This window comes from Mytilus trossulus, chromosome 12 (genome assembly GCF_036588685.1).
Source record: "Mytilus trossulus isolate FHL-02 chromosome 12, PNRI_Mtr1.1.1.hap1, whole genome shotgun sequence".
NCBI classification, from domain to species: domain Eukaryota; kingdom Metazoa; phylum Mollusca; class Bivalvia; order Mytilida; family Mytilidae; genus Mytilus; species Mytilus trossulus.
Window position 1 is genome coordinate 54,698,069 of NC_086384.1, and position 276,418 is coordinate 54,974,486.

Here is a 276,418-nt window from a genome sequence, read left to right on the forward strand (position 1 = left end):
ATAAAATCAATTAAGAATGTTATATTTTTAAAGTGGAGTAAAGTAAAGACATAAACAACTGTCAAAACTTTTAAAATCTGACGAAATTGGAGATAAGCATTTTTTGGGGAAAAACACAGCATCTGCAGCTATTATTTTTTAAATCATTTTCCAAATTTTTTTGGACGTCAATTACTATTTGTGAGTACTAAAGAACTTTGGTGAAACTTTGGGGAAAGTTTTTGAAGATCGACAAATAAAATCCCAAATTTTTTTTTTTAAATCCCTTTTTTTCAGTATTTTGCCGATACATATTAAAATGACTTTTTGATTTTGGTAGATAATATTTAGATAGACTCTGGAGTAAATTTTTATCAATCTTTTTTTAGACATTAATAACATTGGGAATCATTTATGGAGTTTCACTTGATTTGATATAAGTTCATCCTCCAACTTAGGGAGCTACCATTTGATTTTTAGGGGGGGGGGGGGGGGGGGGGGGGGGGGCTAGGATGAAATTTGAAAAAATAGGCAGGACAAATGTTTTGAGTTAAAAAAAAAAAAGGCAGGATGAGACACTTGCAAAAAAAAAAGTCAGGATGACAATTTATATAAAAAAAGAAAGGATAAACTAAAAAAAAAAAAAAAATGCAGGACAGAGATTACAACTAAAGAAAAATGCAGGACAAAATTTTTCATCCCCCCCCCCATAAAAATCAAATGGTAGCTCCCTTACTTACAACCACAAGCATTTAATTTTTTTTCTATGTCTGAAGTCAGAAACTTCTTCCAACTTACTTATAAATACATGTATTTCTGTTTAAGTCTTACTCTTAGACTGATGGAAGAAATTCTTCCAACGAACTATAAACTTCAATGTAATTTAAAATTTAAATGTAGTTTTGATGGAAATAATTTCCTCAAACTAACTAACGTCTCTGATTTTTCTTAAACTTTAAAATAAAGCAGAAAAATCCTTTCTGTTACCAACTCTGTCCTGTTACCGTTGTCCTGTTACTCAAGATTCTTTCATGTTACCGACATATCTGACTATATTTAAGTATATTTCTAAACCTTTGTATTGCAAATGCTAAAATTAATAATTGGCATTTGATAAACTATTGCAGGATATACTAGTAAACCACAAATAGTGTCTAAAACATATTCCTTATTCCCATTAGAAACTTTTTAAAATTGATTCACTTTCAGGCTTTGGTAACAGGAAATAACTGGATTTATTTTGTACTATTTTTAAAATTGCCATTTAAACAATTGTTTGAATTACAGACAACAGTTCCTAGATCCCCAATGTGTGTTCTTCGATTTGTGCTATTTAAAAATCGACCGGGTATTTTAATAGCACTAAATCGAAGAACACACATTGGGGATCTAGGAACTGTTGTCTGTAATTGACTAATTCAAACAACTGTTTAAATGGCAATTTTAAAAATAGTAGTCCAAATAATTATGACGTCTGGCAAGGCTATTTTTTTTTTTTCTGGGACGCCTTCCTACGACGTTGTTTTAGGCGTCTCAGAAATATTTTTAAAATAGCCTTGCCAAACGTCATAATTATTTGGATGTATCCTTCCCGCAGTACGAGTTTTTATGACGTCAATTTCATGGTACAAAATAATGATGTCGACACATACTTATTTGGAAGAAAAAAACATGTTTGTAATATCTAGGCCTACCGCTCTGTGCGATAAACGTGAATTTCCTACCTTTTAGAAAACTTTGATGCTGTTTAATCTTCAAGACTATCAGGATATAGATACTAATGTTGATACGGTTGGCACGTTGGCACGTTGGAGTTGAAATCACATAGAGGCTGACGTTAAAAATACACTGAACTAAAGACGATCAATAATTCCGTGTTTAGTAAACAACGTTTGTGTATTTTTGGGGGGATTGTAATTAATCTTTATTTATTTACAAAACAAACAAAACATTTGGATGGAGTGTTGTCTCATTGGCACTCACACCACATCTTCCTATATCTTAAAGCCAATTTTGGTTATGGCAAATAGAAAATCTACTGACAATTATAATTATATACAAAACAAACACAATGAAAACTCGACAAAATTATAAAGATAAAGAGAGATAAATGGGTCTCCTTTCCTCAGTTCTAATGACTCTTTCAGTAATAACAGAAACAACTGCTTTTACAAAATGAACATCGTTTGGCGTTGATGGATTTAGTATAACCACGAGTTTATCAGTAAAAAAAAGTGTATTACAATTAACATATTATAATATTTTAGAATCTAATGGTGTAGTCGTGTGAAGTGTGTCTCTTTGGGGTTTAAGCGTGACGCAGGATTGACGTTTTTATAAGTTTTACAATAAAAACTAGCCATTCCCCTAGTTACTGACAAAAAACTTATGCAAATTATTTTTTTAGTTTGAAGTTGCATATGACTTTTAGGTCATATAATCCTTAAATTCAGACGCTATTTATTCCGCTAATATGTTTAACCCCGCCACATTATGCATATATGTATGCCGCCTGTCCCAAGTCAGTTGCCTGTAATTCAGTGGTTGTCGTTAATTTGTTTATGTGTTACATATTTGTGTTTCGTTCATTTTTTATATAAATAAGACCCGCGTTAGTTTTCTCGTTTGAATTGTTTTACATTGTCATTTCGGGGCCTTTTATAACTGACTATACGGTATGGACTGTGCTCATTGTTGAAGGCCGTACGGTGACCTATAATGTCAATGTCTGTGCATAGGCGGATCCAGGGGTCCCCTGGGGGGGGGGGGGGGGGGCGGGCCCCCCCTTTCGTGGGAAAAATTTGGTTGGTTATATAGGGAATTATTGAAGCATGACTGGAGCGGGCCCCCTCTTAGGTCAGTCAGCGGGCCCCCCTTAGGAAAAGTTCTGGATCCGCCACTGCTGTGTCATTTTGGTCTCTTGTTGACAGTTGTCTCATTGGCAATCATACCACATCTTTTTTTATATATAATTAAAATAAAACATATAGAAAGCTATAATCGTCTTTGTTCAAATTGCTCACTTGGTAAAGTTGAAGATGAGCTTCATTTTTTATTAGAATGTCCTCTATGATATTCAAAGGGAATATTTTTTTTCAATACATTTCTAACAATTGTGATAATCTTATGAATTTAAATAAATCTTCTAAATGTTTACGGCTCTTGACTCAAGAAAATGTAACTCTTATGGAAAAAACTGGGCTGTTATATTTGTGAATGTTTTAATTTAGGAGATCAGGTATGATTAACACTAAGTCAAGTAAATGATTTGAGACTAAATGCATATTATGTATAAAAATGGTATTTCTCATCCTAAATTTTATGGTAATATTGTACTTAAAGCGAGGAAATCACTATGTGATCCTTGTAAACTCATCGAACCTTTAAACCTAAGTGTGGTATTCAATATGTGGGACAGACGGGACGAGAGTATTTCAGAAGAAATCAAGAACATCTGTACCGCTTTCGTAGACCCAAAAAATTCAAAAGTTTAGTATATCAGCATTTAGATAAGCATAATCATAATCTGAAATATATAAAATTCCAACCGCTCGAAACCGTTCAAAAACAACCAGGAGAATTACACAAGCAATTTGAAAAATCACGCGAAGTTCGCGAATTGTTTTGGATAAAAAGACTTCAAACAGCTTATCCTCTCGGTCTAAATGATAAAATATTAGGGCAGGGGAACATATCTAAAACTCATATCGATGTCATTAATATTGTTGATAAACGACTTAGAAATGATAGGTCTCATGGTAAACGCAAGAACCGCAATCAACGTATTAAACATCGTATAAATTATACACTTGCTGATCTGTTATCTATAATAAAGAATAATGGCAGACATCAAGTATTATGCAAACTGGGTCAGATACCTATAAGTAAATTATATGCTATTTTTCTTGAGTGTGATAAAATTTCTTTTTTTAGCCCATTTTATGAATACACCCGTATTATTACAGCCTTTTGTCATCACAGGCTTTTTCCTATTATTGATAAACCTGAAAATCGTAAAAGACATTTTCTCAAATTAAAATATATAAATAGAGGTATTGATTTTATTAATTTGTCTAGCATATTCAATGACTCTTCTGTCTATAGCTTAATACCTCCATATTTTGATAATATAGAACAACCCATTATTTCGTATTCTTATAAAAACCGAGCAGAAATTTGATTTTCAATTATACGTCAATTACAACAGACGTCAATATAGAAAATAATGTTCCTTCCACTTGAGATTGCGAAACATCTAGTTTTAAATATGTTCCCTATGGTCATGTTATCACAGGAGACCTCAACATAGTCGATGACCGTGAAGTCATAACTTTTCTAAAGAAAGGACCGAAATACCGTCCTCCATCTACAATAGATTGGAAACAGTGTCGTCAGGTCATTAAAGACGCTCTGTCTGCCTATTGTAAAAATTGGTGCAAACGTGAAAAATCCGATAAAAAATCTTTAGACAGTTATTTGAATAAAATTATGAATACTGTTGATATTCGAATATCTCATTTAGAAAACAATTCTAAAATTAATAATAAGAACCATGATATACCCATTTCTAGAATAAAAAACAAACTCAAGGTACTCGCAGAGCGGTTTGTGTTCGTACCGGCAGACAAGGCAGCAAATAATGTAGTGGTGGTGTGACGCATATACTACACGAAAGTTCTTCAAAACGAAATTATCAATTCCTCTACATTCAAGTCAGTGCGCACCACAGAGAGTCAAATCGTTAACAAGCATACCACTGCCACTGCCCAGCTTAAAGCATCTTCCGAACATTTGAAAGTCCCTACCATGTACTGGTTACCGAAATTACACAAAAAACCATTTAAATTCCGTTTCATCTCCGCTTCGAGTAAGTGTTCTACTACTAATCTATCAGTGCTTCTAACCACCTCCCTTACTACTATCAAAGAACTGGTTATTAACTTTTGTAATAAAGCTTATGAAAATAATGGTATTAATTATTTTTGGAGTGTTAAAAATTCTTTAGAGGTTTTAGATAAAATACATGCTTTCAATGGTCCTTACAATTCTGTTGACAGTTATGATTTGTCTACTCTGTACACTACATGTACACTTCCACACAATCTTATAAAGAAAAAGTTTTTGTAATTTATAAAATGGTCTTTCGAAAAATCTCATTGTAATTTTATTTGCTGTAACTCGTTTAATGCCTTTTTCTGTAACGAAAAAGGAAAGTATGCTAGATACACTTACTGGAAATGTGAGGATATGATTGAAGCTTTAAACTTTCTGCTTGATAACATTTATGTACGTTTCGGCGATAAAGTGTATCGTCAGGTAGTAGGTATTCCTATGGGCACCAACTGTGCCCCTTTAATAGCAGATTTATTTCTATATTGCTATGAATCTCAGTTTATGACCAAACTCAGTAAAGACCCATCATTGTTACATTTGGTTGATACATTCAAAAATACCTACCGTTATCTGGATGATATTTTTTCGTTGAATAATCCAGAGTTCTCTAAATATACTTCAGAAATTTACCCAAACGAACTTACTTTAACTAAATCTAACATAAACAGCAGCAGTTGTCCTTTTCTAGATTTAGACATTTCAATTTCAAACGGGAAACTTCACACTAAAATTTACGACAAAAGAGACGATTTTTCATTTCCTATTGTTAATTTTCCCTTTTTAGACGGCGATGTGCCTTTGGCTCCATCATACGGTGTTTATATATCGCAACTCGTTCGGTTTGCCCGTGTGTGTTCTGATGTCATAGATTTTAACGAACGTAATCAATGCATCACTGGTAAATTGTTGTGTCAGGGATTTCGATACCATAAATTACTTAAAACTTTTACTAAATTTTTCATAGATACAAAGATTTGATTAGTAAATTTGGCTATACCTGTAGAAAGCTTATTAAAAATGGTATTTCTCATCCTAAATTTTATGGTAATATTGTACTTAAAGCGAGGAAATCACTATGTGATCCTTGTAAACTCATCGAACCTTTAAACAAACTTATAAGTAAGGGTTATCGTACCAATATTGTAATTAGATCTCTGAATATAGTTCACATTGGCACTAATATTGATTTTGTCATTAGCAAATTAAAACATAACTAAATTTCATTATCTTTTGAGTCGAGATGTATAGGGGACACAGCCACGTTAACTTTTATTTCTATAGAAGTCGCTCTTCACTATACTACTACCTGTCGATACATTTATTTTTGGCATTGCACAAGTCGTGTCTTCTTTGACTATTAATGACGTTAAAATACTAAATCCCTGTGATGTGTTTTAGTCGATTTTAGTCTCTGATGCATGATTTTTTACTTTTAATTGGTTTTGGCTTTTAACTAGCTGTCAGTAACTGCGAGTACTCTCAAATCGTATTTTCTTGTTAATTCGACCTGTTGATACTGTTTATAATGCTTTTTTGTCATTTTTTATTTATATGGATCTTGTCTGTATACCAGCTTTGATTATTTGTAATATCTTCAATTTTTCACTTATTCTTACAACATTTGTATAAACTTCAAGATTATAAAAAAACGGTTTTTTTCTAAAGTGAACATTGATTGGTTAAATATTTCTCATTGTGTTTGAATTTGTTTGTTAGCCTTTTGGTCATGAATGTTTGTCTCTAATATTTAATTACTGTGCATTTGTATTCAGATATCGCAGATCAAATTTATTCGTTCATTGTGTAATCATACGTTTTTTGATTGAGTTAAGTCTGCCAATTGATATTTTATCGAATGTTTTTCTATGTTGTGATGTTATGCTATTGTTTCAGAAAAAGGGAGAAGGTTTGGGCCCATTAAAACGTTTAATCCCGCTGCAAATGTTTGCACCTGTCCTAAGTCAGGAATCTGATGTACAGTAGTTGTCGTTTGTTTATGTAATATATACGTGTTTCTCGTTTCTCGTTTTGTTTATATAGATTAGACCGTTGGTTTTCCCGTTTGAATGGTTTTACACTAGTAATTTTGGGGCCCTTTATAGCTTGTTGTTCGGTGTGAGCCAAGGCTCCGTGTTGAAGGCCGTACTTTAACCTATAATGGTTTAATTTTTAAATTGTTATTTGGATGGAGAGTTGTCTCATTGGCACTCACACCACATCTTCCTATATCTATGTAATTCTATTCTTTTATTCACAATATATATGTTGTTTTTGGCTCTGATTATGACCAATGCTTATATACGAAACATATAGTTATATGTCGCTATTGTTGTTACCAATTATGTAAATCAATTGTATCTGATTTTATGCCCTTCATTGCCCCTGGAAACTGGGAAATAAAATATTCTAATTTATTCTATTCCATATTCAGATTGGCTGTTTCGATTGTGTTTTTTTTTAAAACAAAGTATGATGCGCTCTAAGATTTTTAATATCCACAATGATGCTGTGTAAGAATGTGACCTACTGAATTAGTCTTGTCACCGGCTTTGCACTTGTATGATCAACACACACGACGGGCACCTCGTTTAGAGTAGGGTCTGCTTACCCTTCTAAGGAACCTGATATCATCCCAGTTGTTTGGTAGGGTTGGTGTAGCTCAGTCATTTAGTGGTGAGATGTCTCATTGGCAATCATTATCATTATATGGTAAAGGGGGAACACTTACAGGCAAGTAAGAAGGAATAAGTTATTTAACGTTAATGGAAATGATATGTAAAATCATTTAAAACCTGTAAAACGATTATAGGTTATTGAAAATTGACATTAGAAGTACGGAATTTTTCGCAGAGACAACAACTCGACCAAAAAAGGCAAAAACAGTCCAAGGTCATCAATGGATCTTCAACAAAGCCAGACAACCCCACAACCGCTTCATTGAGAGCCGTGGTGTAGTGGTTAGTGCATCGGACTACTAACACAAAGGTTCCTCGTTCAATTCCCGTTTGGGATGACAGTTTCAGGAACTCAATTTTCGGCTCTCCCTTGACACTATTTGCGAGTATGGTCTTGAGGAAACGATGATAGTCCGTCGGACGGTGACGATAAATGGCTGACCCGTGTTAAGAGAGAGCCTTATCTCTTGCACGTTAAAGACACCCTTGTAGATTTCGAAAAAGAGTAGGCTAATGCCGCTACAAGGCAGCACTCTCACCCACAAAGTGGAAAGGGATTAATATAAGTTGCAAAACTTGTTTCCCAATCCACTATAAATAAATATCTTTAAATTAACTCCTAATGTTGGTAAGTCAACTTTTTTTCTATAATTGATAACATAATGAAGTTCAAATTTTTAATGTAAATTAACAAGTTGGTAACATGATGTAGCTAGTCTCAGTAACATGTTCTTACCTTATGTACAGTAAACAGAAATAGTTTCAAGTCTTACATAATATGTGTTGGGGTCTTTTCTGGCGGCCTATATGTATGAAATTTTCTCATTGCTAAAGGCTGTACGGTAGTAACATGCGCTTCATTCAGATTCTATTGCATACATTTGTAGTTGTCTCATTGGCTGCTATATCAATAGTTATTAAAGGAACCAGGGTTATAATTTAATACGCCAGACGCGCTTTGAACATCTACATAAGACTCATCAGCGACGCTCATATCAAAATAGTTAAGCCAAACAAGTACAAAGTTATAGAGCATTGAGGATCCAAATTCGAAAAAGTGGTGCGAAATACGTCTAAGGTAATCTATTCCTGGGATGAGAAAATCATTTCACACCTTCTTATCATATGTTACTATTTTTTTAAATTGTTTTCCTTCACTGAATAGTTCTGGAAGCTGCGCACATAATACATTTTCAAGATCTTGAATGTCGAACAAAGATAGTCAAAGTAAAACAGTCCCCCCCCCCAGTAATCAATACTAGTATGCGGTATGGGCTTTGTTCATTGTAGAAGGCCTTACGGTGACCTATAATTGTTACTGGTTTGTGTCATTTTGGTCTTTTGTGGATAGTTGTCTCATTGGCAATCATACCACATCTTCTTTTTTATAGTAGTTTTCTTTGTTTTAATATTGACTATTTACCGATGAATAAAAAAAATAACACGCTTGATTACTAAACTCTCTCTCTCTCTTTGAGATATGTGAATATTCTTATATCAATTGTTATTTAACCGACTTTGCGAGACACTCATTGGTGGTCAAGGTAGATATACACCTAGACTTGCTACATGTTCCTTCCTAATTATGTTTTTTTTTTCAATTTTTCTGCTATATAACTAGGAGAATACCATTATACTGACATCTGCAGGGGGCTCCAAGGACAATCAATAAACTGGTAGTTATCAGTTAACATATAAATTAGTAAGAAAGAAAGAAAGAAAGGGAATACTCAACGATAGCAGATTTTTATTTTAATTAACTCCCCCCAAATTTCAAATGTCGCATGCACATTATAAAACAGGTCTTGTATAAACTGAGCGTTTTTTTTAATGTTTAGTTTAGCAATGTTCTAGTATATTTTAAATTTCGCATATATAGTTTTGGTGTTGTGTTGAATAAAGATCAGGTTTTTTATGGCCAAAAGACAGCTGAAATAAATTTGCATGCAAATGTAAAAAGTACAGCAAATCGACGACAGAAATTTCGTCTATTGTTAAAGACCGTATATAAAAAGAAGATGTGGCATGATTGCCAATGAGACAACTGTCCACAAGAGACCAAAATGACACCGACATTAATAATTATAGGTCACCACACGGACTTCAACAATGAGCAAAGCTCATACCGCATAGTCAACTATAATAGGTCCCGATATGACAATGTAAAACAATTCAAACGAGAAAACTAAGGGTCTTATTTATATAAAAGAAAGAACAAAAAGATACAGTCTGAATGTGGTTTTGCTTATTCTGTCGTTTGTTTTCGGTCTAGTAAACATAAACCAAATCTATCAGTATTCAAAAGATGAAACAACAGTCTCAAGCACTTCTTTACAAAACTAAATATTGAGTAATACGAAGGTATATGGCACCAGTAAATGATTCTGTGCCCGACACATATCTGTCATATTTGTTTTCTTAGTTGAATTGTTTTACACTTTTATTCTGAAATGGTACATCGAGTCATTTAGCTTTACTTCAATATTTTATTGCAAAAATTATTTATATATAAAAGTAATGAACTATACCTAGTATTAAATAGCACCAATATTTTCTACGTTTGTGCCAAACTCACACGATCGAAGCGTAACACTCAACGTTATGGTATTTCAGGTTAAGACGTTTTATTTAACCAATGTTTCACAGTGACTATAGATTAAACAATGTACTTTAACACTACAAGAACAGAATAAAACAGAACAAGCAGTGTTTGAGCGCGGCTACTATTTCCACCAGCTATCTGAGGTCCATTACAAAAGTCAGTTTCACACACAGTAACACAAGCTAGTCTCTTGGAAAAGGCGTCATAGATACATGATGTGTGGTTACGCGCAGGGTCTAAATCTGAAAACTTCGGGTCATAAAATGAATAGTTGTTAGCACTGTTGTGACAATCCCGTATATATGCATGGACCTGTCCTGAAACAGAAATATGAATAATGTGGAAGCAGGCAACATGATTCTATAAGATAAGATAACTTGAGAACTACCAGCCATTTATTGTTGTAGTTGCTGAAAAAAATGTATAAAAAGCTTATATTGTGCATCAGTGTAAAAAGGCTTAATTGGGGTCTGAAGCTGGTGTGTCAGTTACTCCTAGGAGTCTCAAATTTATTTATGTACATTGTCACTTTCTTAGTGTATTTTGTTACCCTGTTCTGGTATCGGACTCCGACTTCTTTTAAACATAGTTACTTAGTGTTCTAAATGGGGAGGGTTGAAATCTCACAAAACATGTTTTACCCGTCCAAGTCAGAAGCCTTTGGCCTTTGTAAGTTTTGTATCTTATTTTTTTTAGATTTAGTTAATGTTTTAGAGTTAAGTATGATGTCCATTTTCATTAAACTAGTACACATTTGTTCTAAGGGCCAGCCGAGGCTCATCTCCAGGTGTTAGATTTCTTACTGCGTTGGAGACATAATGGTATCCTTCGACTGCTTTGGCCAGGTTGTTGTGACTTTGACATATTCCCAATTTCCCTTTTCAATTTTATTTGTAAACTTATGATTGTAAGACTAACTATTGCTATGTTTTAAAAATACAAAATATATTTTCATATTTTCCTTATTGTACCTTTTTTACCAATCTCTTTTTCAATATGAACTAAGTAAATACACTACCTTGTTCTTCTATCCTCTCAATGACACATCTATCAGGGTAAATACACTATCTTGTTCTTCTATCCTCTCAATGACACATCTATCACAGTAAATACACTACCTTGTTCTTTTATCCTCTCAATACACACCTATTATAGTAAATACACAACCTTGTTCTTCTATCCTCTCAATGACACATCTATCAGAATAAATTCACTACCTTGTTCTTCTATCCACTCAATGACACACCTATCATAGTAAATACACTATCTTGTTCTTCAATCCTCTCAATGACACATCTATCACAGTAAATACACTAACTTGTTATTTTATCCTCTCAATACACACCTATTACAGTAAATACACAACCTTGTTCTTCTATACTCTCAATGACACATCTATCAGAGTGAATACACTACATTGTTCTCTTATTCTCTCAATGACACACCAATCAGAGTAAATACACTACCTTGTTCTTTATGTCCTCTCAATGACACATCTATCAGAGTAAATACACTATCTTGTTTTTTTATCCTCTCAATGACACACCTATCAGAGTAAATACCCTACTTTGTTCTTCTATCCTCTCAATGACACATCTATCAGAATAAATACACGACCTTGTTCTTCTATCCTCTCAATGACACATCTATCACAGTAAAACACTACCTTGTTCTTCTATTCTCTCAATGACACACCTATCAGAGTAAATACACTATCTTGTTCTTCTATCCTCATAATGACACATCTATCACAGTAAATACACTAACTTGTTATTTTATCCTCTCAATACACACCTATTACAGTAAATACACTATCTTGTTCTTCTATCCTCTCAATGACACATCTATCACAGTAATACTCTACCTTGTTCTTATATCCTCTCAATGACACATCTATCACAGTAAATACACTATCTTGTTCTTCTATCCTCACAATGACAAACCTAGTATTATAGTAAATACACAACCTTGTTATTCTATCCTATCAATGACACATCTATCAGAGTAAATGCACTACCTTGTTCTTCTATCCTCTCAATGACACACCAATCAGAGTAAATACACTATCTTGTTCTTCTATCCTCATAATGACATACCTATCAGAGTAAATACATACCTTGTAGTTCTCTCCTCTCAATAACACACCTATCATAGTAAATACACTACATTGTTCTGCTATCCTCTCAATAACACACCTATTATAGTAAATACACTACCATGTTCTTCTATCCTCTCAATGACACACCTATCAAAGTAAATACACTACCTTGTTCTTCTATCCTCTCAATGACACACCAATCAGAGTAAATACACTATCTTGTTCTTCTATCCTCATAATGACATACCTATCAGAGTAAATACATACCTTGTAGTTCTCTCCTCTCAATAACACACCTATCATAGTAAATACACTACATTGTTCTGCTATCCTCTCAATAACACACCTATTATAGTAAATACACTACCATGTTCTTCTATCCTCTCAATGACACACCTATCAAAGTAAATACACTACCTTGTTCTTCTATCCTCTTAATGACACACCTATCATAGTAAATACACTACATTGTTCTTCTATCCTCTCAATAACACACCTATTATAGTAAATACACTACCTTGTTCTTCTATCCTCTCAATGACACACCTATCATAGTTTGAGTTCTGACAATTTTTAAGATATTGGTATTTTTTCGTATTTGTGTCTTTATCAGTTGTTGGCTGATCTTGTTTCTCTGTCGAGTTTGTTTTATTGAACTCTATGTATTCTGCTTCCATGTCAGCTGTGTCTGTTATACACGGACCAGTGGCAGAACTGTCACCACATTGGTAGCACCATAATGAATCTACAATAAAGTTAGTCCATTATAAGAATTTTATATGAATACAAAAAATAAAGAGCTGTGGTATGATTGCCTATGAGACAACTATTATATCAGTGATATTGTTGGCTTTTTTCTTAACTAACTCTACCCTTTTTTATTGGGAAAAAATGGGTAATTTACATCAAATTTGGAATTTTAGAAACAACCCTGAATTTGACTGAAACTTCAATTTACAGACCCCATTTCAAGAGTCAAACCCTGCTTTAAAATAAGACCCCTTTAAGTCAGTGATGATACATAAATATACCCTCAATCTGCACAAATAGTAATTTTAGGCATGACAAAAGTATAAATGAGTGTTTTTCAGTTTGAATTCATGCACAATTACTTCTGAAACTGCTCTCTTTGGGAAAAAAGTTGTTTTTTGGGGAATAATTTTAAGCCATTTTTTTTTCTCCATTAATATAAGGCAAACAATATCACTGTATATATATGCCTTTGGCTGTTGTCTGCTCTATGGTCGGGTTGGTGTCTCTTTGACATGTTCCCCGTTTCTATTTTCAATTTTATATCTACCAATGTTTAAATGAAGCGTATGTAAGCAATTATAGACAATCGTTTGGGCTTCAACAATGACTCAAACCAATACCGTTTAATCGGCTATAAAAGTATCGAAATAAAAACATATGATTACTGCTACAATAATTAAAAAAACTCCAATTGAAAGTCGATAGAAGATTTCCTACGTATCCATATTGTCTTAAAGTCTTGCTTAACGATTTTTGCTATCTATCTTTATAATTTTTAAGATATAAGGCTTTGATTCAAAAAATTTAGAAATCGTCATTAATGGACAGTTATTCTTAAATTAAGGAGTCGACTGAAAGTTTCGGAAATCCATCACATGTAGAAAATGAACTTATTTCAAGTTTCAAAATAATAATAATCTTTATTTGTCATATAAGTAACATTATACTTGTGACATAAACAAAAGTAACAACAACAATAAAATAACTGAGTTGAACACACACATATCTATATATATACAAGTAAAACTAACTAAGAGTCCCCTGTCCTCAGCTCTAAAGACTGTTTTATAAAGGAACCGGTTTTTTTTCACTTGGTTTATATTAGAAGGATTTAGTAGGATTACTAGTTTTTGTGTATCAGATAGATTTGGAAACATAGGATTATCTATTTCCATGTCATTAAAAAGTTTTATAATAGGCACAAATATAGACAAATGAGAAGTCGTCTAACAGTATTGACTCATATTGACAGCTCTGATAATTTATAACATACCTCCATGTATTTGTAAAAGTTTTCGAAATGATAGACCAAACTTGCCTTTTGTCTCTATTTTCTATTGGTAGTCAAAACTCGGCCCATTGGGTCAGGTGAGCTAAAAATTGGCTTATATACAAAGGTAAAAATGAAAAACAAGTTTTGTACATATAAAGAGGAATAGAAACAAAAAATTGGACAGAAAAACCTACCAATATAAAAAAAAAGATGTGGTATGATTGCCAATGAGACAACTGTCCACAAAAGACCTAAATGACACCAAAATTAACAACTATAGGTCGCAAGTTAGTCATTAAAATCCAACTCCTCCGAAAAAATGACAACAAAAGACAAGAAATATCATTCAACACATGAGGGTCTTGAAAAGGATCAAAATGGGGAGGGGAGTCCTATATTTCTTTATATATGCCTTTTTTGTATAAGATTCTCTTTATTTCTTAGTTTTTAAGGCCTATATTTCCCTTTTTATTATATTAAGGGGCCTATTTTCTCTACTCTATACATTTTGGGACCATTTTTCTGTATTTCCCCCTTTATTCTGCCATTTCTACCGTTTTTAAGTTCTCATTCTGTAAACCACATCCAGACCCTAATACATGATTCAGATAGTCCACCCAGGTGCTGGTCTGAAATTGGTTGGGTAATAAACGGTTTGCACTAACCTCGTCCTTAACCTAAATTGTTAACGGGGAAACACCTGATATAAGATATCTGTACAGTACAGGGAAAAAAACTAGAGGACAAACTACTTGAAGAACGGGAAAACACAAACGGTCCATATATATATAAAAAAATGTGAAACTTATACCTCATCAGTCTTATAATATCACTTTCAAGTATCCAAGTTTCGATTAACTCCTGTCGTTTTCAATAAACTTACATTCTGTATGTTTGTGATTCACGATTCAGTAGCCTAGCTTAATTCCTGTCGTGTACTATGAACTTACATTCTGTATGTTTGTGATTCACGAGTCAGTAGCCTAGCTTAATTCCTGTCGTGTACTATGAACTTACATTCTGTATGTTTGTGATTCACGAGTCAGTAGCCTAGCTTAATTCTTGTCGTGTACTATGAACTTACATTCTGTATGTTTGTGATTCACGAGTCAGTAGCCTAGCTTAATTCCTGTCGTGTACTATGAACTTACATTCTGTGTGTACGTGCCTTTCAAGAGTCAGTAGTCTGTAATTCTTGTCGTGTACTATGAACTTACGTTCTGTATGTATGTGCCTTTCAAGAGTCAGTAGTCTGTAATTCTTGTCGTGTACTATGAACTTACATTCTGTATGTTTGTGATTCACGATTCAGTAGCCTAGCTTAATTCCTGTCGTGTACTATGAACTTACATTCTGTGTGTATGTGCCTTTCAAGAGTCAGTAGTCTGTAATTCTTGTCGTGTACTATGAACTTACATTCTGTATGTATGTGCCTTTCAAGAGTCAGTAGTCTGTAATTCTTGTCGTGTACTATGAACTTACATTCTGTATGTATGTGCCTTTCACGAGTCAGTAGTCTGTAATTCTTGTCGTGTACTATGAACTTACATTCTGTATGTATGTGCCTTTCAAGAGTCAGTAGTCTGTAATTCTTGTCGTGTACAATGAACTTACATTCTGTATGTATGTGCCTTTCACGAGTCAGTAGTCTGTTATTCTTGTCGTGTACAATGGACTAACATTCTGTATAAATGTGCGTTTCACGAGTCAGTGACCTGTAATTCCTGTCGTGTACTATGAACTTACATTCTGTGTGTATGTGCCTTTCAAGAGTCAGTAGTCTGTAATTCCTGTCGTGAACAATGAACTTACATTCTGTGTGTATGTGCCTTTCACGAGTCGGTAGCTTGTAATCCCTGTCGTGTACTACGATAAACTTACATTCTGTATGTATGTGCCTTTCACGAGTCAGAAGCCTGTAATTCTTGTCATGTACAATGAACTAACATTATGTATGTATGTGTCTTTTAGGATAAAAGGGATGATTTTTCATTTCCTATCGTTAATTATCCGTTCCCTTGTCACCATCTTACGGTGTTTATATATCTCAACTTGTACGATTCGCTCGTGTATGTAACAATGTTTTAGATTTTAACGAGAGAAATTTATGTATTACTGAAAAATTATTACACCAGGGTTTTCGATATCACAAACTAGTCAAAACATTTATTAAATTTTATCATCGGTATAAAGACATCATTCGTAAATATAGCTCAACATGCAGACTTCTTATACGTTCAGGTATTTCACATTCAATTTTTTATGGAAATATTCTTTATAAAGCACAAAGTTGTCAGTATTCACCTCAGAAACTTACATGAAATACTCTGAAAACATCCGAGAGAAATAAAGTATTCTGGTTGTTTTTTTGATTTCGCAATATTCCCATAACGTTTACGATTTGAACCTGCTTGTCTAAGGTCAGACGTTAGGAATAGAAAATATATCCACATTAAGTGGAACATAGTATAATTCAACTACAGAATACTATAGTATATATATATATATATCAATATCTGTTTAACAAACCTGAATGATATACCAATCCTATGAAAATAAGGGGAAAAATCCACAACCGACAAATCACCACCATTGTTTCCCTTCCTTCTAGATTAAGGTATGGGTGATCGATTTAAACAAAAATATATCAGAGAGATATGATTGTTTAGATAAAGATATCGCCTGTTTACCTTTTACATGTAGATATTGAATTTTCGAGTGGTTAATGTTGTAATAGAAATATAGATTTCTCTTCTCAAAGTATGTTCATTCTTTATAAGACATTGTGTGGAAGTCGTGATTCGAAGTACCAAGATGTACATGTACATGTATATTACAATATATGCAATGCATTCGTATTTTTTCTTTTCTTTGTGTATTATACGTTATTATCTTTAACTGTCCTCAATATGTACGCTTTAAATCGTTTAAGACGGTTTCAATGTCTTTGTATGTTTTCTGCTTATCTATAATTATGCCCCACCTACGATAATAGATGGGCATTATGTTTTCTGGTCTGTGCCTCCGTTCGTTCGCTCGTTCGTCCGTCTGTGCGTCCGTTCGCTTCAGGTTAAAGTTTTTGGTCAAGGTAGTTTGAAGAAGTTGAAGTCCAATCAACTTGAAACTTAGTACACATGTTCCCCATGCTATATCTTTCTAATTTTAATGCCAAATTATAGTTTTGGCCCCAATTTCATGGTCCACTGAACATAGAAAATGATAGTGCGAAGTTCAGGTTAAAGTTTTTGGTCAAGGTAGTTTTTGTTAAAGTTAAAGTTACATCAACTTGAAACTTAGTACACATGTTCACTATGATATGATCTTTCTAATTTTAATTCCAAATTAAAGTTTTTACCCCAATTTCACGGTCCACTGAACACAGAAAATGATAGTGCGAGTGGGGCATCCGTGTACTATGGACACATTCTTGTTTTTTATTTTGTTTTTGTTTTAATTTATACTACTAAGATACACATACGAAAAGTTATGTAAAGGACTTCAAAATTATTTATATCAATGTCAATGTAAAAAATGAGAAGTTCAAATGAAGAGATATTTTTCATGTTCAGGCTTTTCAGGTTGCAGTCTTGTAGTAATTGACTGCTCCATGGGCTTACATGCAAAACAGCTGATCTTTGAAAATAAAAAAATAAAAAATGTCACATAGAAAAAAAAAATCACGTTCATATCATGAATGTACTAATGTAAAATTGTGATTTAATCGAGAGAAAAAAGGGGGTCTTGCCACGAAGAATAAAAAGTTACGCAATCCTGAAGTGAAACTATTTTTTTTCTACTTTCTGTTTGCTATTTTTACTAGGCCGAACCACTTCCAGTAAACATGATATCCTTCCACTTTCCTGGATTGATATCCCCAAAAGATGCAAGATTTTTTTTATAGTATATATATATATGTTTTAATTCAGCATAAACCTATAATCAAACAGAAAAAAATGAGTTCAGAAAAAAAATGCACTATTTTGTTTCCCTCAATGTCATGCACCGGAAACTGGAGTTGTAATACAAGACTGGTACCTTTCAGATTTTTTTTGATTTAAACATTAATTAAAACATAATTGTTGGCCTTGAAATTTTGTCAGTTTCCGAAGAAATTAGATCTGTTATCTTTAAAACTGAGTTATATTTTATCTGGTTTCCTATTTTCTGAGATTTGAAGATAAAAATCGAATTAGTTTTAACATCAAAATCATTACGAATTTATGGTCATGATATTTTTAGTTTCCGTATAAATCATATTTGTGATCCTAGAGGGTCTCGATAGGGTTAACACAAAAGAGAATAAAGGGCAAGCAAAAATGACAAATTATAGGTAAAAAATAAGAATAGAAAAAATGGGTAAAACAAAATAATTGAAGATAAAAATAACGGGGTTCTAAAAAGGAAGATACAAAGAAAATGTCTAAAATAAATAAAAATAGCAAACAATTTCCTGTAAAATTAAAAAATTAATAAATGAGGGACCCCTATACAACAAATCGAACAATTTTCATAAGTTGTTCAATAGTATAAGGAAAAAATAATTTCAACGATGTTTTTAAACTCGGTGTGATTTAACGACATAAGACTATCGTTTCGTCTAAGGATGGTTTTTTTCATAATTATTTTGTACAAATTTTGTAAAATATACTATACATAACGTTTAATATAGTCAAGCTATGCATTTGAATTAATATAATATTTATTATAGATTTTATGGTATGATAAACCTCAGTCGTATTTGAATATAAATGTCCACCCATCTACAGATACGTCATTCTATAAAGCAGTGGTTGATTCGTACAGTCGACGCATTATCTTTGTAAACAGTGCATTGTAAGGTTAAGCCATAAACAGCTATATTCAGAATTTCCCAAAACTTAAAGTATAACGCGGGACAAGGAAATAATATTAAAAAATTAAGGTTTTATTGATTTTTACTTAATGAAAATAGTCTGTTATATATACACAAAATTGCATTATTCGGAAAGTAGAGTTTAAAAGGTTCAAAATGATATATAACACTTTAAAATATAAATTTTTATGTTTATAAATCAATGTCACAAATGCGTCTTGTCCCCGATTTCGCTAAAATCACACCAGTAGCGTGAGACGTTTCTTTGCATACCAGAAAACACTATTTCTGCGGCACGGAAAACATATTTTATCTCATAACACGCCAAGTCTGCGGTATAAAGTGTACATTTAATCTCCATACACGCCAAATGTGCAGTTTAAAGTGAACATAAAATCTCCTGTCATTATCCATACACGCCAAATATGCAGTATAAAGTGCACACGTATATTCTTCATACAAGCAAAATCTGCAGTATGAAATGCACATTAATCTCCATACACGCCAAGTCGGCGGTATAAAGTGCACATTTAATCTCCATACAAGCAAAATCTGCAGTATAAGGGGCACAATGTAATTTCCATACACGCCAGATCTGCAGTGTAAAGTGCACATGTAATCTCCATACACGCCAAATCTGCAACTATAAAGTGTACATGTAATCTCCAAACAAGCCAAATCTGCAGTATAAAGTGCACGCCAACCTGAAGCGGGACGAACGGACGGACGGATGTACGCACGAACGAACGAACAGACGGACGTACAGACCAGAAAACAAAATACCCATCAATGGGGAATAAAAGTAACAAAGATTGTATAAGACTTTTACAGATGGCTTATCATTATACATGTAAAAGATTTATAAAAAGAAAAATGGGTATCAGCGGACAAAATTTTTCAAGGCATTCAAATGAATAAAACCATAGGATTCCGTAAATCTGACAAAAATCTCAAAATAATTATGGCAAGCGAACATCCTTAAATTAGACGAAAAACATTTGTCTTAAAATCACAACAGCAGCACATAACACGTTCAGCCACATTTGTATCTGCAATATCGATCCTCCATCAATCTGAGGTCCATTACAAAAGTCTGTATCGCAGATTGTTACACACACCAATCTCTTACTAGATCCCCTTTCATATATGCACGTTGTGTGATTGAGAATAGGGTCAAGGTCATTAAACCTCGGATCTTGAATCGAGTAGCTCCTTCCGGTAGTGTGACAGTCACGTAGATATATATATATGCATGCGTTTGTCCTGTAATATTATAATAATTGAAAATATACCATACAACAAATGCGTTTTCAGGCATGATGTACTCATTACTTTTGTCTAACGTTTTGATGAATTAAAATACTTAAAAGTCTTATCAAATGCAATTACTAGTACTGGCATATATCGTATGCTGTGACTTCATTAAATAACTTTTGATGAGGGTTTTCCATGAGGTGCAATATGCAAAAAACTTCCGTATTAAACCTAGACAATTTCCCGTAGATCCATGGTTTCCAATTTGGGGCGGTTTATTATTTCATTGTTCGTCATGTTGGTAGCTGAACTGTTTTATATTATGCATTTTTATGTTAAACGACAAACGTTCTAGATAAAGAGAAAGGCTTGTCCGTACATATTTAGTACTAAGAAACCGTCACTTTGGTTTTTGTTGTTTATCCTTGTTTGGTAGGTCTGCTGGTGAAGTTTTTAGTATTTTTGTCTATTTTATTTGCATTTGCTGTGATTTTTTAAATTCATTATCGTGCATACCCATTTTGGACACGTGTCGGTATGAAACTCCACTTATGTTTTTGTTTGCATGTTTGTTTTGAATTTTTTAGTTAGTCATTTTGTTTTTACACAGTTTTACCCGCTGGTTCCTAATCATTGTCATATGAACCGATTGCTGCAAAACAATTGTCAAAATACTGAGAGAAAAAAACAACTGCCACACAAGTGGGAAGTAAAGCTTATAATACCCCCCCCCCCCCCCGAAAAAATAGTTTATCCCACTATTTTGTTCTCCACATGCTTGTACTCAGCTAGGAATAGGACAGTTTTCTTTTTCGATTCCAATCGTTTTAACGAATGACAGTGTCTATCATTATATATCTCACCCTGTTCTTCAATTCTTTCTATAATACAGATTTCACTCGTGTTTGAACAATCCTTTAAATATTTGTATGGTGCTTTATTCTCATCCTTATCCGGGTCTTTGATAGAAGCATTCCGTCTGATGTACTCGGCTTCCATGCCGGCTGTGTCTGTTACGCATGGTCCTTCGATCGAGCTATCACCGCATTGGTAACACCATAACGCATCTGGATATACAAAAATTATATGTATCTAAAATTTCTTTTAACATTTAGCACGAACAATAAGCTTTGTTTTATAATAAAATAATACGTTTGTTTTCTAGTCCTGGTAATTTGGGACGTGAGTCCACCGTTTTTTTTTTACAATTTTCCCTTAGACGGCCACAGTCCATAATTAATTCCTCTATCAGTTCTTTAGAACGTTTTGTATCATTTAAAAAATTGCACCATGTTCTTTTGTCAATTTTTGTGTGTGTGTAATGTATAGTTCTAGTCCAAATATATATTCAAAATTCAGAAAGATTGAAGCAATCACTTTTAAAAAGGAGTAGGTTCAGTAAGACCCCTTTTTGGCCCCAAAATATAGCAGTTTTAGAAAGTTGTGAATATGTAATCGTTAAGAAATCTATCGAAAAGTAGAATGCTTCTGCTACATAAATATGGGCTGTTTTTGACAATACTTTAGACGGTTTCCGTCTCAAATGAAAGTGGCCGCATTCGTGTTCATCCATAATATTGAAATTTAAGTTGTTTAGATGTTAATACATAATATATAGAAAGGTTTAGGATGAACACGGATGCGGCCACTTTCATTTTTGACAAAAACCATCTGAAAAGTGACTATTTTTGGCATATTTCATACATTTTTCATATTTAAGCTTGAATCGGGGCGTTTTTAATGACGTAATCAGTTAAAATCTTCCCTATAAATTAATTGAAATCAATTGAAATAGACACTTGAGTGTTTAAAAAGTGTCTAAAATCTTTCGTTAGATGAACTTGAAAATTGAGGCCAAAACCAGGCATTACCTGACCTACTCCTTTAGCCAATACACATCGATACCCCCTATGGACAAGTCAAGAGATGTTCCGAAAACTGTAAATATTACCTTTTTGCACTTGGCCATATCACTACAACATCCAAAAAATTATTTCACTTCTCTTCTTTCATTTTCATCCAAGAAAATCTAAGAAATGAGTGAGGAAGGGAAAAAAATGAGGAAAAATACACATATTTAAAGGAACTATATTCAAAAAAGCGGGGTCAAGTGGTGTCATTAATTGTGGTCTTGGGCCATATTTCTATACACCCCTTTGTCTTATTTAAGTCATGGCAGCCATGTTAATTGGTTGGATGACAGGGTCATCCAGATACATTTTTCAATCAAGATACCCTACTTAAAATTGTGGCTAACTTTAACTTATTGGACCTAGTAGTAGTATTTTTTTTTTAGTAGAGATTTTTTTTGTAAAAGACCATGTTGGCCATGTGCATTTATTTGTAGATCTTACTCTGCTGAACATGTTTGCTGTTTACGGTTTATATATATCTGTAATAATATCGGAGAATATCCAACAATATTATTGTAAAATAAATCCTTAAAATTACCAATTCAGGGATAGCAACCAATCAACAGGTTGTCTGATTCGTCTGAATTTTCAGTGCTGATAGATCTTAACCTGATGAACATACTTTTCAGAGGATTTTTGGTTAAAGATGACAAAATCTTTCGAAAAATTTATATAATAAGAACTGACTATAAAGGGCAATATCTTCTTAAGGAGTCAATTGACACTTGTAGTAGTGCTGACTTATTTGTAGATCTTACTTTGCTGAACATTATGATTGCTTACAGTTATCTCCATCTTTGATGATATTCAAGATAATTCTAGTAACCAAAAACTACAAAAATATTGTTGATTTTTGTAGGTTTTCAGCAGTTGTATTGTCAAATAAATAAATTTGGTGTTTTTACTGTCTTCTGATTGGTTAAAATTATTAGTTTTATTTTCAATGTTGTCAATTTTGATGGCAACACGCTCACTCTGATATTGTATATTCATACGCCAACATATGTGTACGTTGTTATTGTAAATATAAACAATATAAAAAGTTCTTTGAGCCTTATTTTTGATAGAAATTTATTAAGAATTTATTAAAAAAATAAATGAAACATATATAATGAATGGCAATAATTTATTGAGATTTTATAGAACCAAAAAACTATTTTTTGACTCCTAATATTTTACATAATCCGCTTCGCGGATTATTCAATGTGAAGAGTCAAAAATTAGTTTTATGGTTCAATAAATTCAAAATAGATTATAGCCATTTATTAAATATGTTTCATTTATTTTTTATGTTTGTTAACATGAAACTTCTTTTCTGGTATACAGTGATGTTTGTTTGTTAATTTTAACATAACTTTTGATTTAATAACCCTGCATACTACCAGTCTCCATGTGAAATTATTATTGTCTCGAATAGACATTGAACGAAACATATTTTGTTTTGTGACGTTTGCTTTTCTGACGCCCAACACGCGAAACAAGGAGTGTTGATAGATGCTTTTTGTGTGTTTTATATATGTTTGTTTGTCTTGAGATTGTAACACAGTGGTGACTGCTGTAAGTTGAGCCATATTTTAATTATTTTACCGATTATGTTTGTTTTGTTCACGCGTCGTTGTAAAAATAACGAATTTTGATGCGACTGTCATAAAAGTGAGAGGTTTAGTGCCATAAAATTAGATTCAATCCACCATTTTCTACATTTGAAAATGTCTGTACCAAGTCAAGAATGTGCCAGTAGTCCATTTCTTTGATGTGTTTTATCCTTTGAGTTTGCCATTCGATTAGGGACTTTCCGATTTGAATTTTCCTCGGAGTTCAGTATTTTTGTTATTTTACTTTTTGTTGACCGAGATCATTATTTGACTTATTGAAACAAACTTATAATTGAGCAAAGTTAAACACGAAATGGATTGATTTTTGCTAAGCGCCCAGTAGCAATGTGGAATGAATGTTTGAAACGAGAACACATTAAGGTAATGTGTCCGAGATGAATACAATGGAACATGTTCACTGCCTCTGAGAAATAAAGATGTACAACATAGGAACACATTCTGCCTTATAACAGGCTACCGACGGGTGCATGTTACAAGGATAAGTAACGTACAGGGAGCTCACCATTCTCTACACAGGAGACTCAGGATTTCACATCCAAATTCTGACTAAATGAAGACAAAGGGAATTGTAAGGGAAATAAATTAATTTGGAATTTGGAAGATCATAGTGATGGTTGTAAGCTTAATGTTTGAAACTTAGATAACATCAGTTTTCAGGATAAAAGAGAGCTTACTTTAAAGGTCAAATTGCATAATGATTAGAAGGAAGGACCATAAGGTTGTCGACGAAAGTTAGATACATATCAGGTAATTACTTAATTGATGAAATGATTGGTCAACAGGTATTTGAACTATTTAATGTCTGCCTGACTCATGTGTTATCTGTCAAAAACTCTATCCTCTAATTTTGAAAACCGATTTGCGTTTCTTACGTTCAAGACCAATTTTTAAGAGACAAAAGTAAGAAGAAAACTTTACCTACTCAGCCTTTTTTTAACTTTTAAGTTATGTCTTTATTCTTTCTGGTGATGATTCAGAATTTTATTTTAGAGTTATTGAGTTTTTGTAAAAAAAAAAAAAAAGAAGGGGGGTTCACATGTCGCGCTTTATCTCAGAAACTAGTGATGATTATTGAATAAAACTGAACACAATTGTAAGTTATATTAATATTTATTTCTGTATACTTTTACGTGATGATTCTTTATTTTCTTTTTGAATAATGGAGTTTGATTGATCCTTTTGGTGAAAAAAGATATATATATATGGTCGGGTTGTTGTCTCTTTGATACATTCCCCATTTCTTTTTTCAATTTTATATAAAACAAGTTGTGGGCATTTTTTCTCTCTTTTATATAAACTTCCTATTGAGCAGGACTAAGTAATGAGTCAGGATATTCTTGACATAACTTCCTTCACAACCCCTGTCTTATTCCAAAAAAAAATTTAAATCTCAAGACTACTGTCGTATCATTCGCTCATGGCGTAGCAGTATCTATATATAAGTACATAATTTTAATTATTTATATAAACACCCCAGCCCCTAAATTTTAGAAATAAAATAGCAGGACAAATAACTTGTACACATCTACAAACCTGAATACAATACGAGTCCAAAACAAAACACACAAATAATCCAACTTCTGATTAAGCACATCATACATGTACTAATACTTCCTTTTTAGACAATAATACTATGTGAATGTTATCTAGACACATAATTATACATTCTAGATAATAGTGTTTGAATTACGATATTGATTTGCACCTTTTTTGTACTTATAATTTTTTAACTATGATTTATAACGCTATGAAGTATTCTGTACCTATTCACTGAAACTGAAACTACGAATAGCAATTTAATAATATATCCTTTTCTACGAAATCCTCTATCTTTTTTCTTAAAAAAGATTGTATGTCAATCATTGCATGTCTATTTTTAAAAGTTTTTAAGATAAATCTAATTATACTTTCACATTCCGTAATTATCTATCAACCTACATTGTTCCTGTAAATATGATTTAGGTAGCAATAAACAGTTGGGAAAAAATACTAAAATTTGCCCTTATGAATTTTACCATTCCCTTTTCATTGCCTTTTTGCAATATCAAGCTTACTGTGGGTGTCATATATGGGCATATGTATGTAATCAGAATCTTACATAGATTTTATTTCCAGTATATAAAATGGTAAAATATAAATTCTTTTTGGTGTATCCATGGCAACAATCTGCATTTATTTGTTATAAAATATTGCAAAAAGGGGGGGAAAGATGTCACATATTTCCCCAAAATTTGACTAAAAGTAGAATTTCAATTGCTTGAAGTAATACCTTTTCTGAAACTGTGTACATATATCATTCAGCAAATCCAATGAAAATCATATGTCTTTCATCTCATTTTTTTGTAAAACTGCGTCAAAAACTTCGTGTAGAAAAAGTGTGTTTGTAAACAATACATTAATTTATGAATCGATGGCCGGTCTAGCTATGAAAATACGGACTGTCAAACAGAAAACAGCCCATAAAACATGTCAAAAATAATCTTGATGCTCTTATGAACCACCTTTGAAGGCTAAATTAGCACTCATCTGTCTAAAATGAATTTTATTTCACAATAACTTTCCTATTTGAAAAATCCACAGGGGCCATAATGCGAAACTAAACATCTAACTGTGTATTGCTACCTTAACCAATCATATTGCGTTGTTTGCATCCTTGTTGGGTCAACCTCTGATCAGCGATTTTATTGGACAAATTGATATCAGCGATCATGATGACCATTAAACAACATCTTCAATTTTAATTCTAATCTATATTGTATACCCATCATACTGTTATCGTCTTACTATCGTTACAGGCTAAATTTATGGTCAATCTCATGGACATTAATCTGGAATAACGCCTAATTATTATAATACCACTCAACGAGGACAGCAAAAACTGAAATTGCTATATTGTTCAGGAGGAGGATGAAGAAGCCGGGAATACGTTCAACATAGAGAATGTGTTCCCCGGGACGTTGATTCCGTGTTAGTGGAAGAACATGGAGATACTGTCATGAAATTGGTACTAAAGAAAGACAATTCATTTTGAAAATTTGTATTGTGTATTTTAAATTGAAATTTAAATAGCCTTTCAAAGACCATTTACTGGTATTTTCAATGGTCTAGACGGGGGAATATGAACGTTAAGCTTTGATTTTGGATGAAGTTTAAACATTGTTTTTACCTTATAAATTTGTCATTAAGTTAATGTTTTATTCCAAACTTTAAAAAATGTCCTTGATAATTGTCATGCTCTCTAGTCAGCACTTGTGTGCTGACATGAATTATCATTGATATGGTATATTTAAATATTAACTGTTTACAAAACTTTTGAATTGTTGAAAATATTATGGCTTTTCTACAGCAGGAATAGATTACCTTAGCTGTATTTGACAAAACTTTTAGGAATTTTTGTCCTCAATGCTCTTCAACTTAGTACTTTATTTGGGTTTTTTGTTACTTTTTTGGATTCGAGCGTCACTGATGGGTCAGATATCTATAGACGAATCGCGCGTATGGCGTAACTGCAAAATTTAATCCTGGTATCTGTGATTAGTTTATTTTTATAGAGGGATGAAGAAAGAATCCCCTTAATCGTGTCAGTTCTTAGAGGTTTAGGGATTATAACTTTCTCTCCTTTAAGTAAAAGACCATTCTGAAGTGTCAGTTCATCTCTAATTTCTAAATATATTGATACACACGATGGTACATTCTATTTATTAATCGGCCACCCTTCCTGAATAGTTTCTTTCAGTTCTTGCATGTGTTGACCAATCCTAGTATTTTCTTTAAGTTCAGAAATTCGCTCAACATATATCGGCAATTAACTCTAAATATTTAACATAGCATAGGTTTGTGAACCAAATGAACTAGAAAAATTGAAATAAGACATTTACCTATTATGGTTCAATATTCAAAATCTTAATTATACTGTAAGAAATTGCATATCAGAGAACCCCGAAAACCCAATATGATTTTTTTTATGAAATACACATTTCTGTTTAAAAGGAAATATCTCAAAATTCATATAATGAATGATAATAGTAAACCCACCAGTGATGACTAAATACTAAATACAATCACCAAAATATGGTTAGATTCAGCATATCAAAGAACCCAAGAATTCAACTGTTTAATTGAGGACCCTTTGGACCTCAATGTGTCGAAATATAAACAAGAGGCTATTGACATGAATATCAATTATATGGTCATTTCTACAAATGTTCTGTTTACAAAACTTTTAATTTTTCGAAAAACTTAGGATTTTCTTAGGCCGAGGAGTAGATTACCTTAGCCGTATTTGGCACAACTTTTAGGAATTTTTGGGTCCTCAATGCTCTTCAACTTTGTATTTGTTTGGCATTTTAACTGTTTTGATCTGAGCGTCACTGATGAGTCTTATGTAGACGAAACGCGCGTCTGGCGTATTAAATTATAACCCTGGTACCTTTGATAACTATCAAGAACCTGAATCGGCCACCTGTATTGTTTTGCTTAAATATTTCATCAATGATTGATTTTGCTTTTTAACATATATTATTGAGTGGCTTAGTTATCAAAGGTATCAGGTTTATAATTTAAGGGCATACGATACAGTTACAGGGGAGGTAATGACGTTGCTAACGTAAATGTTATTTTCGCGACGTCAAACTGTGACTTTCTGGGAAAAGATGCATTTTTCAACTGATTTTAATTATTCAAAACTGATTTAATTTGAAAACTAGTGCATGGATCCCTATTTTGTAAAACGACATTTTGGTTTAATTTTGCAGGGAGATTATGGGAACCAAATTTTATAAAACTGTAAATAGTGCAATTTTTTTAATGTTGATAAATATACCGCAAAAAATTACGTTTTTTTTTCTAAATTTATGACTATTTGATAAATATGAGTTATTTTTTAATAAACAAGAATGTGTCCATAGTACACGAATGCACCACTCGCACTATCATTTTCTATGTTCAGTGGACCGTGAAATTGGGGTCAAAACATTAATTTGGAGTTAAAATTAGAAAGATCATATCATAGGGAACATGTGTACTAAGTGTCAAGTTGATGTAACTTAACTTCATCAAAAACTACCTTAACCAAAAACTTTAACCTGAACTTCACACTATCATTTTCTATTTTCAGTGGACCATGAAATTGGGGTCAAAACTATAATTTGGCAGTAAAATAAGAAAGATCATATCGCGGGTACATGTGTACTAAGTTTCAAGTTGATTGGACTTCAACTTCTTCAAAAACTACCTTGACCAAAAACTTTAACCTGAAGTGAACAGACGCACAGACGAACGCACAGACGGACGAACGAACGAACGGAGGCACAGACCAGAAAACATAATGCCCCTCAACTATCGTAGTTGGGGCATAAAAATGCATAAGTTTTATGATACTTATAAAAAACAGAAATTATAAATTTTTTAACAAAAAAATTATGTGTTTATCTTTTAAAACAAAAGAGTTATAGCTTTGTTTCGAAAGGGAAAATATGGCCACAAATTCAAATTTTGAGCAAATATACAAAATTTCGACCTCATTTAAACCAAAAAGTAGCACATGAAGGTATATTTTTTATTACATATTTGATTTAATCAGGCAAAAAATAGCCTATATGGAAATTTTAATCAAATTGTAAATACGGGATCGAAACTGTATCGTATGCCCTTAATACGCCAGACGCGCGTTTCGTCTTCATAAGACTTAAAGTTATGTCAAATAAGGCTAAGTTAATCTACTCCTGGGATAAGAAAATCCGTTTTCGAAAAATTAAAAGTTTAATCAACAGGAAATTTATAAAAATGACCATATAAATTGTATTCATGTCAACACCGTAGTGCTGATTACTGGGCTGGTGATACTATCTGGGACGAAATGTCTACAAGCAGTGGCATCGACCAAGTTGTGTATATAGTTATCAAAGGTACCAGAATTATAATTTGATACGCCAGATGCGCGTTTTGTCTACATAAGACTCATCAGTGATGCTCAGATCAAAATAATTATGTAGCCAAACAAGTACAAAATTTAGGAGCATTGAGGACCCGAAATTCCAAAATGTTGTGCCAAATTCGGCTAAGGTATCTATTCCTGGGATAAGAAAGTCCTTATTTTTCCAAATATTAAAAGTTTGGTCACCAGCAGTGGCATCGACCCACTGGTGTGAATAGTTATCAAAGGGACCAGGATTATAATTTGATACGCCAGACGCGCGTTTCGTCTACATAAGACTCATCAGTGACGCTCAGATCAAAATAGTTATGAAGCCAAACAAATACAAATTTGAGGAGCATTAAATTAAAAAAAATGTTATGCTTAATAAAATTAACGGTACCAATTATCTTGCACCAGATGCGTATTTCGACAATACATGTCTCTCAGTGATGCTCGTGGCGAAAACATTTGAAATCCAAAGCTTATATAAAAGATGAAGAGCTATAATCCAAAATGTCCAAAAAGTATAGCCAAATTCGTGAAAGAAATCAGAGCTTTGCATGAGGGAGATACATTCCTTATTTTAGAATAATTTCTAATATTTTGTTACAGCAAAGTTAAATTACACAAAAAAATCCGTATTTTCCATTTAATTAAATTAACGGTACCAATTTTCTTGCACCAGATGCTCCTTTGTATCTGTCACATTTTCTTTAAAAATGCTTTGTCCAATAAAATACTTGAATTTGAATTTGAATTTAAAAGCATAAAAATGCATGTTATACCCTATGTTCAATTTAAACCGAAGTGGCCAGGCGTGCAGCTACGTTTACGTAAAAACGCCCGGTCGTACACTTGAAATTTGGTAGATAAAAAAAGATACTTATATCTTAATCTAAAGATATTTTTTTTAAACTAGAAAAAGTTATTTTCTTTCTTCAGTGGCTTGTAATTTCAACTAAAAGTAACAGAATTTTCGTTTTTAATCAAATGGTATCAAATTATATATTTGTTCATTTTCTGTCAAAGTCTAAAATATGTATATTCTAATCACTTTGCTTTAAATAATTCATTATCTGCTGAAGGTCGAAATGTGTTTTGCTTTACTTTTAAGCCTGTGACATTCGTGATGCAAAAACGAGACACAGTGATTCTAAACGTAGGTTGCGTCAATAATAAGGCTCAGTATGGGCTTAAAAGATGAACATCAATAACTTTGTCAAGTGGCGTCGAGAATTTTTTTAGAAGTTGGACGTTCAAATGAGTATGCAGAGCATAATGATGAAATAATATGTATTTACCCCGTTTTTCTCGGATAACAGGAAATTATTTTTGCAGTTAATAAGTGGATACAGTCTTGGGTAAGTTTGTCATACATCAATTACCTTGTCAAACCTTCATCACATTTTATGACTTTGAACAAAATCTTTTTAATGATTATTGTCTAAAGCAAATCTTTAGTATTTTTTTCTCTCATTTTTCAGTATAATATTAACAGACAGACCTTTTATTCCGCTATTCACAGACCGGCTGGAATTTATTTTGTTTATACATTATCAATCCATAAAGTTTCATCTAATTTCATGAACTTGGCCAGTTCATGAATTTTTTTTTAAAACCTATAAAGACCCGAGACAAGCCGGATTCAGCTTTGGAGGAAAGCAATCTCATGCGTGAACCAGAGTTCCATGAACCCATTACGAATTCTAATAGATCTCCTTAACATTTCGGAAAATTTAAGTATTTCATGTTTATTGAATAACAAATTTACGCAGTGAAAAGGTTTTTTTGTCGAGTAATTACTTTACGCCACAGTTACTTTAATTTAAAAAAAATTGAGAATGAAAAGTAATTCCAAATTAACACAATGACTAAATTAAACATAAAAAAAACGTTTTAAATTCTTGAGAATGTTGCTATTGCTGAGTTTTCAATGATAGCAATGGTATCACATTTCATTTGTTTATTTTGATTGGGTTTTATAAAGTAATGTAATTTGTAATAATTAGTGACAGTGTTGTGGGTGACTGCCAAACGAGATGTCGGTCAATACGCTGACTAAGCACGCGCGAAAGCGTTTGACACGGACCAATAACGGTATCAAAATAAGGATGTTCCTGGAAAATTGGCGTTTTTTGTTAGTTCTGTGACAAATTTTGGATGGACAAAATAAAGGCAACAATAGTATACTGTCTATGGAAGTCATAAATCGATTGATAATCAGATGAAAACAACGACAGAATAGGAACACTAAAGTGAACAAAAAAAACAAAGACAGTGCAACAAGCACAGGAACGAACTATAAGATATCAACTGCCATTTTTCTGACTTGGTACAGGACTTTTTTTTCTAAATGTGGGTTGAAACTGCTTTTTTGCTAGCCAAACCTTGCGCTTTTATGACGATGTTAAATAAAACACCAAAATGACAACAATACGGTACATATAAATGCAAGAACATCCAGACAAAGAAATACACAAATGAACAATACAATTGAAAATTTCGACATGCTAACCACAGAATAAAACGAACACGCATAACACCATATATACCACACAAACACCGAAAAACGGAACTACAAAACACTACATTTAAACGTCATACAACAATTATCTTACGATTTTGTATGGTCACAAAGGAGTTGCGGCTCAATGAAATCAGTCTCTATAAGACTACATGTTGACTGCTGTAACCCGATTTGTGACTTTTTTCTTTATTCTGTTTATTGTATTGGTTTAACATAATTGTCACTATAATATATATCTATGCGACTGTTATACGTGTAAAAGGATTAAGTAGTCACGCAATTAAGGTTTACTTACGTAATTTTCTAATAAAAATTAAACACATACAGACCTCTGTATCGTTTACGTGTTTAACGATGTTTATATGGTGGATGAGATAATTGATAAATGAAACAAATTATATGCACGTTGTTATTGCGGTCTTTATATGTCTACTATATTGACAATTTATGTATGCATATAATTGTCAATAAAAGATTCTTCAGTTCAATAACAAAGGGGGAAATAGAACAATCATTCGAAAAACATAGCAGACTTTTTAGTTATCGTGCTTTAACATCAAATAAACTGATGGTAGTGTTAACATCTTTTATTAATTAAATTCAGGTTAAATTATGTACACAAATTGGCATATACATATTAATACAAGTAAATAATTAATAGGATCCAGACACAAGCTAAAAGCTTATATTAACCCATTTCCTAATTCAAATAAGAACATTTCATATTGTAATACTCAAGGAGTAGAATGTTAAAAGAATAAAATTGTTAAAATAGATAGAAAACAAACAAAACATATATTAAGGTTGTGAATACAAAAGAGAGAAACGTTGGGTTTTTTTTATTATCGGAAACACAATACTAAAGTGTATATTTCTGAACGGACAAAATTATTTAAGATATAAGTATTACTGGATGTACAATATGTTTGTAATTAAATCTTTTGCTACTGAGTATGAATGTTTGAACTGCCAAGAATATTTCAATGTGTTGTTCGTAGCTGAAATCCGTTGAACCGTGTAGCACAATTTCTTCCAACAAGAAATGCATGATATTGCATTTATAAAAATGCTGCTCACGTATGATGTGAAATCGAGGGCAGGGCAGCAGATAGTACGGTGTGTTTCTATAGCACCACATAAACAAAGTAATGAGGCCACTATATTATTTTTTTACAAAAATATTTCCGTTAAGAGACCTGCATTGCAGTCGAAGTCTTGAGTGATAAATTTGACCTAATGGCTTACCAATGTAAAAAAAATTGGAGGTTTATACACCCGTGACTGGACACAATTCCTGAATGCTCCACCGAAGTTCTAGTCTTGGTGTTGTCAAGGAGGAGGTTCCATGAACGTACAGTAAGTTGGTTAAAAATATTTACTGATAGATCGTAATGCCATTAACAAGATCTCTGAAATATACTGTTTTTTAATGTGATTTTCAAAAGTTTAAATGTTTGCTTATTATTCAGAATCCTCTATTCTTCATGTATTAAATCCTGTACACGTTATCAATATACTCAACTTAATGCACATTCTCTTCATTGATGATTGAAGAGAATTTTTAAAAAAACCAAAAGTATGTAACTTTGTGAAACCATAAAGGACATAAAATAAACCCTAAGCCGTCCGATTTTTTTGCACTTTTTTCAGTATTAATATAACATATAATGTGGGTTTTTTTCCCTACTTTGTCATTAATCGATTTCGACTATTCCTTATTCGTGTCTTACATTTTGGTCTTGTTTAATTTGATTCATTATTTAAGATATCGTCAGTCGTAATAACTTAATACTTACAAAGACAAAACAACGTCTGTAGTTATTTAGAAATAATGACTCAAAAACTGATTGACTATAGTGATTTAAACATTGTCCACGAAGATTCCTGAATAACACTTTTAAAAGTTTTCACAGTGAATTTTTAAAGTGTCGTATACGGTGGAGGGAATGCTTACCCTTCCGGAGCATCTGATTTCATTCCCGGTTTTTAGTGGAGTTCGTGTTGTTTCTTATTTATTATTTATAACTGTTGATGTAAATGTCCTTTGGTTTTTTTAGTCTTTGTTTACTCCTTGGTTTTGATTGATATTGTCTTCGGCCGTGATTAAACATTTAATTATCCCGTTTCTGTCAGATATATAACGAAGGATAGAAAAAAGATATGTCTAGACAGCGAATGACTCATGGCTAATTCTAAAGATTATAACCATTTGTAAATAGTTCTGAACAAACATGCAACTTCTGCTAGATTATGTCTTTTTTATTTAATTCAACATGTTCATTGGTAGAAACATTTCTATCCTTAGGTTTAGCTTCTCGTTTTGCAATATGAAACGTAAGAACCACCATTAAGATTGTACATAAAAACATTATCACTCCAAACGCTAATGTCTGGTGCATGAACATCTCGTATCCGTAGTGTTCATAAAGATATCCCATCAACCAACCGTAAGCCATCGCACCAAATGAACTCCCAATAATCAAAGCTGCAGCTGCTGTTCCAGTTATTGAGATATAGAAGTTTCCCCAACCCATACCAGATGGATACAACGGAGAGACAAATATTCCCATTGGAACTACCAATACCCACAATGCCATTTTATTATCACGTGCAAATAGTTCTAACAATATTGTAGTCAACAGTAAACCGGACGATTCCAACACTAATAGAATACGGATTGGAATAAGGCTACCGAAAAGTAATCCAGCTAACCTGGAGGCTGTGTAACTGATTGCAAATATGGTATTTAGAATGGAACCATCATCTCCGGAATATTTTAGATTATCAATCGAGTAACTTCGGAGAAATGTTTTAAACACGACTTCTCCTCCAACTGCATTGAAGAAATAAAAGATTAGTATTCCCATAATCTCTGCTCCGAACAAACGATTTCCATTTGCGCATGTTCCTGTGTCAATCAGTTTAATCAATTTGCTAAGTTTACTTTCTGTCTTCATTGTGTGAAAAGAAAATTGTGGTATTTTGCGATAACAAAATTGGTAAAACAAAAATATAAAAGAGACAGATGCAACAATTAGTCCAGTTATTAAATAAGCAGTTTTTATTCTTGATTCCTTTATATATTGAGTCGAAGCATTAAAGTCATGTTTCGGGTAAGTCGAACATGTTGTTGTTATATTCCTGGACAAACTAATGGAATCGTTTAAGTCAGATGGTTTTAAAACAGCCAAGAATGGATTGGCTATTAATGGAATGATAAATGCTCCCATACCATATCCACAATGAAGAACATGCATTGGGCCAGTTGATTTCTCCTTCCATAAATTAAAGATGATGATTTGTCCAGCTGTGAAATTAGAAAGAAAATAACTGTACGAAAGTTCCAACCGGTATTGTCTTATACTTACCTAGTTCATTCGTCAATTATATCGAAATTATTGAGTCTTTTACTGTGTCGTATGTTTCTTTTTAGTTTTATTATTCTACAAATATGCTCTTAGTCTTATTTCAAGCAAGTCATTGACTTCGTTACCGACACTTACCTTTTATCAAGTGTTTATTACGGATCTTTGGTTATAATTGTTTGCAACTATAAATTGGTTTAGCACTTATATAGATTCAAGGGATTCAAGAGATTGGTCTGTCTATCGTGTTCGGTGTGGGTTCAGTTGTTGTGCCATTGGCGTATCGATTTGTCTAAAAAGGAAACATTTTGGACTTCTTTGAGTTATACACCATTTTTTTTGTAAAACAGAAGATATGGTATGATTGCCAATGAGACAACTATCCACAAAAGACCAAAATTACACAGACATTAACAACTATAGGTCACCGTACGGCCTTCAACAATGAGCAAAGCCCACACCGCATAGTCAGCTATAAAAGGTCCCGATTAATTGTTTTTAGTCCATTTCAAATTTAAGTAGACCCTTAACATTTAATTCATATATAATATCTGTGTATAAACATAGAGCTCTCTATACGTCATAACTTATGACAGACGTAACACGTGATCTGTAAAGGATAATACCAACATGTCACAATACATCAAATTGATCAGAACTAGCAATCGGCTATCATGATACCATGGAAAGTGTATCCGATGAATGCTCACTGTTCAGGTATTTCACATCCAATTTTTTATGGAAATATTCATTATTAAGCACAAAGGTGTCAGTATTCACCTCAGCACTTACAAAACCTTTGAATAGACTTATTAAGAAGGGATATAGTCACGATACTGTTTTCATGTCATTAAAGATTGCATATGTTGGCGTTAATATTGATTCACTAATAGGGTCTTTGCATCGGAACTAAACACATTTATTAAAAAACCAGTTGTTGGCATGACACGGGTGATGTTCTTCTCATATATGTTATGATGATATGATACTAAACCCATAACGGGAAGGATTGTGCCTGATGTTCATATGATAAAATCATAATCTTTCAGTCAGTTAAATTGAAGTCTGGAGCTGTCATGTCAATTAATTGCTTGTAGTCTATTGTTATTTATGTATTATTGTCATTTTGTTTATTTTCTTTGGTTACATCTTCTGACATCAGACTCGGACTTCTCTTGAACTGAATATTGATGTGCGTATTGTTGAGTTTAGTTTTCTACATTGGCTAGAGGTTAAGGGGAGGGTTGAGATCTTACAAACATGCATGTTTAACCCCGCCGCATTACTGTCCAAAGTCAGGAGCCTCTGGCCTTTGTTAGTCTTGTAATATTTTAATTTTAGTTTCTTGTGTACAATTTGGAAATTAGTATGGCGTTCATTATCCTTGAACGAGTATGTGTTTGTTGAAGGGCCAGCTGAAGGACGAATCTGGGTGCAGGAATTTCTCGCTACATTGAAGACCTGCTGGTGACCTTCTGCTGTTATTTTTTCTATGGTCGGGTTGTTGTCTCTTTGACGCATTCCTCAGTTCCATTCTCAATTTTATCATACATTCACTCCTGCCAAGTCACTTACTGAATATAAAAAGTAATCCTGATTATTAGCTTTTGAAGAAGATATTTGTTGAAGGGAAGGAAACTAGATTGCAATATAGCTCCCCGCCCGTGCCCCACTCATAAAATGAAGGAATAATTTGTTTTAAAGCTTTACCAATTATCACATACTCACCTACATTTTGTAATCCTGCACACATACCTCGAACAAAAAACAAACCCCACAGAATTATGAAGTACGACGAATAAGGTGTAAGGAATGTTGCTATTGCAGACACCAGCAGACAGGAAGCTATCATCAAGTCGTTGAAATGTTTAAACATGTCTACCAATGGCCCACCTATGACAGCTGAGACTATATAACCAACTCCAACACCCAATATTGCTCTGGATATAACTTCATAGTTAGAGTTTGTTAGAATGATAAGGTCATTTAATGTTGTATTTGTGATCTCTTGTTGTAGTCCCTACAATTATAAATATAAGTAGCATATACTGACTATGATATTATCTCTGTCTATTCAAAATGATCTAAAAAAATGACGTGCACACTTATGAATAATAAGTTATTCAGTGTGCACCACATCTTTTTTGTTATTTCTTCATAGACAGAAAACAAATGTTAAATATAGAACACACTCCCTCAGTGAATGTGCTTTCATGTCTGAATCAACTACTAGTTTTCCAAAACAATCCTTAATTCAAGCGACGGGGAACAGTATGTTCGCGTGCATTGGAGAGACGCATTGTAAGTACTGAACTTTTGAAATTGTCCCAGTTATTCAAACAGGATAAACTATTCTTTAAAGGAGTAGGTCCGGTTAGGAACGATTTTGGCCTCAAATTTCAGGTTCATCTGACGAAAGATTTTAACCACTTTTTAAGCACTCAAGTGTCTATTTCATTTGAATCAATTAGTTTATGTGAAAGATTTTAACTGATTTTGTCATTAAAAACGACCCGATTCAAGCTCAAATAGGAAAAATCTACCAAATATGCCGACAAAATGTAACTTTTCAGTTGGTTTTTGTCAAAAATGAAAGTGGCCGCATCCGTGTTCATCCTCAATCTTTATATATGTTATGTATGATCATATAATACAACTTACATTTTAATATTAAGGATGAAAACGAATGTGGCCACTTTCATTCAAAGGAAAACCGTCTAAAATTTAACTAAAATGCTAGTATTTTGACAAAGTACAGTAATTTAGCATGACTTAATGGTGCTAGTACCTGATATATGAGCATTGTGTTGTCCAAAACAGCCCATATTTTTGTAGCAGAAGCATCCTACTGTACAATAAATAACTTCAAGTTTACATTTTAGCAATTTTGTAAAACTGCTATATTTTGGGGCCAAAAAGGGTCTTACTGAACCTACTTCTTTGAAACGTACAAGGAATTTAAAAATTATGTTATAACTAGAAAATGTGAACTTCACATTTTCATTTTAAGGATGCATAAAGCAGGCAATTTTTAAAGTATATTAGACAAAACATAATTGTAAGGGTTGGAAAAAGATAATATTCAGGGCCTGTTCGTAATGGAAAGGTCATATCGGTCCTTTACAGATTTATTTTTATTGCCAATCACATAGTGTATGGTTTATAATATGGCTATGATCTATATATCAATCGAAAAAAGTTAACTCGAACAAACACTGCTCAACGTTTCTCGTCTTCGGTAAAAACGGAAGGCATTTGTACAGTTTGTTTCCATGGAAATCCAAAAGGTCAATCTATATTTTTAAACCATCTGATATAAACTTTTAAATTAATCATTCTAAATGGATAAGAAATACTGATGTTTCCCATTATTTTCATGTCATCAAAACATATATAAAGTTTCATATTTCTATTCAAGGACTCCCTTACATAGTTGACTAGTCCAATGCTAATTCGTCTTGATATTAAGTATTTAATGAATTTTAATAATTCTGTTTGAGTTATAATAGAATTTGACATGTAAAACTGATTAGTTGATGCGTGACCTACAATGCCATTTTTAAAATAAAAATCGAGTATATACAATTCTTTCTCAATTTCTTACTTTAAAGAGTGATTGTTTATGCCATAAGACATGCTCCGTTACGTAATAGTTGACAAAGTGTCATAATTTGAACATAGATTTATCATTATAAATGCTCACCAGTGCAATCCAAGATATAACCAGGAAAAACGATTTTAAAACTTTTTCTTTGGTTGTATAATCCGAAGATAAAAATCTGTTTTCTGTCGATTTTCCTTCGATGTGTGACATCTGTAGGAAAGGAAAGAAGTTTTAATCTCCAGTATACAGTAAACTGGCAATACATAACAGCTATAACTTATAATAATTTTATGAAAACTCACCAGAGATACACGATTTTTAGATTTGTATGAAACACATAAAAAATTATGTATTGTTTAAAAAAGATTCAAGCTTTTAATAGGCCAAATCAAGTATAACATCAAAGAATTTATAGTTGATGTGTTTCCCTTGGTTTTAGTTTTTAACCCTGATTCTTTTCTGTCAACTGATTTATGACTTTTAAACAGCGGTATACTACTTAAATTAAAAACTGAAAAAAATGGTTTTGGTATTTCAGAATCAATAAATTTTTGAATGAAAAGATTTAAGAATTAGTAGATGTTATAGCCTTGTACATTTAAAAGACAATTTACATTAAGGAAGTGTGCTAATCATAATAACATATTATTCAGACAAAGCAGAACAGAAAAGGGACAAAAAATGGCTAACCCGTGTTAAGAGAGAGAGACATATTTCGTGCACGTAAAAGACAAAGGCGCCATTGTAGATTTCGAAAAAGAGTAGGCTAATGCCGCTACAAGCCAAAACTCGCACCTGCAACGTGGAAAGGGATTTATATAAAGTCATGTTGTTTCAAGATCTTATTCGGTTTAAAATCTCATTCCCATCTTTCGCCTCTTCTTTCTTACAAAGGCATCGGTAGTCGTGTGGACCAAGTAGTCTACACAGTTACTTTTGCATAGGTACTATATCTGTTCTTAAAATCTAAAGTACTGGAAATTTACTTGTAATATTTAGTACTACTTTTTTATTCTAGAATTATTGTAATATCTAAATAACAACAATGATCACAGTATTCCATGTTCGAACATCATAACTTTATGAGATTTGAAAAAGACAAACTTTCAAAATGCTGAAAATGTTACCGTGCAACCAAAAATCTGTAGTACTTAAATTTCAAGTACAAATCAAGAACTGTAAAATACAGGTACCTAAAACAATAACTCTTAAGTAATAAAATAGAACTGAATATTAAAAGTAGACTATCAGTTCTACAGATATTTGGTACAGAAATGGTAACTTTGCCAAAATTAACTGTATCCTTGACCTTTCAACACTGAAGTTATGAGTTCTAATCCCGCACGTGGCTGGTGCGCGCGTCTCCAATCTCAAAATACATCATTAACGTCAGGTAAAAAAAAGTCAATACAAAATTTAGAGTTATAATACACAAACAAACCTTTCAATCTTCTTATTTACAAAATGCATATGACGAATATGATTAAAACCTATATACGATGTAGGTAAGATAAATAAAAAAAATATATTAAGAAAAATAAATCGATTCATACACACGTATAAGAGGTTGTCGTGTCTCAGCTAAAATGGTTATGAAAAAATAGATCAAAACAACTTAATTAATTCATATTCACGTATGAGGAGATGTCGTCTTAGCTGAAATCGTTATCTGTCTTTACTGGCCATGCATATTAACGTCAAGATAGATCGAAGACACAGTAAAAATCATTGATAACAAACACTAGTATATCAAACTCCATGGAATCACATAATCTAACGAATGCTTCGACAGGGTAACCGTTTCCAATTATGCATGAATCATCCACCATACAAAGCACCCTTCCTTCCTGATATTAGTTATCAGGTACCAGGATTATAATTTTGGACGCTATACTCGCCTTTCGTCTACATAAGACTCATAAGTGACTCTGATATCAAAATACTTATAAGCCAAACAAGTACAAAGTAGAAGAGCATTGAGGATCCAAAATTCAAACAAGTTGTGCCAAATACGGCTAATGTAATATATCTAATTATATTAATCCGTGACTTAACTCGAAAAGTGGTTATATTAGTATGTATACAAGTATATGGTTAGTATTGCAGTGCTTTGAGTTCATGCATCACTTATGCCGTTTGAATATAAATATATATCATTCAAATGATAATAAAGAATCGCATTAACTTTCTATCGTACTAATTTAAATATTCAGTATGAAAAGCCAAACATAGCGAACAAAGCTATAGTTTGTTACAATATACGCAGCGTAAAACTATACATGTTTATAAAATATAAATATGATATGAATGTGAAACATATAACATTGAAAACACAAATAACATAATATGTTTAATAAGTAGAACAAATGTACAAATATCAGCTGACAACCCCCCCCCCCCCCTTCCTGTAAAAGGTTTCGTCTCGAAACTATCTGAAAACCAATATATCATACATATAACACTTTTGAAATATAGACAATCTAGATTTGCATGCGGCAAACGCCGCTATACTTTATAGCGATGACCAAAATTCAAGACACTTCAATAGGATTCACATACAAAAATAAATAAAAAAAATATCAAAAAGTTAAATGAAATTAACAAAAATTTTCCCTCATTACTTTTTTGCTTGGTCTTTAGTTTTCTATGGTGTGTCTTCTGTACTTTCATTTGTCTGTTTGTCGTTTTTATTTTTAGCCATGGCGTTGTCAGTTCATTTTCAATATATGAGTTTGACTGTCCCTCTGGTATCTTTGATGTGGCAATGCATGTTAATTTGATAAAATTAATTATTCTGTAGTAGTCAATATACGCATGTGCAGACAAATTTTATTGGATTTAGAGCATGGGTTTATTTACAAAGCGAATTGAGCATGTCATATTAGAATAAATCATAAGTCTGATACCTTTGATAATCATCATTAATAATTATATACATCATAATTAAAGAAAACTTTTGATATGCTTTATATGTTTACAAAAGGTATTTTATTATGTATGGAGAAAGGGAATGATTTTTAAATTGGCATAACATTGAGTTGATTTTTTTTAAAATGAAACAGGTTTGAAAAAGCCACCTGTATTAGTTGATTCAAACGTTGGCTTCTTTTCATTTGCTGTTGATTTAATAGTACACTCAGAGAGTAAAGAAGGTCTTCAAAATATTGTGAAGAATCCAAGTATATATAAAGGCAACAGTAGTACACCGATATTCGAAAGTCATAAATCGATTGAGAGAAAAAAAAATCCGGGTCACAAACTAAAATCGAGGTAAACACATCAACTTCAAGATGAAGACAACGAAACAACAGAAACAGCAAAGTGCAAGAAAAAACCAAAACAACAATGCAAAACACACAAAAATGAACTATAAGATAACAAATGCCATATTTCTGACTTGGCACAGGACTTTTTAAGAAAAAATGGTGGGTTGAACCTGGGTTTTTGTTTTGCTAGCAAAACCTCACGCTTTAATGACATTGTTAGATATAACACTAAAATGACAACATCACATGACAGGACTACATTACAAATAAATCCAAGGACATTTGGGACAGAGAAATACACAAATAAACATTACAAGAGGACATTTCGATATGCTAATAGTTATCAAGGATACCAGGAATAAGAATTAACACGTAATATAAAATTGGAGAAAGCGGATAAAACAGCTCAAAATAACCATGCATTGTCACTGACTTGAAAACAATACAAAATGACGTCACAGTTAAATTTCTAAAAGTATGTTTGTGATATAACTGGAAGCTCACTGCTTATATAAAAAAAACAAAAAAAGTATTGTTAATCAACATTACAGTAATAATATTTTGGAACCATTTATTAATTACATAAAATATCTATTTGAGGATCTTGATAGAACGGGGTTATTTTAATAAAAACTCACTCTTCTTCCTTTCGCAATCTTCCTATACATGTGTCAAATAATCTTTTGGACACTGAAATCAGAACGCCCGATGTTGACTTACAAAGCCTTACAACCCAGAAATTTTATTTATGGATAGTTATTTGACCTTTCATAGAACTAAAATTCCGTTCAATCTAAATACAAGACTCTCTGTTATACTTTGGTAAATTTTTATCTGGCATAAAAAGATCTGCTTCAAATGTCGAGGCCCGATCTGAATTGGGAAGATTGCCAGACGAACATTTCATCTCCATTCAATTTTTTATTTATCAAGTAAGACTTGACACTGAAAACATAAACCCCGTTGTAAAAGAGGCTTTTGTGTTATCAAAATATCTGGACAAAAATGGAACATATTCTTATTATATGCAGGAACTTAGAGTGAGTGACCCATATTCGCCGCATAATTCGTTCATTTCTACTTACAGCCAACCTACATTCGAATATTTGGAACTTTTTATGTAGGTTTCAGAAATTTTACTATATAATAAAATGTTTGTTTAAGGAATTATCTTCAAAACAATGGTTAATTGTTCTTAAAATGAACACAAACTCCAGAGGAAAAGTTGTTCTTGTACCATTAGGGAAACATTTTCGCTGCAATGTATGATATGACCTTTCTCATTATCCTTGTAAATTATAAAAATGAATGTTTGTTATTATATAAATAAGCTTGAGAGATCATTCCTATATAATTTTTCTCAGAAGTATTTACTCTAAGACTGAGTATGATTGCAATATAACTCTTACATAGTAGCCAAACATTGTTTAAAAAAAACTTGCATATTTCTTTATATGTGGGGAAAACCCTTGAAATTGGGTAAAGAGGAATATCAACAATTCAAACATTACAAATAGACTTTCACATATGTTTAGGCAAGTACTGGGTAAATGGAACACACATTTAACAGAATAAAAAGCAAAACGGCGAAAATATATCCATGGTGAAAATGCGCCACCCACTCTATATTAACTATATAGAGATACTGTTACCAGGCATATGCGTGAAGAATAATGTATCCAATAGGGATCTACATCTATATCGTTGAAATGCAAAGGGTCTAAGACCCATCACGCAAGTACTTATTTGGTCATTCAATATGGTGCTCATTAAAAACTTATTTACATGTGAAATTAAATTCAAATGTTTGTTTCGTGACTACTCTGTTAAATAAGATGTGAGGCTGTTCTTAGATGCCTCTGCATCTTCTATATTTAACAGTCTTATTGGTAGAGTATTCCAGTCTTTGATGGTACGTGGAAAGAAGCTGTATTTGTAGGTGTTTGTTGAAGTTTGAAGGTTTCTAAATTTGCTTCGGTGGTATTGCCGTTTGTCCTGCCTTGTTGTTCTACATAATCTGGTATATTTATGGCTATCTTTTTATGTAAAGCTTTGTGAAACAAGCAAAGCCTTTTTATTTTCCGCCTTATTTCTAATGATGGTATTTTTAGCTCCTTCAGTAGATTAGTAACTGACCCCGGTTCTCTGTTGTATTGATGTTTGATGAAACGTGCTGATCTCCTTTGCACCATTTCTATCTGTTTGATGTGGTTTTCTTGATATGGATCCCATGCACTGCTTGCATATTCATCGTTTGGTCTGACAATGGCTTGATATGTTCTTTTCTTAATTTCTTCTGGGATTTGCTGATGTTTCTCCTCAGAAAGCCTAGTGATGTATTTGCTTTTGCCGTGATGTTATTGATGTGTATATCCCATTTCAGATTGTTGGTAAACTGAACTCCTAAATATGGGTTTTGGCTTACATTTTCTTAAACTTGGTCATGCATATGATAGTTATGTAATATAGGTTTTTTCTTGTTGGTTATTCTTAGAACATAACATTTTGAAGCAATTATCTTGTATTAATTAAAATATTCACGGTAAAAAAATAAAAGGAGTTAAACCTCACAAATTCTTACCAAGAAAGAAATAGTGCACACATATGAAATAGTTATAATTAAAAATAGATTTAATAGTTGATAGTAGATTAATAAAATAATGCAAAAAGTATGTAATTTTTATACGAAAAACATTAAAGAGGGGTGAAAGGGACAGTCGAATTCATAAATTGAAAATAAACTGACAACGCCATGGCTATTTAAGAAAAAGACAATCAGACAAACAATAGTACACTAGGTCCATATAAAGAATTTTACTTATGGTCTGCATGGGAATTGTAAGGATTTGTAAATTCAAAACAATGATCCTTTGATATTGTCAAAATATATTAACTATAGAATAACGGAATTAAATACACAATGATGATCAATGATGATATTGAAAAAAGGCACCAATTGAATAACTATAATAAAATTAACGGTACCAATTTTCTTGCACCAGATGCGCATTTCGACAATACATGTCTCTTCAGTGATGCTCGTGACCAAAATATTTGAAATCCAAAGCTTATATAAAAGATGAAGAGCTATAATCCAAAAGGTCCAAAAAGTATAGCCAAATTCGTGAAAGGAATCAGAGCTTTGCATGAGGGAGATACATTCCTTAATTTATAATAATTTCTAATATTTTGTAACAGTAAAGGAGTAAGTTCGGTAAGGGCCATATTTGGCCCCAATTATAAAGTTCATAGTTACAAGACAATACATGTTTTAAGTTGCCTTAAAGACATGTTAGAAAGTTAAACAGAACAGTTTTTGTCAAAGTTTTATTCCAACACGTTGATTTTTACATCCAAAAAAGGATGAGGGATTTTGGTGAAATTTGACAAAATCAGCTAGATTTCAACCAAATAAAGGACCAGGAAACATAGAGCGCAAGCGTCGACAAGCTTAAGATTCAAATTAGACATGTGAAATGTCTTCACAAACATTATTTTAAAGGATCTTTGTTGTCGACGTATGCGCTCTATGTTTCCTATCCAATAATCTATAGAAATTTACCCATTTTCATTGATTTTTTCGTGAAAAATCAACATGAGTACAACTTGTGACGTCATAATGAAACGCAGAAACGTGAAATTTTCAACAAAATAGTTTATATCCTAGCTAGTCAGTGTATTAGCTATAAATTATTGTGATATTGGTCGATAAATCCGAATTTGAAATTTACGCTAAAAAACGGGGCCATTTTAGGACCTTATCGAACATACTCCTTTTAATAACACAAAAAATCCGTATTTTCATGCCAGTACCGAAGTACTGGCTACTGGGCTGGTGATACCCTCGGGGACGAATAGTCCACCAGCAGAGGCATCGACCCAGTGGTAGTAATAAAATTAACGGTACCAATTTTCTTGCACCAGATAAAGTAGAAAATATATCAAAAAAATATTCACACCGCTTTACACACCATGATTTATACAGGTTTATACACCATGATTTACATGTATCAAATATCTTAGTCATAACTTATCATTATATGTATATGTTGTGTACAAGTTATCATTTTGTACAAATTATAATTTATACAAAACAATTGTACAAATTTAATTTGTATTTTGACTTTGTATAAATTGTAATTTGTACAAAAAGTGCCTGTACACATTATAGTTTGTACAAAATAAGGCCTAATTTCACTTATAACTTGTACAATACTTTACAAATAATAAGTTTCAAATCAAATGATAAAAAATAATTTCAATTTTAATTACGAATCAATATGAAACAAACTGATAACTCTATTTCAATACTATACAATAATAGCGAACCATGACATATCGAATTACACAATACATTCTGCTTTTAACATTTACACTTCCAGTTGTTATGACCACCTTTACATTTGCAAGAGAGATAACCCTGTTCTCCAATTCTTCCTAAGTTTCAAGATTTGACAAAAGTTCCCTGGGCAAAGAAGATGAAGATAAACCTATCTTTGGATCAGAAACAGAGCATGATAAGACGATTGATCAATTACTCTGTGAGATGATCTATTTTCCTGAAATTGCACGAAGCGCAACCCTTCATACTACTGTTGTGTGTCATTGGCATTCATCCATAATATGAGCATTTATTTAATGTCTAAATTTGCACTTTATACAGACCCTTGACTTTGGGGATGTCTTGGTCGCTCATGAACTATTACTAATTCTGACCATAAAGATTTCAGTTCAGTTAGTATATGTGCATTGAACTCTCTCCCATTATCGCTTTGGGGGATATGGGGAGAACCAAAGAGAAGGAAAATGTCAAGTTATTGATTGATCACTTTCTTCAATGCTGCTTTTGCATTTTAACTTTAGAAATTAACTCATTCAATTTGCCCCTTGTATAAAGATGGTTATGTTTCGTCCCCGAGGGTATCACCAGCCCAGTAGTCAGCACTTCGGTGTTGACATGAATATCAATTATATGGTCATTTTTATAAATTTTCTGTTTACAAAACTTTGAATTATTCGAAAAACTAAGGATTTTCTTACCCCAGGAGTAGATTACCTTAGCCGTATTTGGCACAACTTTTTGGAATTTTGGGTCCTCAATGCTCTTCAACTTTGTATTTGTTTGGCTTTTAAACTATTTTGATCTGAGCGTCACTGATGAGTCTTATGTAGACGAAACGCGCGTCTGGCGTATAAAATTATAATCCTGGTACTTTTGATAACTAATTATGCTTAGATGAGTTATTCTCAGCAAATTGCTGAATTTCTTGATAAAATTTATCCTTTCAATCAATAACAAATGAATCAATATGACTTTAAAAATAGCATTGAAAAGTTTTTATAGTGGGCATCAACAATTTTTTTTATCACAATATCCATATGATAAGTTATTGTACAGTTATAAGTGAAATTATGCCTTATTTTGTACAAATTGTAATTTGTACAAGCACTTTTTGTACTATAATTTGTACAAAGTCAAAATACAAATTATCATTGGTACAAAGTCAAAATACAAATTATAATTTGTACAAAATGATAACTTGTACACAACAAAAAATTGTGAAGGGTTTTTGAGCCACTGAAGGCCCAAGAAGCTATAAAACAAATGCAAAATCATGCTTACTAGGTGTTTCCAAGACCCTTTCTTAATATGAAATTTGCAAGTTCTGGTTTAATATTTTGTTGACAATAGTTTGGTCTCAAAGCAAAATGTATGGATTAAGTGTTAAGTTTCTGGGGACAAAATCAAGAGACCAATATGCAGGATAAAGCAAAAAAATGTAATTCACATAGGTAAGTCTGTGGCTTCTGTTATTTTTTTAAACTCATATCCATGATCAAGTTAATAACAAAATTACTACATTTCAAAAGGAATGCAACACTAACAGAATACAGAAGGGCAATCAATGAACAAAAGACAAATAAGAAACATTGATCCCGGAAAAAAAACAGTCTATTCTGAGAACTTGCTTTTTGCAAGGCACTCGCCGTGAATACAATTTGCAATCTAATTAAAAACCGATCTCTCATCGCTCCATTTTTCTGATATGTCGCGTGGGACATATCCGAAAACGGGAGCGATGAGAGATCGTTTTTTTAATTAGCTTGCACAATTTGATATGGAGACAAGCGTTTGGTTTTGAAATTTCCTACATGAGGCAATTGCCTCAATGTAGTTACGGCCCTGTTAAATAAAAGTAACTGGTTAGTGTTCCTAAGAAAATATACCTCAAGTTAAATTAACACCATTTTCAGACATTTCAAGTATATTTAAATAATATTTATACTTTTATTATTAAAACATTTGGAAAGGGTTGCCCGATTTGTGTTCGTGGGGAAAAAAGAATATTATGAAGAATCTTGTGCCATCTCATACTTTCGATTAGACCTGCTCAGAGTTATTTATCTTCAATACATTATAAGTCAGGCAATTTATTTTCAAACTACCACAGAACAAACCATTTATTTTTCTGATTATCAAGGCTGAGATATTTATTTGCAAAATCAAAAATTTCCTTTCTAGACTTTAGGCATAATTGTTTGGACATGGTCATCCCCTTATCAGGACAAATGGACCCGATATTGAATCCTCCCTTTTTTCTCATATAATTTTTAAATATATCAGGTTTTGGATAAACAAATATTATTTAATTTCAAAGTATCAGAGTTGTGTTATATAAACAGTCTATACTCTCCTAAATTTAATTCATAAATTAGTTATTGTCTATCTATTAACCACAAAACTGATCTCATCCATGGAAAAATTTGAAAAGAGGGTAAATCATTTATCACTCCCATCTTATCAATCATATTACAATCATTACTGAACTCTGGAAAAAATCCAGACGACTGGCGTTACGCAAGTGTATGTCCAGCATTCAACAAAGGTGAAAACACAATCCTATAAACTATCGCCCAATATTATTGACGTGTATCTGTTGCAAATTATAAGAACATTTTAAACAGTTGACTTGACTAAACTTTATACAAGTATTCCACATCCTAAACTAAAAGGCAAATTTAAAGAGTTGCTATTGGGTTTTTTTTAATAAAATAGAATGGCCAACGATGATTCAAGTATCTTGTCTTAGGAAGGGATGAATAATACTTTGTAAAGGATCACTCTGATTCAAACAAAAAAATCTCTGAAACTGAAATTATCAAGATGTTTGATTTCTTGATTGAAAACATATTTTTTACGTTCGGAGGACGTGATTTTCAACCGACTATCGGCATTCCAATGGGAACGAATTGTGCCCCTCTTCTTGTCGACTTGTTGCTTTATTATTATGAGGCTGACTTCATACAGGAACTTCTTAGGAAGAAAAAAATAAGAAGTTAGCAATATCCCATAACTCTACTTTCCGCTATATAGATGATGTTCTTTTACTAAATAATGTAAGAGTTGGTGACTATGTCTAACGCATCTATCCCATTGAACTAAAGATTAACAGATACAGTTAAGTCGGCCTCATATCTTGACTTACATCTAGAAATTGACAATGAGGGTCGATTGAAAACAAAGCTTTACGACAAAAGAGATTACTTCATCTTTCCAATTGTGAACTTTCCATTTCTAAGTAGCAACATTCCAGCAGCACCTGCATACGATGTATATATCTTCCAATTGATAAGATATTCCCGTACTTGCATTTCCTATCATGGTTGTTGGTCACAAGGACGATATGAAATCAAGAGTTCCAAATGGTGATGTTGAAATCATCTCTTCGTAAATTTTACGGACGCCATCACGAGTTGGTTGACCGTTATGATGATGATATCGGATATTTTCCTTACGTCGTAACTTCAATCCCCTTCCCTTTTATAAATACCCACCGATTTAGATTGTTTACCGCATTTGTTATCTCATAAGCAACACGACGGGACCTTGGATTCGTGTTGTTTATTCTTTAGTTTTCTATGTTGTGTCGTGTGTACTATTGTTTGTCTGTTTTTCTTTTTCATTTTTAGCTATGACGTTGTCAGTTTATTTTCGATTTACGAGTTTGACTGTCCCTCTGGAATCTTTCGTCCCTGTTTTGTAGCTAGTAGAATAATGAAACATCTGGAAAAATAAAATACTGTATGACTTACAACATGGGTTTCGATCCTCCCGCTCCTGTGAAACTCAGCTTATAAATATCATTTATTAAAGATCTTGCAAATTCAATTGATAAAAAAAATCAAATAGACATCATAATCATGGATTTTGCAAAAGCATTTGATAAAGTTTCCGACACCACCACCTCATGTATAAAATTGGTTTCTATGGTTATCGTATAAATTGTAATGCATATAATTGGATTCAAGATTTTTTAACAAACAGAACACAAACAGTAGTCCTTGAAGGTGAAACATCAAATAACATTCCTGCAAAATCTAGGCATACCCGTAGCCAGGGGGGTTTCGGGTCCGACCCCCCCCCCCCCCCCTTGAAAACAAATAAGCACTGTTAAAGTCAATGTTCTGTTCGAATTGTGACTGTTAAAATCGAGGTTGTGAGTCCATCGAACCCCCTCTTGAACATTCCTGGCTACGGGCCTGCTAGGGTACCTGAAGCCACAATACTTGGTCCCAATTTATTCTTAATCTTTATCAACGATTTGGCAGAATATATGGAACATAATACATCAAGATTGTTTGCAGACGATAGTATTATGCAAAGGGAAATTAAAAAACCAGACGACGCATATAAATTACAGTCTGACGTAGAAGCGGCCGGTGTTGGGAGCAGGACCGGCTCATTCATATTTATCCTGATAAGTGTAATATTCTCAGTGTAACTCAAAAATGCAAACCTTTAGACTTCACTTATAAATTACACAATCACTCTCTTGAAAATTTCGACTCTACAAAATATTTAGGCCTAACTCTTCAATCAAATTTAAGTTGAATGGGACAAACATATCGATACCATGACATCAAAAGCAAATCAGTCCTTTGGATTTATTCGTAGAAACCTAAAAATAGCCTCACCAAAATGTAAAGCTCATGCATATATATTAAAGCTCTTGCCCGACCAAAATTAATAGAGTCATAACTGCTCAACTATTTTGGATCCACATCAAAAACAGCAACTTTCACAAATCGAAAAAGTCCATAGAAGAGCAGCACTTTTTTCGTGCAGTTACTAATATGATGACAGACCTAAATTGGTACCCACTCGACTTTAGGCGTTTACAACACAGACTTGTTTTATTTTACAAAATTAATCATGAAAGTGTTGCAGTCCCTACCCATACCGGCTTTTGATCCCACTAGACTATAGAACCAGACATAGCAATCCACACTCATTTAGGCAAATACAGACATCTAAAGACAGATATAAATATTCTTTTTATCCACGAACAGTTACAAATTGGAAGCACCTGCCACACCAAATAGAATCATGTAGTACAGTAGAGGGATTTAAGTGTATCAATGTTTATAGTATCAACATTTTTTTTTTTATTTCGTTATTTTTTATTTTTCTTGCAACAGTGTAAATTATAAATTTTATAGTCCACGGCTCACGCCCGGCAAATAATCTTCAATAATTTGGAATCGCTAGAAACTTTTGAAGAAGAATCTGGTAAACATGCGATTGCTTTGCAATCTCAAAACACCAAAAGGAAGTGACGTCACAAGCACTTGTCGACTTCCTTTTTAGGAAAACAACAGGATTTGAAGTGATTCACTCCTTAAAACGAATTTATTGAAATTGGTGACGATTTGACCAGAAGGAAACCGCTAGATATTTTATTCACTTATTTTTTTCAGCCGTTGGTAAGTTTAAGAATGAAAATGATAAAGTTTTGTTGTGGTTAAAAAGGGGGAGGGTGTGTTTACCTGTCACTGTCAGTGAGTGTCTAGCCAAATTATAAACATTATAATATTGATATTTCATACCGTCAAAGCACATGCACTTTTGCATCAAAGTCTTAAATTAGCAAATTTCAGAGTTAGTGATACAGGTAGGGAGATTCCTTAATTTGGAATATACTCCAGCATGGAACGAAAGTTGTAGGAATTTTTTAATATGTCTATAGCTATAGGGATGATTATATTATATATACAGGTACATGTATACTATAGACACTCAGACAGTGGTGAGTCAGTGGTGTATATTTTTACATGTGCAAAAGAATGACATTCTTTGAAGAATGATCATGTACCAATATTCAGTGACAGAATTGGACTTTTTAATTTTATTACCTTTGTACATGTTGTAAGTGTTTTAACTGTTTAATATAACAGATAATACATGATTTTGTTGCACTTGTTTGATTTACATGCAGCATGATATCATGTATTAGCTATTAATAGACCACTTTCGAGTTCATCCGTTACCGGCAAAAACTCGTCAATTATGCACGCCTTTATGACGTCATTTGCCAGATAGAGGGGCTCGCCTGTATCCCTGCACTATTTACGTTCATCAAGCGTCTTAGTGATCGTCTTTGTGCAGGATAAACTAGAAATAATGGTTGCTCTGTAGGTACTTACTGACAATTCCCTAATGACCAGTGTTGATTGTCAATTTTGAGAATTCAATTTGCCGAATAATTCGTACAATATAGAATTATAGTTTTCAAACCACTCGCTCAACATTGGAAGGAAGTGACGACGCCCCTAAACGCACAAATGACGGTGATAAAGGCGCGTATAATTGACGAGTTTTTTCCGGTGACGGATGAACTCGAAAGTGGTCTATTAATTAAAAGTGTAGACATGGTAGACAAGCCTTTTTCAACTGATTTGTATAGTTCGTTCTTATGTTGTACTGTTATACCACTGTCCCATGTTAGGGGAGGGTTGGGATCCCGCTAACATGTTTAACCCCGCCACATTATTTGTGCCTGTCCCAAGTCAGGAGCCTGTAATTCAGTGGTTGTCGTTTGTTTATGTGTTACATTTGTTTTTCGTTCATTTTTTTACATAAATAAGGCCGTTAGTTTTCTAGCTTGAATTGTTTTACATTGTCTTATCAGGGCCTTTTATAGCTGACTATATGCGGTATGGGCTTTACTCATTGTTGAAGGCCGTACAGTGACCTCTAATTGTTAATGTTTTTGTCATTTTGGTCTTTTGTGGATAGCTGTACATGTCTCATTGGCAATCATACCACATCTTCTTTTTTATATTTTTACTTATGCACATTACATTGAAAATAAAGCACACATGTAAATCATGATGCCTGGTCAGCTGGTGATATTTCATAGCTTGACCTTTTTGGTCCAAAATGGACCTACATCAGATGATCAGAGACAGAATGGTGGACAACAAATGGAAGTTTTAACAACCTTGACTGGCTATACAGCCCTCGCAAGGTGAATTAATGTTACCCAAATTTGGGCTTTAGCATGTTGTTTGCAATAGTCCTGATAATGATTCATATGCATAATTTTTTCCTGGTCTGTGTTGTGTGACACACTACTTACACTACGCTCAAATTTCACCAATGGACCCAACCATAAAAAAAATCAAGAGAAAACTCTGCTTATATGACTTATAAGTACACATTTACTAGAACATGTAAGGTTACATGTACAATGTAACTTTAAGACAAATTCAGTACAACATAAAGAATTCATTTTCAAATTTTGTTAAAATACAAGTAAAGAGTCGTTTTTTATGTGGTAGATTAGAATTAACACAATAATTTTGCCAAAGACCAAAATGGTGTCAGTCATGTCAGTCATTGATACAATTTTGTAACTTAACCTTTTAGGCAAACACAAAATTAACATAACACTTCTATTCTAGGATTTGGTATATATCTTCATAGCTAGAATGTCTTTGGACAGAGAGTTTATTTTTATTACTTTTACAATTTTTAGGTTTGATACATCTTCACAGTCAGAATGTCTTTGGACGGCCAGTTTCGTCAGCTGATTATCTCAGACCCTCAAAAGAAGGCACCCCCAGCTGTGGCACCCAAGCCAAAAGTACAAAACTCATCACCAAAGCCATTTAGACCAGGTAATATAAAACACATCACCCAAGCCATTAATGATTCAGGCCAGGTAATACAAAACTCATCACCCAAGATATTCAGGCCTGGTAATAAAAAAATAAGGAAATGTGGTATTATTACCACCAATTCCAACAAGACCAAAGGATTAGGTTGCTAACAACTGTCGATAATTGTATAAGAAAAACCTAAAACAATGTGTAAAACAACAGATATATCTCCCTTTCTTCAGGCTTGTGTACAAATTTCATGAATTTAGGCAAAACTGCTAAATCAAATTTCCCGAAATTAATGGAAATTGATACCAACAAAAATAATTCTTTATCGAAGCACAAATTACACTCATAAGACATGTAAGAGTGCCAAAGGCATGACAATTACATGTAATAACAACAATATAACATTTGACGACATTAAAATTTACATATAAAATAAAAATAAACCAAAACATCAAACACAACAAACACAACAAATGACCTCAATTGCAAGTGCCCCCTGTCCTCAGTTCCATAGACTGTTTGATAAAGGAGCCTAAAGATTTCACTTGCTGACCAGTGGTCGAATTTAGTAGTAAACAATAAAATACAATTTCTCGTTAAATTGAAGACCTGTTGGTGACCTTCTGCTGTTGTTTTTTCTATGGTCGGGTTGTTGTCTCTTTGATACATTCCCCATTTCCATTCTCATTTTTAATGTCATTCTGTTTTCAACATTTACTATGTCATTCTGTTCTTCACTAAAAAGCTTAATCTTTATATAAATATTTGTCAATCTTAATTTTGTAATTCATATACTGGAGTAATTGAGGTACAAATGTAAGATAAATATATAATTCATATTTTCACATTCTTCTTCATGTTCTTGATTAACAGAAATTGTTTTGTGGTCTTGTACATGTATATTGATTAAAAACCTTTTGACATTTTCCAGGAGGCAGTTCCTACAGACAGTTCCAGAGAACTGAAGATTTCCCTCCTCCTCCACCTCAGACTGCATATGTAGAGGAACAAAACTTCCCACCTCCACCTCCTGACACGGGGAGGGGTTATGGATACCAGGAAGTACATGACGAGTTCCCTCCGCCTCCCGAAGCATCCACAGGATACAGAGGACAAGATGTCACGTCACCAATCCACGTCGCAACCGACTACAATCAGCAGTCCACATACAACTCACAAAGTGGATCATATGGAGGGAACCAGTATTCTCCGTCTTCAGGAGGGTACCAGTCTAAACCAAGAACAGAAGTTGTTTACAGAACGGAATCTCCTGTAATCAGTCCCTACCAAGTGGACGAAAGGCAGAGAAATTATTCAGAAAATTCCCCAACCATGTATCAACCTAAAAGCAATTACGCTAACATAGAATCAATTCAATCTGCTTATAGCGATTCTTCTCCTGTTCCACAGGAACAACCAATTTACGCTAAACCTAATATACGAGGGTCATCATCAGATATGTACAATAGACCTTCCAGCAATTCTCCATCTTACATGACTGGTTCCCCAGATCAGTATCAGTACCAGATTGAGCCTTCTCCACCTGTACATGGAGGTTCTCCTAATCAGTTCTATGGCAGACAAAATAGTGGAGAAAGGTCACCCATTATCTACACTCAGCAGAACAGTGGCGGGGAAAGAACACGCCAGCTCAGTGGGGGATCAGGTGGATTCTCACCGAGATTTGTAAGTACATACTTGCTTTTATGTATTAGGGACAACATCTAAAAATTGATGTACAAATGTAGGATAAAAAACTTAAATTTAATAGTGGGGGGGGGAGGAATTCTGCAAGTTTTGTATATCCAAAATCGATTTTACATTTATCCTTATTGGTCAATCAATTTTTTCCCAAATTAAGTTGAGAGGGGGGTCAGTGAAAAAACTATATGAATTAAGTGTTTATCCTTCATTGAAATTTTGATGTTGTTCTTTATGCATGTTATGTATCACTGAAATATTCTATTGAGCAAAAATGTATTCACACCAAACTCCAAGGTATATTCAAAAATAGAACTTCCAAAAAACTGACAAAATCAAACACAAGCAATGGAAAGAATGGAAAACAATTGTCATATTGCTAACATGGGCATTTTGCAAAGAAAATGATGGGTTTGTGTTGATTTATATTTACATTAAGGTATATAATTATTTACACTCTTTAGAACTGAGTAAATACATGATATATATAGACAGATTGACCTCTGGAAGTGTTTTATCCTCTTTTTCTTGATTGATGTGTCCATTTTATGAATATTTTATGCTCCTTTAGTGTTTTATATGTTGTTTTGAAAATAAAATTAATTCTAGCACCTATTTTAGCTAACTTATTTATACGTTTATTACTACTATTATTCAGGATGAAGGTACCAGACCTGTTCCTGGGCCACAGGTACCAGCTGTCAGTATGCAGGGGACCAGTAAGAACAAAGAAGCAGAGGTTGATGCCCTCACAAGCCTCTTAATGGAAAATATGTCATCGTCAGCAGATCCAGAATTCATGGGTTTGTACACCAGAAATACTTGTAATTTCTACTTATTTCATACTGCATTTAATGTGTATTTGCAATAATAATTTCCCTGAAAACATGAAATATGAAACGATTTGAATGAAAAAAAGGGAATTTGCATATTTTTGTATTTGCCTACAAATTTAAATTAAAAAAGTGTAGATGAAGATATCAACCTAACCCCATTATGGATGTACATGCTAATTAGACAGAAACCAATCAACTTAAAAACAAAAGACATCTTTAGCTCAATATAGCATGATATTTCTAAGGGGAAAAAATAACTTAAATTCCTGACTTAGTTGTAGTGTGGAATACTGTAGACTTCATTATATTTCTACAATGTTTTTTATTGCTGGATATTTGCAGTGATTCGTTCACTAAACAACAATAAACTCTCAGCTCAAATATTAATAGCTTATGTATGCAAAAAATCCTGACATCCTATTAAACAACCAATCTGACATTTTTTTGAATTTGTTAAATTCCATAATAAAATGCACATTAGTTTCTAAACTTGCAGCCAAGATATATATGTAAAAAAAAAATTAATAACACTTTATTTCATTTACAAAAAGTGCTTTTTATATTAATCTGCATCAGGACTGTTCAATACCAACTATTTGAAAGCCTAACATGTAGTTAAACAATTTTAAGTAGAGTTACTTTCCTTACATTGTTACAAAAAAAAATGCATGCCATGTATGGTATTGTTAAACTAGCTCAATAGACTGCGTCCTTTTAAAAAAAGCGTCATCTTTACATAATCAAAGGTTAAATAAAAGTCTACAGTTTGACCTTTGAAAATCCCTATTCAAGTATCTGTATCTATTTCAGGAATTTGTTGTCGGTGCAATAGGAAAGTAATTGGTGAAACAAATGGCTGTACAGCACAGGATCAAGTTTATCATGTATCCTGTTTTACTTGTATGGAATGTGGTAAGGGTTTACGTTGTTACTAGTATGGAATGTGGTAAGGGTTGATACACTTGTATGGAATATGGTAAGGATTGTTACAATTGTATGGAATGTGGTAAGGGTTGTTTTACTTGTATGGAATGTGGTAAGGGCTGTTACACTTGTATGGAATGTGGTAAGGGTTGTTACACTTGTATGGAATGTGGTAAGGGTTGTTACACTTGTATGGAATGTGGTAAGGGTTATTTTACTTGTATGGAATGTGGTAAGGGTTGTTACACTTGTCTGGAATGTGGTAAGGGTTGTTACACTTGTATGGAATGTGGTAAGGATTGTTACAATTGTATGGAATGTGGTAAGGGTTGTTTTACTTGTATGGAATGTGGTAAGGGTTATTACACTTGTATGGAATGTGGTAAGGGTTGTTACACTTGTATGAAATGTGGTAAGGGTTGTTACAGTTGTAGGGAATGTGGTAAGGGTTGTTTTACTTGTATGAAATGTGGTAAGTATAAAAAAGATGTGGTATGATTGCCAATGAGACAACTATCCACAAAATACCAAAATGACACAAACATTAACAACTATAGGTCACCGTACAGCCTTCAACAATGAGCAAAGCCCATACCTCATAGTCAGCTATAAAAGGCCCTGATAAGACAATGTAAAACAATTCAAACAAGAACTAACGACCTTATTTATGTAAAAAAATGAACGAAAAAAACAAATATGTAACACATACATAAATAATGTGGCGGGGTTAAACATGTTAGTGGGATCCTAACCCTCCCCTAACCTGGGACAGTGGTATAACAGTACAACATAAGAACGAACTATAAAAATCAGTTGAAAAAGGCTTAACTCATCAGATAGACAAAAAATATAAGTGGACGTGGCCGGGTACTTATACATCCCCACACAAAAAGACACAATTGACAGATCTGAGAGTACTCGCAGTTATCTGACAGCTAGTTCAAAGCCACTAACAACTAATAAAAAAATCATGCCTCTAAGACTAAACAATCAATCCACAAACATCCAACATACAATGGATTTATTGTAAAAACGTCATAAACAGCCAGAGAAACCATGACCTTGTGAAATGCTAAGTTACAGGTATCGACAGATTGTAGATCCATGAAAATATATATGTATATAACATACTAGTAATATTTAGTTAGCTTTTAATCTACTGATAACAAAATCAATATTTATACCAATAAAAACAATATTCAATGATCTTATTACAGTGTTGAATAGCCTATTCAACACCTGTAACTTAGCATTTCACAAGGACATGGTTTCTCTGGCTGTTTATGACGTCTTTACACTAAATCCTATTCAGAATAGCTAACCTTTTAGAATAAGTTTATTTAAAGGAGCAACAAGTTAACATGGATCATTTCTAAATTTCCGGGCATGGTTAATAACATTTACATAAAAATGAGGATGTGCTATCCCGTTTGAAATAAGTTTTCTACAGGTACATTGTACAACCAAACTTCTTTATATCTATTGAAAAATTTAAAGGTTTTAAGTAATTTATGGTAACGATTTCCCTGGTTTAATAATTTACCAGTAATACATAGGTTGAGTTCGTTAAAATCAAAAACGTCACAACAGACATGGGCATTATGCATAGCGAACAAGTTGTACAATTTAAACACCGTAAGATGGTGCCAAAGGAACATCACCATCTAAAAATGGAAAATTAACATTAGGGAACAAAAAATCATCTCTTTTGTCGTAAATTTTAGTGTGTAGTTTCCCGTTTAAAACCGAAATATCTAAATCCAGGAAAGGACAGTTATTACCGAATACATATAAGGGTTGTTATCGTGTCTTTCAAATATTGAGTCCATACTGATTTTCATGTGTCCAGGACTTATGGACTAGCCACTAAAGCCAGCCTACTCAGAAAAAAATAAGATACATAGAAAATGAAAGTGGGAATTTCAGGTTAAAGTTTTTGGTCAAGGTAGTTTTTGATGAAGCTGAAGTCCAATCTACTTGAAACTTAATACACTTGTTGCTTATAATATGATCTTTCTAATTTTAAAGCCAAATTAGACTTTTGACCCCAATTTCACGGTCCACTAAACATAGAAAATGAAAGTGGGAATTTCAGGTTAAAGTTTTTGGTCAAGGTAGTTTTTGATGAAGCTGAAGTCCAATCAACTTGAAACTTAATACACTTGTTGCTTATGATATGATCTTTCTAATGTTAAAGCCAAATTAGACTTTTGCCCCCAATTTCACGGCCCATGGAACATGGAAAAGGATAGTGCAAGTTGGGCATCCGTGTACTTCTGACACATTCTTGTTTTCTTTTAAGTCTTTATGAATGATTGAAATTTGAATCATACTTTGATTTACAATTTTTATTTGTAGGAACCATGCTAACAGGGAAACAGTTTTACTCAATGGATACCAAACCTTACTGTGAAGCTTGTTATATTGTAAGTTAATTTCTAAAGAATTTTATATGAACTGAACACTTGTGCCAAATATAAAGGGGACACAAAGAATGTAAGTCACAAGGGTTAAATTAGGGTAGCTGTAATCCAAAAGTATGTTTTATTTGACATTGATTTCACTAGACTGAACTACAGTTGATCTTGTTTTTATGCCAATGCCTTAGCTGAGCGGAAATTAAGTTTAACCCTTGTCCATGTCCTTGTTCAAATGTCCCAAATGTTATGAAAATTATACACAATGTGTATTACAACAAAACTCATATCAAGTACAAATGTAGGCAGTGTCACTTTTACCTTTCTTAAGTTATGTTCCTTTATAACTTTATATGCAAGCAGAGACATTATCTGTGTCCCATGAACTCATTTCCCATTTAATTTTCATGAAAATTAAACGAGCCAAATTTATTTGAGATAGGTGTTTGGAACCACCTCAAATAATGACAAAACCAACACTTCAAATATCCCTGAAAATTGGTACTATTGGTGTCAACCTACTTCTGTTGTCTGTTCTATGGTCAGGTTGTTGTTTCTTTAACACATTCACCATTTCCATTCTCAATTTTACTAATGAAAACAAATGAACTGACAATTACTCACTTATATTTGCTAAAGTCATGCCTTAGAAAAAAGAACACAACTTACAAGAAGACTTGATCAGACTTACATGTAAGAAGGTTTTAGATGTACAATCCAAACATGTAGTGCTCATCTAAAATTTGAAAAAAGTAAATTTACAAAAATATTGAACTGAAAGGAAAATTCAAAACAAAAAAGTCCTTTATCAAATTGCAAAACCAAAAGCTAGAACACATATAACAGTTATATTTCTGATTTAGTACAGACATTTCCTTATGTAGAAAATGGTAGATTAAACCTGGTTTATAGCAAACTAAACCTCTTACTTGAATGACAGTCACATAGAATTCTATTTTATTGAAAACAATGTACAAGCAAAGAGAAACAGACGATGTAGGTAAAAATGTCAAATATTGATTCAGCAGTATTCAGACCTTTGCTTATCAATAATCCAGAGGACTATAGTTGTATTAACAGCAATGATAACCATACAATCATACTTTTGACCTTTTCTGTTTTCAGAATACTCTTGAGAGATGTTCCGTGTGTTCTAAACCAGTCACAGATAGGGTAGGTACCAGGATTGGTTTAGTTTTATTGAGTTGCTATTGTACAAGCTGTGTGGTATGAGTGCCAATGAGACAACTCTCCATCACAGACGCAAAGTGTAAAAAGTGAGAGAAAAAAATAATACAGAAGAAAAATATTTAACTTGCTCAAACATTGAATTCAGAAAACTGATAACAAAATTTAGATTAAGTGACCATAATTTATTAATAGAAAAGGGAAGATACCTTAAAATACCAAGAGAAGAAAGATTATTCAAAAATATGAACAAATTGAAGATGAAATTCATTTCTTTTTATATTGTAATAGAAACCATAATTATAGAGAAGTTTATTTTGATTTTTGGATAAATGAGAATATGCACTTTATAAAATTAAATGACATAGATAAAATAACATATATACTCAACCCAATTTCAAGCATTCAGGTAAATAAGCTAGGATCCTTTTTAAAACAGTCTATTAAACTGAGGACAGGGGACTCTTAAAATACTTACTTTTATTGTGTATATTAATGATCTTGTTGTTATTTTTTATTTTCATTTTGTTATGTTGTATCACAAATATAAATATGTAGTTTTATGGCAATAAAGATTTGAATTTGAATTAACTTGTTACTACACATATTACCATTTTAGCTTCTACGTGCCACAGGGAAACCGTACCATCCTGACTGTTTTGTTTGTGTAGTGTGTGGTAAAAGTCTTGATGGCATTCCTTTCACTGTTGATGCTACTAGTCAGATTCATTGCATTGAAGACTTTCACAAGTATGATTATTATTTCTGAGTACTGTAATTGATATTTGTGTGTGCTGTTATTTACATTCTTTCAATTCATACATTTTTGTTTTGGGGTTATAAAAAAAATCAGTGCCCAGTTCAAATGAATGTGTTCATTTCGAATGGGTGATATTTTGGCCGGTTTCACATGGTCGGAGAAGAAGTGAATTTAAACTTGATGTCAAATTTTCAATTTTGCATTTCTTGTGGATTATAAACAAACCCTTGGACAAACTCTTGTTTTTAGAACTGAAGATTTTCTCTATAAAAATATTTAGGTAAAACACAAAATTTGTCATTTTATATTTACTGCCCATTTAATGAACTTCTTTTAAAAATGTTTTTCCTACTTTTTGGTAATTAATCAAAGAATCTAAATATCAAGATTACCAAAAAATATATAACTTGATATAATGTTACAATAAAATTTCTATTATTCGTTAAGACAAGGGTGATTTTTCAAGTTTTCTGACAATATCTCAAAAATACTTTCAGAAGTTTTCATGAAACTTTGGTGATTTGTTTATTGACGCTAACTCCCTTTCGCTTTTTATAAATTTAAGATTTTACATTTCAGGGTTATGTTATATTTTCTTAAAAAAGGAAGGATTTTCCAGTTTTCTGACAATGCTTAGAGCAGTTATCATGAAACTTTGTAGACTGATTTGTATCTATTAAGATAACTTAGTTTTTCATGTATTTCTGATATGACATTCAGTTATTGAACTTTATTCTTTGAAAAAGGGGCTAGCGTATCATGCGGTCATGGAGCAGAGCTATTTATTTGAGTTGATGTAATTTTATGATTGTTTTCAGAAAATTTGCACCGAGATGCTGTGTGTGTCATCAGCCAATTATGCCAAAGAAGGGTCAGGAAGAAACAGTCAGGGTCGTTGCTATGGATAAAAGTTTTCATGTTGAGTGCTATAGATGTGAGGTAAGAAACAGTCAGGGTCGTTGCTATGGATAAAAGTTTTCATGTTGAGTGCTATAGATGTGAGGTAAGAAACAGTCAGGGTCGTTGCTATGGATAAAAGTTTTCATGTTGAGTGCTATAGATGTGAGGTAAGAAACAGTCAGGGTCGTTGCTATGGATAAAAGTTTTCATGTTGAGTGCTATAGATGTGAGGTAAGAAACAGTCAGGGTCGTTGCTATGGATAAAAGTTTTCATGTTGAGTGCTATAGATGTGAGGTAAGAAACAGTCAGGGTCGTTGCTATGGATAAAAGTTTTCATGTTGAGTGCTATAGATGTGAGGTAAGAAACAGTCAGGGTCGTTGCTATGGATAAAAGTTTTCATGTTGAGTGCTATAGATGTGAGGTAAGAAACAGTCAGGGTCGTTGCTATGGATAAAAGTTTTCATGTTGAGTGCTATAGATGTGAGGTAAGAAACAGTCAGGGTCGTTGCTATGGATAAAAGTTTTCATGTTGAGTGCTATAGATGTGAGGTAAGAAACAGTCAGGGTCGTTGCTATGGATAAAAGTTTTCATGTTGAGTGCTATAGATGTGAGGTAAGAAAAAGTTTAAATGTTCTATGGTATCATATTTCTTTTTGTCCTCATTCAGATACTCTAATTTTTTATGCCCCATTTATTGGCTTTATGTTTTCTGGTCTTGAATGTCTGTACGTCCGTCTGTTAGTCTGTCTGTCCCACTTCAGGTTCAAGTTTTTTCAATGTGACTTGGAAGGGTATAAGTCCCTGACAACAATGTGCAAAATGTATGCAGCATAGTCAGCTAGAAAGGCCCCAAATGAGAATTGTTATAAAATAAATTCAAACATGAAAACTAACAGCATGATTTATATTTATGCATAAAACAATGAACAAAAATCAAATATGTAGTACAGTAACAAACAACTACTGAATTGTTGGCTCCTGATTTGAAACAGGGCTGTTAACAGGCACATACAGAATAGCAGGATATAAAGCTGGCTCAGCGTGAAGGTCATGTATAAACCAGGGTAAATGTACACATTACATTACAGGATACAGGATATCTCAATGCCAGTTCTTATTACTGCGATACTCACCTTGGTAAATTTATTGCATTAATGAAAACCTCGTGATAATTTCTGAACTTACTTAATGGATTTTCTAGCTGCGTTGAAGACCCATTGGTGGCTTGATGTTTTCTGCTCTATGGTCCAGTTGTCGCTTTGACATATTCTCCTGTTGCATATTTAATTTTATTACAGTATATGACAAGCATTTTGGTTTATTAGTTTGTTCATTTGTGTGTATTGGGTTATTTATTTATGTTCCAAATTAGATTTCAAATTTAATTTACAGTTCTGTGGTTTCATATATTTTCATGGGTATCAATTTTTATTGATTGCTGAAAACTTGCATTTTTGTGGATATTTGATTTCGTGGTTTTGCCGATCTCTGTATACAAAGTCTATTGAAAAGTTGTTATTCGTTTAACATTGAATTCAAGGTTCACCTGTACCCATGAAACCCTAGAAAAATTAATATCCAACGAATAATAATGAATCCACAGTAACTAAAATGATTTTTGCAGGACTGTGGATTACAGCTTTCATCTGACGCTGAAGGACGTGGATGCTATCCACTGGATGAACATATTCTCTGTAAAAATTGTAATGCCAGAAGAATACAAGCAATGACCACAAAGATGACCACAGAACTATAATGTACCAGCTAAAGATACTGATAACAACCAAATAGTATAGTTCAGAATAAAAAGTGCAATGTACCAGAATTCAGATCTGCTTAATTTCATGTTCCATTATTTTTTTTTATAATGATCTGAAGACATCTGATTACTAAAATTGAATTTCTTTGTCATCTAATTTTTTTTGTTGAAATTTTTTATAGAAATATATGTGCTACATTATCATGTTATAAATGTCAGATGCAATTTTAGGTCAAGTGGTCTTTTGACCTTTGAACTGGAAGAGTTCAAATGCAATCAATCCATTAAAAAATTCATAGCATCTTTATAAATATTTCATTACACTGTACTAGCCTCATGCTATTGATGTATCTCATACTTCAAACTTTTGTTTCAATCTAAATTTTGATTTTGAGCAAAGATATATAGTTTTGTCATTTACATGATTTTTGATGTGACACTTGCTTTATTCATTAATACAATTTATTCGACATTTTATTTCTTTGGACAACGATGGACCACTGGTCTAAAACAACCCTTTGTCCTTATATATATATATATATATTGCAGTAGCTACTTGTGCAATACTGTCCTTTTTATACGACCGCAAATTTTGAAAAAATTTTCGTCGTATATTGCTATCACGTTGGCGTCGTCGTCTGCGGCGTCGTCGTCGTTGTCGGCGTCCGAATACTTTTAGTTTTCGCACTCTAACTTTAGTAAAAGTGAATAGAAATCAATGAAATTTTAACATAAGGTATATGACCATAAAAGGAAGGTTGGTATTGATTTTGGGAGTTTTGGTCCCAACATTTTAGGAATAAGGGGTCAAAAAGGGCCCAAATAAGCATTTTCTTGGTTTTCGCACTATAACTTTAGTTTAAGTTAATAGAAATCTATGAAATTTTGACACAAGGTTTATGACCACAAAAGAAAGGTTGGGATTGATTTTTGGAGTTTTGGTTTCAACAGTTTAGGAATTAGGGGCCAAAAAAGGGCCCAAATAAGCATTATTCTTGGTTTTCGCACAATAACTTTGGTTTAAGTAAATAGAAATCAATGAAATTTAAACACAATGTTTATGACCACAAAAGGAAGATTGGTATAGATTTTTGGAGTTGAGGTCCCAACAGTTTAGGAATTAGGGGCCAAAAAGGGACCCAAATAAGCATTTTTCTTGGTTTTCGCACCATAACGTTAGTATAAGTAAATAGAAATCTATGAAATTTAAACACAAGGTTTATGACCATAAAAGTAAGGTTGGTATTGATTTTGGGAGTTTTGGTCCCAACAGTTTAGGAAAAAGGGGCCCAAAGGGTCCAAAATTAAACTTTGTTTGATTTCATCAAAATTGAATAATTGGGGTTCTTTGATATGCCGAATCTAACTGTGTATGTAGATTCTTAACTTTTAGTCATGTTTTCAAATTGGTCTACATTAAGGTCCAAAGGGTCCAAAATTAAACTTAGTTTGATTTTGACAAAAAAATGAATCGGTTGGGTTCTTTGATATGTTGAATCTAAAAATGTACTTAGATTCTTGATTATTGGCCCAGTTTTCAAGTTGGTCCAAATCTGGGTCCAAAATTAAACTTTATTTGATTTCATCAAAAATTGAATAAATGGGGTTCGTTGATATGCCAAATCTAACTGTGTATGTAGATTCTTTATTTTTGGTCCCGTTTTCAAATTGGCCTACATTAAGGTCCAAAGGGTCCATAATTAAACTAAGTTTGATTTTAACAAAAATTAAATTCTTGGGCCTCTTTGATATGCTGAATCTAACATGTACTTAGATTTTTGACTATGGGCCCAGTTTTCAAGTTGGTCCAAATCAGGATCTAAAATTATTATATTAAGTATTGTGCAATAGCAAGTCTTTTCAATTGCACAGTATTGTGCAATGGCAAGAAATATCTAATTTCACAATATTGTGAAATAGCAAATTTTTTTTAAATTAGAGTTATCTTTCTTTGTCTAGAATAGTAAGCAAGAAATATCTTATTGCAAGAATTTTTTTTAATTGAAGTTATCTTTCTTTGTCCAGAATCAACTTAAATCTTTGTTATATACAATATACAATGTATATTCACTTTTTACTACCAACTGATAAATTTAAATGATCTTTACCATTCAGTGATAACAAGCAGTTTTTTTACATCTTAATATTTTATGATGTATTTAAATGAGTAGTTATTGTTGCAAACTCCATTAGAATATTTTAATTGAGATTAGTTTTGGAATAAGGGAAAGGGGGATGTGATTAAAAAATTGGGTTCAATTTTTCTCATTTGAAATTTCATTAATAAAAAGAAAATTTCTTCAAACATTTTTTTGAGAGGATTAATATTCAACAGCATAGTGAATTGCTCTAAGAGAAAACAAAAAAATTAAGTTGATTAGAACACATTCATTCTGTGTCAGAAACCTATGCTGTGTCAACTATTTAATCACAATCCAAATTTAGAGCTGAATCCAGCTTGAATGTTGTGTCCATACTTGCCCCAACCGTTCAGGGTTCAACCTCTGCGGTCGTATAAAGCTACGCCCTGCGGAGCATCTGGTTAAATGTTGTTTTCTTATTAATGGTACCTACTGATTCCATGTACATACAAAGGTTTGATATATACTTATTTTTTTGTCCAAAAATCTACACCTGTTCCCTATAAAATGATCTTTCTAATTTAGATTACAAATTAGATTTTTTATCTCAATTTCATGGTCCACTGAACATAGAAAATGTTAGTGCAAGTGGGGCATCCGTGTACTATGGACACATTCTTGTCTTTTTAAGTTTTAGACTCTTGCTTTGACAAACATTTTTTTTGTATACCTTAATACTTTTGATTTATAGAATTTTAGGTTTAATTTATGCAGTTAAGCATGATTTGATATTCTATTTTGTATAATACTAAAATGGTGCTTTTTACTATAGTGAAGTTATAGTAATAATTGTTCACAAAATGAAAAAGGACTCAAAATCTGTACTAGGACGGTAAATATTAATTATAAATGTCACAAAGCCATTGTTTTAGTTCATTGTGCACATTTAATTTATTTATTCTACAATATAAACATGAAATATTTCACTTTTACAATAAAAGTGTTTTGTATTTATTTTTACCAAAGAAATTGTGAGATACTTTATGTTGCAACAAAATGTAACATATTATATTTGTTACAATTAAAATGTTATGTATTTTATTTGATTACTGTAAAAATGTAATGTGTTTCATTTTTTTCTAGCTAAAAATGTGATATACAATGTAATCTACATTATTTGTTGTGTAGACTTAAATATCATTTTGTAAAATGTATTTGTATTTTTATATTGTAAAAACAGAACATTTTGTAGAAATTTTGTTATAAAAATATTGTAAACAGTTTATATTATGTTCCTGGTGGCATTTGTTTGTTTTTATTTTGCGTGATTTTCAAATTATTCAAAAACTAATTATATTTTGTTGATATATATTAAGTTAATTACATTTTTAATGGATTCATTTCAACTCTCTAAATTGTTTTTTTTATTTATTTAAGTAGACAGTCCCATTAAAATTTGTAATGGGAGTAAAATCTTGTTCTAATGGCTTTCTCTAAACTTATACTTCATCAGTAAATAAAAAAAAAAAGAAATTTATACAGGGAGTTATTCCTAACCTCATATTGAAGAATTTTTAACAAAAGAGGAAAATAATTAGAACACAACCAGCTATTGTAACATTTTAGCCATGGTTGGTCATGGGGAAAATCTGTGTTGCATCGCAAATGTATGTGCTCAAAATATATTCCATTCATTTTAACCTAATTCATGCCATTTAATTATGTACATATGCTTCTAAAAATTTAATTGCTGAAATGAACATTAGCACTGGTGCTGTAAGAAAATTACAAGAGTTATGTCCCTTTACTCATTATTTTTCTGATTATTCTTTGTTAACCATTGCAAGTAGTTATAGGTCTCAAATTGCTTTGGATTCATTCCTTAGAATACTCAATTTGTTTGGGTTATGTTGAATAGATTTTTGTTGAATGATATTTTAAAGAAAGATAATTTTTCCTGTGAAAACTAGAAAATTACTGATGTTATGAAAATAATCACAGTTATAAAATAAAAGTCTTTTTTTAGTTTTTTTTTGCTATTAATTGATTGTTTTTGTTACCATGGACTCAAAGGCTTACAGTTTAGCTATTGTGTTCATGGTTACAAAAAAACAATCAATTCATAAAATGTAGTAGTCCACCAAAAATTAATACCCTTGAAAATTAAATGAATTCACGGTAAATTAAAAAAAAAATGTCCAATTTTTAACAGAAAAAAGAAAGTAAGGTCCTTTCGAAAAAGTAAAAAGGTAAAATATATAATAAGTTATTGACATTATGTGACTTAGCTTTTGAAAAACTAATAAGGTTTAAAATGAAAGTTCACTGGAAAAGTTTAATTAAATTAAATTTAAATTAATTGATTTTTTCTAAAAACACATACCAGATACATTGTATGTTTGGAACCACTTGACGCATTCCAATATAACTTTTTATCACAGAATATTTCCTACAATTTAAAGTATGATATCAAATAGTAGATACCATTTATTTTGCTATTTAACTTTTACAATATATTTATTTTCTCTGATGCACTGTTTTAGTTAACTTTTTTGACATAGCCACTTTTGAAACACTCACCAATGCTAACAAAAATAAATCTATACATAGGAAAAAAATGGTCATAACTTTTGAGTTTATCAACTTGAAAAAAAACGTCTTCAAATTAACAACTTTTAGGGAAAGCAGGGTTTCAAAAAGATTATTATTGGGTTGTTTTCATCAAATTGCAAATGACATACTATTCAGTTAATTATTAATAACCCAAAAAATAAGAAACTTAACCCCAGCTTTCGATGTTGGTAGATATTCTGTATACCACAAAAAAGGAGACAAGTTTATTCATGTAGAAAAATGAAGAGAGTATTAATACTATAAATGTCAAAATTGTATCTTCTCTTACATGGATATACAAAAAAACAAAAAATAAGATCATGAAAAAAAAATCTCCATAAAACTGGCCGAAAGGCTAAATTAAGTTGGTTTACTGTAAAATTCTTAGGGCAATATTCTGTGTAACATTTGACCTTTACCCCTAATTAATCGGTGTATCACTGTCAACGTATATTTGTTCCACCCAACAGAAGTTTCAGTGGAAACTTTATTATAAACAATGTCATAATACCTGTACCTAATGGAACAAATATTCTATACTATTTATTCCGTTAGGAACATCTACTGTAATATTTATTCCTGTGGAAATAATATTTCAGAATATTTTTTCCATTTGGAACTTATATTATCAAGGAACTTCTATTCTGTGACATTACCACCACCAATGAAAATCATTAATGATACATCAATAGAATAGACCTGTTTATGGTCATTGTGTGTTGTTTGTTTTATATGTTTTTGATATTCATTTGATTTTGTGATAACGGTGCTTAGTGTTAGATGAGATCATCGAAAAATTGTGCTACACATTTTTGTTTTGAATTTTTATTTGTTTTTTTGTTAGATTGCACGTTTTGTTAAAAATAAAATGACATATAGGGTGTGGTTAGAACTATTGCACAAGCTTTTTTCATTTACTTTTACTTTTATAACAGGGTGGAATTTTACTTTTAGAATTCAATTACGAGGTGGAATTTTACCTTTAGAATTCAATTACAGGGTGGAATTTTACTTTCTGCATAAATGACATGCAGTCCATTCATAATGTACATTTTTTTTATTTAGACATTTTGATGAAGGCTAAAGTAAAAATGAAAATCTGACAATGAATTGAGAGTTTGGATAAGGAGGAGGTAATAAAAAGCTGATTTGTACAAAATATATTGCAATAATAAACAGGGTTTTTAAGATATATTAAATATTACCAATATAATCATTTTGTACCTGCTAAATTCTTAAAATCTCGGAGGGCATTTGAAGCACAAAAGGCATCATGCATCTCATCGCATGGCTAACATGTGTAACATCTAATTCTCCATAGTTTTGCATGTGTAGACTTTTTAAGCCTTGGAATGATAGTCTTTAGATATAAAGTTTATACAATAGGGGAATTGAAAGAGAAAAATCATCCCTTTTTGGGGAAAAATCAACTATACCTCAAGAATTTTGGCAGGTCTTTTTTTATTACGTTTATTTATATGTGAAGGGTAATAAAGTCAACAATGATATAACCTATAATCAGAATAGATATATAATTTACCTACAGTATTTTTTGAAAAAATTGTGCCAGTCAAATATTGATCATCTTCAGCTGAAAGACTTAGGTTAAGGGAAATAACTCTTATAATCATCAGTACGTTTGTGTCAACGATATTCCTAATTATATTCTAAGCTTATAGGTTACATAGATTATTTCCAATCTGTTTCAGGTAAATGCTTAAAAAACATTGATGATACTTGACTTTTACAAACACATAACTGATTTAAAGAGCTATCTCCCTGAACCAAGGTCTATTCCATCCCCTTATCCAAGTGCAGTTGTCTCCCCTTTATTGAAGAGTTGTTTGCCTTGGATAGGGATCAACTACATATTTTCTACTGTTAATTCAGAAATATTGCAAGATATTTTAAAATAATGCAAATACTACATTTGGGTGTAAACTGTCATTCTGATAACAGATTTTTTCAAAATTGCAATCATTGGATTTGCTTTTTTGTACATTCTTGTAAACTCACATTTATTTCTTTATTTAGAGTATAAATTAAAGAAGTTAATTGCAAGTTGAATGAAAGGTTTTTCAAAAATCAAATGTGATACTTAAATAAACCTGAAGTTCACATACTTCATAGTGAAGATAAAATTTTAAAGGAAAAAAATATAACGATATTGAAAAAACCTTCAAAAGAGGAATTAGTAATATAAAACGTGCTGTGTTTCTACTGTTTTAGCATTCATTTAAACCAAAGGGTGTGTTGACATTTAGACCCATCTTAAACATAATTTATTACACATTAAAGAATGTAATGCTTTTAACTATTAAAGATGTACCTTTTATTGCCACTATAACAGTCATCATTTTATATAATTTATTCAGTATAGTCCTTCAATATTCAGAAACGATACCGGTAATATTTATCATTGCTTACTTTATTAATTATGTAAATTGCTACAATTAAAGTCATATGATTGCAAACTGCAAGTGCATATCAATATCACATAAAATTATTTATATTTTGAAATTATTTCCATATTTAATATATATGATGTTATGTTGTGTATTGAGCTTATCATTGATCAAAGTGTTACGTTGATTTATTAGTCACTGAACATGCACTTTTAATGGTCTGCCTCTTATGTTATCTGTTTGTAAAATTGAAATCTTTCCAAATTTTGTCCTGCATGGTCAGAATATGTAGGTGAAGTAAGAAAGATAGCAAAGAGGATAGTAAGGGGTTGAGTCTCATTTCCAAAATATTTAGTGCACCACTGAACATGCACTTTTAATGGTCTGCCTCTTATGTTATCTGTTTGTAAAATTGAAATCTTTCCAAAATTTCTACTGCATGGTTAGAATAAGTGGATGAAGTAAGAAAGATAGCAAAGAGGATGGTAAGGGGTCTAGTCTCATTTCCAAAATATTTAATGCACCACCAAACATGCACTTTTAATGGTCTGACTCTATGTTATGATCTGTTTGCTGCACAAATGTAAAATTGGAATTGTTCCAAATTTTGTCCTGCATGGTCAGAATATGTAGGTGACTTAAGAAAGAAAGCAACAAGGAGGGTAGTAAGGGGTCTAGTCTCATTTCCAAAATATTTTATGAAACCCCAATTGATAAAAAGAAAGATGCTTTGAAACACTCAAGATATTTGTTTATGACTTTTTTGTATGTCGTTTTGTAGGGTTATTGTTTAAATAACTGGCAATTCAATGGAATACTTTTGTACATGTTTATGACCTTTTCATGTTTTGTTTTGTTGGTAATTTTGTCTACCCTTTTTGGTATGAATTGGATCTGATGTACCCCGTTTTTGTGGTATTACACCTTATGTGCATGCTTTAAGTCTGTTAGTAGATCAAGTGTGGTATGGTCATTTGTGGACGGTCAGTGGTTTTAATGGATACTCAGTTTTCTCCCACCGATAAAACTGCCTGCTGTGATATTTATATGGAAGTATTAAACTTAATCAAAACTTTTCATTGCAGTGGATTACTCAAATTTTAAAGGCTGGCGACCAATTTCTAAATTCAGTTTACCCATAGTGCTCACTATTGATACAAATAACCTATTTGATAATTTTAAACTGACACACTGTGGTGGCACCTTGCTGATTTTTATAAACTTTTGGGTTTTCGTTTATACCCTTTTGTCCTTTCTTATCCTGTTTGATATCAAGCTGAGATGATGTAACAGGATAGATCTTTTTAATGATATTTTAACAACATGTGGGAAATTTTATTCATATTTTATAATCCCAAATAGTAATAAATTACAGTTTTCTAAATGGAAGATGTTCTATATCTTATTTGATATTATAATGAGGTTCATCGAGGGATGAAATTAGCATGGATCAAAATTAGAATGACTTTGAATAATCATCTTTTTGTAAAGCAGTCATGCTTTTAAATTGCATAAAAGCATGAATTGGATATATATTTGTACAGCCAAAAATAGCTTTTTCCGCTTACAATTTGTACTTTTTGCAACATTTTTACATCAGTAAATGTTGATTTTTCTTTCTTTTCTGAGATTTCCAAAATTTTGACTTTTTAGGGAAACTTTTATAAGTGCTATTAGTTTTGTATTCGTTTGCAAATTTTCAATAATGTATATCTAAAAGTGTTGCAGCTTTATGTATCTTTTTTTGTTGTTTTTTCCTTTTTATTGCTATTTATAAAAAGAGGGTAAGCTGAATCAATTATAAGACAACTAAACAATGGAAATTCTAATCACAGGGTCAATTATGGCCAGTAGCTTCAGACTATTGACACATACTGGAAGATTATATTTAAAATGTTATAGGAAAGAAGGTATCAGAATCTCTCTAACTTGTTTTAAGGAATCAAATGTCTTGCAAATTTATAATTTTAGTCCTGAATAAAACCAAAAAATGATAGAGCATTCTTAATGGCGTTTCATCCTACCCTATCAAAATAATCTGCTTTTATTAGAATCATGCTGTGAAGACGTTTAAACTTTTGTTACCTTTTTTGCTTTAGCAGACCATATATTAAAAAAAAAATAATAATATCATATCACAAATTTTAAGATTTTTTGAAATATCTTTATCAAGTAGAAATCAAACTCATAAAAGGTTAGTGACCATCATATCAAATTCAGCTTAAACTGTCTTTTATAAACTGTGCATAAGGAACTTAAATTATGCCCAGTAAAAACTTAATCAGGTTACTAGCATTGTTTTTCCTTCAGTAAAGTATTTGTGAAAATACATTTCAAGTTATTGTATATTGATTCTGATTATAAGATTGTGAAAATCAGCTTTCTTTAGTAAAATATCGTAAATATACATTTTCAAGATATCATATATTGATACTGAATTTTTAAACTGGCTTGTTAAGTTCTTATATTTTATTTGTTATAGATATATTATTTATTTTATAAACCAATTTATTTAGTGAACAGGGCTCTTATTTATTCAGTTTTATTTTGTTTTGCTTTTTGCTTTACACCAGTATTGTATATTTCATGTTCCACAGGTAAAGGCATTAAAGCATTACATATCACATAAATACAAGTTTGTCTTTTTTGTTTGATACATATAGGAAAATGTGGTATGGATACCAATGAGACAACTCTCCATCCAAATAACAATTTATAAAAGCAACATTATAGGTCAAGGTATGGCCTTCAACATGGAGCCTTGGCTCACACCGAACAGCAACCTATAAAGGGCCCCAAAAATTACTACACTGTGTGTAAAACAATTCAAACACGGATACCAACAGTCTAATCTATATCAAAACAAGAAACATGTATGAACTACACAGACGTTTACTGTGTTGATAATGAAAGGTTGTCCATATAGAAATAAAATGTGGTATGACTGCAGATGTTATAAATAAGAAGATGTGGTATGATTACCAATTCAGATGAGACCACTTCCACCAGAGACATAAAGACTATGAGTCTTTAATAGTAAAAAGCTGCCAATGATTGAATAATAGTCTAATGTAAGGACCACTTCCACCAGAGACATAGACTGGGTATTTTATAGTAAAAGCAGCCAAATGATAGTCTAATGTGAGGAACAGATTTGGTTCGAAATTATAAAAAAGAAGATGTGGTATGATTGCCAATGAGACAACTCTCCACAAGAGACCAAAATGACACAAACATTAACAAATATAGGTCTCTGTACAGACTTTAACAATGAGCAAAGTCCATACCCCATAGTCAGCTATTAAAGGCCCCAAAATGACAATGTCAAACAATTTAAACGAGATAACTAACCGCCTTATCTATGTAAAATAGATATGTAACACATAGAGTTAAACAAACGACAACCACTGAATTACAGGCTCCTGACTTGGGACAGGCTCATACATACATAATGTGGCGGGTTAAACACGTGAGCGAGATCCCAACCCTCCCCCTAACCTGGAACAGTGGTATAACAGTACAGCATATAACAAACTTAAAAAATTAGTTGAAATGACTGGTACCTTGTAATCTAGCAGGTTAAACAGTGGCAGATCCAGCCATTTAAAAAAAGAGGGGGGTTTAAACTATATGTCCCCAATCAAATGCATTGATCGGCCAAAAAAAAGGGGGTTTCCAACTTCCAACCCCCCTCCCCCTGAATCCGCCAAAGTTAAAATCAAGCTAGTACAAAGGACATTTCATTTTCATATCAAGTTAACATATCAAATAAGGGGACAATGAGGAAACTATCCACTAGAGACCAAATCAAACAGATATTAACAAGCAGTTAGTTTTCTCGTTTGAATTGTTTCACAGTTTCTCAAGTCGAGACCATTCATGATCTTTTATTACCGAATATACAGTATGGGGTTTTCTCATTGTTGAAGGTAATACTGTAGCCAATAACTGCTTACTAACATTTAAGTTTAACTCTGGTGGATAGTTGTTTATGTGGCAAGCATACCACTTCTCCTCATTTTTGTTGAGCCTGTAACTTTTGTCGCAGAAAGTTCGACATTGGAATAGTGATCCAGCATTGGCGGTGCAATTAGCTTACTTCTTAAAAGCTTTATATTTTAGAAGGTGAAAGACCTGAATGCTTCATACTTTGTATATGGATGCCTCATGTTACAAAGTTTCCATCAGTCACATGTCCAATGTCCTTGACCTCATTTACATGGTTCAGTGACTACTTGAAAAAAAAGTTAAGATTTTTTGTAATGTTAAATTCTCTCTTATTACAAGTAATAGAATAACTATATTTGGTATGTGCGTACCTTGCGATGTCCTCACGCTCGTAAGACAGTTTTCACTTGACCTTGACCCCATTTCATGGATCAGTGAACAATGTTAAGATTTGGTGGTCAAGTCCATATCTCAGATACTATAAGCAATAGGTACATTCGGTGTATGGTAGGACTTTAAGGCATGTCAACCTGGCATGTGTCATCTGACCTAGACCTCATTTTCATGGTTCAGTGGTCAAAGATAAGTTTTTGAGTTTTTGTCTTTTTTTGTAATATAATATGCAATAGGTCAATTATATTTGGTGTATAGAAATATTTCATTATCTATATGTAAGTCGTGCAGGTTTTATTTGACCTTGAACTCATTTTCATGGTTCATTGCTCAGTTTTACATGTTGTCTGTTCTATGGTCGGGTTGTTGTCTTTTTTGTCCATTCCCCACTTCCATTCTCAATTTTATTGTTTTGGTCTGTTTTTCTTTAACTATAAACAATAGGTCAACTATATTTGTTGTATGGAAGAATTGTTAGTTGTACATGCCTGCCTGGCATGGTTCATCTGAACTTGACCTCATTTCCATGGTTCGTTGGTCAATGTTTAGTTTGCTTGTTAAGGTTATGTAACAGTTGTAATAAAGCTTATTTTTAGGGCTATCAACATAATATCAATGATTAGTAAAGTAGGCGAGACATTTCAGCATGTGCACTCTTGTTATATCGACCAGAAGAACTTTTTATAAGTCCCTGGTACGTTCTAATCATATTTGACTGTTGTTTGATGACAAATTTTTAATGTATGAGTCAAGATGGGCACATTTACTCACAACGACATGTCACCTTTACGGACCTTCGAATAGTTGTTGTAATGGTGTAGAAAGAGTTAAGCATAACACAAGACAGTGGTGTAACAGTTCATTATAAGAACGAACTAAACATCAGTTGAATAAGGCTTAACTCATCAGATGGATACAAATAGAAACACACCTAACAGACAAGGTGGACGTGGCTAGGTACTTGTACATCCAAACAACAAAGGACACAAGTACAGATCAGAGAGTACTACTGTTTTCTCTCATTACTCGCTATTCTGTAAACCCAATCCATAGATATAGGAAGATGTGGTGTGAGTGCCAATGAGACAACTCTCCATCCAAACAACAATTCAAAAATTAAACCATTATAGGTTAAAGTACGGCCTTCAACACGGAGCCTTGGCTCACACCGAACAACAAGCTATAAAGGGCCCCAAAATAACTAGTGTAAAACCATTCAAACGGGAAAACCAACGGTCTAATCTATATAAACAAAACGAGAAACGAGAAACACGTATATATTACATAAACAAACGACAACTACTGTACATCAGATTCCTGACTTAGGACAGGTGCAAACATTTGCAGCGGGATTAAACGTTTTAATGGGCCCAAACCTTCTCCCTTTTTCTGAAACAATAGCATACTGTGACATCACAACATATAAAAACATACGATAAAATATCAATTGGCAGACTTAACTCAATCAAAAAACGTATGATTAAACCCTTTTACATTAAGATTTGACCACTTTATATTATAACTCCCTTCAGATTATCACAAAGATCAAAATATGCATACGGTTCATAAACTAAAATTTTCACATGGTTTTACGAAAGTCAAACCATTCCATACCTCCTCGTTTACATTAAAGATCATTAAATACTGAAAGTTCAAACATATATCATCATTAAAGGTAAAAAATAAACAAATAATATTTCATGGTAATTTTATTTGAAAGTAAAATGTATTAAATCACTAAATTATTTTGCAATTTTATGATTCACTGGACCTTGATGCAGCTAAGCAAACATTGGCTCCTTAGCAACAACAAGTCAACCGCGACACACAGCGTTCAGCAAAAAACAAGCTCGTCTGCTGAAACAAAAAATCTATTTGGTTGCTATGGCAGGTAGATAAATATTGTTTATCAGTTTGATTGAATGCTGTTTTGTTTATAGTTGTTTATTCGATAGGACAGTTCCTTGGCGCTAAAGAGCTTCATTGCATGGAAACATCAAAGACCGTCACGTGCAGTGGAATCATTAAGGAATTACTAAAGACCCAATAGAATTATGTATACTAACGAAACAAACCTTTTGATGGCATAGAAGATTCATAGAAAAGATATATATTTAAAACAAGTATTTCATGTCCTTGTTGGATCATTTGACCATTGATTAGACAGTCGTTAATCAATATTAAAAAGAAGATGTGGTATAATTGCCAATGAGACAACTCTCCACAAGAGACCAAAATGACACAGAAATTAAAAAAAACATGGGTCACCTTACGGCCTTCAACAATGAGCAAAGCCCATACCGCATAGTCAGCTATAAAAGGCCCCGAAATGACAATGTAAAACAATTCAAACGAGATAACTAACGGCCTCATTTATATAAAAAAAAACATGAACGAAAAACAAATATGTAACACATAAACAAACGACAGCACTGAATTACATGCTCCTGACTTGGGACAGGCACAGGCAAACATAATGTAGCGATGGGCCAAACATGTAAGCGGGATCCCTGTATAACAGTACAACTACTGATAAGAACGAACTATTGAAGTTTAATATCAACCCATTCTTCAAGTATTAAACATAAATATTATTTCAAGTTGAAGAAAAATGTCTTCCCTTGAAAAGATCGAGACATAATTACGGTATTACACTTGTATTGTATTAATTGAACTTAAAAAAGACAAGTGAGAGAAGATACTATGAAACTATGAGTCAGGGCAATTTAAATCATTAGTTGAATAAAAACACTAAACTACTATACAAGGCCGAGAGAAAAAAAAAGACCTGCATCCGTGTAGTGATAGCGCCGTGCTTTATATATTGGGATATCGCGAGCTCTAGGCACTGGGTTCCATCTTTATTTCAACAGTTGACCCCAACTCCATGTTAAGTATTTCGGACTCCTTTGACTTCTTCTTTATTTTCATGAGGCTGGCTTCATATAGGAACGTCTTAGATAATTCAATTTTTTTTTTACTATGTTGAACGCATCTTTCCAATCGAACTTGAGAAAGGGATACAACAGATACAGTTAAATCTGCCTAATATCTTGACTTACATCTAAAAATTGTCAATTAGGGACAGTTGAAAACAAAACTTTACGACAAAAGAGATAATTTCAGCCTCCCAATTGTGAACTTTCCATTTTATGTAGCAACATTTAAGCAGCGCCTTCATACGATGTATATATTTCCCATATTGATACGATATTTTCGGGCTTGTATTTTCTATCATTATTTTACATGATAGAGGGGTTGCTGCTCACAAAGAAGCTACAAAACCAAGAATTCCTAATGGTGAATTTGAAATCACCCCTTCGTAAATATTACGGACGCCGTCAAGAGTTGTTTGACCGTTATAATATCCGTTCCACATATGATAGCGGATATGTTCCTCATGTTGTAATTAAAATCCCGTTACCTTTTCACGAATGTGACCTACCAAATTAGACTTCCACCGGGTTTGTACTAACATGAGCAACACGCGGGTGCCACATGTGGAGCAGGGTCTGATTACCCTTCTGGCACTCATCAGATCGCCACCAGTTTTAGTGGGGTTCGGGTTGCTTAGTCTTTACTTTTCTATGTTAGAGAGACGGCGTGCACAAAGTTGACGGCAACTGTAAAATGCGTTTTTTCAATACCTTTGAACATAATTATTTATATGTATTTATAATATTTTATGAAGAAGAATTTTTTTTCATGATAAAATGATGAATGCATGCCATTAGATTCCACATTACTTGTAAGGTAAAATGATATTTAATCTTTTTTAGCATGAAACGGACATATCAAAAACGGTTTTGAGTACTGTTGTTTGTTTGGCTATTTCTTTTTTAGCTATGGCGTTTCCAGTTTGTTACGATTTATTAGTTTGAATGTCCCTGTGGTATCTTTCGCCCCTCTTTTTTAGCAATGGTTTTGGTTTTCCGGGCTCCGGAATCCGACGTAATTGTGGAGCGCGTGATATCACCTCACTATGTACATAAAGAAATTATTGAAACATCCCTGTCAGGGATTCAGCCGTGATAACTTATTACAATACTAAAGATCGATCCCTTTTATATCATTAACGTGGCATATACACTACAAGAAATGAACAATTCGACATTTAGTGTCTCTTCAGAGATGCGCAGGGGAAAATATTTGAAAAAAACAAAATACATAATACTACTAACGTTGTTTGATTGAATGATTGCTTGGTGTTTGACACCCCTTTCAGCCCTATTGGTGTTTGACACCCCTTTCAGCCCTATTGGTGTTTGACACCCCTTTCAGCCCTATTGGTGTTTGACACCCCTTTCAGCCCTATTGGTGTTTGACACCCCTTTCAGCCCTATTGTACTGTTTTTGTGGTCAGGTTTTAGTGATGCAGAGAATCACATACCGTTGGTAGAAAAACTGACAATCTTATCTTATAAAGTAGATTATAGTTGAGAGCACCTTGTATGTGCTGGGTTCGTAGTCAGCGACTAGTAATACAGTAATAGTAGTTGTACTGCTTGATACACTCGGCCATGGTCCGAATTCCAATGAGATAAGATCCGTTTGGGATATGGCCCAATGGAAAGGACCAAAACAATGGTGGCTATTTTGTACAATGAATCAGAGATATGTATGGGAGATAAAAAAAAAAATCTAAATCATTTTATTGAAATTGAGAATGGAAATGGAAATGGGGAATATGTCAGAGAGAAAAAGAGACAACAACTCGGCCAAAGAGCAGACAACTGCCGAAGACCACCAACAGGTCTTCAACGTAGCGAAAACTCCCGCCCCGGAGATGGTCTTAAGCTGGCCCCTAAATAAAATTGTGTACTACTTCAATGGACGTCACACTAAACTCCAAAACATAAAAATATAAATGAACTAAAATGAAAAAAACATAAAAGGCCAGAGGATTTTGATTTTGGACAGGCGCAAAAATGCGGCGGAGTTAAACAAGTGTCCCATGTCAGAATAGGTAACAGAAGAAAACTAAACAAAAATTTTACTAAGATAAAAGAAGGTGTGATATAAGGGCCAATGAGACAATTGTCCATCAAATTCACAATTTGTAAAAGTAAATCATTATAGGTCTTTTTTTGCTTGCTTTTTGTATATTTTTCCTACAAAAGATCACACTTAAACAACAGATTCTTTAAAGGGTAAAAGAATATTAATTGCATTCATTAATTAGGGGCCAACTTTGATGTATTTAATACATGTTAAAGTTTATAGGCGTGAATTTATTTGTTTGCTTGTTTTCATCTTCGATAGTAGTTAGGTGTTTAACTGAAAATTGGAGAACAAAAAATAGCCACGGCCTATGCTAGACATTAAGAACAAATTGCACTCCAATTAGACGTAAAATAACAGGCCGTACTTGAAAGAATAACAACTTCTTTAAATACATGTATGCTTATTGAGACCACTTATAAGATTTGCCCATCAATAAAAGTATTTTCGAAAACTGAAATCACACCCACGCGAAATCTTCTTATAAACCACAAGATAACTTCGTATTTAAAATTTAATCAATTCCATACAAACAAGTCCTTGAAATGTATATCAATTTCATATGGCGACACGTCCTGTTCAAACAAATATATATTGAAAGTTGTCAAAGCATACAAAAAAAACTATGCCCAAATTCCTTTCATGCCCTTAATGAGTTACTTGCATGTTTCGATCAATATTCTATATGCATCAACCGTGATACAAAATGTCGTGGTTACAAAATATATAAAGATACACAGTTCCCGCCTTTACACGGCTGCTGAGAGTCCGATGCAATAGACCTTGAAGAAAAGTATCGTCTGCCGATGCAAAAAAATATTTAAAAAAAATACATAAAAAGAACTCCAGCCGAACGAACGTTCCGTTTGGATGAAGTTTCAAAATGCAATAAAGTTATTCCTAATGTGTTTGAATTTAAATGGATTGTGAATGCCGCGTCATGGTAAAAAATGATATGTACATATTCAGATCTTTATAGCTTACATCGGTGCAAATCAATCCGCTCCACATTTTATTTTTGATCAATATCTCTCCATTTAAATATATATTTCTTATACATAAACAAGAACTTGGTCAATATACTACTAAAATGAATAAAATCCCAATTGACGTATTGTTTTGAAATAAAATGCAATATATTTATATTATTCGAAAGATTTCAGGTATTTTAATTGTGTGAGTTAATTTTTGATGATATTTGAATTGCTATTTTGTGTATTGGATACGAGATTGATACACGATCTTACATTTACGCCCCATCATAGATATAGGGTTTCGAATGTAAACAAACGAACATGATATACTGACAACATTTCACACCTGAAATTGTAAGGTAAGCTAAGTAAACTATTTTAATTCCTGTTTTAACTGAAACTGAAAGTTCAAACTTACTGAATTTAATGCATCATATTGCATTAAGTCAATCTTGTAAAAATGTATATAAATATCTGTGTAATACCTAGGTTCGATTTCTTTTTTTTTTGTCTTTTAAAATACCCTCAATGTCATAATGCATTCGCGACGTGTTACATGCACTGGGGTCTAATTACCAGGATATCAAATTGTGAGACCGGACCCGGGGTCAACAGATATTCTTGACGATGTTGTTTATTCATAGCTTTTTAATCAAGGGAAGGATTCTAGCCTTGCAAAGGATTCTTTTCATAGTAACTACAGTTAAGTAAAAGGAAGAATAAATGACGAAATGCATAATTAAGATAAGACAAAAAAGGGGGTGGCGACATTAACATCAGCCATAGTTACTGTTGTACATGGGATGGAGACCATTCTTGGGTCATGTTTTACTTAGGGAGCGACTTTTTTTATCTATTGTTGCGTATGCGTATTATTTCTACTGCATTTTTCATTTTTGTTCCGATCACAGTTGATACATATTTAAGTTGGAATTCAGTCCCCCCTTTTTTTATGTCGAAAATAGATTTTATCAATACATTTGTTTTTATCATTTTTTGCGTAAAATTGTAAAAAAGTCGCCTTGATGCGTTTGATGCCATATGTTTTCATCGTTTCGACAAGAAATCTCCCTTTTGATTCTCAAACCTTAGATCCGTCACTGGTTATTTTAGTGTTTTGGAAGGCTACAAAAATGACAACTGAACATAGTTTCCATATACGATATAAGGAAACATGTTGCGACTTTACAAGGTCACCCTTTATCAAACACAAAGAACAAACACATTGCAATTTGTAATTTTGCGGCCTCTCTGTTAAGCACACACTAAGGAGTAAGTGCAAAGACAGGTCGGCTTCATAATACTGTGTCTGGGTAAGGTGAAATGTCTGCCTGCGGACTGTTGCCTTTAACTGTGAACTTGCACGTGAACAAATACGGCTGAGTGTTTTGGTCCAGTTCAAAGCTAGGTAAATATTCCTGTTTCATTAACATGTTCTCGTCCTCAATATGCATACTACAGGGAAACCTGGCTAAACCGAATCCTGCATAAACCGAAAACCTGTATGAACCAAACATATTCGTAAGAACCTTTATATCAAATTGTATTCGTTGTGAACCTGATAAAACAGAACATCGGCCAAAACCGACCAAAATATTTTAAGTACCGAACAGGTTCGGTTTAAACAGGTTTAACTGTAGTTTGTCCTGGATATAAGCAGCCAGCTAACCATCATCAAAAATATAGTACGGTTAAAATGTGTACGTTAAATATGATAGAAAAAGTTTGAATTATGTAATTATTCCTAGCTTTAAATTAAAGAACTTAATCAATACGTCTAATAAGGGAGGGGTTAATTAGTTTACTTGTTGCAAGTTAAAAGAACTGACAAACACTGGTGATGCGGAATGGTTTGTAAGTCCTGCTCCACTCGTTACATCCGAATTGCAACAATTTGAACAAACTTGGAAACCTTTTCTTTTTTTCTGTAACGCATTATGGGTCAAAACATGTAAAGAATAAAGAACAATGGACCAAAATATGTAAAGAAAAGAGAACAATGGGCCAAAACATCCAAAGAATACAGAACAATGGACCAAAACATATAAGGAATAAAGAACAATGGAACAAAACATGTAGAGAATAAAGAACAATGGAACAAAACATATAAGGAATAAAGAACAATGGAACAAAACATATAAGGAATAAAGAACAATGGAACAAAACATGTAGAAAATAAAGATCAATGGCCCAAAACATGTAAGAAATTGCGAACTAAGGGCCTAAAAATGTAAAAGAATAAAGAGCAATGGAACAAAACAGAAAAATTAGAGAACAATTTGCCAAAAAATGTAAGGAATAAAAAAACAATGGAACAAAAAATATCAAGAATAAAGAACAATGGGTAGAGAAAATAGGTTTTCATGTTTAGCATTTTTTTTAAAAGCGGGTGGTGGCTTTTTACTGTTCTCAATATTCTGGCTGTATTAAACTAACTCAACATAATTTGCATACAATTTCTAAGTAAGTTAATTTTAGCCTTATTTGGTATAAATTCATATTTGTTTGATATTGTAAATTTCTGTTCTAATCAATTTCTAAATCATTTCAAATATAATTTTTTTTCTAGACAACCAATCATGAATTCAAAATTTATCAAATTTCATCACTTTTCGTGCTGCATTTTTGTATTAATTTTTCAGTTCATTTCTTTTTGTGTATCTGATATTTCTTCATCCTACGCTATATAATATGTATAAAGTTTTTATTTCATCACATTAAAGTACTTTATCTTTTTAATAAATTTAAAAAGTCCTTATTTATTTCAGGTGTTATCTAGATTAAGTCGAAAAACACATTTTTGGTGGTTAAATTTGAGATTTTATCAGTCATTAATGTTTCAGAAACTACTTTCTCATCAAATTTGTTTTTGGACTTTAACTTGTAAATAAGTAGAAAAGCCTGATTTCCCCAAAATCTCTTCAATCCGGAAACTTGTACACAATATACTCTTCTTTATAAGAGCATACACATTTCTAGCGTATCAAAATAATTTGATGTATATGAAAACCGAATCAATAATTTGTATCTAGTCCCGTAAGAATCAAGTGCGTATAGTTTCCATGGTTTCACTAGTATCGGTTTTTTTTAATATAACCAGAGGCGATTTTAAGGAGGGGAAAAAGAGACTGGGTCCTCGGTTATAGAGCTAAATATATTTTTAATGCCATGACTTTTGCAAGTCCCACTTCTAACATTGTCGTCCCCCTCTTTTTCGTGTTGATGACAATAACATCTTATATATATATATATATATATACAACTCGTCTAAACATCAACCCAACAATGTTAGATCTGTAAATTTGCTTTCGCAAATTTTTGGTTCTTCCCTCGCCGGGATTCGAACCCATGCTACTGTGATATCGTGACACCAAATCGCCTGCACTGCAGCCGTCCCGCTAGACCACACGACCACCTGGGCTCTCAAAAAAAGAGCTTTTGGTGGCCATATGTTACCTTTCCACGTCAGTTTTTATCTAGCGGCGTACTACAGTACATGATATATAAGGCATGAAGATGTTATTGTTACAGATCAGCTAAATTATCTATAGTAAAGGATCCTACAAATTAATGTAAGATACAGTCACAGAAAATAATTATATTCATAAGTACGTCTGAGTCAGTGACAACCCTACAACAGATGTATCCATCGGATCGCCATCAATGATGGTGATACATGGCTGTGTACATAATGTATATACAACTCGTCTAAACATCAACCCAACAATGTTAGATCTGTAAATTTGCTTTCGCAAATTTTTGGTTCTTCCCTCGCCGGGATTCGAACCCATGCTACTGTGATATCGTGACACCAAATCGCCTGCACTGCAGCCGTCCCGCTAGACCACACGACCACCTGGGCTCTCAAAAAAAGAGCTTTTGGTGGCCATATGTTACCTTTCCACGTCAGTTTTTATCTAGCGGCGTACTACAGTACATGATATATAAGGCATGAAGATGTTATTGTTACAGATCAGCTAAATTATCTATAGTAAAGGATCCTACAAATTAATGTAAGATACAGTCACAGAAAATAATTATATTCATAAGTACGTCTGAGTCAGTGACAACCCTACAACTATATATATATATATATAAGTACGTCTGAGTCAGTGACAACTCTACAACAGATGTATCCATTGGATCGCCATCAATGATGGTGATACATGGCTGTGTACATAATGTATATACAACTCGTCTAAACATCAACCCAACAATGTTAGATCTGTAAATTTGCTTTCGCAAATTTTTGGTTCTTCCCTCGCCGGGATTCGAACCCATGCTACTGTGATATGGTGTTATTTTCTGTGACTGTATATTACATTAATTTGTAGGATCCTTTACTATAGATAATTTAGCTGATCTGTAACAATAACATCTTCATGCCTTATATATCATGTACTGTAGTACGCCGCTAGATTAAAACTGACGTGGAAAGGTAACATACGGCCAGCGAAAGCTCTTTTTTTGAGAGCCCAGCTGGTCGTGTGGTCTAGTGGGACGGCTGCAGTGCAGGCGATTTGGTGTCACGATATCACAGTAGCATGGGTTCGAATCCCGGCGAGGGAAGAACCAAAAATTTGCGAAAGCAAATTTACAGATCTAACATTGTTGGGTTGATGTTTAGACGAGTTGTATATATATATATATATATATATATCATATATGTTAATATAAGCCTATAACCATGTCTAGTAGTTTTCTAAATATGCTAATAAGATACAATGAAAGCTCGGGACCAAAACACGTGAAAGCAAAAACTGAAACATTTGTGAATCTTAGAAACAAAAAGATGAAATAAGAACCGAAATATTTTATCTTAATAATTTGATATATCAAATTGATAATCTGTTATATCAAATCGAAAATATGTTATATCAAATTGATAATATGTTATAACATCAGATTAATAATTTGTTATATCAAATTAATAATTTGTTATATCAAATAAATAATTTGTTATATCAAATACATAATTTGTTATATCAAATAAATAATTTGTTAAATCAAATTTGGAAAAGTGAATTAACATGTCCCTATAAGGCTTCCGTGGGTTAGAGCGTACAGATAAAATTTAGGTTTATAAAAGCTTCTCGAACGTCCAAATTTATAATTGCATGATAAGAGTTGCATTGTTAATCTGAGTGCATGCATTGTTAATCTGAGTGCATGATAAGAGTTGCATTGTTAATCTGAGTGCATGATAAAAGTTGCATTGTTAATCTGAGTGCATGATAAAAGTTGCATTGTTAATCTGAGTGCATGATACAAGTTGCATTGTTAATCTGAGTGCATGATAAGAGTTGCATTGTTAATCTGAGTGCATGATAAAAGTTGCATTGTTAATCTGAGTGCATGATAAAAGTTGCATTGTTAATCTGAGTGCATGATAAGAGTTGCATTGTTAATCTGAGTGCATGATAAGAGTTGCATTGTTAATCTGAGTGCATGATAAGAGTTGCATTGTTAATCTGAGTGCATGATAAAAGTTGCATTGTTAATCTGAGTGCATGATAAGAGTTGCATTGTTAATCTGAGTGCAAACACCAAATGTTTAACTTATAAACATATATTTTACAAGTACTATAGTAAAATAAGAGAGTATTGTTTAAGCATACAGGTGTTTAAAAATAATGGCTACTGGGCGGATACAAATACGTCTGGATTTGATAATATAAAAAAGAAGATGTGGTATGATTGCCAATGAGACAACTATCCACGAAAGACCAAAATGACACAAACATTAACAACTATAGGTCACCGTACGGCCTTCAACAATGAGCAAAGCCCATATAAACATTTTTAAATTTTGTACACAGAGTATAAAGGGGCACTGAAATATAAAGCATAGGTCAACATCTTAAAAAAAGAAGAGAAAAAGACTTAGAAATTGAAAGAGTACAGAATCTTAGGCCCCAAATCCAGACATTATCGATAGAATAAAAGCTTTTTTGTACATGCATAATAACACAGAATAATTTAAATAGGAAAATTTCAGCTTCATTTATCTAAAGAAAATATCCACAGAAAGTCTCCGATCATCCATAACGTTCAAAAGTAAGGTTATAAAACATATAAATTTTAATATAGAAATGAAGTTAACTGTTAAAACCTAGCCATCTATACGAAAACAATTCTATAAATAATAAATTCACGCAATGCTCCTTAGATAATAGCTTCTTGATTTATTAATAGGCGTGGTCGATTCCAACCGCTACCATGGGATCCAACTCATCGAAAAAAGTAAACATCATTCAAGTTTCTGAGGCTGGAGTACTGAATGAGAGAAATAACCAAGAGTCAGATGACGATCTAGATATCATCGACGAAGATGCTGACGATGACGATGGCGATGAACTGAGTCTAAACAGCGATAATACGATCTATTTGACAGGTCTTTTAGAAGACTACTCCAAGCTTGTTACGGATGCATCTTTACAAGAAATCAAGAAGTTTATGAAAGGTTATGTAGGCTTTGCTAGAATGAGCATGCCTACAATATCGAGTAAGATTAAATCGGGTGAAATGAGTCTGCAACGGTCTCCTAAGACTTGGCAATCTTCCCAAACTTCATCTAGACACCTGAAGAGAGCTACTCGAATATATAGTGCCGGTCCTGGTTCGGCGCGTCGACGAAGGTCAATTCCAAAGGTCAACTTAAACGTAAATGGTAAGCATATATACATATTTTTTAAATCTCTCGTGTAATAAATGTTTCCATACAAAATATATTTACTTCATATGTCCCATGGCAACTGTTGTATAATTGCATTTGCTGTTAAAATTAGAAACGTTAGTACTTTTAAGGTATGTGTTACTTGTTTTTCATCACTTCCAATTAAAAACATACCTTTGAAACGAGCCATTCGTTAAAGGTACTAAGGGACAGACCAATTTACTTATGTCCTGCTCCATTGTTTCTCCAAAATCCGTTATCTTTTTTATTTTAATTTTATATTTATCATTTGCATTATTCCTGTGTTACAATATATTAGTAATGCCCTTATACTAATTACTATTGATTGCCTGTTTACTGTACCCACATGCATCGTTCATATTATCAGTGACCGGGTCCAACAAACACTCCTTTAATCTACTGTGGCCTTTACAAATGCCCGTCCCTCGATCCCGGTTAACATACCTTGTAGAATCTGACTTTTAAATTAGATGTTTATTTGTTCTCGTTTTGAAAAATCCTGAAATATTTGCCACTGGTTATTTAGCAGGCATCAATCAATCAATCGATCTATCTGAACACGAATTCGATATGAATTAATAAAAATTACACAATTTCAATCTTAGTACACATAGCAAAAAGGACGTACTGTGCGTATTGCTGTATATTTGGTTTTTTTCTACATTGGCTAGAGGTATAGGGGAGGCCTAGGTTGGGATCTAAAATAAAAAAAACATGTTTAACACCGCCGCATTTTTGCGCCTGTCCCAATTCAGTAAACCCCCCTGGTCCGCTCTGTTAGTCTTGTGTTTGATTTTAGTTTCTTTTACATATTTTGGAGTTTAGTATGACGTCCATAATCACTGAACTAGTATACAATTTTGTTTAGGGGCAGCTGAAGCACGCCCCCGGGTGCGGATCAATTGGTGGCATTCGACTGTTCTCTGCTCTTTGGTCGGGTTGTTGGCTTTTTCACACTTTCCTCATTTCCATTCTCAATATTATGTACAAACCCCGCTTACAATTTTGGCCAACGACATTTGATGTTTGTGATTGACGTTTTTTCTAGTATTTCGTTTTCCGGACTTTTAATCTCGATTTTTGTGTGTGTGTAGGTCGTCATCTAGAAGGAGCATGTGTCTCGCGTGTGGAAATCAAACCAGGCATTTTTCTTTCTTTTTTTCTATATGTTAGTATATTTCGGTACAATTTGTTAACAAAAATAATGTATTACACCTTTGAAACCTGTTATATAAGAGACACTTTTAATGTTAGACATTAAATATACTAGTAGTCAGTGGGTTTTTAATTTCATGCCGTTTTCTTAAAAAACAGTAGGATAGAAATATTTCCGGATTACATTTCGCATGAATAGAAGCGTGATAGAAATATGATATCTTATGTGTATGGTTAATGATCACAAAAACTTTATTCTTGCGACTAATATACAAATAATAACAACCACAAAAAAAATGATTTGGATGAATACCCGGAATTTCGGATCTGCCATGCTCTTCTTTTTCATTCTTTATATGGTCTATTAAACCTTTTTGATTCGAGCGTAACTGGTGAGTCTTTTGAAACGCACGTCTGCATGGCGTTTAACATTTTTAATGCTGTTATCTATGACCAGTTTGTTTTCATTTCATATTTCTTAAAACCACATTATTCAAGGCATGTATATGAGGCATGCATAATTAATGGTACGTTAGTGTCCCAGTTAAGGGGGAGGGTTGGGATTCCATTAACATGATTGAACCAGCAACATTCTGTATATGTGTCTGACCCAAGCCATGAGCCTGCAATTCAGTGATTGTGTTGTTTGATGCTTTGTTACATGTTTGTGTTTCGCTCACCTTTTTGTACTTCAATGAGGCCGTTATTTTTCTCATTTAAATTGTTTTACATTTGTCATTTCGGAGCCTTTCATAGCTAGAAATGCGGTATGGGCTTTCTGTATTGTTGAAGGCCATACGTTGAACTATAATTGTTGATTTACGTGTCATTTGGTCTTTTGTAAAGAGTTGTCTCATTGGCAATAATACCACATCTTCTTTTTTTTTTTTTATAGTACATGCAATTGATTTCAATTACCGTCCATATATATGTATATATGGAAAATAACACAATTGCTTTACAGACCAATTGATTGATTGCATGGTGATTGCTGAACGTCCAGTGGCAGATATATTCTCATTTTTATCAAGAAAGTTACAAACAAGGATCTGTTATTGATTATACTATATTTATATCGTATTGTATTCTTTGAAGTTCTTATCGTGTCAAAAACATTAATTAATCCTGGTATATTTTTTAAATTATTTAAATAAGCATCGACTGTTTGTTGATAGTTGGATAATTGTATTAGAAGCACAACGGAATGGGCACCATCAAACTATATCCTGACCATGTAATTCTCATCTCTGTTTAATAATTTATTTCTTTGATCTTTTAGCCTTATATATATATCTGTTATCAAAAGGTCAGAATCCCAGTTTACCACATTAAATTCATGTTTAAACCAGCCACCACAAAGCAATGTCAGTCTCTACATACCAAACCATTAACAGTTTATGAATTATAAATGTTGTTTGTTGTGTATGCTGGTTTTTATGTCTTATTATGTTTTCTGGTCCGTCCGTCCGTCCGTCGTATCGTCCGTTGGTCCGTCTGTTTGTCCCGCCTCAGGTTAAAGTTTTTGGTTAAAGTTTTTGGTCGAGGTAGTTTTTGATGAAGTTGAATTCCAATCAACTTGAAACGTAGTACACATGTTTCATTTGATATGATCTTTCAAATTTTAATGCCAGATTAGAAATTTTACCCCATTTTCACAGTCCATTGAACATAGAAAATGATTTTGCGGATGGGGCATCTGTGTACTAGGGACACATTCTTGTGTTTTGTGTTATCGTAACTTCGTTTGTCTGTCTGTTTTTTCATCATAATCATTGATTGAAAAGCTGAGATAGTGAAATTAAAGTTCATAAAATATTTTGTAAATTGTAAAAATGTTAAAAAAAAAAAGTAAAGTTGTAAACTTTAAACACTACTTCTTTACTGTCGTTATTCCAATAAAACATTAATTCTGCATTTATAAATTTAAAAATTATGGAGAAAAACATAAAGTTCTTACTTACTCAGGCAAAGCTTTTGAAGATGATTTTGGATGATCATTGATATGATCGTTTTTATGAATTAACTAATTACAAAACGTTTGAATTTTTGAAATAATAAGCTTTTCCTACCGCAGGATTAGATTACCTTAGCTGTACTGAACTCCGAGAAAAAGTGGTCGTTATTGTTTTAATAACTTTATTGCGTCGTCTATATAATATTCCATATAAAGAAATCATGAAAAACTATTCAATAGAATTTAGAATGGAAACAGTTAATGTGTCAAATAGACAACTACCCTACCCAGAGCATAAAACAGTCAAAGACCACTAATGGGTCTTCAACACAGCGAGAAAATCCCACACCCGGAGTCTGGCTTCAGCTGGCCCCTAAACAAAAATACATACTTGTTCAGCAAAAAAATGGACTTCATACTAAACTCCGAAACATATAAATGAAACATTTTTAAAAACAAAATACATACGAGACTACTAAAGGCCAACAGTTCCTTTCTCTGAACAGATGCAATAGGCAGCAAAAAACTAATGTTTTGTTATCTCAATCCTCCCATTACCTCTTGTCAATGAATTAAACAAAAATACAGAAATAAACACAGTAAAACTCAGTTTAAAAGAAGTCCGAGCTCAATGTTATAATAGGTAAATGAAGAAACTTTACAAATACTACAGGAGAAACACAGTTGAAGTTATTAGATATAGGAAGCTGTATGAGTGCCAATGAGACAATTCTCTATCCATGTCACAATTTATAAAAGTTAACCATTATAGGTAAAGGTATGGTCTTCAACAGTATTATAGAACTAATTGGATTCAATGTACATTTTAGAATTGCCATTTGATCAGATTATTCCTGTAGAAGGGTTCAAAAGGCGATCTAAAATACGTAATGGTAAATTGTGTTAACTAAATATGCACGGTTTGGATATGTGTGTTTGTTTCTAGCATAAATGGTGTTATTGTGTGTTTTTATCAAATACAAGTAGTCCGTTTCAATGTATGTTTGCGTTTGGTTTTGTTGCAGTTCAGTGTTTCTATTGTTCCTTTGTTTTCCTCTTATATTTGATTGTAACCCGGATTCCCCAACTAACCCACCCACACCTTAATCGATCTTAATCAGACATCGTTCCCCCCAAAAAGATGTTATAACCCTGTATCCCTGGGGTAAAAATGGAATGAGGTATATTATAGATATTGGGAATGCTGCGTTTTAACTGCACAATGTAACTAGTTATTTCTGCATCAGTTGGAACCCAATTCTTACTAAAACTTGGTAACCTGATAAATCATTTAAACCCCTATCGGTTCTAAAAAGGCCACACTATTTTATAAAAAAATATATGTAGGAAATGTTATGAATGTTTTAAATATATTGTACTAAGCTTAGGAAACGATTCAATTTCGAAAGGATAAAAAAAATAATATTCGAGTGTCAATGGTGAGTCTTTTGAAGACGAAACGAACGTCTGCCGTACACAGGTCATATCCTGGTATCTATGATTAGTGTATTTACATTGATTATGAGTCATTTTGACCGCTACTCTTGAGGAAATTAGCTTTATCATGCATGCTCAGCATTTACGGATAGGATGGTTTTGTCGATCACCCACATTTATAATAATATCTACCACAAGGTAATGGCCGAGAACTAACCATCTAAGCCAGTGTGGTTTTCTTCTTATAATATGTTTTCACAGTTGATGTATAACAAAAGTTTTCTTTCAAAACTTAATGAAATTATTCGAGTGTACCATAGTGCTGACTTAGGACAATTCAAGCATAAAGATCCGTTGACCTTAAACTTTAGGACAATGTCCGTTCATGGGCAGGTGTTTTCATGGATTATTGCATCAGAGATTCTACAGTCTAATTGACTTCGTAAGATAGTATCAAAATAACTGAGGTGAAACTGTCTAATTAATGAATGTTTTATAGTTCTGGTTTCCATGCAATTACAAACAAATGTATATATCAGCCTAGCAACTACAATTTCCAGACTATGACACGTAAACATTCAAAGTTTTTTTTTCTAAAATATTAAATTTTAATAATTGCACTTTGCTTTCTGTTCATTAATGGGGAAATTTCGTCACGTTGGTTTGAACGCTAACAACAAAGTTTTCTATACAAGAGTCCGGGTAGTTATGTGCAGCAATAAAATGGATGAATCGAGACTGGTCTCGCATGACCCATCACGTAGATCTATTACTTTTTTTCAAATCAAAGTGAATATTTAATGCTCTTTTTAAGCATTTCTCGATAAAATATTTCTATACTTTATATGAAAACGTAAGCAGAAGACACGCACCGTTACGCGCGGGAAGTCTCGCGTGAATTTTTTCTATCAATAATTGATACCAATTACTCTTTAGAAAGAGGAAACATATCGATCGCCTACTTGTCTTTGTAATTTTCCTATTTCCAAACCCGAACTATTTAGTACATTGTAACAGTTGGTTCACCATGCAGTATGATATATAGCGAGGTGTGCGGAACGTACAAGAACAAGCTGACAAAAACATCCACCGCATTTCATTTTCGTCTTAGCAACAATAAGGAAGCAGGGTTTTTACGTCAGACATCATTTTCGAAAAGAAGATGCAGACAGTGTGGTTTGTCAGTTATCTAGACGTTCTATAAATCATTAGATTAATTTGCATTTGAATTTTTGCCTCTAACGAACAATGTTGCAAGTTGAGTTGGAATGAATGTAATGTTAGAACAAATATTGGCTAAGCCTTTGGAACAATTGCGCTGCTTCATGACCACTGTTTTGCCAAATTGTTATATTTTTATTTCGTTTTTTCCTGAACGGAACGGACTGACATCATTCATAATTATGAGAAAAAGACTACTTCCGGTCAGAGGTCATTAGAGGTAAGTATTCTGTTTTATGCGTTAGTATAAATTTTCCGTAACTTTTACTATACATCACATTTTGAATCAAATTTTTCATGACGATAGTACAGTGGTTAAGTTGACTTGAAGTGGTGAGAGATGCGCATAAAAACTTGTGCAAAAAATGAAGCACTCTTGAATTATGTATTCTTAAGTCAAGTCCACATATACAGTCTGAATATTACATTTTATGACCACTTTTTCATTGCATATTTTATATCTATTAAATGACTTGGGCATGTCACATCTGTTTCGTTATAGCGCCATCTATAGACAGACATAAGTGTGTAAACTAACGTCTATTCAATTTTATTTTCTCTCATACAAGGAAACCGCGAAAAACAATATTAAATGAAATTGTATTTAAAATATAAATCTTTAAATGCAAGGTGTTGTTTTTAAAGGTATACATGGCAGTGCTGTATGGCAGCAAAAGATTCAACCCATTGGTCCATCCTTAGGGTCACGTCCGGAGAAGACCACGAAGATACGGAGATTCGTAGAAGAGAGCAACACATGGATATGAGACATGGTAGTTGGGAACGTAGGAACGATGAAAGATGTCTCTACTGGAAAGAAGAGACATAACTCAGTCGGTAAGTTTTTTGCACCACAAATATATATACTTAAGAGAGCATTATACAACAATAGAATGGCTGGATGCTAGCATGTATTTGGCATAATCTAAAGACTTGATTATATAATAGCAACAAGCCTCTTTTAAGGCGCGAAGAAGTTTTAGTCCAAAAAGGTCTAGGTTTCTTGACTTTCTGCAAATCCGGAGCACATGCGATCACAAACGGTGTTTTAAGGTGGGGTTCGAGTTTCTCAGTCTTTAGTTTCCAATGTTGTGTTTTGTGTACTTATGCTTGTCTTTTGGTCTATTTCGCCAAGTCGTTATAAGTCTATTTTCGACTTGTGAGTTTGAATGCCCCTGTGGTGTCATTCGCCTCTGTTTCAAGTCTTCTATAATGTTATGCTTGGACGAGTTTAATATATTTTCACTATGAGGTGTGTAATTGGAAATAACCCTTTTTTGAAGTGTGTGCGTTCGAAGCGATGTTCTGGATTGGTCTTCATGATGCTGGAACATTGTAATTGGATGAAGTCAGCAATTCTGTAAAATAAAAAATACAACAGATTGATATGGTATTGATCTCGGTAAGTTTGAATCAAATCATTTATATACCAAATATTTGTTAACTCTTCTTTGGTCACAGAGCCGTCACATCTCATCTATAAAGATTTGTTTAAGAAGTCACTAAAAGAAGCATCGTCTGATTTCAGTTATGTAACTTTTACAAATGACATGCTGGCGAAAATGTGATTTCTATGAACTATCTTTTTAAACAGGATTATACGAAATTCTTAAGAGTCAGTTTGATTCTTACATTTAGGGGAATGTCACCAGTGTAACAGGAGGGACTGTTAACCCTTACAGTGCATTTCTCTCGCAATATAGGTGCTAAACCTGACAGTGTTCTGAACAGTTTATTTACATTTCGTCTTGTTCTTTTGGTCATGGAATTAATGATTTTTCATCGACTTCTTGCTAATTTCAACACTAGTGGGCTACGCAGATTCCCCAACTAGTGTTTATCTTCAGAGGTATGTTTTAATGACTTAAATGCATCGTCTTAATACTAGCATACGAGTGTAAAGACTACATATTACGAAAAATACAGAACTCTTCCAATATTTATTTTTCCTATTCATGTTCAAATGGAATAATTCATATGATTATTCAAATCTATCCTGGAAATCCAGAGGCGATACTTTTTTAAATCCTTGTTCATGCATCAGTTATCCCATTTGAAACCTGTTCACTCGTCAGTGTGCCACATCTGCTATAAAAATCATGCATGGTTGAATGTGAAAAGTATTGGAAAGAATTTTAAACAGATGGACTCGATAATATGTATCTAGCCTCTCTCATTTGCAAAACCTTTCAGATTTTTTGGAGTTATCAGAACTCTCCCAAATTGGTTCTTGATTTTACCTGACGATCTTTTTGATTTGAGCATCAATTGTGAGTCTTTTGTAGACAACATGCACATCCGGCGAACTAAATGATTATAAGCCTGGTATTTTTTATGGTTGACGTTTTTGGTAATTTTCGTGTTGATGATCTCCAAAAAAAGCTAAGAGTTTAGATAACCTTAGTTTTTGCTTTAGTTTCTATTTTACTATTCATCTTCCGCGTTCTGTGATAAGTTCATAACTGATTTCAAACTAAGTTTAACTATTTGCTTCCTTGTCGATTTTTCTACATTTCGTTCTTTTCTTCATTCTCTGCATTATCTCTTCATTTCACATGTTGCGTGTTAAACTTTTCTTTGAGAATGTAGTAAATAACACGAATTAATAAAGCAAACGATTTCGAGTTGTTGATGTCGTTTCGTAAAACCTAATTTCACTGAGGTTTAAACCGGCTTAAATAGTAGCTGATGTCATCCTTAGTTTCGTTAAACCTAATTTCATGGAGGTTTAAACTGTCGTCCTTAGTTTCGTTAAACCTAATTTCACTGAGGTTTAAACCGGCTTAAAGAGTAGCTAGTGTCGTCCTTAGTTTCAATAAACCTAATTTCATTGAGGTTTAAACTGTCGTCCTTAGTTTCGCTTAACTTAATTTCACTGAGGTTTAAAGCGGCTTAAAGTGTAGATGGTCGTTGTTACGTTTTGCCGTTTATTTCGGTCATATTTCAGTGTACTGATGAATGAATGATGTTTAGATGTATTCTATCGCATAATGCACGTGTTGGTACATCTGTTGTACGCTGCAAGCCGTGGCTTCATATATCCAGATTAAGGATCACGTTGACTTATATATCTCGCCCCTTTCCAGACTCTTGTCAACTCTTGTCAACTCTCGCCCACTTATCAGACGCTTGCTGCAGTGTTATGAATTGTATCGGTGTTTAGATTATGTCTAGTCATGATAGTTTTCAGACGATTCAGTTGTGTAATGCTCTCTACCAAACATGCACTCATAAAACCCTTGATATGTGGGATGTAGACCCCACCTAGACTTTAATATTTCTTTACAGGTTGGTGCGAATGGAAGATTTATATATAGTTTATTGAAAACTATTGTTATTGTTTCAATCCTCGCAAGGACATATTACGTGCATATATACAAATATACCAAGTATATGCATTTCTATGCATGCAGATATGTCAATTTTATAAATAAGAAATTATTTGATATCAATATAATGGGCTGAGTAACTTTCACGGGCTACCGGCTTTGCCTTTTTTAGCCACAAAGAAGATGATAATTTGAAATGTATGTGAATTAGGGAGGCGTGAAAATGGATGTATAGCTAAATTCAACAGATATGAGAAAATTATTCTACATATAAATGTGATTAATGACTATCGGGGGTGTATTATTAAAAAGTTGAAATGAAGTATTAGAAGGTTTTGTGGAGAAAATAATTGAGCGACATATTGAAAGACTAAGAAATGTACATGTATATATATTTCATAACGAAATACTACATATATTAGGCTAGAAAATTACGAGAAGACGCTCTTTGTTGGACTAACATGTATCTAATCCTTTTTGCGATATTTTGCACCAATTTTTTTTTAAACTAATGCAATTGAACATTGAATTATAAGTGAAGGCAGATTGGCTTATCCAAACGTCTTCTTTCTAACTTGTCCCTTGAATTCGGACCGCTGTATAACCCATTTTTGGAGCATGCCAATTCTGAATTCTCTGTTATTTTTTATAAACTGAGAATTAAGAATAGCCGATTGAATAAAAAAAATTCTTTGGGCTATAATTGGGAATAAATCATTGTTTTTGGGGTTTAGATTATGATAAGTTCTTAAAATGAACAGTTCGACGATGTGTCCGTCTATGTTTAAACAGACAGCGTAATTATCCGTACGGTTATAAATTAGTCCCGGCTTTCATTCAACTGAAACAGTCTTAATAGTTTCCCATTCATTGTGTATTTTAGTTTTTTTATACCCAGTTCAATCAAAGGGCGATAACTGTGTGTGTGTGGTGGCAACTCATTTTCTGATCGATTACAGCATGAGCATGATTGAATACAAGTTTACGAATTTAATTTTATTTTTACTGATATATGAGAATGACGTTAGGGATCTTTTTTTTTTTTTTTTTTTTTTTACATATTCTACCCTCATTTTATTAACCTTTAACTCTCACATAATTTATTCGTGGTTGTCATGAATCAGGCATATGACCGGTTAAACTTATTTTTTTAAAGATAAAATGTTAAAAAAAATAACATTAATTAATTTTCAACTTTTAACACCATCCTTCTGCACCTTCTTAAAAAACTTAATAGAAAAATACACACACCAAAAATTAGCTTTTGCATTTGAAAAGCAAACACTTCATTAAAAATTTATAAATGTACCGTGGGCTGGAGGTCTGTTTTTGTACAATAAACTTGATTTGATTAAAAAAAAAACATCCATAAGAGAAAAAAAAAGAGGTCTACTTAACGCATCACAGAAAATACTGCCGAATCGGCTATGTGTATAAACTAGTCGTTAATATAATCATAATGTACAATTTTATGGCTATATACCGCATCTCTCTTTAGACATGTTTACATTTTAAAAGAAGTCTTAGGCCTTTTAAAATCAAAATATAAGCAGTTGCTGAGAAATAAAACGTAATGTAAATACATTTTTCTCAAAGCAGCTGACGCGTATTTTTTGTTTTGAAGTAAGATAGATTTTGTGAAACGTCATTGATAAGACGGTACTGATATTAAAAAACACATATTTTTTCGTCTTTTAAAGCTGATTTTTTGTTTATATCACATTCATAATAATTTGTGTAATAGTTTTTAAATATTTTAATTCTCTTGATTCGTTTGTGAACTTTACTGTTATGGGCTTTTTCAGTTTCACAGTACTATTTGAATAAAGACTTTTTATTTATTTTTATATTGAAATATAAAAACTATGAATTTTATAATTCTTGATGAATTTATTATATATCGGGGAAAATGGTATTAACAATTTTAATTAATTAATTAATTAATTTCCTGAATTTTTACGGATTTTAAAAACACTTTAGCATTATCCTGTTCTGAACCTCTAAAAAATTTACCGCGGCAAACAAATGTAACAGAATATTTGATTGGGTAAACCAACTGACTGTAACCAACCGACGCACCGGTAACTTCCTCTTTAGAAACAGGTGTTTTGAAATCGTCAAGGCGCTGTCTGAAAACAATGATGAAAACACGTTTTGTTGTTAAAACCGGTGACGTAAAATTTGCATGTAAAGCACCGTGACACGTGAATACCCTTTGAGGCCTAAGACATTCCAAAATTTAAAAACGCTTGATTCCAAATATTCTGAACATTCCTTTGGCAAAATGGCTGACAATGTCAATGACTCGAACAAACAACAGAACGCACATGGCATTAAGAAACCGCAACGAAAAGAAGCATATACCATAGATTTTGGAAATGGTGAAAAGTCAAGCTTACAAGATTCGTTCCTTAAATTTAAAAAGGCAAAACAGGTAGGGACTTTTTACTTTGCATAAACATGATAAATGATACAAACTTGGCACACTTAAAATCACTTGCTGAATAAAATATTATCTATAGCTGAAATCAAATACTATTTTTAAAATTTTTTTTAATCAACATTGCTAAGGTCAGCAATGTGTTAGGCAATGTCTAAATAGGGGTTGATTGTTTACATGTATCAGTATGTCAACCTGAAAAAAGTAAAATTGAATAGTGAATGTACAAAAACTTGAGGGAAATATTTATTTATTCACATCAAATTATGATAAATAAGCAGCAAATATCAAAATAAATTCTCTAAAAACCATGCTGTAATTTTTTTTCAGTCATATTTTTATTCATTAACAGACATTTGACAAAGCCATAGGGATATTTGTTACTTTAAAAGTTGCAGGTTTAATTATATACCTTTTAGGTGCAAAAAGGTTGATTGAATACATATAAAATACAAATTATGACACTATATATTTAAGCATATAAATTGTACAGAAGTAGCTCCAGTTTAAATTGTGACCTGTATAGTGACCTGGCAACGCAATTCAAAAGATAGCTTTATTAAGTCACCAAATTCTTTCCTAAGCAGAGTACTTTGACATCCAATGGTAGTCAATTCAATGGCTGTTCACCATTCTGAAAAGCTTTTGTTGCAGACTGTGGTGCATGTTCTAGAAACATTATAGTATAAAAAAAAACGTCGGACCTTATCCACCAGGAGGCTGCATGTACATGTATAAAAAATTTGTAGGGACTGGGAAGACTTCTGGGATTTACATGTACATTGTAGTTTGATAATAAGTTTCAAATGTTTTATATCTGTATCAATGTGATACATTGAATGTTTAAGAATAAAGATATACAAGTCTTAATTGAAAGCAACATTTAAACCTACATATATACATTGTATATATACAAATGTATATAGACAATTTATTTCAAAGGTTATATCATTTGTAACAGAGAAAGGTTAAACAATTTATTAACCTTGAAGAAAAACACTAACTGGCCAATGTTCTCGCATAGAAATTCTAGAAATATTTATGTAATGTGTCTGAGTGATGAAATACAGTTATAAAAGTTTATAGTTGTAAAATAAAGTCTGTAAAAGTTGCATAAGCTACATTAATCTTAACAAAGTTTGAAAGTCTGTTACAAAGTAGGTAAATAAACATTTCCCATAACAAATTTCTTGAATATTTGTTTAATGTGTGAAATAGGGACTAATAGACCTTTCATTAAAAACTTCAGACACCTGGTTTTAGCTAGACTCCTTTGTGATGTAATCATTGTTATCAGTCAATCAATAATGGTTTTAATTTTGTCCCATTGGATTGTTAAAATGTTTGCATACATTATGTAAGAAGGGCTATTGTCCATGACATTGATTTAGTTATGTTTACATCCATATTTTGATTAGAGATAAATTTCCATTTATTGGTATAATTTAAATATAAATTGTGTGAAACTTAGCAACCCATACAAGTTACATGTAATTATTAATTTGAGAGCTTCATTTTCATAAGATGAATATTAAACAAAGAAATTTATGAAGATATTTATACTGACCATGAATAGCAAGACAAATCAATTTCTGACAGTAAGTCAAAAATACTTATTCACATTATTATCATTTAATTTTTACAGAAAAATGTTATAAAGTAAAAATGAAATATGCCCAAAATTTGTATATTTTGGATAGCAAAAACTTGCATATAATTATGATTAGTTCTTCATTTTAAATTTTAATTACAATTTTTACATTGGTAAAGTACATTTTTGTAAGAAAGAACTTGATTTGACTGTATTTCTTGATTCAACAAATGAGTCTTAAATACTGACTGTCATTCAAAAGAGATGGTTCAGGTTGCTAAATTTATTTCTTTAAAAAACTACATGCAGAGTAATTGAGTTATTCCCCTTATTCCATTCTCTGACAATTTTAATAGCATTTTGAAAAGACATAAATTTGGATATTAAAGATGGATTAATACTGGACTATTGATATGAGTAAAGCTCTTCATTTGATCTGATATTTCATTTATTGAATTCTGGTTCAAATCTGATATACATACAATATATATTTATATACATATATCAAAGGTTCCTACCTATAAAGCTACATGAATAAATAATGTAAATTTCATTGTCTGAAAATGGGAGGTCAGTGAACTCCTGATCTATTTTGGGCCATGTAAGGTCATCTGGTCAGTTAATTATAGTTTTATAAAGTCACCTGGTCTAACAAATGACCACCATTGTGAAAGGTGAACCATAAAGCTAATAAAAGTCTCATTTTTATTGTGTTTATGATCTTCATGTCTGAGTAAATTTGGAGAATTTTGTTATTACTATTTCTTTGGTCCGCTAAATATTTTGAACAACATTAGTCTCTTATGGATAGTTGTGGGGGTGGTTAGTATACAATATTTTTATGAATTAGTAGACAAAAATATGGGCTTTTGTCATTTATTAGAAACCCTGTTTGTGTACCGGTACAAAAAAATGATAAACATTTTCATTTTAATGTAGAAGTAAGAAAAATTCAAATGCTTCCAATAGTTATAAATATGTTATTTTCAAGTACAATTTTCTGTTTTATGTGTTAAATTTAAAAACTAGCAGTACTTACATTGTTTTATATGTTCAATTTAAAAACTAGCAGTACTTACATTGTTTGATAGCAACAGCAAAAATAAAAAAAAGCAGTTCAGATTAAGATACCAAAGCATACAAGCATTGTTCATGTTCTTTTAGATATTTGAAAAAAAAAAATGTTTCAACAGTGATTTTTATGGGAATTTTTTTCTGATGCAAACTCCATATGGTGGGTTTTCTTTTTTAAAGTTTTTCTTTTTCTCAAAAAGGGAAAACAAATTTCCTAAAATTTTGTTTAATACAAATGACATCATTTCATTTAAAGATATTATTTAGCAACAAAAATCCCTTTATATATATCTATATATATTTAATTTTAAAGTAAATCGACTGTTAACCGTTCATAACACAAGATGTTGCATGGCCGGGAACATATTTTTTCACACTTTAAGATACAAGGCCTGTATTCTTTAAAATTCGATCTGTAATACAAAGGTTAATTCAATAAAAAAAGTTGTATTCACATATGTCATAAAATATATTTGATTTTCACGATCGTGTCGGGCAGTGAATCCATTAGCTATACAATTTTTTTTACAATAGACAATCGAACAAGATAAACATTGTAAATTGCCCTAAAGTTCTCTTGATATTATGTAGTGATAAGAGTTTGATTGACTTTGGCTATTTTTGTTTGGTTTTTCATCTGACAAGTACAAATAGTTGATTTTACTAGATTCTGTAAAAGGTATAATTATCATATATGTACATATAAAAAAAAATCTAGCTGAAAAAAGTATCAAAATGAATTCTAAAGAGTAAGATTAACTTGATGAGGGGGGTAGGACCTTTATCAGGACTCCGGGGTTTGGGTGTTTTTAAGCTCAGGATTTGGGAATAGACCCTTTCAGATCTGGGAATCATTTTGTCAAATTTCAGGATGTCTTGATTTAAATTAATTTAAATTCTGGACCTCAGGGTTTCGTGTTTTTAAACCAAGGATTATGGAATCAGGACCAATCCTAAACCTCCTTCATGGATTCCTGTATGATTTTTAGTCTTGATCTTTTAGCAAAATGTTAAGAAAATACCAATGGCAATGGTTGTTTTTATTAACTCGTGAATGAAACATTATTTTGAAAAGAAAAACAGTTTTAAATATATACATATGGTCATGTTTATTTATAATTATACTTAAAAACATTGGTAGAAATAAATAAGGAAAGAACATTTAAATCTGTTTAAATTCCTAATTTGAAAATACAATGTACAATTTAGTGACTGGGTACAGGTATGAAGAGTTCATTGTAAAAATTGAATACTTTGAAGAAAAAACTTCAATTTTAAATGGTGAATTCCTTTGTGTTTGGGAAATGAATTGATGTACAAATGTACATTACACATGTGACAAGTAAAAAATGTACATTGTATTTCAATGGCAAATACAAAATGTTATAAATATACAAATGGATTGAAATGTACAAATTGAAAGCTTGAAAATAACAAAGTATAAAAAGTTCATTTTGTAATTGGCAATATTATCCCACATTTCTGCATAATTTATAAGTGAATGAAAATTATCCCTTTTGAAATTCACACCTGTCTTTCAGGATCATACTATTTATAGAAATCTTGTAAGAAAAGAATTAAAATTAGTAAACAAAGACATACAAGTGTAAGTTGCACAGGTACACATTAAATTCTATTATTGAAGTAATAAAGGTAAAGTTTTTGAGAAATATGAACCAAAGTAGCATGAAATTTATTCCCCCTCCAGGTGGCACTGTGTCATAAAAGTCTCGACCCATCAATGGCTAGAAGATTACTACTCATCCAGCCCATTTTAATAATGGCCTATCATAGCAACTAGGTAGTGTATTTGTTGACATTAGGCTTAAGGTCTCCGCTGTTTCTATTGAATCATTCCTCGTTTTTACCTTTAAACACTCGATCTAATATATAACCTTACACAGCCCAGAGCACGACAGGATAAAAACGTTTGTAAAACAACAGGGATATTTATAACGTGGTCTTTGGTACCTGGGGTCACATTTATGGAGATAAGATGAGACGATTTGAAAATTTTACCTCAGGAAAACGTCGGGTGTTTTGAAGGCGTGGTTGAAATATCACAAAGAGTTGAAACGATGGCCTTTGTTAGTAAATGCAGAGTGATTTAACATATGGAAAAGGCTGTGTCACACGCTGTTGACTTTAATGAATAACGTGGCATGCCTGCGAGTGAAAATACGTGTTTGATATTAATGTAGCCTGCCTCGTAACAATGTGGATCTGATAAAAAAATCTGTCATTAACATTTTTTACCTATTGGGCATAATGAGATGAAAAGCTAGAGATACTTTTATGTATAAAACGGATGACATTATTGTTTCTGATTACAACACGATCCAACTCGGTTTGTAATGATTGGGAGAAAAAATGTTCATATACAATATTATGATAGCGTTTGATGGAACTGACTTGATTGGATAACAGATTGTTAATATGTTGGTGGGATTGTTTCTGTCTGGTATAGATTGTCTTGTTAGAGCTTGGGAACACCGGTAATATGTTGTGTTAATGTCTGTTATTTTTTTTACCTGGTTAGCTATATATATATATATATATATATAGCTAGGTGATCAATCGTCCAGGTACCTGACAGTATTTGAAAATAGAAAGGATTTTAGAATTTACTTGTAGGTCAAGTGTTCCGAATGTTTGACTTAAGAGAGATTGTGTAATACTATCAAGTGACACTAAAATGTTTGTTTATTTTTGTTATAACAAAGTTAATTTGGTTTGCGGTGAGGAAATTTTATTCTTTCGAGAGACACGTGGGAGTGTGTTGTGTTAACGCCACACCTAAATTTCACAAAAGAAGTCAATCTTTGAAGCAATCTTTAACGGATGTAAGAAATAATTTAAATGACTAAATCACTGATTTGTTCCTTCTTCATTCATGAAAGGGACTAATTACTTACATTATATTTTTTCTTAGAATGTTGAAATGGGCGATAAACATTGATATGAAATTTCCATTAAAAGTGTTCTGCATGAGTTATTTTAACAATTTTATCATGCGTCAGCGATGAGGGCAGGAGGTTGTGCGAATTGTTACATAGTTACTGTATACAAAATAGTAAAACAACATAAAGGATGTGGACATTATGTACACTTTTTAATCCGAGTAATATTTCAACGGAAACCAATTTGTACGTCTTGGCGATATTATCATTATTTGTAAATGATGAGAATCAAATTTGAAAATGCGGCAGCTGTTGTAGATAATTTACATATTATGTGGAACATTTGAACTAATTACTAGTCTGTACTTGATGATATTATGCTTTTTTTCCATTATGGATTTTTACACTTCACCATTGCACTTTCTACAGACACTTGGGGATATTTTTTTCGATGTGACATTATTGACGTGGATTCTGGTGCCATCTTACCTAGCAGCATTAGATGTGGATATGTTTTAATACTGTCAGGTAAAGATGTCGACAGATCTACACTACTTCATGTCAGAGTCCAAATTCTCACAACCAGAGGTCAGATTCTCCTAACGTGTTCTGTAGATTTTATATTTCTGCACTCGTATATAGTATATAAATGTTTTCTCTCGAGATTTTAGCAGTCTTTCCAGCTGGATTAGTCTAACATTGTCTATGTTATGGATGGTACATGAGTATCATTTTGAAGGTAAGTTCAGATACAGTGAGAGGAGTAGGTGACGAGAAGGAAATATCAGGTTGTGTTCTGGAGAGAAACGATACATTGTACATGCATGTAATTAAAACTTCAGGTACATGTATTAGTATTTACAGAACTTCTTGAATGTTCATCAACAGATTGCTGAGTGAGAAAGATTGATTTGAATAGTTGAAAGAAAAGAATGATTTTGTTACTAGAAATATCTGTATTCTTTTTGAGTGCCTTTGAGTGTTCATATTTTGAATAGATCTGTTTTGCGAAGGTTTGAAAATATGACATAAAATAAAAAGATAAAACAACCTTGATAAGATATATATTTACAAGTTTCCTGCTTCTTACTTTTGTACTACAAAAAAATCTTTTGTTTGTATGCTTAGGTCAGATTAAATTTATTTTTTCTTCAATTTTCTGATAAACCCCAATAAATATTTAAGTAGGGAAGCCAGCCCATATTTATTTATTTTGGCCTTATCAATTCAAATGAAATGGATAAAGATCAAGATTAGATGTACAAAATTGTATGAAGATCAGGATCATTATGAATAAGGAAGTAAGATAAGATTTGAAATGGTTAGACTATATCCCTTGATTGTGGGTTAATCAGTTATAATCTTGTTAAATTGTTAAGAGATTTTAGAGTTTCACTTTCAATATTAAAATCCATAGATAAGTTTATCAGATTAGGAACAAATAATTTCCACTATGATAGGTCCAAACTGAAGAAAAATTGTCAATTGGTGGGCCCAATTAGTCTGTTGGCCTCGAAAGGCTTTAGTATGACAGGGTATATTGTACAGATCTAATCATACACGAATATATACTGATCCTGTTGTCATTGTATTTATACTATCTGACCTTCATTCAACTGTGCCAACAATTATCTTTAAATCTTTTAAACCTGTCCTTGTGATTGAGGAGTTAAAATGACGACATGATCCCATTATAAAATTTTGTTGTCACCAGACACCCAAGTCCTGAGTAGTTAAAACTGCAGTCCATAAAACCTGGGTATTCTTTGTCAATATTTTTTCATTTGTATCATTTTAGAGTAGGTAAAGTTTTTACAGGATAGATAATTGTAAAAGACCTTTGAACTAAGGAAAGGAACACCATGTCATCATTTTGGGTAGACGAAGATAATTCAAAAATTCTTGTGAACTAAGAAAATAATCACTTTGTCATGGACTGTTAATTTAAAAATGTGTATATTTCAAAATGCAAAGTTTTCATTGGTTACATGTAACTTGTTAGTTTTGGGTTAGCATACATTGTGTCCTTCAATATTCCTGCTATTTGTTCAGAATTTCTTGAATTATTTTTTATAGGATTTTATTTTTTAAGTAGGATCCACTAAAACCTTTACATGGAATTTAAGTGCCCTTTAGAAAAATTTTCATGTAGATTTTATTTTGATTATGATGTAGATTTCGCTTGACACGTTACTTGACACGTTGCAGATATTCATCAGAGTATATTTTTTTTTATAATATCTACACAAGGATGACGTGCAACATGTTTTTAACTTATTATTGGAAAGTGATAACATCAGACATTTTATCTTTTTATTGGAAAGAGTTAAAGTAAAAATAAGGCTTTCAAAAATTCATTGATTCAATGATGAGATAAAAACATCCATGAAATAATGGGATATTTTGATTCTTGAATAGTGCCAGTGGTGATCATTTGAATGATACAAATTTAAAATCTTGACATGCATACATGTATGTTGTTAAAATGTCAAGAAAAAAAATTACAAAACAATGTTGTTAGCCAAAATTTCCAAGAAAAAAAATCATCAAAAAAGAATACACAAGCAAGCCAGGGATATCTAGGAATAGAAATGGCTAATAAAAAAAACAGGCTATGCTTTGCAGTCATAAACATTCGGAATAAGAATTTTGTACTCAGAATCAGAACTAATCCAATTAAAAACTGGATTTGATGTTTTGAGCACAAATTTTTTAGTCTCAAGTTTTTATGATTGTAGGCCCTGGACTCGCAATGAGTTGCTCATCTTTACCTGACAGTATTCAGTATTATAGTGTAATAGTGAACAGTACCAGACAAAAATCAAATGTAGGTTGTAAGCTTCTTTTTTGTAAAGATTAGTTTTAAAAGTAAAAGCTTGTCAACATTTTCATTTAGATTTACTTTCAAAATTCTTTAATAAAGTTTAAAATTTACAGTTAAAATGTGAAATGACTGGATGTATAAATCAAATGTTTATACATGTTTTGTAACTGTACATTATTAGTTAGAACAGAAAATACAATGTAAGCATGTTCATTGTGGAAAAAGAAATTGATACCATATGTATTTTTTTTTAAAGTCCTTGATATAGTCGTGGTTGCTAGAGTAACTTTTTTGTTGTAAAAAGTCTAAAATTTTATGTTTTATTTGATAAGATTAAGATCTTAATAACTTAGTTAGATATTGTTGAAATGTTGCCTAAACTATTACATTTATTTTTTAAAACCCAGATTTTGGTCAATGTCCTAGATCCTTATAATGACACTTTTCCTTTTAGCTGTAAATCTAGGGAAATTAGGATGCATAAACAACCATCTGATGGGTTGGTACATGTCGGACATGTTCAAGTGTTAAACTAAATTATCCAGTATACAGGGATGGATCCAGCCATTTTAAAATGGGGGTTCCTAACCCCAGAACAAAAAAAAAGGGGGGGAGGGGGGTTTATTCCACCTACATGTCCCCATTCAAATAAAAAAGGGGGGGAGTATATATAATGAACCTTCATTTTACAGCCACAGTCCATATTTCATGTCCTTTATCCCAGATGATCAACATTATACATGTAGGATCTATGTAATTTCCCTAAATAATCATGAAATATTTGCAACAGGATAATAACAGTTTTAACCAGTTGCAGTCTATCTGAATCAATTCAGTGAAGGATCCAGAAATTTTCACAAGTGGGAGCCCACTGACTGCCTAAGAGGGGCCTGCTTGGGTCATGCTTCAGTGATTCCCTATATAATCAACCAATTTTTTCCCAGAAAAGAGGGTCCTGGGCTGCCACCCTCCCCCCTAAATTTGCCTCTGCAATTTCCTGGATTACATCTTACAGTCCTCACAGATCCTGAGAAAATAATCACATTATCAACTTTTTTAAGGATTCAAATTTGAGAATAATTGGGTCAGGTTTTTTTTCCAGTACAAGATATGTTGTTTTGTTACTTTTAGGATTATGATAATAGTACAGCGAAAATGATGAAAAAGGTATGGTAACAATTTCTGGTTAAGTACTCTCAATGTACATGCTTATCTTGTATTCTGGCTAACGGGTATAATCGTGTGAATACTACTATTTTAGTTGATGTGTGTGTGTGCTGTGTATAATACTTAGAAATTTTTTGGTGTCTGTTTATTCTCATATTAAATTTTTAGAGTTCATAAAAATAAACTCTGCTTAGGTGTGGCAGGTTAAGTTTCATAGAGACTAATTGTGGTAAAAAGAACTTTTTGTACAAAAATATATACCTGACTAATTGGGGTAAACAGAACTTTTTATAGAGAAATATATACATGGCTTACATAAAAGTCAATTCTTAACCAGATTTTAGAATGCCAAAACCGACTAACATTTCATCATTTGGAACAACATGCCTCTATGAAAGATTAACTTAGGCACTATAGACTCCTCAGTTATAATGCAGATGCCCAATCCAGAATGTAGTGTGATTATGTATACGAATGAATCCATTTGTTGTACATTTTACATCTAATGGCATGCATAAATTTTAGGTTAAAGGTTAGCGTGTATTTCTGTTAGAAGGCAATCCATTTGTTGTAAATTTTTTGTTACACTTAAAATCTTAGAATTTGAAGTAAAAGGTTATTATGGATATGACCTTGAGCTTGAGAGAGTGAACCATAGTGTATGTAGCAATAGTTGTTAACTTCTGAACAAAGAAGTCTTATAGTAGACTGCTACATATACCAGTTACAAGGCAATATGTGTTGTGTCTTATATCTGGTTCAAATTTGAGGTTAAACTAAAAGGTTAGAATAGAGTGACCTTGAACTTGAGAGAGTGCATGATATATCTATGATTGTTCGTTGAGGTAAAACTTGAAGGTTAGTATAGAGTGACCTTGAATTTGAGAGTGTATGATTGTTCTGTTGAGGTAAAACTTAAAGGTTAGTATAGAGTGACCTTGAACTTGAGAGAGCACATGATTGTTCGTTGAGGTAAAACTTAAAGGTAAGTATAGAGTGACCTTAAATTTGAGAGAGTGAACGATTATTCTGATTTCTGGGAAAAGAATTCTGGCTACAAGTTACAGTTACAAGGTAAGCTATTTGTTGTTTATCTTTTGCACCTCTCTGCTTATGAGCACCATGTGGAAATAAGACTCACAGAAGATGTATAGCTACTCTTGTGTACTGTTATGACATTCTATCAGTATACATTGTTAATGTGCATCTTAACAAGAGAGAATCTCACCACAACCAACCAATGTATCTACACCATACCTATCCTGTATATCTCTACCTGTAGTGTATTGTTATCATATCTGCAAAGCTTTTCTAGCTGAGGGCTTTAAAAATTCAATTTTTCCTTTGGCAAGGAAGTTCATGCATTTTTGAGAAAAAAAATCAAAAAATGTTGATTACGGTAGTCCAAAATTATTCTTAATTTTTTTTTGAATTTTTTAAATGTTATAAAAATTCATTTTCCAATTTTAATGAAAAGTGAAACACATGATTATAAATAGATTTTCCCCAAATAGGAAACAAAATATCATTCAAACTGATTGTAGATATATTTTTGTTTGAAATAATATAGAAATTTGAAATTGAAATTTGAAATGTACAAAACTTTCACAGAATATTTAGAACCCCTGCTAAATTTAATGTCTGATTGAAAGAAAAGTTTCACTGTTTTAAAGCCTTGATAGCTGGTTGTCTGTTTTGAAGTATTTCTTTATTTATTTGTACAATGTAGTCTTTTCTATCATTTAGCAGCTTATGACTTCTGACTTTCCATGGTTATTTATACATGTAATTTTTAGTGAATAGCAGATGATTGCTGACAAGTTTCTGAGAATCCTGTAATTGCTGAAGTGCTGGTAGGGGCATTGCCTGCATTTCGTTCAGTGCTTACGTTCGTTTGTCTGTCTCTTTGTATTGTTAGCACTAAATAAATTTCACCATGAGGAATTTTTGAAGCATTGAGTGATTATATTTATACATGTATAGCTAAAAAAAAGAAACAGGAAATTGAATGATAGAAAAATACAAAAACCTTACTTCTATGGAAAAACACTAGTTGGATTTTGTTAACCCAATACTTCTTCAGAAATTGTACAGTTTACATGGACTTTGTTTGATGTGTATAATTTGATATAGAATCAGACAGTTTTATTCCATTTGAAGAATGCAATTTGATCATAAGTTCTCAAGTTTTGCAAATTTTAAAGTTTGTACAGTTAAAAAATGAATATATAATGCAGTTTAAAAAGTTGTTGTAGAAAAAAAGTTTGCATAAAGCACCCTTTTTAGACCTGTATTTTATCTTTATAAGAATAAATATTTCACATACATTATTAGAATTAATCTGTCTTGTTCTAATCCACTATTGTAGGGAAAATTTATCCTATAAATTTATATCTTGAGAGAACTCAGGAGTCCAATTTAAATGGGCTTGTCTTGAGATTTCTCTGACAAATTAGAAATGCATTGGATATCAATATGTTGTCCCTTTCTGCTTTTGTCTAAAAACTATTTATATAAAGACTAAGATATTGAAATATATTTTAATTTGAATGTAATACCTCTTATGATTGGCTGAAATGTTTTGTTGATCAGCTCATAGACATAATTTTGTCATGTGACCGTGACATCATCAATGTTTTTTCTAGCTGCGGAACCGTAGCTCATAGGTCCTTGTGTTATTTTTTGACTATTTGCGGACCATAAGAATTAAATTATAAGAACTTACTGTTTTTTTATGCCCCATCTACAATCGTAGAGGGGTATTAGAGTTTTATGGTCTCACTCACTGTGGGTCTGTTTTTCTGTCTGTTCGTTGGTCTCTTGTTCTTTTGTCTGTCGAGTTTCAGGTTAAAATTTTTGGTCGAGGTAGCTTTTGATAAAGTTGAAGTCCAATCAATCTGAAACTTAGTATATATGTTCCTTTTAATGTCAAATTAGAGTTCTGACCCCAATTTCACGGTCCACTGAATCATAGAAAATGACAGTGCAAGTGGGGCATCCATGTACTGGGGACACATTCTTGTTTTTGCCTATTTAAAATAACATTAAAAATGGGGTGCACACTTTAGATAACTGCCCATTACTTTGTGTGCACCAATTTTTTTATGTTATTTCTTCATAGACAGAAAAAATATTAGTCTCCTTTAGTAGATAAAACAGGGATAATATTTTAAGGAAAAAATGCCTCTAATTTTGTGACATTTATTTGTAAAATGTTGTGTTTGTAAAGTTACATGATAAATGAGGAACACATGTTAAGCAGAGGTAATGGATTGGATATCAAGGAACATTGACAGAACTATGGAATTTATTTCCGAGGTGAAAAAACATATCCTTCATTTTCTGACACTATCATGCGTCATCGTATTTATGATGATATGTTATAGTCCTTTGTTTAGAATCGCCCAAGTAGCTTTCCAGATTTTCTGTAATTCCCTATTATGGCTATATATCTTCTTTTGTCTTCTTAAACAGTTTATAATTGATTGATTGATTGATGATGTTAAGAGCCACTATCAGTCGCACTCCCAGCAGAAGAATTACTTGGACCACTTGTAGAATAGTAGCAGTTGAAATTACCATCAAATTTTCAAATCTTTGAATGGTGAGACCTGCAGTCTGTCTGAAATGAAAACAATATAATATACTGTAAAAAGTTAGGCATGAAACAACAATCATTTTGTCAGGTTATTAGGTATAGTTTTGAACTACTTGAACTTACACATGGAAGACAAAATTATAGCTTTGAATGCTTGAAATTGATGATTCAATATACATGTAGAAACAAAAGAAATGAAGAATAAGTGTTGTTATTCCTTTAGCCCTTCATCTTTGAGAGATTCAACATACATGTAGAAAAAAGGAATCCAAGAATTAGAGGTGTTATTCCTCTAAGTAACTCACCATCTTAAGAGATGCACTTTTATATTTCACATTTTTCTTGGCTCTATTATAAAAGGAGGAATGTTGTATTTTATGTTCGTAAGGATTACATACTTGACATATTCATTGTACACCTGGGTTAAGGGTTTTCTAGTGCTATGTACCTGTACAGGTGACACTGCTTACGTTCTGATGCAGCAGCTGGTATAGGCTGTACACCTGAGTTTTTTCCATTGTCATAAGGGGTTGTATAACTTACTTTTTTTCCATTGTCTTTAGTGTAGAACTAAACCTTTTCCATTGTCATAAAGAGCTATATATAGCTGAACATTCTCTTTTGTTAAAGGAATGAAATATTGTCATAATTTTAGAAAATTACAGGTGTAGTTTTCGTTGTCAGCTGTGCATGATTGGTCAAAAAGGGCATTTAGTTCAGTTGTGATTATTAAAGCTTCACTCATGGTTCATAGGACTTGCAGCTGCTTGAAGACAGTGCTTGGTCAGGGAAGGAAAGCATGAAATTAGGCATTGTCAGCTTTTTCTTGAAATAACACGGGTTCTGCATAAACCACTAAAAGTGATATGACCACCAAGATGTAAAGGGTAGGCAATTAAAATAAGGTTAATTTGGCATTGTAATCTATTTCTTGAAAACAATGGGTCTGCAAACACAACTAAGAGTTATATGACCATTAAACACAAGGTAGGCAATTAACAAAAGGGTTGGTCAAGTTAAAGAAAACGTGCTGTGTATGTGACCATTAAACACAAGGGTAGGCAATTAAAATAAGGGTCGGTCAAGTTAAAGAAAACACACTATGTGACCATGAAACACAAGGTAGGGAATTAACAAAAGGGGTGGTCAAGTTATAGAAAACACACTGTGCATGTGACCATTAAACACAAGCAAGGGTAGGCAATTAACAAAAGGGGTGGTCAAGTTAAAGAAAACACACTGTGCATGTGACCATTAAACACAAGGGTAGGCAATAAACAAAAGGGGTGGTCAAGTTAAAGAAAACACACTGTGCATGTGACCATTAAATACAAGGGTAGGCAATTAACAAAAGGGGTGGTCAAGTTAAAGAAAACACACTGTGCATGTGACCATTAAATACAAGGGTAGGAAATTAACAAAAGGGGTGGTCAAGTTAAAGAAAACACACTGTGCATGTGACCATTAAACACAAGCGTAGGGAATTAACAAAAGGGGTGGTCAAGTTAAAGAAAACACACTGTGCATGTGACCATTAAACACAAGGGTAGGTAATTAACAAAAGGGGTGGTCAAGTTAAAGAAAACACACTGTGCATGTGACCATTAAACACAAGGGTAGGCAATAAACAAAAGGGGTGGTCAAGTTAAAGAAAACACACTGTGCATGTGACCATTAAATACAAGGGTAGGCAATTAACAAAAGGGGTGGTCAAGTTAAAGAAAACACACTGTGCATGTGACCATTAAACACAAGGGTAGGCAATTAACAAAAGGGGTGGTCAAGTTAAAGAAAACACACTGTGCATGTGACCATTAAACACAAGGGTAGGCTATAAACAAAAGGGGTGGTCAAGTTAAAGAAAACACACTGTGCATGTGACCATTAAACACAAGGGTAGGCAATTAACAAAAGGGGTGGTCAAGTTAAAGAAAACACACTGTGCATGTGACCATTAAACACAAGCGTAGGGAATTAACAAAAGGGGTGGTCAAGTTAAAGAAAACACACTGTGCATGTGACCATTAAACACAAGGGTAGGTAATTAACAAAAGGGGTGGTCAAGTTAAAGAAAACACACTGTGCATGTGACCATTAAACACAAGGGTAGGCAATAAACAAAAGGGGTGGTCAAGTTAAAGAAAACACACTGTGCATGTGACCATTAAATACAAGGGTAGGCAATTAACAAAAGGGGTGGTCAAGTTAAAGAAAACACACTGTGCATGTGACCATTAAACACAAGGGTAGGCAATTAACAAAAGGGGTGGTCAAGTTAAAGAAAACACACTGTGCATGTGACCATTAAACACAAGGGTAGGCTATAAACAAAAGGGGTGGTCAAGTTAAAGAAAACACACTATGCATGTGACCATTAAACACAAGCGTAGGGAATTAACAAAAGGGGTGGTCAAGTTAAAGAAAACACACTGTGCATGTGACCATTAAACACAAGGGTAGGCTATAAACAAAAGGGGTGGTCAAGTTAAAGAAAACACACTGTGCATGTGACCATTTAATACAAGGGTAGGCAATTAACAAAAGGGGTGGTCAAGTTAAAGAAAACACACTGTGCATGTGACCATTAAACACAAGGGTAGGCAATAAACAAAAGGGGTGGTCAAGTTAAAGAAAACACACTGTGCATGTGACCATTAAATACAAGGGTAGGCAATTAACAAAAGGGGTGGTCAAGTTAAAGAAAACACACTGTGCATGTGTCACATGTTAATGTTTAAGTCCTTGCTTTATGGCAATATCACAAAATGGATAATGAGACAGCAAACCAACAAGAAAAGGGGTGTGGTCAAGATAATAATCAAATGATGGTCTGTTCAACCTCAAGTTGAGCTTTTAATTGCCCAAACAAAGCCCACAGAGAATATAAAAGCATTAATAAAATATGAACTCCAAGTTGTATTAAAACAAAAAGGGGGGATAAAACCTTACAGAATCAAACGTGTCAGGCTAGTGAATTGTTGGATGTCTTTTAAATGTCAGTTTTTTTCATGATCGTTGTTAACTTGACAATTGTAATATTACAAACTAAAAGTCTGTCAATTGCTCCTTCACATAGAAGAATGTAATCAATGGGAAGAGAATTTATCTCTTGTTAAGCTGGATATTTGTGATCGATTTAACATTTCTGCACTTGTAAACTACATTGTAATGTCAAATCAGTGTATAAAGGTCACTCTGTAGACTAGAGAGAACTGACCTTATAGGACAGGAGACCTTTTGAATTGTCAGGTCCAAACTAAAGGTATATTACCACAGGGCCTGAGTGGTCAGCTATGGGACAAGAATAAAAATTGACCAGTCTCCTGAAAAAACAGCTTACATAAATAGAGACGAATTTATATTCCGCTTTGAGAATTCCTGATGAAGGTAAATCCAGAAAATTTTGTTGAAGCATTTATGACACATGTAAATGTGTAAGGTCACACTTGAAAATATTTTAGTTTGGGCAAATCCTATCCAAGGGTAGATATAATGGCTAGTAGGTAGGTAGGCATTTTCTTCTTTTTTATTTCAACAAAGAGAAATTGAAGATGTTTTTAAGTTGGAGAGTGATGCTGATATGTTAAAAAAAAAATCAAATCAAGGCAATAAAAGATCTAGAGTAGGCAGCTATTTTGTGGGTAGGTAGGGTTAGGGCAAACATACATATTTTTTTATGGCCTAACCAGATTTGAATGAAGTGTATGTTTCTTCCTTGTGAGACAGTGTCACTTCTGTGTACGACTTTCATTACTGTGTGTATATTGTTCTCCTTGTGAGACAGTGTCACTGCTGTGTGTGACTTTCATTATGTGTATGTTGTTCTCCTTGTGAGACAGTGTCACTTCTGTGTGTCACTTTCATTATGTGTATGTTCTCCTTGTGAGACAGTGTCACTTCTGTGTGTGACTTTCATTACTGTGTGTATATTGTTCTCCTTGTGAGACAGTGTCACTTCTGTGTGTGACTTTCATTATTTGTATATTGTTCTCCTTGTGAGACAGTGTCACTTCTGTGTGTGACTTTCATTATGTGTATGTTGTTCTCCTTGTGAGACAGTGTCACCTCTGTGTGTGACTTTCATTATGTGTATATTGTTCTCCTTGTGAGACAGTGTCACTTCTGTGTGTGACTTTCATTATGTGTATGTTGTTGTTCTCCTTGTGAGACAGTGTCACTTCTGTGTGTGACTTTCATTACTGTGTGTATATTGTTCTCCATGTGAGACAGTGTCACTTCTGTGTGTGACTTTCATTATATGTATATTGTTCTCCATGTGAGACAGTGTCACTTCTGTGTGTGACTTTCATTATATGTATATTGTTCTCCATGTGAGACAGTGTCACTTCTGTGTGTGACTTTCATTACTGTGTGTATATTGTTCTCCTTGTGAGACAGTGTCACTTCTATGTGTGACTTTCATTTTGTTTATATTGTTCTCCATGTGAGACAGTGTCACTTCTATGTGTGACTTTCATTATGTGTGTATGTTGTTCTCCTTGTGAGACAGTGTCACTTCTGTGTGTGACTTTCATTATATGTATATTGTTCTCCTTGTGAGACAGTGTCACTTCTATGTGTGACTTTCATTATGTGTGTATGTTGTTCTCCTTGTGAGACAGTGTCACTTCTGTGTGTGACTTTCATTATGTGTGTATGTTGTTCTCCTTGTGAGACAGTGTCACTTCTGACAGTGTGTGACTTTCATTACCATGTGTATATTGTTCTCCTTGTGAGACAGTGTCACTTCTATGTGTGACTTTCATTATGTGTGTATGTTGTTCTCCTTGTGAGACAGTGTCACTTCTATGTGTCACTTTCATTACTGTGTGTATATTGTTCACCTTGTGAGACAGTGTCACTTCTGTGTGTGACTTTCATTACCATTTAGCTTTAATTTATAATTAATAATTAATAGCAGGTAAATTTTACATTCAGTTAATAGTGACCTTCATATGAGTGGTTTACCACAAAGAAAATTAATTCACAAGAAATACATTAAAATTTTAAAAGTGCAAACATCTGCTTGCATTATACCAAATGTCATAACATCAAAATGCAAACAATTGAAATGGTGGTAGCCTACATTTGTAAAGTTTGCAGTGCAATTTAGGAACTATACAAATCCCTATATTTTTTTCAGCATGGTTTTAATTTTTTTAAAAGTAAGGTTAACATCTTTGGTTCAATACATAAACATTGATTGTACATTTATATATATCAACTTATTTCCTTGATAACTGTGGTCCTGTAGTGCTGCCTGGTCCCCCTGGGGTCATGGGTTGGAACACTGGCTGTGATAAAACCAAGACGTCCCTTGATTATATATATGAGTACCCAACAGCAAAGAATATTACCCTTGGAGACTGGTAATTGAACCAAAAAACAGAAAATATTGTTACTCTTGATAACTGGTATCAACATTGAGACAACAGCAAATATTGTTACCCTTGATAACTGGTACCTGCACCAAACAAAGTCAATTGTTTACCCTTTAATGACTGGTACCTGACCTGCATGAAACAACAGAAAAGAATATTACTCTTGATAACTGGTACCTGCACCAAACAAAGTCAATTGTTTACCCTTTAATGACTGGTACCTGACCTGCATGAAACAACAGAAAAGAATATTACTCTTGATAACTGGTACCAGCACCAAACAATGTCAAATGTTTACCCTTTAATGACTGGTACCTGCTTTTAACAACAGCAAAGAATATTACCCTTGATAACTGGTACCTGCACCAAATAACATCAATTGTGTACCCTGTAATGACTGGTACCTGCACCAAACAACAGCAAAGAATATTACCCTTGATAACTGGTACCTGCACCAAACAACGTCAATTGTGTACCCTGTAATGACTTGTGCCTGCACAAACAACAGCAAAGAATATTACCCTTGATAACTGGTTCCTGCACCAAACAACGTCAATTGTGTACCCTGTAATGACTGGTACCTGCACCAAACAACAGCAAAGAATATTACCTTTTATAAGTTTATTGTTGATACCAGAAGTGAGACAAAGGAACACTCAAAATTTTACACATGTTATTTTTATAATAAATATTCATTATGATTTTGCAAATGTTTTAAGCTTTTATAATTTGTACCAGAATAATTAGAAATTCAGAATACTAAATCAAATTCATGTCTGATCTTGATCTCTTCCAGCTGCTTATGAACCATGTGACCTTGTGCTGAAATGACGTTGATTTGATGTTGGTCTGTTGATTTGACAAATGAATGAAGGGGTCCTCATTCAACAGCTGGTAGCAGCTTGATTAGAATGCTTTAGCAATGGATATCAAAACTAGGTGAAGTCATCTGATATGAACAGCTTTTTAGAAAAGCTACTGCTTTAACTATTGTGGGGCTCATTTTTGTTGTTGATTTCATGGTTAAATGTGAACCAATAATTTAATTGTTTTGAATGAAATACAAATTTCCTGTTGTCTTAAATTAAGTTATATATGCAGACTTTGGAGCCAAACCAAATCCACTAAAAATAGTACCAAAGTATTAAAATTTCTCTGCAAATCCATAAAAATGTTAAACAAAAAACAATAAAATAAATTCACAGGTGATTGAAATAGATCTTGATAAATTTTCTTTACCAGCTAAAAATTACAAAGCCCAGAAAGTAGATGAATCCCTGTATATAAGAATACAATTAACCCATTTCCTCCTTAATGACGCCTTTTGACGCCACCCCTTTTACTCCATAATGACGCCTTTTTACAAGCTGAAAGTATTAAAATTGTGGTGAAAAAAATCAAGTTGTAAAACAATTATAAAATTAAAAAAAAATGTATGATTGAGTTTTGATTTAAACATTGTTGAACAGAAGAATTTATATAGATCCTACCATAAAATGAAATATAAGATGTGGGTAAACCTATTAAGGAAGACCTTTAGCTAGCCTGTCTAGACGGTCAATAAAATTACATAAGTCAATCAGATATCATCTATTCTCTTTGTCTGGAACATACAGTCATTGATATAGGGATCTGGTATAAGGTAACACTTGTATGACATTTCTATCTATTTTTTACTATTTATAGGTATGCAAGTTAGGTGGATTGAACCATTTTACTTGAACTTGAACGACTAGTATTTGTTGGCAAAAAAGTGAAAAAATTGTTAGAGTATTGGCCCATTTATTAATGCTGCAGAAAAATGCTTTCATTGCGTACTAGAAATTTTATTAGTAAATTGTGACAAACTTGTAGGTCTACCTTTATATTCAGGCCCAAAGAAAATTGAGAAGGATTTCCAACCTTACATCAATCCCAATTTTGATATCGAGCCAGGAATTATCTGTAATTGCATACATTTATGTTTGGTTAGATGGAATATTATGATCATTATCTTTTTCGAAATTTATGGATATGTTCCAATACTCTTAACCACAATCCCTTCTTCTTTTCCCCAAATGTGACCTACTGACTTATCACCATGTCCGTCCTTGTGTGAACAACACAACAGGTGCCATATGTGGAGCAGGATCTGTTTACCGGCTTCTGGGGCACCTGAAATCACTCTTTTTTGGTGAGCTTATTTTTGCTCGATGTTTCTTTGTTATATTTTGTTTACATACTGTTTAAGTGTCTTTTCCATTTATTTTTTCGTTGTTTGCCCCATGGTCTTATGATCTTATCAGTTTGTTTTTGTCTTTGAGTTTGAATGTCCCTTTGTCTTTTGCTCTATGGTGGCACTGAAAGGAAGTTATAGTTCAAGAATTGAGTTAAATAGAGACCAGCTAGGACTGATAATTTAGATTTTGCCAATAAAAAAGGGGGGGAACTGATAATTTAGATTGTCATAAATAGAAAAAGGGAGAGAACTAATAAGTTAGATCTCAAGTGCCAAATGAAAAGGGAAGAAAACTGATAATTTAGATCTCAAAAGCCAAATAAAAAGGGGAGAGAACTGATAATTGAGATCTCAAATGCCAATAAAAAGGGGAGAGAACTGATAATTGAGATCTCAAACGCCAATTAAAAGGGGAGAGAACTGATAATTTAGATCTCAAGCACCAAATAAAAAGGGGAGAGAACTGATAATTTAGATCTCAAGCATCAAATAAAAAGGGGAGAGCACTGATAATTTAGATCTCAAGCGCCTTAAATACAAAGGGGAGAGAACAAATAATTTGGATTGTGCCAAATAAAAAACCTCTATGTACAAAGAACAACTAGAAATAAGTAAGAGATGTCAAACTGATTCTATGATTGATGAAAATTTAGATAAAAGAACAATTTTATTTAATTCCTGAAAAGTCTTTTTATCTTTTATTTGGCCTTCTCTTACTTTTCCAATTCATCATTGATAAAATTGTATCCTCAAGTTATCTATGACGAATTTATTCATCTCTGATTGAGGATAGGCCTTGTTTTACCCAAGAAGAACAGTCACCTTTAAAATTGAACTTAGAGTGGTGTTACTCTTGTTTTTTCAATGGTCGGGCTGTTGTCTCTTTTACACATTCCCCATTTCCATTCTCAATTTTATTACTGTTTATATTGGACATGAATTGAAAGTTTAGCATAGTCTGCAGGTACCTGTTTGCTGAGTTCAAACACTCTATGTGATTTTTGGTGAAGTTATTTGATAATTTAAATTCCTGCATGGTCTTCAATAAATGAAGGCTAAAAATATTTCAAATGAAAATTTAAATAGTAATTTTAGGTTCTCAAATCAAACTATTCTATAGCCTAGAACATAATAAAATTGATATTTAATTTTGGCGAAATTGACTTTATTGTACCCAATTTCGATTGAAATTGACAGGATGAAATAAACTAGTAATAAATACTTCCAATTCATATTTCATTGTAAGCTAGGAAATTGACAAAGTTGTACTGAAATTTATTTGAATTAGCTGAAATATTGAGATGAAATATACCAGTAATGAAATACTTGAAATTCATATTTCATTGTGAAGAAATTGATAAAGTTGTACGGAAATTTTATAGGAATTGACGTGAAATATAGAGCTGAAATATATGAGTATAATAAAATACTTCTAATTCATATTTCATCTTGAAAAAATTGACAAAATTGCACTGAAATTTTATTGTAATTGACTTGAAATATACGTGTAATAAAATACTCATACTTCAATTCGATTTTCATTTGGAAGAAATGGACAAACATGTACAGAAATTTTATTGGAATTGACGTGAAATATACGTGTAATATAATACTTATTGGTAGAAAGCTGTCCTTTGATTTACAATATGAAAAAACACGCTGATAAGTCCATTATCAGATTAACGCTTTTCTATTCCACCCACTGAGTACTTTATTAAAAATATTGCTTCTTCAAGAGAATTAAATTGCTTTTCGATTGTATGACACTTTCATTTAATATGGACACTGCCGCTTGTTTGATGTTACAGAACGCGAATTTCAAATGTTGATTGATGAATCTATTTCTCTGCTAAAGTGGTAGTAGACTTCTGGACTAGAACTGAATTTTTATTGACTAGTTGTGCAATGAATTTCTATCAATATTCAAATTTGTGTATGTTTTAAATAAAGGCTAGTCTATCAAAAAAATAAGTCAGGTTTGATGGCTATTTGAAATCTCAATTAACTATTCAGAATAAAAAATTTGACCTAGTCAATAACCGTGTGAAAATTTGCATAACATTAATTTTTTTTAATCGAAAACATCAGAATACAATGATATTTATTATTGATCATTCAATATTTATTATCATTCAAAAATTATAAGAAATGTCAATGCTATAATTTTTACTGCCTGTATTTTTCGTTCATTGTCTCTTAAAGAAAAAACAATGGACAAATCGTCTGATTGTGTTGTGTTTTTTTCATTCTGTGAATAATTTTTTACATTATATACAGGTTTAATATGCGCATGTGACAAAAGAATGATGTATACTTATTGACTACCTAGCTTTCATGTTATATAAAATTTTACGTTTTTATTGTCGTTTGTGATGAATGGAAATTTCATGAAGATTTTTGTAACTATGTCATTGACGTAAAAAAACATGTTAATTTTAAATATGTGTCACAATAGTATTGAGGCATTTATAGAAATTTTCGGTCGTAATGTAAATGAGATTTGTTTGTACCTTAATGTTACACATTTGTCATTTGAAGGCCACTAGTTTACACAACTGCGGTAGATTGGACTGTTTTCAGCATATTTGATGAAGTTTGGAAACTTAAATAGAAATCCATTTAGAAGTGTTGATAATCTAGATGCTAGTTGACTGGCCTTCAATTAAAAGTATTTTTTTTTTAAATTGATTACTGATGAAAACATAAAAAAGGGGGGATTTGCCTGTTTGCTTGTTTTAGAGATATGAATAATAAAAATAAGAATTCATGGTGGAAAAAAAATGTTTGATTTTGTCTGTATGGAAAGAAAGTATTGTTATACTATATATCAAGACTTTATTATAATTTCCACACTCCTAGAATGAGGGCTCAATTGCATTCTCCCTTGTCCTCTTGTTATTGTGATCCTCCATTGAATATTTCTTTGACTTTTCTGGTAGTTATTAGTTGCTTTATGGTTCATCATATGGCAGAGTGGTCTGGGAAGATGCACTACTGTATCATTAGCCAATCAAAACTGAGGGTGAGTTTGAATCCTACACCTGGTAGGTGCACTTGACTCAAATCTTAATTGATTGTTACAGCTTTACTACTGAAGGTCAGTGGTTCTCTTTGGGCTACTACCTCCAACTATAAAAAAAGATTTGTCTAGACACTCCAACCTAAATATATATGAATGTCAGGAATGCTTAAAACTGTAGAAATATTAGGGACCATAATGACCAACAGGACATAAAAATAGTTTAATTAGCAAATGCATAGTTAAAGGGGGTTAAACATGTTAAAAGGAAAGACTTGCCTATCCAAATTAATATCAGGTCAACTTTGCATGAAGGAGTCTGAAGGGTTGTTTCTTTATAATATATTCATCATGCAGCAAAAAAAAAAGAAAAAAATAAATTAAAATCATGTCAATAATTAAGCACTTTAAACAGATTTAAATTGTCAAATTAAGAAATGCACTTGTTTAACTCCCACATAAAGGTTTTTTCCAAAAAGTTGGACAAAGTTTATCTACCTTTTGACATGACAGAGTCGCCCAAATTGTCTGTGTGTCAAATGTCAATTTAATATGACTGAAAAAATACATACCTCAAAATAGACATCCTGTTTTCAAAATAGGATTAAAGATAAATGACTTAAGTTGGACTACATGATAAAATTTGATCCCTAAATTTATGAAATTTTGACAGCTCAATTAAGAAAAAATGCAGGCTTTTCATGAAATTGAAATTGAGTATTTAAAGGACTAATGAATGAAGGGAGATTTTGATTTGATGTTTTTTGATGATACAGAAGCCCAACAATATGGATGGAAAAATGGCAAAAAATAGCATTTAGCTACTGTATGCTACTGTCTTGCACAATTGACAATGTCCTTGATAAAATTGAGTAATATTGTAACTTCTAAATAGACTCTGAAATAGAAGATATCGAAAGTTATTATTCTTACAACATTAAAACGGAACAGTGTGTCTGTCACACCAAGCCCAAAGAAGAAATATTAGAAGATAAACAAAAGTCCAGAAGACAAGTTGAGAGTGTGTGAATGCTAAAGATACCCTGCCTGCTTGTTCGGTGACCTATAGTTGTTAATGTCTGTGTCATTTTGGTCTTTTGTGGATAGTTGTCTCATTGGCAATCATACCACATCTTCCTTTTTTATAAGGTTTATGTGTTTGAATATCCCTTTGTTATAATCTTTCCCCTCTCTTTTACATTTTGCCAGATTTTAGTATAAATTTGTTTTCTCCCTCTTCAAATATGGGAGCTACATGTAAGGATGGATTAGTTAGTCAGATCTGCTCAAAGTAAAAGAAATGGAATCAAATTTTATTTAAATGTAGTTTTGGCATTTAACTACAAGTCCAGTAGCCAAAACTGCCTTTCAAAATTGATTTTGGGCATGAATGACCATTTTTGCAGGCCAATTTTTGTAATGTTGGACTCCTGAGACCAGTAGATTTGAAAGCATGTCATGAAGATTGCAAGGCTTATGATTTTGAATTTTTCTGTGGTATATCTAATTTGCCTCTTATCTACATATTGTTAGATTAAGCATAGATTTAAAGTCTGAATTTTTTCATGACGTTTGCAGTTCTGGTATAAATCGCATACCAATTTGGTCTACATGATTTGAAAGTGAATTTAAAATTTTTCATTTTCTCGCTCAATAAAACAGTCGTTTTGTTCCTATATCACACATAAAATCTTGTATTTCGTTCCGTTTGCATGACTTCTATTCACAATTTACACCATTAATGCAATAAAATATGCGATATGTACTTAAAGAAAAAGTTCTGAAAGAAGTGAGAAGAATTAATATTCTGTAGGTGTCAAAACCTTGTTCAATGTGTCTAAAAATGAATCTACTTAACGTAAGAAATGTGCAGAATTTTTTTTAAGTCATCAGCTTTCTTGATGATTTTCAATGACCGTTTTGAACTTTTGATCCTCTTTTAATGGGATTTAATTTGAGATCCAATCGGATCAGAGCATTACCCACCCTGTGATGTATCCATGGCAACCTTTAATAAATGAATTCAGGTAAATTGATTTTTTGCACAGTTCGCCAGAGCAGAAAATAAAAGCCATTGATACCGAGATGTTTAAGTCTACCCTGGGTTATTATATCTCAGGTCCTTGATTAGAAAATATATGGTTAGTAAACCAAGCACATCATTTAATCTGATGAGCACTTGCAAGGGTCTGAATGGGGTAAAAAAAAAAAATAGGTATTAGAAAAAGGAGGACGGAGATAAATCAGTTATACATAATATAAAAAGTAGATATTACTAAAAAATAGAGGATACTAGACAAAAGAGGTTATACAATATCTTAAAGTTGTTTATAAACTTCTGTGTTATCTTGCCTCTGGAAAGTTTAATTGTTGGCATTCATAATACATCTTAATTTTTATGGCACCATTTAGGGGCATTATGATTTTCAGTCTGTATGTCCATTAATTGTTCATTAATTCTTTTGTCCATTTGTTCTTTTAAAAATTCTTTCGTCAGTTCGTTCAGAAAACACAAATGAAAGTTTCTCTTACAGACCCTCACTTATAAATCATCTGAGAGATAATTCATAATTCACTACAAGTGATATTTATCCATAAAAGGCCTGGCTGATTAATCACTGGGATTCACTTTATGAAAATAGCCACATGAAAGATACATCTGAATACATTTCATCTAAAAATAACTCCAGGGGGACATAACATTACCATCTGATTAATTGCATCCTATGTATGTTTCACCTCATGTAAATAAATGACCTAGGTCTTGTAAAAATATATAAGTAGTAGATCCATATGAAGAAGGTCCTTGGCCATTCACGGTCAGTTGAAGTAAATGACCTTGGTCTTGTAAATATATATTTGGTACATCATTTCGAAGAAGGTCCTTGGCCTCTGGTTCATATTTTTAGGCCCTTGGTGCATAAAAGGTTGCAGTGGAAAATGTTTATGATTTAAATATTAACCTTAAACTGTTGAGTACCAAAAAATGTACAGGTATCTTTTATACGAACCATTAAGTACAACTAATTTCAAGTAGGAAGTTATAGTTATATTTTCTCTCTTTTATCTATCCATATCATAAAAGATGTAAAAAGATGTGGTATGATCATGAGTGCCAATGAAACAACTCGATCTTCAAAACAGAGTCTAATGGCTCACACCAAACAGCAAGCTATAAAGGGCCCAAACAGGACTAGTGTTAAATTACAAGCACATAAAACCAATGTTCTAACCTTCATGAAAAACAAAGAAACACTGAACAGGTTCCTGACTTGTATATATGTATATGTGATGGCATGTTTTAAAACTTGAGATTTTTACATACATACATGTATGTGATTAAATATTTAGGATGTTATTTGTGATTCAATTGGCATGGATGCATGTGGCATTCAACTTTTTTCAATTTAGCTTTTTGCAGTCCTAACTATTAATTGTAAACCAGGGATTAATTTTTAGCATTCCTCAGACTGAAAAACACATTTAGCTGATTAGTAAATCTAATGTATAACACAAAACGTGGTGCAGACTCTTTCAGAAGCTTTTTTTTTTACCTGATAGGCAAAAATGCATACTGCATTTATGGCTTCATCAATCTTCAAAGAAATTTGCATGAACATTTTTATCCATTTATTCTGAAGGGAAATATTACATTTTGCCATCCATAACAGTTTTTAACACTTTCTAGATTGGTTTCTTACAATCATTGAAAGGTCTGTTGGTTCATATTTTGTTCGTTAATGAACTTATATAGAAAAACTTAATTAGAGTTCTTAAGAAACCAAAGTATAGAATCTTAGTCTGTACAGTGCAATTTTATTGAATAAGGTTATATTTAAATTACATTTTATCTCGAAGCTTTAATTAGGGTGTGCTATTAGCTTCTTATCAAAATTGTTAATTTGATTTTGACAGATTTTTCGCAAATCAAGAAAATTTAAGCATCAGTTTGTAAGGTTTTCTATTGACAAACATTTTATTATTTTTTTTTTAACGTTTAATTTGACCTTAATAAAAGCATTAGCTGTTTAATTCTGTAAATTTCAAAGTTTATTTGAGTGAGGGCTTTTGAATATCTGTTGCCATGCAATTGAATGTTTACTTAGATACTCATGTCCATACACAGAAACCACTGTCATGATTATTGACATTTATGGAAAGCCGTGAAATACATGGGGAAAGTGACCAGAGATAGAACACACCAAGTTGTTTGATTTACCTTCAGTTCAGATATTGGCGATCTCAAGTGCCCCAATATTTACTAAATTATCGTCCGATTGGATGTGTAAACAAACATTGTAGTCCCATGGTTGTTCAATGTTTTTCATATGAGGGTCTTCACAGGGGGTATACAGAAAAGAAAAGAGGGGGTCAATTAGGGGGTATACAGAATAGAGAAGAGGGGGTCATATATGGGGTATACAGAATAAAGAAGAGTGGGCCGTTTTTACAAAAAATTTGCCCAAAGTAGTAAAGAATAGAGATAAATTAGGCAATGATAAGAAAGAATAGAGAATAAAGGGTGCTAAAATATAAAGAATTGAGAAAAATGACCCCATAAAAATAAGGAATACAGAAATAAAGAATCCCCAATCAGGACCCTCTGATATCAAATTTGTTTGGAAATAATCTCCATGTCTCTTGTGTCAACATTGAAATCTCCACATATGTTAATATTCTAGTAATTACACAAAGTTGTTTGTTTGGACATTGTTTGACCAGTGTTCTCAAGTAGCTTCCATATTACTTCAACATTGATTATATTCTTAATGAATAGGAGAAAGAGTTTAATTTGTAGTTAAAGTTGAAAACTTGATATTTCTTGTTTCAAAATTTGAAATGTGAGAAGTGTAACATTTAAATTGAGAATATAAGTAGGGGTATGCAATTTGTGTTGCTACAGCTGAGTAGAAGAAATTGATGCTGTTATTGATAAATTGATTAATCCTGATTTACAAACAAAATGAGAAAGCTGTAGCTTGTTATGGCATTAGAAATAAACTGCTTCACTGAGCACATCTGAATATGCCCTCAGAGGTCCAACCCTGAACAGTTAGGGCATAAATGGACACAATATCTATACATGCTTTATGACATAAATTGGCCCTAGCAGAATCTTTTAAAGGGTCTGGACCATGGAACTTATACCAATTTATAACCCTTGCTTTATTTTGAAAAGACTTGTCTCAGCACTAGGTCACCATCAGATGGCCAAGGATGTCATGACTAAGCATGTCCGTTCATAAACAGGATTAAATGATTTAATATCCAAAATAAATAATATTGTTATTGTGACCCTTGTTTGCTTAAATATAATTAAATTAGACTGAAGTTTGATAACTATTTGCGTACAAACTTTATCAATGAGTTTATTTACAGTACTTTACAGGTCGAGTAGATTGATCATGTCATTTCTGTAAAAAATCAGGAATTTGAAGTGGAGCTATGTTTGAATAACATTGGAGGTGGTCTTTGACCGTTTCCAACCAAAAGCAAACATGTGTTACTCCTTTTACTACTGTAGTCATACATGTCAATGAATATTCATGCTTTTGTTTTGTGTATCGTAGTCTTTGTTTTTTTGGTTTTTTTTTAATTTTTCAGTTGAAAGCATTGCTGTTTTAGTGATGTAAAAATTTAACCTCCCAAAAAATCTGTTATTCTTGTAAGAAATATGTTATTGAAATGATCATTACTTTCATAAATCAGCTTCCTTGTATTGACTATACTGGTTTAACATTTTCAGTTCCACTGCACCAAATTTGCTCAAAACAGCTTAAATTTAAAAAAAACACACAAGCATTTGATACAAATGATATATTCTTCAGATTGTATCAAACACATTTGAATAAAACTGTCTTGAAGTTCTGGTGGTTCTTTGCAGACTGGGTTTTGCTCATTATTGAAGGCTGTACAGTTACTTATAGTTGCTAACTTGTAAGTCATTTAGTGTCTTGTAGGTAGATTTTAAGAAAGAAGTTTTTAATTTGTCTTTATGCATTCTGGTCAACGTTTATTTTAGAAAGAGATTGCAAAACAGAAAAGAGTACGAAGAGCAAGGCGGAGAAGACAGAAAAATCCAAAGTTTCAAGAAGAGCTACGACAAAAATTCATCAACCAAGCAAAGAAATACTTTGGCATTCCTTATGCTAGAAAATATTGGTCTAAAGATAGTAAGTTAATTAGATATGCTTAAGAAGCTAATTGAAAAAAAGAGATATGATGTATCTATTAATGGCACAGCAAAAATCACAAAAAATATATAGCAAAAAAAAAACTGTTTTTATTTCCGTTTTTCATCTCAAAGTCACAATGAGGCCTTCAACACAGAGTAAATGATAATCACAAATATCTTCTTTGCAAAAGGATTTGTATAGACTTTGTAAGATATAGCATTACCAAATCAGGCCTGTTAAGAAAAAAAAGAACTTACTGGAAAGTAGTACAAGTTCTGGTCTGGTTTTATTGTTTTTTGTTATGGTTGCTCATTTGTTCCAAAGCCTTCTTTATTTTATCAATTTTAAGGTAATAAGAATCTATTTATTTCAAACAAAAAAGAAGGGAGCACTTTTTTTGGGGGTAAACTTGGAAAAAAAAAAGAAGTAAAAACCCACAGATAGACACCATTAAATTTTAATGGCTTTTATTTTAAGGCATAAAAAATCTTTTATAAATTTCTTCCATTAAGGAAATGGGTTTAGAAGATGATATAAACAAAGTACAGACAAACTTCAAAGGAAGATAACTAGACTTCCTCTTAGAGAATTTCAACTACAAAATTGGCAACGTGTGAAACTTACAAGATTTCGCAATTAACAATTAGGATTAATTTGTATTTATTGAAGGTTTTTAAAGTATTTATGTCAATATATCTCAATTAGTTGACATTTTTGATCATTAATAATGATATATATTAGAAAACGTGTGGATAACAATTAACTGGGATCAAATTTATTTGAGGATAGATTAAGTAGTGGTGATTTATTTGTGAAATTAAAATATTTTTTTTTTATCTAATGAAGTTCTCAGCGGTTCATCAGTTCTTGATCATTGAGCAATGATTAAAACCTTTTAATTTATAAACTTTTAAAAGGAATATACTCAGCTTGTGAAAATTGAAAACTTGAAACCTACTTATTATTTGACCCCCAAGGTACAATGTCCTATTAACCAAAATGAAATAATGTGTGTTAAATGCATGAATTAACCAGATATATGAAATAAGATGTGGTATGATTGTCAATGACACAACTCTCCTCCAGAGATTAAAAGATGAAGAAGTTAAGATATTAAAACGGCTCTTAATTTTGGATATCTTGGCCTCTTTTGACAAAAATGAGACTAAAATTGATTGTAATGTTCTGAAATGATCAGGACAAGTTTTTTTTTACTCATTTAAATTTTTTTCATGAATTGAGTCACAGTGTGAATCAGTCTCTGAATCAGACAATCTATAGCTAAATAGTCATTTTCCACATCCATCTTTTCACATGTTCTGCCTTTTCAGAAAATGATGTTAAAAGTTAAACTAAAGTTGGGTCCTACCTTCAATTTACACATTAGTATGAAAATATTCTATAATTTCACATGTGTGAGAAAATTAATAACATCATGAGAAGTAATGATCAAATGGGCCAGTAAATAAGGTGATATGTGTCAAAATTACCAAAGGGACATTAAAACTCATAAGTCAAAAATAAAAGGACAATGCCATGGCTTGAAAAGAAAAAGACAAACAACAGTACACAAAACACAAGTTACAACATAGAAAACTGAACACTGAGCAACACAAACACCTACAAAAAATTGGGGTGATCTCATGTGCCCCAGAGAGGAGGATAAACAGATCCTGCAGCAAATGTGGCACCAGTCAAAAAAAGAGCATGAACTTATCTGACGAACCAAATTTGATAATTTATAACAGAAAGTTTTAAGCAAAAAATTAAAGAAATGAAAAATGAATTAACAAATTATATTTTCAGCGGATGAGTACAGTTCCAAACTATTTCTAGACTGCTGTGGTTTGGTTAGACAAGTGGTACGAGACTTAGCCAAAGACTTTGGCTTTGTTATAGGACCATGGAACCAGGCCTACATGTTCGACACACTGCCACATATAATAGAATCAGAGAAAGATATGAAGCCTGGAGACCTTGTGTTTATGTCAGGGACCTATACTAATCCTAAATGTAAGTATGTCCTCCCATTGGGGATTCCCTTTAGTAAGTGGAAAGGGTGACAGACAACTGAATGTCCAGTTTGGATCCCCTGTGGTTAAAAGGGAAGGGGTAGGATCGGCTTGGATATTTAAAAGTAAAGTATAGAAATATGCTGGGAACTGATTGTAACCCTAAAATTATCAAGGGGTCATGTGAAAAATGTTGTGGAAACAAAATATTGTAGAGTTTAGGAAAGATATGAAAACAGGAGATCGTGTATTATCCCGTGATACTTTCTTTTGTATGCTAAATTAATATTAAAAAAAATGAGAATCTCCAAGGTATGAAGGGTGGGGACATACAACTGTAGAGTTTGATAAGGTAAAGGGTGATTACATTGTCAGTTGAAATATCTTGATCTTGATATCTTTGAAACAATTGTTCTTCAACTTTTGAAGATTTAATTATGGGGTGTAAGTAGACCTGGTTATTTTCTATCTTGATTTTTTCTCTCATTTTTTCACTTTTTGGAATTTCTATTTATTCAAAGTCGTATGTTAAGCCATTTAAATAAAACTAAATGAATTGCAAAATTTGAATGATCTATGCGACAGCTTATGAGGATTATTAATAATTGTCAAAAATACAATTTGAATATTTCATCATTTTAGCTGTCAAAATGGCAGAAATCTGTAATACAAGACATTGTTTATTCTCTGTAGCTGAATTGTTTATTATGCTGTATCTTGCCCTACGGAGCGCAATGTAATTCAACATGGATGAAATTAGGTCAAACATGCATGTGTTTCAATGGGTTAAATTCAGCGAAAGAGAATTTTAAACCTAATTATATAAGCATTTATTTAATGTTACCACACACAAAGAACCAAGGGATTATTAAGTTAAAAAGTCACCAAAAATTCTTTGTACAGCGGTATATATGTAAACACATATGAACAAATTTGAATTTAAAAATTTCAATGGTGGTTAAAATACAATTGGATAGAGAAATAAGTCAAGTAGAGATTATTTCTCCGGCGAACATTTTTTAGAAATGAAATGAAGTCTGTTCCTATTTTAGATTTATTTGTGACATATGTTGCAGATACATAAAAAAATGAGGTATAGATTTAGATTTACTCAAACAATTTAAGTTTTGAAACAGACATCCTCACATGAACTATTTTAAGTATTATATATAGGGCAACTGGCTACTCCTTTGCTTTAGTATTACTTTAGTCTATATATAGAAATGATGGTTTTTCAGACAGATCTCTGGGATCTTTGAAAATTGCTTCCACAAAAATTAGTTTACGAAAAATACAAAATAAAGAAATGAGTTTGATAGATTGTTATTTCCATATTTAAAAATTTATGAAACATTTTTGGAGTAAATTAAAGATCAGCCAACAATTAAAGATTAGTCCCAGTTTTTGGTTGGGTTTCTGTTGCTTAGTCATGTGTTTTCTATGTTGTGTATTGTATACTGTTTGTATTTTGATTTTTTTTTTATATTTTCCATTGCATTGTCAGTTTGTTTTCAAAAGAGGGACGGAAGATACCAGAGGGAGAGTCAAACTCATAGATAGAAAACAAACTGACAACGCCATGGCTAAAAATGAAAAAGACAAACAAACAAACAATCGTGCTCATGACACAACATAGAAAACTAAAGACTAACGCACACGAACCCTTCAACTTGATATCTTTCCTCTCTCTTTTAAAACCTTTAAAACAGCAAATGGTTCACAATGACTTTTTTATTGACTACTTAGATAATTATTTTTGTTGACTTCTTTGTCTAACTATGTCATTCATAACTTAAAACATTCAAATGACATCCAGATTACGAGATTAGAACTAACCCAAAACAAACCTATTATGTTTACACATTAAATTAATTTTGGGAAACATCACCTCTATTCTTAGTGCATATTTATTTTGGATTGTCATACTTATAATTAATGTCGTCCACATTTAGGTTCATGGTAACTCATTTGTTTAATGAACACATGTCTTGACCCGTTACTGGTGACAAATTTATATGTTGTTATGATAGGGAATGGATAAAAGGAAGATGGTATTGATGGAGTAGGAAAAATGATAAAAGGAAGATGATAGGAAAGGGGCAAGGGATATGAAAAAAGAAAGATGATTTATAAGGTGAATTGGAAATAATAGAAAGAAGATGATGATATTTTAATGGGAGATTTTAAAGAAGGGTCTCAATGTCTATTTTTATTTCCCTACCTTGAGTAACAAGGCATCAAGTGTTACCGTTGATAGTCCTACTTCAGTCTGTCCCACTTTATTTTTCTGTTTTCACGTTTTAACTGAAGTTTGTCTTGTGCATATTTTGAGAAACTCACACACATTGAAAGAAAGAAAACTTGCAGACAAAGTTGAATTAGACAGTGAGTCAATAACCATCCTAGAGTTATGCCCCTTTTTAAATTGGAGATTTGCAAAGCTGGAGTGTGGTCTAGCAGGTCCTTGGAAACATTGATATTTTAATTGTTTTACAATTCTTCACTTTTCCCAGCCTTTAGGTATATTTGATAAACTTACCTTAAAAATTAACAGCATATAAACCTCAAGTCTTAAATTTTTTTTTTGAAGGCTAAAGTATGAAATATGTTGGTTTTCTGATGATAAACCATAAGATACTCTATTAAAGACCACCTTATAGCCTTCAACAATGAGAAAACAAGATCGTTAAGAAAAGACCACCTTTAACCTCTTTCAACAATGAAAAAACCCATATCTTAAAGTTGTCTGTTAAAGGCACTGACAAACTTTATAGAGAAAACCAAAAGTATAGTAGTTGATTTCATGTTCTCCTTGGGAATTTTGCCCACCTGTAAATCTTGTCAATAGGAAATATTACATGTAACATACAATAATGATAAAACAAAGGATTTCGTCATCTAACATACAAATATGTAACACCTGCATGTATAACTATAAAAACAGGATATTTGTTCAAGCTGTTTCATAAATGATGATTTATCAAGCTTCTTCAAAAGCCATGATAACCTTAGGCCAAAAAAGGTAATATATATGTTTTGGTCTAAGCTTATTAAGTTCAAAATAGAGGAGCACAGCTCGTTCTTCTTAGTATTTAGAAAGTTTTTAATACCATAGGCCAATTGAGAAAAACTAATACTGTAGTTGTAAAATTGATGTCCTTCTTGGGAATTTAGCCTTTTACAATAAAAAAAACTCATTCTATTTAGTCCTTTCTTAAAGGCACTGACAAACACAATAGAGAAAACTAAATGTACTGTAGTTAATGTCATATCAGGATATATATCAGAATTTAGCCTTTCTGTATAGAGGAGATATTACATGTAACATACACGTGTAATGGCCATTTGATAACACAAATGATTTTGTCAGCTTACACATAAATATGTAACACCTGCTTGTATAACCATAAAAACAAGATATTTGTTCAAGCTGTTTCATTCAATTATGAGTTATCAAGCTTCTTCAAAAGGAATTATAATTATAGACCAAAAAAGGGAATAAAAATTGAGAATGGAAATGGGGAATGTTTTAAGAGACAACAACCCGACCGTAGAAAAAAACAACAGCAGAAGGTCACCAACAGGTCTTCAATGTAGCGAGAAATTCCCACACCCGGAGGCGTCCTTCAGCTAGTCCCTAAACAAATATATACTTGTTCAGTGATAATGAACGCTATACTAATTTCCAAATTGTACGCAAGAAACTAAAATTAAAATAATACTAGACTGACAAAGGCCAGAGACTCCTGACTTGGGACAGGCGCAAAAATGTGGCGGGGTTAAACATGTTTGTGAGATCTCAACCCTCCCCCTATACCTCTAGCCAATGTAAACAAAGTAAACGCATAACAATACGTGTTAGTGTCCTAGCTAGTCAATAACAATATATGTTAGTGTCCTAGCTAGTCAATAACAATATATGTTAGTGTCCTAGTTAGTCAATAACAATATATGTTAGTGTCCTAGCTAGTCAATAACAATATATGTTAGTGTCCTAGCTAGTCAATAACAATATATGTTAGTGTCCTAGCTAGTCAATAACAATATATGTTAGTGTCCTAGCTAGTCAATAACAATATATGTTAGTGTCCTAGTTAGTCAATAACAATATATGTTAGTGTCCTAGCTAGTCAATAACAATATATGTTAGTGTCCTAGCTAGTCAATAACAATATATGTTAGTGTCCTAGCTAGTCAATAACAATATATGTTAGTGTCCTAGCTAGTCAATAACAATATATGTTAGTGTCCTAGTTGGTGCAAAATAAAGGGGCACAGCATGTACTCAGAGTCCAGCCAGTACAGGATTTGTTGTTTAAAGCACACAGTTTGTACTCTTTGAGTACTAAAAAAGTAAACAATACCTTAGGTCAATTAAGAAAACCAAAAGTAGTTAGTTAAAAATCATGTCCTACTTGTTAAATTCGCCCACCTATAAAGAGGTAATATAACATGTAGCTTGTACATGTACTTGGGAATTTTGCCCACCTGCTAATAGGAAATATTACATGTAACATATATGTGTAATGGCCATTTTATAAAACAAATGATTTTGTCATCTAACATATAAATATGTAACACCTGCTTGTATTACTATTATAACAAGATATTTGTTCAAGCTGTTTCGTACATCAATGATTTATCAAGCAACTTGAAAAGCAATGATAAGTTGGGCCTAAAAAAGGAATATTTATTAGTGTCATGGCTTTTAGTCCAAAATATAAAGCTCAGCTCCCTTCTGCTCTTTCGGTGCTCCTCTCTGTTGTTAAAATTCTATTCGAGGCAATTTTTGTGTTTTATGAAGAAGAATAAATATTTTACGATGCAAATTAGAAATTTTGACTTCTGTTAAAGCTTTCACTGCACTAAAATACATTAATATCAGCAGAGGTTGACCTGGTTGTCCAACACTATACTGGTGCCACTTTGGCAAATTACAGGCAGATCATTCAAGTGCACCTGAGATCACCCCAGGTTTTTGCTGGGGTTTGTGTATATTTTATGTTGTCTGTCTTTTGTTAGTTTTAGTTTTTGCCATGACATGGTCTGTCTGTTATGAATTATGATTATGAATATAGGATGTTAAATTTAACTCCTGTATAATGTTATAAAGATATTTTTTATATTTTTTCAGCCACAAACCAGAAGCATTTCATGACCCATGTAGAAATCTGGCTAGGACATGGACCCAAGACTATTGGTGCTCGATGGAATAATGGCAAGGTCCAGATCTGGGACCACTACAAATTTGAGGCTAAAAGTTTCAGCAATACAGTTTACCACTTCAGGTCTATAGACACATGGTTAAAAGGAATCTGTAAAAGGTGGGTACATTGATGATGGAGAACAGTTTGGGGGAATAGAGGTCAATTACCTGTTCTAAATTATCTGCAGGAGAACCATAGTTCTTATGAATTTTTTGAAAATTTAAGGCGGGGGGACCTAAAAAAAAAAAAAAAAGAATACAGACCACAAGAGCTAATGTTCCACAGCTACTTTTAAATTAGATGTTTTATACTTTCATGATGGAGTTTGTGTTGAAATAAATTATTGAAATTTACTTTAAACAAAAGAAGGTTGTGGCAACGTCAATTAACAAGATTGTATTTATTAGTCAGTATTTGTCAGCATCCGTTGTTTTCATTAAGACATTGAATTGTATGGCACATAACTATAGTTGTCTTGTCATAACTTCCTGACGTTAAAACATTTAATGGCAATAAATATTTGTCTCTTCATCATAACTCATTACCGTTAATCAAATATCAACCACAGACTTCAGTGGCCTAGTCTTTATTAAAATGTTAACAAGCCTTAAGATGTTATTTTTATGTACAAGGTACATGAAGCTGATGATGCTGTAAAAGAAATTTATTTATGATCGTTTATGTATATGATGCATAGCTAATGAAGATTTGGTATTGATTATAAAAGATCAAAGGAATGGTGCATTTGATTAAATTAAAGATATGTTTGATTTCTCACTATATCTTAATGAAGCCGGACCTTTTGAACTTGCAGTCTTGATGTGGATATTAGTTTTCTTTTGTTAGTGATTAGAATGGACAATTTTGTGTTAAACCTCTTATGAATATTATTTCCTGCCTTTATTCTTTGGTTAAAATTTTCTTTGATGAAATTTAAGATGAAGGTAGATTCTGTTCTATGAAATCTCAATTTAAATTCAATGGAAAAATATTAGATATTAGGCCTTTCTTATCCAGAAAATATAAGGACATATTTTTTCTTACATTTGGACAAGAGAATTGTATTTTAATTTACAAATAAGAATTTCATTTTACACTTAAGAGCCATTATTTTTAATACCGTGCTTGCAATGCGCTGTAATGTTTTGGATACCTATTTGTAAATCTGTATTGAAAATAATGTACTGTCTATAATACTATATTCTTAGGCTTTGTTTACTTTGATGAAATTTTATACTGTAGATTTTAATTTTTGAAATCTGAATTTGAATTCAATGGAAATTATAAGGAAAAGATTTTTGTTGACATTTGGAATAAGAAAAATAGTATTTGAATTACATAAAAGATCTTTACATTTGTTCATCTTTTTTTTGTATGACCTAGTGATTTCCTTGGTTTTTCTTATACGATCAGGTACATGTAGTTCAGGAATTCACAGTGTTTTGGATCTTGTTTTTGATTTCTATGCCCCATTTATGGGCATTTTTTTTCTGGTCTGTGCCTCCGTTCATGTGTTTGTCCGTCTGACCGGCTTCAGGTTAAAGTTTTTGGTCGAGGTAGTTCCTGACGAAGTTTAAGTCCAATCAACTTGGAACTAAGTACACATGTTCCTAATGATGTGATCTTTCTAATTTTATTGCCAGATTAGAGATTTCCCCTCTTTTTCATGGTCCATTGAACTGAGAAAATGATAGTGCCGAAGGGCATCTGTGTACTATAGACATATTGTTGTCTCAGAATATTTCGAATACAATCAATGTTTTGTTATATTCCTATTTTGGGTCTTCTGGTTATCGGGACTGCCTCACACAATTTATACATTAAGGTCAGAAAACGTTGAACATGTTTTAGCTATTGTCAATATATGAGTTGTCGTCTGCCAGTGCAAAAGCATGGAGATGAAATAAAGATTGATTTAAACAACGTAAAGTTTATTCGTCGCTCGTTGCTTGTGCTTGCCATAGTCCCCCAGCCAAGTACACGATAGTTTATCTATATTTTGAAGCAAAATAAACAAATCTGTCCATATCATTTATTATGCTATAGCTCCAGATAAAATAATTGAATACAAATGCCCAACCCATGATTAATTAAAAACAAATCTACGGCTGCCATCATTGGCTTCTGAATTTACAATGCCTTGCTAAAAAACAAAACAAAAAAACAATAGTACAAAAAAACCCAAAAGATTGAGCAACAAAAAGCTGCAACGTTAACCCAACCAAACTACTTTTGTATTGATTTTGGAGGATATGTTTCAGAACACCCATCATGTAATTTTTCTGGTCTAAATATTATTTTTCTTGTTTTGTAAAATGTGAATTAGAGGAGACATAAAGAGTACTTCCCTTTATCAAAGGACATTTTTGTAGTAAATGATCCTCAAAGGTGGTTTTTGTCAAACATGATCCTATTAAAAGTACTTGGGGTTTTGTTTCAAGGATGAAAAATGTTTGCCGATTCTGAGGCATTGATCCTATTATAAAAGACTAATTAATCAGTTGATGGCAAAATATAATTACCTAGTCGTGAGATAAAGATAAGTTTGATAAATGTCCAAATGTCATTTTTGATGCAGCAGAAAAAGCATCTTTCCATTGGAAAAATTATGATAAATTACCAGTATTTATAGGCTCTCTATCTTTAATTTAAAAAAAACTATAAGATGGCTCTTATTATTACTTTATCATGGCTACTACTTGAGATCTTACATTATGTCCCATAGAAGAGTGAAAAGTATGGATCCTAGTAGTCTTTTTTAAAATGTTCATCAGTTTCTAAACAGAATATGCATGTCATCTCTATAATGAAGTAGAAATCCCTAGTTACCTCCTGATTATTGAAACAGAACCAATTTATTTTGATAGATTTTTCTCCATTATAGGTTGGAAAGGTATATATATGTTATTTCTGATCAATAACTCTAATCTATGCTGGAGCTTCATTAGGATTCTAGGACCGATCGGAGATTGGTCACAGTTCACCGATCATGGTCTTTATCTACTTTATCTTTGTTCTCCATTTTCTAGGTTGATTAAGTTTATCGTGGATAATGCACGTTTGGTATTCACAAATTACGATTTTATTTGTCTTCCGATGATGTTTCATTTATATACCTTGGTTACGACCTTTAATGTTAACATTCTCATCCTTTGATCTGGTTTATCCAATTATCAGTCAGAGAATAAAAAATGGGTTCCGTAATCTTTTTTTAGAAAGTGTTGAAAATGACAATGAATGCATCAATTATTAAAAAAAACGCCTGTGTTTGTACTGTTGACTTTTCATCTTTATAATCTACTGATTTTATGAAAAAAAAGGGGGGGGGAGTGAAGAAATTGTTAATTTCATTATCTATTTTTAGACCATGTTTGTGAGCACTTGAATCAATTAACAAAACACCTCTGTATTATTGATATTTAATCCTTTTCATCATTTATAGTATGAAAAAAAAATGTATTTTTAAAGAGTGTGTTTGTTGTGACAATGATTAAAAAACGCCCATTCTTTGTTGGTTGCTTTTGACTGTTTCATCAAAATATTTTTAGTGAGGGTAAAAAAAACACACTATCATATCCTTTTTTATACCCTGTTTGTTGTGACACTAATTTACATGAATAAGCAATCATTGAAAAAAGTCACCCTGCTTTTCTCACAACTGTTTTCTTTTTTCCTCTTTGATGTATAAGTTTATCAGTGATAGTACCATGAAAAAGATTTTTAAATCTATTTCTTTTCCATGTTTGATTGAATTTAATTTCAACACTTATTTAAAAAAATTACTCTGTTGTACTGCTATTTCTCCTCATTTTGATCTGCTGATCTCATCAGAGATATGTTGTTTATTTTTAGAGGTTTGTTGTGACAATGAATAACATAAATAAGGAACGTTAATTACATCAATTACTCTATTTGTACTGACTACTATTGAAAGTGCCAAGAAATAGATCTCTTTATCTATTTTTAGACCACAGTTTGTTGTGACAATTATTAAAAAAACCTACTGTACTTTGGACTTTTCATTCTCATAGAAAACTTTTGTATATAGTCTTTTTGATCCATTAATCTTGTATGTATTAATGAGAGAGTATGAAAAGTTATTCTGTAATGGCCTGTTTAAATAACAATGACTTAGTATGAATATGCAACTTGCATCAATTAATTTTTGAACTTTCATCAATTATTAAAAAAACTCCCATCTGTATTGACTTTATTTTTATTCTCTTGATCTGTTAATCTAATATTTATCGTTGAATATATGCAAAATATATTTTGTATACTATTGGTTTTTTTTTTGTGACAATGAAATTATGTGAAAAGGGAATTTGCATAAAAAGCCTAAGCTGTATGATGTCCTAACTACTTTTGACTGTTTCATCTTTTTCATCTATTTTTATCCTTTATTATATGCCCAAAAAATTGACGATCAACTTTTAGACATGTTTTTTTTGTGACATACATATGCATGAATAAGAAGCTAATTTTATAAATTATTAAAAATTGACTCTGTTGTTCTAGATACTGTGTACGTTTTCTACCTTTTAATAAAACATTAGGCGAGATTGCAGAGATTTCATCATTCATTTGTGTTGCGGTGTTTGTTTTGACGATTGTATCAATTATTAAAAACAACTACCATTGACTTTAAAACCTTTTGATCAGCTGATTTTATCAAGTGAGAGTACAAAGAAATTGACTTTAATATCTAATTTTAGACTGTTTGTTGTGACAATGAATAAGGAACTTGCATCAATAATTTAAAAACGCCCCTGCTCACTGAATAACTAAAATATCTCAGAGTACTATAAATAAGATAAAGAAATGTTTTATGTTATCTTGGCAACTAACCACAAAACATCATCATTAAGAGAGTACATATATATATGGCATGTTTTCTTTTATTAGTGGGACTTTTTTTATAGCATTCTTGGTTGAATTTAGTAACTTTGAAATCAATAAACAATGGGATCAATACTTTGATTATTAATATTATAGATATAAAAAGTTAGTCATCAATTAAGGTACCAGGATTATAATTTAGTATGCAAGAGTCGCGTTTCGTCTACACAAGACTCATCAGTGATGCTCATATTCAAATAGTTGTAAAGCCAAATAAGTACAAAGTTGAAGAGCATTAACTACTCATTGTTGAAGGGCAAGGCCCTATAGTTGCCTATAATTGCTAACATCCACTTCTGTATATCATTGGAACTTTAATGAATTATAGGTTGTCTCATTTACAATCATATCACATAGAAATAAGAAGATGTGGTATGAGTGCCAATGAGACAACTCCATCCATGTCACAATTTGCAGAAGTACACCATTTAAAGGTCAAAGTACGACCTTCAACACAGAGCCTTGGTTAATACCAAACAGCATGCTTTAAAAAGCCCCCAAAAGGACTAGTGCTAAACTATTCAAATAAGAAAACAAACTTGTCGAAAATATTATTATGTTTTTTATCTTCCTCCCATTTAGCTAGAAGATTAATAGAATTCTCACAATTTTTCTGTCCCTTGAGTTTATAAAATATATTTTGAATTCAAAGCTTGTTTTTTATGATAGGGCCATCTTTTGTTTTAAAGTTAATCAGAAGATTGATAGAATATGGTATTGATATAATTCTGACCTGAGTTCAGCTATAAAGAAAATCAGAATGAATTTGCAGACATTTTTAGCTCACCTGGCCCGAAGGGCCAAGTGAGCTTTTCTCATCACTTTGCGTCCGGCGTCCGGCGTCCGTCGTCGTCCGTCGTCGTCGTCCGGCGTTAACTTTTACAAAAATCTTCTCCTCTGAAACTACTGGGCCAAATTTAACCAAACTTGGCCACAATCATCATTGGGGTATCTAGTTTAAAAATTGTGTCCGGTGACCCCGCCAACTAACCAAGATGGCCGCCATGGCTATAAATAGAACATAGGGGTAAAATGCAGTTTTTGGCTTATAACTCAAAAACCAAAGCATTTAGGGCAAATCTGACATGGGGTAATATTGTTAATCAGGTGAAGATCTATCTGCCCCGAAATTTTCAGATGAATCTGACATTCTGTTGTTAGGTTGCTGCCCCTGAATTGGTAATTTTAAGGAAATTTTGTTGTTTTTGGTTATTATCTTGAATATTATTTCAGATAGAGATAAACTGTAAAAGGCAATAATGTTCAGCAAAGTAAGATCTACAAATAAGTCAACATGACCAAAATGATCAGTTGACCACTTTAGGAGTTATTGCCCTTTATAGTCAATTTTTAACCATTTTTCGTAAATCTTAGTAATCTTTTAGAAAAATCTTCTCCTCTGAAACTGCTGGGCCAAATTATTTGAAACTTGGCCACAATCATCATTGGGGTATCTAGTTTAAAAATTGTGTCCGGTGACCCCGCCAACTAACCAAGATGACCGCCATGGCTATAAATAGAACATAGGGGTAAAATGCAGTTTTTGGCTTATAACTCAAAAACCAAAGCATTTAGAGCAAATCTGACATGGGTAAAATTGTTAATCAGGTGAAGATCTATCTGCCCTGAAATTTTCAGATGAATTGGACAACCTGTTTTGGGGTTGCGGCCCCTGAATTGGTAATTTGAAGGAAATTTTGCTGTTTTTGGTTATTATATTGAATATTATTATAGATATAGGTAAACTGTAAACAGCAATAATGTTCAGCAAGGTCAGATTTACAAATAAGTCAACATGACTAAAATGGTCAGTTGACCTCTTTAGGAGTTATTGCCCTTTAAAGTCAATTTTTAACCATTTTTTCGTAAATTTTATATATTTTTTTTATTAAAATCTTCTTCTCTGAAACTGCTGTGCCAAATTGATCCAAACTTGGCCACAATCATCTTTGGGGTTTCTTGTTTAAAAAATGTGTGGCGTGACCTGGCCATCAAACCAAGATGGCCGCCACGGCTAAAAATAGAACATAGGGGTAAAATGCAGTTTTTGGCTTATAACTCAAAAACCAAATAATTTAGAGAAAATCTGACATGAAGTAAAATTGATAATCAGGTCAAGATCTATCTGCCCTGAAATTTTCAGATGAATTGGACAACCTGTTTTTTGGGTTGCGGCCCCTGAATTGGTAATTTTAAGGAAATTTTGCTGTTTTTGGTTATTATATTGAATATTATTATAGATATAGGTAAACTGTAAACAGCAATAATGTTCAGCAAAGTAAGATCTACAAATAAGTCAACATGAACGAAATGGTCAATTGACCCCTGTAGGAGTTATTGACCTTTGTAGTCAATTTTCAATCTGCTTCCTTTGTTTAATATTCACATAGACCAAGGTGAGCGACACAGGCTCTTTAGAGCCTCTAGTTTTTTAATCTCAAGATTTGTATTAAAAAAAATGTATTTAATCATCATTAATAAAATTGCAGTCAAAAATGCATACAAAAGTTTCTAATTTCAAATTAGCACAAGCAAGAAAATTTAAGACACGATAATTTAGACTCATTGCCAAAGACTGAAATGACGCTAACCAGCATATTGAATGAAAGTTGATATTCAGTGACTTTAAGAAAATATTGATATTTGCATTGTTGACATAGTATTAAAGGAAATCTTCATGTTTTTATAAGAAATCACTTTTAAAAGAATTGACTTTAGAAAATCAATCTGATGTTTTAAAAAATCAATCTTAACCCAGCTTACTTTAAATATTTTTCTTTGAAATTTGTAACAATTGAACAACAGCTTGCAATTGAAATATTTTGATATTTTAAGCATTGAGAAGTATTTAGGTTTTAGAAGGTACAGGGGTTCTTTACACAAATAAAATCTTACAATCAAAATGAATCATAAGCTATACTGAAATTATGACTTATAAGATCGAGTCAATCAAAGTACTGAAGCACAGAACATAGGATGACTGCAAGTTCTTGTGGATGGTCAAAAGCACTTGTCTCAATGTTATATGTGGTACATGTTGAATAGTTGTTGATGAAAATGATTCATTGCTTTTTTCTTTTTTAAGAAAAAATTGATAGAAAAAATTAATAATTCCTAACATATTACATGTATCAAGGGATTATTTTTGCTGGAATAAAATCTTCCCCTCTGGATCTAATAGCTTGGTACTTTTATAACTCGATATGAATCTAAATCTGGTAAAACAAAATATTATTGAGAAAAGACAATAGACTTGACATTTCCTAATTAATTCAATAATTTGCAGTCTTTACACAGTAAAAATTGTCAATTATTCATACTTTACTGTCCTATAACTTATCAAATGATGCGACAATTGCCTTGACAACCAATCAAATGATGCGACAACTGCCTTGGCGATGAGCCAAATGACAAAAAAATAATACGATTAAACATGATATTTGATACAAGATGTCTGAGTTTAATAATTATCTCTATGAAATATTGTTTTATCTTTCTTGACTTTATATTATTAACGATAGGGTACACTTTGCAATTGTCTGTAAACTTTATTAGAATCTAAGGTCCATATTTTCTATCAAGTTAGCAAAATTTTATTCAGGAATTAAGATATTTAATGTGAAATTTCATTTAAAAGAACCAATTTATAAGAATATAACTTAGAAATTATAATATTTTTACAAGTGTAGATTATTTTTGGTTGTTTTTGAATATTTTCAAATTCGCATTTTAAGGGGAGGTAACTCTAAAAGAGTGCATTTTCTGAAGGACTCTACATGAAATTTTCCTATTTTGTCTTTTTGCGGGAAAAAACGTATGGTGACCCTATCTTTTCTTTTGATATTCTCAAAGCATTGTATGAAAGCAATCTTTTCCTAATTTATTTTACAATTCTATCATTTTGTTTAGTTTCTATTCACAAAATGGTGTTTTTTTCTGTATAATCCATACAAAATTTGTCATTTTGTCACAACCTGTAGCTTGAGAAAATGCGAGGTGACCTATCATTTTTATAATATTTTTGAACATGTATCAATAGATACTAAATTTTGACAAAGTATGAACAAATTCTATCATTTTTATTTTAGACTCCCATACCACCTTAATAACAAAGAAGAACAAATAAGTCTTAATGCTAACCAAGAAATACAATCTAAATTTGTTGGGGGGTAAAATTGAGAGCTTTAGGCCTTTGTATTCAATAGTTAATATACCAGTAAGCCAAATCTGATCTTTGTCAGAGGGAACACTTCAGTTTCTTTTTATGAAGTCTCAATTTTAGGAAGGTTTTTATGCCCAATTTATGGGCATTATGTTTTCTTGTCTGAGTGTACATTTGTTTGTCCGTCTGTCCCACTTCAGGTCAAAGTTTTTGGTTGAGGTCTAGTTTTTGATGAAGTCCAATTGCAATCTCCACTGAACATAGAAAATGACATTGCGGATGGGGCTCCAGTATCGTAGCACTCTAAATTACTGAGCAGATAATGCCTTGGAGAACTGATAGTCTACCAGCAGTTGTATCCACACTGAGTGGCCAGTACCTTGGGACTCAAACTCATCGAGCAGATGATGCCTTGGGGTACTGATATATAGACCATCAGCAGAGGTATCCACACTGAGTGGCCAGTACCTTGGGACTCAAACTCACTGAGCAGATGATGCCTTGGGGTACTGATATATAGACCATCAGCAGTGGTATCCACACTGAGTGGCCAGTACCTTGGGACTCAAACTCATCGAGCAGATGATGCCTTGGGGTACTGATATATAGACCATCAGCAGAGGTATCCACACTGAGTGGCCAGTACCTTGGAACTCAAACTCACTGAGCAGACAATTCCTTGGGGAACTGATATATAGACCATCAGCAGAGGTATCAACCCTTAGCATGAATAATATGAACAGGAAGTGAAATTCCACCAGCAGAGGTATCCACCCTGAACGTGTATAATATAAACAACACTTTATAAATTTCATGCATTCAAGGCACTTTTCTGGATAAAGTAACCTTCATTGACTCACTGTTAGGGGTTTGTCCTTTGGAAGACAATCAATGTTTGAGATGGTTAAAATTTGCTGCATCATTCTTGATTTAAAGTTATTTAAATTTATAGTTGACATGATAGTTTTATTGTCATTTCTATTTGGAAGGGAACAACAAAACATTAATAATTTAAATATTGCTACTGTGAGAATACGATTCCTGACAGATTTAACAGCGGTATTAATGTTTTGTAGTAAATTAAATTTTCACTATTAATTCTCGTCATAAAAAGCAATTCAAATTTGTGTCATGGATAGTATTACTTTTAATTTTTTATAAATCAATTATTTTTATCTCTGATTCGATGTTAGATTATACATTCATAAGTTTTATCACTTTCATTAAGTTTTATTAATTTGTCGTCTTATGAATATGCATGACTTGTAGCCTTCAGGGTACTTTGAGTTTCAGGTCCTATATATTGATCTGGACCTGTTTTTTTTATACATAATGGTTAACTCTAGGTCAATGATGTATCCATATATGACACAAAATCATTTTATGCACAACAACAACAAAAATACCTGCAGCCAGGGGGGTCGGGGGGTTATATTGAAAATAAACACTGTTAAAGTCAATGTTCTATTCAAATTGTAACTGTTAAAGTCAAGTTAGTGAGTCCAACAGACCCCCACCACTCTGGAAATTCCTGGCTACAGGCCTGAAACCACATAAATATTAGCAAAGGAACAGCGCTTTAACTGCTGTTCTTCGTCTCAAAGTCACACTGAGGCCTTCAACACAGAGCAAAACAAAAATACTCTGATTATGCAACATTTTCTTTTTCTTAGCCTGATTTTAAATTGATAGACGATAACAGACTTTTACATAGACCAGTTTGACTGTTATTTAAATTTGAAGTCAATGTTAAGCATATTATTTACGTGTTCATATGTTACATGGAGTTTGTATAAATAAAGGCTGATATTGCTTTTAACCCAAGGGTTTATTTTAACATTTGGTTTACAAATAAATAAGTGTATCAGATATATTGACTTTGTGACTTATTTTGTGTGTTAATGTTTGTTTTATTGAAACTATTTTCTTAAAAGGTAATATTTGGTTGTTTATAGAATAAAATCCAAAAGCCTTTGAAGTCTAAGTTAAGAACATATGTTTATATTAAGAACTTTATAGATCCAGAAATCCCTTAAGGAGAAGAAATTTGTGGGATATTCAATATTATACAACTGACATCTGGCTTTCTAATTCAATTTTATATTTGAGTATTTCTCTGTTGGTGTCATTTTCAATTTTTACAAGTGCTTTCTTGATGGTCGAAAATCAAAAAAAAATATACACCAAAAATTGTCTAAATGTTTTAGCTCACCTGGCCCTTGGGCCAAGTGGGCTTTTCTAATCACTTGTAGTCTGTCGCCCGTCATCCATCGTCATTTACTTTTACAAAAATCATCTCCTCTGAAACTACTGCCGTACTGGGCCAGATTTAACCACATATGTGAAAATGTCTCAGCATTGAAACAAGCCATCATACATATCCAAGTTAATGATAATGGACTGAGCAACAGAAGAAATCATAACCTTTTACCACCCATGGAGAAACAATTGCACACATTGACATATCTTCTATTGATGACATGAGGACATTTGTAGATAGACAAGTACTCAGAATATCATTATTTATTTAATTGATCCGAGTTGGATATGAAATATTCTTCCCATCAAACTCATGATAGGAATCAGTTCATCAAATATATGAAAATTAAAATGATCAATTTATTTGAAATATCTGTAGGATATTAATATTTATAAGTAAATAAAAGTCATACCCATGACAGTTTAGAATCTCTCTTTGAAGGTTGCTCTAGTTTATGGGTTGAAGTCACCAAAATATATGGCAAGTTGTTTTCAAATCTTTATCTGTCCTGAAAGTTTGTCTAATATACTTTACATTCGTTCATTGCAGAAAACTTGCTTTTCATGGATATTTGATTTTGTGGATTTGCCAATGTCTGCATAAACTCTGATAGAAAATTTGCAATTTGTTGAACATTCGAATTCGTGGTTCAACCACCTGGGAAAAACCACAAATTTGGTATCCTACGAATAATGAATCCACATTATATATACTAAAAGTATCATTGAGATCAAGTGGTGTTTCTAGAGGGGAGGGGGGGGTAGAACCCCCACCCCCCTTTTTTTTAGACGATCAATGAATGCATTTGAATGGGAACATGTAGTTGGAACATTAGTATAGTGGTGATGATTTTAATACCCTCTTGAAAACCAGTGACATCCATGTCCCCGTGACTTTCCTTTATTAAAAATCATGAGTGATGTGATTTGATAAATCTTTTTAATTTATCCTCAAAATCATCTTGAATCTCAATGAGTTCCATGCCTGCATGAATTTATTGTCATACAAATCAATTAATATTGTGTGTGATTTTTATCCAGAATGCATATGTCTGCAGTGCAGGGTTGCACTGATGTCTCAATGCTATTTTAGTAATAAATAGTACATGAAGTCAAAATTTAGGATGTTTGTTAAATTTTGTTGTCAGGTCTTTAGTTACTTTTTGAAAATGTTTTACATTTGCCATTTCAGGGTCTTTAAAATATAGCCTGCAATGATGTATGAGTTTGCTCATTATTAAAGTCTGTACTGTGATTGACCTAAAGTTGTTCAAGTTCTATGTCATTAGTTCTCTGGGTGAGAATTGTCTCTTTGTCAATCAATCATACAACATCTTATATTTTTATTCTCCACCTATGGACATTATGTTTCTTTTTTTAAATCTGTACATCCTTTTGTTCTGTCCATTAATAAGCTTCAGGTTACAAGGTTTTGGGTAAATTCTTTGGTCAAGGTAGTTTTGATAAAGTCCAATCAACTTGAAACTTAGAACATGTATGCATGTTCCCAGCTATGATATGATCTTCTGATTTTAATGCCAAATTAGAGTTTTTACCCCAATTTAACGATCCAATGAATATGTGAAATGATAGTGAGAGAGAGGCTAGGTGTACTATGGACATTCTTGTTTTATCTGATTAGTCATAATGATAATGCAGTTGTCCAGACACAGGTCCATTTATAGCAATGCATTAAGATCTCTGGAATTGATAATGGTTTTTCCCCAGACATATTGAATTTCCCAGACTCCAGTCAAATAGATAGAGTGTCAGACAAGTAACTATCTTTTGGTTGACAAATTTTTAAGATTTAGTTTCATACAGCTGCAAAGCTTGCTAGTTTAAACAAACATAAAAAAAAGATGATTGCCAATGAGACAAAAGAGGGATGAAAGATACCAGTGGGACATCCAAACTCATCAATCAAATAAAGTGACAAATTAATGGCTAAAATAGAAAAAGAAGAACAATGGTACTCAAAACACAACATAGAAAAATAAATACTATAAGCATAACACGAACACCACCAGAAACTTGGGGAGATCTCATGTGCTCCGGAAGGGTAGGCAGATCCTGCTCCACAGCCCCCTTCACTAGAGACCAAATGACATAAAAGTTTACAACTATCAATCACTTTTCAAGGACAGCTACTTTTTTTTGTACAAATTATATAACAAATGAGCTAGTCAAGTAATACTAATTGTTTCAATAATATTTTGACCACTATGGTTAATTGACCATAAAAACTCCAGCCTATAGGTAAAAGATAATTATTTTTGACCAGTCCGATTTAATTGACTGTAAAATGTTTTGCCTGCAGGTGAAAAGTAGTGGGTCATCCTTATTATCATAGTGACCATCGTTTGCACCTGTCCTCAGGTAGACACTGGACATTTGACAGATAACAGCCTCGCCTTCATAAGGGAATTAGTTTGACCATGATGGGTTTGTTAATGAAATTGTCAGGTTTAACTGATTTATAATGGATTAGACATAGTGTGTTGTCAATGATTGAACAAAAGATGACCTGCGATAAGGCCGTGTTTCTATTGAAGTAAATGGATTGTCATGATAAAAGGACTTTGTCCTTCGATTAGTTTGGGACGTGATTATTAAGTATTAACTGGCCTGAGATAGAATTTAATGGAAAATAAATAGGTCTTAATTAATTTCTTGCTAAAGAAGGATTAAAAATTCCTTTGATTTTTAATATTTTAGTCATTGAAGTATAAAGGGAGGAGGTATAAGAAATTATCTTTCATTCTCCGAGAACTAAAAATGAAATAATGAAAATTATCACAATTTAAAAAAAATAATCTGTCTTTATATGTATTTAACTTTAATTTGATTAAGTTTAGTTTTAGGCCTAGGAGCATAATATTAACAGGCAATATGAGGACTATTTCATGAAAGAACCCAACAATACAACAACAAAAAACATCAAATTTTAATTTCATTTCAAAATTAGTTTTACAAAGAAATTTGGTAGAAAAAAGGGTGGCCTAAATGTTTATAGATAATTGGTCATGACTCTGCTACGTTGTTTTATTCAAAGCAGTTTGGTAGTAAAAAGGTGGCCTTAGTTGTTAACTGGTTTTTGTCACATCTGCTTTAACAGAAGGTATCGGCTAATATAACCAACAATAAGAAGGGATTTTATCTTTGCTGTGGTCAAAAATTATTATTTTCAAATACGACAAATGACCAACATCTGCCACTTTCTTATTAGAAATGTTACTAATCTGGTCATTGCACCCTGGTTTCCTAAACTATGAACTGGTCACTGTGAAATTTAATAAAAGTTGGTGGTTTAACCCCTCAAAGGTCCTGTACAAAGAAACCGATATTTAAAATAAGTTCAATTTGGAAACCCTGAAGACTTTTAAAAATGCCCAGAAAAATACGGGAAATTTTTGGCATGAAAAAATCAGCCTGAAAAAAATCAGCCAGTAAATTTTAATCAGGTTAATTTAAATTCTTAAAATATTGATATGTGATGGTGTTACCAAGTTTAATTTGTTTCATCGTGTAATGAACTTTGTATTGACAGAGCATTATCAAGTGTTAGAATGTTTGTTTTTAATTGTTGAAATACAATATGATGATATTTATCATGTTTTATGATATTTGAAATTTGTTTCTCCGCCAAATGAAAATATTTAATTCCTAACGGAGCAATGAACTCACGGCAGTAGTTTTTGATATAGAATTAAAAGACCGTGGTCGTTTGATCTCATTGATTAGTGTTTTCGTATTTCATTATAGTTAAGTGGTCTTTTCGGTTTTCTGCAAAGCCTAAGGTGACTTCTGGGTAAAAACCAACGATTTTAATATTTACAAAACTATATTTATAAAAATCACAAATCCATATGGGATTGTTAGAAAATACCTGTCATTTGAACCATGCCCCCTGGTGTAACAATATAAAGATGAGAAAACAATGATGCTATCATCTTTATAATATTGTGGTCATATGGGGTTTGGACTAGTTGACTTTAAAATGAGGCCCTTGAGGGTCTATTTGATAATGGTAAAATGTCAGCCAGGATGGAAATATTATTTTTTAGATTTCAAAGTTAATATTAATGGTTAAAAGAAGCAAAGCAGAATTGGCTGTAAATTGATTTGAGGCTTCATAAATTTAATATCTTTATGTGTATATATACTTTAATGTTAAAGGAGAATAATAATTTCTTTTCTTCTAGATCACTGTATATTGTTGAATCTGAGACCGTAATGTTTTAAATATTTATGAATTATGGTAAGAATTGTGACGGGATTAAATTTGAAATTATGAAAACATCATATATGTATCAAGCATTCCATTATTTCAGCTTTCATACAATAATTAAGGTGCAAACATAAAAAAATCTTGATTTTGAACAGTTGATTTAGAATTATAAATATTAAACCAAATACAGGCAATATTGCACTAAAGCAAGTATTCCATTTTTTTGCCAATTTGCACAGAGTACAAAGGGATTGACCACTTGCTTACATGGCCTCAGTTTGTTTGACAGTACATTTTAGTTCTACTAATTTATTTGAAGTTGCCCTAGTTCAACCCTCAGTATAATTTTTAGTAGGAATTCAATGCCCTCATAAGAATTTTTATAAGGTGTTGACAAAAGCTGCCCTATTTTCACCATTGAACTTTAAAATGACCTCTTGCAGACCCTCATTATAATTTATGAATGAATTTAGTCGCCTTATACGACCTCAAAGGGTGCATTAGTGGGTTTGTTAACTTTTATGGTTGAAGATTTGAAATTGATCATTAATTCTATTTCATGTGTGAATTGGGACTTTGAAGTGTACCTTCTATTCATGTACTATCTAGAGAGAAACAGAATGGTATTGAAGTCTCCACAAAAGGAGAAAATAAAAGTCCTTTAGAGTTATAATTCACCCATAAATCTCTTGAGTGTAAAATTCTTTGATCGCTCAAGTTCAACACGAAAGGTATTGAGGAAACAGGAATTAAAAAATACTTTTATGGAAGATTTGGGATGAATAGTGATAGTCATTTTATGGAAGATAGTAAAATTAAAAATGGAATTTTGTGGTTTTATAATTTATGTAAAAAACTTAAGATGAATAGCAAACAAAAAGTTTTTGAAGTCTATTTATGATGCAGTAATGCATTTAATACCCTTTTGAAAGTTTGTAAGGAGTGGTTAAAAATAGCATAGAGGGGCTGTTTGCAGAAATTCACGATTACATGCAGATTATAGTGTATTCAATTTATTCATTGGTTGGAAATGATTTTTCATTCACTATCTATGAGATCTTATGGGTGGCCAGATTGAGTATTCTTCTGAAATGATAATGGGTTTTGATAAAGTGCATAAACATGCAGTAAATGTTTTGTTTGCATGCATTTATTTGCTTTTATCTGTCATTAATGGCAGATCTTTGTTTACTTATTCACAAGGGCTTAAAGTGGTCTTGCAATAATGTATAAAGTAATGAAATGTGGTATGATTGCCAATGAGACAACTATCTACCAAAGTTCACATGAAGTGGATGTGAGCAATTATATGCAACTGTACAGCATTCATCAAGGAGAAAAAAATTATACAGTATTAAGTCAGCGCTATTAAAGATTTGACACATAAAATAAGCATTTGGTCTAATATAAAAAAAAGAAGATATGGTATGATTGCCAATGACATAACTCTCCACAAGAGACCAAAATGACACAGAAATTAACAACTATAGGTCATGTAAGGTTTCCAACAATGAGCAAAACCCATACCACATAGTCAGCTATAAAAGGCCCTGAAATGACAAATGTAAAACAATTCCATCTACAGGGAGCTATAGCCTGTCATCTCTCAATCGGGGTGTTTGCAATCTTCTTGTGGTGAGGTGTGTTCTGCTCCATGCTGTTGATAGCTAGGGGTCGCCTCTCCTGAAGGTTGTAAAGTTCCCTCTGAGTACACGTGGGCTTCCTCTAAGTACCAATAAAATTGTCTGCCATGATATTGTTGACAGCACAGGATTGCCTGTTTTTCTCCTAAAGGTTGTATTAAAAGTTACCTCTGAGTACTCATGGGCTTCCTTGACCAATAAAAAAATGGCTGCCATATAATATTGGAAAGATTTGATGAACATTTTTTATGAATAAAAATTTACCGAGGCTACTGAAGTTCACCACAATTAATTTAGTCATGATATAGTTTTACAAATAGATCTGTTCCATCTGATCCTTCTCATGGAAGATAAAAAAAATAATAACTCACTCAGACAAATTAAAAGATGGAATAAGATCCTTGTCAAGCACTTAAATCTAGGATTTCTTAATGAATTGTAATTTTCTTCAGGTCTGTTAGCTTTAAAGTATCATATTTTTTACGGAAATTTGTATAAAACTGATCATTAGCTATGCTTCCTTGTCTCAGATATATCAAAAAGATCAAATAAATTGTGCTGAGGTTTCAGTTAACTTTATCTCAGTTAAACTTAAAGTCCAAAATTTTGTTTAGGTTCAAGATTTGCAATCTCTGGTTTATGATTTTCAATTTGAAGTTCTGGACTCAAATTCATTCTCCGGTTATAAGGTTTACTGGTTTAATAAGTTGACTTCTTCTTGCTTACTATTTAATTGTAACTTGTTGTAAGTGAAAGAAAAAAATTTAGAAAGAGAGGAAAAGGAAACACTCTTACATATCTACAATCAAGCCAATTTTTGTTCTTCCAAATATTAAAAAAGAATATGTGGTATGATTGCAAATGAGACAACAAATCTGCTCAAGAGACCAAAATGACAAACACATTAACAACTATAGGTTACTGTATAAGGAAGGCCTTCAACAATGAGCAAAGCCCATACCACATAGTCAGCTATAAAAGGCCCTGATATGACAATGTTAAACAATTCAAACGTATACGGCCTAATTTATGTACAAATAAAGACCGAAAAACAAACGACAACCACTGAACTACAGACTCCTGAAAGTATATTTTTTCTTTTGTTTATCGTTGCTTGCTTTATGAAAGAAACTGAACTTTTCATCCTTAAAAGAAAAAAAAGTAGACTTCATTATTTTAATCATATTCAAATGTTTTATATTTTGAATCTTTCAGTTACTGCCCAGAACACAAGTGGAAAAGATCAAAGTTCAAACCAGGAAAGAAGTCCATTTTCAAAGAGGCTCAGAAAAAAGAAAAAGAAGGCACAGATGACCAACAGGCAAGTGATCAGGCTGGCCAACAGGTGGATCAAGGTGCAGATGAAGTGGTTAATGAACCTGATGATGATCCCGATGAGGGGGATGACGAAGGGGAAGAGGATCAAGTTGAAGATGATGAAGATGAAGAGGATTTGGAAGACGATTTAGATGAAGGAGAAGATAATGATGAGGAAGTTAATGAAGATGATGAAGCAGCCGACGCCTTTGACCAAGAGCAGACAACTCAAGTGTCTCCAGTGGCTTCACAAAGTACTCAGGAAAAAGATTACTCTCAGAACAGTATTGAATCGTGTAAAAAAAGTCCTTCTAGAAAAAGTCCCCAAGGAGTTGATAAAAGTAAAAGTCAAGGTTTAGATCTGCAACAAAGTGAGACAAGTTTGCTAAATGAAATTCAGGTTGAAAAGCAAAATGAAGAAAAGAAAGATTTTATCATTGAACAGAAAAATGGTGATGAAAAGAAAGATTTCAGTCCTGAACTGAAAAATGGTGACTCAATGAAAGCTGGCTGTGATAGCAAGGATTCCTCTCTTATAGAGAAGAAAAATGATGGACAGAAACATTTCAGTAATGGATTTCAACATGGTGGTTGTGGTAAACAAAAATCACCTCATATAGAAAAAAATAATAGTAGAAATAATGACAGTCTAGAAGTAGCAAGACCATTAAGTGATTCTTGTATAGGATCTGCCTCCAATTCGTCTAAAGGTGGGAAATGAAGTTGTTTATTGTTACTTGTACTTTTTGTAACAGAAATGAAATCTTGCCATTATTCATCCATTAGTATTCAGTGTCAATTTTATGAACTGGTGCTCAATTTTGCATCAGAATTCTAATTTGGAGACTTGAAATATACTTTTCAATTTTAAAGTTTCAGACTTGGGGCAAATAAAAACATTTTAGATTAAAATGGTTCTTTCATATTTTAAAAGTACTTGAACTGCGTTTGCATACCACCTCTTAATTAAAAAAAGAAAATAAAGTTGTTCCTTTAGTGGGAGTATTGATAGAGTAATTTTATACTGAGTCCAAAATAATTGACAGGAATTCTGATTTCTTTGATTAAAATATTTGCACAGAAAATGAATTAAATGGTCACTTAATAAAGGTCAAGGGTCATCAGTTTATATTTTCAATTGCAGTTAAATTCAATATAAGCATCACCAATTTGTAGCACTTAGAAAAGCTGTTGACTTTTTTTTTTTATTGTTGGCCAAATTCTATAGGGATAATGCATTTGAAAAAGCACTTAAAGATTTAATATCAGAATATATTCTAAACATTTCCAATTTAAATTTAAGTTGAATTATGTGGTTGATTCCCCCTAAACCTTTCACCTAAGAAAGTATAAACCTCCATAAAATTCTCAGATTGGACCTTGGTACAATTATTGCAAGTTTGATTCCCCTTGCATTAGAAAAATTCACATCCAAAAGGTCTGGGTACTAAGCTGTAGTAACATGACATCAACAAGAATAGACCACTTTCGAGTTTGTCCGTCACCTGAAAAAACTTGTCAATTATACGCCCCTCTATGACGTCATTTACCATATAGAAGGCATCGCCTGTATCCCTGCACTACTAATGTTCATCAAGCGTCTTGGTGATTGTCATTGTGCAGGATAAACTAGAAATAGTATTTGTTTGGTAGGTACCTTATCACAATTCCCCTATGATAGCAGTTCTGAATATCAATTATAAGAGTTTAATTTGCCAAATTATTAGTGCAATATAGAATTATCAAATTTACCATCAATCGCTCAACAAAGGAACAGAAGTGACAACACCCCTATATGCACTATTGATATTCACTAAAACCAAAGTTTTTGACGGATTTGCAACAAACTCGAAAGTTGTCTATTGATCTATAAGGGCTGGTATAATATACAGTTTTCATTTCTGGTACAGAATGTTCTGAATCCTGTTGTATTACTGCATGTATTATATGTTACTGTTGGAATAAATGTTGACGACTGCATGCTTCCTTTTATTCTACACCATTGTTTGCATGCTTGCCTGGAAAGTGAAAGTTGATGCTGAAATTGAAAACAAGTCATTGGCTATGAAAAATAGTGACAGAAAAATATGGCTATGAAAAATAGTGACAGAAAAATATGGCTATGAAAAATATTGACAGAAAATATAGCTATGAAAAATAGTGACAGAAAAATATGGCTATGAAAAATATTGACAGAAAATATGGCTATGAAAAATATTGACAGAAAATATGGCTATGAAAAATATTGACAGAAAATATGGCTATGAAAAATAGTGACAGAAAGGGTAAAACACAAACATGAGGGCCTGGACTGGGTAATCTGCCCAGGGTTTACAAAATAGAGAATGATCAGCAAAAGCGCAGAAAATAACATTAAATATAAAGAGAAATAGCATGCCAAATAATTGAATAATAAAAAATAATTGGGGGCTAAAATATATGTAATTTTGAAAATTATAAAAATACCAAACACCAAAGAAAATTCAAAATTGAAATTAAGTCCCTTATCAGATCACAAAATCAAAATCAAAAGAATGGAAAACAACTGGCATATTCCTGAATTGGTACAAGCATTTCTTTATGTAGAACATATAGATTAATCCTGGTTTTACAGAATACAAAATTTATACACAATAGAGTATTGGCTTTAAATAAAATGAATTGAAGGCCCCTTCCCCTTTTTCTCACACATGTGCAGCAGCATCACACCATATATGTGTAGAAATAAGCATATTTCCTTGATGCTGTACAAGAAAAATTTATTATCATATTATATTGAAAATGATACCAAGTCAATTATGATCAATTGCTGCATGTGGTTGCCAGGCGTATGGAACAAATCACTAATAAAAGTAATAAAAAATGGCTACCAGAACAAATGATATGAATACATTATGTATGTATTGTTCATTTAAGTTTTATAGCTGCACAAAATGTATTCCGCTTTGATCTATACAAAGTTATTCAGCTCCTGATGGAGATCTATCATGCAATAAATTATAACTTTACTAATGATGATGTACCTAGTCCATCAAAGTAGGAATGGATTTGGAATAGATAGGCCAAGCAAAGTTAATACATAAAACAATAGGCCAAGCAAAGATAATACATATAACAATAGGCCAAGCAAAGATAATACATAAAACAATAGGCCAAGCAAAGATAATACATATAACAATAGGCCAAGCAAAAATAATACATATAACAATAGGCCAAGCAAAAATAATACATATAACAATAGGCCAAGCAAAGATAATACATATAACAATAGGCCAAGCAAAGATAATACATATAACAATAGGCCAAGCAAAGATAATACATATAACAATAGGCCATGCAAAGATAATACATATAACAATAGGCCATGCAAAGATAATACATATAACAATAGGCCAAGCAAAGATGATACATCTAACAATAGGCCAAGCAAAGATGATACATCTAACAATAGGCCAAGCAAAGATAAAACATTTAACAATAGGCCAAGCAAAGATAATACATTTAACAATAGGCCAAGCAAAGATGATACATCTAACAATAGGCCAAGCAAAGATGATACATCTAACAATAGGCCAAGCAAAGATAATACATATAACAATAGGCCAAGCAAAGATGATACATAAAACAATAGGCCAAGCAAAGATGATACATCTAACAATAGGCCATGCAAAGATGATACATAAAACAATAGGCCAAGCAAAGATGATACATATAACAATAGGCCATGCAAAGATGATACATATAACAATAGGCCATGCAAAGATGATACATATAACAATAGGCCATGCAAAGATGATACATATAACAATAGGCCAAGCAAAGATAATACATAAAACAATAGGCCAAGCAAAGATAATACATAAAACAATAGGCCAAGCAAAGATAATACATATAACAATAGGCCAAGCAAAGATAATACATATAACAATAGGCCAAGCAAAGATAATACATATAACAATAGGCCAAGCAAAGATAATACATATAACAATAGGCCAAGCAAAGATAACACATATAACAATAGGCCAAGCAAAGATAACACATATAACAATAGGCCATGCAAAGATAACACATATAACAATAGGCCAAGCAAAGATAATACATATAACAATAGGCCAAGCAAAGATAATACATATAACAATAGGCCATGCAAAGATAATACATATAACAATAGGCCAAGCAAAGATAATACATATAACAATAGGCCAAGCAAAGATAACACATATAACAATAGGCCAAGCAAAGATAATACATATAACAATAGGCCATGCAAAGATAATACATATAACAATAGGCCAAGCAAAGATAATACATATAACAATAGGCCAAGCAAAGATAATACATATAACAATAGGCCATGCAAAGATAATACATATAACAATAGGCCAAGCAAAGATAATACATATAACAATAGGCCAAGCAAAGTTAATACATAAAACAATAGGCCAAGCAAAGATAAAACATAAAACAATAGGCCATGCAAGCAAAGATAATACATATAACAATAAGCCAAGCAAAGATAATACATATAACAATAGGCCAAGCAAAGATAATACATATAACAATAGGCCAAGCAAAGATAATACATATAACAATAAGCCAAGCAAAGATAATACATATAACAATAAGCCAAGCAAAGATAATACATATAACAATAGGCCAAGCAAAGATAATACATATAACAATAGGCCAAGCAAAGATGATACATAAAACAACAGGCCATGCAAAGATGATACATATAACAACAGGCCAAGCAAAGATAATACATATAACAATAGGCCAAGCAAAGATAATACATATAACAATAGGCCAAGCAAAGATAATACATAAAACAATAGGCCAAGCAAAGATGATACATATAACACAATAGGCCAAGCAAAGATAATACATATAACAATAGGCCATGCAAAGATAATACATATAACAATAGGCCAAGCAAAGATAATACATATAACAATAGGCCAAGCAAAGATAATACATAAAACAATAGGCCAAGCAAAGATAATACATAAAACAATAGGCCATGCAAGCAAAGATAATACATATAACAATAAGCCAAGCAAAGATAATACATATAACAATAGGCCAAGCAAAGATAATACATATAACAATAGGCCAAGCAAAGATGATACAATGATACATAAAACAATAGGCCAAGCAAAGATAATACATATAACAATAGGCCAAGCAAAGATAATACATATAACAATAGGCCAAGCAAAGATAATACATATAACAATAGGCCAAGCAAAGATAATACATATAACAATAGGCCAAGCAAAGATAATACATATAACAATAAGCCAAGCAAAGATAATACATATAACAATAAGCCAAGCAAAGATAATACATATAACAATAGGCCAAGCAAAGATAATACATATAACAATAGGCCAAGCAAAGATGATACATAAAACAACAGGCCATGCAAAGATGATACATATAACAACAGGCCAAGCAAAGATAATACATATAACAATAGGCCAAGCAAAGATAATACATATAACAATAGGCCAAGCAAAGATAATACATAAAACAATAGGCCAAGCAAAGATGATACATATAACACAATAGGCCAAGCAAAGATAATACATATAACAATAGGCCAAGCAAAGATAATACATATAACAATAGGCCAAGCAAAGATAATACATATAACAATAGGCCAAGCAAAGATAACACATATAACAATAGGCCAAGCAAAGATAATACATATAACAATAGGCCATGCAAAGATAATACATATAACAATAGGCCAAGCAAAGATAATACATATAACAATAGGCCAAGCAAAGATAACACATATAACAATAGGCCAAGCAAAGATAATACATATAACAATAGGCCATGCAAAGATAATACATATAACAATAGGCCAAGCAAAGATAATACATATAACAATAGGCCAAGCAAAGATAATACATATAACAATAGGCCATGCAAAGATAATACATATAACAATAGGCCAAGCAAAGATAATACATATAACAATAGGCCAAGCAAAGTTAATACATAAAACAATAGGCCAAGCAAAGATAATACATATAACAATAGGCCATGCAAGCAAAGATAATACATATAACAATAAGCCAAGCAAAGATAATACATATAACAATAGGCCAAGCAAAGATGATACAATGATACATAAAACAATAGGCCAAGCAAAGATAATACATATAACAATAGGCCAAGCAAAGATAATACATATAACAATAGGCCAAGCAAAGATAATACATATAACAATAGGCCATGCAAAGATAATACATATAACAATAGGCCATGCAAAGATAATACATATAACAATAGGCCAAGCAAAGATAATACATATAACAATAGGCCAAGCAAAGATGATACAATGATACATAAAACAATAGGCCAAGCAAAGATAATACATATAACAATAGGCCAAGCAAAGATAATACATAAAACAATAGGCCAAGCAAAGATAATACATAAAACAATAGGCCATGCAAGCAAAGATAATACATATAACAATAAGCCAAGCAAAGATAATACATATAACAATAGGCCAAGCAAAGATAATACATATAACAATAGGCCAAGCAAAGATGATACAATGATACATAAAACAATAGGCCAAGCAAAGATAATACATATAACAATAGGCCAAGCAAAGATAATACATATAACAATAGGCCAAGCAAAGATAATACATATAACAATAGGCCAAGCAAAGATAATACATATAACAATAGGCCAAGCAAAGATAATACATATAACAATAGGCCAAGCAAAGATAATACATATAACAATAGGCCAAGCAAAGATAATACATATAACAATAAGCCAAGCAAAGATAATACATATAACAATAAGCCAAGCAAAGATAATACATATAACAATAGGCCAAGCAAAGATAATACATATAACAATAGGCCAAGCAAAGATAATACATATAACAATAGGCCAAGCAAAGATGATACATATAACAATAGGCCAAGCAAAGATGATACATAAAACAACAGGCCATGCAAAGATGATACATATAACAATAGGCCAAGCAAAGATAATACATATAACAATAGGCCAAGCAAAGATAATACATAAAACAATAGGCCAAGCAAAGATAATACATAAAACAATAGGCCATGCAAAGATAATACATAAAACAATAGGCCAAGCAAAGATAATACATATAACAATAGGCCAAGCAAAGATAATACATCTAACAATAGGCCATGCAAAGATGATACATAAAACAATAGGCCAAGCAAAGATGATACATATAACAATAGGCCATGCAAAGATGATACATATAACAATAGGCCATGCAAAGATGATACATATAACAATAGGCCAAGCAAAGATAATACATAAAACAATAGGCCATGCAAAGATGATACATAAAACAACAGGCCAAGCAAAGATGATACCTAAAACAACAGGCCAAGCAAAGATAATACCTAAAACAATAGGCCAAGCAAAGATGATACCTAAAACAATAGGCCATGCAAAGATGATACCTAAAACAATAGGCCAAGCAAAGATAATACCTAAAACAATAGGCCAAGCAAAGATGATACCTAAAACAATAGGCCAAGCAAAGATGATACATAAAACAATAGGCCAAGCAAAGATAATACATAAAACAATAGGCCAAGCAAAGATAATACATAAAACAATAGGCCATGCAAAGATGATACATAAAACAATAGGCCAAGCAAAGATGATACATAAAACAACAGGCCAAGCAAAGATAAAACATATAACAATAAGGAATAAGTCCAAGCAAAATAATGGGTATCATTTTATCCAAGATGGTACACTATGGATTCCAACTGCTAGTCTGCAGGGTCAGTCATTAGGCCATTAATGAGTTAATAATCACGTACTGTAGGTTTTTAGTGATATCATGTTAAACTACATTATTTCGTGTTTGGGTGTTAGTTTTTCTTGGTTATAAATTGTATAACACTTTTCATGTTGGGGCCTTTTAAAGCTTATTATTGTCATATGGGTTTTGTTCACTGTTGAAGGATGTACAGTGACCTAACGATGGTTCAAACTTACAACTGTAGTTCACAGGCTTTAATGGCCTTAACATCAACGTCGTGTCTATTTTCTGTTTTCTTGGCTACATCATATAAATGCCTTTAAATGATACAAAATAAAAAAATGGAATTTCCTTAATTTATATTTAACTTATCCATACAGCTGTCATTTGTCACGGATAAGTTTTCCATTGAATAATCTCATTGCTACATAATTAATGTACTTATTGAGACTAATGTTATGCCATCTTCCTATAGTATGTAATTTCCCATTGGGCGAAAAAAAGGTGTTGTCATATAATTAATAATGTAACAGTTTTGAATCATGTTACGTAAAATTACTCACTGCTATTCTGTTGTCATAAGTTATTTATATTTTTACAACGATGAACAAACTGTTATGTATTATTTTCGTAGATATTATGTTTTCATTTTGAATTGACTTCAATGGTCAATCGATCAATTGATTGATTGATTGGTTAATTGATTTTTGTTTGCTAAACATCTGTCCAGAATATTTTATGTTTAGATTAAGAAGAAATGAAGAACTTGACCAATAGTACAGTACAAAAGTTGTAAGGAGATGTGGTTTGATGGCCAATGAGAAAACTATTCACCAGTGAATGCTGACATTTTGTACTCGCAGTTTTCTACATTCATAAGAGGAATGCAATATTCATTACAATAAACTAGTATTCTATCATGAGAATAGTCGATATATTTTGTATAAGTTTACAATTTATATTGAATTCATTGCAAAATGAAATGAATTTGTGAAATATTTTATCTATGTTACAAATTCATATTAAATTTAGTGCTTATCTTTCTAATATTCCATATAAAGCCTGCCTTAATCGGAGGATTTTGTCAAATACTCAGTTTCTGATAGGGGTTAAAACATTGGTACACACTAAAAATCAATTTGTTCACGATTATCTTTATAGCATGATAAGCCCCAAATTCATTACTTGGACTGTTTATCTATATATATCTTTTATTCTTCAAATTTTCAATCTATCTTTTATTCTTAATATTTTCATGTCTATCTTTGTAGAAACTCGATTTTTCAATCTCTTAATAGATGGAGGGATCAATAATGTTTAAAGTAAGCCTAACAATAGGTGTACATGGGTTTGTATAGAAAGGGGTGGGGTTAGGTCAACAATAAGAAGACCCAATGTGAGATTGGGTTACGATCTTTATTGTGTTTGAATCAATGGATATTTACCCTTAATAATAGATGATTTCTCCAGAGAGATACCATCTTTAGAAATCGATCATCAAAACTAAGCATATTTTCCCAGCGTCTTTGTTTCTGTACACCATTAAAAATTGATGTTTCGGGGTGAGGTTTCCGACTTCAGATATTTGAGGAAAACCCATTATAATCATACACAAAAGAATAATGTAATTTTTCAAATAGTTGCATGAATTTGAATAATTTAAAGCTGATTTTAAAATTCCAATTGCAATTTAATGATGAAGTTTAGAAGCATGTTATTGGTGTTCTATAGGTTTACAGTTTACAGCTAACGGACCGTTAACATTTTATGGTATATTAAAATGGGAAGAAAATAATATCTTTAAATTTTTAGACCAGATAAAATTCAGAGTTAGATTTGTATAATTCCTGTCTCCTATAAAAAAAATATGGCAATAATTTTAAAAGTTCTAAAATTTCAAAATACTAAGGATTTTTTTATCCCAGGAATAAATTATTACCTATGGGGTATTTGGCACAACTTCTTTGAATTTTGAATCCTCAATGCGCTTCAACTTTGTACTTGCTTGGCTTTATAAAAAATTTGATATGAGCGTCACTGTTGAGTCTTATGACAAAACGCATGTCTGGCTTATTAAATTATAATCCTGATACCTATGATAACTACTATGATTGCTAGTGAGACAAGAGTTTAAATGACATGGATATAAGCAACTATAGTTTACCATACAGAAGATGTGGTATGAGTGCCAATGAGAACTGAGACTCCATCAAAGTTACAATTTGTAAAAAGTAAACCATAATAGACAAAATTGGCCTTCAAGATCATAACAGTTGTTGCCGGTGTAGAAATTGTAAGTTCCACATTTAAAGTGTAAAATATGTTATCTTTATCTTGTTATTTAAATTTCACTCGAGCAATAATCCAAAATAAACAGTGTTTATCAAAGAGGATTCCCCTATTAAATCCAGATCTCGCGTTAAGACATGATCTATGGTAAAATTTGCTTTGAATTGATATATTGTAAATATGTGTTAAATTCCTTGATTATTTCTTAAAGTAAGTAAAGCCAGTTTAGTTGTATCCAGGGGTTGACTATATAGGTCTATGCTTGATTTACTAAGGAGTTTTACTCAGATCAAATTGGTAGATCTTAATTTTTTGAATTTATAGAATTAACCCAACTAGAATTTTGTTAGGTTTTCAATAGAACCATCAAAACATATAAAATTAAAATATGACGTGAATCAGGTCCCAGTCCAGTCTCCAGAGTTGGAAATTGTTGTGACCTATGTTGCTAGGTCTTTCAAAGTGCCTTCTATCTTTATTCCTGAAAATTCATTTCTACCCTAGAACATTTTACAGACATTATTTTGTTCTATGCGGAAGTCCATAGCATATCCCTATGAATGTATATTTTTTTGTATAGTCCAAGGAAATCACTTTGGCTACCAATAGATTGTATATAATTTTCCAGGAGGATCGAAGGAAACAAGCCGAATTTAAGGCAACCAATACAGCAACTCGGCAGGATATTTATTGGAAGACCTTTTGGGAAATAAATAGAAAAAAAGCCTACTTTGTAAACCAGGTGAATGTCTCATTGACCTTTACCCCCCACAACTCTTTTATTAATACCTATAAGATATTAGGATTTAAAGGATTTCATTCTTGTTTTAGTTATCAAACCAAATTTTTGTAGCTATTGGTTAATAAAAACATTTCAAATATTTGTATAATTAAGTACTTAAGTTATCAAGGAACTTGAAGATCTTGTTAAGTTTGGAGTTACTGCCCTTTGATCAGGCTTGGGGTAATGGTAATTTGTAATTGTAATGCATTGTAATATTACATTTTTTTATGTAATGTAAAGTAATTTGTAATGCACATTTTCTGCATTACAATTTCATGTAATGTAATGATTACTTTAGTTAAAATCAATGCAATACCTCCATTACATGTGTACATTACTTTTCATTACAAATTAGTAAAATAGCACCCATCCTTCCCAACTCTCTTTCACCTTTCTTCTTTTTCTGTGTGTTACAATTTGACAGTTTTTAGCTCACCTGGTCTGTCGTCGTCCGTCGTCGTCGTAAACTATTTCAAGAATCTTCTCCTCTGAAACTACTGGACCAAATACTTCCAAACTTTAACTGAATGTTCCTTAGGGTATCTAGTTTATAAAGTGTATCCGAAACTTTGATCTATCAACAAACATGGTCGCCATTGCTAAAAATAGAACATAGGGGTCAAATGCAGTTTTTGGCTTATAACTCAAAAACCAAAGCATTTAGAGCAAATCTGACATGGGGTAATATTGTTTATCAGGTCAAGATTTATCTGCCCTGAAATTTTCAGATGAATGAGACAACCTGTTGTTGGGTTGCTGCCCCTGAATTGATAATTTTAAGGAAATTTTGCTGTTTTTGTTTATTATCTTGAATATTATTATAGATAGAGATAAACTGTAAACAGCAATAATGTTCAGCAAAGTAAGATCTACAAATAAGTCAATTTGACCAAAATTGTCAATTGACCCCTTAAGGAGTTATTGGCCTTTAAAGACTTTTTTCGCAATTTGTTCATTATGTTGACTTACTTTGAAAAATCTTCTCCATTGAAACTGCTGTATCAATTTCAGCCAAACTTAGGCTAAATGAGTTTCAGAGTATCTAGTATAAATTTTATATTTTATTTCCTTGTATGTCAAGAAACATAGCTCCTATGGCTAAAATAGAACATAGGAGAAAATGATTATTTTTTTTTGCTTTTGAAGAAAATAGGACGATCCAAAGAACATTTAAATAAATTGAAAAGCCAAAATAATCATTGATGAGAGATTTAACCAAAAGAATTAAGGAGAGCGATTCAGGCTCTTAAGAGCCTCTTGTTTTTACGTGTAAAGTTTTATGGTTGCAGATTCGTCCCTTTGATACCTTTACAGTAATGAATGGTTAAACTATAATGATTGAACTGCAGTCTCCTGGCTTATATTGTTACTAATCATGAAAAATTATTTCACACTTATTAACATGGATACTTATTTTCACTGTTCGGTGTTTTACTTGATTTGGGTCAATCAGTTCAGAAACAGCATGAGACCATAGGGTAACAAGTTCTTAACGGTATGACAAATTATCTTAATTTGAGCAATTTTTATTTTTTGTCCAGAAAAACAAAAGAGTATTGAATCCTACTTAAGTTCTTTATTTCAGTGTTGAAAAGATGCTATTCAGATTAGAATAATCCAAGTTTTTATTCAGTTAGACATTTCCGGACCAAACATCTGGGAGTAAGATTGAGAACTAATTGAGTCGATATATTCTGGGTTGACTGCAACTGACTTTGAATGAATGTCATAAAAAATGTATGTAATAAAAAAAATAACATTTTTAACAACTGAAAATGAATTTAGAATCAGATCAGTAAATGATTGAAACACTGCTGGGTAACTAATTTTTAAGTCATGAATTAGTCGGCATGATATTGTGTTAAAAGATCATAGATATTATAGGAAAATGTGGTTTGAATGCCAAGTAGAGTAGAAGACATTACTCTCCATTCATTAGTCACAATATGTAAAAAGCAAACCATTATCGGTCAAAGTACGATCTTCAACTCAGAGCCTTGGCTTGTACACAAAATAGCAAGCTATAAAGGGTCTTAAGTGTGGCTAGTATAATACCATTCAAACGGGAAAACCAACATAACACTTTTCTTAAATTTTTTTGCTCCATATTGAAGAATATGTCAAGTCATAATTATGTTTTTGTAAGGGAAAATCATTCTCCTGATAAAAAAGTTATTATTTTGAGGCAAAATGCAGTAAAATTCATTAAAAATCCAGATAGGAATTTGATGAGATATCAAAACATGTTGTCTTTTGGGAAATTTGACATTGACATATAATTCAAGGGCATAATTAACCAGGAAAAATATTTTGGGAATTTTGTTATATTAGATGTAAGTTAACTTAAAATGCTTTGAAAAAAAAAATGATCAGAAAGCTGAAAAAATATTTAAAATGTTTACAATTACTAGAATGCATTAACTGAGTATTTTAACTTCTTCATAATGCAACCTTTGAGTATATAAACATGCAGCCTTTGAAGTATCGATTTTAAAATAACATAATTACAAGTTTTTTCCTTGAAGGAGGATAAGGACAAGGCTGCATGATATATAAATAATACCCAAAGTACATATTAGATCAAAGTCTTTTTACGCAGCAAATATTGTTTGATAGTAGTACATTTGTACTATTAAATGAAATTTGATTAATATTCTAAGCTTTTGATTGGTCAAAAGGAAAAAGGAACAAATCTCAGAATTATTATTATCTGGCTATTCTGACTAAACATAATTATCATAGTTGATTGCTCAACTTTAAGTGCATTTCTCAAATACAATTACTAATAGGACAGTTGTATTGAAATGTCATAATTGCAATGTGTACATCTGACCTTGACCTCATTTTCAAGGTTCATTGGTCAACATTAAGTTTTCATAGTAAGTTTTGTTTCTAAATTTCTGCATGTTATAAGTTAGCCATATTAGGTGTATCTTATGATTGTAAGGTGACTTAATTGTCCTTAGGGTACTCGTCTGTCTGACCTTGACCTCTTTTTCATGGTCATTTTGCAATGAGTCCACTAAAAGATGGTGTACAGAATGCCAAGTGTAAGGTACATTTGTCGCCCTATTATGTTTCATCTAACCTTTACCATATTTTTATGAACTATATTAGTTTCTGTTCCAGTTATTGATGCTTTATGAGCTATTTAGATTAGAGTAACCCTCAGACCCATTCTGTCACAGAAGATTAGAGTAGCCCTCAGACCCATTCTGTCACAGAAGATTAGAGTAACCCTCAGACCCATTCTGTCACAGAAGATTAGAGTAACCCTCAGACCCATTCTGTCACAGAAGATTAGAGTAACCCTCAGACCCATTCTGTCACAGAAGATTAGAGTAACCCTCAGACCCATTCTGTCACAGAAGATTAGAGTAGCCCTCAGACCCATTCTGTCACAGAAGATTAGAGTAACCCTCAGACCCATTCTGTCACAGAAGATTAGAGTAACCCTCAGACCCATTCTGTCACAGAAGATTAGAGTAACCCTCAGACCCATTCTGTCACAGAAGATTAGAGTAACCCTCAGACCCATTCTGTCACAGAAGATTAGAGTAACCCTCAGACCCATTCTGTCACAGAAGATTAGAGTAACCCTCAGACCCATTCTGTCACAGAAGATTAGAGTAACCCTCAGACCCATTCTGTCACAGAAGATTAGAGTAACCCTCAGACCCATTCTGTCACAGAAGATTAGAGTAACCCTCAGACCCATTCTGTCACAGAAGATTAGAGTAACCCTCAGACCCATTCTGTCACAGAAGATTAGAGTAACCCTCAGACCCATTCTGTCACAGAAGATTAGAGTAACCCTCAGACCCATTCTGTCACAGAAGATTAGAGTAACCCTCAGACCCATTCTGTCACAGAAGATTAGAGTAACCCTCAGACCCATTCTGTCACAGAAGATTAGAGTAACCCTCAGACCCATTCTGTCACAGAAGATTAGAGTAACCCTCAGACCCATTCTGTCACAGAAGATTAGAGTAACCCTCAGACCCATTCTGTCACAGAAGATTAGAGTAACCCTCAGACCCATTCTGTCACAGAAGATTAGAGTAACCCTCAGACCCATTCTGTCACAGAAGATTAGAGTAACCCTCAGACCCATTCTGTCACAGAAGATTAGAGTAACCCTCAGACCCATTCTGTCACAGAAGATTAGAGTAACCCTCAGACCCATTCTGTCACAGAAGATTAGAGTAACCCTCAGACCCATTCTGTCACAGAAGATTAGAGTAACCCTCAGACCCATTCTGTCACAGAAGATTAGAGTAACCCTCAGACCCATTCTGTCACAGAAGATTAGAGTAACCCTCAGACCCATTCTGTCACAGAAGATTAGAGTAACCCTCAGACCCATTCTGTCACAGAAGATTAGAGTAACCCTCAGACCCATTCTGTCACAGAAGATTAGAGTAACCCTCAGACCCATTCTATCTCAACTTTTACCTTTACATGAACATAAAAAGAATATGTGTCTATTTCCGCTGGCCTGGCTTCTTTTCCTAAAAGTTGACTGTAAATTACACTACAACTATGAAAAAAATGTGATTTGGTGTTAATAAATGAAAAGTGAAGTTAAAATTTTGACCCCTACAAAGTCGGAATGCAATTTAAATCACACCAGGATTGAATGTTTGATAAAATAACACTCTGTAAGTTCATTAAATTGTTAGTTTAGAAGGGAGGTTGTTTAAACTGTGACGATTTTAAATGTAATTGCACAAAATCTTGTCACTGATGTGCAACTTTTTGTAATTTGTAAAGAAATGTTGAGACATTTAACTTGTGATTGAGTGGGAGAGTTAACATGTTTGTGCATATTTGAGGGGTTAGATAAGGTGGTTCTTTATTTCTTTATCTTTTAATATTTTAAGGCTTTTTATTTCTATAGAAATAAAAAAGTTGGTATGAGTGCCGATGAGGCAACTCTCTATGCAAGTCACAATTTGTAAAAAGTAAAAGAAAGGCTAAATGGCTCTCACTGAACAGCAAGCTATAAAAGGTCCGGAAAATGACTAGTGTGTTAAAACAATTCAAACAGGATAACTCAAAATCTAATTTATACCAAAAAAAAACACAAAACTTATAAGAAAAACTTATACACCACATCAACAAATGATAAGCACTGAACAACAAGTTCCTGATGTAAAACAAAAGCAAACGGATATATTTTTTTGCACATTACTCTCTATTCCCTATGTTTTTCAAACCTAATTATTCTTTATTTTTGCATTTTTTTGGTTCAAATTTTTTGCTTCAATTTTCTCTTTAATTTTTAACCCTTTATTCTGAGCTATTTGTCCATTCTTCTTTATTCTGTAAACGCATCCAGACCCTTATAATTACAAGTTACCTTGTTGCTAAAAGCCAAAAAATAGAAACGGATTAAACACTGTGTCATGAATGTATTTATGAACCATTTTTCAAAAGTCTTTTATTCATTTCAAAGCTTTTACTACGAAAAATATTATGTAACATCCCATTAGAATACAAATACAATTTTTAGAAAATTACCCTTTTTATTTTGAATGACTTAACAAAACTGTTCATCCTGGTAATTTATGCTTTTCATATTTTGATATGCAAAGGATAAATAACTATAGTATTTACAAAAATCATAAAAGTTAAAAAATATGATGTATGATAAATATATATAACCATTGAAGTATTGAGCTTTTGTAGCATGGAACTTCGACAAAGGTACTTAATTTACAAATCGTGTGATCTTGAAAAATCAAATTGAGAAAGAATGTTCGCTTGAGATAAAAACAACTAAATTGATGTTTGAGTAATGACCAAGAAAATCAATACCTGTAAATTGATAGTTATCATTAAGGGATGATTCAAGGTTGAATATTTAATGTCGGGTATAATTTTAAAAAAAAAAGAATTGTAAATGCCTGCAGTGTGTTTTAGGTCTACAATTTTGAAGAATATTACAAGCAAGAATATTAGAAAACAATTGTGATAAATTGTAATGCTTCTTTTTTGCAAAAGATAAAAGGTAAAATTTAAGGTTAATGTTTCTGTATTTTGTTGTTGTAATCTTTATTGTGAACTCCTCTTATCAAGTATGGCAGAAATGGATGCAGAATGAGATGCGCTACCCCCCCCCCCCCCCCCCCCCAAAAAAAAAAACAACAAAAAAACAAAAATGGAAACTATTACAGACATTGGGAATTTAAAAGTAAAGAAAAATGTGGAACTTTATTCATTTGAATAATGATGATAACAAAATTGGATGGATATCAGATATATAACCATGGGATAATGGGACTGAATGATTATAGCCCCTAATACATGTTATTTTCCCCATTTTCATTTTCAATTTTATACTATGGAGTCATTTTGTTTCACTGATATGTTCAATGAAATTACTTCTGGCAATTGGAATTTCAATCAACAATGAAAAATGATATACTTTATAACTCTCAAAAATTCTATTGGACATTTAGGTAACTATAATTTCAACATTTGTTTTTTATTGTCAGAACAGCTGTCTTAATTGTAGACCATTCTGTACAGGAATGTGGTTTCTGCTGAAAAATTTGTACCCTACATTCAATGAATTCTAAAGGTATTGTCACGTGGAATAAAATTGATTACGTGTAACTTACACAGGTGTCTATCATCAGGTGATATTGACGATGTTACCCCCAGATGGTGATACTGCGATATAATTTTTAGGCTTTTTAACACCAACAGAAATAAATAGGGGGTATTTTCCCGCCTGCAGGTGAAATACATTCCCTAGACCATCGAAAATGCAATGCATTTCATATCATTTTATGATGAACATAATTCTATGTAAAAAAATCTTTTATTTGAATTAAAGTGTGAAAAATTCGTGATGACATTTTGATATCTTTGTTAAGTTCGTTGTACTTGAAATTAGATATATATCTTTTCTTTCATGAAAAATATAATTTCCATTTGAACAATGTAACAAGAGTTGGAATACAAATGATTTTTTTGTGCAGAGTTACAAGGTTATTTTTCTAGATGTTTTCTTTATAAGTTGTGATTTATTATGAAAGCTTTTAAGATATATTATGTTTCTTGTATAATCAAGTACATAATGTTTTAAATTTAAATGATATGTGTGATAAAAGATAAAGAATTGAATTTGAAAAGACATGCAAACATAAAAAATAAAAATTTACATACCATGTTAGGTTGGATTTTATTTTGATGTATTAAAATTATCTCGCATCTAATATGTAAATAAAAGAAAAGAAAAACAAATTTTAGGATTTCATAATATGGACGAGTCAGACTTTTAATCATTATGACATAAAAACAATTTTTGTTTTTGAGAGACTGAATAAAACCTGTCAAAATTGTTCTTATATTCCAAAATCCTAATTGTTTTGGTAAAGACAATTTCGGATGAAAAATTGAAAAAAAAAGAATTTTGTCATGCTTAATATACAAAGGAAGATAACTCTTGTTAATTTGATGTTGGATTGAAGAGTAACGGGAATTAACTTGGTTGTCCTCCAAATCAAATTAAAATGTTTTATGATCTTTATTGTGCACATACAAAGACAAGAGGGCAATTATTCGTAATGCTTTTTCCATAGGGTATCACTAGTGTTCCATAAACTTTTTCTCGAAGACTACACAAATTAGTGAAAAATGGGTAGCAGTTTCTGTTAAGTGTTGCATTGTATCCAAATAAATATATATGCGTCATGTAGTAAAAATTGACTTAAAATGCAGTTGAAAAAGATCGTCTTATTTTTTTCGGGTAATAAAAAAGACATATTTTTAATAGCTCTGACGTGCAGAAATGGAAGATATTTTCTATACTTTCTAAAATGGGAATATAATTTTCTGTATTCTTTAAACCTAATTGGATAAGCTTTTGACTAAATGTAATTCCAATCCTGAATCATCCAATCAGCAGCTGTATTGGAATCAATTCTGAGTACCATCTTGGAGTAATTTAAAGTTGCCGGTAAAATGTAAACAAACAATTGTGCTCTTGTAACCAAGATATACAGTATACAATATACAACTTCATCATACAGTATTTTCTTCAAGAAATCAAGGATTTGAACTATGAAAATCCTTGAAGAAAAGTTTAAAAATTTTTGTTGTAATTAAGTTAGATAAATCTTGCAAATTTGTGGTTGGATTGTAGTGTTAGGGGAATTTACTCAAATCAAAGTCGAATTTAGTATCATCTTTATAAATTTACATTTATAGAGAAGATATAGACAAAATCTCATCGTTTATACATTTATATATTTTTAAGATATTCCTAAGATTCAACCTTTTTTTTTGTAGAAATTAAAATACATGTGAACCTCCCGACGGGAGTCTCCTCCCGTCCTCCTGTTTAGGAGAAAAAACTCCCGTGTATGAAATATTTCATGAATGAAAATTTTCAGACGCCATATTTGATCATTTCTTACTACAGGACGGGTGTAATTGACACCTGTGTTAAATTTTACCTGTACATCAAAGGAGATGTATATTTATATAGCTTCACTTGACAGCTTGGGTGTCAAACATACTGGTAATCCAGGGCCGTAACTAGCCTCTTTTAATAGTGAGGCAAAATATATTCGCCTAGCGTAGCGAGGCGAAAAATTTTTGGCGAGGGGACTGGGGGCCGCTTAAGGTCCCCAGAAGCTCTGAGAAAAATAACACAAAGTCGTGCATTCTGAGCGTTTCCCGGACTCTTTCTTATATAGAAACGCAAATTATTCTTAGCTATTTTTTCGACAATATTCTGGTATAAAAAAAATATAGCTTCATTGTTATTTAAGACTTTAAGGTTTTAGGGAAAACATTAAAAGACCGATATGTAGGATAAAGCAAAAATCGTAATTCTCATAATCATTAATACCGGATCTGTCTATCTGTTCTTGTCTTGTATTGTGTCGACTTGTAATTTTTTATGACTAGATTTATATATAGAGACAGTGTGCAATCCGAGTAATATACTTTAAGTACTAGTACTGCTTAAGTCTACACTATAGGGACTATATTGACTTTGTTTTACGGTATTTATGATTCTTTCATTATCGAAGACCCTCCAGCAACTATCAAGATGAAGAACAGGAATAAAAACTTTGACCATTAATCATTTGGTTTTTTTTCCTCAATACATTGACATTGTGTGCGATTAGCTCCCGTGCACGTGTACTGCATATTCCTTTATTTCTGTTAAAGGGTCTGAACAGAGGCAAATTTAACCCTTGATGTAAAAGGTTATATGGCAATACATTGATGTTTTTTTCCAAAAATAATTTGATACCGGGAAATTGGTGGACTTACTTTAATTTAAACCATATATGCCACATATCTAGTTTTATCCACAGGCGCTTGGGTATATGAGTGATTTAAACGACTCAGAGAAAATACCCAATTTTACAATCCATACCAAGAAAAATTGGGTATTTTCTCTAAGTCGTTTAAATCACTCGGAACTAGGTGAGACATCCACAGAAGTGATAGATATGTATTATAAATATAGAAAATTGAATATTTTAATCAACAACAAGAAATAAAAAAAATTATCTGTATCATATACCCAAGAGTCTGGTTTCATATACAAAAAAGGCAGTTTTGTATTCTTTGATTTCAAGTTCAATTAATTCTCCATGAAGAAACGACCATTGTTTTCTGTGTCCAGCAGCATCGTATATTCTGAAAATATTTTCTCGCATAATGCCTGGACATCGGTGATCATGTAACATAACACAGTGTGACACGTTTACAAATGAAAATCAACACTCAGACTAGTCATTCAGTAGGACAATAAATGAACAAAAGACAAATCTGGGACACAGAAGTAAAAACAATAGACCATCAACTCTCAAAACCAAAAGTAAAATAGAAACATGGATTATGTAAAACATGCAGGGGCGACACCAGAGAGTGAAGAGAACTTGCTTCTTGCAAGACACTTTCCGTTGAAACAATTTGATATGAAGACAATCTTTTTTTTTTTTTTTTTTTTGAAAGTTTAAACATGAGGCATTTGCCTCATTTGCCTCAATGTAGTTACGGCCCTGTAATCAACGATGTTTATCTCTGGCTAACTGCCGTTGTGTTATAAAAACGATGTGTATTGGGAATATTGAAATATTTTTTGTTACTTCCCTTTGTTTTATCCTGTTTTCAGTTATTTTGCTTTTAAAAATGTACATTGTAAAAAGACTATAAATGATTAATATTTTAATCAATTAATCATAAAAGGATGTTGATTAAATGAATTTAAATGTTTTCGATCAAATAAAAAAATATAAATTTATAAATTATTTTAGCAATCTAGACCTCCTTTCAAGGATTAAATTGGAGTTTATATTTTAAATCTGTTTATGATTAATGTGTTCTAAATATACAATATGTACATTTAGACTAATAAAAGTTCTAGTTAGTTTAATTCCTAGTAAAATCTTAAAATTAAAAATTGTAAATGATAGCATATATTAGATTTTATTGTGTAAGCTAAAAAATAGCAAAACATTTTACACTGTTTAAGTCTTTTTAAGTTTTCTACAAATATGACTTTCATAATGCTTAAAAGCCATGCAGTACTAGTGTTAGTGTATGTTATTTTTTAAATTAAATTATGATGTTGCAAATATACATGTGGAGCTTATTTCTTTCTTATTTGTCTATACATTTACCAATGATAAGGAGATGGAGAAATGAACAAAAATCTATACAGATAAGATAAATAAATATAATGATTTATTTGCAAGCAGTGAACAATCATTTATCAAAAACAAAACAAAACAAGAAACAGATTCTTCTTAATATTTTATTTTATTCAAATAGAGAGGCAATAAGGGAACTATAAACATATTACAATTTGATGGAAATTTGAAGAAAAAAAAAAATTCTACATCATATGGTTACATTTACGACAAAATTTATGTCGATAAAAAACCTCCTGATCTGAGTCCTAATCTCCTGACCAAAATTTCCAAATCTCCTGATCTGAGTTTCACAGTCCATCACATGTATGTAATGCATATGTGTAAAAGAATCATTATAAAAATTGAATTTGAAAAGATATGCATAATTTAAAATTCAAAAAATTTACATACCAAAAAAGGATGGATTTCATTTTGATGTATTAAATTAAACTTAAACATCTATCTGATATGCAAATCCAAAAGAGACAAAAAACATTGAAATAGCAGGATTTATTGTTTTTGTCAGTTTAAACCATTATGAAAAGATCCTTCTGTTTAGTACACATACAGATAAATTCCTTTAAATTGTTCTCATATTTTAAAATTTTGATTTTTAATGAGGAAATCAATCATCTTTATGTTGTCTTGTGAAATGATGCAAATTAAAAATTTTATAAAAACAATAATTTTGAGAATTTGAATTCAAAGGAAGATAACTCTTGTTGATTTGAGGTTGGATTATAGAGTAAGGGGAATTAACTCTGTTGTCCTTCTAATCAATGTAAGTATATTAAAAGAAGATACTATGCAAACTTTTGTTCATTTTATGGTATTTTCAAGCAATCACATGATATAGAATTGAAATTTAAGAATTTTTATTTCCTTAGAAAAAAGTCCAGGTATAGTGACACAAGAATAGGTATAATGTAAGGCTTTTCTATCTCAGGAATAGATTACCTAGCTGTATTTGGCAAAACCTTGAGGATTATTTTGTCCTCAATGCTCTACAACTATGTACTTTATTTGGCCTTTTTAACGTTTTTAATTCGAGCGTCACTGATCAGTCTTTGTATACGAAAAGTTAGTTAATATATAAAATTAATAACAGTAAATTCATTTATTATACCCCAAATTTAAAACAGTGGTGTATACTTTTGGCTATCCATCCCATGAATATTTTTCATCACATCTGAGGAACTACATCATAAGGATTTCTGGAATTTGGTTTCATGTTTTATATAAGTCAGCTATACCTATATGGGTTTTTACATTAATAAAATTATATAGATTCTGCATCATTAATGAGAAGCAGCTCCCAGTTTCACTTGTTTTTATTGGGATCAATTTTATTGTATGAGGAAAATGGGTGTTTTCGTGAATATTTGGATTTTTGGTTTATTCAAATTCTGCACACAATCCTATAGGCAGTTGTATTTTGTTTTACTTTTAATTCAAGGTCCATTTTTACCAACTGAACCCACATATATCAGTACCCCACAAATAATAATCAATCATCTAATGGATATCTGATTAAAAAAACACAGAATTTCTTAAACATGGATAAAAATAAGGACAGTGTCCAAGTTATGCAGGTTGTAACCTATTCTGACCTTGACACAATTTAAAGTAATTTATTTAACGGAAAGGGAAAGTGTATTACGTTTTTTCAACCACTTATCATGATAGAATCAATACAAAAGATTTATAAACAGCTCAATTGATATGTATATATGTAATAGATTAGGTGACATTTAAAATTTTGATTGAATATTTTACACTTAAACTAAGATATATTAGTTGTAAATGAAATTTTGATTGAATATTTTCAAACTAGTTTATTGTGATCATCATGAATTAGCTGTTTTCAATTTTTATTAATCGGGTGGTTCAAAGATTAATGGGTCCCTGCTCCCCAGTTGCTTCTCACTTTTGATCTAGAAAATTAATGGAGAGTTGTCTCCCATCTGAATAGCAGAGTTATCTCTTATCTGGACATGCATTACTGCAGGAGACATATAACTTCCAAGTTCCCATGTGTATTGTTATTGCATTAGTCTCTTACAAGTTCTTTTCTTGCAAGTTTTGATGAAATTTAATCAAAGGTTTATATGACTGCATTTTCTTTGAAGAGTTCAGAAATCAGTAACGATCAACGATCATCAACTCATACCTACCATCATTTCAAAATGACCATGAGGTTATATGTACTTGATTTCTTTCATAGTCCTTGAATGAGCCATTTTTTGTCAAGTCTTTGACTTTTGTCGACAAAGCGAGACTTAGCGATCCTACATTCCGTCCGAATCTGCATCATCATCGTAGGTGGAATCCATATATTTTCACTCTGGTTAAAGTTTTGAAATTTAAATAACTTATAAAACTATCCTGGATTTCTACCAAACTTGGACACAAGCTTGTTTATGAACATAAGATAGTATCCAGAAATTAATAATGTAAAAAAAATCTACTTTTTCCATATTTTATTTATAAATGGACTTAGTATTTCTGCAGGAAACATTACATTCACTAGATGTGTAATGGGTTTTTGAAATTTAAATAACTTTCTTAAACTATTCTAGATTTCTACCAAACTTGAACAGAAGCTTTTTATGAGCATAAGATAGTATGCAGAAGTCAATTTTGTGATGAAAAAAAAATCTATACTTTTTTCTGTATTTTAATTATAAATGGACTTTTTTCTTCCAGTTAAAGTTTAAGTCATAAACTATCCTTGATTTTTACCAAACTTGGATTGCAGCTTCTTTAAATCAAAAGATAGTATCAAGAGAAATATTAATATTAATTCTTTTCCTCATTTTTGTTGGGCCTGCTATTATAAACAGCAAAAGTAGGTGAGACACAATGGTTCCACAAAACCCTTATAAACTTCAGAATATTTAGAAATTTCTTATTTACAATTAATATACTATTATTTGAAGAAAAAATTATCCTTTTTTGAAATGAACTTCTGGACTATATTTCCCCATACAGTTTATACTTGATGAAAACATTCAGACACCAGTGGGGTTTGAAAAAAGGGGGGTGACTAAATTTTTATGTCAAAAAAACTGATAAACATATAGAAAAGATATTTCAAAAATAGTTGGTAATTAATATTTTCTTGTTCAGTTTCTTGTATATTCCTCCATTAAATGTGGAGCACTACCCAAAAGGGTATAGTTTGAGCAACTATTTACACCTTAAAACATAGGGAAACAATTAATTAAATTATATACAGATGACTGAATTAGGTTATAATGATCACTAAATAATAGATATCATAATTAATTCATAGGATTGTCATCATAAAGTTTTAAAAAAATATATAATAATTTATATGTGCTAGGGTGTAGGAAAGTGTTTAAAGAAACAACGTCTGCATATACATGTATTTACAAGAATTAAAATGGTCAAAAGTTTAAAATTACTTATAATCATAGCTGAGAGTGCTATACATATATCAGGAATAATAATGAAAATTTCCTGTAAGACTTATGTAAAGTGGTTGGGGTTTGGACAAAAATTAAGGTATAATATATACAAAAATTTTCTTTACAGTTTAATTTCTATATGGAGATCTTGTCATTACTCTTTTTAAATTATAACTGATATCTTACAATTTTAAAGTGAGGATTTATTTTTAAAAACTAATAAGCCGTAAAATAGTTAGGATGGTATACTATTTGTAAGTAACAATTTTAAGAAGTTTACTTATACTGTACTTGTGATCAGGTTTTTTATCCTTTTTGTGCGCAGCAAGTGCATCTCATAACACATATTTCTAGCCAGAGTTTCAATGTTTTCATACACAGTTGGGTAACAGTTTATGTCCTTGCTAGTACAGTCTATTATGAGCTGCAGTAAATTCCCTTGTTGTTTGATCTTCTTGTATGTTGACGTATCAATTTCATCCATTGTCTGTTCGATTTTTGAGCAGTATTTAGATCTTATTTGCTCTAGTTCTTTGCAGTGTAGAATAAAATGTTCTAGATCTTCATTTTCCTGTTCGCAAATTGTACACATAGGGTTAACTTTTGGATCGAACTTAGCTCTTTTGGCTTGGAATATGTACGTTTGAGTACTTATTCTTGCTTTTATTTCTCCTGCCTTTACATCTTTACTATTGTTTTTTACACTTTTCCATATATTGTGAGCTTCATTTAATGGATTGTTCTGTATCTCTATGTATTTAAGTGATGTTTTTTCCATTTTTTCATTATGACATTCATTTTTCCAGTATTCCTTGATCTTTATTCCTACTAGTCTTTTCCATTCCATTTTATTCAGTGGATTTTCTATGTAGTAGCTACTGGATTTCAAATTGTATTTTGAAAGAGTTTTTTCTACTCTGTTGATAAAGTCTTTTCCTCTTTGGTCTGAGAATACTATTTGTCGGCGCAGAATTTCACATTCTATGGTTCCTGGATTTCGAACAATATTCATGAAGAAGGTAAGTACATTTTTGTCTAATGTGATGGCAATAGGTTCTGCTCCTACCAGGGTATATACAGCCATATTTGCTGTATTATTTGGAAGTCCTTGAATTTGTCGGAGGATTTTTCTCTCTGCCAGTTCTAGCATATCCTTTTCTTTTGCAAGTAAGTTCATCACCTCAAGTCCGTATATGCTTCTTGGTACTGCATATGTTCTCCATAGCTTGTATGCAACCATGGGTGAGAATCCCCTTCTGACATGTAACCCAGCTCCAAGAAGGCTGTATATTGTTGCCCTTCCGGTTCTTATTCTTTCTGAGATATTTGCACGGTTTTGCTCGTTTCTTTTGATACCTAGATGTTTGGTTTCATTGGTTATATTGATGTCATTGTCTTCAAATTTCAACGTTGATATGTTTGAGCCTTTTGCATTGTATAGAACCGCTTCAGATTTAGTTGGATTGATTTTGACTAGATCTCTGCTCGTATGGTGTTGTACGATGTCTAATATTCCTTGTGCATCTGCAGTACTTTTTGCCAGGACAGCAATGTCATCGGCACATGTTGGTGCAGGGACTTGTATATCACCAATACATGCTCCAAGTCCACTTTTTAATATGCTATCAAGTATGACGTTGTTGTAGCATTTATATAGCGTTGTAGATAGTTTTGCACCTTGTTGAATTCCTTGTAGAACCATGACATCTTCTGTACATTGCCCTTCCCATTTTACCTTGATGCTCATTCCTTTATACAAGTTTCTCAGTAATATCCAGAGTTTTCCTTTTATTCCATAATGGTACAGTTTGTTGAATAGTATTTCATGGTTTAGCTTGTCAAATGCCTTTTCTGCGTCAAGAGTTACTAAGATCAGCAGTATCTTTAATTTCTTACTTTCTTCGATTGCTTCTGATGTGAGGAATGCTGCACATAGTGATGATACTCCTTCTGTAAAGCCTCTTTGCAGGGAGTTTTGTATGTTGTTAAATACAGAGTCAACTCTATCCTTCAATATACTTTGTAATATTTTTGCAAAGGTTTTAGTTACAGTTATTCCTCTATAGCTAGATGGTAATGTTTTGTCTTTTTCTTTCTTTAGGATTGGTGTTAGAATCCCTGTCTTTAGGAAGATTGGTACATCCAAATAGGTTAAGATTAAGTTTAGCAAATGTACTATAAAGGGAGTTAACTCTTCCATCCCATGTTTGTAGTGTTCTGCCGAAATTCCATCTTCATCGGGTGCTTTTCCTGCTTTAAGTTTTTCTATAGCTTTATTTACTTCCTTTACATTAACAAGATCTATGCCTTGACCTTTTTCCCTTTCTATGGATTCTATTATATTGTTTTGTATCTCTACTAGCTCTAGTTTTTTAGTGTCAAAATTTTCCTCTATTGTTGGAGTAGCTAGTTGTTGGAAATGTTCCTGCCAAATGTTCATTATGCTTGGTCCATCTTCTGCAGTCTTTTCGTTTAGTTTCAGTATCTTGGTATTAATAAGTGGTGTTTTTCTTTGCATGTTGATAAGCTTGTAAAAAAGTTTTGTATCTGAGTTTGAAGCTTTCATAATTTTTCCCGCTGTTGATTCTCTCTGCGAGGCATAAGCTTGTCTTTGTGCTTTTCGAAGTATTCTCTTTGCAGCTGTCATTTTGATTTTGAGCTCATTACTTCTTTCTTGAGGTGCTCCATGTTGCCTCCAAACTTTAAATGCATTTTTTGATTGCTTTGATGCCTTATCTATTTGTTCATTCCATATCGCCTTTCCCTTTGATTTGATTTTGATTTTTCTTCTATACTTTGGGATTGCTGCTTCTCCGGCTTTATGTAGCAGTTTTTCTAGATTTTTTATATCTTTCTCAATAATTCCTTTTGATTTTTGCATGAGTTTTGGAAGTTCTTTATTGATGACTTCCTTATAAATTTGATGGTCGCAGTCAGTCCATTTAGGTTTTGCTATGATAGTTGTTGCTTTTTCCCTGACTTTTTTCAGTTGGCTGTTCAGTGTCAAGATAACAGGTACATGGTCCGAGGTATTCTCTGGGTCAGTATCAAGGACATCAATTTGTCTGATTTTGTTAATGATTTCAGAGTTACTTTTGAAGAGGAAGTAATCAATTTGTCCTTTCGACATACCATTCTGGTGATAAAATGTCTCTTTTACTGGGCATTTCTCAGTATTTCCTATACATTTTTCCTTGCAGAAAGTCTTTAGGATTTTATCATGAGGTGTCGAGCTTCTATCCAGGGACCCGTTCATGTCTCCACATACTATAATTTCGTGTGTGTCTTTATATTTCTCTATCATTTCATCAATTTGAGCCAATGTGTCTTTGTATTCGATGTCTGCAGTTTTGCTATCTGATGGCATATATACATTTATAAGACATATTGGTTTGTCTCCTTGTTGAATATGTATGGCTTGTATTCTATTTCCACCGTCTATCAGTTCCTTTATATTTTCATTAATTTCTTTTTTCCAGATTATGGCTACTCCGCCATATCCCCTTTTCATTGATATGTTGAAATCAGGATCATCATTATCATCAACACTTTTAGCTATGTATCCGCTATTTTCAGTAATTGCAGCTATGATTTTCTTTTCCGCATTGAAAAGCCAGTGTTCTTGAATGCATAGCACATGTACATCCCTTAACAAGTTTTTGATATAGAGGGCATTTGATTTCACATTTTGTACATTGAGTGTACCTATAATGATATCCTCCCTTTTATCTTGTTTGATCGGCCACTGCCTAAAAAATGGTTTGGTTTCTTTCTATTCCCATCTTCTTTTGCTTCTAGATTGTCAGCCTGAACTAGTCCCTTTAGATGCTTAGGACCACCAACATTGGCCCCCCTTTGAGAGGGGAACTTCTGATGGCAGTCCGCTTCCAGCGGGGCGTCCCCACTAGAAGCCGTTGTTATAAGACCAGTTCTGGGCATGACATCTACTTGATGGCTTACTTCTGTATGTGCTTTGGCTTCATTATTTTTGGCGGCAGCTGAATTTGTCAGATTGATGGTCATTCTTGCTTCTTTGTCTATTTGGTTAGTATTATCATCCTGATTTGTTAGTTGTTGCAATTGTTTTTGTCTTTCAAGTTCTTCTGCATGACTTTGTTTAGCTATTACTGGCATGCTTGTTCTTTGGTCATAAACTCTTTTATTGATGTTTCTTTGACTTTGTTCCTTTCTGTTTGTCTGTTGCCGACTATATCCTTGGTGTTGATCTATATTTTGTGGTATAGGTTGTGGAGTCATCCTATATTGCTGTCTGTATAAATGTGCATTTTGTATCATGTTAGTGTTGATACTGCCAGTTGGTACATGTATACTTCTATAGCCAGGATAATGGTGGCTACTTTGGCTATTTACAGGTATAGCCTGTATTCTGTTATTGTAGTACATTGGCGCTTGAATATGGCCAGGATTTATTCTGCTCTGCTCTGTTGGTATTTGGCTATAGTTCTTGTATACAGTTTAAGTAATGTTGCAATTCACAGTTAGCATTAAATAATTATTTTAGATCTTTATTTTCAAGGTTTATTTTAGATTCTTATTTTTAAGTAGCTGAAAATAGAATATGATTTTATCTTTATTTTAATTTAGATATAATTTAAACTATTTAATGCACTTGATAAACTGGTAAATATTTTTTTCAGACAATTTCGTTGCAATTCTTTCCTCTATTATTAACAATAAAATATTGTATGATATGAGATGAAATAAATAAAATTATGATTTTAGATCTTCCCTTTATAAAAGATGATGAATATTTTATAAATAACCATTTATTAATTAGTCATGGCCTGAATGAGATTATCAGGTAGTTTAATTTCATTACCGATTATTAGCAGTTACTAAGTTGTGAGTTTTAAGTAGTGAGGCCAGTCATTGGGTTAAATCATGTTTCATTTTAAATCTGTTGGATTTAAAACCATGATCCTTTAATTGTTAAGTGTTTTCTTTCAAAACTATTATTAGCTCACCTTAAAACCAGGTGAAAATTGATAATATCGGAATCCCTTTGGTATTTAACTAAAGAGATCTAGGTTTTAAAAACGTCTTGGAACACAATAAGTTCAACTTTGACATGTAACGACTCGTATCCAATGGCAGTGTGGTTCACAAACAAATAGTATTCTAAAGCTTGAAATTGACAATCTATTAAAGAAATGGAGATCGTCAATTTCCAAATATGGAAACCAACATGATTTTAAGATGTAAACATTGGGATGTACTGTTATGATTTTACATAGTTTGAGGATAAACTTCCATGAACAATGCAAACATCAAATGGTAAGAAATTATAGGAAAATATATTTTTAAAGGTCATCTTTATATATTGGGTTGATTAATGAATGGGTTTACCTTACATATCCAGGTGTGTCCAATATACACCTGGTAATTTCCTTCTTTGATGTTTGGAGAAAAAGTGTTGTAAACAAATAGATATAAACAAATTGGTTGTTATAGATATGTTTATTGATCTTTTGGGAAACTTTCTTTGTTGTTTACAAATGTATAAACTTGTTTGATATTCAGTATAGGAAGGAGTTAGACATGTTTCGTGAATTTGAACAGATTGAATGATAGTTTTACTTTGAAGATAGAATACCATGTAAAGTAATTCAAAATGATACCACTGTACTGTTGTTCTAAAAAAAAAAAAAATGCTAATTTAACAATTTGAAAAAAAGGGGGAGAGGGTAGCATACAACATACTTCTCAGCTATACTCTATTTTCCATCTACCATATCTTTTTCCCATATTATGTAACATTATGTATTTAGCTGTAATTTATATATCTTTAGCAGGAATTTGTTGAAAAATTGCTAAACTTATTGTTATATCCGGGCCTTTTATAGCTGATTATGCGGTATAGGCTTTGCTCATTGTTGAAGGCCGTAAGGTGACCTATAGTCTTTTGTGGACAGTTGTCTCATTGGTGATCATACCACATCTTTTTTTTATATTATAAAGTTATTTTAAAGAAAATACATTAAGTGAATATAAAAATAAGAAGATGTGGTATGATTGCCAATAAGGCAAATCTCCACGAGGGATTATATGACAGAAATTAACAACCAAAGATACCCGTACAGCCTTCAACAATGAGATTAAATGACAGAAATTAACAACCGAAGATCCCTGTACAGCCTTCAACAATGAGATTAAATGACAGAAATTAACAACCGAAGATCCCTGTACAGCCTTCAACAATGAGATTAAATGACAGAAATTAACAACCGAAGATCCCTGTACAGCCTTCAACAATGAGATTAAATGACAGAAATTAACAACCGAAGATCCCTGTACAGCCTTTAACAATGAGATTAAATGACAGAAATTAATAACCGAAGGTCCCTGTACAGCCTTCAACAATGAGATTAAATGACAGAAATTAACAACCGAAGATCCCTGTACAGCCTTTAACAATGAGATTAAATGACAGAAATTAATAACCGAAGGTCCCTGTACAGCCTTCAACAATGAGATTAAATGACAGAAATTAACAACCGAAGATCCCTGTACAGCCTTCAACAATGAGATTAAATGACAGAAATTAACAACAGAAGGTCCCTGTACAGCCTTCAACAATGAGATTAAATGACAGAAATAAACAACCGAAGATCCCTGTACAGCCTTCAACAATGAGATTAAATGACAGAAATTAACAACAGAAGGTCCTTGTACAGCCTTCAACAATGAGAAAAGCCAATTCTGTACAGTCATCTTTAAAAGAAGATGTTGACAAGAAAGCTTAGAGACCGCTAGTATTCGGATATTGTTATGATACATTATGATTACAATGGACTAAGGGGCTTGTGATAGGTACGGTCAAGTGATAATGATGACTCATGGGTTGAAGCTTATAGTCCTGTTATTTCTCCTGGCCACATGCTTTTAAATAGAAATACTAGGCGTCATTCTGTCCATTCATATAACAATCTCACATGTTCAATTCTGGTCAAATTTTTATGAAATTTATATCAAAGGTTTATACAAAATATATCAGCAAATTTGAAATAGAGTGCTAACCAGCTGTTTTTAAAAGAGTTATGGCCCTTGAAATATTCATCACATGTTAAATCCCACTCAAAAATTTCTCTTAAATATTTATAAAACATTATTAATTAAAAAAAAGAAGATCTTTAGTTTATAATTGGCCTTTGACAGATCCAAGATATGAAATGTGGTGTAATTACATAAGAACTGTATTCTTTCAGTCCTTAGGATCTTGTAGTCTCACTATTCAGGCTCGGATCTAGAGGGGGGGTTCTGGGGGTTGGAACCCCCCCTTTTTTTGGACAATCAATGCATTTGAATGGGGACATGTAATTGGAACACCCCCCTCTTTTTCCTGGGTTAGGAACCTCTCCTTTTTAAAATGGCTGGATCTGCCCCTGCTATTGAATAGCAGAAACAAATACAAAGTTCAGAATACACTTCATAATGTTACCTTTCTGCTTTTTGGTCGGGTTGGTGTCTCTTTGAAACATTCCCCATTTCTATTTTTAATTTTATCCTCTTCCAACTTTCTATTTTGTACACACACTATAGTTTCTCATTTATACACAAGGATAATGCACATACTGCTAAAATATAGCAGTTTCTCACTTACGATCATAATTCATTCAATTCTGTCAATAACTTTTGATCATTTGGTCTTTTTCTCTCGATACGATCAGATATATTTGGTGTTATGAATTATTATAAGGTGCACATCTTCAGATATCCTGACCTTGACCTTCATTTTCATGGTTCATAATGAATGTTTAGCTTATTCATGATAAGGTGATAAGTTTTTTTTTTTATTGTATTATAATTAGCATTATGTATGTCAACTACATTTGGTGTATGGTTTGAATGATTTAAAGATGTTCATGTCTGTCTGGCATTCATGGAGTTCTTTTCACCTTGACCTCATTTTTATGATCATTGAAGTACTACATCTAGTTTTAAACATTCATTGAAGATGATAGTAAAGTTGGAGAGACATTTCAGCATGTGCACTCTTGTTTTTGTCCTTACAAGGTTGCTTTCTTGTTTATGTGAAAACCTGAAATGTTTTTATTTAATGCTCTTCTTATTAGATAATTGATATACTTTTGTATTTTAAAACTTTAATGATTATAAATATTTTTAAGTTGGTCCGAAAAAATTAAGAATATTATAGAGCAAAATTATGTTGCTAAGATATAAAGAACAGAGAAAAATAAGCCAAATATATGATAAGTAGAAAAATGTAGGCCAAAAAAATAATGAATAGAGAAAATGAGGTTGCTAGTATAGTATAAAAAATAGAGAAAAATTAAAAATTCAAGAATTAAGAATAAAGAGATGAAGGACCCATCCAGGCCATAGTGCAAACTTTTCAAATACTTTTTTCAGTATTATTCAAATGACAGTTTTTATCATACCTAAGTACTACATGTATATATATTTATTTAATTGTTTAAAAAAATAGGTGATAAATGTCAAGGTGATCAACCTGTCTTTAATTTAAATACTGATATTGTACTTTAGTTCACCTTAACTAGAGGCCCTTGATAGGAGTTCCTTCATTCTTTTTTAAAAACTGTTTGCTCTCTTTTCGTTATTTATTTTGCTCATAAATTCCCTGGTTTTTTTTTTTAGTTTTTTTTTTCATGTTTTTTTTTTTGGCCTTAAGTTCTTTATTCACTTTTTTTTTGTCCTTATTTTTTATATTCTTTTTTTTTTTTTTTGCCTGATATTTTCTCTTCATTTTTATGCCCCGTGACCTACGATAGTATGGGGGCATTATGTTTTCTGGTCTGTGCGTCCGTTCGTTCATCCGTTGAAATTTTTTGTCACATTTTCCCCAAGAACTTTATTACAAGGATATCTGAAGTTTGGTTTCAAGGTTTATTTAAGTTAGCTATACCATGTAATGTGTTTTCAGATTTATCATTTAGCAACTTGTACTAATTACAAGCGATATCATCTGTGAGCGTTAGCTCAGTTTCACTAAATATTATACCTTATTTTCTTTATCCTTTTTTTTGGCCTATAGTTTTCTCTGTTCTTTATTCCCCCTTTTTTCAGAATTTTTGCCCATAATTCTATAGTCTGTAAACCCCCTTCAGACCCTCTCAACAGGACTTTTAAGTACTTAGTAAATAATCCAACAGTTTAAAATTTTAATATGTTCCAACTGCTATTGAAATATGCCTTACAGCAAATAAATGCATGTAAATTGCAGTTTATTAAAAATGGTGTAAATTTCATTGTCATTTAAATGGAACTAATTGAATTTTCATTATTGAGAAATTCAATATACTTATAAGGGTTATTAAGCTGTTAAGAGTATTTCAAAAAGTAGACAAAATAAAATTTTATATTTCTTTTTATTTATATATGTCGGCTCTTTTGTCAAAAGTACATTTTATTATATATAATGTCTTTCACATGAACATAAAATCATGTGATTACTGTTTTGGAGCCCGTAATTCAGTGGTTCTTATTTTTGCTGTATATTTGTTTTTGGTATAATAAGTTGTTCTTGTTTAATAGATATATATACATGTGTGTTTTACTGTTCGAAAAATGTTAAAAGACTAACAGGAATTTGCAAATGTTTTTCTAGTGAGGAACTGTTTAAAATGAATGTACATGTATTTGAACAAAACATATAGGAGAGTCTTAAATGGGGAGAGGGGGATGTTCATTTGTACATTCCTACATTTTATGGTAATTATTCTCCATCCTTTATTTTTCTTGCCTATTTTCTTTCTTTTTTGGGGGGGCCGGGGGAAAGGGGGGGGGGAGACCAGGGGTCTATTTTTTTGACTCTTTCTTTTTTAGGCCAATTTTTCCCCTAATCTTAAATCTCTAAATGTCTCAATTCCTTGAACTTCATCATGTACCCTCATGTTTTGACAATCACAGGGGTTGTTGGGGAATCATTTTTTCAGACTTTCAAGATTGAATTAGGGGATTTCCCCCATAATAGGTGTTGATCAGACTCTTGAAAATCTCTATTATATTAACTGAATACCTTTGACAGACATTCAAAAGAAATATAAATGGGATTTACCAGTAAGCACATATTTACTCTTTCAAACCATTAGTATATGAGGTAAAAATCACTTTTGACATGTTAAAGAGATGTGTTACATTGTCTTGTACTTAAAATCCCCCTTGGAGATTTTGAGAAGTTGACTGGCAATGTTTTATTGCATTACAAAGGTAACACTAGATAAATTATGAAATGAAACAGGTAGTTGGAAATATAAGCAACAAAATTAAAACAGAATATATTTTAACAATGTATACAATCAGAGGCGGATTTAGGGGGGGGGGGGGGGGGGCCGGGCCCCCTCTTTTTGGGAAAAAAATTGGTTGCTTATATAGAGAATCACTGAAGCGTGACCGGAGCGGCCCCCTCTTAGGTCAGTCAGGGGGCCCCCACTTATGAAAATTCCTGGATCCGCCACTGACAATTATTAAACTGGGGCTTACAGTGAGTGTACTATAAGGTCTGGATTGAAAGGGGTGGAGACCTCATTTCAGTGTTTTTCTTTTTTTTTCTTTTTTTTTTTCCATTATTCTTATTTCTATATTTTATGGCACCCCAACCATTCTCTATTTTCATGATGCATTTTCTCTTTTTTTCTGTAATCTCATTTTTCTCTAATTTATTTTTTGGCTCATTTAATACTCCTTATTCTGTAAGTTCAATTCTTTGTTGACTATAAATTGTTCTTGGTCTGACACATATTGAAGTCTGGTTGGCCAGTCACCATTTTCCTTTTCCTTTTTTTTTTATCCCTGTGTGTGGCCCCAATTTTTCAGATTCAATAGAATTAATTAGTTATCATGGTTATAGAGTCAGATTTAGTAATATCCTTTGAAGTTTTTATTTTTTAATAGATAGATCCATTTTTAATCAGTTTTTAATTCGTCTAGCATACTTTGACATTTAAAAATTGACACACTTTTTTTTCATCATGATGACAGTTTTAGCAACGGAAAATAGCAACCATGAAATTGAAATTGAAAAAAAATTTGCCAATATCAATATCTCTGTTTGTATTTATTTCCATAAATAGAAAAAAGATGAATGAAAAACGTAGGATTTTTGTGATGTGATATTTGAAATATTTAATTGCCAATATAATTAGTATTTTTAGTGAATTTATTTATATTGGTATATGTGGGACGCTATATGTTTATTCAGAGGCCACTCAAAAAGGTTTTGTGTTGTGCTTTTTGTTTTGAAATATATTTGTACAGGGAATTTTTTTTTCTTTTTCTGCTTTCCTTGAAAATGTTTTATCGTGTCATTTTTGAACAAATATAACAGTTTTCCCTATTTGAAAAAAGGTAATAGTTGTCTTTAATTTATACCATTAATGCAATGGCAGCATTTTAAAGTTCAAAATATAAAGATAAAGGTAAACAAATTCGGAAATGTATGTTTTTATTTTTAGCCATGTAAATGAGATATGATTAGAAATATGTATTGGAAAATTGAAAAGAAATTTTAGTCTGTACGAGGCCTTTTATATCTAACTTTATGGTAAAGGCTTTGCTCATTGCTCATTATTGAAGGCAGTACGATGACCTATAGTGTTTATTTTATTTTATATTGTATGAGACTATTGATTTATACAGATTAGAATTGATTAATGTTCTCTGAAAATGATCTCCTCTTAAAAAGAGGAAATAGTATTGGAAGAATGTAGGCACAAATGAACTGATGCTCTGTACAGGTCACTTGGTGAACAGTTAAACAAGATGACCTAATACTTCTCTGTACAGTTAAACAAGGTGATCTGATAATTCTCTGTACAGGCCACGTACTAGGAGGACAGTTAAACAAGGTGACCTGATAAATTCTCAAAACAGGCCACTAGGTGTATAGTTAAACAAGGTGACCTGATAAATTCTCAAAACAGGCCACTAGGTGTATAGTTAAACAAGGTGATCTGACAAACGCTTATGTACAAGTCACTTGGTGTACAGTCAAAAATGAATTCATTTGCGCCACAACTCATTTGCGCTAATACTTAACTTCAGCTCCACTTCATTTTAAAAACTATGGGTATCTTATGCACCAATTAAACAATCATCTAATTGTGCCAATTTTATGAACTTATTTGCATTTACTTATATAAATATATATCACCTAAATGATTGGCTTTCCTCCTTTATCCAGGGTTGAGTTTAGCAGTTTTCTGACTGACGGATAAGGGTAATTTGAAATAAATAAAAATATGCCAAATTAAAAATGCTCACAGTTTAAACTATAAAATGTCTGTTCAACTTTAAACCAAGGGCTGCATGGTATTTATAACTTAGAATAGGAACAAATTTTATTCTTTTCTGTTCTCCATCTGATTTCTTCATTTTCTTGATAATTAAATCCCTAAAAGAATTTGTTATCTTCTACATGATGATTTCCTCTGTTTTCTTAAAAGATATACATGTATCAGACACCATATCATGAAAAAAAAGAAAGACTACACTGTCGCTAAAAAACAAGGTCAAATCTGACCTATGACCTTGGAGGCCTACCTGATGTCTCATTCTAAAGGACCTTGAAAAGTGTTGCATTAGAATTGTTTTGTTCATCTCTGTGTCATAGTATGTGGTTGCATAAAAGTAACCAGGTGATCTGAGGGAATTTTGAAAAGAGGTGGGATACACTCGCCCCCTACTTTATACTGTCACATATATATATGAAAAATTCAATTTGTTATTTTTATATTTCCAGAGACCAATGAGCCAGCAACAGAGAGCAATGTGAAAGAAGCAGAAGAAAAGGCACACATTAAACGTGGAAAAAAATCACCTGGCACACGGCAAACTAAACTCCCACAATGCAGTTTACCATCCAACATGCAGCCGACATTTTACATTGGTGGGGGAAATGGAGTGTCCTTGTAAGTTAAACTACAGTTAAACAGGCCTTAATGGTCACCTTGTTTTAGGGGTCACCTGCCTCTATTGATCACTTTCAGATCTTCCCAAATATTTTTTCGATATAATTAAACTCAAATTAGCCGTCATCAGGCTCAGAAGGTCAGTGGTCAGATTTTTTTGCAGACAAACAGACAAACAATAGAAGAGAAGACACAACATAGAAAACTAAAGATTAAGCAACACAAACCCCACTAAAAGGGTAAGCAGATTCTGTTCCACATTTGGTACCTGTTGTGATGCTCATGTTATTGCAAACCCGGTAAATAATCTAATTCAGTAGGTCTCATTCATGAAAAGGGAAGAATTGAAGTTACGAGTCATAAGGAACCAACTCGTGATGGGGTCCGTAAAATTTTAGACGGGAAGATTTAATAAGTTCACCAGTTGAAACTCTTGGTTTAATAGCTTCCCTCTGGGGCCAGCAACCCTCTGTCAAGGAAATCATGATAGGAAATACCAGCCAGGAAATATTGTATCAACTAAGAGATATATATATACTCTGTATGCAGGCGCTGATGAAATGCGCTACATAGAAATGAAAAGTTTACGATTTGAAAGCTGAAATCATCTCTTCTGTCTTAAAGTTTTGTTTTCAATTGACCCTCATTGTCAATTTCAAGATGAAAGTCAAGATATGAAGCATACTTAACTGTATCTGTTGTATTCTTTATCTCTCTTTTGATGGGATAAAAGCATTCAAAATAGTCACCAAATATTGTGTTATTTAGTGAGAGAACATTTTATGACTGTAATTATAAATTAAGAAGCTGTGGTATGAGTGTCAATTAAACAATTCTCCATCCAAGTCGTAATGTGTAAGAGTAAATATAGGCAACAGTGGTATGCCTCTGGTCAAAATTTATAGTAAACCATTAGAGGTCAAATTCAAAGTAAACCATTATAGGTCAAAAATACAGCCTTCAACACAAATCCTCAGCTCAAACTGAACAGCAAGATATAAAGGGCCCAAAATGACTTGTGTAAAACAGTTCAAACAGGAAAACCAGCAGTCTAATCTATATAAAAAACAAGAAATGAGAAACACTTATGAACCACACTAACAAAAGATAACTAATGAACAACAGGCTCCTGACTTAGGGCAGCTGCATAAAAATGTAGAGGGTTTAAACATTTAAACCAGCACCAACCTTCACTCTAACCTGTCTAGAAGGTATTTGGCTTGTAAAGGTTCAAAGCTTGTCTACGAAAATGTTGAAGTTCGAATGAAAAGGTTAAACTTTTACTCATGTAGTCTGAAGAAAAAACCAGTGAAACCTGGCTAAATCGAATCCTGCATTCACCTAAAACTGTATTAACCAAACATATTCTTCAGCCCCGTCTATCAAATTGTATGCATTGTGAACCTGATAAAACCAAACAAAATCTTAAGTTCAGTTTAAACAGGTTTCACTGTATTATACAATGATTTTTTGTTTACTTTGCTTACAGGGTAGAAGGACCTCTGGTGGCTTTAGGATGGAAAAGGACAACAGATAAATATGATGAGAGATACCGTCTTAAATGGGTAGAGTGTAAAACCCGCATAAACTATGGTGGGTTTAAAGAAGGTAAATGAAGCTCTTTCCTTGCGGCAGTTGGTTGGTTTGTGAATGGCTCTCACTAGCTTTAAAAATGTCACCCAGCATCAATGTATAATTAACCCCTTTCACTAGCCTAGTTTACATCAGTATTTTACTTGTTGCATTCATTGTTTTATGTAAATTTCACCTGTCTGGTTTGCTAATGGCACCTTAATGTGGTATTTTGTTTGTAGTGATAGTATAGCCTAGAAATTTGCATGAAATGTTTGTTATGGTTTTTTTTGTTTTTATCCTCTTGCTCTATCCATGAGCATTAGACCGTTGGTTTTCCCGTTTGAATGGTTTTACACTAGTAATTTTGGGGCCCTTTATAGCTTGTTGTTCGGTGTGAGCCAAGGCTCCGTGTTGAAGGCGGTACTTATAATGGTTTAATTTTTAAATTGTTATTTGGATGGAGAGTTGTCTCATTGGCACTCACACCACATCTTCCTATATCTATAGAATACAGTTCAAACCTTCATTGGATGTTCATTTTCTACTTTATATAACAACAGACTTTCTTGATTTTTTGGGGGGATTTTCTACATAAAAGATAATATGCTTCTACTGTTTAAATCTTTAAATGTGTATTTTTGGAATATAGGTACACAATAAGGTTGAATTTATATTCGTTGCTGGGCTTCCAAAATGTTGTATATAACCTTTTCGGCTTAAACTACTTTTTGACACAAAACAGTGGCTGATCCAGGAGGGTTCTGGGGGTTGGAACGGGCCCACTTTTTTGGATGATCAATGCCTTTGAATGGGGACATATAGTTGCCCTCCCCCCTTTTGTCAGGGATTGGGACCCCCCTCCTATTTATAAAATGGCTCGATCTGCCCCTGCAAATCATTTTTTGCTGAAAGAAATCTTTCATATAAAACATGTTACAAAATTGCTTGAGCCTCTATTGTTTTTAAAGTTTGCTTCCAAAATGTGTGTAAACTTGAAAATTGTTGTATAATGGCTTTGGGAATCTAATACTTTTTCATTTTTTTTATTTTTGTGTAGTCCAGATCGATAGAAATATCAAAGTTTTTATTTCACTGCCATTTACAAAAATTTAAAGTTCATAATACAAGAATTTGAAAGCATGTATTTTGATAAAATTTTCAGAGCCTGCTTGTGAGAAAAAAAATTTGTTGAAAAAGTAGTAATTAACAACATTTTAGAAGCGACAGACAGACATGCAGACAGACAGACACAGCTGCAAGAAATTACACACAGTGACGCTGATCTTAGATGAAAATTTCTGATGATAGTTTCTTTTCCATATTCTATATAACCAAGTTGCAGAAGTTTAACCAAACTCATTGGTCTTAGTTTTGTTTAAACAAATTTCCATTGTATTTTAAAACTTGGTACATAAGTAGACATAGGGTTAATCAAGATTAATAGAATAATGTATGAATATAGTGTAGAAGTTTCATACTGAAATTTGGAACCAATCTTGAATTTGAATTATAGAGAAAAGATGGATTAGGGGGGATTAAGTAGTGTTAAATTATTTTGATCTAATAATCTTTATGGATTATTAAAGAGGGATGAAAAATGTGTGGATTAGGACATTGTAATGTTTTATTTACAGGTTTAGTGTGTTTACACATCATGATACATGGTTAAGTGTGTTTACACATCATGATACATGGTTAAGTGTGTTTACACATCATGATACATTGAAAAATCAGTTGTAAGGAATGAAAAGTCCGTCTAAACATAGGTTGACAGACTCATTTTCCATTTATTTATTGGACTTTTGATTTTCGAATGACCTCTCATTGTATAGTCTTTTTTCTTTGCATAAGCAGTTGTACCCACATATTCAAAGATCTTAAGTTGACCAATTGTAAAAAATAATTCTGAAAAATACGGTTTTAAATGTAATGGATGGAAGCTATTAGTTTTCCTTGATCGTAATTTTTATCATATTGTAAATTTATTAAGCTGAAATTTTATAACTAAGCAAGAAATAAAAGATTTAAATAAATGTTTAACATGTGATGAGGTGTGCGCATGCGCTAGAAGATGGCTGCTTTTTCTGAAGCTCCGAGATAGAGACTTATAATTTGTGAAAGTTTCCCTGTTTTTCGCATCTTTCAAAGATAATACACAGCCATGAGTGACCTTACATCTACATACACGTTTTAAAACAATTTTCCTACAGCAACATTATTTTTTGATTGAGTTGTGGCCTTTTTATTAATCTCCACGTGGTAAACTCAGCATCCAATATGGCGCCCAAAGTGAAAGATATTTGTAACAATTGTAATAAGGATGTGGTATCTAATGACAGAGCCTTATCATGTTCTATTTGCGATAAATGGTTCCACATCAAGTGTGAAAGGGTTCCTGTCGCAGATTATGACTTCTTACAAAAATCAGATGATAGTATCCAGTGGGTTTGCAAGGGTTGCAAAGGGGCTTCCCAGAAAATTTGTAAGATGTTGACTTTAATGCACACAAGACAAGATAAGATAGAAACAGAAGTTGTTGGTCTAGCAAATAGTCTGAAAAATTGTAATGAAAGGATAAATTCAGTGGATAAAAATTTATCCCAGCTTAATGAAAACTTACCCAAGATGGTGTCACAACAAATAAGTCAGATTATTGATGACAAGTCAGAGGAAGAGAAAAGAGAAGCAAATGTTATTATATTTGGTATTCCTGAAACTGAGGAGGGGGACTCTAAAATGAAAGATACTGAATTTATTCAGGGGCTATGTAGTGATTCTTTAGGGATTGACAATATTGCTATTGACGAGATTACACGTTTAGGTGCAAAGCCTAAGAAAGGCTCAGGGAAATTCAGGCTTACTAGGTTAGTTGTTAAGGATAATACCTCTAGGAACAATCTATTCCGTAATGCTTATAAGTTGAAAGACACCAAGATAGGTGCTCACAAGAAAATTGGCATAGGCAGAGACCTCACAAAAAAACAGAGAGAAATTAATAATGCTCTACGTATTGAACTGGGTCAAATGAAAAAGGATTTTCCACATAGGAGTTGGGCCATTCGTAGAGAGAAGATAGTTGAATTGCCAAAATCGGGGATTCCTCCATGGGCCCCCGATACATAATGATAACAATGATTATTCAGATACTTCAAATGTAAATATGTTAACAGTTAATGTTGATAATTTTGTTCCAGTTAATAGTTATGTTAAAGTTACAGTTAATGACAGTACAAATGAGTTAAATATGTCGCAAGGTATTTCCAATACCCAACCAGTTAAGGAGGATAAGAAATTTACTCCGAAGGATAATTTGAAGTCGTTGAGAGTTTTGTTTTCAAATGTTGACACCCTGTCAAATAAGCGTTCAGAGTTTGAGGCACATTTATCAATTGAAAAGCCACATATAATAGGTTTATGCGAAATATATCCTAAGAACTCTATGGATAAATCTATATCATCCATGCTAAATCTAGCTGATTATGAAAAGTATTTACCGGACAAAGTGGGGGATAGAGGTGTAGTTATTTATATTCACAAGTCTTTGACTGCTTTTAAAGTTGACATTTTATCGGAATCTGCTTTTAATGAATCGGTGTGGTGTGAAGTTAAATTAGAAGGAACTGATAAACTGTTATTGGGCTGTATTTATAGGAGTCCGTCGTCTGTATCCTGTAATAATAAGAAATTAAATGATTTAATATGTCATGCTCGTAACTTAAAGTACAGCCATTATTTAATTATGGGAGACTTTAACTACCCTGAAATCAAATGGGTTGATAATGAAGTATCAAGTGGTATTAACACAGATCCTTTTAAATTTTATGAGTGTATGCAAAACAATTTCCTATTTCAACATATATGTACACCGACACGTTTTCGTACTGGTCAAAATGCCAATTTACTTGATTTGGTTTTCACGAATGAAGAAAATATGATATCCAAAGACTCTATACAAATGGATTCGCCAGTTGGGAAGAGTGACCATTGCATGATAACTTTCGATTTTTGTTGCTATTTGAATAATGAGAATACTTCTGGCGATCGTTTTTCATATTTTAGAGGTAATTATGAGATTTTTAATGAGACTCTAAACGACATTGACTGGGATGTTCTGCTAAATAATAAAAGCATTAATGAAATGTGGAAATGTTTCTCTACTGTTATGTCCGATAACATTGATAGATTTATTCCGAAGAAGAAAAATGACCGTAAATTTATAAGCCCACCTTTGTGGATGGATAGAGCTACTAAGTCTGCAATTGTCAAGAAACGTAAATCATGGAAAAAATATAAATATTCAAGAAATAATTTGTCATATATCAAATATGTGAAGGATCGCAATGAATGTACAAATACTGTTAAAAATGCCAAACTTAGTTTTGAACAAAAAGTGGCCTTAGAATCAAAGACTAATGTAAAGTCGTTTTGGAATTATGTTAACAGTAAACTCAAGACTAGATCAGGAATAGGTACGCTTGAGAAACCGGATGGTACTTTAGCATCCAGTACTGCTGACAAAGTTGAAGTTTTAAATCAGTTTTTTACTAGTGTTTTTACTCAAACGGAGGACTTGAAAGATTATGATACTAATTCAGTGTCGAACAATTATTTAAATGATATTAATATTTGTCAGGAAGATGTGATAAAGAAACTTAATAAATTAAAGACAGATAAATCTGCAGGACCTGATGGTCTCCATCCGAAAGTTTTATATGAAGTTAGACATGCAATTTGTTATCCATTGTTTCTAATTTTTAATAAGTCTATCAAAGAGGGGAAAGTTCCAGACGATTGGAAAAATGCCATAGTATCACCGATATTTAAGAAAGGGAAAAAACTAAAACCTGGTAATTATAGACCTGTAAGCTTAACATCAGTGGTATGTAAGATATGTGAATCCATTATTAGAGACAATATTATGAAGTTTATTCTTACAAACAATCTTTTTACTAGTAGTCAATATGGCTTCCGTCCTGGTAGATCATGTGTTACTCAACTCCTAGAGGTTCTGGATGAGTGGTCAGAATTAATTGATAGTGGTTTTCCACTGGACTCGATTTTCCTTGATTTTTCCAAGGCGTTTGATACTGTACCGCATCAGCGTTTATTTTTGAAACTTGAAAAACTTGGAATAAAGGGATGCATTTTAAACTGGATAAAAAGTTTTCTATCTGGGCGTAAGCAATGTGTTCGTATAAATAACACAACATCAACATGGTCAGACGTTGTGAGCGGTGTACCTCAGGGAAGTGTTTTAGGACCAGTTCTTTTCTTAACATTTATAAATGATCTTCCTGATGTAGTAGAGGGCATAGTGAAAATTTTTGCTGATGATTGTAAAGTTTATTCTAAAGTCTCGTCAGATTATGAGCAAAGTAAGTTACAGGCAAATTTGGACAGATTATGTGAATGGTCAGATATGTGGAAATTAAAATTTAATGCTGCTAAATGTAAAGTATTGCATATTAATCCTGACAATGACCTGCAATATCGTTATACCATGTTGGATGAATCTGGAAATTTTATTGCATTATCTACAGTGAATGAAGAAAAGGATCTTGGAGTAACTTTCGAGTCTAATTTGAAATTTGAAAAACATATAAGTGATATTTATAACAAAGCGCAGAGAGTGTTGTCTCTTATTCATCATTCTTTTGATTACATGGATCAAGATATGTTTCTTACTATTTATAAATCAATAGTGCGTCCGCTGCTTGAATATGCGACATGCGTCTGGTCACCGTATCTTAAAAAAGACATCCGTAAACTGGAATCTGTACAAAGGAGGGCCACAAAACTGGTGAAAAATATTTGTCATCTTAATTATGAAGACAGGCTACGTTCATTGGGTTTGCCAACTTTGGAATATCGTAGGGATAGGAATGACATGATACAAGTCTACAAATCGTTGCATGGTATAGATGACATCGACTGGATGAAGCTATTTACTTTAGCACCATCTAATAATACTAGAGGTCACTCATTAAAACTGTTTAAAAAACAGTGTAAGACCACACATAGACTAAATACTTTTTCAATTAGAGTAGTGGATCAGTGGAATAACCTGTCTGATTTAACAGTGACGGCAAAGACTCTAAATAATTTTAAGTCTGCACTAAATGGCGAAAACTGGAACCCTTATAAATTCATATGTTCGTGTTAATTAAGCGTTCAGCTGCGCACACCCAAATAAGTGTTTTTTACTATAAGTTTTAATATATATTATATATATATATATTAATTATGAGAAGAGAAATGCATATACGACAATCCAAGATGAGGGGTCAGTAGAAGCCTTTGGCTTATTTAAAACGACCCGAAGATAAAGGTATAAAGGTATAAAGGTATGTAATATCAGGATGTAAAATCAACAGTAGATTTAGTAATTCAACTTTTCATTTAAAGTTCCTATGAAAAGAATTGTTAGTTAAAAACCTGTCCGTAAACAAATGTTTTATTATCTTTTTGAAATTTATAGCTCAGTGTTAAAATTGAATTATGTGCAAAACATTATCAGCGGTCACACCTCTTGCTTGTGAAAAGTTCGACTTTTGGCAGTTTTACAAACTTGAAAAAATAAATTGCCAAAACTATAATATATCTATTACATTATTTGCAGAGTAAATAGAATCCATTAGTTAAATTGTGTGTTATGTTACATGTTTGGTGTAATAATTTAGTCACCCGTATCTGCTCTTCATGGTTTTGCTAAGTAAGAGTTTATATGCAGTAGTCCTTGTAAGTGTGGGTTCATTTATTTCCGAGGGTACCAATTTTAGCGGATTAAAGAAAAATGGTATTTTTGGTGAATATATTATTTCATGGTTTTGCCAAAGTTTGCATACAGTTTTCACTATGTAACTTCAGCTATTTGACAAACCACACCTCTTTTTGGGAGATATGTAATATTCATAGATAGTTTTGTTTGGTTTACATACTGGTTCCCAGATACTATTTTATGTTTTATCTCATAGAGACAATACTTGGGAATGTAATCAGCATTATAAACTTCAATCTTCATCGTTGACAACACTATCTTTTGACCATTGAAATAAATGTAGTAGTTCATATGAGCTTTCCAAATTTTAGATTATTATTTTTTAAGAAACTTCATAGTAAAAGTGATACAGTTAAAAGCTGTAAAAGAAGTTCTTATGAGAAATTGCATTGTCTTTATTAAAACTAGCTGTCAAATTCAATGATTCTAATAAAAAAAACTATATTTGATTTATAAAATGTAAAACATTTATCCAAACAATTAAAAGTCTAAAATAAACAATAAACAAGGCACAAGCATGAACATTTCGTGTGTATTTAGATTAGCTCACTTTAAAGTAGAAATGTTTAGATTATCTCCCTTTGAAGTTGCCTATTCTCATAGAACTATTGTTCATTGTTTCTCTTTATGAAATTTTTTGTTTAAAGCCAATGATTGTAGATTTTTTTTCCACTCCTGAGCCAATTAGACTTCTCTGGTTATATATATACTTCTTGAGACTTCTCTTGTGATATATATATATTTCCTGAGACTTCTCTGGTTATTATTTTTAACTTTTTTCCCTTAGACAAATTGTGACTCTGATTTCTAAACTTTAGTATCTAATTACAAATAGCAGAGAGTCAGGTTAGTAGAAGTTTATTTTACTGCTTAGAAAGGAAAGAGTTCCATGAGCAAAATATTTTGTTTCTGAATAAACATAGAATTTAAAATGGGTAAAAACATATACAATGCTTTTAACCAAAATAAAATGATATGCCTAAAATTAGTTATATAACGTTACTAATATCTTCTCAAGTATTTAATGCAGACCAAAATCTAAAGATCTCCATAAACTAATTCATATACTCATTTTTATATACATGTTTTGTAGATTGCTTAATGTTTAAATATTCTTGAATTTCATTTTTTTATCAGGAATTAACTAGCTTTATATTGTGCCTTCAACTTTGTACTATATTTGGCCTATAATTTTTTATCCCATGCCACGGTTTTACCCAATTATACATCTGTATGTCCCAAAATAAGTGTCCATTCTGTAACTTTAGGTTTCCTTAACCAAATTTAATGAAACTTTCTGAACAATGCTTCTTACATTATAAAACACAGATCTAGTTTAGAATTGGGTGACATAGTTATTTTTCTTTATATCCTTATATGCATGCAGGGGCATCATCTGCATCCCAGGGAAACATTCTCCATTTATTTTTTTCAGTTTCACTGATGAGTCTTTAATGTAGACGAAACATGTGTCTGTAGTACAAAATTATATGTTATAGATGTTTTCATAAAAGAGAGAAAAAATGATGAGTGTGCATAGGGTTGGGATCCCCCTAACATGTTTAACCCCGCCACATTATTTATGTTTGTGCCTATCACAAGTCAGGAGCCTGTAAATTCAGTGGTTGTCGTTTGTTTATGACTGTTACATATTTGTTTTTCATTAATTTTTTAACATAAATAAGGCTGTTAGTTTTCTCATTTGAATTGTTTTACATTGTCTTAATGGGGCCTTTTATAGCTGACTATTTGGTATGGGCTTTGCTCATTGTTGAAGTCCATACAGTGACCTATAGTTGTTAATGTCTGTGTCATTTTGGTCTTTTGTGGATAGTTGTCTCATTGGCAATCATACCCCATCTTCTTTTTTATATATATAAAGATTTTAAAGGGAAATAATTCTTAATCTGTCATTAGAACATGTGAAATTAAAGCATCTGGTTAACACAGACTTTTCAAAGCATATGGTTAACACAGATTTTTTGAAGCAGACGATTAATTTTGCTACCAGAATTTTTTATGGAATTTAAGAGCTTCAGTTTGAATAAATGTAAAACTTGTTATGCTAATTAGTTGTCTCAAATGAATATTAGGTAAATTCAATCGTACACGTTTCTTTTTTTGATAAAATTGTATTTTGTCTAACGAGGACTATGGTGTAATATTATAGTAATGGTATTATACAAATTAACAGATACAAATTCTGTCAATAAATAATATAAGAGTCACAAGATATATAGTATTTGAGGTTGTGGATGGGGGTTTACATAATAGAGAAAAATTTAAATAATAGAGAATATTGGATTCTAATATGACGTCTTTATTACGCTTTGTTAACAAAGCCGTGTTCTAATGAGCACAAAAAATACGTTTGACACATGTACACAGACTTACTGTTTATATTAAAGTTATTTCCATCGTTATCCTTTTAAATATTTACATTTAAGCAGCTATCATAAACTTTTCTTATATTTTTGTCAAACAACATATATTTGTCCTGCTCGTAGTTTTGAAACAAATGTGAAATGTAATATACAGACTCCTCGGGGAGGACACAGGAACAGCTTAACATTCTTACGGTATTTTCGTACACTTCGACCTATAAATATATTGTATTTGTCATATTAGTAATCTAACGCTCAGTGTAAAATATCGACAAATATAATGCCTACCCATGTTAAAATGAGCATAGAGCATGACATGAAGGAATTATATCTTAAGTAAAATATAAAGACTAGAGAAAAATGGATGGGGGTTACAGAAAATATAAAGAAAAGAGGAAAATGATCCCAAAAAATATGGAATAGACTAATAAGATTAAATACAAAGAATATAGAATAATGGTAAAAATATAAAGATACAGAAATGATGCCCCCTCCCCCCTCTTATAGAGTAATGAGTTGAAATACAATTAAGAATAGAGAATAATGGAAAAAAATTTATGCCCCAAAAAAATCTGCCCTCATTCAGACCCTCCTATTTGTTGGACTGTATTCAAGTCATCGTTTCGACTAATTAAATATTTACAATACCCAATTGTCAAACAGTAAGATGATTAAAGTAGTAATCGGGAATATTGTCACAATATGAAATATCAAATATATAAATATCAAAAAACAGTGGACGTTTTCATTAAGGGAATTTATTTTTACAAGACCTTTGACAAATTTAAACCTAAATTCAGGCTTGATCAATATTTATTTCACTTTTTAAATTGATTATATTTAGTTTGGAGTACATATGTTTGAACTCTTTCCAAGTTGGTTGACCTTTGAAGATTTATTATACACATTAATATTCCTAAGTTTCGTCGAAGTTCGGAACGTTTCTTTTCTTGACATATTTTAGTAGGAAGTTAACATTTAGAGTTAACACAATAAATCTTATTGATTTTGTTAATAATAAAATACGATACTTTTGTATAACTGTTTAAATATTAAAATCGTGTCGAACATTGATCAACGGATATTTATCTATTTACAATTCAACCACTGTTCTGTAAAAAGAATTGAAATTTTTTATAATTATTTATTCAAGTAAGCACATCATCTACAAAATTCAAATTCAATGCCTGTTAATTTTATATTTACCATATGCATTCAACCACTTTTCTGTATGAAGAGTTGAAAATGCATTTTTCTGTTTGTTATAATTAATTATTCATGGAAAAGTTTCAAAATTCAAATTTAATACTGCTTGAATTTAGTATTGACACCAATATTTCTGTTAAATGGAGTTAGATGCAGTTTTGCTGTTTTTCAAAATTATTTATGCATGCAAATATTTCATGTGAATAATTTCAGTAACTTAATAAGTATGAAGCCAATTTAGTGGAAGGACTAGACTATAGGAGTTTGAATAAAAAGTAAAAAATGAGGAAATTGAGAAGCATTTTACATAGATTTTAACGAAAACAAACAGTAAACATGTTGATGTTCCTTCATCCAAGCACATCTTGGATGTGCAGGATGAAGGTCATTCTTAGAATATGAGCCTGAGGCTCGAAAGTAATGAATTAGCTTAACTTCTCTTTGAGGGGTGAAGCGTACATATAATATCTCTGTTTAAAGAAACAAACTATAACTGGCCAGTGACCTTGACCCTAGTATATAAGCACCTGTTCCATAATAACTTGTCATAATTTAAAGCAAGTTTGTGTCCACCAAATATAAAACCCAGTGGAAAAGGGTGGGTCTGACTGATAATCCCTAGGGTGGGAATTAATTACTTTCGAGCCTCAGGCTCATATTCTAAGAATGACCTTCATCCTGTACATCCAAGATATGCTTGGATGAAGGAACATTCTTATTCATATTTCGCCTTCGGTCTCAAGTAATGAATTAGCTTGTTTAAAGTGTAGACACAAACTAAAAACATTTTTTATATAAATGCCAACATTTAATAAAGGATAAAAATCACAAGATCATCCAGTAACTACAACTGAAGAAAAGTGTTTTAGTACTGATATTATTTACTTTCCTGTTATAGAACTTGAAAAAGTTTTACCATATGTCCAGACAAAACTGTTGCCATAATATGTCCTTAATAGAACATCCTGAAGCTAAATGCACTTAAGAAGAGGTTCCTCTAAATGAGTTAACCTTAAAACATCGGATAAAATTAGAACTCTCTCTAACTATCTAAACTTTACGAAAAGACTTAGATGAATTCTCTCACCTATTTTGTACACAAAACATGATAAATCATTGTCTTAACAACACAAAGTTTTGGTTTATCAAAACCTTTGATCACCTCATTAGGTAAACTATCTAACAGATCAGTATTTTTCAAAAACTCATGTATATGAAAAAATAAAGTGCCATGTCTCGATCTGAATGAAAGACATAGAATGTAAATCTACAGCTGATAAAGATAGTACTTTAAGGCAGATGTAGTCAAGACAAATAAAGACACAAGTATTAAAGACTGTCTTCAATGTTAAATACTCCAATGAATATTAAGAACCTAAAAAAGATAGCACTAAATTCATCTCCCAAGTGAAAGAGTATCTAACTCTTCAATTGCAGATTCAGGTTTAAGCAACCCTACACAAATACATGTAGTAAACAAACAAATTAAGTAACATCTTTTTCTTAAAGGATAAAGTCTGTTTCAACATAGAACAAGGAAAATTCACATTAAACATGCTGAATATGAAAAGCTTGTGTTTTACAAAAATTTCAATAATCAATAACATCCTTTTTAGATGGTGATAAGGAATTGATCACACCAAATAATGAAATTTCTCAAAAAATATTGATAATGCTTGATTATAGATGCAAGGTCTCCAAGATGAAGTGTAAATATATTTTACAAATGATTCTGAAATCTCCTGTTTATATTAAAGTGATTTCTGAGTATAATACACACGTTTTTACCCTACTGCACAATCAACCCTTCAGGTGTTGGTTCACTTATATTTTTTACAATATACAGTTAAATTAAGTCTCTTCCTGACGGAAAGACATTATCTTCAGTATACAACATTGTTACTAAGTTTTTATGCTTAGCAGTTTAACTAGCAAATAAATTAAAATTGGTCTTAGCAAAGAAAACTAACTCTGAGCAAGCCAAAAAGGATAACCAAAAGAGCCTTCTGAACTTTATCACTAATAATTTTCTTTATAATTATCCCAAACAATGAAAAAGATGGGAAAATATAAGGTCTTAATTCTGATCATGAAAAATACAAACATCTCTGAAAGGAGCTTGTTGGTCTAAAGACAATGAAGTAATTATCTACAGATTTGAAAATGTAATAACAACAAAACAAATATATCTTCTTTCAATTGACATCCTTTTGAATCTGTAAATTTTTTAGACATATAAGCATCAAAATTTTCTTACAAGGAATATAAAGAGCTGTGATAAAAATGTTCTTTCTTGAACACCAAGCCCAAATAATGAAATATTTGTAGTAAGTATGTTAAGTGACAAAGAGGTTATACCTCCTATTGCATAATAAAAGCTACTGAAATAGTATTTTCTGATTGTATAACTCGAGATCTCTGTGACTAAAACTTTTTCTCCAAAAGAAAAATATAGCCAACAATACTATGAAACCTATATTAAATGAGTGCATACTCTTAAAAAGAAGCTCCAATAAATTCTACCAACAGAAACATTTTCTTCAAATTTGGATCCCAAATCCTTCTTTTGTCAGAGGAATCTAGTTCAATCCAAAAACTTATTTGGATGGGTCTATAAATCAAATTTTTAATTTCTGATTTTAAATTGTTAAAAAATTTCACCTATCATGCCTATTGATGATAATAAACACTGTAACAACTATACAGTGTTTCAACATTATTTCTCGCCATGTTTCTGCAATGTAACATTCCCAAAGATACTGCATTAAAAGCATTCGTCACAAGACCAATATATGATATAATCATCTTAAATACAGTTACACAATTCTATTTAAGAAAAAAATTCCCAAGGGAGATAATTTTACCATTTCTCATCTGTCAGAAAAACTTAAATAGCTCAGTATCAATAATGAGACAAAGGAAAACAATGTGCTTCCAAGGAATGAGTACCAACTTCTCAAAATTTATTCCGAAGCACAGCTTATCAAGCATTTGCACCACTTCTTCTGTATTCACAATACAATCATCTAAACTCTGATCCATAATAAAAGAATCATCAATGTATAAACTATAGCATGTATATACTTCAAGTGACATTATTTCATAAATACATAAGACAGGTTTTAAAACCTTAGTAAAAACTCTTGATGCAGAAGCCAATCCAAAACAAAAAACATAAATATCATATCAATGTCTTTTCCACATGAATCAGGAAATTGTGATATAATCATAAATGATACCTAAATATGCATCTGTGAGATCTATAGATGTTAGCTCTCTCTCTCTATATATATAAGATAATTATTCTAAAAAGAATTACATCTAAACAAAAGAAAAATGGTCCTGCTCCAAATGCTGATTAGCCACAAACTAAGTTTGTTTGAATTTTTCAAATAGATACAGGCCTTGAAGACCAATCTTTCTTAGGAACTAAGAAAAAATATAGGAAATAAACTGATTTTCCATTGATCGATCAACCTCTTAAATAGCCCCCTTAGCTATCAATTTTTTGGACTTATGAAAATAATTCATCCTTATGAAAGGTGAAATGTATTTAATTCAAAAAGATAAACCTTGTGGTACATCATTAAAAATAATTTTATAACCATTTCTTAATATATATCTAATATCAATAGATCATTAGAAACATTTTCCAAATCATAATATTTAAGTTATCTACTGTATATATAGCAACTGGTTGAGAAAAGTGACCTCTTCGAAATTCTCTGTTCCCTTTTGGAAACCTCTCCCTCTCAATGAAGGGAATTGCCTACTAGTATAGTACACTAGTTGACCAACAGAGCATCTGCAGTTAAAAAACTGATATTGCCTTTCCCATAACAGCTGGGAGTAAATTAATTGCTAGATCTGGAACTTCTTCCAAGGAATCTATAATTTGCTTTAGAATCTTTGTATAAACACAAGTTTGCTTTTTGCAATCATAACTAGAAATGTGATAAAGCAGCTATCACAACAGAATTACAAAAAAGTTTTATCATCTAAATATTTCTGAGCATCTCCTACGGGTTTAACCAGAAACCCATGGTCAAACAAACAAATAGAATTTTACAATAAAATCCTTGTATTATCAAGATCCAATGGCTTATTCTTACAACAAGAAATAGCCAACTCAACAATAGGGGTGATGATCAAACCCTTAAGAAAGAATCTCTGGGTTTCCTGCATCTTTGAAACCACAGAGTGGGCCTGTCTAGGCAGTGCCATTTCGATTTTTTATTTATCCTAGACACACTAGGATTGTCACAGTTCTCAGTGTGATAGTATTAATTCCTCTATGAACTTTATATTTTCCTGATTTTATCAAAATCATGATTAAACTGTTCAACAAACAGGATGAGATAATGGACCATTAATCTCACTAAAAAAAAGCCTTAAAAGCTTCTGAAAACCTTAATGCAGGATCAAAAGACGTATCAAATTCAACTCCGGCTGGACTATCATCAGCCATGGCACAAAAAGAGGTACATACACCGTATCATTTCAATAGATCAGATCAAAAAATAGAACTAAATCTTCATAAAAGTAAGCCTCTAATGGCAAAATTCAAATAAAGCAGCAGGTTTCTCTACAAACTCTGCTAGAGTTGAAGGCAGTGAAACTGTCTCAAACCTCATGATTCATACAGGTTCTTTACTACATTAATAATAATGAGTAAATGTAACAATATACATGCCTATCTTAAATCTCAACAGCACTTTCGTGAGAAACATTCACAAATCAAGTAGATTTTGAAGTTATACCAGTAGCACTAGATTTTAAAACTTACTTTTTACAGGTTTTGTTGCTTTGTCAATTATTTCCAATTGCCATGCCATTATGACCTATTATAAAACTACTAGGTTTTATAACTGTTTAAGAAGAGGATTTATTCAAAATACCTCTTGATTTCCTATTAAATTTATCATCTTTAATTTCTAAAACACTCCAGAGGTGATAAAAATCATAACATAACCCTAGTAAGTGTAAACATCATTCTAAACATCTTGCAAAAAACAATACATTTGCATAAACAAATTCAGCCATTGTAATACAAAAATGTGTACCTGTGCAGGTAAAACACGTGTAAATTGTGAAGAGTACTCACGACCTTCAGGTGAATAGAAATACTTTTAAATATCTACCTGTTTAACAAACAGGAGTATGAATTAAGTAACACATGTGCCGTACATCGTACTAATGCAAAAACTTAATGAATATATAAAATTGTCATACATCGTAGACAATAAAATATTTAATTAATTTCCATGAACACTTGTCATACATCGTAGACAAGAAATTTTTAAATTCATTTCCATCAACACTTGTCATACATGGTAGACAATTGAGGAATTATTATATGAAAATAACAAAATAACATTAGAACTTGTCGTACTTCGTAGACAAGTTAATGTAACTTTAATAACTTTCTCCCAAATTTAAGATAAAAATAAAATAACTAAAAAGAACTTGTGTGAAGTGTCCACTTCACCCTCAAGAAAAATAATGACAAGTTATTATGGAACAGGTGCTTATATACTAGGGTCAAGGTCACTGGCCAGTTATAGTTTGTTTCTTTAAACAGAGATATTATATGTACGCTTCACCCCTCAAAGAGAAGTAAAGCTAATTCATTACTTGAGACCGAAGGCGAAATATGAATAAGAACATCATAATCCATTTCATTCTTGCCAGCATTTATTTTATTGCTGCTGAATAGTCATTGTATAAAGTTTACAACCGTTATAAAAGGTCTTAAAATTCCTGTAATAAAACTATTAGTCAGTAGATATCACTCGTTAAGTTATAAACATATTATTCAACAACAGTTTCACATCAATAGTCCTTAGTTATATATTGAGAAGTCAATAGTATCGGGAAACTTGTGACTTATAATTGTGTCACGTCAACTTGATATTGCAAACACTCGTGTCCTTTTTTTTTGCCCTTGCTAGCATATTTCAGGGAGCTATTTTCTTGTGTTTTCTAACATTTAGTGTTGTTAATAAATTTATTTTATAATTTTGTTAGTATATACATATTTATATAAAAGAAGATTTTAGCAAGTGATTTATTTATGCAACTTTTTTCAGTTGAAAATTTCACAAAACAAAGCCTCCATTATTATTTACATTATACAATTTAAAAGTATTGAACAAAAATAATTACTAATTATGCTAAAATATATGGTAATGGTAGATTCTAACAAAAGTATACACAAAAAAAATTGTTTGTTTACAGTATAAAGGATATATTCATTTCTAATGTTTTCTTAAATTTATAACCTATTTAATTGTAATCTTCAATATCAGTGCTTCAAAATAATATTTGTAATGAAAATTTAACTTTCTTATTATTTCACCTTACAAAAATAAACAAGACTAGATCATGTAGATATTTTTCATATTTTTATTTTCAGGTGACCAGTTAGTCAACCATATCCCTAATGGTCAGCTGTTGACCAACAAGCTAGGTCTACTGAACAGTTTACAGGAATATGAACGTGTTACCTTGTCAACAAAGGGGAGACCACCCAGATTGAAATTTAATGACTTCTTCCCAGAGACTTACAGACTTGATGAAAAAAATAATAAAGATATATTTCTGGAAGTTTATCAAGGTAAAAATACAAATTTATGGTTAATTGATAGTTTATTGAGGACATTTAATGACTTTGAGTGGATCCAGAATTGAGGGGCACCACCACGCATGAACCAAAATTCAAAAAAGTTATACAAATCTTTGTTTAATTTGCAATGATTCTACTACTGGATATGACACTGTGTTCTTGTATTCAGGGTCCAAATGTTTTTCCAGGACCAGTTAATTTTGTCTGTTAGTTGGTCTTGCAGTTTAAACTTTATGGAAATTACAATTTCATTGGTCATAATTTGGTTCTTACCTTAAATAGATTATTTCAAAGCCTTACTTTCTGGTTAAAAATCACTTCATTAGAGTACATTGTAGGCTTTAAATTCTAGATATTGTGGATTGTCAAAATACCATGTTTTTGTGGCTCTTAAACATAGAGGCTTGAGGAAATATGCAATCTACCATCCAAAAGTTTGTAGTTATTATACAGTAAAAATTAATAACTATTATTATTCAAAAGCCTACTGAAATCATTTTCTATGCCGAAAGGATTCTGCAAAGATTCATCGCAAAAATTCCATACTTTTTGTCCTTTCATATCATAACATTTGAAAATCTTGACCAGAAAATGTTTTTTTTTTATATGCAGAGATTTTATTTAGATTGACAGCTGTAGCCGAAGAGCAAAGTTTCTATCCTGTAGTGGTGAAGATGGCAACTTGGTTTTGCTGAAGTCTGATATAAATTTTACCATTAGACTGACTTAATCCTCAACAATTATTAATAATTTTTTCAGATGGAGAAATGTGGATCTGTAAGCCTACAGGTTTGAACCAAGGGAAGGGAATCTTCATTATACGATCTCGTGATGAAATCAATAAAACATTGGAAGAAAGAGAGCAGAAAAAGGAACAATTGTCACGGTCTACTAAACCGCTCATGAGTAGGATTGTACAAAGGTAGATAATTCATCAAATATTATACTTCAATGGATTCATTTATTTTTGAGGGTACCAATTTTGGTGGATATTTAATTTCGTGGTTTTGCTGATATCTGCATACAAGCCTATATTAAAAAAAATCATTTGTTAAACATTTAATTTCGTTGTTTACCTGTACCCATGAAATCCACGAAAATTGGTATCTAACTAATGATAAAGAATCCACAGTATTTCAATGCAGTCTTGATATTTTTTATGTCCCCGTCATATCAGGGGCATTAAGACTTTCCCTTGTTCATCTGTATGTATGTATGTCTTGAAATGCTCTCCTTTATCCAACTTAAGTTTGCCTCAACCAAATGTTTTGAAACTTACACTCAGTGTTTATAGCCACTAAAGGCAGACCAAGTTGTAACTTGGGTGGTTTCAATTAAACAGATTTTCCAGTTTTGAATGGGTTTACACTATTAATTTTTGGGGCCATTTATAGCTTGCTGTTTGGTGTGAGCCAAGGCTAGGTGTTGAAGGCTGTACCTTGACCTTTAATGATTAACTTTTATTGATTGTTATTTGGATGGAGATTGTCTCAAATGCACTTGTACCACATCTTCCTTTATCTATTAGACAAGAATTAAAGAATAAAATAAAAAAGGTTTTCTCAAGAATGAGTAAATCATAACTAAAAAAATGAAATAAAAAAGTTTGACTAATTTAAAACAGATGTTATGTTTGCTCAACTTCTTTGATGGTATCGTAGTACATAGTTCAAAACTGGTTTAAGTTATTACCTTGATGGTGTGGTCTCACCAACTTAAAAAAACTTGTTTAGTTTGATGTGAATTATTTCAAAATGTATGCAATTTTAGGCTTTTGAAATATCTTTTATGGTTCACTAGACAGGAAAGGGATGCTGCAATCATGTTATCCTATGCACTTATATTCTTGTTGTAAAAAGAGGTGAAAGATACGGAAGGGACATTCAAGCTTAAAGTAGAAAATAAACTTGACTAAAATAAGAAAAAGAAAACCAACATTACACAAAGTACAACATATTAAACTATAAACTAGGGGTGATCTCAGGTGCTCTGGAAGGGTAAGCAGATCCTGCTCCACATGTGGCACCTGTCCTGTTGCTCATGTGAGTACAAAACCAGTAACAAGTCTGAATTCTGTAGAAATTAAGGGTTACTGTTTTATTCACTAAACATACCTGACTTATTTGTCACTGGACATTCCACTGAACATACACGACATCCTTGTCACTAAACATTCAGCTGAACATGCTGACATATTTGTCACTGGACATCCACCAACAATAATCAATTCTCTTCTCTTCCAGGTACATTATGAACCCATTGTTACTAGCTGCTAGGAAGTTTGATGTCAGAGCCTATATGTTGATTGCATCCACAGTACCGTTCTTAGTGTTGTACCACAAAGGATATGTGCGACTGTGTTGTGCCAAATACGATAATGATGACTCAAATCTGAGCATTCATCTCACAAATCAGGTAACTATCTCTGTTATAATATTTAGTTTTATCGCTATTTTGTTCATTTTTCCTTTGATCTTTTTTTGTGATAATTTTCATATCATGCTTCTCGCTTGATATGGAAAAATTATCGTTAGAGACTAAGGAGGCGCCACGTGGCGTTGCTAACCAAATTGACATTGAAATTGACAACGTCGTCATAGGTAAAATAGCGATAAACAGATTATCATTGGTCATCTCAACTCCATTGCTTTTCTCACTTTCGCTATACCAGCTCAAGCGAGAAAATCAATCTTGTCGAGATAATCAACGATAATCTATAATTATCTACATTGGCTATAGAGGTAAAGGTATAGGGAGAGGGTTGAGATATCAAAAACAAGTTTAATGCTGCAGCATTTTTGCAACTGTCCCAATTAAGTCATGAGCCTCTGGTCTTTGTTTGTCTGGTACGATTTTTTATTTTTAGCTCACCTGGCCCGAAGGGCCAAGTGAGCTTTTCCCATCACTTGGCGTCCGGCGTCCGTCGTCCGTCGTCGTCGTCCGTCGTCGTTAGCTTTTAGAAAAATCTTCTCCTCTGAAACTACTGGGCCAAATTAAACCAAACTTGGCCACAATCATAATTGGAGTATCTAGTTTAAAAAATGTGTGGCGTGACCCGGTCAACAAACCAAGATGGCCGCCACGGCTAAAAATAGAACATAGGGGTAAAATGCAGTTTTTGGCTTATAACTCAAAAACCAAAGCATTTAGAGCAAATCTGACATGGGGTTTAATTGTTTATCAGGTCAAGATCTATCTGCCCTGAAATTTTCAGACGAATCAGACAACCCTTTGTTGGGTTGCTGCCCCTGAATTGGTAATTTTAAGGAAATTTTGCTGTTTTTGGTTATTATCTTGAATATTATTATAGATAGAGATAAACTGTAAACAGCAATAATGTTCATCAAAGTAAGATTAACAAATAAGTCAACATGACCGAAATGGTCAGTTGACCCCTTTAGGAGTTATTGCCCTTTATAGTCATTTTTTTACCATTTTTCGTAAATCTAAGTTATCTTTTACAAAAATCTTCTCCTCTGAAACTTTTGGGCCAAATTAATCCAAACTTGGCCACAATCATTATTTGGGTATCTAGTTTAAAAAATGTGTGGCGTGAATCGGTCAACCAACCAAGATGGCCGCCGTGGCTAAAAATAGAACATAGGGGTAAAATGCAGTTTTTGGCTTATAACTCAAAAACCAAAACATTTAGAGCAAATCTGACAGGGGTTTAATTGTTTATCAGGTCAAGATCTATCTGCCCTGATATTTTCAGACGAATCGGACAACCCTTTGTTGGGTTGCTGCCCCTGAATTGGTAATTTTAAGGAAATTTTGCTGTTTTTTGTTATTATCTTGAATATTATTATAGATAGAGATAAACTGTAAACATCAATAATGTTCAGCAAAGTCGGATTGACAAATAAGTCAACATAACCAAAATGGTCAATTGACCCCCTAAGGAGTAATTGTCCTTTATAGTCAATTTTTAACACTTTTCATAAAATTGGTAAATTTTTATTAACATTTTCCACTGAAACTACTGGGCCAAGTTCATTATAGATAGAGATAATTGTAAGCAGCAAGACAGTTTATTACAGTAAGATTTACAAACACATCACCATCACAAAAACACAATTTTGTCATGAATCCATCTGCTTCCTTTGTTTAATATTCACATAAACCAAGGTGAGCGACACAGGCTCTTAAGAGCCTCTAGTTATAGTTTCTTGTGTATAATTTGGAGTTTAGAATGACGTCCATTATCACTGAACTTTTAATATATTTGTTTAGGGGCTGCAGTTTCTTGCTACTTTGAAGACCCATTGGTGGCCTTTGACTGTTGTTTGTTCTATGGTCAGGTTGTTGTCTCTTGACACATTTAAAAAAAAATGACAGATTTATCTTATTTTGATGAAAACCCCATATCCCCTTGTTGGTCTATTTACATGCAAACAGAACTCTTTTGTAAGGGAAAATTTAAGAGTTCCAACGTTCGAGACTAAAGTGGTGGTATAGGGATTTGCCTGATAGTAATAATTAGGGATGTATTATTGGTGCTACCACTTCCAGTTTGAAATACATTGCTGTTTTCAAGGGCAAAAGTACTGACTACTACAGGCACAATTACACAAGTTTACATCAAATTATATGCATAAGAGCATGTTTTTCATCCTTTTTATTTGACGTTACCCAGACGTTTTAACATGTACATAAAATTCTAAATTACACAATTTAAAAAAAAATCATACCGCTCGCTCCACTTGTTGAGCATGAGCACCTGCCTCAACAAAACTCATTTTTAAGAAATGAATACATTAAAAAAAATTCCCTCACCCTATAATTTTTGAAGGTTTTGTCCGAAAAATTAAAAATCAAATTGGTATGTTCTAAAGAATTGTTTTAGGAATTTTCTCACCTTTTTCTAAAATTGGTAACTTACTGTTTATAATTATTCAGCAATATTTATAGAGGAGGGTACAAGTATTGGACAATCAACTCCTACAGTATTCAACCCAGTAGCCCTTTACACAAAAAATCTTAATTGTAAAATTACAATAAAAATCTTACAATAAAAATATTTGGTTGAATTGTTAAGGAATATTTCAAACTTGTGTTAAATTTTACACTTCAGATTTTTTGTGAAAAGGGCTACAGATCCCTCACCTTTCATGTGAAGATAACTTTCAGTTTATTCTATATTTTTGTTTTACAGTTTGTTCAGAAAAAGGACCCAAACTTCAAGGATATCAAAGAAGATACAGTCTGGTCAATGGAAAAGTTCAATGATTATTTTAACGAGAAAATAGCTGCAAAATCTGGTGTGGAACCAGACTGGGTTAAAAATATCTTAACGGTTGGTTAATCCACTTTTTATCATTATTTACAATAAAGAGGATAAAGTTACAAAGGGCCATCTTAGGAACTGAAAGACAAACAAATCTGAAAAAAACAACATGGAAAGACAACAAAGATGCTCCTAAAGAATCGGCAACACCTTTGCTTCATAATAAAAAAATTGAAAAAGCTTCATATAGACTGGATGTAAATTAAAAAAATATAAAAATGTTGGGAATTTAGATATTACTTAAATGAAAAGGCTTGTTGTGCCATTACCGTAATATTTTTTATAATACTTGCTTGTTGATGAACATGAGAGTGTTTCAGAATGTCATATGGACACATGATCTTATTTAAATACATTAGAGATTGTGAATGGAAACATTCGGAAGAAGAAATACAGTTTACAAACTGATTGGCCAAGAATAAGAACAAATAGGATTGTCCTAATGTCAACTGTTACCTTGTGGGCGTCGTCATTCAAAATCGTGACTTGGCATATTTATTAATATGTTATTTAGTCCTGAACATGCATGTACAAAAAATAACAAAAATTACAAACTTCAAGGAATATTCAAATCAGAAAGTTCCTTACTAAAGGGCAAATATAAAAGCTAAAACACATCAAACTAATTGTTCCTGACTTGGTATAGACATTTCCTGGTGCAGAAAAATGGTTTATTAAACCTGGTTTTATAGCTATCTAAACCTTTTACAAAGAAGCCATCTTGTCTCGTCTATAGTAGATCTGTCCTATATAGGACCACCTCCAATAAACATTCAACCTTTTTTATAAATTATTTGGGATATTTTTTTCAGAAACAAATGCAGAAGATAATGATCCATTGTTTTAACAGTGTGAAACATAAATTAAACCAGAGAATTGGATACTTTGATCTGTTTGGCTTGGATTTTATGGTGGACGCTGACCTCAAGGTATGAAAGAGAGGCTATTGTAAATTCATCATAGATACCGAGATGAAAGTTTTGTATGCCAGATGTGCATTTCCTTTTCAAATCATTTATCAGTAAAAAATGTTTTAAAAAGTCCAAATACAGTATGAAGTTAAAGATGCTACTGGTCCGAGTACACAATTATCGTCCCTTAATTTCGTTGTCCACGAATGTAGTCCCTAGTGTGGACAGTTTGAAACTTGCCAATTTTGTTGATACCCTTCCAAATGTATTTCCCCATGTTTTATGCCTCAAATAGTAAGTCAAGGGATGAAATGACACTGTCAAAAAATTTGGGTAATGAATTTTAAAGTAAAGTATTGATTTGGTCCAGTTGAAACAGATTAAAAATTAGGACTTTGGAAGCTGTCAAAAGATTTCAAGGCCCCCTTAACATAAAATTGTCCATATTTTAAATTAGAGCTGATGAAGTTTTCTTTAATTTTGATATAATTTGTCCCAAAAGTAGTACAACACACTGTAAAAATATTATTGAGAAAGCACAGGTGGGTTTTTTTTTATTTCCATTTATTGTCTAAAAGAAATGCACTACAAAATAACAGTGTACTCGACTAGGTGAAATTAAAAAAATCTAGAATCAGAATTGAAAATTGATACTATAAGTCAGAAGAGCATACGTAAAAAAACAAAATAAGCTAAAAAAAATTGTAAGGTTATGAAAAATATTTTATTTTATAAATGGTGTGAAAATGCTGACTTAAATTAGACTTTTACCTTATAGTTTGCATTGGTATTATTCCAGTCTCAAATTGAAAGAAAAGAAAACTAGAATCTACTTATATATTAGTAACTCACCTTTTTATGATCAAATGGTGTCTTATATAAAATCAAAAATGTGTGTTATGGGGCGATATAGTTTACCCTGTATCGTAGAAAAAAAACCTAAGGAGTTTGTATATCTGACAAAACTCCTAAAACTGACCAAATTACATCCTTAAAATGCAATTAGAACCATAAATTCCAAAAGGTTTTGCAAAAAAAAACCAACACATAGTAATATTCCAATATAACACAATGAAACACATTTAACTAGAAAATTAAAGGTTTTGATCAAGAATAAAACAAAGATACAGATATATGGGGTATGAAAAAGTAGCTACAAGACAGTATACACACACTGTTCATTATTAAGTTTTGGCATGTGATATATTTCTGTGACTTTTCTGTACTATTAAGAAAAAAAAATGAATATGCAACAATTGGACCTTTATAGATATATCATAACATTTAGAAGAATCTTGGAACAAAAAGCTGTGAAGTGGGTTAGAAAGTGCTAGACTCAAAGCTAAGTTGGTGTACAATAATCCACCAAACAAGTAATATAAAAGAAAAAATGCAATTAACTGTAGGTCACTATACAGCATTCAATATTGAGCAAAAGCCATACCATACTGTAAGCTGTAAAAAGCCTCACATAAACAAATGTGAAACAATTCAATCAGAAAAATAAACTATAAACAGAAAAAAATATGGCAGTCGGCAACCAAAAAACAACCACTGAAATTTAGGCTTCTGACTTTAGACAGAGAGTTATTTGATACAGAATGTGAGCAATCAAAACCTCTCTTAAATTTCATTTATTGAAAAACAAGAAGAGTTAAAGGAAAGGCTTTTATCATATTGCAATTCAACACTTTTATCACATGTTTACTATTCAGACATTTGGAACCTTAATTAACCCTTACCATGCTGTGACGATCAAATGACTGGCTTACCCTTACCATCATTATTTGGCTTCAATGGCTCTCCATACTTTTAGAGGTCAACTTTATGATACTTATTTCGAAATTAATGAATGTTCCCTCAACCTGAAGCTATCTTTTGTCATGTTTCTCTTGTTTAAAAAGCTTTGATTCAAACTTTGAAAATTGAAATCAAATAAAATTGTAAATTAATTTATTGTAGGTCTGGTTAATTGAAATAAATGTGAATCCATCTTTAGCTGTAACATGTGGTGCCCAGAAGGAGGTTGTACCAGGAGTAGTAGAGGAGTCTTTGTGTAAGTATAGTGTGTCAAAATAAGAAAAAAAGGGGGGGGCCTTAGCTGTTACATGTGGTGCCCAGAAGGAGGTTGTACCTGGAGTAGAAGAGGAGTCTTTGTGTGAGCACAGTGTGTCAAAATAAGAAAAAAACAATGAAGAAGGGGTGATGACTAGTAGATAAAAAGAATTACAAAAAAAATCATATTATATATCTTTTGTCTTAAGCCTAAGTGTGGTAAATGGTAGTTTTATTATAGTTTGGTTTCATTAATATTCGTTGAATACCAATTTTCATGGATTTGAAGGGTGCAGGTTAACCATATTATACATTGGCTTGTATGTAGACTTTGGCAAGAACAGGAAATTAAATATCCATGAAAGTGTCAAATTCTCCTTTTCAAGAAAATTGGTACCAACGAAAATAAATAAATCACAGTAGGGAAAAGTATTGAGAGTGAATAACTTAATTTTGCTGTTAAAGCGTTTTCAAAAAATAAGATACTTAGAAACTGGCCTCACATTATGATGTATACAAGATTTATAGTAATCTGTTTGGTTTTTATGCAACCGCAAAAATTAAAAAAAATTGTTGTATATTAATTTGGTATTGAGATTTAAATTTGCTTAAGGTCAAGGAACAGTAAATGGGCTATGTCGCAGATTTTGCTAAAAAATTACATACAATTTGGCTCGTTAAACTACAACCGAAAATCGGAAAAATAATACATTTATCTCTTTTATTTTTTGAAAAGTTGAAGATTGATTTCTCTTAATATGGGTGAACATTTGTATAGAAAGCACATAAAATCGGCGAAAAACTTTCTGAAATTTGTCTTAAAATCGCCAAATCTCTAATTCTACTCTATAGATTTTTCTTAAAAAACTACATATTGTTGACACATAAATTTCTGTTTCAATGATATAAAATAATCATAGGGTCACCGACTTCGTTTTTTGTCTATTAATCAATTTGTTACCTTATTGGTAGTGAAAAACATCAAAAATCAACGTTTTACGGCCTGTAACGCGATAACGTTACGATTATTTCGACGTTTTGTTGGATTTTTCCACAAAGAACGCAACTTTGAATGATGTGTATCGTAAAAACGAAGTCGGTGACCCTATCTTTATTTTGCATCATTATAACGGAAATTTATGTATCAACAACATATAGTTTTTTTAAGAAAAATCTATGGAGTAGAATTAGAGATTTGGCGATTTTAAGACAAATTTTTGAAGGGTTTTCGCCGATTTTATGTGCTTTCTATACAAATGTTCACCCATTTTGTAGGAATTCAATCAGTAATATTTCAAATGATAATTGAGATAAATGCATTATTATTTCGATTTTCAGTTGAAGTTCATCAAGCCAGAGCTGTATGCCAAATTTAAGGGAAATCTAAGACATAGCCCATTTACTGTAACTTGACCTTAAGGGGGCTCCTGGGTATAAATGATTTTTTTTTTCTAATATAGGATTTTGCTATATTTTTTCATAAATGATCTTTATCATATACTTAAAAGAAAAATGAAATAAAAAAATGGGGTCACCGTTCATTTAAGCTAAAATCTGCCTCTGGAAGAAGCATACATTTTTGTTAATGTTCTTTTTTTCTGTTGAACTAATAGGAGAAAAAGAGGAAATATCGAAATAAAAAAATAAATATTTAGTTTATGTACAGCTTATTTGAAAATAATAATAAAAAATATAGGTCACCGATGAGTTAAAAAAGATATTTAAAATTTAAGGCCAAAAAATGGCATTTTTGCACCAAAGGGAGATAATTTGGAGCTTTTTCAATTTTTAGTCATCTGGGGCCAAACCAAATAATTTTTTGGGTTGTTTTTTGTACCATATCATAAAGTAACAACTAATAGTGTAATAAATAAAATTTGTAATGAAAAAATAAAGGTTTAATTTTTTGCTTAAATTTTTGTACCCGTGAGCCACCTTAAACAATTTTTTTTAGTCATTTATTTGTAGCTATTCTTTATTTTCAGATCTTGCAATAGAATGTTTTGAGAAAACAAAGAAAAACCAACCGTTACTGCCACTTAACACATTGAAGAATATGTCTGTTTTGTATTGTGGAACAAGAGCAAACACAATTCCCCCTAGGGCAGCAAGAAGTGTTTCCCCAGTGACAAACGAAAGGTTAAAGGTCACTGCTTCAAGTGCTACCACTGCCACATCTAAAACTAATCGTCATGCTAATGAAACCAGTCGGTCTGGACATAGATTGTCTGTTAGTAGCACACCTCTAGCATCAACAAGTGGTAAAAAATCGGAGGACTCTTCAAGCAATGCTGTATCAAAATCTGTAGACAATACCTCAAAAGGGACGACCTCTGAACAGCCTCTGTCTGAGTCTGAAACAGTGCCATTAAAAATGACTCATGTGTCGTCTGCTGAGGCGATTGGTGCTAAAAATGGGAGTATAAATCAAGTGAGTGACTCAGATGGGAGTAAAGAGCCAAAGAGTGTGTGGACTTTAAATAGTGATGGTGTTTTGACACTTCAAGCACCCAAACCTGTTATTCAACCTGTCAGTACAGCACCAAATCTGGATCAAATTAAATCTATATTAGCTCAAGTAGGTACAACCAGTACTGCATCTACTACGACTGGGACCAATACAACTAATGCTGGATCTGCAGCTAATGTTAAGTCGGATAAACGTAACGTCAGTGTTTTGTCTCCTTTGAATGATAAAAGTGCTGTGAATGCAAGTATTGCAAGCTCAAATGAAACCGCTACAACTGCAAAATCAGCAGATACATCCTCTGAAAAATCAAACATAGCGCCACCAAGGTCAGAATTTCCATCATTACTTGCTAAAGTTGACAACGTTAAATCAAGCACTGTGACCATGGGACTGTCAACTCCAGCAAAAGTGGCCTCTGCCGTACCATTGTCTTCTGGGGCGTCCTCTACCGCTAACTCCTCCAATGCACCTCGTTCTGTGCCAATAACAACCTTCTCAATGTCTAGCGTTGTCTCTGGTCACACCAGTGTCCAACACGAGAGAGACCGAGCAGAAACAATGGCAGCCTATACCACTCTAACTAAACTAAACAACACCTCAAATCTGCCTTCTATTTCACATACCAATTCTGTGGTGAAGTCTACATTGAGCTCAGGAAATCAGAATGTAAGATTGTCAAACGTTTATAAAACTACAACAAATTATGATGCTCCGAGCTTGAAATTTACATCTGTGGGACAATCTAAACAGTCCAACGATTCCCAAATAGAGGTTGTACCTCATAGACAAAGTAAAGGTGAGGCCCACGTAGAAGTCATACCACATCGGAAACACAAGGACATGTTTGACAGAGGCAGTTGATACGATGTTAATGTCTTGTAGTTCTGATATTTATATAACAATTTGTAATCTCAGAAGTTATTTTTTAGATCAGTCAGACATTGGTTAAAATAAATTATCTATGTTTTTGAAAACAAGAGGTGCTTTCTCTGTCTCAATCGCATTGCAGGGTGATAGCCATGAGATGACATGTAGAAGAGAAACTCCACTTGTTTGAAAGATTATAGATGATATTTTATACTTATTTTCCCTTAGGCAATATCAATAATTTTAGTTTATTACTTAGTCCATCCTAACAGCTTATTACCTAGTCCATCTCACTTCACCCCATCTCAGTCAAGAAGCCTGGGGTCGGTATACAATCACACAGAAAATCAAAAGAATTTTTTGTTCAAAGCAATGAAGGTATAAAAAATATTTCTTACAAAAATTTATATATTATTTGCAGCTGGTCAGAAAAATCAAAGACTTGCAAATGCAAAGTAACAACTTAAGACCTTGTAATGATTGAATATTTATAAGACTAAATTGTAATTGAAGCAGACTCTTTTAAAGTCAAATGTACAATTGATAAATGTCCAGAATAGTCTGCTTTTGTGAAGTAAAAATTGACAAAGAAATTATAAGATTCTAGAAGACTTGACAAATTTCAATATTCATTCTTAAATCCACAATATTACTGCGTTTGCTGTACAATTATCAATCTAATGGTCCATTAAAGTCCAGTATATTTCTTTAAATTTATTTAGACAGTGTTGAATATTTCCATTCAATGAAAATGTTTTTGCATATATTACATGTCAATTGTTATTCCAATTATTGCATTTCATTTTATTAAAATGTAACTTTTTAGCGAGTGATATATTGAAGAAAGAAGAACTTGTGGAATAAACTATGTGGTACTTTTTTTTGTATGAAACAGAAATGAAAAAAAGTTGAAAATACTGTGGATTCATTAATATTTAAAAAATTTCATTTTTACACTCAGTCTGGTATTTGTTAAATTCCAATTTAAATCTTTATCCCAGCCTAAAAGTATTATCTTCATTGGGTTGCATATCATAGCATTAATTTAAGTGCTATTTTAAAGTACTTGCATTGAAAATTATATTTTTTAAAGTTTTTTTTTTGGGGGGGGATGAAGATTTGTGAAGAAGTGTATTGAGATGCAACTGTTAGGGGCACATGGTCAATGTAGTTCAATACATAGATTGGAATGAAACCTAGGTGTTTCAAGGTGTTTCAAAATATAAAAAAAGTTAAAAAATCTTACACCAATTCTTTTGAACCATGAAATGTCATTGGGTGCTTTTTCAGCATATGAATAATGTTACCTCAATTAGGTCTGCATTATAAATTAAAAATGCAGCTCAGTTTGATATGGAGATGTTGACATATCAGGAAGTAGTGTTGAATGGTTTCTGTAGCATTAGAGATGTTTGTAAAAGTATCATTTTTTAACTGTATCCCTTCAATGTACCACCACTAATTTTTGTTCATTTAATGTACAATTGTATTTATTTATTGTGGATGCCAATTTTAATCCTTAGTCTACCGTTGTCTATAAGCATTATTTTTCCATTCAGAGCTTCCTTCTTTATGCCAGTTTACTAATAAACTTTAATGTAGATATAGTCTTGCATAAATAAGTTTGTCACTTTACACTTGTCTGAAATACTAAATTATAATCCTGATACCTTTGATAACTATTTCATACCACATCTTCTTTTTATATTTACTATGAAGTTATTGTCATTTTCTGAACACTTAATAGTCCTGCTCATTATAATAAGAAGACTTTTAGATGTTTGCAAAATATAGATTTCAACCCAGATTTTACAAATCCTTAAACATGATAATATAATTCTGTAATTTGGGCTTCATTTCTCCTAAAGACACCTGATACATTCTTGCAGAAAATATTTTTTCTAAAATTTAATTACATGTTTATGAACAGAAAATGCATAATAAGTTTTTAATATATGGATATTTTCATAAGTTTTGAATATTTGAAATAAGAACATTGTCTAATGAGGTTAATTTTTGTTTTATGTACAAATTTTAAGTTAGAAGTTAAAATAATATTCTTATGCATAGATTGTAAGGGATTTACAAAAATATACTTTATACAGAAATAAGCACGATATATATGTATTTAAAATGACGTTTGAATCACCATAAAATTCTTTTAGCTTTTAAAATCTAGTCTTATGTTTTTTTAAATAGAATATAATGTTTTAACACATAAGCAATAGTGTAGAAAGTAGAAAGAAACTAGCTATAGGTTTGTAAACCATAGGAATTTTAAGATTAATTATTATGATAAAAAATTAATCTGCTATTGAATATTTTTCCATTGATTATTTCATAATAGAGAATTGAAATCCCAACCTCTACTTTATACTTTTAAGAGATAGTCAAATTTTGCACAACTTCTAGCTTAAGACAACGTAGTTGAGATATATATTTTTTATGACTTATTTTTAACAGCATATGATTTGCTTTGCTTTGCTCAATTACTGTTAAGAGCCATATTTTTATTATTCTTTATTTTCATCTACATGTAATAGATAGCTTATTACTTTTATTCTATATATAAATTAATCTGAACATTGTTTCCATTTGTTGCTACTTTGAATGTGTACAAATGGGTTATTTCACTAGGTGTTATAACAAACTATTTAACTTGTCTTTCTCTATTATTTAGCCAAATACAAACTGTGATATATATTTAATGTAATTGTAGATTATTACTTTGTTGATGTCTGACATATTGACTGTAGAATTATGGGATATATTAAAAGGTGCCTGCCATATTGACTGTGGACACCTGGGATATATTGTTAGGTGTCTACCATATTGACTGTGGACACCTGGGATATATTAATAGGTGTCTACCATATTGACTGTGGACACCTGGGCTATATTATTAGGTGTCTGCCATTTTGACTGTGGACACCTGGGATATTCTGACTATAATGTGTGGATGTAGTAAATACTTGTTTGTTAATGTTGTTTACTGTATAATTTGTATTTCAGTACAATAAATTGTTAAAACAATTATTTGTGTTTCTCCTTGAATATGTGGCATGCAGAGAACTATAAGGAAACCCATTAAACCATTTAGTTGAGAACCTTTTTTTATTCAGTGATTGCTTTGAAATGTGCTAAAATATTATTTTACTTTTGTTGGTTTCATGATGACTAGACTGATTTGAGTGCATGGTGTTGTGGCCAGGATACTTGTCAGAGTTTAACTCATATTATCTGTATGTCGAGTATGTAGTATTTTAGCAAACAAAAAATGGCAAAGATAGGTCAGCTTAGTGTGGGGATTTTGCTAGATCTGTTGTCTTGTGTTTATGGTACTCTCAAGCAGTGTATATTTACTTTGTCAACATGTTTTCTTCTTATGAATGAAGGACATAATATTAAGAACTCGTAAGGATAAAGAATATGCTTGTTTCTTGCCTCTGTGCGAAACAAAAAGGGCAGGTAGTTAAATTTATCTAATATTTGATCACATGACCCAAAGGACCTTTTCTTATATATTGGCTCTGGTCGTCTTTTGTGCATTGTAGTCTGTTGTGATCTTGTTCACCAAATGTTTCGGATAACCCCGCCTGCCTTATAACCAGATAGCAGATGACCTTGAAAGTATGAAGTAGGTCAGCACATTGACTTGCTCTGTCCAATATAGAAATAAAAGTGGGACGAAAGATATCAAAGGGACAGTCAAATTCATAAATCTAAAACAAACTGACAACGCCATGGCTAAAAATGAAAAAGACAAACAGACGAACAATAGTACACATAACACAACATAGAAAACCAAAGAATAAACAACACGAACCCCACCAAAAACTAGGGGTTATCTCAGGTGCTCCGGAAGTATAAGCAGATCCTGCTCTACATGTGGCAAATAGGAAGTGATCAAGGTAATGTACGATAGAGCCCTCAGATTGTCTCATACCCAAGCAAAAAAAGGACGCAAACTCTTATAATAAAGCACCACTAATTGAAGCACTGAAAGGGAGAAAACTTATTGATTTACATTAGAACCAAGAAAGATCAAAAGCAATCTGCGAAAGCTGATTGAACCTCGGCTTGACTAGCTCATGTTATAGTTCCATACACTTTGATAACTCAATATTCGAGTGAACAAATGAATATGTCTTGATCATTGAAATTATGTATGGTGTGTTTTCAAGATAAGATCTAGGATGTTTTGCCCGTCCTCCTTTGGAACTTAACCGAATGAAAACTTTCGGTAAACTTGCAGCGGCCTAAATAAAAAAGACTAGCAACTTCTATTTATTCTTGAATTTTTTGAAGAAGTATTTTTGTCCTCTCCCGAGCGCTTCACAACAGTTCGACAGCTGTAAGAGTAAATAAGGGCCTGAATAATAGTAAAGAAAAACCAAGTTTGAAACCAATTCATTAACGATTGAAATATATGTTTTAATGTATGTTTTATTCCACACACTGAGCAAAAGTTAAACCTAATGTGTGATACGCATCTCATGTTCTTGCTTTCTGAACATTTTGCTGACCTGATTGCTGACAAAAATAATGAAGGGGCTCGGTATGGGTTGTTATACCCTCTTTGTTATCCTTATTTTGACTTCGATCTCGGATAGCTGTGCAACGATGATTGATTATTCGTCATTCCAGATTTAAGCTCAATATTTATGTAATATTATTACGAAAACGATACCAACAATAACACTATTAAAATGGAAAAACCGTTTCAGAAATGATATCGGATATGTTCCGTACGTCGTAACTACAGTCCCCTTCCCTTTCATGAATGTGACCTACCGAATTAGACTATTAACCGGATTTGTTATCACATAATCAACACGACGGGTGCCACATGTGGAGCAGGATCTGCAAACCCTTCCGGAGCACCTGAGATCACCCCTAGTTTTTGGTGGGGTTCGTGTTGTTTATTCTTTAGTTTTCTGTGTTGTGTCTTGATAATATTGTTTGTCTTTTTTAATTTTTAGCCATGGCGTCAGTTTGTTTTGGAATTATGAGTTTGACTGTGCCTTTGGTATCTCTCGTCCCTCTTTTAAAACCCTCACACATGACCAATTTGTAAGATGACTATTTACATATGTTCATGTAGTTGACTATGTGATTTCGAACTAGTGAAAATCCTCAGTGACTTGCTCCAAGTAAGATCTGATAAGCAAAAAATAAAAGAGCGATTTGCCAATTAAACCTTTTCCAACCCGACATGATAGCTGAATACAATCATAAACTATAAAAACAATTGGTTTTCAGAAAACAAAGAAGAGAGAATAAGGTAAGGCTAAAACAATGAAGATAAAAAGAAAAGGCAAAAAATGTAGAAAATACAGAAATGCAGATTCCTTGAGCTTTATGAGTAATAGCAGTAGCATACTACATTAGTTAAATTGTTCCTCCTATATTCATTGACAGGCTAGACACAAATTTGCTACAGCTTTGGCCACTCACATCCTTTACTTTGTTAAGACTATTGTCTAGTATTATATTTTATGCTGTCGTTAGCTTTATATAATGTTTAAAATAATTCAGTACCCACTCAAAAATGAAATAGTTTTTTTCCCGTTTGCTATTTGTAGTAATTATTATATATGGGAACTAGTATAACTAGTCCGGTTACTGGTTTTGTAACAGTATGTACTATTTATAAATTTGATGTTAGGTGCATATGGCACGAGGAAAGTTTTTGCGGTTTTTACGGGTGGGATTAAATGGTACTATATAAAGTTTGGCATTTGTATGTTTTAGTATCGAAGGTACTCACAGTTACGTTGAATTGTAGTTGGTCACATAGGTATATATGCAGTTGCTGCTGTGTTTATTCTACGTAGGGGAGTTGGAGGTATTCACCGAGGAAAAAGAAACGATGCGAAAGAGGAACAATGTTATATGTCATGTATTTATATACGGTTTCAATCGAAGAAAAATGTACAAAAAGTAAAATAAAATATTGTATCACATGAGAAAATAATATGTTACTGCGAGTAACTAATCCTATATCTGTGTTTAATTTGTTTATAGCCTATTGCATTAGAAATTAAATACTTTAAATTCGGACGAGCAGGGCGAGGGAGAATGTAACTTGCAATATTTTGTAGAGTGTGCACTTTTATTCAATTATTACAGATATTCACAAGGAAGATCTTATACCCTTAAGAAGGGAACTACACAATAAAATGTTCATATCGAGTAACATTGATATTTTAACATCACCAGATGTTAAATTAAATGCGATGAACAATGGAAAGATATCTTTTTTTCAAATCCAAGTTAATATAGTGTTTTTATTTTCTTTGCCATTATTGCTCTTTAACCAAACATTGCATATTCTTAGTTTCACGTATTTGTGATTTAAATCTATTTTTTATTTATAATTGTTCCTTATGACTCGATCAAAAAACTTCTGACCCATAAATTAATGAAATGTTACATTCAATTTCCTGTTTGAAAGTCACTATATAATCAGTTTTCTTGATCAAAATTTGAATCAAGGTTACAAATATCAGATAAAGTCGGTCAGTCTGCAGTTTAATGAAAATGGTAGTTAACACAATTACAAGACAAAAGACATGAATAAGTATCTACTATATACCAGACACATTTGAAGGTAAGAGTGTTTGTTGTTGCCAGGCTTTTTTTTACACTTTGTACATTAACATGAAAATTCTGATAATTGTAAGTATGTTAAGCTACCTTTCAGGTAAGATCGTCATTTTCAATTTCTGAAAAAAATAGAATCATGTGAGCAGTTGAATATCAAACAAGACCGTAATGATACAACACAATTGATGCAGATATTCAAAATGTGATTACTAGAAAAAAGTTAAATCACAAAAATACTGAACTCCGAGAAAAATTCTAAGCGGAATATCCCTAATCCAATGTCAAAATCAAAAATCAAACATATCAGTCGAATGGATAACAACTGTCATATTCCTGACTTGGTTCAGGCATTATCTTACATAGCAAAAAGTTAATTTAACCTGGTTTTTAAGCTAGCTTAACCTGTCCTCTCACTAGCATTACAGTCGCATCAAATTCCATTATTTTCACAACGATTAGTGAACAAAACAAACACAATAGGTAAAGTTGTCACAAATAAGGGTAAAACAGCGAGACGAATCCCACCAAAAACTGGGGGTGATCTCTTATGCTCCGGAAGGGTAAGCCGCCATTTTGTTTGCTTGTGTACAGTGTTTGCAAAGAGAAGCGAAGTTTTGTAATCATTCTAATATAACGAACAAAATGTTTTCATCGAAGGTCTAAACAGATGTATCAGTCATAAGAATTACTTTTTTTCAAAAATAAAATAAAAGCGTTCATTTATTTTCCAGGTATGGTGCACAAAGGAAAACTGCTATGAAATTTAATGGTATTAATGAAAGATTCGTTTTTTAATTCGTAGAACGACATGCTGAAAATGGCAACTATGTCCATAGGGAAAAAAGAATCTTTTAACTTTTACAAATATATTTGCCAAAAGATTGGAACTGAGGAGGCTGTGAGGTTTAGGAGGTTAGCTTTCACTGTAAGGGATATTGGACAAAGGGGAACAATTATCATTAGTGGAAGTAAAGGCGAAGGACTCAATTTAAACGGCAGTGATTTGGATGTAATGATTATTGATACTACGTTTAAAGTGTATCGATCAAAAACAGATGTTCCAAGTCAATGTTTTCCGAGTCCGTTAATTATGAATACCGAGGAGACACATCCATGTTTCACACAATTGTGGATGTTAAATAAAAATCAAACCACAATTCCGAATGTATTGTATACCAATCATCAGGGAAATATGCTTTCCAGTGAATTGTTTAAAATGTGTTGTAAAAATCATGCAGCTGTTAATATATTCAAACTGTTTTCCGGGATAATCCATGGTCCATGTATATCAGATAAAGATGAAACATTCGACCTTGTTTGGTGTTTGAAATGTGACAACTGGATATTTCAAGCCACGTCATGGGTAAGCAGAACACGTACAACATGGCCTTCACCTGGAATCATTTCAAAAATAGTATCTTGTGGGGTGTTATTTGTTCCAATTGGCTGCAAAGGTTCCATAAATGAACATCTAGAATGGCGAATTTCTTTTTCTGTAGCAGAAACATTTCTTATATTTTCCTTCAGCCATCCACAATTGTTATGTTATGCTTTATTAAAAATTTTGCTAAAGGAAATAATAGAGACACATGCAGATTTGAAAGGTCTATTGTGTTCATATTTCTTAAAAACACTAATGTTTTGGATTTCAGAAGAAACAGAAACATATGTATGGAGACCAGATAATATAATTCCATGTTTCATGGCATGTCTACAAAGACTGATGTACTGTGTTAGATACTCAATATTGTCACATTATTTTATTCCTGAAAATAACTTATTTTTACGGTTCGATACTGATAACAATGAACAATTAACCACCATTCTTACAGATTTGTACGGTCACGGAATTACGTGTTTCACATCTTCTGCGACGCTACGAGATTACCAAAGCCAGTTCCGGAAAATGACCAATTCGTTGTTAAGCGGAAACAACATATTCGCACAACAAATAATGCCGACATTTCTTACTTTTTGTCATAGTAGTCAAGTTAATCTTGCGAAAGTGTTGTATGAATTTCTACATCATTCAAGAACTGGTTTATCTAGAAGTTTATTCGCTTTACAATTTTCCATGGAGTTTTCTCGTGCTACAAAAGCTACACAATACCCTAATATTTTAGGAAACGAAAACAATTACGTCAGGTACAAACACGATCTTAGTCATTTAGCTATCGGTTTACATTTTGATGCTGTATCAGGATTGCTGATGTTAGCTTCTTTCTTCTATGTTCACAAAAACTACTTAGCCTCACTAACTATTATAAAGTATATATTGCTGAAATACACAGACGAGAAAATATATCTTGGATCAGCGGAGTATGAGCGGCCATTTAATCATTTTCAAAACATCGTTTTAAATCTGATGAAAAATGAAAAACTTTATACAATAATCAAATCATTAACAATTGCATCTTTGCTATTTAAAATGGAATCTTCAATTATTCCACAAGAACTACTACTAGATGTTAAACGCACGCATAATTCTTTTCATCCGTTACCATTCGCACATTTTCTTAACTTTCTATGTAGCTATCATTTAAATGATATTTCATCATGTAGACAGTCTTTACAACGACTTGGATGTGATCAATGGAGAGGGCCTAACTATTTGACTAAATTGTTGTATCCTGAAGACGTTAATACTATTATTTTATATGGTATAGCTCTTCAACTTATGAGGGAGACATGCTTAGCAAAGTTTGCTTATCAAGCAGCTGATTTAATTGATATTCAAAAAATGACCAGTGCAGGATCGCGATTGCACAGTCTCATTTGAATGTTTATGTCATTTCATTTTACATGCGACTTTGTATAGCTTTGGCTTAAAAGATGTCTTAGATTTACAGATCGAAAATTTACATATTTGATGTGCAATCATGTACCTGTTTATCCAAGGGCACTTTTTGCTTGAGCAATATAGAGGAAAAGAGAAAATTGTACTTGATAATCTGGCATTTATGATTTGAAATAGTATTAATTAATAACTGAAAAGTTTTGTAATAGAGAGAGTTTTCATATGCGGAGATTAACTAAACGTTGGTGGCCAATTTTAACAATTATCCTTTGAACAAACCCGTACGAAAATTTCAACAGGAGTTCAACTGGACTTCAGCTGGACTTGAGACGTATTCCAGTCTGACTTCGAAAAGTCCAGTCTGACATGAGCCGTACACGTACTTTTTTTTATACTTCGGTTATTTGCCAGCCGGTATTTTACTGCACTTTTTGTAATTCTGACAAGAAAAAAAAGATGGCCGGACTTTTGAGAAAATTATTCTTTCTGTAGAATGATCAGCAGGATTTTTGTCTTAGAAAATTTTACAGTCATTTATGAGCAGGAATTTAGACTTAGAAAATTTTCATCAGCCATATCTGTCCTTACAGAAATAAAAACTTTGCCACTAGGATTCTGTTCTTTGAAAGAACAATCTCTTTCAAAATGGAAAAGAATTTGCAAGTTATAAAACTGATATCATATTTTTTAAAAATATACTAAACTATAAGACTCGATCTTTTTCCTATATTTTCAATTCCATTATAAAATATTTAATATAGACTGTAAATGAAAAGTTGAAATTTAATGTAGGTGACTGAATTTTGATTGAATTGTATCCCAGTTAATATGTTTTCAACAATTATTTAACATTTTTACTATTTCATGAAATAAAACCCTAGCAAAATTACATCTAATAATAGATTAAATTTATACATTTTCTAGTATATTAATATTTAATACAATGAATGAATAGAATAAATAATTATCATCATTCTATAATATCAATTAGAAACTTGAGCCATAAAAGTGATTTAATTGCAGTGGTCTTGTAGAAAGTGCAATCGGTTTTCAATTAATCTCAGTCTGGACAGGTCACAGGAAGTAGCATCTACACAGAGGTTGATCATGAGGCCATTTGAAGGATAACACATTTCTAAATAAATATATCTGCAATTACTATAACTTGTATTAAACATTTGATAATTGAACAAATCAATAATTGATTTTCTTTTTTTTAATATATCACATATTCAAAATTAAGACATATGCAAGAAGTTATAAGAAGAAAGTTTTTCACAGCTCATCAAAACAACCTCATGTATTGCAATACAACAAAATTTGAATTTGGAATAAACAGGAAGATGTGTCTTATCTTTCTTGAACAAAATTAGAAATTTACATTGGATGTAAAGCAAGTGTTTGGAAGTTCTTTTCACATTATATTAGAGAAGATGGATCTTTCTGACTGGCATCAAGGAAAATTTAGGAAGATTGCTGTTTGCATATATTTTGGATTGCATATTCTGGTAAGAACAATGTAATTGAATTCCACCATTTTGGTGGTATTATCTGATATGCTCTTTTTTCTTCAACATATTGATGAAATAATTACAACCTTATGAATAGCTTAATTCTTATTTTTGAAGAGTAAAAAGAATAAAGAAAAAACTTAATTTTGCAAAAAAAAATAGTTTATGCACTTTTAATTTATTTAGTCTTAATATAATCATGATGGTTATAACCAAACCTTTTTAGGAGTAAGCATTTGGCTTCACAATTCACCATTTCTTGATTTTGCCAGAGTAAGACAGAAGAAAAAAGAAAAAGAAATAAGCAGTATATATGCATAATGCCATCTTGGTTTATTTTCATTTTCAGATTGTAACAAGGGATGCATATCAAATCAGTAGAATCCACCATCTGAAGAAAAACTAAGCAGTAGTGGATCAAGAGGGAGGCAGGGTTCTGCAAGGTGGACCCCCCCCCCCTCATTTTTTGTGGATCAGCCCCTGCTGATCTTTAAAGGTCAAACAGAACTTTTTGAACTCCAGCTGGACTTTTGCGAGTTCAGCTGGACTTCTTAAAGTTCAGCCGGACTTTAATGAAGTCCGGTTGAACTTTGTAGAGGTCAAATTTTTGCCAGAAATGCAGGCTGGATTTTTTGAGACGTACTTTTATGAAAGTCCAGCTGGAGTTTCTGAACTGGACTCCTGCTAATTTAAATATTTCGAGCCGGTTTATGGCTAATTTCGCTGAAAGTCCAGCCGGGTTATCCATTATAAGACATTCAAAGAAAAGTCCAAATGATTTTATAAGTACGGTTGTCAGTACGGCTACAGTACGGCTACTGTCCGGCTGGAGTACGTGTCATGTTTTTCGTACTGGCATGCTTATATTCTTGTACAGGTTTGCAAACTAGTGTAAATAAATAAAAAGCTTGAAATTTATGGATTTGATAAAACTGCTGTTTCTTTTTTTAAATCCTATTTGAATGAAAGAACTCAACAAGTACAAATTGGCAATGCTAATTCTGAAAAACTTCATATCAAGTATGGTGTCCCCCAAGGCTCCATATAAGGCCCCCTTCTGTTTATATTATACATAAACTACCTTCCTATTTATATGAAAAATTGTTGCACTGATTAAAAGGCTGATGATTCAACTTTACATCTTTCTGGTAATTGTTATCAAATTCTACAGTCAAAGGTACAAGAAGATTTACATGGTGTAGAGGCATGGTGCAATGATAACAATATGTTCATCAATAAAAATAAAACAAAATATATGATTATTTGAACGAAGCAAAGAGCAATGCCACATTACAATGAGAGTTGTTTAACTATTAACAATCAAGTGATACATAAAGGCAACAGTAGTATACCGCTGTTCAAAACTCATAAATCCATGGACAAAAAACAAAATCGGGGTATCAAACTAAAACCGAGGGAAACGCATTAAATATAAGAGGAGAACAACGACATAACACCGAAACGTAACACACACAAAAACGGACCAAGCATCAGACAAAACACCACGAGAATAACAAATGTAACATGAAAACTAAATACATGAATTTGGGATAGACAAGTACAATCTTCCACATGCGAAAGTCTTTTAGGCATTAAAATTGACCCTTCCCTCACATGGACAATCTAAATTGACTTGATCTGCTCCAAAATATCATCTAGACTATATCTACTATTAAAGATTAAAAAATTTCTAAATCTAGACTGCAGAAAATTATTCTATAATGGTTATATCTTGCCACTAATTGATTATTGTTGTATAGTGTGGAGTAGTTGTAGCAGTGAGGGTTAAAAAAGGATATTAAAATATCAAAAGAGGGCTGCTAGATTAATACTAGAAACATACCCATTCGCTCCTTCTGCACCCTTATTCAAACACTTAAACTGGATGACAGTTGAACAGAGAATAAAATGTCATAAGTTAGTGATGACATTTAAGTGCATTAATAATGATGCCCCATCATATCTTACTAACAAGTTTCATTATGTTTCAGACAGAAATCCATACCCCTTGAGAAATGCTGTTCAATGAAACCTCATACTCCCTAAACCAAAAACAGAATTATCCAAAAAATCTTTTATGTATTCTGGACCATTTTTGTGGAATAATTTGCCAATACCGTTAAGAAACATTACAAATATTAATTCTTTCAAATACAAAATAACAGATCATTTATTGAAATCAACTTAGCTGTATAAATAATATTAAAAACTGATCATGTCATCATGTTTATTTTTTCATCACATTTTATAAAGTTGTATTGAACATTTTTATCACACTTGACTTTTTATACATATGTATGTATGCAATGTATATGTTTGCATTTTGTTTGATTTTTCATTACGAGGGCCTCAGGGAAGATTAGTTATGTAGCTAACTGTGTAACCCTCTTAAAATAAAGTATTGTTGTTGTTGTTGTTGATTTCAACAAGTTTCTTTTCTCTTGATTATATGCGCTATTTATAATAATCTAAGGTTTACATAACAAACTCCAAAGGATGTTAAAAACTTTAAATTAAAATTCCAATTTAAATGTTAATGCCACGCCTACGTTCTAAGAGGAAATTATGATTTCTTTTCTATGTGTCTGACTGCTCGTTTCGCCAACCAGTATAACGTCATAGTTTTTTTGTGGAAGGTAGTACATATTAAGTTATAGTCACACACATATTCGTTAAAATGTTTAGTATATAGAATATATAATAATTTGGGTATTTAACAAATATTTTAGCCATTCTTTACATCATGTACATGGATATATGATAGTGAAAGCGATACATGGTGTCTTTCAAACACAGATTCTTGTTTTATGTATGAACCGGTCCAAAGTTAGGAGCCTGCAATTTAGTGATTGTCGTTTGCTGCTGTTTATGTGTAAATTCACATTGCAATAAGACGTGTTACGGTACTTGTCTATCCCAAATTCATGTATTTGGTTTTGATGTTATACATATGTTATATTTGTTATTCTCGTGGGATTTTGTCTATGTGTATTACATTTTAGTGTTATATCATTGTTCTATTTAATGCGTTTCGCTCGGTTTTATTTTGTTACCCCGATTTTGTTTTTTGTCCATGGATTTATGAGTTTTGAACAGCGATATACTACTGTTGCCTTTATTTATCATATTTGTTTTTCATTTGTTACTTTGTACATTTAAAACTGGTCGATCGTTTTTGGTGCCTTTTATAACTGACAATTCAGTATGGGTTTTTCAAATTTAAATTGATCAAGAACACTCAAATCCAAGAATATACAAATCTATAAAAGCCATGGGTATATATAATCAGTTACATGGTGTGTTAGTGACCTACTACGATATATATATGGGGTCAGTAAATTCCATATGGGATGAGAGCGAAGCATGATACGTTGTATGAAATTCATTAAGGTACCAGGCATCAAATATTTTCCAGGCGAAAAAGATCTTAAATGTTTAATTTGAAATGATAAACCAGCAAATATTTGCATCATTTTTCACACTTAACCAAGAAGCGTTACATACTAAAAAGAATTTAAAATTGAGAATGTAAATGGGGAATGTGTCAAAGAGACAACAACCCGACCTGCAATTTCTTTTTCTTTTTTCGAATTTGAACGTTCACTATATCAATTGATAATTATGTAGACCTTGTTGATGGTTTATTCACTTAACAATTACTCAAAGAGTATTATAGGGACCTCGTTTTCAAATAAAAGAATAAAATGTTCTGGTGTTTCTTCCGTCATAACACTTATTCTACAATCATGATGTATTCGCTTCCTAAAATAAATGAGGTGGTGACATTGTCAACTTATTGATTAAATTTCAATAAAATAATTTGCATCCTACGTTGTTGAATCTTAATTAGGGCTAATGTACCCAGTGCAGCATCTATACTGTCCAGTCTTATCTAGTGATATCTTACGTTTCATTTTTTATGTACATAAGTACAGGTTTGATTTATAAAAATACATTGCATTCGAACAGAATAAATCTGTATTAAAAAAACGTACAAAATATCAAATTTTATCTCTGATTGGTTGTAGTTTATAAAGCACCTAATACTACATGATAAATATGCACAGAAATAAATTATGCTTGAAGAAAATTTTCATATTAGGAATGAGTCTTTTTTCATTGACAAGACAGAGTCACATGTGTAAAAATACTTCTACAATTGTCGTGGGTAAAAATGCAGATAGAATATATAGAAACTAGCACAAGAAATAAGGCTTGGAAATGTGATAAAAAAACGTCTGTATCTTTTATAATGACAATGTGAATCAAAACAAGCTAGTGTGTCAAATCTTATTCAACTTGTAGTTAAAGCTATTTAAAACATTAATGTATATAACTGCTCTAGTTGTAAATAAACTGAAATTATAATTCGAAAGCTGTTTTAGCCCCGTATATTAAGCTTTATGCTATCTCATATATGCTGTGTATATAAAAAAGAAGATGTGGATTGATTACCAATGAGACAACTGTCCACAAGAGACCAAAATGACACAGACATTAACAACTATAGGTCACCGTACGGCCTTCAACAATAAGCAAAGCCCATATCACTATAAAAGGCCCCGGTATGACAACGTAAAACAATTCAAACGAGAAAAACTAACGGCCTTATTTATATATTTTTTTTTTTAAGAAAAACCATTGAATTACTGGCTCCTGACTTGGGACAGACACATACATAAATAAATTGGCGGGGTTACACATATAAGGGATCCCTACCCTCCAACTTAGCTGGGGCAGTGGTATAACAGTACAACATAAGAACGAACTATAAAAATCAGTTGAAAAAAATACGAGTGGATGTGTGTTCGTCCAACCGTGTAATATTGAGTTTTAGTTTTGGTTTAAGGTCGTTGTGGTCAAGTCATCATTAACCTTTAGTACAAAATTAAAAATAAGCAAACGATTTATAATTGTCAATCAGACAACTATCCACCAAAGACCACATGACGTGGACGTAAGCCATAAAAAGTTCAACAAGGGACAAAACTCATACCCTAACTTACTCATTAAAATGTGAACTTTATTCAATATATACTACTTTAGTGTTTTAATTATGATTGCACGATTCACTGAACATGCACATGTGATAGTGCAAGTATTGCAATGTGTCTGTAGAACACATACACTTGTTTTTTTCTATAAATTGATTATGTAACAATATGTATACATTTTATATACGCATTTAGTATCGTGTCTGTTCTTAACTATGATTTAAATTAACGGCATCTACTAATGTGGTATACAACGCATAGTTAAGGATGGACATTATCATTCAGTGTTTTTGAAAGAAACTTTCATACAAAATTGTTAGGTCAGACTGAATTTTATTTTGGCTTTTTAACAATCTATCTTTAAACTGTTAGTAAGTCGATGAAGATTTTAAAAGTTTACATTGTAATTTATCGATTTAATGCATATTTATATCTCTTTTCGATCTTTCACCTTTTATATCAAATCAATTCAGATTCAAAAAAAGGTTTTGATGAACCAGTAAAAGTCTTTATAAGATATTCGCCCCTGTCTGTTGACAACACTTATATTTGAATACTGTGGAATGCACAATGTTTGAAATAACAATGCTGTTTGATCTCTATGAAGGTTAACATTAGAAAGGAATTCATTTGGTAAATAATATATAGTTATCAAAAGTACCAGGATTATAATTTAGTACGCCAGACGCGCGTTTCGTCTACATAAGACTCATCAGTGACGCTCATATCAAAATATTTTTAAAGTCAAACAAGTACAAAGTTGAAGAGCATTGAGGATCCTGTTATTGTTATTGTTGGACCTGATCTGACAAATTTAGAATAGACAAACCAGTGACACTCGTGAGAATGTGGATAGGGTGTAAAAAATGTCGATTTATGGGCACAAAATGAAGAAAAAAATATATTAGGACTTACTTAAATTAACGATTTCAGACTCCGGGATGCTTAAACAACTTTTTATACATATTTAAATACTAGTATAGGAAGAGAAAATTAGGTAAACATAAACGGGGAGAACAAGCATACACATTGATTGCAGAAATCACTAGAACAAATTAGTAAAGCGATGTAATAAACAGTGGAAGTTGAATAACTCTCACAACATTCTTTTACATGCTGGACAAAATATGTTTCTTTCGTTCAACTTTTATCATAGTTATTTATCAAGAACCTACTCCACTTGTAGGAGTGTACTATTTTGAAATAAATAGCTGTGCATCAGAAAATATCCTATGTAAATAAATTCTCCCAATTTTTAAAAGTGTCATAACTGAAACAAATATATTTTTGTAGAACGTGTACTACATTCAAATATGTGTTTAACAGGAAGAATTTAAATAATAAAGATTCAGCAAGGGAACTTACAGTATACACTATCCGTATCAAGTATCAATGTTATTTAAAGAAAGCATAAAAAGTCACACAATGGTAATTGAACACCTAAATTATTTCCTTCTAAATTGTTGCTCTTTTTATGTATGCCATATTCTCAGTTTCATGATTATAGTTGTCAAGTATATGTGTCATTGCTTTAAAATTGTCCCGTATGACGTGAAACCACAAAAAAGTATGTTCAAATCGATACCATATTAGCGACGACTCTTACATATCTTAAGAGCAGTAAACTTTACCGTGGATTTATCTAATTTCGTGGGTATCGATTTTCGAGGATTGAGGAAAACTTGCATTTTCGTGAATATTTGATTCTTCGGGTTTGACACTCTCTGCATACAAAGCTTATAGAAAGTTTGTAATTCGTTGAACATTTGAGTTCGTCTTTCACATGTACCCACGAAACACAAGAAACCCACGAAAATTTAATCTTGCAACCTACATTAAAGATTTGGACTGCGAGATGACATTTCGAACATGTAAAGAACTTTAAACTTTCTTTTAGAAACCTTCATCATTATGTAATATGATGACAATATATTGTTATAAATGTGCCTTTTATATATTGTTGAAAATGATTAAAAAAGTCCTGAACTGAATTGTATTCTCATATGTACTAATTGCTAGTCTTTTGTTTGATCTTGTGCGGAGATTTGAGATCTACAAAGAAAAAAGACAGAAAATAAGCCTAAAAAATAAACAATTCAGAAATGAAGATTCCAAGATCCTTATGTTTAAATAGAAGAAGCATATCATGTTTGTTAAATTATAATCACAACATTGATTCACAGGTTATACACAAATATATACTACAGCTTTTGTCATTGAGATCATTTACAATTTATAGGACAATAGTCTAGTGTAATATTTCATATTCTTATAAGACGTGTTTCTTTCACCTTGTAAACAACACCGTGATAAAAGTCTTGATATATCCATTCTTTGCGCAGACTCAGAGATGTATATAATAATGGAATTTACAACATACCTCCACGTAAATCCATATATATCGTAACCTATGTGCAAACGCTTTCCAATTTTCGCTTTGTTAAAATTTGAAATAGAAAAAATAATAAAACTACAGAACATAACCAAAAAAATTAATGGATTCGAGCTCGGAAAAATGTACAAAGTCAAAGTCAAATAAATTATCTCGAAATTCCATTATTGTTTTTGGTGCATTCAAGTCTTTTCAAAACGTGTCGTCATACGTATGAAAACGCCAGAAGCTAAAGGTTTTTCGGTTGTGTTAACCCTCCAAATTCGGTTAATATTGCATCAAAATGGAGTTTTGAGGTATGTGTTGTTTTATTTTCTATTCTATTGCATTTTTCGCACATTTACATTTTTAGCAATCCAACACGGCGGCGCCTTAGTTACAAAGATTTGACGGTACCTTACGAGAAAAAAGTGTAAATTAAAAATGGCAAATATTGTGAGTTTAAAGAATTAAACACATTTTTCTAGCGATTATTTAAGAAATTATTCTTGCAAGCTATAGATTAATTAGAAATGTTTAGCCTTTATATTTAACAGGAGGTAAAATAGAACATCCACACACAAGGCATACCCACCCTCGCTACAGTTTTGTAATGGCGTATTTGTCCTATGAGAATCGAAATAATTCATGAAAGCCATAGATTTGTTAAAAATTCGCCCTGGCCTGGGCCATGATATTCGTTAATGTTATCCCTCGCTAACACTCAGAATAAAATTCAAAAATCATGACCCAGGCCATGGGGAAATATCCAACAATTCTATGGCTTTCATGAATTATTTCTTGAATAAACAGCTGTCGTCAGCAAAATAGCATGTTTAAAAGTAATCATCACTCCTAAATAACTGAAACTGAAACTCGAAATATTTTATAGTGTGTGATTTTTTTTTTAAGAAATGTTTTAGGTGACCTATAGTCCGCATTGGGAATTGATGTAAATGATATCAAGTACCATTTTTTTCTCTCAAGAAAACATACATAGTCACGAAATGATAATAAACAAACGATGTGCATCAGGAAATATTTAAAAAAAATCTCGGAGTGAATTTTTTATTTCCCTTTTCATTGTTGCTTTTTAACAATATATTCCATGTTCTTGGTTTCATATATTTTTTATGTTTATTTTCATTGTTTTAATAGTTATCAAAGGTACCAGGATTATAATTTAGTACGCCAGACGCGCGTTTCGTCTACATAAGACTCATCAGTGACGCTCATATCAAAATAATTAATAATATATCAAAAGTACAAAGTTGAAGAGCATTAAAATTGCCCCTTATGATGGAAAATTAAAAAAAACCTCTTCCGAAGCACCACATTTATAAAGTGTTATTTTCATTTCTTTGGATTACATTCACTATATAAATCAGTTGTATATTGAATCAAGGGAACACGTATTACAGTGAGAAGGTAAGAATTTTAATGAGAATAGAAGCATAGCACAACATCTAAATATACAATCTATTTAATCAACCACACTGTATAACAAAAAACTCACCAAAGATACCAGCCTTTTATCTTAACTCTACAAAAGACTCTTCAGTGACGCTCGAATCATAAAAGTTCAAAGGTCGCAGCAATGCAACGGATATTACAGTGTAGGGCATATTGTAGGTAATTATATTTAAGTTTGATTGTATAATATGAATATTGTCAACACAATCAAATATTGTCCGTTTATATTACTATCAAACTGTACATTAAGAGTTAAATAATGTTTCTATACTTGTTTGTATCATACGTGCTTTCCTGAACGTTTTGCCAGACTATTAATCAAGATTAAGATTTGGTAAAATGATCGGGTTCTTATAAATTATTCTAAAAAAAAAAAGGGTTAACCCCATCGGCATAGTCATGCGCATGTCCCAAATAAGATATTAGCCATCGTTTAGTTTTCTTCTTAATAATCTGACGAACTATTCTTGATTCGTAGCATAAAGCACAAATAGTTTTCATCAGAGATACGGATGCAACACCTATGATACGCTGTGTTGGTCATTAAATAAAATTGAGAAAGGAAATGGTGAATATGTCAAAACCACAACCACCCGACCATAGAGCAAACAACAGCCGAAGGCAACCAATGGGTCTTCAATGTAGCGAGAATTCCCGCACCCGTAGGTGTCCTTCAGCTGGCCCCTAAAATATGCATAATAGTACAGTGATAATGGACGTCATACTAAACTCCGAATTATACACAAGAAACTAAAATTTAAAATCATACAAGACTAACAAAGGCCAGAGGCTCCTGACTTGGGACAGGCGCAAAATTGCGGCGGGATTAAACATGTTTATGAGATCTCAACCCTCCCCTATAACTCTAGCCAATGTAGAAAAGTAAAAGAATAACAATACGCACATTAAAATTCAGTTCAAGAGAAGTCCGAGTCCGATGTCAAAAGATGTAACAAAAGAAAATAAATAAAATGACAATAATACATAAATAACAACAGACTACTAGCAGTTAACTGACATGCCAGCTCCAGACCTTAATTAAACTGATTGAAAGATTATGTCTTCATTATATGAATATCAGGTACAATCCCTCCCGTTAGGGGTTTAGTATCATACTATCATAAAATATATGAGAAGAACTTAACCCGTGTCATGCCAACAACTGTTTTTTTTTGTTTTTTTTCACTTTCCCCCTTCAACACATATTCATTTTATTTTAGGTATGGTTATCATTGTTATATAAAAAAACTGAAATATGAATTTATATATGATTTATGTTTTTTTTTGTAGATTGACATACTAAAAAAATGGCTAGAATTTTCAAAGAAAAAAGTGAGTCGTTGAATTTTTACAAATATATTTCCGAGAGAATTGGATCTGCGGAGGTCGTGAGAATAAGAAGGTTGACATTCGTTATAAGTGACATTGGACAAAACGAAACAATAATTACTAGTGGAAGTAAAGGCGAAGGACTTAATTTTCATAGCAGTGATTTAGTTATAATATTTATTGATTCTTGTTCAAAAGTATATGAATCCGAAACAGAAGTTGTAATGAAAGGCGGAAGGTTATCATTCATTATGAATACTGATGAAACGCGACCATGTTTTACACAATTATGTCTAGTAACTCATCCTCAAAATCAGACACTAGTAAAGGTTTCTGATGGAGTTTTGAATATGTTAGAAAAAAATCACCTGGGATATATGTTTTCAAGTGAACAATATAAGCAATTTATGCTGGTTAAACGTTATCGTGGAAAATGGTCTGCAAAAATTCATGGTCCGTGTATTACAGATGGAGATGATAACAATGATTTTGCATGGTGTCTTAAATGTGACAAATGGATTGCTCTAGCAAAACCATGGATAAGTAGACCTCGTAAAGCATGGCCTCCACCTGATCTAATTTCCAAAATAATATCTTCTGGTGTTTTATTTGTTCCAATTGGCTGTAAAGGGTCTATAAATGAAAACCTCGAATGGCGAATTTCATTTTCTGTAGCAGAAAAATTTCTTGTATTTTCTTTCAGCCATACTCAATTATTATGTTATGCTATGTTAAAAATTTTGCTGAAGGAAATAATAGAAAAACCTGAAGATTTGAAAGTTTATTTTGTTCATATTTCTTAAAAACACTAGTTTTTTGGATATTAGAAGAAACAGATTCATATTATTGGAGACCGGATAATATCATACCATGTTTTATGTCATGTCTACAAAGACTGTTATACTGTGTAAGATACTCAATATTGTCACATTTTTTTATTCCTGACAATAATTTATTCTTCTTACGGTTCAATAACAATGAAAAATTGACCACCATACTCAAGAATGCATATATTGAAGTTCACTGCTTTGCATATTCTGATAGCCTACATGACAATCAAACCATCACACACTCACTAATAAGTCATTACCAGAGATTCATAGAATCAGTGTCAACATTTTCTACTATTCGTTTTTATGGCAGAGTTGATAGATTTGCGAGACTGTTGTTTGATTTTCTACATCATTCCAAAACAAATTTATCTAAAGTAGTATTCGCTTTACAATTATCTGCTGCATTTATGCTTGTTCCAGAAAAAACACGATATCCAAATTGTGCCGAAAATAAATACCAATACTTAATGTACAAACATGATTTGAGTCATTTAATGATCGGGTTACATTCAGATGCGGTGTCAGGATTGCTCATGTTGGCTTCTTTCTTCTATGTTCACAAAAAATACTTTGCCGCATTAACTGTTATACTGGGTATCACCAGCCCAGTAGTCAGCACTTCGGTGTTGACATGAATATCAATTATATGGTCATTTCTATAAATTTTCTGTTTACAAAACTTTTAATTTTTCGAAAAACTAAGGATTTTCATACGCCCAGGAGTAGATTACCTTAGCCGTATTTGGCACAACTTTTAGGAATTTTTGGGTCCTCAATGCTCTTCAACTTTGTATTTGTTTGGCATTTTAACTGTTTTGATCTGAGCGTCACTGATGTGTCTTATGTAGACGAAACGCGCGTCTGGCGTATTAAATTATAATCCTGGTACCTTTGATAACTTTTTACACCACTGGGTCGATGCCACTGCTGGTGGACGTTTCGTCCCCGAGGGTATCACCAGCCCAGTAGTCAGCACTTCGGTGTTGACATGAATATCAATTATATGGTCATTTCTATAAATTTTCTGTTTACAAAACTTTTAATTTTTCGAAAAACTAAGGATTTTCATACGCCCAGGAGTAGATTACCTTAGCCGTATTTGGCACAACTTTTAGGAATTTTTGGGTCCTCAATGCTCTTCAACTTTGTATTTGTTTGGCATTTTAACTGTTTTGATCTGAGCGTCACTGATGAGTCTTATGTAGACGAAACGCGCGTCTGGCGTATTAAATTATAATCCTGGTACCTTTGATAACTAGATACTAATAACATATACATTGAAGACATGCACAGACGAGAAGATTCATCTGAGATTTTCAAATGAGAAAATCACACTAAATCATTTCCAACAATATGCGGTGAAATTAATGAAAAAAAGAAAAGCTTCTGACCATAATGAAATCATTAACAATTCAAGTTTTTAGGTTTCACTTGAATTCATCAGTAGTTCCACAGAAAATACAAGCAGATGTTTCAAGCACGCCTACTTCGTATGATTCGTTACCATTTGCACATTTCCTAAGCTTCCTATGTTACTACCATCTACATGACCTGACATCTTGTAGACAGTCTTTACAACGACTTGAACAAGCTGAATGGACACTTTCAAACTGTGGTACTTCAGTTTATCATCCTCAATCCCTAAACACAGTTATTATGTGTGGCATAGGCCACCAGTTGATAAGTGAGACAGACATTGCTAGACATGCTTTCGAAGTAGCTGATAAGCTTGATATGTATAATGTAACTAGTGCTGCATCAAGGCTGTCCAGTCTCATCTGATAATATCGGAAATTTCATTTACATGTAGTTTCGTATCGGTTTGACACAAACAACAAATTATGACCTTTTTTTATCCTGGCCACAGAAAATAATCCAGATTTGATGACTCATTATTTTAACGTAAACTTACAGACACCCATCAATTAAACAAAGCAAATGATGAAATTAACATGGACATGATTCTCTTATATTATCATATACTTATATTTCACATTTTGTTTAACATGGAAAGATTTGATTTTTGTTTTGTTTCAGATACGTAAAGCTTTTAACATTTTACTTTTTACTAATATTCATGACGCAAAGTCACACTTTAGTGATTGTTTTTCTGCTTACTTTTGTTAAACCTTAATCGCTGTAAAACCAAACATTAATTAAAGAGAACAAAGACCCTTCCCAAAATTTTTTTTTTACACATGACATCCATGTGAAAGGAGACTTAAAATTGAAAATAGAAATGCGGAATGTGTCAAAAAGACAACAACCCGACCATTTTCACATTTATTTTTAAATTTGAACAAACGAATTTTTTTAGAGACACTTCAGCATACCAATTATTGTCCATCTGTATTTTATTCGCTGTTTCTTAAATCAAATCAGATGGTTTCATTGTCAACTAGTCATTTAAAAGATTGCATGTGATAATGTTATTATATTACTTTACTTGCTCAGTTTTTGAGGTATCCTAGATGTAGACTTCAAATGCAGTACACCCTAACTATGGGGTATGCTACTTTTTTAAGGGGAAAAGAGGTTGAACTCATCCATCAACATTTTAGGAAAGTAGAAAATACTGTGCATTTTCTTTAAACTTTAGAGCTAAGACTGAATTTCGATTGACTTATAACTACCAGTATCTATCTTTGCTTTGAATCATCTATTCCATAATATATATTCGTTTTCTTTCAAATTATTTCCTGATGTAGTTTACATGTAATTTTCGTTTTCATTCTGACAGTATTTCCTTTTCAACTTCTATTATAGGATTTAATGTCATATAAATAAAAAAAAACTTCCTCATCATATGCATCTTGTTTATAAAAAAACTAAATGTTAATTTCAATTTTATATTGACAACAAATTTGATAGCACAGTTGTCGAAAAATTGTTCATGACAAGAAATGGTGTAAACTAATGTAAGATTCCATATGAATTGTGTATGACAATAAAAGCATAAACCAATGTAGTGTAAACTAGTGTTTGACTTTCATATGAGTTATACAGGACATCATAATGTTATTTCATTGTTAGTATCTTTGTCACATAATTTGTATAATAAGCTTATTCATTAAAATTGTTGGATTGTTTTACACATGATGCGAACTCTGCAATTGGCAGATGCGCTCGACTCCAGTGTTAATTGAAAAAAGATTTCAGTTTTTCGCCGAAAGTAGATTGTTCATTCCGGGCACTCCGACTTCCTTCATCTATAAAAGTAACCGCCAGTAAACAGCAAATAGAGCTGAAAGTGGTGGTATATATCAATACCAATCAATCGATCAATCCATTGCTGAAGTAAAAATAAAGCATATAACTAAGACATCTTCTTCGTTAAGTAAAGCAGATGTTTCCAATAGTCATATTTCAAGTAGTCGCTATACCAGAAAAACACATGCACAAATGTATTAAAACTCATTTTGTCGGATAAGCTTGGAAATCGTGTTATTAGCAAAATGACGAATACAATTTTTTACAGAGAAAAATAAAAGATAAAGTAGCAGTATAGTAGAAAAAAGTTAAACGCGAGACAGATGAACTTTGACTGAACACCTCATTTTAAAACTTATCAACGCTATTCGGTAATGCATTTAGAAGCGCATGCACAATCTACTTTATACAATATGCACACGCGTTTCTGGCATTTCCATGAAGCCAGCGGTTATGTTGAAGGCTCTGTCTTCTCTCTACAACCGAAATGTTGTTGTTCCAGGACACGACAAGGACTAGCACAATATTGCTTTTTCTAAAAAAAAATTGCGGCCGGTTTTGTGAGATCTCAACACTCCTTATATACCTCTAGCCAATGTAGAATAACGAAACACAGCGATATGCACAGTAAAACGTAGTTATAAAGTAGTCCGCGTCCGATGTGAGACAGGTAACAGAAGTGTCTAAGCAAAATGAAAATAATTTATTAAAGTGTTAGGCCACGCGCCAAATAAATACATCGTTTGTCAGATTTTCCGCGTGTTGTGAAAGGTCGACGAGAAAAAAGTACTTTTTTTTAATAAACCGATGTATGGTTGCCTATAATTGCAAATTTCAATTTCATTTGAATTTGGGTGGAAAGTTGTATCATTGGAAATCATACAATCTCTCTTTTTTCATAATGCATCAATGATAACTGTTATCCAACATGGAAGTGTCCTTGTTCAATGTTGTTGTCCTATTTCATATTCAGCCGGATCTTTATTTGAACAATCTACACAAAGTTATCTATGCTTTGCTACATTTTGTACTAGAAATGTTATGAAAAGATTTAACAGAGTGTCTGCAAAGATACTAAGAAGATACAAAGTATGGTAATATAAGAAGTAGGATATGAGATGTATGAAAACGTAACGTGCCAAAAACTGTGTAAATGTATGATCGCTCGATTGCAAGCACTGCTTTTCATAGGTTTAATTTTCTAATATTTCAAAAATGATATCGTTCGCTTGTATTTAATGCTTTTCATAGATTTTCTTTTTTTGATATTGCAAAAAATGAAAATTCGATTTCTTTTACAAAAAATCGCTCTCTCGCTATCCTGTTTTTTTACAGAACGTGTAATTTGATATGACCTGATTAAACATTATGTATCAGATATTGTTTCGACGGATCTTTTTGCTGATTTTAGTCATAAATTGTTATTCAACACAATACAGAAACAGGTCATTAATAAATGGTGCACTATTAGTCTCCATTGGAATTACCGATAACTTGACGTCATACGGAATCTTCATTGTGTACAAAAATATAATCTAGTAAAATTCAAATGCAGTTATAGTATCAAAGCAGGTCTAATTAGCATAATTCTTTTGTTTGTTGTTACTAAATTATAAAAAAGAGATGAACATATAAATTCGCATTCTGACTTTTTAAATGACATTTAATTGTCCTTTTACTTTTAGCCATGACGTTGTCAGTTTATTGTCGATTTATCAATTTGACTGTCCCTCTGGTATCTTTGGTCCCTCTTTTAATGAGGTGTTTAACTTTGTACTTAATAAGATTTTGGGAGCAAAGTTGTGAATGTTAGAGGCTTTACACGAAATGTCTTTCATTCTAGGAAGGATTGTACTTGATATTCATATGAAAGTACATAATCTTTTAATCAGTTTAATTGAGATCTGGAGCACGATTGTCAGTCACTGCAAGTATTCTTTGTTAAATAATGTATCATTGTAATTTGATTATGTTTCTTTTGTTACCTATTCTGACATCGGACTCGGACCTCAGTGGAACTGTGTTTTACTGTGCGTATTATTGTGTTTGTTTTTCTACATTTGCAAGAGGTATAGGGGAGGGTTGAGATCTCACAAAACATGTTTAACCCCGCCGCATTTTTGCGCCTGTGCCATGTCAGGAGACTCCGGCTTGTATGTTTATAGGGTCTTTGCATCGGAACTAAATACATTGATTCAAAAACCAGTGTTGGCATGACACGGGTTATGTTCTTCTCATATATGTTATGATTGTATGATACTAAACCCCTAACAGGAAGAATTGTGCCTGATGTTCATATGTGGGTATTGTTATGCGTTTACTTTTCTACATTGGCTAGAGGTATAGGAGGAGGGTTGATATCTCACAAACATGGTTAGTCAGGAGCCTTGTATCATTTAATTTTTTAGTTTCTTGTGTACAATTTGGAAATTAGAATGGCGTTCATTATCACTGAACTTGTATATATTTGTTTAGGGGCCAGCTGAAGGACGCCTCCGGAAGGGGGAATTTCTCGCTAATTGAAGACCTTCTGTTGTTTTTTTTTTCTATGGTCGGGTTGTTGTCTCTTTGACACATTCCCCATTTCCAGTCTCAATTTTATCAAACAATTCAATCAAGAAAAACTACAGCGAAAACTATAAACAGTTGTCAAACAAAAACAACCACTGAATTTTTGGCATCTGACTTTAGACAGAGATATTTAGTTAAGAATGTGAGCAATTAAAACCTCTCTTAAATGTCATGTATTGAAAAAGCAAAAAGAGTAAAAGGCTTTTTGTCATCTTGCATTTCAACACTTTTATCACCTGTTTACTATTCAGACATTTGGCTCTTTTATTAAATGCCTATGTTAATTTTAAAATTGTTTGTATGCACATTGAACGACGAATTTATGTGACGTATATAACTTTTCTGACGTCAGACACTCAAATCTATCCATGTGTTCGTAGATAGTAGATGTTTTTGTGTCCTGTTAAATTGTTCCTTTTAAAATTGTTATACGATGATGACTGATCGATGTACCCATATTTTGACTATTTTATTAATTGTGACTGTTTATTTAACGCATCATGTAAACGTAGCGTAATTTGATGAGACTGTTATCAAAGTGAGAGGGTTAGCGCTATAGAACCAGGTTTAATCCACCATTTTCTACATTTGAAAATGCCTGTACCAAGTCAGGAATATGACAGTTCTTGTCCATTCGTTTTTGATGCGTTTTGTTTTTTTGTTTTTTGATTTTGCCATGTGATTATGGACTTTCCAAATTGATTTTCCTCTGAGTTCAGTATTTTTGTGATTTTACTTTTTATTAACCCTTACCATGCTGTGACGGCCAAATGACTGGCTTACCCATGCCATCGTTATTTAGCTTCAATGGCATGCCATACTTTAAGAGGTCAACTTAAAGATAATGATTTCGAAAATAAATGATTCTTACCTAAACCTGAAGTTATCTTTGGCATGTTTCTCTTGTTTAAAATGCTTTATGAGCTTGAATACGAACTTTGAAAATTGAAATCGAATAAAATTGTAAATTAATTTATTGTAAGTCTGGTTAATTTAAATAAATGTGAATCCCTCCTTAGCTGTTACATGTACAGGGAGTAGAAGAGGAGTCGCTGTATAAGTACAGTGTGTCAAAATAAGAAAAAAGGGGGACCTTGGCTGTTACATGTGGTGCCCAGAAGGAGGTTGTACCGGGAGTAGTAGAGGAATCTTTGTGTAAGTACTATGTGTTAAAATAAGGGAGGCCTAAACTGTTACATGTGGTGTCCAGAAGGAGACTGCACCGGCAGTAGTAGAGGAGTCGGTGTGTAAGTACAGTGTGTCAAAATAAGAAAATAAAGGGGGAACTGTATTGCCCAGAAGGCAGTTGTACCGGGAGAAGTAGAGGAGTCGCTATGTAAGTACAGTGTTAAAATAAGACAAAAGGGGAACTTGGCTGTTACATGTGGTGCCCAGAAGGAGGCTGTACCGGGAGTATAAGAGGAGTCACTGTGTAAGTACATTGTGTCAAAATAAGGTTAAAGGGGGGATCTTAGCTGTTTCGTGTGGTGCCCAAAAGGAGGTTTTACCGGGAATAGTAGAGGAGTCTTTGTTTTAGTACAGTGACAAAATAAGGGTTGCCTTAGCTGTTACATGTGGTGCCCACAAGGAGGTTGTACCGGGAGTAGTAGAGGAGTCGCTGTGTAAGTACAGTGTGTCAAATTAAGAAAAAAAGGGGGGACCTTAGCTGTGACATGTGGTGCACAGAAGGAGGTTGTACCGGGAGTAGTAGAGGAGTCTTTGTGTAAGTACAGTGTGTCAAAATAAGAAAAAAAGGGGGGGCTTGGCTGTTACATGTGGTGCCCAGAAAGAGGTTGTACCGGGAGTAGAAGAGGAGTCTCTGTGTAAGTACAGTGTTTCAAAATAAGAAAAACGAGGGGGACCTTAGCTGTGACATGTGGTGCACAGAATATAAGTAAAAAGAAATCAATAAAATTTTAACATAGGAAAGATTGGAAGACTATCATGGGTATGGTGTGGAAAAAAAAGGTGATAAAGCGCTTTTGCTGACCATTGTAACTTACCACATTTAAAAGGATTAAAGAACAAGGTATTGTCTCTTATAAAAATACCTAATGAGATTCAAATTTGCTGAAACATATTCTTTTTATGTCATTTATTTGTAGCAATCCTTTATTTTCAGAACTTGAAAAAGAATGTTTTGAGAAAACAAAGAAAAACCAACCGTTACTGCCACTTAACCACGGGGGTTTATTTCCTATTATTGGGTATACGGGGATGTGCAAAAAAGATGGGTCATAATTTTGCGAGATTTTATATTAAAATGACCCTCCTTTTTAATGACATCCTATATTAAAATGCATTTACGTTTGATAACTGTATATCGATTAGGGGTATGATTAACACACCAATCCAACAATACATGGGTATATATAACGATAAAATGTATGTGTACCACACGATGTCAATTCATTTATAAAAACTTAAGGGTAGCTGGTATATTTATGAATTATGAGTGATGATGAGTTAGTTTTTATATAAGCATGGGTAATATTTTAAATATTGTATATAAGTAAAGGTATTTTTTTCTTAAAAAATTATATAACTATAGGTGCTGAATTTCAGTGAAAGTTATATTAAAATGGGTTCGTTTTTTGAGGCAAAAATGGCACACCCCTACCAAAAAAATATCAAAGTTACACCCCCCCCCCCCCCCGTGCAATTAACATATTGAAGAATATGTCTGTCTTGTATTGTGGAACAAGAGCTAACACAATCCCCCCTAGGGCAGCAAGAAGAGTTTCCCCAGTGACAAACGAAAGGTTAAAGGTCACAGCTTCAAGTGCTACCACTGCTAAAACTAATCGTCATGCTAACGAAACCAGTTGGTCTGGACATAGATTATCTGTTAGTAGCACACCTCTAGCATCAACAAGTGGTAAAAAAATCTGAGGACTCTTCAGGCAATGCTGTATCAAAATCTGTCGAAAATTCTTCAAAGGGGACGACTTTTGAACAGCCTCTGGCTGAGTCTGAAACAGTGCCATCAAAAATGACCCATGTGTCGTCTGCTGAGGCGATTGGTGGTAAAAGTTGGAATCAAGTCAGTGACTCAGATGGGAGTAAAGAGCCAAAGAGTGTGTGGACTTTAAAAAGTGATGGTGTTTTGACACTTCAAGCACCCAAACCTGTAAGTACAGTACCAAATCTGGATCAAATTAAATCAATATTAGCTCAAGTAGGTACAACAAGTACTGCATCTACTACAACTGGGACTAATACATCTGCAGCTAATGTTAAGTCAGATAAACGTAATGTCAGTGTTTTGTCTCCTTTGAATGATAAAAGTGCTGTGAATGCAAGCTCAAATGAAACCGCTACAACTGCAAAATCAGCAGATACATCCTCTGAGAAATCAAACATAGCGCCATCAAGGTCAGAATTTCCATCATTACTTGCTAAAGTTGACAATGTTAAATCAAGCACTGTGGCCATGGGACTTTCAACTCCAGCAAAAGTGGCATCTGCTGTACCATTGTCTTCTGGGGCGTCCTCTACCGCTAACTCTTCCAATGCACCTCGTTCTGTGCCAATAACAACCTTCTCAATGTCTAGTGTCGTCTCCGGTCACACCAGTGTCCAACATGAGCTAGACCGAGCAGAAACAATAGCAGCCTATACCACTCTAACTAAACTAAACAACACCTCAATTCTGTGGTGAAATCTACATCGAGCTCAGGAAATCAGAATGTAAGATTGTCGAATGTTTATAAGACTACAACAAATTATGATGCTCCGAGCTTGAAATTTACATCTGTGGGACAATCTAAACAGTCCAACGATCACCAAATAGAGGTTGTACCTCATAGACAAAGTAAAGGTGAAACACACGTAGAAGTCATACCACATCGGAAACATAAGGACATGTTTGACAGAGGCAGTTGATACGATTTTAATGTCTTGTAGTTCTGATATTTATATGACAATTTGTAATTTCAGAAGTTATTTTTTTAGATCAGTCAGACATTGGTTAAAATAAAGTATCTATGTTTTTAAAAACAAGAGGTGCTTTCTCTGTCTCAATCGCATTTCAGGGTGATAGCCATGAGATGACATGTAAAAGAGAAACTCCTCTTGTTTGAAAGATTATAGATGATATTTTATACTTATTTTCCCTTAGGCAATATCAATAATTTTAGTTTATTACTTAGTCCATCCTAACAGCTTATTACCTTGTCCATTCTCACTTCACTGGACTGGGAAAAACCCATCTCAGTCAAGAAGCCTGGGGTCAGCACACAATCACACAGAAATATCAAAATAATTTTTTGTTCAAAGCAATGAAAGTATAAAAAAGATTTCTTACAAAAATTTATATATTATTTGCAGCTGGTCAGAAAAATCAAAGACACGCAAATGCAAAGTAACAACTATGTTATGATTGAAGATTTATAAGACTAATTTGTACTTAAAGCAGCCTCTTTTAAAGTCAAATGTACAATTGATAAATGTCCAAAATAGTCTGCTTTTGTGAAGTAAAAATTGACAAAGAAATTAGAAGATTCTAGAAGACTTGACAAATTTCGATATTCATTCTTAAATCCACAATATTACTGCGTTTGCTGTACAATTATCAATCTAATGGTCCATTAAAGTGCAGTATATTTCTTTAAATTTATTTAGACAGTGTTGAATATTTCCATTCAATGAAAATGTTTTTGCATATATTACATGTCAATTTTTATTCCAATTATTGCATATCATTTTATTAAAATGTAACTTGTTTGCGAGTGATATATTGAAGAAAGAAGAAGTGGAATAAACTATGTGGTTCTTTTTTTTTTGTATGAAACAGAAATGAAAAAAAGTCTTGAAATACTGTGGATTCATTAATATTTATAGAATTTCATTTTTACACTCAGTCTGATATTTGTTAAGTTCCAATTTGAATCTTTATCCCAGCCTAAAAGTATTATCTTCATTGGGTTGCATCTCATTGCATTAATTTAAATGCTATTTTAAAGTACTTGCATTGAAAATTAGATTTTTTAAAGTTGTTTTTTTTTTTTTTTTTTTGGGGGGGGGGGGGGGGATGAAGGTATGTGAAGAAGTGTATTGAAATACAACTGTTAGGGGCACATGGTCAATGTAGTTCAATACATAGATTGGAATGAAACCTAGGTGTTTCAAAGTGTTTCAAAATATAAAAAAAGTTAAAAAAAATCATACCACAAATTTTTTTGAACGATGAAATGTCATTGGGTGCTTTTTCAGCATATGAATAAGGTTACCTCAATTAGGTCTGCATTATAAATTAAAAATGCAGCTCAGTTTGATATGGAGATGTTGACATATCAGGAAGTAGTGTTGAATGGTTTCTGTAGCATTAGAGATGTTTGTAAAAGTATCATTTTTAACTGTATCCCTTCAATGTACCACCACTATTTTTTGTTCATTTAATGTACAATTGTATTTATTAATGGTGGATGCCAATTTTAATCCTTAGCCTACTGTTGTCTATAAGCATTATTTTTTCCATTCAGAGTTTCCTTCTTTATGCCAGTTTACTAATAAACTTTAATGTAGATATAGTCTTGCATAAATAAGTTTGTCACTTTACACTCGTCTGACATACTGAATTATAATCCTGATACCTTTGATAACTATTTCATACCACATCTTCTTTTTATATTTACTATGAAGTTATTGTCAAATTTTCTGAACACTTAATAGACATGCTCATTATAATAAGACTTTTAGATGTTTGCAAAATATAGATTTCAACCCAGATTTTACAAATCCTTAAACTTGATAATATAATTCTGTAATTTGGGCTTCATTTCTCCTAAAGACACCTGATACATTCTTGCAGAAAACATTTTTTCTAAAATTTAATTACATGTTTATGAACAGAAAATGCATAAGTTTTTAATATATGGATAGATGTATAAGTTTTGAATATTTGAAATAAGAACATCGCCTAATGAGGTTGCTTTATGTACAAATTTTAAGTTATAAGTTAAAATAATATTCTTTAATAATGCATAAATTGTAAGGGATTTACAAAAATATGCTTTATACAGAAATAAGCACGATATATATGTATTTAAAATGACGTTTGATTCACCATAAAATTCTTTTAGCTTTTAAAATCTAGGTTTTTTTTAAATAGAATATAATGTTTTAACACATAAGCAAAAGTGTAGAAAGTAGAAAGAAACTAGCTATAGGTTTGTAAACCATAGGAATGTTAACATTAATTATTATAATAAAAAAATAATCTGCTATTGAATATTTTTCAATTGATTATTTCATAATAGAGAATTGAAATCCCAACCTCTACTTTATACTTTTAAGAGATAGTCAAATTTTGCACAACTTCTAGCTTCAGACAACATAGTTGAAATATATATTTATAACTTATTTTTAACAGCATATGATTTGCTTTGCTTTGCTCAATTATTGTTAAGAGCCATATTTTTATTATTCTTTATTTTCATCTATAGCTAATAGATAGCTTATTACTTTTATTATATATATAAATTAATCTGAACATTGTTTCCATTTGTTGCTACTTTGAATGTGTACAAATGGGTTATTTCACTAGGTGTTATAACAAACTATTTAACTTGTCTTTCTGTATTATTTAGCCAAATACAAACTGTGATATATATTTAATGTGATTGTAGATTATTACTTTGTTGATGTGTGACATATTGACTGTAGAATTATGGGATATATTAATAGGTGCCTGCCATATTGGCTGTGGACACCTGGTATATATTATTAGGTGTCTGCCATATTGACTGTGGACACCTGGGATATATTATAAGGTGTCTGCCATAGTGACTGTGGACACCTGTGATATATTGTTAGGTGTCTACCATAGTGACTGTGGACACCTGGGATATATTATTAGGTGTCTGCCATATTGACTGTGGACACCTGGTATATATTAATAGGTGTCTGCCATTTTGACTGTGGACACCTGGTATATTCTGACTATGATATATAATGTGTGGATGTAGAAAATACTTGTTTGTTAATGTTGTTTACTGTATAATTTGTATTTCAGTACAATAAATTGTTAAAACAATTATTTGTGTTTCTCCTTGAATATTTGGCATGCAGAGAACTATTAGGCAACCCATTAAACCATTTAGTTGTCGGACCCTTGTTTATTCAGTAATTGCTTTGAAATGTGCTAAAATATTAGTTTACTTTTGTTGGTTTCATGATGACTAGACTGATTTGAGTGCATGGTGTTGTGGCCAGGATACTTGTCAGAGTTTAACTCATATTTTTTGTATGTCAAGTATGTAGTATTTTAGCAAACAAAAAATGGCAAAGATAGGTTACCTTAGTGTGGGGATTTTGCTAGATCTGTTGTCTTGTGTTTATAGTACTCTCAAGCAGTGTATATTCACTTTGTCAACATGTGTTCTTCTTATTAATGAAGGACATAATATTAAGGACTCGTAAGGATAAAGAATATGCTTGTTTCTTGCCTCCGTGCGAAACAAAAAGGGCAGGTAGTTAAATTTTTCTGATTATTTGCTTACATAGCCCAAAGGAAATTTTCTTATATATTTGCTCTGGTCGTCTGTTGTGCATCGTAATCTGTTGTGGTATCTTGTTCACCGAATGTTTTGGATAACCCTGTCTGCCTTATAACAAGAAAGCAGATAACCTTGAAAGTATGAAGTAGGTCGGCAGATTGACTTGCTCCGTCCAATATAGAAATAAGAAGTGATCAAGGTAATGCACAATAGAGCCCTCAGATTGTCTCATACCCAAACGAAAGAAGGACTCACACTCTAATAATAAAGCACCACTAATTAAAGCACTGAAAGGGATAACATTTATCGAAATAAAAATCTTGATTTACATTAGAACCAAGAAAGATCAAAATCAATCTACGAAAGCTGATTGAACCTCGAATTGACTAGCTGATGTTATAGTTCCATAATACACTTTGATAACTCAATATTCGAGTGAACAAATGAATATGTCTAGATCATTGAAATTATGTATGGATGTGTTTTCAAGATCAGATTAAGGATGAATTAAACTAAATTGACCGTCCTTCTTCTTCTTTGGAATTTAACCGAATGAAAAGATTGAGTAAACTTGCAGCAGCCTAAATAAAAAGACTAAGCAACTTCTATTTATTCTTCAATTTTTTAAGAAGTAGTAGTTGTCCTCTCCCGAGCGCTTCGCAACATTTCGGCAGCTGTAAGAGTAAATAAGGACCTGAATAATGGTTCAAGATAAACCCAATTTGAAATCAATATATAAATGCTCGACTTTAACGATGGAAAAGGTGTCGCTATGTTTTGACATTCCACATGCTGATCAAAAGTTAAAGCTGCAAAACTTATGTGTGATACGCATCACATGTTCTTGCTTGCTGAACAAAAGAGGGACGAAAGATACCATAGGGACAGTCAAACTCGTAAATCTAAAACAAACTGACAACGTCATGGCTAAAAATGAAAAAGACAAACAGAAAACAATATTACACATGACACAACATAGAAAACTAAAGAATAAACAACACGAACCCCACCAAAAAATAGGGGTGAACAATTTGCTGACCCGATGGCTGACAAAATAATGAAGGAGGTCAGTTCGGGTTGTTAGACCAACTTTGTTATCATTATTTTGACTTTGATCTCGCTGTGCAATGATGATTGATGTTCGTCGTTCCAGATATAAGCACAACATTTATGTAATATTGCTACGAAAACGAATGTTACCAACAATAACACATTTAAGACCCTCACAAATGACCAGTTAGTAAGATGACTATTTACATATGTTTATGTAGTTGACGATGCAATTTTAAACTTGTGAAAATCCTCAGTGACTTGTTCCAAGTAAGATCTGGTAAGCAAAAAATAAAAAAAAGAGCGATTTGCCAATTAAACCTTTTCCAACCCGACATGGTAACTGAATACAATTATAAACTATAGAAAACAATTGGTTTTCAGAAAACAAAAAATAGAGAATAAGGTAATGCTAAAACAATGAAGAGAAAAAGAAAAGACAAAAATGTACAAAATGCAGAAATGAAGATGCCAAGACCTTAATGAGTAATAGCAGTAACATACTATATTAGTTAAATTGTTCCTCTTATATTCATTCACATGCTAGACACAATTTGCTACAGCTATCTCTTGGCTATTACAGCTTTGGCCACTCACATCCTTTTACTTTTTTGTCTAGGCTGCGACTTTTGTTGCAGAAAGCTCGACATAGGGATAGTGATCCGGCGGCGGTGTTAGCTCACTTCTTAAAAGCTTTTTATTCTAGAAGGTCGGAGACCTGGATGCTTCATACTTTGTATATGGAGGCCTCATGACCAATGTCCTTGACCTCATTTTTATGGTTCAGTGACTACTTGAAAAAAAAAAGATTTTTTGTAATGTTAAATTCTCTCCCGTCAGTCAGTTTTCACTTGACCTCTACCTCATTTCATGGATCAGTGAACACGGTTAAGATTTGGTGGTCAAGACCATATCTGAGATACTATAAGCAATTGGTCTAGTATATTCGGTGTATGGAAGCACTGTCAGGTGTACATGTCCAACTGGCAGGTGTCATCTGACCTTGACCTCATTTTCATGGTTCAGTGGTCAAAGTTAAGTTTTTGAGTTTTGGCCTTTTTTTCTTATACTTTATGCAATAGGTCAACTATTTTTGGTGTATGGAAATATTTCATGATCTACATGTCAGTCGTGCAGGTTTTATTTGATCTTGACCTCATTTTTTACGGTTCATTGCTCAGTGTTAGGCTTTTGTGTTTTGGTCTGTTTTGCTTAGACTATAAGCAATAAGTCAATTTTATTTGTTGTATGGAAAAATTGTTAGCTTTAAATGCCTACGTGGCATGGTTCATTTGACCTTGACCTCATCTTCATGGTTCAAAGGTAAATGTTTAGTCTTCTTGGTTTATGTTAAGTTTATGCGACAGTTGTAATAAAGCTTTATTATTATGACTATCAACATAATATCAATGATTAGTAAAGAAGGCGATACATTTCAGTGTGTGCACTCTTGTTTAAGACAATTGTCTAGTATTATAGTTTATGCTGTCGTCAGCTTAATATAATGTTTAAAATAAATCAGTACCCACTAAAAAATAAAAAATGTATTTTATTTCGATTGAAATAGGGGTTTTCCCGTTTGCTATTTGTAGTAATTATTAAAGATGGGAACTAGTACCAGTATGTACTATTTATAAATTTGATGTTAGGTGCATATGGCACGAGGAATTTTTTTGCGGTTTTTACGGATGGAGTAAAATGGTATTATATGAAGTTAGGCATTTAAATGTATAAGAATCGAAGGTGCTCGCAGTTACGTCGAATTGAAGTTGGTCACATAGGTATATATGCAGTTGCTACTGTGTTTATTGTACGTACAGGCGTTTGAGGTATTAGCCGAAGAAAAAGAAACGACGCGAAAGAGGAACAATGTTATATGTCATGTATTTATATATGGTTTTAATCGAAGAAAAATGTACAATAAAGTAAAATAAAATATTGTTTCGCAAGAGAAAATAATATGTTACTGCGAGCAACTAATCTGTTTTTGTCTTGTTTATAGCCTATTGACTTTAGAGATTAAATATTTTAAATTCGGACGAGCAGGGGGAGGGAGAATTTAACTTGCAATATTTTGTAGAGTGTGCACTTTTACACAATTATTACAGATATTCACAAGGAAGATTTTATTTCCTTAAGAAGGGAATTACACAATAAAATGGTCATATCAAGTAACATTGATATTTTAACATCACCAGATGGTAAATTAAATGCGACAAACAATGGAAAGATATCTTTTTTTTTAAATCCTTAATATAGTTGTTTTATTTTATTTGTCTTTATTGCAGTACATTCCATATTCTTAGTTTCACGTATTTGTCATTTGAATCTATTTTTATTTATAATTGTTCCTAATGACTCGATCAAAAAACTTCTGACGCACAACTTAATGAAATATTACATTTATTTCCCTGTTTGAAAGTCACTATATAAGTCAGTTTTATTGATCAAAATTTGAATCAAGGTTACAAATATCAGATAAAGTCGGACAGTCTGCAGTTTAATGAAAAAGGAAGTAAACACAATTACAAGACAAAGGACAGGAATAATTATCTACTATATACAAGAAACAGTTTAAGGTAAGAATGTTGTTGCTGGGCTTTTTTTTATAGTTTGTACATTAACATGAAAATTCTGATAATTGTAAGTATGTTAAGCTACCTTTCAGGTAAGATCGTCATTTTCAATTTCTAAAAAAAATAGAATCATGTGAGCAGTTGAATATCAAACAAGACCGTAATGATACAACACAATTGATGCAGATATTAAAAATGTGATAACTAGAAAAAAGTTAAATCACAAAAATACTGAACTCCGAGAAAAATTCTTAGCGGAATATCCCTAATCCAAAGGCAAAATCAAAAATCAAACATATCAGTCGAATGGATAACAACTGTCATATTCCTGACTTGGTTCAGGCATTATCTTACGTAGAAACCTGGTTTTTAAGCTAGCTTAACCTGTCCTCTCACTAGCATTACAGTCGCATCAAATTACATTATTTTCACAACGATTAGTGAACAAAACAAACACAATAGGTAAAGTTGTCACAAATAAGGGTAAAACAGCGAGACGAATCCCACCAAAAACTGGGGGTGATCTCTTATGCTCCGAAAGGGTAAGCCGCCATTTTGTTTGCTTGTGTACAGTGTTTGCAAAGAGAAGCGAAGTTTTGTAATCATTCTAAATATAACGAACAAAATGTTTTCATCGAAGGTCTAAACAGATGTATCAGTCATAAGAATTACTTTTTTTCAAAAATAAAATAAAAGCGTTCATTTATTTTCCAGGTATGGTGCACAAATGAGAACTGCTATGAAATTTAATGGTATTAATGAAAGATTCGTTTTTTAATTCGTAGAACGACATGCTGAAAATGGCAACTATGTCCATAGGGAAAAAAGAATCTTTTAACTTTTACAAATATATTTGCCAAAAGATTGGAACTGAGGAGGCTGTGAGGTTTAGGAGGTTAGCTTTCACTGTAAGGGATATTGGACAAAGGGGAACAATTATCATTAGTGGAAGTAAAGGCGAAGGACTCAATTTAAACGGCAGTGATTTGGATGTAATGATTATTGATACTTCGTTTAAAGTGTATCGATCAAAAACAGATGTTCCAAGTCAATGTTTTCCGAGTCCGTTAATTATGAATACCGAGGAGACACATCCATGTTTCACACAATTGTGGATGTTAAATAAAAATCAAACCACAATTCCGAATGTATTGTATACCAATCATCAGGGAAATATGCTTTCCAGTGAATTGTTTAAAATGTGTTGTAAAAATCATGCAGCTGTTAATATATTCAAACTGTTTTCCGGGATAATCCATGGTCCATGTATATCAGATAAAGATGAAACATTCGACCTTGTTTGGTGTTTGAAATGTGACAACTGGATATTTCAAGCCACGTCATGGGTAAGCAGACCACGTACAACATGGCCTTCACCTGGAATCATTTCAAAAATAGTATCTTGTGGGGTGTTATTTGTTCCAATTGGCTGCAAAGGATCCATAAATGAACATCTAGAATGGCGAATTTCTTTTTCTGTAGCAGAAAAATTTCTTATATTTTCCTTCAGCCATACACAATTGTTATGTTATGCTTTATTAAAAATTTTGCTAAAGGAAATAATAGAGACACATGCAGATTTGAAAGGTATATTGTGTTCATATATTTCTTAAAAACACTAATGTTTTGGATTTCAGAAGAAACAGAAACATATGTATGGAGACCAGATAATATAATTCCATGTTTCATGGCATGTCTACAAAGACTGATGTACTGTGTTAGATACTCAATATTGTCACATTATTTTATTCCTGAAAATAACTTATTTTTACGGTTCAATACTGATAACAATGAACAATTAACCACCATTCTTACAGATTTGTACGGTCACGGAATTACGTGTTTCACATCTTCTGCGACGCTACGAGATTACCAAAGCCAGTTCCGGAAAATGACCAATTCGTTGTTAAGCGGAAACAACATATTCGCACAACAAATAATGCCGACATTTCTTACTTTTTGTCATAGTAGTCAAGTTAATCTTGCGAAAGTGTTGTATGAATTTCTACATCATTCAAGAACTGGTTTATCTAGAAGTTTATTCGCTTTACAATTTTCCATGGAGTTTTCTCGTGCTACAAAAGCTACACAATACCCTAATATTTTAGGAAACAAAAACAATTACGTCAGGTACAAACACGATCTTAGTCATTTAGCTATCGGTTTACATTTTGATGCTGTATCAGGATTGCTGATGTTAGCTTCTTTCTTCTATGTTCACAAAAACTACTTAGCCTCACTAACTATTATAAAGTATATATTGCTGAAATACACAGACGAGAAAATATATCTTGGATCAGCGGAGTATGAGCGGCCATTTAATCATTTTCAAAACATCGTTTTAAATCTGATGAAAAATGAAAAACTTTATACAATAATCAAATCATTAACAATTGCATCTTTGCTATTTAAAATGGAATCTTCAATTATTCCACAAGAACTACTACTAGATGTTAAACGCACGCATAATTCTTTTCATCCGTTACCATTGGCACATTTTCTTAACTTTCTATGTAGCTATCATTTAAATGATATTTCATCATGTAGACAGTCTTTACAACGACTTGAATGTGATCAATGGAGAGGGCCTAACTATTTGACTAAATTGTTGTATCCTGAAGACGTTAATACTATTATTTTATATGGTATAGCTCTTCAACTTATGAGGGAGACATGCTTAGCAAAGTTTGCTTATCAAGCAGCTGATTTAATTGATATTCAAAAAATGACCAGTGCAGGATCGCGATTGCACAGTCTCATTTGAATGTTTATGTCATTTCATTTTACATGCGACTTTGTATAGCTTTGGCTTAAAAGATGTCTTAGATTTACAGATCGAAAATTTACATATTTGATGTGCAATCATGTACCTGTTTATCCAAGGGCACTTTTTGCTTGAGCAATATAGAGGAAAAGAGAAAATTGTACTTGATAATCTGGCATTTATGATTTGAAATAGTATTAATTAATAACTGAAAAGTTTTGTAATAGAGAGAGTTTTCATATGCGGAGATTAACTAAACGTTGGTGGCCAATTTTAACAATTATCCTTTGAACAAACCCGTACGAAAATTTCAACAGGAGTTCAACTGGACTTCAGCTGGACTTGAGACGTATTCCAGTCTGACTTCGAAAAGTCCAGTCTGACATGAGCCGTACACGTACTTTTTTTTATACTTCGGTTATTTGCCAGCCGGTATTTTACTGCACTTTTTGTAATTCTGACAAGAAAAAAAAGATGGCCGGACTTTTGAGAAAATTATTCTTTCTGTAGAATGATCAGCAGGATTTTTGTCTTAGAAAATTTTACAGTCATTTATGAGCAGGAATTTAGACTTAGAAAATTTTCATCAGCCATATCTGTCCTTACAGAAATAAAAACTTTGCCACTAGGATTCTGTTCTTTGAAAGAACAATCTCTTTCAAAATGGAAAAGAATTTGCAAGTTATAAAACTGATATCATATTTTTTAAAAATATACTAAACTATAAGACTCGATCTTTTTCCTATATTTTCAATTCCATTATAAAATATTTAATATAGACTGTAAATGAAAAGTTGAAATTTAATGTAGGTGACTGAATTTTGATTGAATTGTATCCCAGTTAATATGTTTTCAACAATTATTTAACATTTTTACTATTTCATGAAATAAAACCCTAGCAAAATTACATCTAATAATAGATTAAATTTATACATTTTCTAGTATATTAATATTTAATACAATGAATGAATAGAATAAATAATTATCATCATTCTATAATATCAATTAGAAACTTGAGCCATAAAAGTGATTTAATTGCAGTGGTCTTGTAGAAAGTGCAATCGGTTTTCAATTAATCTCAGTCTGGACAGGTCACAGGAAGTAGCATCTACACAGAGGTTGATCATGAGGCCATTTGAAGGATAACACATTTCTAAATAAATATATCTGCAATTACTATAACTTGTATTAAACATTTGATAATTGAACAAATCAATAATTGATTTTCTTTTTTTTAATATATCACATATTCAAAATTAAGACATATGCAAGAAGTTATAAGAAGAAAGTTTTTCACAGCTCATCAAAACAACCTCATGTATTGCAATACAACAAAATTTGAATTTGGAATAAACAGGAAGATGTGTCTTATCTTTCTTGAACAAAATTAGAAATTTACATTGGATGTAAAGCAAGTGTTTGGAAGTTCTTTTCACATTATATTAGAGAAGATGGATCTTTCTGACTGGCATCAAGGAAAATTTAGGAAGATTGCTGTTTGCATATATTTTGGATTGCATATTCTGGTAAGAACAATGTAATTGAATTCCACCATTTTGGTGGTATTATCTGATATGCTCTTTTTTCTTCAACATATTGATGAAATAATTACAACCTTATGAATAGCTTAATTCTTATTTTTGAAGAGTAAAAAGAATAAAGAAAAAACTTAATTTTGCAAAAAAAAATAGTTTATGCACTTTGAATTTATTTAGTCTTAATATAATCATGATGGTTATAACCAAACCTTTTTAGGAGTAAGCATTTGGCTTCACAATTCACCATTTCTTGATTTTGCCAGAGTAAGACAGAAGAAAAAAGAAAAAGAAATAAGCAGTATATATGCATAATGCCATCTTGGTTTATTTTCATTTTCAGATTGTAACAAGGGATGCATATCAAATCAGTAGAATCCACCATCTGAAGAAAAACTAAGCAGTAGTGGATCAAGAGGGAGGCAGGGTTCTGCAAGGTGGACCCCCCCCCCTCATTTTTTGTGGATCAGCCCCTGCTGATCTTTAAAGGTCAAACAGAACTTTTTGAACTCCAGCTGGACTTTTGCGAGTTCAGCTGGACTTCTTAAAGTTCAGCCGGACTTTAATGAAGTCCGGTTGAACTTTGTAGAGGCCAAATTTTTGCCAGAAATGCAGGCTGGATTTTTTGAGACGTACTTTTATGAAAGTCCAGCTGGAGTTTCTGAACTGGACTCCTGCTAATTTAAATATTTCGAGCCGGTTTATGGCTAATTTCGCTGAAAGTCCAGCCGGGTTATCCATTATAAGACATTCAAAGAAAAGTCCAAATGATTTTATAAGTACGGTTGTCAGTACGGCTACAGTACGGCTACTGTCCGGCTGGAGTACGTGTCATGTTTTTCGTACTGGCATGCTTATATTCTTGTACAGGTTTGCAAACTAGTGTAAATAAATAAAAAGCTTGAAATTTATGGATTTGATAAAACTGCTGTTTCTTTTTTTAAATCCTATTTGAATGAAAGAACTCAACAAGTACAAATTGGCAATGCTAATTCTGAAAAACTTCATATCAAGTATGGTGTCCCCCAAGGCTCCATATAAGGCCCCCTTCTGTTTATATTATACATAAACTACCTTCCTATTTATATGAAAAATTGTTGCACTGATTAAAAGGCTGATGATTCAACTTTACATCTTTCTGGTAATTGTTATCAAATTCTACAGTCAAAGGTACAAGAAGATTTACATGGTGTAGAGGCATGGTGCAATGATAACAATATGTTCATCAATAAAAATAAAACAAAATATATGATTATTTGAACGAAGCAAACAGCAATGCCACATTACAATGAGAGTTGTTTAACTATTAACAATCAAGTGATACATAAAGGCAACAGTAGTATACCGCTGTTCAAAACTCATAAATCCATGGACAAAAAACAAAATCGGGGTATCAAACTAAAACCGAGGGAAACGCATTAAATATAAGAGGAGAACAACGACATGACACCGAAACGTAACACACACAGAAACGGACCAAGCATCAGACAAAACACCACGAGAATAACAAATGTAACATGAAAACTAAATACATGAATTTGGGATAGACAAGTACAATCTTCCACATGCGAAAGTCTTTTAGGCATTAAAATTGACCCTTCCCTCACATGGACAATCTAAATTGACTTGATCTGCTCCAAAATATCATCTAGACTATATCTACTATTAAAGATTAAAAAATTTCTAAATCTAGACTGCAGAAAATTATTCTATAATGGTTATATCTTGCCACTAATTGATTATTGTTGTATAGTGTGGAGTAGTTGTAGCAGTGAGGGTTAAAAAAGGATATTAAAATATCAAAAGAGGGCTGCTAGATTAATACTAGAAACATACCCATTCGCTCCTTCTGCACCCTTATTCAAACACTTAAACTGGATGACAGTTGAACAGAGAATAAAATGTCATAAGTTAGTGATGACATTTAAGTGCATTAATAATGATGCCCCATCATATCTTACTAACAAGTTTCATTATGTTTCAGACAGAAATCCATACCCCTTGAGAAATGCTGTTCAATGAAACCTCATACTCCCTAAACCAAAAACAGAATTATCCAAAAAATCTTTTATGTATTCTGGACCATTTTTGTGGAATAATTTGCCAATACCGTTAAGAAACATTACAAATATTAATTCTTTCAAATACAAAATAACAGATCATTTATTGAAATCAACTTAGCTGTATAAATAATATTAAAAACTGATCATGTCATCATGTTTATTTTTTCATCACATTTTATAAAGTTGTATTGAACATTTTTATCACACTTGACTTTTTATACATATGTATGTATGCAATGTATATGTTTGCATTTTGTTTGATTTTTCATTACGAGGGCCTCAGGGAAGCTTAGTTATGTAGCTAACTGTGTAACCCTCTTAAAATAAAGTATTGTTGTTGTTGTTGTTGATTTCAACAAGTTTCTTTTCTCTTGATTATATGCGCTATTTATAATAATCTAAGGTTTACATAACAAACTCCAAAGGATGTTAAAAACTTTAAATTAAAATTCCAATTTAAATGTTAATGCCACGCCTTGAAATCCATACCCCTTGAGAAATGCTGTTCAATGAAACCTCATACTCCCTAAACCAAAAACAGAATTATCCAAAAAATCTTTTATGTATTATGGACCATTTTTGTGGAATAATTTGCCAATACCGTTAAGAAACATTACAAATATTAATTCTTTCAAATACAAAATAACAGATCATTTATTGAAATCAACTTAGCTGTATAAATAATATTAAAAACTGATCATGTCATCATGTTTATTTTTTCATCACATTTTATAAAGTTGTATTGAACATTTTTATCACACTTGACTTTTTATACATATGTATGTATGCAATGTATATGTTTGCATTTTGTTTGATTTTTCATTACGAGGGCCTCAGGGAAGATTAGTTATGTAGCTAACTGTGTAACCCTCTTAAAATAAAGTATTGTTGTTGTTGTTGTTGATTTCAACAAGTTTCTTTTCTCTTGATTATATGCGCTATTTATAATAATCTAAGGTTTACATAACAAACTCCAAAGGATGTTAAAAACTTTAAATTAAAATTCCAATTTAAATGTTAATGCCACGCCTACGTTCTAAGAGGAAATTATGATTTCTTTTCTATGTGTCTGACTGCTCGTTTCGCCAACCAGTATAACGTCATAGTTTTTTGTGGAAGGTAGTACATATTAAGTTATAGTCACACACATATTCGTTAAAATGTTTAGTATATAGAATATATAATAATTTGGGTATTTAACAAATATTTTAGCCATTCTTTACATCATGTACATGGATATATGATAGTGAAAGCGATACATGGTGTCTTTCAAACACAGATTCTTGTTTTATGTATGAACCGGTCCAAAGTTAGGAGCCTGCAATTTAGTGATTGTCGTTTGCTGCTGTTTATGTGTAAATTCACATTGCAATAAGACGTGTTACGGTACTTGTCTATCCCAAATTCATGTATTTGGTTTTGATGTTATACATATGTTATATTTGTTATTCTCGTGGGATTTTGTCTATGTGTATTACATTTTAGTGTTATATCATTGTTCTATTTAATGCGTTTCGCTCGGTTTTATTTTGTTACCCCGATTTTGTTTTTTGTCCATGGATTTATGAGTTTTGAACAGCGATATACTACTGTTGCCTTTATTTATCATATTTGTTTTTCATTTGTTACTTTGTACATTTAAAACTGGTCGATCGTTTTTGGTGCCTTTTATAACTGACAATTCAGTATGGGTTTTTCAAATTTAAATTGATCAAGAACACTCAAATCCAAGAATATACAAATCTATAAAAGCCATGGGTATATATAATCAGTTACATGGTGTGTTAGTGACCTACTACGATATATATATGGGGTCAGTAAATTCCATATGGGATGAGAGCGAAGCATGATACGTTGTATGAAATTCATTAAGGTACCAGGCATCAAATATTTTCCAGGCGAAAAAGATCTTAAATGTTTAATTTGAAATGATAAACCAGCAAATATTTGCATCATTTTTCACACTTAACCAAGAAGCGTTACATACTAAAAAGAATTTAAAATTGAGAATGTAAATGGGGAATGTGTCAAAGAGACAACAACCCGACCTGCAATTTCTTTTTCTTTTTTCGAATTTGAACGTTCACTATATCAATTGATAATTATGTAGACCTTGTTGATGGTTTATTCACTTAACAATTACTCAAAGAGTATTATAGGGACCTCGTTTTCAAATAAAAGAATAAAATGTTCTGGTGTTTCTTCCGTCATAACACTTATTCTACAATCATGATGTATTCGCTTCCTAAAATAAATGAGGTGGTGACATTGTCAACTTATTGATTAAATTTCAATAAAATAATTTGCATCCTACGTTGTTGAATCTTAATTAGGGCTAATGTACCCAGTGCAGCATCTATACTGTCCAGTCTTATCTAGTGATATCTTACGTTTCATTTTTTATGTACATAAGTACAGGTTTGATTTATAAAAATACATTGCATTCGAACAGAATAAATCTGTATTAAAAAAACGTACAAAATATCAAATTTTATCTCTGATTGGTTGTAGTTTATAAAGCACCTAATACTACATGATAAATATGCACAGAAATACATTATGCTTGAAGAAAATTTTCATATTAGGAATGAGTCTTTTTTCATTGACAAGACAGAGTCACATGTGTAAAAATACTTCTACAATTGTCGTGGGTAAAAATGCAGATAGAATATATAGAAACTAGCACAAGAAATAAGGCTTGGAAATGTGATAAAAAAACGTCTGTATCTTTTATAATGACAATGTGAATCAAAACAAGCTAGTGTGTCAAATCTTATTCAACTTGTAGTTAAAGCTATTTAAAACATTAATGTATATAACTGCTCTAGTTGTAAATAAACTGAAATTATAATTCGAAAGCTGTTTTAGCCCCGTATATTAAGCTTTATGCTATCTCATATATGCTGTGTATATAAAAAAGAAGATGTGGATTGATTACCAATGAGACAACTGTCCACAAGAGACCAAAATGACACAGACATTAACAACTATAGGTCACCGTACGGCCTTCAACAATAAGCAAAGCCCATATCACTATAAAAGGCCCCGGTATGACAACGTAAAACAATTCAAACGAGAAAAACTAACGGCCTTATTTATATATTTTTTTTTTTAAGAAAAACCATTGAATTACTGGCTCCTGACTTGGGACAGACACATACATAAATAAATTGGCGGGGTTACACATATAAGGGGTCCCTACCCTCCAACTTAGCTGGGGCAGTGGTATAACAGTACAACATAAGAACGAACTATAAAAATCAGTTGAAAAAAATACGAGTGGATGTGTGTTCGTCCAACCGTGTAATATTGAGTTTTAGTTTTGGTTTAAGGTCGTTGTGGTCAAGTCATCATTAACCTTTAGTACAAAATTAAAAATAAGCAAACGATTTATAATTGTCAATCAGACAACTATCCACCAAAGACCACATGACGTGGACGTAAGCCATAAAAAGTTCAACAAGGGACAAAACTCATACCCTAACTTACTCATTAAAATGTGAACTTTATTCAATATATACTACTTTAGTGTTTTAATTATGATTGCACGATTCACTGAACATGCACATGTGATAGTGCAAGTATTGCAATGTGTCTGTAGAACACATACACTTGTTTTTTTCTATAAATTGATTATGTAACAATATGTATACATTTTATATACGCATTTAGTATCGTGTCTGTTCTTAACTATGATTTAAATTAACGGCATCTACTAATGTGGTATACAACGCATAGTTAAGGATGGACATTATCATTCAGTGTTTTTGAAAGAAACTTTCATACAAAATTGTTAGGTCAGACTGAATTTTATTTTGGCTTTTTAACAATCTATCTTTAAACTGTTAGTAAGTCGATGAAGATTTTAAAAGTTTACATTGTAATTTATCGATTTAATGCATATTTATATCTCTTTTCGATCTTTCACCTTTTATATCAAATCAATTCAGATTCAAAAAAAGGTTTTGATGAACCAGTAAAAGTCTTTATAAGATATTCGCCCCTGTCTGTTGACAACACTTATATTTGAATACTGTGGAATGCACAATGTTTGAAATAACAATGCTGTTTGATCTCTATGAAGGTTAACATTAGAAAGGAATTCATTTGGTAAATAATATATAGTTATCAAAAGTACCAGGATTATAATTTAGTACGCCAGACGCGCGTTTCGTCTACATAAGACTCATCAGTGACGCTCATATCAAAATATTTTTAAAGTCAAACAAGTACAAAGTTGAAGAGCATTGAGGATCCTGTTATTGTTATTGTTGGACCTGATCTGACAAATTTAGAATAGACAAACCAGTGACACTCGTGAGAATGTGGATAGGGTGTAAAAAATGTCGATTTATGGGCACAAAATGAAGAAAAAAATATATTAGGACTTACTTAAATTAACGATTTCAGACTCCGGGATGCTTAAACAACTTTTTATACATATTTAAATACTAGTATAGGAAGAGAAAATTAGGTAAACATAAACGGGGAGAACAAGCATACACATTGATTGCAGAAATCACTAGAACAAATTAGTAAAGCAATGTAATAAACAGTGGAAGTTGAATAACTCTCACAACATTCTTTTGCATGCTGGACAAAATATGTTTCTTTCGTTCAACTTTTATCATAGTTATTTATCAAGATCCTACTCCACTTGTAGGAGTGTACTATTTTGAAATAAATAGCTGTGCATCAGAAAATATCCTATGTAAATAAATTCTCCCAATTTTTAAAAGTGTCATAACTGAAACAAATATATTTTTGTAGAACGTGTACTACATTCAAATATGTGTTTAACAGGAAGAATTTAAATAATAAAGATTCAGCAAGGGAACTTACAGTATACACTATCCGTATCAAGTATCAATGTTATTTAAAGAAAGCATAAAAAGTCACACAATGGTAATTGAACACCTAAATTATTTCCTTCTAAATTGTTGCTCTTTTTATGTATGCCATATTCTCAGTTTCATGATTATAGTTGTCAAGTATATGTGTCATTGCTTTAAAATTGTCCCGTATGACGTGAAACCACAAAAAAGTATGTTCAAATCGATACCATATTAGCGACGACTCTTACATATCTTAAGAGCAGTAAACTTTACCGTGGATTTATCTAATTTCGTGGGTATCAATTTTCGAGGATTGAGGAAAACTTGCATTTTCGTGAATATTTGATTCTTCGGGTTTGACACTCTCTGCATACAAAGCTTATAGAAAGTTTGTAATTCGTTGAACATTTGAGTTCGTCTTTCACATGTACCCACGAAACACAAGAAACCCACGAAAATTTAATCTTGCAACCTACATTAAAGATTTGGACTGCGAGATGACATTTCGAACATGTAAAGAACTTTAAACTTTCTTTTAGAAACCTTCATCATTATGTAATATGATGACAATATATTGTTATAAATGTGCCTTTTATATATTGTTGATAATGATTAAAAAAGTCCTGAACTGAATTGTATTCTCATATGTACTAATTGCTAGTCTTTTGTTTGATCTTGTGCGGAGATTTGAGATCTACAAAGAAAAAAGACAGAAAATAAGCCTAAAAAATAAACAATTCAGAAATGAAGATTCCAAGATCCTTATGTTTAAATAGAAGAAGCATATCATGTTTGTTAAATTATAATCACAACATTGATTCACAGGTTATACACAAATATATACTACAGCTTTTGTCATTGAGATCATTTACAATTTATAGGACAATAGTCTAGTGTAATATTTCATATTCTTATAAGACGTGTTTCTTTCACCTTGTAAACAACACCGTGATAAAAGTCTTGATATATCCATTCTTTGCGCAGACTCAGAGATGTATATAATAATGGAATTTACAACATACCTCCACGTAAATCCATATATATCGTAACCTATGTGCAAACGCTTTCCAATTTTCGCTTTGTTAAAATTTGAAATAGAAAAAATAATAAAACTACAGAACATAACCAAAAAAATTAATGGATTCGAGCTCGGAAAAATGTACAAAGTCAAAGTCAAATAAATTATCTCGAAATTCCATTATTGTTTTTGGTGCATTCAAGTCTTTTCAAAACGTGTCGTCATACGTATGAAAACGCCAGAAGCTAAAGGTTTTTCGGTTGTGTTAACCCTCCAAATTCGGTTAATATTGCATCAAAATGGAGTTTTGAGGTATGTGTTGTTTTATTTTCTATTCTATTGCATTTTTCGCACATTTACATTTTTAGCAATCCAACATGGCGGCGCCTTAGTTACAAAGATTTGACGGTACCTTACGAGAAAAAAGTGTAAATTAAAAATGGCAAATATTGTGAGTTTAAAGAATTAAACACATTTTTCTAGCGATTATTTAAGAAATTATTCTTGCAAGCTATAGATTAATTAGAAATGTTTAGCCTTTATATTTAACAGGAGGTAAAATAGAACATCCACACACAAGGCATACCCACCCTCGCTACAGTTTTGTAATGGCGTATTTGTCCTATGAGAATCGAAATAATTCATGAAAGCCATAGATTTGTTAAAAATTCGCCCTGGCCTGGGCCATGATATTCGTTAATGTTATCCCTCGCTAACACTCAGAATAAAATTCAAAAATCATGACCCAGGCCATGGGGAAATATCCAACAATTCTATGGCTTTCATGAATTATTTCTTGAATAAACAGCTGTCGTCAGCAAAATAGCATGTTTAAAAGTAATCATCACTCCTAAATAACTGAAACTGAAACTCGAAATATTTTATAGTGTGTGATTTTTTTTTTAAGAAATGTTTTAGGTGACCTATAGTCCGCATTGGGAATTGATGTAAATGATATCAAGTACCATTTTTTTTCTCTCAAGAAAACATACATAGTC

At 32.3% G+C, this 276,418-nt stretch overlaps 5 protein-coding genes across 11 annotated transcripts; 3 read left to right on the top strand and 2 right to left on the bottom strand.

Annotated features, from left to right (window-relative positions):
• Positions 1–10,009: 10,009 nt before the first annotated feature.
• On the bottom strand, positions 10,010–17,920 carry LOC134692867 (uncharacterized). Of its 2 annotated transcripts, XM_063553478.1 has the most exons (4): positions 16,803–17,920; positions 12,794–12,992; positions 11,168–11,196; positions 10,010–10,466 (listed from the first exon to the last, which is right to left on the bottom strand). In XM_063553478.1, exons 1-4 carry the CDS (start codon positions 16,864–16,866, stop codon positions 10,204–10,206), a joined length of 555 nt encoding a protein of 184 aa, XP_063409548.1. In that variant the 5' UTR covers positions 16,867–17,920; the 3' UTR covers positions 10,010–10,203. The 2 variants fall into 2 exon arrangements, with proteins under 2 accessions (XP_063409548.1, XP_063409547.1); XM_063553477.1 differs by lacking the exon at positions 11,168–11,196 and having other exon boundaries at positions 10,061–10,466; positions 12,765–12,992; positions 16,803–16,945.
• A 2,313-nt stretch (positions 17,921–20,233) lies between these two features.
• On the bottom strand, positions 20,234–25,581 carry LOC134692589 (uncharacterized). The gene is made up of 3 exons (XM_063553047.1): positions 25,442–25,581; positions 21,243–21,446; positions 20,234–20,388 (listed from the first exon to the last, which is right to left on the bottom strand). The coding sequence occupies exons 1-3, from the start codon at positions 25,503–25,505 to the stop codon at positions 20,234–20,236; spliced, it is 423 nt and encodes a 140-aa protein (XP_063409117.1). The 5' UTR covers positions 25,506–25,581.
• A 26,628-nt stretch (positions 25,582–52,209) lies between these two features.
• On the top strand, positions 52,210–65,799 carry LOC134692869 (lipoma-preferred partner homolog). Its single transcript, XM_063553479.1, has 10 exons — positions 52,210–52,352; positions 54,407–54,548; positions 55,471–56,225; positions 56,899–57,043; positions 57,887–57,988; positions 60,359–60,426; positions 61,543–61,590; positions 62,225–62,355; positions 63,184–63,304; positions 64,893–65,799. Exons 2-10 carry the CDS (start codon positions 54,431–54,433, stop codon positions 65,022–65,024), a joined length of 1,620 nt encoding a protein of 539 aa, XP_063409549.1. The 5' UTR covers positions 52,210–52,352; positions 54,407–54,430; the 3' UTR covers positions 65,025–65,799.
• A 29,807-nt stretch (positions 65,800–95,606) lies between these two features.
• Positions 95,607–226,369, top strand: LOC134692870 (probable beta-tubulin polyglutamylase). Of its 6 annotated transcripts, none has more exons than XM_063553480.1 (15): positions 100,302–100,669; positions 110,196–110,231; positions 130,470–130,620; positions 132,430–132,636; positions 137,770–137,959; positions 156,252–157,063; positions 194,056–194,224; positions 195,714–195,832; positions 212,583–212,783; positions 213,552–213,714; positions 215,036–215,207; positions 217,948–218,088; positions 218,892–219,008; positions 220,953–221,046; positions 223,031–226,369. In XM_063553480.1, exons 1-15 carry the CDS (start codon positions 100,520–100,522, stop codon positions 224,374–224,376), a joined length of 4,068 nt encoding a protein of 1,355 aa, XP_063409550.1. In that variant the 5' UTR covers positions 100,302–100,519; the 3' UTR covers positions 224,377–226,369. The 6 variants fall into 6 exon arrangements, with proteins under 6 accessions (XP_063409555.1, XP_063409550.1, XP_063409551.1 ...); XM_063553481.1 differs by having other exon boundaries at positions 195,714–195,817; XM_063553485.1 differs by lacking the exons at positions 100,302–100,669; positions 110,196–110,231 and adding an exon at positions 95,607–95,743.
• A 5,406-nt stretch (positions 226,370–231,775) lies between these two features.
• On the top strand, positions 231,776–233,770 carry LOC134692590 (uncharacterized). Its single transcript, XM_063553048.1, has one exon. The coding sequence runs from the start codon at positions 231,800–231,802 to the stop codon at positions 233,768–233,770; it is 1,971 nt and encodes a 656-aa protein (XP_063409118.1). The 5' UTR covers positions 231,776–231,799.
• The last annotated feature ends 42,648 nt before the right edge of the window (positions 233,771–276,418 follow it).

Bases quoted from the DNA above. Each gene is read 5' to 3' on its own strand.
- LOC134692867 (XM_063553478.1), bottom strand. From the start codon at position 16,866: ATGGTGGTGATTTGTCGGTTGTGGATTTTTCCCCTTATTTTCATAGGA. The intron at 12,993-16,802 runs GTTTGTTAAACA...ACTTTATTGTAG, and splicing joins AGGATTGGTATATCATTCAG to ATTCATTATGGTGCTACCAA. The intron at 10,467-11,167 runs GTAGTGTATTTA...TTTCTGTTTCAG, and splicing joins TGAGAGGATAGAAGAACAAG to GACAGGTCCATGCATATATA.
- LOC134692589 (XM_063553047.1), bottom strand. From the start codon at position 25,505: ATGATGTGCTTAATCAGAAGTTGGATTATTTGTGTGTTTTGTTTTGGA. The intron at 21,447-25,441 runs GTTTGTAGATGT...TTGTATATCCAG, and splicing joins TGGACTCGTATTGTATTCAG to ATGCGTTATGGTGTTACCAA. The intron at 20,389-21,242 runs GTGAGATATATA...ATAATATTACAG, and splicing joins AGAAAGAATTGAAGAACAGG to GACAAACGCATGCATATATA.
- LOC134692869 (XM_063553479.1), top strand. From the start codon at position 54,431: ATGTCTTTGGACGGCCAGTTTCGTCAGCTGATTATCTCAGACCCTCAA. The intron at 54,549-55,470 runs GTAATATAAAAC...GACATTTTCCAG, and splicing joins ACCAAAGCCATTTAGACCAG to GAGGCAGTTCCTACAGACAG. The intron at 56,226-56,898 runs GTAAGTACATAC...ACTATTATTCAG, and splicing joins GTGGATTCTCACCGAGATTT to GATGAAGGTACCAGACCTGT.
- LOC134692870 (XM_063553480.1), top strand. From the start codon at position 100,520: ATGGCTGACAATGTCAATGACTCGAACAAACAACAGAACGCACATGGC. The intron at 219,009-220,952 runs GTATGAAAGAGA...AATTTATTGTAG, and splicing joins TGGTGGACGCTGACCTCAAG to GTCTGGTTAATTGAAATAAA. The intron at 221,047-223,030 runs GTAAGTATAGTG...CTTTATTTTCAG, and splicing joins AGTAGTAGAGGAGTCTTTGT to ATCTTGCAATAGAATGTTTT.
- LOC134692590 (XM_063553048.1), top strand. From the start codon at position 231,800: ATGCTGAAAATGGCAACTATGTCCATAGGGAAAAAAGAATCTTTTAAC.